Below are 244329 nucleotides of genomic sequence, written 5' to 3'. Positions count from 1 at the left end.
AATCAAGAATCATTATTTCTTGGCAGAAATGCTTTTAAACACTTGCTGTACATTCAGCTGACAAAAAAATCTTGTTTTCAAATATGTAGAATAATTGTGAATTTATCAGTAGCAGTAGTAGTTTTAATATTTTAGTTAATTTTTTGCAGGCACCTTTTTTGTCTGTCAAATGTATTTATAATAAACTAAAATTAAAGAGAGAATGTTATTTAACTGTTGAACCTTGCCATAATTTTATTTATTTATATATTTTTTTAAATTAAAAAAAAAATGTTTATGGTCTTGGTCTTGGTCTTGGTCTCGGCTTGTCTCGGTCTTGGTCTTGACTCGGTCTCGGCTCCCGAAAGTCTTGGTCTTGTCTTGGTCTCGGTGCATTCTGGTCTCGGGCAAGTCTTGGTCTCGGATAGTGTGGTCTTGAACACAACACTAACAAAAACACACAAAATGACACAAAAATATAGAAAACTACAAAAAGTACACAAAATGAAATGAAAAACACACAAGAATTCATTGTCAAACCCAGATATTCTCAAAGGCTTGTGTTTATATAGTTACAGCATGTGGCTCATTATAAACTACTGGTACCCAGAAAAACTGGTTTTTCCTTAGTACAGTATGTCAAACATCCAAGTTATAATTATCAGGACACGTGAAACTGGTTTTGCCTTGGCTTTTCTATTTGATTTAATAAGAGGAAACTACAGGCCAAGTGGGAGGGGACATAAAACAGGGAACAACCAGCAGTTTACGCCACATATAAAGCATGAAGTGGAAGTAGAAATAACCTGAGTTACTTTAACAAGTACTTTGATGATGAGCCTCATTGTAAAAGCTCAGCTTCATCGTCCCATCCTGAAACCTGAAGCTGTTTGACTTTAGGAAACGTGAGCCTCCAGTATAAACTCAACCAATTAGCACTGGGACACAAATGATAATGAGGTAGCTGACATTTAAGTGTGTATCACTAGTTGATCTCCTGCTGCTCAGAGGAGTGACTGCAGATCTGCTCCACGGGATCAACTGGAGCCTGGCAGAGGATGCACCAACACCATGGTATAGAGAAGTCACATCAACTAAAAGCTGTCACTCCTAGTTTTATTATTCATTTATTATGATGGCAGAAACTATGAATTTAGGAAGAGTTTGTTGTCTGAAGTAGAGATGGGCAACTTTTATCACATTATCACCCATGTTAGCAAATAAATGTAAGCATAAGTTAAAATAATACATGAAAAAAATAACAACAGCTAATGATTTGTTAGGGTTTTTGGAGTAATTTTGTACGTTTTTGTTTTGTGTGTTTTTCTCTTAATTTTGTTGCCTTTTTGTATCATTTTCTGTCATTTCATGTGTTTTTAGAATCATTTTGTGTATAGGCCTGTACTACAAAACCAGATTATCTCTTATCGCTCTCTCTAACTTCCGGGATTTAATCAGTGTGTGCCGGACTACGAAGCTCGCTAACGTCTTACGAAGCTAAATCACAATGGTAACTTAGGCTGAACGACTAGCCTGGTCGGGACCAGGTTTTGTTCTGGCATAGCGAGTGCTAAAGTCCCGCCTCCTGACCCATCAGTTCTGTACGAGCTGTCCAATAAAAAGAGGATCACTGTCGTTGTGTGTGGATCTGATGCGACGCTGACAAGAGAAAGAATATTTAGACAAATAAGTAAAATAAGTCAGCTGATAAAGCCTGCGTGCATCGGGCGCTTTCAGAGCGATAAATATATTAATTCATTCATGTATTCTGGGGTGATGCAAAGAGCCTCAGTCCTGTAAGATAATATAAAATATAAATATATTCTGTAATAATCTGTATGAACGTAGCAAAGTGAAACTGATCAGAGTGTCTGTTTGTTCTCTGTTTATAATCTTTTAAGCATTAACACTCATTAATTCCTGCATTAATTACTCACTGCTTTTACTGCAGCAACAGAGTTGTTTTTGGTCTGAATTATGGCTTTTAATTCTTCATATTTTTAAAAGAATTATTCCTCAATTGTGACGTAAGTTGCTCTAGAGTTTCTCTGTGATTGTGATTGGTCTGACGCTGTAATCTCCTCCTCTGTCACTAGAGTGCGCACATAGCCAGGCTAACATCACCTGGGTTAACTTAGCGAGTTGTTGGGTTTGTGAATCTAACTAACGGAGATAAATCCAGGATATAATTATCTAGTTTTGCAGTATAGGCCCTGTATTTCTGTCATTTTGTTTTTGTTGTTGTTTTTGGAGACATATTTGTGTGTTATTTTGTCATCACATGTGTTTTTGGAGTCATTTTGTGTATTCTTGTAGTTGTTTTGTGTATTTGGTGTCATTTTTGTTGCAGTTTTGTGTATTTTTGTTGTCACTTTCTATATTTTTCTCTCATTTTATATATTTTTTTTTGTCATGTGTGTTGTTTGAGATTTTGGTGTCATTTTTGCTGCTGTTTTGTGTATTTTTGTTTTCTCTTTGTATAATTTTCTGTCATTTCATGTGTATTTTGTTGCTGTGTTTTTGTTTTTGGAGTCATTCCTGTGGTTTCTTGTTTTTTTGTTTTTGTGTGTTTTTGTTGTCATTTTGTATATTTTTCTCTCATTTTATGTATTTTTCTTGCCATCATATGTGTTTATGTTTATTGGAGTCATTTTGTGGGTTTTTGTTGTCATTTTGTGTATTTTTGTTGTCGCTTTGTATATTTTTCACACATTTTATGTATTTTTCTTGTCGTGTGTATTTTTTAGTTCCTTTTGTGAATTTCTGTTCTTAATTTGTATAAACTTGTCTCATTTAATTAGTTAATTTTGTGTATTTCTATTGTTCTGTGTTTTTTGGGTCATTTAGTGTATTTTTTGTTATTTTTTTGTGTATATTAAGGATCATTTTGTGAATTTCTGTTGTTGTTTTGTGTTTATCGTGATATTTTTGTGAATTTCTGTTGTTATTTTGTGTCTTTCGCGATATTTTTGTGTCTTTGTTGTCACGTTGTAAATGTTTTTGATATTTTATGTACTTATGGACCAATTTTGTGTATTTACTTTGGTGCACACAAAAAATTACACCAATAAGGGCCACATGTGGCCCCCGGGGCTGCCAGTTGCTTAAAGTACTATTAGTAAATATGTAACAAATTACAGCAAATTTTAGCTGCGATTGCAACAAAACAATAATTATGTGAAACTAAATACATTTCACATTGCAATTTTAATTTGATCATATTATGAACATTTTGAGCAATGTTTAAATATCCAAGCATTAACACCCTAACAAATAAAAAAGGAAAAGGAAAACAAAATTTCCATCACTTTACAATGGAATTAATTGTAATTATGGTGATATTTTGGTAAATATGAAACAGTTCTTCATTAAATTATTTTATTAATAGCCATTATTTTGTGATATAAATGTATTTTCCCAGTGAAAGCTTTTGTGTTCAGCGTTAGCCTAAGCTGTTGTGTTCCTACAGGTGAGCATCGTAGGCTCTGGAGATGAAGGTCACACCACATGGTGCTTTTTTTGCTGCTGCGCTGCTGCTGCTTCTGGAGGCTGAACCAGTTGCTAATTATTATTTCTACAGGGGAACCCATAGAAAACCTGTCGCTGCTGCTCATCCAAGCCAATAATCTCACCTTAGCCGTGTGCTGGATGCTGGGAAAGTGCTAACCTGAGCTTTTTCCAGGAGAATTCCAGTCCAACTTGGTGGTGAGTATGTTGGGAATGCTTCATATTGAGATAAAGAACTGTGTAGCATCAGATTTTTTGCTTTATATTTACTTTTGTACATCTGTAACTTTAATCAGATTGAAATACTTATCACCTCTTATAATTATCAACATATGAAAAGATATAGATTTCTAAACATGTTTGAAAAAAGATTTATTTTGATGTTTATACTATACCTTACATGCTTGAAAAACAACCGAGATGGGTTTAAAATGCATCATTTGTGTATTTTAATGTGCACAGAAAAAAAACTTTGAATGAGATAAAAATAAGTAAATGAAAAATTTGGCCTCATTTTTCTGTTTTTATTGGAAATATTTTCCGGTTTTTCTAAGTTGATGAGATAAAAACAAGTACATTTTAAAAAATTGGCCCTGCTTCTCAGTTTTTCTTGGAAATATTTTTTTTTCTTTTTCTGAGTTAATTAAATAATTTTTATAGGCAATAATTTTAGTTTTTTTTTTTTAATTGATTAAATAATTTTTTTAAAGGAAATATTTGTAGTTTTTTTCTGAATTGATTAAATAATTTTTCATAGGAATTTTTTTCAGTTTTTCTGAGTTGATGAGTTAAGATTTTATAGGAAATCCAGAAAAACCAAAAAAAAAATATGTTTCCTATAAAAACAGAAAAACAGGGCAATATTTTTGTATTTACTTATTTTTATCTCATCAATTCAGAAAAAAACCTAAACTTGTTTTCTTCTTCAATGAATGCAATAAAAGCTTGTGTACACAAGTGTCTCAGCACATTGTGCCAGATCAACACGTTAATGTTAAGTGTATTTATGCTGTGGTCCCTGAGGAGGGCTGTCCCGCCCGTCTCTCCTCTGAGACCCTCCTCCTCTCACTCACAGCTGAGCCCCACAATTAAAAACAAAAGCAAATTAAAACAGTCACACGCTAAACGCACACTGCATGGATGCTGCACGTTTCATAACTCGATGTAATTAATCTGAGATTATAAATAAATCTAAGACGTTTCCCGTGTATTTGTGCTGTTGTTTTTAGAACATGTGTGTTTTTAAAGTCACATTTCAGTATTTTTCTGCTACATTTATGCATTTATTGTTTGTTTTTCCATATTTTTGTGTACATTAGTTGGCATTTTGTGCATTTTGTTACCGTGTATTTTTAAGGTCACTTTTGTGTATTTTTGTTGGTCTGTTTATTTGCTATTTCTTTGTATTTTTGTTGTCTTTTTGTATGTTGTTTGTTCTAATTTTTTTTTTGTGCATTTGTTGCTGCTGTCTGAGTCTGTGTATTTTTCTTGCAGTTTTGTGTGTTTTTGGGAGTCACTTTTGAGCATTTTTGTTGTAGTAATGTGTATTTGTTTATGTTTTTCTATATTTTTGTTATTTTTGTTGTCATTTTGTGCATTTTGTTGCAGCTTATTTTTGTTCTAGTAATGTAATGGGCGTGTTTCTGCAATTTCTGTGTATTTTTGTTGTTTTTTCAATTTTATTTTAATTTTTGTGCATTTGTTCTGATGTTTGTTGAACAATCTGTCAGTTTGTGTATTGATCTTGCTGTTTTGTGTGTTTTTGAAGTGACTTCTGAATATTTTTGTTGTTGTAATGAGTATTTTTCTGCCACTTTTGCATATTTTTGTTTATTTTTCTATATTTTTGTGTATATTAGTTACTGTGTATTTTTAGGGTCACTTTCTGCCATTTCTGTGTATTTTTTATATCTTTTTTGTGTATTTTTGTCCTTGTTTAGTGTGTCTCTGGAGTCATTTTGTGCATTTGTGCTGCTGTTTGTGGAACATTCTGCCAGTCTGTGTATTTTTCTTGTGGTTTTTGGTGCTTTTGGAGTAATTTTCTTTATATATGTTGCCTTTTGTGTGTTTTTTTCAGTCATTTTGAGCATTTTTCTTTTCGTTTTTGAGTGACTTTGAGGATTTCTGTTGTCTATTGTTTACTGCAGGCGTGTCAAACGAAAAGGCAGGATGTCAAACAACATGGCCAAGATCGCAGACGCTCGAAAAACAGTGGAGCAATTAAAGTTGGAGGTAAACATAGAGCGGATGATGGTGAGTCAGCAGAAATGGAAAAGCTTAGCGTGTCAACCATTAGTCATCTAAGACATGTTTTCATTTTAATGGCATAAAATGCAAACTTTTTTTATATTTCCTACAGGTTTCCAAGGCAGCGGCTGATCTGATGGCGTACTGTGAGACTCACGCCAAAGACGACCCTCTGGTGACCCCCGTACCCTCGTCTGAGAACCCGTTTAGAGAAAAGAAATTGTTCTGTGAGATTCTGTAAATTCAAAACAGAAACAAAAATAAAATATAAAAAAATTCCTCTGTCTGTTGTTTTAGTTTTTTTGTCTATTTTTTTCTCATTTTTTGTGTTTGTTGTAGATTGGTATAGTTTTGAAGTTGTTTTATGTGGTTTTGTTGTTGATTTGTATAATTTTGTGTTTAACATTAATGTTGTTTTTAAAATTCAATTTACTTAAAAAATATTAATTTTGTTACCAATTTCTGTATATATTTTTCTCTCATTGTGTGAGTTTTTGTTGTAGATTTGTATCATTTTGTGTGGGGTTGAAAAATGAACAGCTTTAACATTATTGTGCCTTAATTTTTAATATGAATTCAATTCTGTGTTTTTTTTTTTTTTTTTTTTCATTTGATATGTTTTTTGTGGTTGATTTGTATAGTTTTGTGTTTGGGAATAAAGAACAACTTTAGAATTATTGTGCCCTCATTTTTTAATATCTGTTCAATTCACTTTAAAAATAAATAAATAAATAAATAGTTAGAGTTTTTTTCCACAAGTTGCAGTTTAAAAATGACTGCATTCAACTGACATAAACAAAGGAAAAATGCAAGCATCTAAAATACACAATAATCCATGTTTACTTTCTTTTGTGGGCCGGATTTGGTCCCCAGGCCTTAGGTTTGAGACGTGACATAGATGATGTTAGCATTTTGTTTTAATGGATATGAATGGATGGCAATAAAGTTTTATTGAAAATGAGAGCAAAGCTTATGTCACTGTCATTGATTTTTCTTCACACATGGTTTATATATTAACCACCTTCTTATCAACTTCTGCACATTTGTGCTTTGGAACACCTTTAGAACACTTTTTAGATTCTTAAACTGCTGATACAACCCCTGATGATGTAAAATAAAATCATTCTAATGTTCCTGTGGATGTAGCTGACACTGTTTAGTCATTGTTTGTTCTACCTCTTCCACAGTGGGATGTGTCTTGGTCACTGAAACCAATGCAAATGAAAAGGTGTGGCTTTAGTGCAGCTGCTGATGCAGGTTAGAGTTGCAGCAAACAGGTGTGCTGTGGGTGCAGGTAGCAGGTGTGTGTGTGTGTTTGCACGCACAAAAGCTGCCCAAGAACACGTTGGAGGATTAGAGAAGGATATAAGGTATGTTATGTGCTTTTATTTATTGATCCTCTGTTGAAAAAAAAAAAAAAAAAGTCACCTTTATTCGTTTAATTATAAGCAGTGTTTGTACAGCCTTAACGTTTCCAGTGTAAATGTGAATAAAAGGAAGCACGTCGAACAGTTTCAAACAGTTACAGTCAAGAAAAACGAGTTTGACTATGGGGCGGCAATTGTGAAGTTGTGCAAGCTGAAATAGACAGCAACTATTTTTTTTCAAAAAACAAGACTTTTCATTAGATTTAAGGCAATATTAATGAAATTTGGGATATTTTTTGTCCATGTAAAAATTTGTCAATGTTAAACCTAAATCTAAATGTTAAATCTAAGTGTTAAATACTAAATATACATTTTAAATCTAAATGTTAAATATTAAATATAAATTGTAAATCTAAATGTTAAATATAAAATCTAAATGTTAAATGTTAAATCAAAATTTTAAATGTAAATGTTAAATATTAAATATAAATATTAATTGAAATCCATCCAAACATTTAAATCTAAATGTTAAATCTAAATGTTAAATGTTGATCTAAATGTAAATGTTAAATATTAAATATAAATATTAATTGAAATCCATCCAAACATTTAAATCTAAATGTTAAATCTAAATGTTAAATGTTGATCTAAATGTAAATGTTAATTATTTAGATTAGATTTAACATTGACATTGTTTTTACAAGAAAAAATATCTCAAATTTCACAAATATTGCTGTAAATCTGGTCAAAAGTAACAGAGGAAAAAAATCGCGTTTGAATTTTTTGTTTTTTTTTTAATGTGGTTTGTGCTAAATGTTGCTGTTTATTTTAGCATGCACCACTTTACACCTTCCTCCCCATAGCTGACCGTCTTTGTCACGTGTTGAACACATTTCGTCTCCCATCGGTGCCTGAGTGAGGAAACTACACATGTTTACAAACCACCATCGATCTTTGGAACAATGACAACTACAAAAGTCAACACTGCACAAACCAATGACTCAGCTCGTGTTTGTATAAAGGTCTCATGGGAACATTTGAATGGAATTTCAGCAAAACAAATATTTAGTCATAAAACTTCAGGTTCCACAAACCTTTAAACTCTTGACAAGTTCTTTCCAATGTTTGAGTTTCCAAGTGTTTCTGTTGAAATGAGACAATCAATGGTCAATTAGTGACTTTTGTATCTCCGTGAACAAACAACTTTTATTGCAGTCAGGGCCACAAAAATATGAACATGTGATCTGTGGATCACATGACCAACACTAACAAATAAAGACATTCAATGACCAAACAGAGCATGAGGTTTTTCTGTTTAGTAGTCTTTTTGTATATTTTCTTTCATTTTGTGTTTATGTTGATGATTTGTGTAGTTTGAAGTCATTTTCTGTATTTTTCTTGCTGTTTTGTGTGTTTTTAGCGTCACTTTTCAGTATTTTTGTTGTAGTATTGTATTTCTGTGTGTGTGTTTTTTGTTGTCATTTTGTAACTGTATTTTTTAGGTCACTTTTGTTGCATTAATGTGTTTTTTCTGCTAATCCTGTGTATTTTATTTAATTTTTCTGTGTATTTTTGTTGTTTTGTGTTTCTCTGGAGTCCTTTTGTGCATTTGTGCTATTGTTTGTAGAATAATCTGTCATTTTGTGTATTTTTCTTGCTCTTTTGTCTGTTTTTAGAGTCACTTCAGTATTTTTGTTGAAGTAATGTATATTTTTCTGTTATTTTGGGGGGTATTTTTTAATTTCATTTTGTGCATTTTGTTACTGTGTGTTTTTGTTGTGGTGATATGTGTTTTTCTGCTATTTTTTGGTGTATTTTTCTTGTGTGTGTGTGTCTGTAGTAAATGTGTGCATTTTTGCTGTTATTTGTTAAATAATCTGCCAGTTTGTGTATTTTTCTTGTTTCTATTATGAAACAGCTTTTTGCACATACCATTGTATATATCACCTCTACTTTCTGTATAGTTAATATATTTGTTTTTTGCACATTAATTGTACAGGTGCATTGTATTTAATGTACAGGTTTTGTTGAGTAACAGTGTTGCATGCCACTGTTAGTTATTACAGTTCTTATACCTCTTGATTTTATTCTTTTATTACGTAGGCATTCACTGGCGGTCGGCAAAGCAAAAATTTCATTGTACAGGGAAACGTGTTTCTAACTGCACATATGACAATAAACACTTTGAATATTTGAATATTTTGAATATTGCATTTGTGTGTTTTTAGAGTAACTTTTGAGTATTATTTATGTTTTAGTAATATGTATTTTTCGGCTATTTTTGTGTATTTTTGTTGTGGTCTTTTGTGTTTTTCTTCTATTTCTCTGTATTTTTGTTTTGTGTCTCTGAAGATATTTTGTGCATTTGTGCTGTTGTCGGTAGAATATTCTGTCTGTTGTTGCCTTTTGTGTTTTTTGTGCTTATTTAGAGCATTTTTCCTCAACATTTTGTGAATTTCTGTTTGTGTATTTTGTTGTTGTAGTAATGTATATTTTCTGCTGTTATGGCAATTTTTATATTCATCATCATATCGTCAAATGTATGTTCATGTGTACAATTTGTCATGTTTTAATACATGATGACTCCATTACTCTTTGCACTTTTGAACAGCTGAATCATGTTAGATTAAACAGTACAGATCGTATTGTACTCAGTGCAACACAGAGTCTCTGCTGAAGGCCAAAACTCAAACTCACATGCAGATATACACGAACGCACACACATACTATCAAGGATAGATAAGAGTGGCACCCAATCTTCCTCATAATATACACGTCTTTATCATCCTCAAATGTTTCCACTGTTGGGCATCTGACTCCCCCCTTCTCCTTACCTCAGGGTGGAACTTTTCTGTTATCTGTATAAAAGCTTAAGCTGTGAAACTGTTAGTTAGAGTGGGTCTTGCCTTTTTGCTCTGTCACGAGCCTTTTGCCTTTCATTCTTTCAGGATGGAAGCTTCTTTTTTACTCCTTTTTATTTTATTTTATAATAAATCTTTTTTATAAAATCATCAATGCCTCGCCTGGACTCCATCATTCAACCAGAGCAATAAATCATGTCTCCAAATGAGGTCAACCGCAAATTTGCCGTGACACTGCTATTTTTGTGAATTTTTATACAATTTTTCTGTGTTTGAGTAGTATAATGAACACAGTACAAGCCCTGGTCTGTGGCACTAATTGTGTGTGTTTCTCATGTTTTCAGGCGTCACAATGGCCAACTTTGGAGGACACGCTATCCCCGGATCGTTCTTTCTGCTCTACGGCTTCTGGCTCACAGTCAAACACATCCTCCATCACTACTGGAGGAGTCGTCAGCCCAAAGGCAGACACATCACACCTCCTCTCTTTACAAAGATGGACTACGTGGAAGGAGGCCTCCTCATGTTTGGATCGTTTGTGGGTGAGTTCTGAAACTTTTTAGCCCATGACCCCCAAAATAAAGGTCCCAGAGAGTGGGGACCCCCACTGTAGCTGAAGGTGGTTGAACACAAACATGAACATTGAAGAACAATCATGTGGAGACAGGACCATCTATAAGGGGGAATAAAGGGGAGAGATTTTTGGGATCCATCCATAAAGTCAGTAAAATGATGGTCTATTGATTATGAATCTGTGATAACCACATTTATTTATTTATCTGAATAATATCCACTGTTGTTTATTATTATTTGGACTATAGTATATAGTCATCTTAAAGATGTAAATACTTGTTTTAATAAAAAATAAAATGGGTTCAAAGTGACCAAAAATGGTGGTGAAACGGTAAAAAATGGATTAAAAGACAGGCAGAAAAAGTTGTACATAAAAGGTTCAAAGTGTCAAAATTGGAACAATCGGGCATGACGAATCATGATTGTAAGTAAATTGGCAAAAATAAGCATGAAATAAGGTGAAAATAATTTAAAAGTGACAATAATGAGCCAACGCATGCAACATAGGTGGTGATAGTGGTGAAAATGTCTTGAAAGTGGAAAAAATGTGCAGAGACGGCATTGAAATTTGATCTAGAAGTGGAAGTAATGAGTAAAAATGCATAAAAAGGAGCAAAAACTTAGGCTCAAATTGTAAATTAATCTTAATCTTAGTTTCTTGAAGGCATCTGGCAACCCCAAATGGGGTCTTGACCCCATAGTTGAGAACCCCTGCCATAGACGTATATGCATAGAAGTGTTTTTACTTCACGATTTCTTGTGTTTGCCCTCAAAAACTCTGCTCTCTGATTCTTAAAAACCATTGAAATTGGTTAAAAGTTGCAAACTAGAGTGGCCAAAAAGAGAGAAAAAAGGGTTCAAAGTGTCAATATTGGCTTAACAGTGGTAGAAATGGGAGTAATGTAGCAAAAATGCATTAAAAGGAGCAAAAATATGGCAAGAAAAAGTGACTAAAATAGGTTAAAATATGGCAAGTTTGGTGTAGTTGCAGAAAAAGGGTAAAAATATGCAAAAATTGGCTCAAATTGCTAAAAAAATATTTCTAGTTTCTTGAAGGCATCTGGCAACCCTCCCCCAGTGTCTCGTGACCCCAAATGGGGTCCTAACCCCAAAGTTGAGAATTCTGGTCTCATGTCCTTCTGCTCCCACACGTCCAGGTATCATGGTGGAGCAGTTTGTGGTTGACGGGCCTCACGCTCACCTCTACAACGACAACTCGTGGGTGAAGCTGATGAACTGGCAACACAGCACCATGTATCTGTTCTTTGGGATCTCTGGAGTAGCACTGGTTTGCAGCACTGGTTGGAAACTGGTTTCCACTGGGGTCGACCATCTGGCCATTTCTGTGGCTCTATTTGTTGAAGGTAAGGGTGTGATTTCCTCATTGAAATAGCTTTATTGCTTCAGCTGTGTTATGTTTTTGTACGTCGTCGTCGTCGTGCAGGGTTTCTGTTCTACTTCCACGTGCACAATCGTCCTCCTCTGGACGCCCACATCCACTCCCTGCTGCTGGTGGCTGTGTTTGCTGGCTCAGCGTGCAGCCTGCTGGAGGTCTTCATCAGGAACAACATTGTGTTGGAGCAGGCGAGGTCTGGTCTGTTCATCCTGCAGGGCTCATGGTTTTATCAGGTAAAAAATACACACATTAGGATGTTTTAAATTATGGGAAGTATTTATCACATTAGTACTAAAACTAGTACTAATGTGATAAGTACAGAAAGGACCACAGCAGCATTTTTAGGGGAGACAATAACTCATACCACATGTATACAGACACTTAAAATAACAGAAAATACAAAAAAAGTCAAATAACCACCACAGAAATGCACAAAATTACTCAAAAAATACACAAAACAATGATGAAAATGCTCAAAATGACAAACTAAAAATAAATATAAATGACAACACACAAAACTACTTAAAATACAAGGACAGCAAAATTACGCAAAACGACTCCAAAAACACAGAAGATGACTACAAACTGTGCACAAATTGACTCGGCAATGATATAATGCACAAAATGTCAGAAAGTTACACAAAATAACTCAAAACATGCACAAAATGACAACAAAAACATAATAAATGACAAGAATACACAAAATGATTCCTAAAATACAAAAATGACAGAAAAATGCACTAAATGACAACGAATAACAAAAATGAACAAAAGGACTCATTAAATAAATTACAAAAAAAAAACAATACAAAAATGCACTAACGGCAATAAAACACAAAATGACAACAAAATACACAATTGTACAAGAAAGTTACATAAAAAATACACTAAATCATTCTAAACATACAGAACAACAACAAAAACACACAAAGACTCCTAAAATACAAAAATGACACCAAAGATGCACAAAATGGCTAAAAAACACACAAAGCCACGACAAAAATACACAAAATGACATAAATATACCTAGACTGACTCTAACCACACAGAACAACAACATAAACAGACAAAATTATTATAAAAATACACAAAAACATTTGCCCTTTCCTGTATTAATGTTCTGATTGGTCATTATTCTAGTCTGTGGCCTGTATCAAACCATAACTGTATTTATGTGGGATAATTACAACACATTCTGCCTCCTTTTTCAGTCCAGGTCTGTCATGATTTTTACATTTTTGTTGCAGATTGGATTTGTACTTTACCCTCTAAGTGGACCCAAGTGGGATGAAGAAATGCACGCCAACCTTATGTTTGTCACCATGTGCTTCTGTTGGCATTTAGCTGCCGCTCTGCTGTCAGTCGTCTGCACGTCCAGCATGACCTGGTTGTAAGTATCATGTTCTTCTTTTTTATTTTTAGTGGATAAATGTGCAAACAATGAGGCTGTGTGAAGCTTATAGCAGAAGTAAAAACATATGACCTTCTCACCTAAAAACACAAAACAGAATGAGTTAGAATGTATCAATCACCTCGGTTTGGGAACAAACCCTGTCTTAAGCAAAAGGTTCTTTCACAACAGTTGGAACGCAGCTAGAACCGCAGGTTTGTCTCGTAGTAGTTTTCCCAGTTTTCAAGATGTGACGAATCAGGAGGAAAAAGTTAATCAGGTTTACAGAGGTTCTAGGAGGCACTGTTTGTAAAATAGTGCATGGAAGAAAATAATCATCAGCAACATTTAGCAACAAACCACATTTGAAAAAACATGTGTAACTTTTGACCAAATTTACAGCAATATTTGTGAGTTTTTCCCCTCGAATGTCAACGTTAAATCTAAATGTTAAATCTAAATACTAAATCTAAATATTAAATTGAAATGTTAAATATAAATAGGAAATGTTGCATGTTAAATTTAAATCAAAATGTTAAATCTAAATTCTAAATATTAAATCGAAATGCTAAATCGAAATATTAAATATAAATGGTAAATGTTACATGTTAAATTCAAATCTAAATGTTAAATGATTTATCTAAATATTAAATTGAAATGTTAACTCTAAATGGTAAATCTAAATCTATTTCAAATCTAAATTCTAAATATTAAATCTAAATGCTTAATCTAAATTTTTAATTGAAATGTTGAATATAAATAGTAAATATTACATGTTAAATTGAAACCAAAATGTTAAATCTAAATTCTAAATGTTAGATCTATTTGGTAAATCTAAATGTTAAATCTAAATTCTAAATGTTAAATCTAAATATTAAATTGAAATGTTAAATATAAATGGGAAATGTTACATGTTAAATTTAAATCTAAATGTTAAATCTAAATTACACAGGTGAAACTAAATATTTAGCTAATGTTGCAAAAAGTTAATGTTTATTTTAGCTCGGCACAAAGAAGCTTTTTCATCTGCTTTTAATTTTTTGGCTCCAAAGTGTGCGTTTTACTACCTGTAGGTGCACTCAGGAGGTTATATTTTCATTTGTTTTCAAACTTATCCACACAACTTTATGGGTTTTGTTTTCGGAAATTATTTGCGCTTTAATTTGAAAGCATTATGAGTGAATAATTGGACAAAAAGCAATAAACCGTTTGTGTTCAAAGGTAAAGTAAATAAATATCTTAAATAATCAGATCGAACCTGTTTTTCTACTGAATGTTTAGAGTCAACACTCGTGTGTTTACATAAACTACAGGAAGCTCCGTTCGTTCACCCAGAACATGTGAAGGGGAGGAGGGCTTAAAATATTAACCTTTCCAGTTCTGAGCTGCATTATTTATTTACATGTGGTTGATGTCATCTTCTTTATATATTAATGCATTAGTTCTTTTCACAGCTGTAGTCGACAGTGACGTGTGCAGTGGTGCAACCATCCACAGCAGACACAGGCAACTGGTGGCCGGGGGCCACATGTGACCCGTAGTCTAATTTTGTGTGCAGATCCCCAAAGTAAATGTATAAAATGACATAGAAGCGCATCAAAAAAAGGTTAACAAAATACAAAAAATGCACAAAAAAAGTGAAATACACAGGACATCAAAAAAAGGAACACAGAAATGCACAAAACTGACTCCAACAACATAAATGCCCAAAATGATGCCAAAAACACACAAAATGACTGTAAAATGCACAAAATGACTTTTAAAATACACACAAGAACATAGACTGACTCGAAAACCCCAAAACAACAGAAAAACACAAAATGACTCCAAAAACACACAAAATGACATAAAATACACAATGAATAGAATAACAAAAATACACTGACTCAAAAAACCCAAAAACAGAAATGCACAAAATGATGCCAAAAAACACACAGAATGTCAGAAAAATACACAATAGAAAAACAAAATACACCAAAGAGACTACAACAACCCAAAACCATAAAAGGACACAAAATGACTCCAAAAACCATGCAAAAATACAAAAAAACACAATAGGATAACAAAAATACAATGACTCCAAAAAACAAACAAAATGACAAAAATACACAAAAGGACAAGCGATAACTCTGTGCGGCTCAATGCAGACTAAACAGAAACACTGATTATTGCCCATGATGACACAATTCCAGGGATTAAACAGTGTTTGAGTGACTTGGGCCAGTCTGGGAATTATCTTTGACAAAGACCTGTCATTAGTGCAGCACTGTACGCAGCTGACCAGGAACTGCTTCTTCCAACTAAGAAAAATATCTAAACTCAGGAAAATGGTGTTTGAGAATGATTTGGAGCTTCTCATTCATGCTTTTGTGTCTTTACATTTAGATTATTGTAATGGTTTATTCTCATGTCTAAACAAGAAGGAACTGTCTCGTCTACAACTAGTGCAAAACTCTGCAGCGAGAATCCTGATTTACACAAATAGGAGGACTCACATATCCGCTGTTCTAAAAGAACTCCATTGGCTGTCCATAGGATCCATTTTAAAATTGTGGTTCTAGCTTTCAGAACCTTGCAGGCTCAGGTTCTTTCCTACATCAGTGATCTGATCCAGCCTTACACCCTTGCTCAGGCTCTGAGGTCTGTGGATCAGTATCTGTTGGTGGTTCCTCACACTCGTTTTTGGGACCAGAGGAGACCGACCCATCCAGGTTGTTGCTTCCAGGCTTTGGAACGATCGTCCGCTGGGTTTGCAGTGGCGGTTATTGCACATGCATTGGTCTACGATGCACTGGCACGTTTTGGGCTGTGGGATAAAACTCGTACTGGGCTTAACTTTAGACACGTTGATCCCAAATACCTGTTTAGGTATTACCACTCACTCCTTCCCTCTGTCCACAGCTACCAGCATTATAGCTAAGCTTCACACTGGTTACTGGCTTGATTACACAACACAATAACCCCCCCCCCCCAACACACACCATCACCTAGATGTAACACTGCCCTCTCTTTTTACTTCCTCCCTACAATAAAGTGTTTATTGCCCTTCCTTAGGGAGGGCTGGTGATGGTCACAATTATGCAATAAAATAAATTCATTTATTTAATTGCAATAACAAAACATGCATTGCTGTCTTTTAAATGATTGCACTTCGTAGTGTTGACTTTTGACAGCATGTGCAGACGAGGTAAAAAAAAGGAACAATCTTCCGCTCTCTCTGTGTTCTATTGACTCTGTTGACACCTTCAAAAGCCAACAAAAGACTTTTTATTTGCCCAAGCTTTTAATGAGCTATTCTTGGGCTGCTATGGTTTTATGTCGTCTTTGCCTTTTATACTGTGTGTACTTTTTGATTCTAAGCTGTGTTGTGAAGCACTTTGTGGCTTTTTGTCTGTGAAAGGTGCTATAGAAATAAATGTGACTTACGCACTTACAAAAATGCATGAAAATGACTCCAAAAACACCCAAATGCAAAAAGCATTTCTTCCCTCCTGTATAAATGTTCAGGAGTGAATTGAAGCATTCACGTCAGGTTATTTGAAATGCTGTCATGAATGTTGATAATGTGACCCTTGGACAGTCATATTTTTGTTGCCCCGCTGTGATAAAGGATGCCCTATCTGTGCACACACCACAGTTATCATTTAACTGCACGTACCGTATGTGGGATGGGAATTGATAAGAATTTAGCGATTCCGATTCTCATTGGGTGAGGGAATGAAATAATACAAATGGATTTGTTTGCTTTAACTCTTTATCTTATCTTTGTCTCTTTAATTTCCTGCAGGAATATCAGCTCTCTTTTAAAACACCAGGTATAGATTGTTTTCACTGGATAATAATACAGTATATACAAAAGCGCTACATAAAATTGATGAATTATTATTACAACATATGACACATTTTGGCAACAAACATTTGAGAATATTTACAGTGCTCCTTTTGAAATTTAACAACTTGTTCCAAAACTAATTCAGACATAAAACAAATAATTATTCTGTAAAAAAAAAAAGAACATATGAACCAAAAGTACAGCTGCACTTGTAATGTATTTAAACGGTAAAGCTTTAGTTTAGCCTTGGTTTACATTTCTATAAATGGACCTTCAGAGACGGCGTACCCGTTGTTACATGTGACGTCATTAGCTATGAGTGTGAAAGATCAAACTAAAGACAACGATCAGTACCAGTCCGTCTCCCGTGTCTGATTACTTGTTATGAAGACATAAACTGGAGACAAGGTGTGTGTTCTTGCTGAAGTTTGTTGTTTTCAGAAGAAAAGTCTGTGCAAGAAACAACTTTAGCGCAAATGTAGAGAACCCGGAAGTGACTAGTGTAGCAACAGATATGCTACAAACACAGCACAGCTGTGGGTGGAGGAGGTGGATTCTCCGCGGTGGACAGCAAACAACTAAATGGTGGGAGGAGCTTCACTTAGTGCTAGCATGAACACAATACACAGGACCTGGAGGAGTTTATTGTTACGTATTTATAAGAGGAACCGATACGAGGAATTGACAGGCAAGCAAACAAACGATTCTTAGGAATTGGATTACTGGGAACCGGTTGATGCTAATGTGTCCTTTGTGCGTTCCAACAGCACCGTGAAGAGATGCTCAGGACGAGAGCGAGATATTGAGATCGGAATGAGAGACACTTCCTCTAATTCAAGCTCACACAAAGCACTGCTGGAAGACTCTGAAGAAGATTAAGACCTTATGATTATGTATGTTCTCTGTCTATAACAAATATTACCTGTGTGTATGTGTGTGATTTCTCCCCACTTTAGATTTTTAATAAAATATTTCCATATATTTTAAAAATTAGTTTCTTTGACTTTTTCCAAATGGAAACGTGTGAGTATTCGAACAAATAAAAGCAAACACTTGTTCAAAGACAAATATATTATTCAAAGAATAACAAATATCAACATTACATTGAAACAAGTCTGTTCATGTCTGCAATATTTTACATTGTAGCAAGAAACAAAACATTAAACTTAACGACATTTGGAGGAAAAACTTAGTTTCACATTTAATCTGAAGAGTCAGAATATGTTTAATTCATTTGTTTGAATTCTTTCTCAGAAATGAAATGGAGGAGGAAATGCATGCCTGTCTGAAATGGTTGAACCTATTTCACTGTGGAGGGGCGGGAGGGGGCTCAGGTGCCGTTTTGTGTGACGATGCTGTTGTCACGACAACGGTAGAAACGGGTTTTGGGGAGCTTGTGGCGATGTGCTGCTGCAGCTGCTGAGCCTGAACTGTCTGGATTCGGACCTGAGGGAAGAGTTTGGAAGCACAATTTAAAGATTTATTAGCAGATCATTTCATTTTGCAGTTTTAAAAAACCCATAATTGTCTAAATGAGTGATGTAGGGAGAGTCCAGCACTCACCTGTGTGGCCTGGCCTTGTTGCTGAAGCTGCTGGAATTGTTGAGCTGTGACGAAACTGACGGGTTTGTTTCCTGCGATCAGTTTAGTTCCTGCAGGCATCGTGGTTAGAATGATGTTCCTGCCCAGGCTGCTGATGCTGCGCAGAAAAAAAAACAATACAATATGAAGTAAACAAAAATGTATCACTGTGACTGGCATCAGCTTTAACACTGCTGGAGACGACTTGTCTATGTTCATTCTCACAGGTCATTTTCTTGAGAAACAAATGTGTAAAAGGTTGAAAAAACTGCTCGAAAATTGGTTTTGATCTCCAATGTAAACAATTTCTTATTGACATTGATGGAAAAGTTTGGTGCATTGCATTGTGGGATGTGGAGTCCTGTAGACAGATGCATAGAAATGTTTGTACTTCATTCTCACTGTGATCTCATGTGTTTCTTCTCCAAACAAGTATGAAAGTGATTGTACTGATGTACAGTATGAGGCCTACACTAAGACTGTGCTGGAAATGTCATACCAACGTACTACTCATACTAAGTTTGACGTCAAAATGAGTATGTAGTGTAAGAAATACCCAATACCAAATACTTTCAAAGGTGGAGAATCAACAGAGATATTTAGCCTCTTTTAATCATTTTGAACAACAGGCTGTGTTGTAAATGTCACACTTACATACTATACCCTACAAACGCAATGAGTACATACTGTCTACTATATACTATAATTATGATTAAGATGAGTGTTCACATTCAAGTATACTTCCAAGTTTCCCAAAATGCATTTGGAACCTACAATAACAAAAACCTGAATCACACTGAGGCTAAATATCTCTGTTGATTCTCCACCTTTTCTTTGAAAGTTCTGAAAACATTTTAAGTGAGAAAGTGACCAAGTAGAATATCAACGTAGACATTTCATTCTGACATTTCACAGATTTTCAGAGATCCTCCATTGTGCTACTGAAAGAACTTCCTGTTCACTTCAAAACAAGAGCCCTATTTACAAAAGGGTTAAAAAAAAACTAATGGAAGACAAGTGATGCTTTTATTTTGAAAAGTGGATGTTTGATTTTTAGCTTGAAGACGGTCCCAGGACGATTTTACATTCCGCTCGCAATGCATCATGGGGCGGTTGAGTATGAGTAGAAATGTCCCCATATAGTATCCGTCCTGGTATTTCTCACGTACTCAATTTTTTCATACTATCTTAATGTGAAGGAACTACGTACTGATAAAACATTATCATCTCCAGCAGCTTTAAATTACAGTAATTCACATTCTACTTCCACAGTGCACTGACTTTGTGTTAATGCTTCCTTTTACGATGGGAGTCGTAACGACACTCTTGCTCTTCAGCGGTTGGTTGAGGACGGACAGGGGGACGGTGATCCTCGCAGGAAGTTTTCCCTACAGTGAGAAAAGATGATCAGAAACACCACTCAGTGCATTCTACTGATCTGGTCTGAATAGAAGTTTAGCAGCATCTTTTCTTACCGACTGTGTGGTGGTGACAACCGTAGCAGGAACCTGTCTCACCGATGCTGTGGCTGTCCCTAAAGTCAGAGGTGATGTTGGCGCCACCGTCAGACCCTTAGCCATGCTAACCACGTTAGCACAGGTGGATACAGTCAGTGGTTTAGTGCACGCCGTGCTGGACATAGTGAGGGTCTGCCCTTGTTTCTGTGGAATCACTCCCAGGCCCGGCATGATGCGGATTGTGGTTCCGGTTTTGTCTGGTGAAGCCATGGTGGTGAAGGTTCTAGGTTTCTGATCTGCTGACACCGCTAACGTGGGCATCAGACGAATGGCGGCGTCTCCTGCGGCCTTCAGCAGCGTGGAGGTAATGGGAGCTGCTTTGGTGGTCTGTGCGTCCCCTGCGCCAGAAGAAGGCGAGGAATGGGGCGGGGCCACGTGCAGTGTAGCCGATATACTCTTGTTGCCTGTGGTGGCCGTGGCTAAAAAGTCAGAGGTTAGCTTAACGGTTGCGACGGGAGACTTGGCGAGAGTCGCCATCATGTCTGGGGTGATCCTCAGCACGGTTTGACCTTTGGCGTCCGTAGTGATGGAGGACGGAGGGAGGCGAAGGACGTCCTTACCCTGTATGCGTAGGTTAGTGGCTGTGATGGGGATTCCTGCTCCTGATTGGGTTTTCACTCCCAGCTGACCTGTGATGGAGAGCTGTGAGGGAGGAGAACGAGGTTCAACGTTAATGTGTGGATTATGTTGTCATGGTGACACCTGGAAAACTAAAACAGCAGCATCTCAAACCAGTAAAAATGTTTTTAGGGTTAGAGTTTCCCCGAGTGCTTTTACGATAAAAATTTAAATTACACAGCATTTTAAAGCTTTAGGTCAGTGGTTCTCAAACTTTTTTGGCTCTCGTACCCCCTTTCTCATATTTCTGAATCCAAGTACCCCATTTTGTCCAACAACAACATTTTGCTTAGAAAACTATTTGAAAACAACTATAGCAGTTGTTTGAGATTGTTTTCATTTTTATTTTAAAGAATAACTTAAAAACTGTCTGTTGCCCCCTGCAAATATTAAGTTTCATTCACATAATGGTTTATGTTTTCTCTGTCATTTTTCCTTTTTCCTACGTCACATGTGTTCTAGGGTTTGGCTTCATTTGTACATCTGATTATCTATTCTTTTATCGGCTAAAAAATGTCGATACATTTTGCAACCCTGGAAGAAATTTAAAATGTTTTATTAATTATACTGTTTTTGCATGGATGCTAATATTTATGTTTAGATGATACAGTTAATCCCAATTTCCAGCTAATTTGATGAAATAATTCTGATAAAAAGTTAATATTTTTGAATATTCACAAAATTCCCAAGCCTAAATTCTCATGGAAATTTACTAGAAATTTGCCATCTTAAGCCGAATGCGTCACCTGTTTAATATTTGAGCTTGTGACGCCCTGCAGCAGAGCAGAAGAAGTGCAGGTGTTAGCTGGACTTCCAGGAGAACCAGTGTGAGGTTTGGCCATAGCCACAGACAGGGTGGTTGGAACCTGGACTGGATTCCCAGCAGACTGGGTCCTCAGAGGAACAGAAACCACAGCCTGTGGAGACACAACAGGAAGGATTATGAACATACAGGATGTAAGAAACAAAACCTGGTGTGCGTTACGTGTTGTAGTAGTTGTTGGTACCTGTGAAAGGCCTTTAGAAGCTACTGACACAGGCATCCTGATCTGCTGAGGACTGGGATGCACCAGCGTGGCAGAAGGTCCCAGACCGGCTTGAGTAGAAACCACTCGCACCTGAGGGAGCGAGCCCGTGGTCAGGTGACTCACGATCCGAGCTGCTGCGTGTTGGGATGTAACAGGCTGTGATACTGGTGGACAAGCCTGACTGGTGGGTAGGATGGTTCCCAGTTGGGGCAACGACGGAGGGGACACAAGGAGGACTCTGTTGGTGCAAAAGACGTGTCATCTTTAAAATTCACTAGAAATTTAATACAAACGTTTAAATGAGAATTTTTTAGCAAATAAAGTAGGTTTAGGCCTCACAGATCAATAAATCACAGATCACTTGCTGAAAAAAAGATGTAATAGTTGAAATTGCCTCTCGAAAGTTTGTTTTTTATCTCCACTGTAAAAACTCTCTCATTGACATTGTCGAAATAGTTTGCATTGCATTGTGGGATGTGGAGTCCTGTAGACGGATGCGTTTTGTGAGTTTGCTCATATTGTATATTTTTGTTGTCTTTGGTGTGTTTTTTTAAATCACCATTTTGTGTAGTTCCATTGTCTATTTGTGTGTTTTAGTTGTAAATGTATTATTTTTGTCATAACTGTGTGTTTTTAGAGTTGTTTTGTGTGTTTTCGTCTTGTTTTGTGCTTTTTTGTCTTTTTCTCAGAAGTGGTCATGTGACCAAGTAGTAACTGTAGAAAAAAGTGTTTCTTTGCGCTTCTGCGATACATTTCAATATCAATGTCTCTAAAACCTCCTCATGAAAGTGTAAAAACCTTTGTGTTTTTTTGATAATTCAAGTGTTTCCTTCAGCAGCTTTTATTGAACTATTTAGATTTTGCACATTTCCAAGGGTAATGGAAAAGCAGCTATAAATACTGACCCAGAGTTGTTCTTCATTGTATCTGTGACCATTGCCTTTGCAGACGTAACAATGGGTGTCGATGGTAAAGGTGACTTAGGAGTTCCTGGTGTATTTGCAGTAGGCGTTGTAGAAGTTGGCGACATCGGATTGGAGTTGGCATCTTGTCCAGCGTCCAAACATCCTGGAGTTTTGTTGCCTCCGTCTTTACTGCCAGACTTCTAAAACATAGACGTGGGTTAGAATTGTTCCAGGTCAAAGTGGTTTTATTCTGCTGAGGACTCACAGGCTTGGATGCTGGTTTAGGTTTTTGCTGTAGAGCTTTTCTTGCTTTTGCGGCTGCAGCTTGAGCCTGATGGATCCTCTCTGAGTGAGAGAAATACATTCAAACCTATGCGTTTTCACTGTAAAATATTCGAGAAAATTTGACATTTTACTGCAAAACAAAGTGCTATGTTTTTTTAAAAACACTCTCAGTGAGATATTTCCAATTCTGAGGAAGCCTACCTTTACATTGTTAGGAGATTGAATTAATAACATGAATTTGTATATTTTTTTATGGTTCCAAGCATAAAGATTTGTTGTTTTTTTTACCGAATTCTTCCTGACTTCGATTGCGGTGTAGGTAAATCCACAGTTTTCGGCCGATGTCGTACTTTACGCAGGGATCTTTCTCGTAGTGAAGTCTATCCAGAGCTCCACTCACCACTGTGTTCACCTAAAAAAAACAAATAAACCAAATGAAAAACAAGCAAAAGCACTAACGATATGTTAAGGTTTCATTTATTCAGACTTTTTTCAGGAAATTTACTTTGAAATGTACAGTGTATGGTGCTCTATTTAGGACATCCTCAGGTCTCAGAGTCAGGTACCAGGAAATCCTCTGTCATTTATCAGACCAAACGGAGTCATGACTCAGCAAAACCTCCAACAAATGAAACTGCTGTCAAACAAAAAGGCCTCAGGCTTCAAAATAAAAGCCGTCAAACTCAAGACTTAAAACACAACATGACGGATTTTGAAGGGACCGGAAATACACATGATGTCATGTGTCGCTTCGAATACGAGTGTAAGTTGAAAGCTAATATTTATTTTTAAAGGTTAAGACACATCAATGTTTCATTTAATGACTTATGTATTAATCAAACAATACATTGATACATCTTAACTTTTTAAAAATAAAAGGAAAGAATGGCTCTTCAACTGTATGTGTACTTCCGGTTCTTTCAAAATAAAATGCCACCTGAGGCCGTGTCATCTGACGGAGGTTGTGCTGAGTCATGAGTACGTTTGGTCTGATAAATGACAGTGGTTTTCCTGATACCTGACTCTGAGACCTAAGGATGTCCTAAACTTTACACTGTAGTAATGACATGTTTTGATTGCCAACTGTTGATCAGCAGACGCCTCTGAAGAAGACTGACAGTTGGCAGTCGAAACATGTCAGGAGATCAAAGTAAATTTCCTGAAAGAAAGTTGTCTGAATAAATGAAACCTCAATATATTATATAAAAAAAAAAAAGAATATAAAATTAACTTGCTGGAATTAAAAGCATTGATGGTAAATAAAAACAGTGATGTTTATACCTGAGCACTGGTGACATCTGAAGCAAGAAACTGAGAGTCTTTCAACAGCTCGCAGATCTCGGCCCTGGTTCCTTCCCCATTGGGTAACCTGGCTGCAGCGTCACGCACTGAAAAACAACACGACACATTATAGTCAGCAGTAGAACTTCACAAACACAGCGGAACACGAGTAATAATAAGTCCTGACCCAGTGAGAGGATGGTGACGTATGGAGGGCGATCGGAGCGGAGCAGTGTGTGTTCTCTGGCTTTGTTGAGAGACATTTCCTTGTCAAAGACGCCTTTAACTGGTCCCACCACAGACTCGAACCCGTGCATCCTGAAGGTGAACGCTTTGTGTGGTTGGTTGTAGCGCTGCTGCTCCTGATAAAACAACAAATAACAAAAGATCAAAATCAAACAAGTTCAAACGTGTTCATCATTTCTGTAGCGCTAACTGACCTGGACTTGAAACACTTGTCTTTCGTCGCCAGTGCTGGGCCGCACAACGTAATCAGTAGACCTTCAGAAAGAAGAGACATTACTGTGCATAAGTAACAAGAATCATCTTTTTTTTTTTTTTTTTACCTCCAAAATGTAAATTAGAAAACAAATATTAAAAATATAAAACAATAAAAACCACACAGCTGTGCAGAAATAATCGCAAGTTTTTTAAAGTCTGGCAAAAAACCAGCACACACTCATCTATAAGAGTAAACACAATGGACCTCCTGCAGCATTATTCTCCTAAATTCCTCTTATATTTTCTTGAAAAAACAAGATAAATCAACCCACGTGTGCAGTGTTTGATGAATCGCTGACACTTACAGTCTCTGTGTTGGTGACGTCATCTCTGTCATGTCTTCAGTTTCCATCTGAGGAGCACAAAAAAAGATGAAAAGATTTTCATAAAAAATTGACTTTGTAATAAACATGAAATGCAAGAGTTTGTTCAACCTTGACGACAAAGTCTTTAGAGTCCAACCACAGCTGACAGAGAGCACTGAGATCCTTCTCCATTTCCTCAGTGGAGCCTAAAATAAATAAAAATCATGATTTCTTTGAAAAATAAACATCAGTCAGGTAATAAAGGTGAAGGCGTGTCTTACCGATCCACCTCCACTGCTGGGAGTCCTCAACAAACTCCACAAATGGAGAGAAGCCACTGGGAAGTGCCATCATGCCATCTAACAAACACATTTATTATATATCACAAATACAGGACATAAATAAAAGTCAGTTCATCTTATTAGTGCCGCCACTTACCTTTGGTTTCTCCAGCAAGAAACTGCAAAGCCTGAAGCACCAACTCAGACCAACATGATGCAGAGGAAAACCAGGCATTGAGGGAACTGGCTGGAGAAGTCTGCCACACCTGAACTTTCTCCTCCAGCTAAAGCATCAAAATAGGATTATTTTACATTTTTTCAATGAAATAATAAAATAAATATAGACATTTTTACTAAGAAAATGATTAATCCATTCGATCGATGAATTGATTTATATTTCTACGATCCAACTACATTGATCTGTGCTCAACTTGCCGAGCCTTCCTGATGATTAATTGATCTAAAATAGTTTTAAAGTAATCAATACATTGGTATGCAGTTTAGTATGAATACTCTATGCATTAATATGATGAGACGCTCTGAGCCCCAGGACCCAACCCCCATTTCCGGTAATTTCCAAATTTATGGGAACATAATCGTGTGATATATCGTTACAAAGATAATTCAACGTAGATTACGATTATGCCTCGCACAATTCGATAAGGAGCCCAAGGGCCCACCCTCCTTTTTTCGTCAATTTCCATTAAGGTTGTTTTCTCATTTATTTGTGAGTCAAATATTGCGACAGTTGATGGTACCAAATCATTGACACATACCAATATATGAATGGGACCAATTACTCCGTATGTGCCACGGGGGGCGCCAGGGGGCCCCATTTTTCAAATGGCTACTCCTCCGTTAATGCTCGTTGAATGGGGCTGTAATTTGACATGGATATTCTATGAGCGGATGTCAAGAGCCTCTATGAGACCTTTTTTTACTCGGTAGAATCGAGTCATTTGACATTCTGCGGGCCCGGCAATAGTTCATCCGAACTTGTTAGGATAAAATCATGACATAGGTTCCTACCATTGAAGTGGTGCAGAGACATTCTGCCCTTAAGATGTTCTCCAACAAGCTGAAAAAACTGACGGCGATCTCGTCCACTAGAACTGGGCTGCTCTGATACTCCTCCACAATTCTATAATAACAAAGATTAACATGTGATTTAGTTCATAACAACCACTGATTTAATAAGTACTGTGATTATTCTGTGCTGCCGCTCACTCTTCTTTAATGTTGGTCAGAGGAGACGACGGCGTGTCGGGAAGAGAGTTGATGAGGTTCACGTTTGGAGCCGACGGAACGTCTGAAGTCACGAGGGCGTCGCATAGATCCTCCGCTTCTAATTTGATCGTTCTCAGCTTTTTCTTCTTTTTCTCATCTCGCATCTTCTTCTTGGGCACAGACAGCTCGAAGAGGGCTGGACATAAAAAAGCAAACAAATGTCAAGTTTAGGGAAAATAAACAAAAAAGTAAATAAAAAGGATCCGAAACTACATGTACTCACGCATTGACCCTTTGCGAACAACATTCGCTCTTGAAAGTATGTCCCCGAGTTGAATATCAGATGTCACCAAGTCTGGATGATCCTAAAATATTAAAAAAATAAATATGCTATTAGTTTTATTTTTCATTTCTATCAAAATTCCAATGGAAGTCGCTCTAACAACTTACTGGCTGTCGTTTTCTTTTCTCGCGATGATTCTGCAGCATGTCCCTCAAGTCTTCCTCTCCCAGTTCTACTTTTTCTGTTTGAAAAAAAAACCAAAACTTCAGAATATAATATTCGAAGAAATATCTATGATTTCTGCATATTTTACTGACCCATAGTCTTCGTGTCGTGCGTGAAGAGAGTTGGAAGAACTCTGAGTGAAACGCTGGGTGTCGGGGAAGAAGGCGACGGAGGAGCCAGATTCCATAATGCTACATCTATGAGATATTTAAAAAATAAGAGTAACAAGCCTAAGAAAATGTATACATTTGAGTATCATTTTTGATTTAAAAAAAAAAAAAAAAGGACTAACTGAACCTCAGTTTACTATCTGACCTATCCCAAATTCACTCTTTTATCTAATTAATTAACTATTATTTTTAGTTATAATTATTAATTCAAATATCTGTATGTTTAAGTTCTTTCTGTGTATTTTATTTATTTGCTTTTAATTTTTTTTTTTTGTAAATTTGGTTTACTTTAATTATACATGTATATGTACATATCTATGGGCACTTGTGTGTGTTGACATACATTTATATGCGTACATTAAAATTTTGTGTGACCCTTTTTTTCTTTTTTCACTCTTTTTAATTTCATGGTTATCTAATATCCATTGCTCTACATGAATATTTGTTTAACACTATTGTTGCTATTATTCCTACTATTACTATCATTGCCTTTGGTATTATTGACTTTTTTGGTTTATCCTTGATGTTTTTTTTAAATTTTTATTATTGCACATAATTACTGTACCAAATGTGGAAAACTTTGTTAATTTAGTGACTAACCGTCATCATCAGATGAAGCATTGCTGTCTTCACATTCAGTTTTAACCTCCTTCAGAATCCGGTTGAGTCGTTTTCGCACCCTCGGCTCCCGCATTTCAGCCTGAGTCTTGGTTGACGATCTTCTTTTGGGTGGGAAATCCAGACCGTTGTGCGCTGCAAAGTCCAGCAGCTCCTAAAAAAACAACAGGACTCAATCAGATTCAACTCAAGATGCAAGTGAAGTAGGATCTTAAAAAGGATTCCAATGAGAAACCTTTCTGGAGACGAGAATCTGCTTCAAAAGTCGGTGATAATACTGTTGGAGGGAGGACAGATGTCTTCTTCGCTGGGACTTGGCACACAGCTTTCTGTATTTTACCACCTCAGGGTTGAAGTAACCATCTGCAACAAGATAAATAAAGGCATGGAATTAAATCCAGGTGGAAAATAGAGCTGGGCAAATATATCGAGTGAAGATATATCGAAATTTCTCTTTTGGCAATATAGGAAATTTACAATATTGCCTAGGTTGATATATTTTTCACTTTATAGCTTATTTTGTATAAAAACACAGACATGAACATTCAAGAATGGTTATGTGGAGACAGGGCCACCGATAAGGCAGAATAAAGAGGAGAGATTTTTGGGGTCCATCCATGAAGTCAGTAAAATGATGGTCCATTGTTCTATCAATCTGTGATAACCAATAATATCCACTGTTATCCAGGACGTTTAGTATTATTTGTGCCATAGTATAGAGTCATCTTAAAGATGTAAGTCGTTGTTTTAATCAGATATAAAATGGGTTAAAACTAGCAAAAGAATGGTAGAAAAGGTGGTGAAATGGGATTTTAAAAAGCATAGAAATTGGGTAAAAGATGCAAATTGTGGGTAATGGAATTGAAAAATGTATGGAAAAATTGTTTAAACTGGCAAATAATGGGAATCACAAATTGTGAATGCAATTCAAATGGCAAAAATGAACATAAAAAATGGTGAAAAGGGGATTAAGTGACAATAACGAATAAACATGTGCGGCATACGTAAGAAAAGTGGTGTAAAGGGTTTCTAAGTGCCAAAAATGTCTTGAAGGTGGAAAAAATGTGCGGAAAATGCATTAGTATTTGAAATGGGAGTAATGTAGCCAAGAATACATTAAAAGGGGCAAAAATATGACAAGAAAAAGTGATAGTAGCTGCAAAAAAGGGTAAACAATAAGCAAAATAGGCTCCAATTGTTAAAAAAATATTCTTCGCCCAGTCCTAGTGAAAAATAATTCTTGTAGGTAAAGAGTTTGCACCTCTGAAGAGTTTTTGGGCAAGATGAAGAGGGTTCCCAAAGCTAAAGTTTCTGTTGTTGAACAGGTCACTGATGGTTCTGTCCTGCTCTGCAGCTTCATTTTCAGGAAACCGTGGCAGAAACTGTCGCAGGTGCTGTTTTTGGGAATCGGACAGAACTTCACTCCAGGTGCTTTCGCTCACCACAGAGAAGAAGATATCAGGCTGTAGAAAACACAACAAAGCCTTTATTGTAAACAGAGTTGCACACAAGCTCCGCCCCTTTGCAAAGGTAAACATAAACAGAGAAATAATGAGATGCAGGCATCAACTCACGTCCTCTAAAAGGTCCTCAGGAAGGCTGACTATGCAGTTTCCCAGCATGCACTCCTCTGTGATTTGGCTGCTTCTCGCCTCTTTTGGATCCAGAGGGTCTGACAGCATGTTAGCAAGGGCATCCATTCTTCTGTGAGAGAAAAAAGACCAACAATTTATCCTAATTTAGCACCTATGTGGGTTCACTTAAGCTATTTTTAAGTATGTACGGTACGCTGTGTTTAAGTCTGCAGTTGAGCTAAGCTGTTTGTCCTTTAGCTAATGTTCCCGTTTGGTTTCGACGATCACTTCATCAGCGTTTTGAGACAACAACAATTCTACTGTGCAGTATATAGATAAACTAACCCTTAGATAAGCTTTAGTTTTCAGTAGAACTCTGATAATAAGCGTTATTACCTGTGATTTTTTTTTTGCTGTTTTGATCACGAGACGGAAGTAGAAAAACTGTTTCTTCTTCTACAGCTGAAATCACAAGGATTTCCGGTCTCATTTTTGCCACTGCCTCCTACAGGTGTTTCTCGGTAAGTACAGCTTATATATTTTCTCATTTCTTGTTCACAAATCAAAAAATACATCTGGCAACGTTATACCCCGATATATCTTCAAAACTAAGTTCTTATAAATTATAGTCTATTTTACAAATATTTCATTGAAGAAAACGATGAATATATAAGTTCTGAAATAGTATTCCTAAACCTCAAAATCAATTCTACAAAAAACGATTTATCATTCATTGTCTTAAAAAAAAAAAAGCACAAATTTGATTGTTCATATTTGCTTATTTACTCTAAAGAATTAATGCCAATGTGTTGCCTGGACTTTTTTTTTTTTACACTTCTTGAACAATTTTTAATGTTTTATACAATCATCGTTATAATAATATTTTCAAACTAACCATATTATCCAACTTATTTTATATTAAATTCTCCCATAATGGTTTGGTAATATCTATATTTTATTGTCGTTGTTGTTGTTAAGGAAATTACCTAATAACTGTCTTTTTTAAGAAATAATTGGGGAAATATTCTGTGCTAACATTAGCTCCTAATTTATCATTCTGAAAACAGAAAACAATACACACAACAACAAAAAACATTTTCAATAAAAATCACTTCAATAAAAAAAAAGTGTTCAAATGCAAAAACATATTTCTTAGATTTTTTTTTATTATTATTGAATAATAAAGACACAAATGTACCACCCATAATATGGCCAAATACAAAAAAGACGACTTCAGGAAAAAAATATTAATATTAATATTAAAACTTCAGTCAAACAAAAAAGTGTTCAAATGCAATTTTTTTCTTCTTTTGAACACTTTTTTCTTTGATTGAAATGAAAAGATGAAGGTTTTTTTTTAATCGAATAATAAAGACACAAATAATGAGGTACAGGGATCAAGCCTATTTGTAATTTCCTCATTTTTTTATTGATGAACAATATCAAAAATACAAAATTTTAAAAACTTTCAAACTGGATTAAAAGTCTTTATGGTATTGAAAAATCATTCATGAGTGTCCAGATGACGTACAAAAATAGTGTATATAGTTATAGATAAACGTTTACCATTACATTACAATGTACTTCTTTCTATAGTTCAGTATTATGTGACTCAATCTGCTGCTGACCAGTAACTGGGTTACAAAACAAAGCAAAAAAAAGGCCCTGAGTGTAATACAGCCATTTGAAATACTGTCTCAGTTGTGTGACGATGCTGTAATGAACAGCTGTAATGAACAGTCAGTCCCCCTCAGCTCCATAACTGAACAAGGAGAGGCAGCAGACACATACGCCTGCACCGCCCTCCACAAACCTCTGACAACACAGCTGAGGAACCACAGGGTGCCATTCTCTACACAGGCTCCAACTTTAATGCATTTAGAGGATGGCAGAAGCAGCCGATGGAGAGGAAGAGATTCAGTTCCTGCGTACGGTCAGTGATGACGTTTACTATTCACATAGCTTTTAATGTATTTCATTCAAAAAGTGACACTAAACACACATTCTTTAGTGTGTGGAGGAGGCTTCACATTCCATTAACTCAGCTCTGACTGACAGGGACAGGTGGTTGCTTTTGTTGGCATTGTTACCTATTTATATCCCACTGGGTATTTGATATTCCACTGTTGTTGCACATAGGACAGCACGAATGGACAACATTCAGTATATGAGTATGGAAAGTTTTAAAAAAAAATAACATTTATTACAAGGTGGGGGTGAAAAAAAAGCATGTCGCTAAAGCACTGAGGCCTGAGCGGTAAAAATAACTCAAATACACTCTTTAAAAGCCAAATAAAATCAGTTAATTATCTATCTATCTATCTATCTATCTATCTATCTATCTATCTATCTATCTATCTATCTATCTATCTATTTACTTATTCATGTATTCATTGATGTATATTTGTATGTATTCATTCATTTATTTGTTGATGTGTGTGTGTGTGTGTGTGTGTGTGTGTGTGTGTGTGTGTGTGTGTGTGTGTGTGTGTGTGCGTGTGTGCGTGTGTGCGTGTGTGCGTGTGTGCGTGCGTGCGTGCGTGCGTGCGTGCGTGCGTTTGCTTATAAAAGCCTAATTTTCATTTGATGTAAAACTATAAAGTCATACAAATATTAAATCAGTAAAATAAAATATAGAGCAAAAAATAAAAATAAAATATGCAATTATCCCCCCCCAAAAAAAATAAAAATCTTTTTTTTTTTTCACCTTGTCTGCACACAAAAAAATAAAAATCTAATGAAATAAGGAGCTATCACAAAAAAATTAAATAAAATATAGAGCTGTCACAAAAATAAAATAACATATACAGCTATCACAAAATTCAAAATAAAATATACAGCTAGTACAAAAAAAATAAATATGGAGCTACCACAAAAATGTGAAATAAAATATACAGCTGTCATGCAATTTAAAATAGTATATTGCATTATCACAAAAAAAAAAAAAAAAAAAAAAAAAATTACAGCTATCACAAAAATATAAAATAAAATATAGAGCCGTCACAAAAAAATAAAACAAAATACACAGCTATCACAAAAATGTAGTTATCACAAATGTTTTAAATAAAATGTGGAGCTATCACAATTAAAATAAAATAAAATATAGAGCTATCACATAGCTCTATATTTTATTGTTATTTATAACAATAAAAAAAAACTGCATCTATCACAAACATAGAAATAAAATATACAACTATCACACAAATTCAAAATAAAATATACAGCTATTACAAAAAAAGTAAATATGGAGCTACCACAAAAAAGGAACAATTTAATATAGAGCTATCTCAAAATTTTAGAATAGAATATGGAGTTATCACAAAAATGTGAAATGAAATATGGAGAAATCACAAAATTATAAAATAAAATATACAGCTGTCACAGTTAAATCAACCACTTGAAACACATTTATGAAAATGCTGATAGTGCTTGCACAAACTCATGGTGCAACCAACCCTAAAAATATATGAATTAATTAGTGTGTGATTGACAAGAATCAGGTTCCGCTAGGATCAGCTGTGCCAATACTTTGGCATTAAAGGATATAATGCATGGATGTTTTGGACTATTATCACACAAGATGATCAGTTTCTAATGAATTTAAGTGGAACAAACGATTGAATAGTTTGGTCATTCTGCTTTATCATTCATCATAATGGTTTTTATTTGTAGCTAGAATATATAAACACTGGTATCAGATTTTTTCCTCAGATCTCTGAGCCAAAGGGCATTGTGGCCTTGTCTGCAGAGGCCTGACACGCTTTATTTTGATAGTCAGCGTTGAAACATTTATACGTGTTCATCTCGGTGCCACTTGAGTTCCCTCCAAAGCTTGGTAACTTTATCATCCGGTAAAAGATTATCTTTAGCTTCGTTGTAATTACAGTGTAACTGGAGCAAAAAACACAAAACATGCATGAATACATGAAAAAAAAGAAGACTTTAACTGTTTTCTAGTAAAGGAATCAATCATTTCTCTACGACTTTATCTCTGAGCGTGAAACCCGGCACTAAGTAAAATATGTAAACTATGTGTCATGAGGTTACCAACAGTCTGTCAGTGTTCACCCTGAATTGTGCTGCGTGCTAAATATACAGAGTGAGCATTAGCGAGTTCAAAGCTTGGCCCATTTCAGCACCTGCTGCTTTCATCAGTGCAGCATGTGGCAACGCTGGTACTGATGAGTGCACTTTAATCACTAATCACAACTTCTTACCTGTGACTGATAACTAGAGACGCTCTGTAGGCCTCCAACTGGAGATTAAAGTCTCACCAGGACTGACGTTGTAAATGTTGTTTCAGCACCAAACCATTGACCAGACGCACCAACTCAGGCATAGGCAACTGGCAGCCCGGGGGCCGCATGCGGCCCTCGTTCTAATTTTGTGCGGCCCCCAAAGTAAATGCACAAAAAAACTCCAAATACAAGCACAATTACAGAAAAAATACCCTACAAAATGTACTGCAAAAACCCGAAACTACAAAAATGCAGAAAAAATTACCGAAAAATATTCATAACAACGTCAAAAGTACACAGAATCAAATCAGAAAGCAAAAAAATCAACATAAATTGACTTAAATTGACTTAAACACACAAAATGAGAGAACAATATACAGCAAAATTATACAGAATGACAGAAGAATAAGAAAAACGACAAAACAAGAGAAAAATATCACTTAATTGATCATGTTTTATTTCTAAAGTGCTTTACAACAACCAAAGTTGACCAAAGCGCTATACACAATAAAAACACAATTGAAAAAAGGGCATAATATGTAATTAAAAACCGACCATTATCACATTTATGACAAGTGTCACAGAACTATGTATCAAACGCCTTTCTAAACAGGTGAGTCTTTAGTTTTGCTTTGATGGCACGTAACTCAAGCAGCAACGAGTTCCAGAGTTTTAGGACCTGCCACACCAAAGCGCAATCACCCCACTGTTTGTAATGTGACCTGGGCACCTCAAGCAGGTGGTGTTGGGCAGAACGTAGGGCTCTGCTGGGCTGGTGAGGGGTCAAAGTATCACATAAATACGCAGGTGCGAGGCCGTGGATGGAGCTGAAAACAAAAAGCAAAAGTTTGTACTGGATTCTCAGGGAGGAAAGGACAGGTGATATATGTTTGCAAGAGATGGTGAAGAGCCGACAGCAGCTTTTTCCACAAGCTGTAATCTGTGTATGGTAGGGATGTAACGATTAATCGTAAGGCAGTTAAAAATCGATTCATAAGTATAACAATTCACATCGATGCTGTGAAAATTGAATCGCAGTACTTTTTTTAACCAGCAGAGGGCGCTGCCCAGAAGTGTTGGCGGCGAAAGAAATCTGCTAATACTTTCTTTCTGGCCGCCTTCTACTCTTAAACATATTCATAAATGATTCATTACTCCTTTAGCACCGAAATAATATCTGTAATATTACGTGAATAACTGTAAAAGTCACGTTTTTCTATTAGCTCTGTCTGCTAGCATAGCATCTCTTCTTCACTGCAAAATATCTGCATGCCAACCGACAACTGGGTTACCAGCGCCCTCTGCTGGTTCAAACAAATATCTGACCTAAATACAGTAAAATGACTGTTTTTTTTTTTTTTTTAAATCCAATTGTTAAGGCACAAAATACATTTTTCAGTTGCACTTTTAAAAAGAAAATTAACTATTATGCAGTTTTGTATTGTTTACTATAGAACCAGAATTTAAATAATAAGCTTCTTCTTCATTTGTATTATTCCTTTATTTATTTAATTCATGATTTATTTTTAGTTAAATTGCATTGTTTTGAATAGTTTATCAAGGGATTATTTTGACAATGAAAAATAGTATAGTATTTTCCCAAAAAAAAATAAAGGAATATTTTTCAGTCATTTAAATACAGTCCCATTTTGTAAAATAAATCGTGAGAATCGTATCGTGAACCCAGTATCGTGAATCGAATCGTATCGGGAGTTGAGTGAATCGTTACATCCCTAGTGTATGGAGGTCTGATTGAGTCCAAAATACAGTGCATTGCAGTAATCTTCACAGGTTGATTTGGTCACATTTTTAAAAACACTGTCATTGGGATTTGGAACAGGTTGCAGTTAGTAGAGATGACGTTTGACAAATATTTACATTTTGCTTCTCTGACTGCATTTTGATAGTCTGAAAAGCTGTTTCTAAGAGATACATGCAGTGTAGACTTTTTCCACCTGCATTCTGCCAGCCTACAGTGGTGTCGTTTAACCAAAGGACTGGTTTGGGTTTGATGGACCTTTGCTTGAGAAAGGTAATGGTGTCTAAAATGTTAGAGCAGGTGGAATAGAATGAGGAGAGGAACTCTTCCAGACACAGAGGAGAAATATACAAAAATACACAAAATGACTCCAAAAATATTAAAAAAAAAATACACAAACAACAAAAACACAAAAATGACTCCAAAAACATAAAATCATAACAGAAATGCACAGATTTACACACAAGATGGTGAAAAATACATAAAACAACAAAACTACACAAAATGAGAGAAAAATGTACAAAATAACAACATCAAATACTAGTGTTGTAGTAGTCCAGACCGGTCTCGAGACCAAATTTTAAAGGTCTCGGTCTCGTCTCGGACTCGGGAAGCATTTTGACTCGGTCTCGTCTCGGACTCGGGATTTTCCCTCAAGACCGTTCGAGACCAGCACTAATTCCTGCTATTTTTAAACTTTTTTTATAATGTGATAATAACGCGGAGTGTAGGTGACCAGCCATTTTATTTCTTGGCAGAAATACTTTTAAACACTTGCTGTACATTCAGCTGACATAAAAATCTTGTTTTCAAATATGTAGAATAATTGTGAATTTATCAGTAGCAGTAGTAGCTTTAATATTTCAGCTAATTTTTTGCAGGCACCTTTTTTGTCCGTCAAATGTATTTGGTCTCGGTGCATTTTGGTCTCGGGAAAGTCTTGGTCTGGGATAGTGTGGTCTTGAACACAACACTATCAAATACACACACAGACTTGTAGGAAACACCCCAAATGACTACAAAAATATTCAAATGTATAAACAATGAAAACCAAAAAATTACTCCAAAAACACAAAATCACAACAGAAATACAGAAATTTACTCCAAAAACGCACAAATATCATTAAATAATACTAAACAAAAGAACGAAAACAAACAACGTTCTTTCCTGTGTTAAAGCTCAGGTTGGTCATTATTTTAAATGGTGAAATGAAAGTTGATGACATGGCTCTTGGATCTGATGATCAGATTTTTTGTGCTATAAGTTGCCCATCTTTACACAAAGTCATCCGTAGCCTTTGAATACGTCACAGAGAATTAAAGTTCCTTTGCTCTCAGCAGCTTTTCCAGTTGCTAACCAACATCAGGCTAAATTTAAATCATCTGATTGTTTAGGATGATCCATTACAAATCAAAGTCATAACTGCATGTTATTATGACATCCCACCTGTTTTGTTTTATCCATTGTGGCGTCTGCAGAATGAGACCCTGAGAAAACTGTGCGTAAATCTGAAGCATTAATTGTTCATAAAATCAGATTAGCATTGTTAGCTTTGAACCTCAGTAGTTAGTAAATTACCTTGAGAAATACAAAGATAGGTAACATTTGTTTCATGACAGATTTCTGGAATTGTTTTGATTTTGTAAGACCACCATTTTTCCAGACTCAAGGTATATAACAGAGCAATAAAGTGATAAAAGTTGAAGGTTTGCTGTTACAGTCAAATCTACGCAAGCGGACGCGGGCCACTATCACAATATTGTATTTTGAGTTCATTTTCGAAAGTTTGACTTTTTATCTCGTCTTTTCGACTGTAATCTCATTATCTTTCAACTTTAATCGTGTCTTTTCGACTTTAATGGCATTACATTTTAACTTTAATCTCGAAATTTCAACGTTAATCTCAACGTTTTGACTTTAACCCAAAATTATTTTCTCCATCAAAATTGATCAGTTTCCGTATGAGCCAGCAACGTTATAATTTTGTAAGGCCACCAATGAGACTCTTTGACACTCAAAGTATGACGGAGCATTAAAAAATAAAATGTTGCTGCAGAGTTTGAGACATTCTTCTGCTGTGCATGCGTCAAAAAATGTTCAAAAACACCCACAGGTATTAAACTTTCTAGATTTTCGATATATTGTACAAAAAAAAATAATATATATATATATATATATTGCTGCTGAATGTTTAGGATCAAAGGGGAAACTTAGGGCTAAATGTGTAACCAACTAGCTTTTTTCTTAGGCAGCATGCTAAAACTCGGCAATAAGCTGATGACAATTTCCACTTAAATAAATCCCAGTTGTTGCCCTAAGCAAATAAATCAGCAACACAATAAAACAACCATGTAAATCACGTGTTCACCAACAATCGTGAAACATTCATGAAAGCTGAGACTCTACATAGAACAGCTGTGTATAAATACTATGTCTTATCACTAGCAGTGAATTCAACAGACAAAGAAGAAAATAACAGGAAAACACAGATGAAGCCAAACCTTAACAAATCCTTAACATGTAAGTGTGGTTTCTGTAACATTAAATAACACTTTATTATCCACTTAACGTTTGGCTCTGCTAGTGTTTATTAGTTTACTATGGGTTTTAAAAGGGGGACAACTGTGTGTTCCTCTCACCAATAGATGTATGATTTGATACAAATATTCTAGGTGTTCTTGGTGTTGCAGAGAACTGTTTACGTCATGCATGTTGCATTAGAGCAGGGGCTGAATGGATGATGCTATATGCTTGAGTGAAAAGTGGGGTAAATATTTTTTTTTGTCCCCTGACCGTCAAATCCTAAATATCTGTTGGTCTCCAGAAAGGGACGTGTGAAGAGCAGGTGCAGCTGCCTTAAATATAGAGCTGGAGTCTGCGAGGCAGGGAGATTACAGACGGGGGATCTACAGTATAGTCACAGGACATGCAAGTGAAGGTTATGGAAGTCTCCAGAGAAACAGCTGCTTAATGCTTCAATGGTTTTTAAATATTGTTTGTCCAGAAAACGTGTTGTTCATGAACAAAGTTGTTTCTCTATTCCGCCTTTTTTTTTTTAATGACTATGATTTTATTTCATCTATTCATTTAATTATTTATTTCAAGCAATTTAATGCAAATAGAAAAGCTTTCGTAGTATGTGTACATACATTTTTCCATTTTTAGCTAATATACGTATGTATAAACATAGATACTTTAGATTGCATGTGTCAAACTCAAGGCTCGTGGGACAAATCCGGACCATCACAGCATCAGATTCAGCCCACAGGAGAAAAGTGAAAATGACAGAGAAAACATGAATCATTATGTAAATGACCAAATAATTCAGTTGTAAATTGTTGCTGTGAAACCTGTGTATCATTCGTTCATTTGTTTTTCATTATGTAACAAAAACATAATTATTTGATATTTGTTTCCAAATCCAAAATGAAAAAACGGAAAACGCCTTGTTTTTCAAATTCAAGCTCTTTTGCTTCGGTGCAGAAAACGAAAAACTGAAAACGAACACGTTTATTCGTTTTCTCTATCACCGACTGGCCAAAGTACGTGACCCTGAAGTGAAGCGTTACATATTCCGAGATATCTTTAGCTCTGCAACACTTAAGAGTCTCTCAATCCTCCGAAATATTCGTGAAGAGGTTCTGTGTCCAACACACAGTTGGAAGCAGCGATCTTATCATGCCGAACTAGCGTCGGATGAGAGTACACTTCCGGGTCACATACTTTGGCAAATCGGTAATGGAGAAAACGAATAAAGGCGTTCGTTTTCTGTTTTTCGTTTTCTGTACCAAAGCAAAAGAGCTTGAATTTGAAAAACAAGGGGTTTTTCAGTTTTTTCATTTTGGTTTTGGAAACAAATATCAAATAATAAGTGTTTTTTTCCTTTTTCATGTTTTTGTTACATAATGAAAAATGAATGAACGAATGATACATGGATTTTGAAAGAACTCTATTATTTATTTATTTTTTTTAAATCCTGTAATGTTTCTCAAATTATTCCACAAAATCCTCCCAAATTATGTAAAAATTGTGTGTACGACACGTAGTGCAAATAAATAAAGGTTGAAATACACAATTTAACCATAACCATGCTTCCAAAAATAAGATTTTTCCTCCAGCATTTGCCTAAAGTAGATATTTGCAGTTTAACAGCTCCTAACAGTGTGTATTTGTGTTCCCAGGATGACCAGGTGGTTCTTCAGTGCACTGCTTCTATTCTTAAGGAGCAGATCAAGCTCTGTCTGTCCTGTGAAGGCTTTGGAAACCGCCTGTGTTTCCTAGAGACCACCTCCAACGCTCAGGTAGTAAAGTACCACTTTTAAAAATGCTGTTTTTATCTTCACTGGCCCAAAGCTTAACAGGTTTACGTGTGAATTTGTGTTTCAGAATGTCCCTCCAGACCTTGCCATCTGTTGCTTTATTTTGGAGCAGTCGCTGTCTGTGCGAGCACTACAGGAGATGCTGTCCAACACCTCTGTGGACGAGGTACGACTTTGATTAACACTTGCAGTCTACTTTTAAATGGCTGTTTCTAATCAATATGAGTAAATAAGCAGTTGTTTTCATCTGAAAGTCGACACTTAATTTGTTTTTCTGTGATTTTCTCCTCCTGCCAAATGAAGGCAGTCGATCTGGACAAATGGGTATGTGTACTTTATTTTGTTTTTCACTGCATATTATCAAACATGTGTGTTGCAGCTGCAGTATGTGTATCACTGTGTAATCTCTGCTTTACTGCTGCATTCAATAACTTGTTTCATAAAGTGATAGAGAAACCGTTTTTGACTAAAAAAATCATAATGATAGTGAAAATGTTTTTATTACCACCTGGCATAGAGACTGCTGCCTTTATCTCTATAATCAGTCAGTACTATTAGGAAAACAACTTCCTCTTTTAGCCTTTCATAATAAGAGCATTGGAATAGGCCAGCCGCTGGGTAACAGGTGACCTCTATTTTTTTGTGGCCCCCAAAGTAAATGCACAAAAACACACACACACACACACACACACACACACACACACACACACACACACACACACACACACACACACACACACACAAAATGTCAACACAATAACACAAATTCACAGAAAAATACAGACAAAGGACAACAAAAACACTCTAAAAGGACACCAATTGAAAGATAACCCACAAAAGGATGACAAAAATGACCCCAGAAACATATAAAATGATGACAAAAACACACAAAATTGGATCAAATTAAACACACATACACTTCTTTCTTTCCTGTATTAATGCTGAGATTGGTCATTATTCCAAATACTGACATGAATGTGTATAACTCATGAAATTTGTTTGATGTTCAAGAATTAAAAGCAATATTTATTTGATAAAAACAAGTCATACCAACTAAGTCAATAATTTTAAATGAACTGCCAATAACTGCCTACTTTAATCACAATGAGGAGGTTATAATACCCATTACCCATAATCCTCAGTAGGGCCTCAAAGAATAGATTAATTGACAATTTATTTGTTTTGGTGTAATTTGTAAATTTAGATTACTGAAGTATATTTTGGCACCTTCATGAAATTAATTGATCTTCTTTGTTCAGTCGTCACAGGGCGGGGGTCATCGGACTCTGCTGTACGGACACGCCATCCTCCTCAAACACACACACTCCAGCATGGTTGGTACATTTAAAATGATTCCACTTCTGTTAGAATTTCTCCATCCACTGTAGTTTGATTCCTGTCTTTCTGCTGCAGTACCTGTGCTGTTTGACCACATCACGCTCACTCACTGACAAGTTGGCTTTTGACGTTGGCCTCCAAGAAGATTCTACAGGTGACCTGGAACTTCTTCTTCATGTGCTTCACACTATATTCAGTGGTTCCACAAAAAAACCTTGGGGTGGTACACCAAACCAAAAGCAATAAATTAATTTTAGGAATCCTATTGTGCTGTTGTAGTATATCGAATAGTCTAATGGGAATAAGAGAATCACTGGTTGATAAACCCTGGTTTCTTATTTCACAGTTAATGTTTCTGATTATCTGATGTATACATAAAATACTCCTGGTCTTGGTTCCTGTAATCCTGTAATTTTTATACACAAGTTTTAGTTAAAACAAGGCAAAATAAGTTATTATTTTAAATTCTCAATTTAAATATCTCATAATAACAATAACAAAAGTAACCATCCCAGTTTTGTCATTGCCAATTACATTTGTAATATTGGTCTATAGACTATTGATACAATTCTATTTCCATTAATGGTTCAAACTCAACCATTAATAATAATGAATCAGAAGAATTTATCATCATTTATTATTTAATGAGTGAATGGTTACATCCTTATTCTCAGGCCATCCTTTTCATTATTATTAGGTGCACTTCATCCTAACTAGGGATGCACTGAGCCACCAAAGTGAAAATTCTTGGCCGAAACCAAAAAAGGAAAAAGGTAAAAACCAAGGTCGAAAATCACTGTAAAAAAAAAAAAAGCACTGTAATTGTGCCCATTAATAATAAATATGAAAAGAATAAATCAATTAAAAATGACATTCCAACAATGCACAAAATAAAATATTAATATAATGTTAAACTTGAGCCCATGCACCTATAACCCATAAATTAAATCTGTTTTTTCATAAAAACACAAAGCGTATATACTGTAAGTTCTTGATGAAGGCCATAAATCTAATACAGTCTGTATTATTATTGTGCTGGATGCAGGAGAGGCCTGTTGGTGGACCATCCATCCAGCGTCCAAACAGAGGTCTGAAGGAGAGAAGGTCCGGGTGGGAGACGACCTCATTCTCGTCAGTGTTTCTTCTGAGCGATACCTGGTAAACACTGAATTTTCTTTCTTTGCACTTTAAGTAAACTTTGCACTTCTTTTTTTCTACTAACGTGAACCCATTCACGCATTTCAGCACCTGTCCTACGCCAGTGGGGATTTGATGGTTGATGCCTCTTTCATGCAAACGCTATGGACTATGACTCCTGTCATGTCGGGATGTGAATTAGCTGAAGGTATTTAAAGTATCCTTTTTTAAAGATAAATAAATAAACATCACAAACAGGGTTGTTTCCGAGCATAGGCGGTTGCCTAGGGTGCCATCTTCTGAGGAGCAGAACTACCTCCTGCAGGATGTGAGCAGCTGTGTGATAAATGTATCGATTAATAAGGAGAGATGATAAAACAATAAAGAATAAGTTAGATAGTATCTATTTATTTAAGAATGATTTGAACCCGTAAAGCCTGAAAACACACAGTATAGACAGAAAATCCTCATTTTTTTTAAACAAATGTTTCACTTTCTCCTGAAATCCAAAAAATAAATCATAATTTCCATGAGATTTTACATATATTTTTTGTTTTTAAAGAAAGAGATTGTTTTTTTGAATATAGATTATCAATCTTGCAGCAAATAATGAAATATAAATACATTGTATTATGTTTTCAGTGCTTGGTTCCGCTACCAATTAATAATAGTCAAAAATATCATTAAAATGCATAGTTTTAAGTAAAACCGTGAAGGTCCCTGTGGTCATTATTTGCCAGTATTTTTGTTTTGCAATTTTTAGAGCAATGTTACAATATTTGTAGGTCTGACCTACAAATATTTAACATATTTGTGGTCAATGTGCACTATACAATTTATACATAATTTGGTGTTTTTTGCTTTTTTTTTTTATCTATTTGGTGTTCCATTTTAATGATAAAAAAAAAAAAATGGTTACAAAGTTATTTGCAGGAGTTTATTGCTCAGATTCATATCAACTGCTCATCAGTGCAAAGGTAATTACACTGAAAATATGGCACGGGGGCTCCAAAATCAAATTTTACCAAGGGCACCAAAATGGCTAGAAATGACCCTGATTGCAAAGGTGTTTTGTCCATAAATAAATGATTAAATCAGTTTGTCTGTCACTTTGCAGGGTTTCTGACCGGAGGCTACGTGCTCAGGCTGTTCCATGGACACATGGACGAGTGTTTAGCAATTCCTGGAGCCGACCAGGGGGACGATCAGCGCAGGTGACCAACTACTCTTATAAACCTTTGTTAACAACCTCTTCAGCAATAAGTACCTTGAGGGGCTAAAGCAGACATGGCCAACTCTGTCTAATTTTTTGCATCCCCAAATTACTCCAAAAATAAACAAAAATAACAACAATAATATATAATAATAATATTAATAAAAAAATATACAAAGCAACAACAAAAATACAAAAAAATAAAACCAAGTTACGCAAAATGACAACAAGAAGACACACAAACCCTTTGTTTATTCCTGCATCAATGCTCAAATTTGTCATTATTCTAAATGCCGACATGACTGTTGATACTGTGTCTCTTGGATCAGATAATCACATTATTGTGGCTCTTGTGATTAAAGTTGCCCATCACTGGTTTTTTATTTTAAATTTACACATTACGGTACAGAGTACAGACCTTTAATTAAAGCAATATCCAATTAAATGTACAACCGGCTTAAAAAATGAACTTAATCTTCAGGAAACAAACAATTACATACATGCATAGGACAGGTTTAAAATATTTTAACTTCTTTGATTCAAATAGATTCAAATAATTGAAAAAATAGATAGCGTAAAATACAATAATAATGTGAATAACTAATTTGTAGTTTGACAAAAACTGCCAAATTTATATTTAAAACAGTTTTTTTTTGTTTTGTTTTGTTTTACATTGTGACATGTTACTTTCCCTGTGTTGGCCACTGGGGGCAGTGACGCATCAACACGGACAGAGTGACTCAATAGAAGAAAAACAAAAACGTTTTTGTTTTTTTCTCCCATGATAGATTAATAAATGTCAAACCATGGTAGGTTAATTTGACTAGTTGAGGCACACATTTATCTTACATACAAAAATTAACTCTAGATTTACTTTCTCTTGATGTATTTTCACTGACTTCCTATGTGAAAGAAACGGTTCAATCAAATCAGCTGACAGAGCTTGGTCACAGACACGTGACTATTTTGCTTTGTTTGATTGGTTACGCAAAGTCGGCAAAGGTACGTATGGAGGAAAGTTGCATTATTTTCAAGATATTTACATGAATTTAAGTAAATAATAGCTTTTTAAAAATGTCTTAAATGTATCAAAATGCTTGAGAAATGTATTTATTAATTATTTTTCTTCTCCATTCTTTTCTGCTTTAGCTAAAATAGTGTTTAATTTCATGTTTTTTCTTAGAGTTGCACACTATGAAGGAGGGGCTGTGTGTAGTCATGCTAGGTCCTTATGGAGACTAGAGCCGCTGAGGATTGGGTGAGTGTCAAATATTATTTCCTAAATTTTATTCACGTGTTGGTAAAAAAAAATATGTCACTATATGAATGAGATAAAACACTTAGCAAAAACATAGAAAAACATTGAAATGTGTCAAATTCAAACAATTTTATGACAATTTGAATGTGTAGATTTTTGATTACACCTCTCATTTTTATTTTTTTATTATTTTATTTTACTTTATTTTCTTTTTTTTATATATATATGTACTGGTTCTGCATATTCTGTAACTGTTCAGTCTGGAAAAATGATATTTATCTATTTAAATCTTAATTGTAATGCCAGATTTTAATTTCACTGAATAAATTGAGGGGAAAAAAATTATTTATCACTCATTGTCTTCTTCCTGATGGCAGTTGGAGTGGAGGTCACATTAAGTGGGGGCAGTCCTTCCGGATACGCCACATTACAACAGGCAGATACCTTTACCTGGATGAGGAGAAAGGACTTCTATTGGTGGACCCAGAAAAGGCCAATTCCAAGATGACAGCTTTCTGCTTCAGAATTTCAAAGGTTTTTAAAAGAGCCCCAGAGTCCGAATTATCCAAAACGCTCTGTGTTGATATGAGTTCATCGAATCCCTTTACAATTTACAGGAAAAAATTGAAGTGACCCAGAAGCGAGACGTGGAAGGGATGGGCATCCCTGAGATTAAGTACGGGGAGTCCATGTGCTTCGTACAGCATGTGTTAACAGGCCTATGGCTCACGTACGCTGCTGTCGATGCCAAATCAGCACGCTTAGGTCCTCTAAAGAGAAAGGTAATACAACAAGAAGCAATGACAGCACGTTCATGTCAAACTAAACTTCATGGATCAGTGTTTCTCAAACCTTTTCAGACCAAAGACCACTTAACCCAGTGGTTCAACCTGGGGGGTGCGCCCCCTACTTGGGGGCACAGTGGTCATCTAGCATGAAAAATAGTTTTTAAAACATTTTTGCACTCATAAAACTTTTTTTTTTTATTTTTTTTTTTACTGTTTTAGAATATATGATTGCACATTTTATGTTACTTTTATGAGTTTTGAAGAAGAATAACAACCAAACTCGACAAATATACAAAAACCAATAGATCTGTTTACTTCTCCAGCAATAATAACATATCTTTTTATATTATATAAGTAATATATTGATTCAAAATGTTGTTTAGCTGGTTTCATACTTTTACTCTGGGTATGACCTTTTAAACTCAAAAGGAATATAAAAAAATAAAAACAAACATTTTATTTTGTTGTTTCTAGTAGATTGTGTTTTATTCACCCTTGCGATATTAATAATAATAATAATAATAATAATAATAATGCATCAATTTTATATAGCGCTTTTTTGGACACTGAAAGTCGCTTTACAGAATTATGGGATTATTCTTTCACTCCACACTTAGTGGTGGTAAGCTACTGTTGTAGCCACAGCTGCCCTGGGGCAGACTGACTGAAGAGAGGCTGCCAAGGTGCGCCATTGGCCCCTCCGACCACCACTAACACTCACTCATACACTACATTCGTACTAGGTAATGTGGGTAAAGGGCCTTGCCCAAAGACACAGTGACAGATACCACTGGGGTGACTGCCTGGAATTCTCAGTGGTCTCCCATCCACCTACTAACCAGGCCCAGACCTGCTTAGCTTCTGAGATCTAACGGGATCAGGCAATGGTATTAGGCTGGTATTAATCGTACCTTTGACGATACATCTTGTGACGCCTTATTATCGCGTTCTATTGAACAGTTTGAGAAACACTTTCAATTTGAAAGTACGGTATTAGTTTTAAAGACACATTTGCCCTTTAAACTAACGGACCACTAGGGGTCGCTCTAGGACCAAAGACTGATGTAGACGCGTTGAACGCAAACGTCTGTTTCAACACAATCTGTATCTTATTTTTCAGGCCATTCTGCATAAAGAGGGTCACATGGATGACGCTCTCACTGTTGCTCGATCTCAGACTGAGGAATCCCAAGCAGCCAGGATGATTTTCAGCACAACAGGCCTCTTCAATCAGTTCATCAAGTAATCTCCTTTGCCTTAGTTAATGCAAAGTTCCAAATTCTTTGCTTTTCTTCTGACCATATTTAGACCTGCTTCCTAACCAAACTCCACCATTCCAATGTCAAAATGCTCCAGTGCTTAGTATGCTGCTATCTAATTTGTAAAATTTTAACACTTTTACTTTTAATGTAATATTAGGTTTTATGCTTTGACCGTAAACTGCTATATGTGTCAATATTTAACTCAGAGACAGCATTTTAGCACCATTTGTACTTTGTAGAGGTTGCACTCAAACAAAATAAATGTATTTTAATTTTTAACTGACTTACTTCATTCAAAGTTCAAAATGTTCTGCCACTTAGTGACAATGATTATATCTAATTTGTAAAAATGATAATTATCTTACTTTTATTGTAATTTAAGGTTTTATGCAAATTAGGCTGCTTTTGCAAACCCAGAATGCTTGATTAGGTCTGCTAGAGTGTGACAGCTGTTGCTCATGAACTTTGAGGAAAACTGCTGTTAAATCTTTAATCCGGCAGCTACAGCCGCAATTTACAACTTTAAATGTTGCTGTAATCTTTCTATTTCTTAAAATTATATTTTTAGTGGGAATGCTTAGCATTCATCCCTGGCTTTGCTTCCACAAGTAGGACTTTTACCCTCAGACTTCTATGATCAGCTTTAGCTCAGTGTGATCAGAGCCTGCTTTGAGCAATCATTAAGTGGAGCCTGGTTTGAATCTTGTCATGGCAATGCAAATTTTTCTGGTTACCCTCTTGTTTTACATTCCAGTTGATGATTTTTTTCCTGAGGCTTTCATGTGTTGTGTGTTTTAGAGGTCTCGATGCTCTCAGTGGGAAGAACAAATCTGCCAACCCACCGTCCCTGCCCATGGATACGGTGGTGCTCTCCCTGCAGGATCTCATTTTCTACTTCAGACCCCCCGAGGAGGAACTGGAGCACGAGGACAAGCAGTTTAAGCTTCGCTCTCTGAAGAACAGACAAAATCTCTTCCAGGAAGAGGTAAGTTTTACAACAGGGTTTCAGGGCCACATTAAAATAAAACACGAATCTGGGCACGACAAGATATAAGTCATAATATTTCTACAATAAGTTATAATTTTATGATAATACAGTTGTAATATTATTAGATTAAAGTCTTAATATTTTGAGATTAAAGTTGTAAGATTATTAGATTAAAGTCTTAATATTTTGAGATTAAAGTTGTAAGATTATTAGATTAAATTTGTTTTATTTAGAGAAATAATTTCTAATTTAATGAGAATTAAATTGTAATTCTATTAGATTAAAGTCGTAATTTTATTATATTAGTCCTTATATTTCCAGAACAAAGTTGTAATTTTGTGAGAATAAATTCCTATTTTTATTAGATCGAAGTCGTTATATTTCAAGAATAAAGTGTAATTTTATGAGAATAAAATTGGAATTTTATTAGGATAAAGTCGTAATTTTATAAGAATAAAATCATAATTTTAATAAGAATATAATCGTTATTTTTGAGTAAATGTTCCACATTCTCAATAACACACCCAATATCCTTTGTATTTAAATTTTATTCTCATAAAATGTACGACTTTATTCTCAAAATATTACCACATTGAATTTGAAACATTGTGACTTTATTATCATTAAATTACGATTTTTGTCTGAAAATATTATGATATGAATCTCATAAAATTACGATTTTATTAAGATATGGCTTTATTCTCATAAAATTACATCTTTATTCTGGAAATAATACCACTTTAATATCGTAGTGTCCAGATTTTAATTTGAATTTGAATGTGGCCCTAATGCCTCGTTATGAAGTTTGAATATTGGACAGTCAATGTTTCTCACATGTCTACCTTCATGTAATGTTTGTGCATTGATAGGGAATGATTACTATGGTGCTGGACTGTGTGGATCGACTCAACGTGTACAACACAGCCGCTCACTTCTCAGAGTACGCCGGGGAAGAAGCTGCTGAGTCATGGAAGGAGATTGTGAATCTGCTCTATGAGTTACTGGGTTTGTGCATGTTATTTATTTACGTGTGTGTGCATTACTTAGTCAGGTATTTTTTTTTTATTATTATTGTGTTTTTCTTTCCTAAAATTGTTGCCGCTTTTTGTCTTTTTTTGTAAAGCTTCTTTGATCAGAGGTAATCGAGCCAATTGTGCTCTTTTCTGTGATAACTTGGACTGGCTGGTCAGTAAACTGGACCGTTTGGAAGCCTCTTCAGGTATTTAAGAATACTACACGTGCATACATTGTAACGTATAACGCTCACATCAAATATAGACAATTTAAAATGTTTTCCTGGTTTTCGAAAGGAATCCTGGAGGTCCTGTATTGTGTTCTGATTGAAAGTCCAGAAGTGCTGAACATCATCCAGGAGAATCACATTAAATCAATCATCTCGCTGCTGGATAAGCACGGACGCAATCATAAGGTGAGAAAAACACATGTTATGTTTTGTGTGTTTTTGGAGGTTTTTTGGTATGTTTGATGTTGGTTTTTTTATGTTTTTGAAATCTGTCTTCTCCTTTGGTGTGTTTTTGTTCTTACCTTATGCATTTTTATGTTTTTGTGTGTTTATGTAGTAATTCTTTTTTGTATTTTGAAAGTCTTTTTGTTTGTTTTTTGTTGTTTTATGTAATATTGTTGTTGTTTTGTGTTTTTCAGGAGTAGATTTTTGCATTTTTGATGTCATTTTACATTCTTTTAATAATGTTTGTTCTTGTTCTGTGTTTTTGTATTTTTTAATATAATTTTGTGATGTTTTTTCACATTTTGTATATTTTGTCATTCATGTGTTTGTGTTATTATTTTGTGTATTATGAGTCATTTTGTGTAATTTCATTGTGGTTTTGTATATTTTCTTTTTTGTTGTCCTTTTGTGTATTTTTTGGTCATTTAAAAAAAAAAATTTTTTTTATTTTGAGTGTGTGTCAGACTAAAACACACAATCCAAAATAACAACAATGTTTGGGCCGACAGGTGTTGGATGTTCTCTGCTCTCTCTGTGTGTGTAACGGCGTCGCTGTGAGATCAAATCAAAACCTGATCACAGAGAATCTTCTCCCTGGTCGTGACCTCCTCCTTCAAACCAACATCATTAACTACGTGACCAGGTAAATCACAGCAGGATCATCACATTCTAAAGGACGTGATCTGGAATGTTCTTCTGGCTCATTGCGTTTGTTTTCAGCATGAGACCCAACATCTTCCTGGGAACGTGCGATGGATCCACTCAGTATAAGAAGTGGTATTTTGAGGTGATGGTGGACTACGTGGAGCCGTTCCTCATGGCTCAGCCTTATCACCTGCGTGTAGGCTGGGCCCTGACGGAGGGCTACAGCCCTTACCCTGGAGGAGGGGAGGGCTGGGGGGCCAATGGGGTCGGTGATGACCTCTACTCCTATGGGTTTGATGGGCTGCACCTGTGGTCAGGTAACGTTAATGTCATTTATTTTAAAAGTAATGTTTAAAAAGCTTTTTTCAAAATAAAGCTGCTGGGGGCAATAACTAACATTTCTTTTCTTTTTACTGATGTTCTTTATTTTTTCTGATTCAAATTTCTTTGTTTTAATCACTGTTTTTGCTATTGTTGTGTGTTTGAGTGTCTTATAAAGTGCTTTTAAATAAATTGTATTATTACTATTATTTATTTACTTATTCCACAATGAAAACATAGTGCAGGTTTCATAGATCAGGTAAATCAAAGCTATTGCCTCCAAATAAAACATACAAATTAGTTTTGGATATTGCATTGTGGGATTTGGAGTCCCTTAGAGCAGGGGTTGCTCCCATTTCTGTGACTTCTCTATCAAATTCCCACGCCTTTTCTGCACATTTTTTCTACTTTCAAGACATTTTTGGCACTAAAAACCCTTTCCACTCCTTTTCTGACTGTGATTTCTTGTGTTTCTTCGTCAAATAAAACCGTGATTCTCTTGACGCCTTTTTGTCTTGCTTTGTTTATCTTTTTCCCTCGTAATATGAGTTTTTCTGGTTTTAAAATTTGTGAAAACAGCAAAAATGTCATATTGGCAGTGTTTTTTGTCGACACACTGGCATTAGTGGATGAGAAAAACTTCTGGAAGAAATACTAGTACAATCTAAAAAAAACATTAAATACAGGTATTGCCCATAGCAGCTTGAACGCTTCTCCTTGTGTTGAAGTTGATCTTTTCATACATACGGACAATAATGCTCCTCGATTTGGCTCTTTTGGCTCCTTCAGGTCGTGTTCCACGACACGTCGCAGCACCTAATCAGCACACTTTAGCAGCAGAGGATGTGGTGAGCTGCTGTTTGGACCTGAGCGTTCCCAGCATTTCTTTTCGTATCAATGGACATCCCGTTCAGGGCATGTTTGAAAACTTCAACCTGGATGGACTGTTCTTCCCAGTCGTCAGCTTCTCTGCAGGCATCAAGTAGGACATTTAGAAATTAACAAGCAGCTGGAAACACCTAATATTTCCCCTTTTTTAAAATTAAAATGAAAAATGATGAATTCTTTGCCCCCAAATTTCAGATTGCGGTTTCTCCTTGGAGGCCGTCACGGGGATTTCAAGTTCCTCCCACCTCCAGGATATGCTCCGTGCTACGAAGCAGTGCTGCCCAGGGACCGTCTGCGCATTGAACCCATTAAGGAGTATAAGCATGACTTTGAAGGTGTTCGCAATCTGTTGGGTCCAACTCAGTCGCTCTCACACACATCCTTCACTCCTTGCCCTGTGGACACAATACAGGTAAAAATTAAAAAAAAAGTTTGCTCCATTTGTAGTTATGTTACCATTTACTTTGCAGTGAAAATGTTGTTTTCTGTTGCAGATTGTGCTTCCTCCTCATTTGGAGCGCATTCGAGAGAAGTTGGCAGAAAACAGCCATGAATTGTGGGCTGTTACTCGTATTGAGCAGGGCTGGACGTATGGACCAGTGAGTGCCACCTTTAACACCTGTAATATATCGTTTCAAGCTGATCTGAGTATTATTCATATAGACTAAGGGTGTAAGAAAAAATCGATTAGCCAATATATTGCGATATTTCACTGCGTATCGATCCAAAAAATGTCCAAATTGATTTTTTAATCATGTTTTTTAACATAAAAGCCTTTTAATTGCACCAACATATGCATAGCACGTAAATGCCCTGTCAGTGAAAAACATCAGACCTTGTTAAACTATCTCACTATTTATTGCATTATTGCTTGGAAGTTGATTGCACTTTATTTTCATAAAACATGCTTTTTTCGATGAATGTGGTTACTTTTTTTTTTTTTTAAAGAATTTAGGCACTTAACAGAAAAATGTATAAAAATGTATGAAAAAAAAGAATCTGTTGTAGAAGTTAAAGTTAACCATTTTTGAAAAATGTAATTTGACAGTTTGATAAACATATTCACTTGTTTTTGATATTAGCACTTGAATTACAGTTAGTTACCATTTACTTGTTCTCACAAGTAAAAAAAAAATGTATTTCATACCATCTTTTACTTGTAACGGTGAAATTTGTAATTATTGATAGCGTGATAGATCGCAATGTATATCATACAATGTAGTATCGAGATATATTGTATCGTGACATGTAAAATCGTATTGTATTGTCAGATTCATGGCATTACACACCCCTAATGTGGAGGTAGATTTTTGTCTCTATTATTTGGCATCAAAAATGAACTATTGGCAGTGAAATTTTTTTTTACTAATCTAGCAAAAGCACTTTGGCATCGAAATCAATGGATTGGCATAAAAAAAAGTTGACATTTTTTCACATTTTCTTCATGTCTCTATTTTTCTTTAAACACTGATATTAAAAAAAAATAATAACAATTTTTTTGTAATGTGGAGGGTATGGAGATTATTTGGCATCAAAAATGAAATGAAAAACTATACTGAAGAACTTTGGCATTAAGATTATCCTAAGTGTATCATTTATTCATTATCCCAATGTTTTTACATTTTTCATGACATTTTTTTAATCAGTTTTTTTTTTTTTGCTTTTGTCTTGTATTTCGGCTTCGTATTGCTGCTTCATTTACATCTCATTTACATACCGAGGACTCAGAGATGACACTTTGACTCTGTTGCTCCCGTGCAATAATATTTCCTCTTTTTTTAAATAGTTTCGGGACGACAACAAGAAGCTACACCCGTGTCTGGTCGACTTCTTGAGTCTTCCAGAACCAGAGAAGAACTACAACTTGGCGATGTCAGGAGAAACACTAAAGTATGTCAACACTTTTCTAGTGCCAATCAACCCACCATAGTCTCTTTGTGTTTGTAATATATAAAACACTGGATTTCTCAGGACTTTACTGGCACTTGGCTGTCATGTGGGAATGGGAGATGAAAAAGCAGAGGAGAATTTGAAAAAGACCAAACTCCCCAAAACGTGAGCTAAATGATATTTTAAGTTTACTTTTCATTTAAAATGTTATAGTTTTCTGAGCTAACAAAGTCTTATATTAACCAAATTCTGTTCATCAGTTACATGCAGAGTAATGGATACAAGCCCGCTCCTTTGGACCTCAACCACGTCAAACTCACTCCTAACCAGAACACTCTGGTTGAGAGGTTGGCAGAAAACGGACACAACGTGTGGGCACGAGATAGAGTTCGCCAAGGTTGGACCTACAGCATCGTGCAGGTAACGTCATTTATTTGTTCACAGTGGCAGAAGTCATCAGTGTGTTTGGATGCTAAAGGGTTTCTTTTCTTTTCATTTTAGGACATCATGAATAAGCGTAATCCCCGTTTGGTCCCTTATAATCTACTCGATGAAAAGACCAAAAAGACCAACAGAGAGACAGTTTTTGCTGCTGTTCGTACACTCATTGGATACGGTTATAACATTGAACCACCAGACCAGGAAAGCAGTAAGTTTACACATGCAGTCAAGTTCTTGAAGTCTTTCATCATCAAATAAAGATGCATATGTATATGCCAGACATTTGCAACTGGCAGCCCTGTCTAATTTCATTCATAAAGGCACAAATTGACTCCAAAAACACAACACAACAACAAATATACACAAAAAAACTCCAAAAAAGCTTAGAAAATAGTAACAAAATACACAAAATGATTTAAAAAAATAAACAAAATTACAAAAAATACACAAAATTACAAAAAAATACACAAAATCATAACACAAGTGTAAAGAATGATTCCCAAAACAAATTAATTCACAGAAAAATACACAAAGTTTACTAATAACCTGTGCTTATGTCATGTTAGGTGGCGATGGAGCGGGCAGCGCTCGGGGAGATAAGATCCGTGTGTTCAGAGCAGAGAAGTCCTACGTGGTCACGCAGGGGAAGTGGTACTTTGAGTTTGAGGCCGTCACAGTTGGAGAGATGAGGGTTGGCTGGGCCAGGCCGAGTGTTCGTGCAGACACTGAGCTTGGTGCAGACGAGCTGGCCTATGTCTTCAACGGCTTCAAGGTTAAAGTTGGATCAAATAATGGAAAAAGTTGACATTTTTGAAATGTGGAGTAATAATGACTTTTTGTCCTGCAGGCCCAACGTTGGCATGTGGGGAACGAGCCTTTTGGTCGTCAGTGGCTATCGGGCGATGTGGTTGGTTGTATGATCGACCTCACAGAAATGAACATCATGTTCACTCTCAATGGAGAAATGTTGATCAGCGACTCAGGCTCAGAAATGGCTTTTAAAGATGTCGAGATTGGAGAAGGTTCAGTAACTAACATAAGTGACAACTATGGTTCGTGTATGTTTTGGTCATTAGATTGGAGTGGTTAATTGATTTCCTTTTTAAATTCAAAAATGTAAATAAAAATTCTAGGCGTTTTTCTTTATCAGGGTCTAGAATGGATAAACAACACTTTTAAAATGCGGTTGATTTTCATTTTCTGTTTCTGAAAACAAAACACGGAATTGTTGGAAACAAAAACAAAAAAGGCTTTTTTTTTTCATATTGTGCCACCGAAAGTGGCCGATTTTTAAGTAAGAGCGCACATATTTTAGGTCTAGGCATTATATCGAGAGTCAAGATATATCGAGTTTTCTAGTTTGGCGATATAGAAAATTGCAATATCACCTATATCGATATATTATTTATTCATATCTTATTTTGTATTAAAATACTCGTTTCAGAAGTTGCTGCTTTTGTTACCTCTTAGAACAGCATGAAAATCTCAGTTAGGTGGATTTCTGAGTGCGTCCCAAACCAAACCTTCCCCTAAACAAGCCACACTACAGAATTCACACATACGTGCTATCCTTTAGAGGAGAACAAGAAAAAAGTGACACATATTGTGAAGCTGTTTGTTAATAAATGTGCCTGTGTAGCATTTTTGCATCGGCAAATTTAAACCCAGATTTGTCTTTCGGGTCAGACATTATTGAGCTACAAAAAAAATCAAGATTAATATCGTGTATCAACATTTTGAGGAAAAATATTAAGATATGATTTTTGGTCCATATCACCCAGTCCTAGCATATTTACATATATATTGTGGTTTTAGTGAATGTTGAACAAAACAACGGAATAGAGTAGGGATGTAACGATTAATCGTAAGGCAGTTAAAAATCAATTCATAGGTATCACGGTTCACATCGATACTCTGAAAATTGAATTGCAGTACTTTTTTTAAACAGCAGAGGGTGTTATATATTTATCTTTCTCTTGTCCAGAAGTGTAGGCAGCGGGCGGAATCTGCTACTAATTTCTTTCTGGCCACCTTCTACTCTTAAACATGTTCATAAATTATTCCTTACCTCTTTAGCACTGAAAGAATATCTGTAATATTACGTGAATATCCGTAAAAGTCAAATTTTTCTATTAGCTCTGTCTGCTAGTGCATAGGATCTCTTCTTCACTGCAATAATATCTGCATGCCAACCGACCACTGGGTTACCAGCGCCCTCTGCTTGTCCAAACAAACATCTGAAGTAAATACAGTGCAGACTGTTTTTTTTTTTTTAAAGTCCAATTGTTAAGGCACAAAAAACATTTTCAGTTGCACTTTTAAAAAGAAAAGGAACTATTATGCAGTTTTGCATTGTTTACTATAGAATCAGAATTTAAATTAATAGGCTTCTTCATTTGTATTATTCCTTTATTTATTTCATTCAAGATTTATTTTTAGTTAAATTGCATTGTTTTGAATAGTTTATCAATGGATTCTTTTGACAATGAAAAATAAAAGGAAAATAGTACAGTATTTTTCAGTCATTATTTGTCTACAGTCCCATTTTGTAAACTAAATCGTGACAGAATCATATCGTGAACCCAGTATCGTGAATCGAATCGTATCAGGAGTTGAGTGAATTGTTACATCCCTAGTATAGAGTGTTTGCAGGGCTGACCCTGCCATGAACTTCTGTTATACAACAGCATGGTCCTCAAACGCGCTCTTACTTTGAAAGCAGCAACTTCCAGTCTCACCACGTAATAATTCCAGCAAGTCCATTTTGTCTTCCTCAGAGGCATCTACTGATCGTTTTGACGCGTCCTTATGAGTTCTTTCTGGGCGTGGCCAATTTTCATGTTTATGTTTTTCAAAACATAAAATGAAAATTTACCAATTTTTAAAGTTTTGTTTACCCCTTCTTGATTATGATAAGAAAAATGCCTTGAATTTCAATTTAAGTTCTTCAGAAAATCAAATAACCTCTCGTTTTTTTATTTTTCATTTCCTTTTCTGAACGGAACATCAATGACCAAAGCATACACAGACCCAACTATGCTCTCCAGGTGATGAAATAAATACATTTTCCTGTGTTTGCATTCGACTTTCAAAGGTTTTATACCCGTGTGCAGCCTGGGTTTGTCTCAGGTCGGAAGGATCAACCTGGGTCAGAATGTCAGCAGTCTTAAGTATTTTACAATCTGTGGGCTTCAGGAGGGATTTGAACCTTTCGCTATCAACATGAAAAGAGACATAACAATGTGGTTCAGCAAGAGTCTACCCCAATTTAAACCTGTGCCAAGCGAACATCCCAACATTGAGGTATCGGCCATTATTTATCACACGTGTCAAACTCAAGGCAAGGGGGGCGAAATTTGGCCCTTCAGAGCATCCCTTTCGGCCCACAGGAGAAAATGAAAATGACACAGAAAACATTAATTAATTACCAAAAAATGTAGTAAATTGTCGTTGAAAGAACTATGAAATCCTGCAATTTTTCTCAAATTATTCCACAAAATCTCCAGAAGTTAAATAAAAATTGGGACATTTAATCTGTCACGTATTGCTTAGATATTGTTGATGCCTTCCATACTTTATGTCTAACTTATAACTGGAAGTGCAAACTTGAAATTGCTAGTTTTCCTTCCTAAAACCTGTGGCCCACTTGCGATCCAACTGCTCCGTATTTGGCCCTTGAACTAAAATGAGTTTGACACCTGATTTATCACAATGTTTGTATTCAATCTTCAAGGATCACGATTTAGACCCTCTTTTTTTACTGACTTTATAGATTTCTCGCGTTGATGGGACGGTGGACACGGCTCCTTGTCTCAAAGTGACCCATAGGACCTTTGGATCCCAGAACGCCAACACGGACCTGCTGTTCTTCAGACTCAGCATGCCTGTGGAGTTTCACCAGACCTTTAAAGTCCCAGCGGGCACCACTCTCCTCACTCGCGCTCTCACCATCCCTGAGGAAGAGGTGATAGAGGTCGACCCGGACTCTGAGTTTGAAATCCTTAAAAAGTCAGCGACTCGCAAAGAGCAAGAGGAGGAGAAGAAGGAGCCATCGGTGCCGAAAGAAACGCCCGCCATCAAGAACGGGGAAAACGAGAAGGATTCTTCAACGGAGAAAAGCAAGAAAAAAGGGTGAGGAGGAGTTGATCTGATTAAAGTATATCCTGATTATCGTGACTCATTGTTGCTGTTGTTTACAGTTTCCTCTTCAAGGCTAAAAAGGCTGCACTGATAAGTCCTCCGCCTGTTGTTCCCACCATGCCTCGATTAGTGGAAGACGTAGTGCCGGACGACAGAGACGATGTCGACATCATCCTCAATACAACAACAGTAAAATTAAGCCTTTGATACATATTTGGTCATATTGACTGAACATAATGTGATTAAAGCTGCTGGAGATGATCATTTTCCATCAGAGAACACGTGCCCCGCGTGAAAGCTTCCGCAGGATTAAAAAAACGTTTTCCACATATTCATGTCAAATTTCATAAAAATCCATCATTCACGAACCCAGATATGAATTTTTTTTTAATTTTACCAATGATTAGAGATTTTTTAAACTGATCTAGTATCAGTATATTGATCTGGATCCCCTCCAAAATGCAATGGAATCTTCCATGGTGTACAGTCTCTCTTTGGTTAAGATTTTGTCAAAATCTGTTTAGTAAGTTCGACGTAATCCTGCGAACAAACAAACAAATAAAAGCTGATGAAAAAATGTTTAAAGTTGAGATCAAAACAAAGTTTAGAGCAGCAATTTCAACATTTCACTTTTTTTTTTTTTTTCAAACAAATAATATTATCTCACTTCGTCTTTCTATGTAAACCCCAAAATAAACATCTGCCATTGTTTTGCCACAACCTCCAGTTAATGAAAACACTGAATTTTTGAGGGCAAACGCAAGGAATCCCATTAAGAATGAAGTAAAAACACGTCCATGCGTCCGTCTACGGGACACCACGTCCCACAATGCAATTCGGGAAGCTTTTCTGTCAATGTCAACAAACCGAGCAGTACTTTTTAACTTTTTACATCTTTTTTTTAATTTTTTTTTTTTTTAAGTAAGATCTTTGATTTATTGATCTATGAGGCCTACACTTTATCTTTATCTGATGAAAAAATAATAGTTAACTTGTCCATCAGCTTTAATGAACCAAACAATGTCTTTTGTTACCCAGTACTACTACTCAGTGCGAGTGTTTGCGGGACAAGAGCCAAGTGGCGTCTGGGTAGGCTGGATCACACCAGACTACCACCAGTACGACCCTCACTTTGACCTTGGCAAAGTGAGAAATGTAACCGTCACCGTGGGCGACGATAAGGGGAATATTCACGACAGGTATGATTCACAGCAAACAAACTACATTATTATTCAAGAAATAAAGTATTTATGTTTCATGGTTGTGTTTCCTTCTTCAGTATAAAGCGCAGTAACTGCTACATGGTGTGTGGGGGTGAGTTCAGCAGCTCCCAGCAAACGCGGGTCAGTCAGGAGGATTTTGTGATCGGGTGCCTCATTGATTTGGACACTGGACTCATGACTTTCACTGCCAATGGAAAAGAGATAAACACATTTTACCAGGTGAGATAAACTTCAGCTCAGCATCAAAAGCATAGAAGTTCTTCAGTGAGATGTTTATTCAGGTATGAGCCCAGCAGGTCTCTCAGATCTATAGACACAGGTCAGATAGTGGAGCCCAGAGCTCACAGTATACATGGTGACGCTGCTTTTAGTTGTTTAGTTGCTGCAAAGAAGTGGAACAAACTGCCAGCAAAGCTGAAGTCAGCATCTAATGTGAACATTTTTAAATCAAAGTTAAAAAAACTCTTTAAATAATTGTATTCAATAGGAACTAAATATTGTTTCATTCCATTTATTTACTAAATGTGATTCTTTAAAATATGTGTTATCACTCATTCATTCTATCATTATGCTTTATAGGGTTTTTTTTCCCAAAGTATTATTTTGTCAAATGTTGGAGTCGGACAAAGGGGGTACTTGGATTGAGAAATACTAACAAAAAGGGGGAACTTTAGCCAAAAAAAGTTTGAGAACCACTGATGTGAAGCGCATTGAATTGCTTTGTGTTTGAAATGCGTCATACAAATAATTTACCTTCTGCAAAATGATGCTTCTTTTTCAGGTGGAACCAAACACTAAACTTTTCCCTGCTGTGTTCGTTCTACCGTCGAGTCAGAACATGATTCAGTTTGAACTTGGCAAACTCAAGGTTGGTTACTGAAAATAACACTTAATTCACCTGTGTCAAACTTAAGGCCTGGGGGCCGAATTTGGCCCGCAGCAGAAAGTTAAAAAGACTGAAAAAATATAAATTCTACAACAGCTCAGATATCTAAGGTATCTAAATGCACAAATTCACTGAAACGCCACAATATTTGGAGAATCGCAATTTTCACATGCAGTCATTTTAAATCTCAAATTTTTCAAAGAACTCAATTTTCCTGGAATCATTTCGCATAATTTTCCCAAATTAAATAAAAAATAGTCACAAAATGCAATGAAATTTTGAATAAAAAATCTTGCTGGGACTGGTTTCTGTCACTTATTGCCTGGATATTGTTGGCATCTTACATACTGTATGTATCATTTATACTTTGTTTAAAGTACAAATTTTGGGACATTATTGTTGAAAATCTGTGGCCCTCTTAAGATCAAACTACTTGGTATTTGGCCCCTGAACTAAAATGAGTTTGACACCCCTGACTTATTTAGTGTGAAGAATTCAGGCACATGATCAAGCACATGTATCCTATCCATCCCTCTCCCTGCTAGAACATCATGCCCATCTCAGCTGCCATGTTCCGCAGTGAACGCAAAAATCCCGTGCCCCAGTGCCCCCCTCGTCTGGATATCCAGATCCTAACCCCGGTGATCTGGAGCCGGATGCCAAATCACTTCTTGGCTCCAGAAATGGGACGTGTCAGTGAGCGACTGGGATGGATGGTGCAATGCCAGGAACCGCTCACTATGATGGCTCTTCACATCCCAGAGGAGAACAGGTATGACGCCACATTACATCAATGCTAATTTTAGGTTAATTAGCGTGTTTCAGATTTGAACATATAACATTTGTTTTCCACTAACAACAGGAATCTTAGTGTGTTTGTTAACGGACCACCGATTGGATGAACGTGAAACAATTTGACCGATGAGAATGCTCGTAGCATATCACGTTTTATGCAAGACATTTAGATTAGCCTGGCCTGAGTGAAAAATCTACGTAAAGATAAAAAATTGGACAATGTACGACGAGATAACAAGATAAACACTGAGACAACTTCTGAAGAAATCGGACATGGCTGGGATAGGGGTGGGAGAAATAATCGATGCATCATAATGCCGACAGTAATCGATAATCGATTCATACATTTCCAATAATTGTTTATTTAAATGGTAAGTTACAAGAAATACTGTCGATGGACATTTTTGATTGATTAACTGATGTTTGAAAATCACTATAGTACTTGAGCTGCTTATTTTGTTTATATATAATACACTGTATTAGGGATGCAAAATGAAAATTCTTGGCGGAAACCGAAAATGAGAAAACCAAAACAGAGAAAGATATTATTATGCTAATTATTAGTCCCATTGCATTTAAGGCTCTGAATGTATAGTAACCTCACCAAAATTAAAACATTACAATTGTATAAATAAATATGAATGCTTCAAAGAATAAATCAATTAAAAATATGAAAATATTAATTTAGCTCTGACATTCCAAAAATGCACAAATGAAATAAAAAAATAAAATGTTCAGCTTATCCCCACTCATACATTAAATAATATTGTATAGACATATAATTGACTGAGCTGCTGAAATAGTCAAATTAAATATGTTCTCTCATCAAAACACAAAGTGCATTGAAGTCCTTGAAGATCAGCGTCTCTGCTTTATTTATTATCCGAGCATGTTCATGGAGACGCACACAGACCGCTTTTTCATATTTTTGTATTCCGTTCTTTGAGTATTTTTAGAGTTTAAGGTGGGATTGAAAAACCAGTTTGGCTCTGCAATGATTCAGATCTGTAAATATGTTTTTCATCTTGCTAGCGACCGGGGAGTTTCAGCTGAAAATAGATTTTTCAGCTGCCATCCTGGACATATTTTCTAACTAGAGACAACACATTTCTCTACCCTTGTGCTTTACTTTTAGGTGCATTGACATCTTGGAACTTTCCGAACGGATGGACCTCCTAAAATTCCACTATCACACTCTGAAACTCTACGGCTCAGTGTGCGCTCTGGGAAACAACCGTGTGGCACACGCTCTGTGCAGCCACGTGGACGAATCCCAGCTCTTCTACGCCATAGAAAACACCTATCTGCCTGGACCAATGAGGAGCGGCTTCTACGACCTGCTCATCAGCATGCACCTGGAGTCCGCCAAGAGGAACCGACTGGGAACCAACAAGGAGTTCATTGTCCCGATGACGGACGAGACCCGCAGCATCACTCTGTACTCAGACAAGTCCCACGCTCTACCAGGGGTCGGCCTCACCACGTGCCTGCGTCCCAAGCTTCATTTCTCCTCCGTCGGCTTTGTGGGAACAGATCCTGATATTTACACTCTGAGCCCCACCATTCCATTGCAGGTCAGTCAAAAAAAGACATCATATATTTCTGAAAAAACAAATGATTGTTGACCCTATAAAAGAAAATAAATTCTAAAAAGAAATCTCACAGGAAATGCATTATTTTGTAAACTTTTTGAGTTCTAATAACTTGTTTCCCGCCTCTGTATAATACCCAGGTTCCACTTATTATTAACGTATCTGGCCTTCACAGTGGCCTGCACATTGTGTCGTACAACATAACCAACATGTGATTTATGAACCATTCGTATCTGACCAATCCCAGCGTACAAATAATCAGGTGTTGATAAATGCGGCAACAGAATTAACATGCTACACAATGCATGTTACATGTTAAATATTCCTGGTTCAGAGGCCCCGCCCACTGATGCCAAGCAAACATTGGCAAAAAAATAAATCTTTCCGAGATTAAAATCATCATCCTCACAGCTGAGGTGAAGAAAAACAAAGATGTGCTTTTCGGTAGTGTGAAAACTGGAATCTAAGGAGCTCATTTTAAACGTTCTGTGGAAGAGAATAATGGAGACGCTGAACAGCGTTTCCGTATTGGAGCGGACTCAGGCTGAGGTTTGAATTAAAATGTTAATAAGTAATAAATAACTTAACCAATGACTAATGATGGTTTAAATTAAATTTTACTCATCCACAGCCCAAAGTGTAAATCCCTGCTATTTGATCAAGACAATTCTTTACATTTTGGTCAAGAAAAAGTTGATGATTTCAGCTAACGATACCATATGATTCACGATTTGCATGTCACGATACAATTTATTCCGATACTAAACAATATGATATACATTGCGATATCAATAGTTACAAAATGGTATGAAATATAATTTATTTCATTTTTTAAAAATTTGCGAGAACAAGTAAATGGTAACTAACTGTAATGCAAGCGCAAATGTCAAAAACAAGTGGTATGTTTATTAACATTTTCAGAAAAGTTAAACTTTTGCTTCTACAACAGATCCTGATTTTGTTACTGTAAGTTCTTAAATTGTTTTTTTTTGTTTTTTTTAAGTGCCCAGTATGTTTTATGAAAATAAAGTGCAATCAACTTCCAAACTAAAAGTGAGGTAGTTTAACAAGGTCTGATGTGGTTCACTGACACCTAGTGGCCAGGCGTTTACAGGCTATGCATAGTTAGCGCAATTACATGTTTTTTGTTAAAAACCATGGTTTTGGACACTTTGGAGAGATACGATAATTGTGTTGTGAAATATGGCGATATATTGCTGAATCAATTTTTTCTTACACCCTTATCATTAACCTTATTAAGCAATGAAATAAAAAGCAAAATAATGTCCTTTATTCTGATCGTTTTAAATTCATGTGACATAAACTACTGAAACAAGCCACCCTGCTGTGATTAATATGTTTACTATAATATTGGTGCTGTAGGTTCTAAAGACCAAGGCTCTAAACATGCTGACTGAAGCAGTGCAGGATGGAGGTCAAGCCATGAGGGATCCTGTGGGAGGCAGCGTGGAGTTCCACTTTGTTCCCATCTTGAAGCTCATCAGCACCCTTCTCATCATGGGCGTGTTTGACGACGAAGATGTCACGCACATTCTAAAGATGATCGAACCCACGGTCTTCACTGGCAAGAAACCAGAAGAGACGGTGGAGGAGGGTGAAAAGACGAAGGAGGAGGATTCAAAAACATCCCTAACAGTTGCATCGGTGGAAGGACAGGAGTCGGACTATGGAGAAGAAGAAGAAGAATATGAGGATGATGGCTTAGGTGAAGAAGAGGAAGAAGAAGAATTTGAGGAGGAAGTAGAGGAGATGGATCCCCCCGTGCCACATGTAGAAACCATTGAGGAGACGGACAAAATAAACGGTGAGAAAGGAGCTGAAGAGACAGAAAAAGAAATGACACATGCAGAGACAAGTGGAGAAACTAAAGAGGAACATTTGGAGCAAGGACTTTTCCAAATGAAGTTGCCAGAGTCGGTTAAATTACAGGTATGACTGTCCTCTGTTCCACAGGAAATGGTAACTAACATTGCTGTTAATCAGAGATACGCCTCTTTTATTGTCCCACCAACGTTGAAGCAAGTGGTACAATCTGTTATGCTGTCTCACCTTTAGCACTGTTGGTGACAACCACTAAATCTGATTTTAGTAGGCGTCAAGTTTTCCAAAACAAGGCTGCACGCTTTGCTCTGAGGTTTCCCTACAGGACCAGTATCACTGATACGCACTGCACCTTATCATCATGGCCCCTCATTGAAACTAAAATGCATTATAATTTACTAATATTTATGAAGAAGATTATTTTAACTGGCCAACCGAGATTCTTACATGTACTAGAATCTTGATGTTTTGAAGATTAGCAAACCACCACAGTGGAAGGTAATGGGGATCCAATGAATAAATAAATAAGCCCTTAGCCCTTAATAAACTGCCTCCCTTTGATGCTTCCCTGTAGATGTGCACCCTCCTGCAGTATTTCTGTGACTGTGAGCTCCGTCACAGAGTAGAAGGCATCACGGCTTTTTCAGACCAGTTCGTCTGTCACATCCAGTCCAACCAAAGGCATCGCTACAATGAACTGATGCTGGCTTTCACCATGAGCGCGGCCGAGACGGCCCGGAAGACCCGGGAGTTCCGCTCTCCACCACAGGAGCAGGTACGCACACAGAACTGTATAAGAGACAAAATCTAACCACAAACTTCTCTATATCTGTACAATTGTTCACACTAAACTCCACACTTGTCCTCGTGCAGGTCAACATGTTGATGAATTTTAAAAACTGCACCGATGAAGAAGATTGCCCCGTTCCTGACGAAGTCCGTGAATCACTCCTGATGTTTCACAATGCTCTGCTTGCACACTGCGGTCAGTTTTCAACCACAATATAAAGCTGATTATCATCATCATCGATAGGGCCTCCGATTTTCTGTGATCGCAGAAAATGGACGGAAAAAATAGAATTCTCGTTTTGTAAAATGACATGGGAAAACCCCACATGTATGTTTTGGGATGATATCACACATTTACACATTAAACTGACCAAAAATGGTAAAAAAGGTGGTAAAATGGGATTATAAAAACCACAGAAATTGGTTTAAAGTTACAAATTAGAGTGGCCAAAAAACATGGATAGAAAAAGTAGTAAAAAGGGTTCAAAGTGTCAATATTGGGTTAAAATTGGCAGGAATGGGGGTTAGGGTAATGTAATTTGAAAAGTAGGAATAATTAGTTTAAACTGGCAAATAATGGGCATGACAAATTGTGAATGCCCATTAAATTGGCAAAATAAGCATGAAATATAGTGAAAAGAGGTTAAAAGTGACAATGATAGGTCATCATGTGTGACATTAGGTAGAAAAGGTGGTGGAAATGTCCGGAAAGTGAAAAAGAAATTGCAGAAAAGCCATTGAAATTTGATGGAGAAGTGGCAGAAATGGGAGTAATGCAGTAAAAATGCATTAAAAGGAGCAAAAATATCCATAACCATTTGAATTCTGGGCGACCCAACATGGGGTCACGACCCCAAGGTTGAAAAACCCTAGTGTAAACCCTCACACGGAATTAGGGAAAATTTTAATTGGAAAATCGAAGGCCCTACATCAAAATTTCACATTTTCTCTGCAGATGGCACATGACTTCACCAAATCATGAATTTTAGCGTAACTGAGTTTGTTCTTAGGCGTTCATATCGAAGAGGAAGAACAAGAAGAAGAAGTGGATAATTCCCTTCGTGGACGTTTGGTAAGAATGCTGGAAAAGGTGAAAAAAATCAGGGAAAAGAAGGTGGAGGTGGAGCCTGAGCCGCAGGAGGATAAAAAACCAAGTGAGCCGAGCATTCACTGAAACGTTTACTGGTTTCTAAAGTGAAACAGTGCATTTTTTACACTCATACTTCCCTTTTTTTCCTCATGCACCAGGCACATTGCAGGAGCTTATCTCACACACGATGATCCACTGGGCACAAGAATCCTTCATCCAGAACCCAGAGCTGGTCCGTATGATGTTCAGCCTCCTCCACAGGCAGTATGATGGGCTGGGGGAGCTCATACGGGCTCTACCCAAGGCCTACACCATCAACGCAGTGTCCATCCAGGACACCATGGACCTGCTGGAATGTTTGGGCCAGATCCGCTCGCTGCTTATCGTCCAAATGGGACCGGAGGAGGAACGGCTAATTATTCAAAGCATCGGGTTAATACTCACTTCATTATTCACATTTTCCCCCTTTTTCAAATTGATACAATTTTCCATTACACTCATACTTGCAAAGCAGTTCAGTATCACATGTTTTATACAAAATAAGAAAACACATCTAGAAAGAAAAAGCATTAACAAAGAGATTCAAAATTTGTGAAGTTATCAGAAACATCCAAGTCCTCAACAAAGTCAATAAATAGCCCCCCAAATCTTTTGAATATATGTTTCTTTAACTTATGTACAGTATGTATCTTATGTTATCTTTTCCAAAGGTAAGCTGGACAACATTTGTTTTAATCACTGGGAGGCACTACTTGGTCTGTTCATATTTTTTTAATTTAAATCAATACATCCCTTTGCTTTCATTGAGCTGAAATCAATAAACCTACTTTCAGCTTTACAAAATGTATGTTTTACTGGATATAGAGCCATTATCAATAATTTGGAATCGAATGTAATATGTTTTAGAATGACCTTTTAAATTCTGTTTCTCACTGACTTATTCACATTTGGTCTGTTTATTGGGATATGTTGAATATTTAAAACTTTACTGATGAAATCTGTTTCTTTATTTAGGAACATCATGAGTAACAAAGTCTTTTATCAGCACCCAAACTTGATGCGAGCACTTGGGATGCATGAAACTGTCATGGAGGTCATGGTGAATGTGCTTGGTGGAGGAGACTCCAAGGTGCGTATACGTAAAGCTGCACGAGACTATACTTTCTTTTAATCAGATAAATACAATGCCTCTCGAAAGTTGGTTTTGATCTCTACTGTAAACCCTCTCTTATTGACATTGTCGGAATAGTTTGGTGCATTGCATTGTGGGATGTGGAGTCCTGTAGACGGATGCATTGAAATGTTTTTTTACTTCATTCTTACTGGAATTTCTTGTTTGCCCCAAAAACTCTGTGAAAGTGACAACACGTCAGCAAAACAATGGCTGTGTTGTAAATCATACTAACGTACGACTCATACTACGTAAGTCTGACGCAAAATTAGCATGTAGTGCGTTCACATTAGATAGTATGAAAAGGTTCAGTATGTGAGAACTACCTGGATGTATACTATACGGGGACATTTTTTAAGTGTGCACGGTGGGCGGACTATTTATACTCAACCGTCCCATAATGCTTTGCGAGCGGAATGTAAAATGGCCCAGGGACCGGCTTCAAGCTAAAAATCACCTTTTCAAAATAAAAGCATCTCTTCTTGTATTTCATTCATTTTGAACACTTTTGTAAAGAGGGCTCTTGTTTTGAAGTTGACAGGAAGTTTTGTCAGTCGCACAATGAAAATCTCTTTCCGCGAGCTTCATGTTGATATTCTAGGTCACGTCTAGCCTCAGTGTGCTTCAGGTTTTTATCGTCATAGGTTCCAAATGCATCTTGAGAAACTTGGAAGTATACTTCAGTGAGAACCCTCATTATCCTAACTATACATATAGTGGATAGTAAACTGTATAAACTCATTGAGTTTGTAGTGTATGGTACGTTAGTGTGCCATTTTGAATGAAGAAAAATCAATAAATCAAGAATGAAGTAAAAACACTATTATGCATATGTAATGTCAATAAGAGTGTTTAGAGTGGAGACAACTTTTTATATCTTTTTTGAAGCAATTTATCTTTGATTTATTGATCTATGAGGCCTACACTCTGGCTGTGTTGGAAATGTCACACTAACGTACTATACGCTACAAACTCAATGAGTTTATCCTAAGTATGATGAGGATGATGACCGGTCCCACTGAAGTGTACTTCCAAGTTTCCCAAGATGCATTTTCAACACGGATTATGTCTTTATCTGATAACATTTATTGTGATTGACACAGTAGAATTCATAACTTTATTTCTGAAACATATCTTTATCAACAGGAGATCAGATTCCCTCGAGTGGTGACAAACTGCTGCCGTTTCCTTTGCTATTTCTGTCGCATCAGTCGTCAAAACCAACGCTCCATGTTTGACCATCTCAGCTACCTTCTCCAGAACAGCGGCATCGGCCTCGGTGATTGCTTCATTGGCTTTCTGCAGCGTCCCACATGATTCGTTTATAATTTGTGGTTTGTATTAAGTTGTGTTTTGCTGCTCTCTCTCTACACAGGAATGCGTGGCTCTACTCCTTTGGACGTGGCGGCAGCTTCTTGCATCGACAACAACGAGTTGGCTTTGGCTCTCCAAGAACAAGACCTAGAGATGGTAAAAAGATTATTATTAGTCACAAACAGCAGGTGTGTCCGAATAGTCTCTCCTATCTCCTTTCCTATCCACTTTTCCTTAACCTCCGGAAGTGCTAAAGTGGTGGCCATTATAACGAGCGTTCTAATTCCCTAAATGCTAAGGAAAGGAGGCTTAATTGCTTCCTTTATATCTCCTTTAATCTAGGAAACACTGATGCATCCTTTACCAAAGGAGATCAGATAATACTGACCCATAATTTTTTTGCGGCGACAACATTTAAAGGGACCCGCTCATCTGATTGTTCACGGAAACTCACATTGACTGAAAACAGATCACTCTGTCATTCAAGAAAAAGCAATCAGAGACATTTAGCCACATTGTTTTATTCAACATATTTTGTGCTTTGTGCAGTTGTACATGTGTATGCCTACAATGTTTTATAGGCCTATATTTTGCATAAATGTAACAATTTCATAAAATCATATTTATGTTGATTTCCGAGTGGAAGGTGAGTGTGTGCAACCATTCTCAATGTGACCTTGTAGCCTGGTAGCCTGTTTTCCTTTGATTTACATTCAAACCTTGTGATATTTGAGATTATATCAGCAGTTAGAGGCACAGGGGAAAGTGTTATAAATGTGCTTTTAGTAGTCCATTTTCAGAAAGTTGTAGTTTTTTTCACCACGGCAGACGTCACTAACCTTCGCTGCCTTTTGATTATTACGTCACCTAGTGGAAGTGCGTCTGATTGTCAAAACAACATGATGGCCTTTCCCTAACTCCTTTAGGAAGTCTCCTAACACCTTTCATTAACCCTGTTATGTCATCCACTGGGTTAAGGAAAAGTGGATAGGAAAGGAGACAGGAGGGACTATTCGGACGTATGACACTCGTTCGTCCGTGTCGTTTTAGGTGGTGAAATATTTAGCTGGATGTGGCCTTCAAAGCTGTCCAATGCTGCTGTCAAAAGGCTACCCTGACATCGGCTGGAATCCTTGTGGAGGAGAAAAATACCTTGACTTCCTCCGTTTCGCTGTATTCGTCAATGGTCAGACATTTTTTTTTATCTCAACCTTTCACATTTTGGCTGTTATTGCCCCCCTCCCCCCAAAAAATCAAAATGTTATGTTTTTTTTCTTCATAGGAGAAAGCGTGGAGGAGAATGCCAACGTGGTGGTACGTCTCCTGATCCGTCGGCCCGAGTGCTTTGGCCCAGCCCTGAGAGGGGAGGGGGGTAATGGTCTGCTGGCCGCCATCGAAGAGGCTATCAAGATATCGGAGGATCCTGCACGAGATGGACCAAGTGTCAAAAAAGACAGACGCTTTCCCATGTGAGAGCAGTATTGATTTAGATTTAGGGTCGCCAACTTTCTAAAATAGAAATTGAATGGTATTAGCATTAGCCTAGCATAAACACTAGCTTAGTATTAGTCTGGCCAAGGGACCCGTTGTGAAAGAATGTAAAAGATATGATAAAAAAAGTTCAAAGTTGAATGTTTAAGATGTTAAAAATGGCTGAAGAGGATGGGAACATGAATGGGTACAATTTTTAACAAAAACTTGAATAATTCAAAAAGTTGAACGTAGCAGAGATTTCTTTAATTTTCAGAAAATGTTGATACATTACTTTGGTTGAAAATTATGGGAGTAGTTTGAGAACACAGAATAATAATAACCTAGTATAATAAAGTATACGGATACAGCCTGCTGCATCCTCACAATAAAATATATAGACGTTTTCAGCTGAGATAATAGAGAATATCACAGCAATTATGACAATAAAAAAAAAACAAGAAATTAAAGAAAAAGTGACATTTTAAAATTATTATTATTACTTTTTAATCAAATTCCAAACAATCAAAAAGTGCAAATCTAACTATTATTATCAGTTTGTAAAACGAATTTTGGGTCCCAACCCAGACTTCTGCTTTAATAAAAATGTTCTGCTAACATTTACCATAAAAAAGCATTTTCTTTACTCGGCTGTGTATTTCGGAGATGTAGTCGTTTAAAGTTTGTTTTTGTGACATGTTTGGTGGAAAAACTGTTGGCAACCCTATTCAGATATAGTGTAGCCTTTTTGTTTTTACTGTAAACATTTCTCTGTGATAGGTTTGGAGGAGAGGAGCAGCACGAGGAGAATCGTGTGCACTTGGGAAACGCCATCATGTCCTTTTACTCGGCTCTCATTGACCTGCTGGGCCGCTGTGCACCTGAGATGCATGTACGCTGTCTGACATCTCCTGCTCTGGGTTTGGTGGAACGTTAAAACAAAGCTGCTGTTGTCTTTACAGTTGATCCAGGCCGGTAAGGGTGAAGCTTTGAGGATCCGAGCCATCCTCAGGTCCCTGGTTCCACTAGAGGATCTGGTGGGAGTTATCAGTCTTTCAGTTCAAATTCCTTCTTTTGGAAAAGGTAGAGATTCAACTTTGATTGATGTTTCAAACAGATTTACGCTAACAATTATCCAAATGTTTTTTTTTTTTTTTTTTTTAGACAACAGCATCGTAGAACCTAAGATGTCGGCCAGTTTCGTGCCCGATCATAAGGCTCCGATGGTACTATTCTTAGACAGAGTTTATGGGATTGATAATCAGGATTTCCTCCTGCATGTGCTGGAAGTGGGCTTCCTGCCTGACATGAGAGCAGCTGCATCCCTGGACACTGTGAGCACAAACAGCACTCCTACATGAGCTTTAAAATGTACCTTTAATGAAAATATATATAACAAAAATGTATAAGTAATTAACAAAATATGTGCAACTTTAAAAAAAATAATAATAAAAAAAAAAAAACTTTAAAGGGACTTTTTAGAACGATTTTATACCTTGGGGCACAAACTATGGAGAGCCGCCATTTTGGTCAGGATATGATGCACTTTCGTTGATTCCTATTGATTAGCTGTTGCTAGGCAACAGTGCTCCATTGGTCTACAGTTTCTGAACAATGGCAGAGTGTGAACCTTTGCGTTCAAAATAAATATAATGACTCTAAGTCAGAGTTATCCAGACGTTGACTCCATATTATCGGTATGGGATACACGAAATTTGGTGTTATGCGAGGAGCACTACAAGCTGAGCTGCTTATAGAGGGGTCTGCGCGCTAAGCTAATAGGCTAAGCTAATTGGCACAAAGCCAAAGTTACGTCTGAAACCATACGCTGTGCTTACAGAATTCCTTCACAGAAAGTCTTTCAACGCAACTTGTAAACGTACTTTTTCAGAACACAACTACGTTTCTGCTTACAGGGGATACTATGGTCGGCTGTCATATGACTAATCGCATCCCCACCATATTGTTCCCTCTTATTTCCTTGTGGCTAAATGATGACTCTGTAAGGAGAACTTACCTGTTTGTTAGGACGCTGTCAGGTGCTGATTCTCGGAGGTAGTGGAGCATTCTCCCGTCAATGAGCAGACATCCTTTCACCCAGCTTTCATTGCAGTTGCTAGACATATTTTTGCACTTCCAACACCTAACTACTCAGCCGTGTCTCGTTTCTGCTGCTAGCAACAGCTCTGTCTGTCAGGTAGTTACTGAGAAAGGTGATATTTAATCCTCTTGTAACCTGGATGCTGCACTTTTGTCATTGAAGGAGAGCTTACACACGGCTGCCTTGCGCCAAGAGCTAACAGAAAAACTACACTTCCCAAAATGTAAACAGACTTGTTACACCTCTACCTCCCACAATGCACCATTGCCGATCAACGAAAGTGCTTCATATCCTGACCAAAATGGCGTTTCTCCATACTTTATGCTCCAAGGTGTAAAATTGTTCTAAAAAGTCCTTTTAATGTGTTTTTTTTTTTGTTTATTGGTAATACATTAAACAATTTTTTTGTTACATACATTTATACTATAGGTACCCTTAAATATGGGATGAAACGACAACGTTTGGGCTTTAACTCTTGAACTGTTCTCCCTTTAGGTTGCTTTTAGCACCACAGAAATGGCCCTAGCTTTGAACCGCTACCTTTGCTCTGCCGTACTGCCGCTCATCACCAAATGTGCGCCGCTATTTGCCGGCAGCGACCATCGAGCCATCATGATCGACTCCATGCTGCACACCATCTATCGGCTGTCCCGTGGCCGAGCATTTACAAAGGCACAGAGAGACATCATTGAGGAGTGTCTCATGGCTTTGTGCAAGTGAGTTTAGCACACCTGTCGTTGATACGTTGTGTTGGTTCCTGGTTGGATTGTGTAACTTTATTTTATCTACCAGACATCTTCGTCCATCAATGCTGCAGCATCTGTTGAGACGGCTGGTGTTCGACGTGCCCATTCTCAATGAGTATGCTAAAATGCCACTGAAGGTATATCAGGAACTTTTCTCATTTTTAAACAAAAAGTTTATTTTCACAACCACATTTATTTTTTCATTGATTGTCTTGAAACACACAGCTATTGACCAATCACTATGAGCGCTGTTGGAAGTATTACTGCCTTCCAAACGGTTGGGCAAACTTTGGAGTTGCGTCTGAGGAGGAACTGCATCTCACACGGAAACTCTTCTGGGGAATCTTTGAGTCACTCGCACACAAGGTGGATTGATTGTTTGGGAGGGTTGAGCTTCTTCTTTTTTTTCTTCTGCTTTTTTTTCTCTTCTTCTTCTTCTTCTTCTTCTTCTTCTTCTTCTTCTTCTTCTTCTTCTTCTTCTTCTTCTTCTTCTTCTTCTTCTTCTTCTTCTTCTTCTTCTTCTTCTTCTTCTTCTTCTTCTTCTTCTTCTTCTTCTTCTTCTTCTTTTTCATCAGTTTCTTCATCTACTTCATTTACTTTTTCTTCTTCTGCTTCTGTTTTTTCCACAGCTTTTTCTTCTACTACTTCTGCTTTTTCTTTTTCTTCTTCTTCTGCTGCTTTTTTTCCTTTGTGTTCTTGTTCTTTTTTTGTTATAATAATAATAATAATAATAATATATAATTTGTTTCAGAAATTTGATGCTGAAATTTTTAAAATTTCAATGCCGTGCATTTGTGCCATTGCTGGAGCGATTCCTCCTGACTACGTGGATGCCAGCTACTCCTCCAAAACTGAGAAAAAAGCCTCAGTCGATGCCGAGGGAAACTTTGATCCTAAACCAGTAGAAACCACAAAGTAAGGGGGAATCATTTTTATCCTTTACATCGATTACAATAAACATGTTGAAATGCTGAGGTTATTACCAAAAATAAATTAAAAAGCATGTAACATTTCCTCCACCTTCTATAGCACCATCATTCCTGAGCGGCTAGATCCGTTCATCAACAAATATGCTGAATATACACATGATAAATGGGCTTTTGAAAAGGTAAATGGTAGTTTTTTTTTTTGTAAATTTTCACCCAAAAGCCTGGAAAATTGTATCTTTTCATCTGTATTATGTTTATGTTTCAGATTCAGAATAACTGGTCATACGGTGAAGTGCTGGATGAAAACGCAAAGACTCACCCAATGCTCAGACCCTACAAAACCTTCTCAGAGAAGGTCTGTGAGTTTCATACACGCTACTTTATACACATGATCTGCTTCTGAGCACATTGGCTTTTTCTTTAAGGACAAAGAGATCTACCGTTGGCCAATCAAAGAGTCGATCAAAGCTATGATTGCTTGGGAATGGACAATAGAAAAAGCCAGAGAAGAAGAAGAGTCGGAGAAGAAGAAGGCAGCGTCGCGGAAAATCTCCCAAACAGCTCAGGTATCGATTAGAGAGGGTTAGGGGTTCCCTAGCATACAGTAAACATCTCATGTATAAACAAAAATATTCATAAAAATGACAAAATCTTGCACAATTTATATTTCACCAAGGCATCTGTATAAAATAAAAGGTTTGTCAAAATGTACAATTATTCTTTGAATTAAATTCAAACAAAAAAAAAAAATAGTCAGGCTCCAAGTATAGCTACATTAATGAACTCTAAAACAGTGCCATGCCAAATGTGCTATGTAGAAACCACAACCTGAACCATAGAAAGTGGCTTTGATGAGAAATGAAACCACCATTGTGCCATGAAACGGAAATAAAAAGAATAATCACAAAAAATAAGAATTTACTCAGCAACGGTTGGGTGTAGAAATGGAACAAATTACTTTCCTCCTTTTAAACATACTTAAGTACAAGTAAAATGACTGATTTAGAAATAAACTAAAAAAACTACAAGGACCCATAAAAGCAACTCAATTACAGTAACGTGAGTACTTGTAATCCATAACTTTCACTTCTAACTATGATTTTGTTTCAGGCAACATACGACCCAAGCCATGGCTACAGCCCTCAGCCCATCGACGTCACACATATGGCGCTTTCAAGAGATCTGCAGGTACCTCAACCATAAAAACGCTGAACGTCATGCAATACAATTTACATTCATATATTTTACCTTCACTTAGTCAATGGCAGAACAACTGGCAGAAAACTATCACAACACTTGGGGACGGAAGAAGAAGTTAGACCTGCAGGCCAAAGGTGAGAGGCTCATTTCAGAAGAAACTGTGATGAATCTCATGAGCCTTTCACGACAACATCTGCTGCGTTTGTAGGAGGTGGAACACACCCTCTGCTGGTACCGTACGATACGCTAACAGCTAAAGAGAAGGCACGAGACAGAGAAAAAGCACACGAGCTCCTCAAGTTCCTGCAGCTCAATGGATATGCTGTGACAAGGTAACGATTCGAGTGTTTCACAGGGTTTCTTAAAATTGATAAGGTAAAGCAGGCAAAATTGTATCCTTAAGTAAATAAACACCGCAAGAACACAAAATCACAAAAAACAACTCAAAATCACAACAAACTACACAAATTGGCAGAAAAAAAATTACAAAACCGAAATATTACACAGAAAAACAGAAAAATATGCAAAATGTCAACAAAATACACAAAATGTCAACAAAAATACACAAGAATGACTCCTATTACGCAAATTCACAAAAAAACTATGCAAACTGACTTCATAAATGCACTAGAGAAAAATGTAATGAACCAAAACAATAATACACAGAATTACTCAAAAATCACAAATTACAGAAAAAATGTACTCTAAAAACACAGAAAATGACAGAAAAATATACAAAATGCAACAAAAACACACAAAAATGACCCCTGAAACACAAAATCACAAAAACAACACAAATTGATTCCAAAAGCACAGAAAATTAGGAAAAATACACAGTGACAGAAAAATGTACAAAATGACTAAAAAAAATTTGAAAAATCACAGAACAATGCACACATAAATCCAAATGTTTGACGTGTTGCATAAAAGTAGGAAAACACAGAATAAAATAATATTGCATGAAATCTATTAAAGCTTGTTTTTCTTTTGTGCATAATGTCAAAATACATCTTAAAGTGACATGAGCTTTCTTTTTGTTTCATTGTGTTTTGTTTCAAACACTTTGAAACGGTTTGATTTCAGGGGGATGAAAGACATGGAGTCAGACATTTCATCCATTGAGAAGAGATTTGCATATGGATTTCTGCAGAAGCTGCTGAAATGGATGGAAATAGCCCAGGAATTCATTGCTCATCTTGGTAATATAAAGAATAAATGACTTGCCAGTGACATGTGACATGGATGATAGTTGTTTGATATTTGTGTGTTCATCACAGAGGCCGTGGTGAGCAGTGGACGAGTGGAAAAGTCTCCTCACGAGCAGGAAATCAAGTTCTTTGCCAAGGTGGGAGTGTTGTAATATCCACTGTAGGAAAGTGAAGAATCTGATTCCTTTACACTTTGAGTCGTCTTTGTTCTTTGTCCATCAGATTCTGATGCCACTGATCAACCAGTATTTTAAAAATCACTGCCTGTACTTCCTTTCGACGCCTGCCAAGGTTCTCGGCAGTGGAGGACATTCGTCCAATAAGGAGAAAGAGATGATTGCAAGGTTGATCCTTCTCTCATGATGAAACCTTCTCTTTCTCTGCTTTGTTCTCCTTCTTATTCTTATGAATGAGTCTTTGTTTTCCTGCTTTTTTTATTCTTCTTGCTACTTCTCACTATAGCATCTTCTGTAAAATGTCTGCTTTGGTGAGGCACAGAGTTTCCCTCTTTGGTAAGAAGTTATTTTCTCAACTGCAAACTTTCTGACTTTCTTAACTCCTTTTCTCTAAAAGTGTGTTTTAACAACTTCACCTTTTGCAGGACACATTCATTATTAGGATTTCTTTGTCAATAATAACAGCTGAGTCTGCCGATAGATCGTTAAAATACATGTATTTTGGAGAATGTCTGTTTTATTGTCTTTTGATTTCATAACAACAAATTTTTGTTTGCAGGAACGGATGCTTCAGCAATCGTTAACTGCCTTCACATCCTCGCGCGATCACTGGACGCAAGGTTTGACTTCTCTTTTTTTTTTAAATAATAACCAGAGTAAAAGATTATTTTCCTGTATTTATTTATTTTGGGTTTTTTAAATATTTTTTTTTGTAACTTGTTTTTTTAATTTTTCAATTAAATTTTTTTTTAGGAGAGCAAGAAACAAAAAATACTTGTTGTGAAACAGAATTGCGTCACACATTTAAATTTTCCGATCTGATTTATTCTGTAACTTAGATTTAAGTTAGGCCCTCGTTTCACAATACAGCAAAAATACACAATTCACTCCAGAAACACACAAAATAACTAGAAATATTCATTAAAAAAAACAAACAAACAAAACAAATGGAAACTATACGAAACAACAACAAAACCACAAAATAAAATTTTACAAAATGACTCTCAAAGTGACTCTCCAAACACACAAAATGTCAACAAAAACACATAAGACGACATCATAAATACAAAAAAATTCAAAATCACCCCAAAAACACTCACAAAAAAACACGCAATAATAGAAAATTGTACAAAAAGAGTGATACACAAAATTTCAACAAAGACACACAAGACAACAGCAAAAATACACAAATGAAATAAAAGAATACAAAACAACAACAAAAGTGCAAAATCTGAGAAAAAAACTACAAAATGATTCCAAAAATTCGCAAAATGATATTATTTTCCTGGATTAACGTTCAGATTGGTTAATATTCTAAATGCTGACCTAAATGTTGATCATGTGACCCTCGTGTGATAAAAGTTGCCCATCTCTGCTGTAATGTTTTTGTTTTTTTCAGGACGGTGATGAAGTCGGGGCCTGAGATCGTAAAGGCTGGTCTGCGCTCCTTCTTTGAGAGCGCTGCTGATGACATAGAGAAGATGGTGGAGAATCTCAAACTGGGGAAAGTTTCTAAAGGGAATCAGGTGCTGCTTTTCCCACATTTTGCACTCATTATAATTCTATCACTATTATTGTTTGACTTTATAAATCAATCCTTTTGTAGCAAGTGAAAGGTGTGTCTCAGAACATCAACTACACCACCATCGCTCTCCTCCCCGTGCTCACCTCCCTCTTTGACCACATCGCTCAACACCAGTTTGGAGATGACGTCATGCGTGAGCTTTGGTTTATTTCTCTTATCACAGCTATTGTCTGACTTACAGTAGTTGCAGTGTTTCTGACTGTTTTTCTTCAATGCAGTGGATGATCTACAGATGTCATGCTATCGTATCATGTGCAGCATTTACTCTTTGGGGACAGTGAAGAATCCACACGTTGAAAGGTAACTCCATAAAAAGATATTGGGCACGGATTGTAAAGTTGTAAAATAAACAGCAATTTTTTGCAACATTTAGCAACGAACCATGTTTGAAAAAACATGTGTAAAAAATGTTTTATGTTACCTTTGACAAGATTTACAGCAGTATTTGTGAAATTTGTGATAGTTTTTTTTTCTTGTAAAAATATGTCAATGTTAAATCTAAATCAAAATGTTAGATATTAAATCTAAATCTAAATGTTAAATGTAAACCCCTGAGTGGAGGGGGTACATAAGCCCTCACTGGTAAATTCATGTACTTTTATTTTGGTACCTCCGGTGAATTTGCATGTTCTCTAAATATTTAGTTTCACCCGTGACCTTTAGATTTAATATTTAGATTTAGATTAAATATTTAGATTTAGATTTAACATTTACATTTAGATTAAACATTTAACATTTAGATTTAGATTTAACATTTAGATTTAGATTTAGATTTAACATTTAAGATTTACATTAAACATTAATATTTAACATTTATATGTATATTTAACATTTAGCATTTAGCATTTAGATTTATTATTTATATTTAAATGTCCGATTTAGATTTAACATTTAGATTTGGATTTTAACATTTAGATTTGGATTTTAACATTTAGATTTAACATTTATATTTAGGTTCAACATTTAGATTTACCATTTACATAATATTTTTACAAGAAAAAAAAGAGTGCTGTAAAAGATTAAAAAAAAAGAAATGACAAATGTTTTTTAAATGTGGCTTGTTACTAAATGTTGAAAAAAGTTGCTGTTTATTTTAGCACGTACATCTTTACAATCAGCGCCCCATAAAGAGAAGCCTTACAACACAAATGTTATGAAACTCCACAATGTTTAAGTGGCCCACAGTTTTACAATTCGGGTCATTGTAACATATCAGGGTTTAACAAGGCGGTTATTTTCTCACCTGTGAGGGGTCCCTGGACCCAAAAGATTTGAGAACCCCTACATATACAGTATATATATATATATATATATATGAACTGATTTCTATCATTTTTTCCATTTGATATGATCGGTGCCTTTTATACTGTATATGTAATTTTTACATGAAGGTGCAATTTATGGCACAATAATGTTTAAATTGCTCACATGTATTTGGCCCCTGAACTAAAATGGGTGTGAAACTCCTTCCTTAGAAGCTAATGTTTAAAATACACACACTGGAAGCTGTGCGCTAATTATCCTTTTATTTATAGGCAGAGACCAGCTCTTGGAGAATGTTTGGCCCACCTGGCAGCAGCGATGCCCGTGGCATATTTAGAGCCTCACCTCAATGAATTCAACGCTTTCTCTGTTTACACCACAAAGACACCCAGAGAACGAGCAAGTGAGTTAAACTCCACCTCCTCTGTGTTTTTTTTTTTTTTCTTCTACATTTCCTGTAATTAATATGTCACCTCTCGTACTTCTAAAGTCCTGGGGCTTCCTAGTGAGGTCCAAGAGCTGTGCCCGGACATCCCCGAGTTGGACGTTCTGCTGAAGGAGATCGGAGACCTGGCCGAGTCCGGCGCTCGCTACACTGAGATGCCTCATGTCATTGAAATCACTTTGCCCATGCTGTGCAACTACCTGCCGCGATGGTGGGAGAGAGGGCTGGAGAACTTCCCCGAGATGGAGAACCAACTGTGCACTGACGTTACATCAGAACACCTCAATCAGCTTCTGGGGAGCATCATGAAAATTGTAGTGAACAACTTGGGTATCGACGAGGCCTCATGGATGAAGCGACTGGCAGGTGTAGTGTCACTCTGGTTCATCTCACACTGTGAACTCTAGGGCTGTGCATTGCCATGGATCTGACAATACGATCCGATTTATGATTTACATAATAATAATAATACGTTTTATTTATATAGCGCTTTTTCAGTGCTCAAAGACGCTTTACAGGGATAAAAAACGCAATGTGTAAACAATAGGTAAAAATACAGAGGCATACAAGTAAGTACAAACACAATGTAATAAACAATAGATAGACGTACAAACACAATGTAATAAACAATAGATAGACGTAAAAACACAATGTAATAAACAATAGATAGACGGCAAGATCAAATAGCTATAGTGGGTTAGGGTCACAATTTTATATAGCTCCATATTAAACAATACAATATACATCGCAATATATCGCAATAATTACAAATTTCACCTTTACAAGTAAAATCTATTTAATTCTTTTTAAACTTGCGAGAACAAGTAAATGGTAACTAACTGTAATTCAAGGACCAATATCAAAAACAAGTGGTATGTTTATCAAGCTTTCAAATTTTATTTTTCAAAAAAGTTAAACTTTTACTTCTACAACAGATTTTGATTCTTTTAAGTCCTTAAATAAAATAACCACATCCATCTACACATGCATTTTTTCGATGCTAATCCATTGATTTCGATGCCAAAGGCCTTTTGCTAGTTTTACTCATTTTTTCCACTGCCAATAGTTTTTTTTTTTTTATGCCAAATGCCAAAATCTAGCTCCACATCAGGGGTGTGCATTACCATTAATCTGATGATACGAATCATGATTTGCATGTCACGATACGATATATCCCCATACTAAACAATACAATATACATCACAATATCAATAATGACAAAATGGAATGAAATACAATTTATTAATTTTTTTTGCTTGTGAGAACAAGTGAATGGCAACTAACTGTAATTCAAGTACCAATATCAAAAGCAAGTGTCATGTTACATTTTTCAAAAAAGTTCAACTTTTGCTTCTACAACAGATTTTGATTCTGTTAAGTTCTTAAATTCTTTTTTTTAAATAACCACATCTGTAAAAGTGTCCAGTATGTTTTATAAAATAAAGTGCAATCAACTTCCAGTTAAAATGCATTGAGAGTGAGGTAGTTTAACAAGGTCTGATGTAATTCAATGACGCCTAACGTTTACGTGCTATGCAGATGTTAGCGCAATAAAATATTTTTTTCATTAAACATTTTTTTGGAGAGATACGATAATTAGGCATTGAAATATTGCGATTTATCTCCAAATCTATTTTGTCTTACACCCTTAGTGAACTCACACTGCTTGTGTTTGTCCCAGTGTTCTCACAGCCCATTGTAAGCAGGGCAAAGCCCGAAATGCTGAAGTCACACTTCATCCCAACAATGGACAAGCTGAAGAAACGCACCTCAAAGGTGGTGGCGGAGGAGGACCATCTACGGATGGAAGGGAAATCAGAAGGTGACGAGGAAGACGGAACCATCCGAGATGAGTTCGCCGTCCTCTGTAGAGACTTGTACGCCCTCTATCCTCTACTCATTCGCTACGTGGACAACAACAGGTAAACTACTAGATACTGATCTCAATGACTTACCTGGTTAAAGAAAATGACTTATCTGGTTAAATAATGGTCAAAAACTGTTTTCTTTCTTTCTTTCTTTCTTGGTTCTCAATGACTTACCTTGCTAAATAAAGTTTTCTTCCCTGTCTTTCTTTTTATGTTTATTTTTTCTTCTGAATAACTTACCTGGTAAAATAAGGGTAAAATAAAAATAAAAACAGCATTCTTCAAATTCACTTTAAAATGCCTCCTTTTATTGCTCAGAATTGGCTAATTTTGCCTAAAGTTGCCCGCCCCAAACCATTGCTGTGCAGCATCTTTAATTTAAGCCTAAATGTGTCTATCCTGATATTCTTCCTTTGTCACTCACAGAGCGCGTTGGCTCACTTGTCCTGACCCCGATGCAGAGGAACTTTTCCGAATGGTTGGAGAGGTCTTCATTTTCTGGTCCAAATCTCATGTGAGCTTTAAAAATTGCAATCAATCTATAAAGCACACACATCTTTTTCTTAATGGTTAACACGTTTTCTGGTTTTGTTAGAACTTTAAGCGAGAGGAGCAGAACTTTGTGGTGATCAATGAGATCAATAACATGTCGTTCCTCACTGCTGACAGCAAGAGCAAAATGACCAAGGTAAGTCAGTGGAGTCAGATCTCAGACTGTGTACAAACCTTTTTGCCCTGTTTAGTGTTAGTTAAAGGGATCCTGCTTTTACAAATGTGGCCTAAAACTTTTGAAATGTCCTTATTAGCAAAACACTTTATTTTGCACTATAGTCTTTTAATTGCATAAAACAAATATGGTGCAAAATAATGTGTTTTGTTAGGCATAGATCTTTTAACATTTGAAAGGTTTTACACCACATTTGTAAAAACAGTGGAAGATCTGTTTAAGAATCTAGATCATTAGCTTTGGAAAATATTCTAAGACACAGTTAATCAGCGTTTCCCCTCCATGATTTTTTTCTTCTTGATTTCTTTATATTTGTGTCTACTGGGCATGGTAAAAGGTTGTGAAAAGATTCTCTTTTCTCAGACATTTGAGGACAGCAGTTGTTTTAACATATATTCTCTCTTTGGTTGTCCATTGTCCTCTTCGTTTGGGTTGCGGCTGGGTTTCCAGGGCGGGGACACAGAGGTTAGAACTTTGTTTCTGCACGACCGCTGTGCTGACCGCATGGCACCTCACTTTTGGGGGAGCTTTTCATCAACCTCTCCAGCACACTGGCACATCTGATCCACACACACACACACACATTCTCAGCATAGACATTGACGTGTGGTAGGGACACAGTATGGATCGTTTGTGTGCATGCAGCTGTGACTGCTCAGTCTATTATGGGTTTAACACCTTAGCACAGGGGTTCTCAACCTTGGGGTCGTGAGACACTGGGAGAGGATCACCCTCAGCCTTTATGAAATTAAGAATATTTTTTGAACAGTTTGAGCGCATTTTTGCTTATTTTCACCCTTTTTCTGCAACTACACCAAACTTGCCATATTTTAACCTGTTTTCATCACTTTTTCTTCCCATATTTTTGCTCTTTTTATTGCATTTTTCCTACATCACTCCCATTCATGCCACTCAAATTTTAATGCCTTTTTTTGCACATTTTTTCCACTTTCAAGACATTTTTGGCGCTTATAAACCCTTTCCACCACTTTTCCACCTAATGTCACTAAAGTTGACCCATTATTGTCACTTTTAACATCTCTTCGCCATATTCCATGCTTATTTTGGCCAATTTAACCACATTCACGATTCGTCAAGCCCAATATTTGCCAGTTTAAACTAATTGTACCTATTCTTTTTCTGCATTTTAAGCCAATATTATCTCTTTTTTATCATCTCTAATTTGCAACTTTTAACCAATTTCTATGGTTTTTAAAATCACATTTCACTGCCTTTTCCACCCTTTTTGGTGACTTTCAACCAATTTTATTTCTGAGTAAAACAAGGATTTTCATCTGTAAGATGACTATACCTGTATACTATGGAGCAAATAATACTAAACTTCCTGGATAACAGTGGATATTATTTAGATCAATAAATAATAATGGTTATCACAGATTATGGATGGGCCCCCAAAAAGCTCTCCCCTTTATTCCCTCTTATAGATGGCCCTGTCTCCACATGACTGTTCTTCAATGTTCATGTCTGTGTTTGGAACAGTGGGGGTCCCCGGTCTCTGGAACCTTTATTTTAGGGGGTCATGGGTTGAAAAGGTTGAGAACCACTGCCTTAGCAGACATATTGTCTCCAGTATGTACGGATCTAAATTTACAGGGTTTATTTAAAGGAGCAACAGGTGGATTTTGGATCCACTTACACCAGCAGAAGTTCATAGGAGATATAATTTCATTGGAATTCACACAAATTATGAAATTTAAGATAAAAACAATCATCAATATGTCATTATTCCCACGGAGAATCACTGGACAAATGGGCGGACCTGTCTGCGGACCATCCCCAGTCCTGCCAGTGTGTGCGGAGAGGAGTCTGGAGGCGTTTGATGAAAGTACTCAGCTGTAGATTGAGGTCATGGCACTGGCTTTGCACGAAGCCCAATCTGGCAGTGAGAGCACAGCACAGTGCCATCAGCCTGTTACTGAGTTGCTCTTTTAATTTATTTTATTTATTTCTTACCATAGTGGAGTTGGAGTCTTCTAGTCTGCCTCTTGTTTCTCTTCATCCACGGATTGTTGACCCGTAGGTTGTGTAATTGTGCCATTCTAGGGGATGACGCTAGATTTCTTTTCTGTGCTCTTTCTTCTTTCCTCCTTTAAATACAATGACAAACCAGGTGTTATTTTCCCTCACACTTTCCCCAGTATCCACACTAACATGTGCTTGACGCGTAATGACACTGAAGCAGCCTTTCTCATACATTTGTTGGTTCTCTTAAGATGACCACAAAGATAACCAACAAATAATTTCACACTTATTTTTTTGTTAATTATAATTTCCCCAAAATGCTTTGCTAAACTACTTTTCCATAACACACACACAACTGGCACCGATAGTGTGTTTAATCAGATAAGAGACACTGTGGCTGGAATGTCAAAAAACCCTTCTTAATTGTGTCAAAATTTTGTATAAATAAAGTTTTATTATTTTAATCAAAATATGTATTAGTATTTATATTTTTTATAACTCTAAATTTTGAAATTGATTGATTACAATTTTCTTTATCTTAAAATGTAATTTTCAATTTCAATTTTATTTTCTAATTTAAATTCTATTTTTTTATTCTATTTTTGATTTTTAATTCTAATTTTTTATTTAAATAAAAAAAAATATCAAATTTTATTTTTACTTAATTAATTTTGAATTGAATTTTGAATTTACATCTTCAATTTTAATTTTGATTTTTAATTAAATTTATTTTTACCTTTAATTTTCACTTATTTTTATTTTTATAATTTGAATTCTATTTTTCAATTAATTTTGAATTCTATTTTTAAATTTCTAATTTAAATTTCAATTAATTTTATGAATGAAATTTTTCATTTTGATTTCTAAATTTTAATTTAATTTTACTTTTACTTTGAATTTTTTAACCAGATTGTCATTCAGATTAAGAATCGCTGCAATCGTTACAAATGACCTCTCCAGGCCAAACTGCAGTAACTCCACAGTCCACAAGGGGGCTTCAGCCAACACTTTGGCAAGCATGTCTTTAAAAGCAGAAGCTAAATGTCAATCATACCCTAAATATATATATTTTTATACATTCTGGAGGATTTCAGAAAGAGCAGATAACAAAAGAACTGAACTCCCACTAAATCAGAAAGAGTTCAGGAGGCGAGTAACAGGGACACATCCATGGTGGATTTAACAGCATGTTGCTAAAAAAACACCAAAAAACTTTAATTTCAGGAGTTTTGTTCTTTACCTTCAGCTATTATTCAACCCTGCACAGGGCTGCCTTTGACCTAATATTTATAAAAGAAAGAAAGAAAGCATGTTTCAGGTGGCTGCCCCTTCAATGAATGCTGAATCTGCACTTTCTCACTGCATGCAAAAAAAGCATTTCACTAATTGTCCAAATGCATGTTTTCCTCTCCGTGCATCATCACTATGCCCTCTTACTTACCTTATTATTAACTCAATAACAAGAATCTTGTGTCAAACGTAGGTTGATATTTGTATAGTTGTCCTGCTTGACTTTAGAAGACAAACTGAACTGTTTAATGACAAATTATTTGATTTGATCTCTGCTTTTTGGTCACACTTCATAGGTTTCAGACAGGAACCGGCTTTCAAATTAACGCACACAAGGACACTGAAGAAACACAAATTACATTAAAATACACAAAATTGACTCCAAAAACATTCAAGATGTCTACTAATATACAAAATATGACAGAAAAATGTACAAAATGATATTAAAAATGACATCAGAAACATTAAATTAGAGAAAAATATTACAAACATAACAAAAAAATACACAGAATGAGAGAGAAATATATGACTCCAAAACCCCATAACAGCAACAAAAACACAAATAACAATAAAACTATAACACACAAATTACTCCCAAAACACACAAGATGACAACATAAATACACAAAAAAAAACACAAAACAACAAATAAAATCAGAAGAGAAATATAAATATATAACAAATATAGAAATATAAAACAAACCACAACAAAAATTCACAAAAAAACGCAAAACAACAAATAAAATCAGAGAAGAATATACAAAATTAGAGACATATAAAACAAACCACAACAAAAATACACAAAAAATGACTCCAAAAACACCATGATGGCAACAAAACTGAAATAACAATACAAATAAACAAAAATACAAAAAATTAATATACACGATCACAACAAAAAATATTCAAAATGACAATAAAAACACCCAAATCCTTTGTTCTTTCCTGTATTAATGCTCTGATTTGTTGATAATGTGGCCGTTCACATTTTTGTGGCCCCCCCCGTGACAATAGTCTGATATCTAAAGCTCTGTCCAAAGTCCATTCTGAGACTCCAACAATCCCCAATTAAAGCCATTATCGATGGGTGCGGCATTGATGACTAATACACTGCAAACTTTGTCAATTTTAGTTTTAGAAAGTGTTCACAAATCAACAGTAAGAAAGAGGTTGCACAGAAATAGTGATTCAGACATTGTTACGATGATGAAATCAGACGTTTTTAAACTATTTTAGAAACAATTAGTGACCAACAGCTTGAGCTTAAAGGACAAAGTGGCAAAAACTAAATGAGGGATTTTGACCTTAACTTTCCTATTATCCTCAAATATTACTCACAGATTTTACCCTCGGGGTCAATCTAACCCCAGGGATATTTGCCTCCAGAAACTTATTTTATGAAAATTGTTTATTTGTTAAATACATAAATAACCCCTTGATAATGAAACCATGACCTGTTCTCTAGCGCCACCATCAGACCAAACTTTTAAAATAGAATTAATTTCTCTTGAATATTTTTCATCATAATCTTTTCTAATATTTATTTACTTATTTTTGCAACATATTTGGGTTTATTCACTATGCATTTTCAGACACATTCTCCTCTACGTCACTTTCACTGTGAAGAGCTGTTCCAAAACCTTGTTGTTAGTGAACCTTTTTTTTGAGGACATTTTGAATAGAAAGAGAGAGAGCGTGAAGATTGCAATACACAGACAGACAAGTTTCACACAGCTAAAACAGCTTAGGGTCAAAATGACCCCAGAGGAACACCAATGCGTCCATTAGTCTTCAGCACATAAAAAAATAAATAATAATAATAATCTGATTATTTTATGCTTAATCAATTGTACCATAAAATTAGGAAAATGTATTAAATATGAAGCAAAAATAATAATAGTCAACTATTATTTTTTGAATAATGATCAAAAACATGGAAGTGTGACAAAAAGGAAAATTTGTTGAATTATTTACAAAGGCAAAGGCCTTTTTACAGTAATATTTTATCAAATGATTTACAGTCAATGTTCATGTCCTTGTGAGTATTTTATTTTCTTCATGTGTGAAAGATATCTTACAGTGTTATCATCATTCCCGTTGTGATCCATTCAATACTGTGAATGCTTTTTGTTTGGCTGTTTTGTTTATTTTGCTGCAGGGTGGAGGCTCCGACACTGAACGCACCAAGAAAAAGAAACGAGGTGATCGTTACTCCGTCCAAACCTCACTTATTGTGGCCGCCTTAAAAAAGATGCTGCCGATCGGCCTCAACATGTGCTCTCCGGCTGATCAGGAGCTCATCAATCTGGCTAAGATCCGATACTCTTTGGTAACTTTATTTAAAGTCAATGTATTTGTTAACTATGAAGGTAGAATTGTGTTGTTGTTTTTCAAACAAAAAAACATTTCTTCAATTAACAAAACGACAAAAACTTAATTTCAATGTTTTTAAGAATTCATTGGAAGAAAAGTGTTTCAATGTAAACAATTATTTAACACCGAATAAGTTGCATTTGAACACTTTTTTTCTTTGATTAAAATGTTTTCTGGATTGAAAGTGAAGGATTTTTTGATTGAAATGTTAAAATTAAAGTAATCTTTTAGGGCCATAATATGAATAGGACATTTTTATCTTTTTTAAAAAATATCACTTCAATGAAATAAAAAAATATATATAGTGGTGTTCTATTGAAAAACCACTTTCATCAAATACATTTTCAATCAAAAATAAATAAATAAATAAATTTGGGTGTCAAATTCATTTTTTTTTTTTTATTGAAAATGTTTTTGTTTTTTATTGAAGTCATGTTTTTGTATTGTGGCCATATTATGGGTTGGACATTTGTGTTTTTATTATTTAATTCCCAAAAGTATCAGTTCAATCAAAAATTATATTAATACTCAAAATTAATTCACTTCCATTAAAAAAAAATCTGTTAAAGATTTTCAAGCAAAGAAAAAAGTGTTATATTAGTTTTTTTCAAAACCTTTTTTGTAATTAAAAAGCATTTTTAAGTGAAGAGACTTTAAATATATATACTGTATATATTATTTAATAATTTTGTAGTTAACTGTCTGTCCCTGGAGGAGGGTAAAGGTAATTAAAAAGATTTTTTATTTCCAGAGAGACACAGATGAAGAGGTGCGAGAATTTCTGCAGAATAACTTACACCTTCAAGGCAAGGTACGGGGTTTAATGAGCATTTGAATTGATTTTTAAAGCATCAAAACCAATTAAGGGAGGGTAATTGTGTTGTTGAAAGGTGGACAACCCATCCATGCGCTGGCAAATGGCTTTGTACAAGGAGATGGCAGGGAAGGCTGAAGACGCCGACGCTCCCATAAAGGTTGTCAAGCGAGTGCAGGAGGTTTCTGCTGTGCTTTACCACCTGGAAGTGGTGAGACATCCAGCCGTACGTTCACCCAACACTGTTTAGCCACTTTTGTGACGTGTGTGAACTCTGTGATACAGACGGAGCATCCGTTCAAATCCAAGAAGATGGGTGTGGCACAAATTGTTGTCCAAGCAGAGGCGCAGAGCGGTGGGTGGCGTGCTTCAGGATGACGCCGCTCTACAATATTCCCAGGTGAGACAACACTTCAATTAACCCTCTTTTTATCCTTGGGGTCAGTTTGACCCCACTTAATGTTTATCATTCAAAAAATAATAGTTGACCTCATATTTCATGACTTTTCCTAACTTTGGAAAAGCTCTTTCACAGTGAAAGTGCCGTAGAGGAGAATGTGTCTGAGACAGAGGACTTTATAGTGAATAACCCCAAATATGTTCCAAAAAAGGAGAAAAAAAAAGTAAATGCTTATGTTAATGAGAGGAAAAAGGGGGGGGTCACAACATTAATCAGTGCTCATTAATGTTGTCAGTAAATTTGAGAAGATTTGGATGAAAACTATTCCAGATAAATTTTAATTTAAAAGTTTGGCTTGATGGTCAAGGTTTGCATTATCAAGGGGTTCTTTGTGTATTTCAATTCAAATTTATGTATCTGACGCAAGAACTTGGTCAACAATTTTCTGAAAATCATTTTCTGGAGGCAAATATCAGATTGACCCCAAAGGTAAAATGTGTTGGTAATATTTGAGGATTATAGGAGGGCTAAGGTCAGCCATCAGGGAGAGTTGTAGCTTCTATGTGTGTGTTTCTGTGTGCAGACACAGAGCTTCCAACATGTTCTTTGAGGGATACAAGCGTAACTGGCTCTACAGTGAGGGATATTCCTTTTGAAGACCGGATGATAGACGACTTGTCCGTGAGTGCCGCAAGAAACACGTTCAACTCAACTGGCTCTCCCTCTGTCATGCTGACATCCACGCTTTTGTTTTAGAAAGCAATGGAGCAAGAGGGAAGGAGACGAGGAAGAGGAGAAGGAAACCAAACCAGATCCCCTCCACCAGCTTATTTTGCATTTCAGTCGTACGGCTCTGACAGAGAAGAGGTCCGACCGTTGGTCCCTGATGCAGCAACAGCATGGGACTCACCAAGGGAGTGACATTTACTCAGCTTTTCTCATTTCAGTAAACTCGACACAGATCATCTTTATATGGCATATGCAGATATTATGGCAAAGGTGAGTCATTGTAGAGCATGCACACATATCTGACGCAAGGTCCGGGGGTCAAATTCGGAGAAAGTACATCATCAATCATTGTTTAACATATCAAATATTTCAAATGTAGATATCTGAGTCCCTTTAAATACAAACATTTAATAAAACTCCACAATATTTGCAATGGCTTTTGGGTTATTACATTACATGTCATTTCAACAAATTTTCAGGACATTACACGCACTTCGGTCTAAAACATTTCTGAAAATCTTTTACCAATTGGTCTATGATTATTCAATAGGCACACTGCTATACATCCTATTTATGGAAAATTTGGTAGAAATTTTCTGTGTGGGCTATTTGTTGAAATGACATGGAATGACCTTTATAGTTTTCTCATGCTTATATCACATGATGGCCATCATCTGTAATCTAAAGTTGTAAAAAAAAAATACCTCAAATTATTCCACACCATTTTACTAAATTAAATAGGTCACAAATGCAATCTGTCACTTATTGCTTGGTTATTGTCTACATATCATTTATAAGTGGAAAGGACAATTAGGATAATTTCTCGTTTTCCCGCCAAACATCTGCAGCCCATTTCAGATCAAACTGCTCTGGATTTTGGCCCCTGGATTTCAGTTTTTGTATGAAAAACACTGCAACTTATTCTCCTTATCTTTCACGTAGAGTTGCCATATTGACGAGGAAGAAAGAAGGTGGAGAGGAAATGGGGGAGGAATGGTGAAGATGAGATGTCCTTTGAGGTGTGCGACAGTCAGAACTGGTAATGGGCGGCCAGGGAATGGGGACCAGGCACCACCGGAGTGTGTAGCTCTCGACTCATCGAGTGACCTCATCATTGGAACATTGTCTCACATCCCCATCACTCTCTCTCTCTCTCTCTCTCTCCCTCTCTCTCTCCCTACTTTTACCTCGTCTCACCATCACCTCTGTTTGTTCTTTTGCTGCTTTGTTGTGTCTGTTATGCTTTATTTATGTTGAATTTCCCCAAAGGGAAACTCAAAGCTCCAATCCAGATGTTGTATTCTGAAATAATGAATACATTCAAGGATTTGGGTTAAAATAATTTTGTCATGTGATCACATCTGGATTGGGTCTTCAAAATAAAATTAACATAAATCTAACCTCAAAAATAACAATTTTAATTAAAAAATATTAATATCCATGTCAATAATACTCTTTTAAAACGGTGTTAGCATTTAGCATTCTGAGTTTAGTATGCGTTGAAATGTATGGTAATAGGTTTAGTTTTTTTAAAAGTTTTTATGAGCCATAGCATGCATTAAAAAGGTCTAATGGAACTTTATTCATTTAAAAAATTCATTGATGAACCCCCTGAAAGGAAAAGTAGTAATTAGTGTGTTTGTAGCAAAATATTTAATAAATTATGCAAAACTACTTAAAATTCCAGCAAATTAATTTTGTCTTTGTTTTTTTGAATAGTATGTTAAGATTACATTCATATCAGACAACTTTTTTTCAAGGGAAGTTTACTTTGATCACTGTCAACTGTCAGTCTTCCTCTGGGGCGTCTGCTGATAGCTTTGATGTGTCCTTATGAGCTCTTCTGGGCGTCGCCAACCCTCAAGTTCTCTGAGGGTTCTGTCAAGTTGGCCTTATTGGAGACTCTGAAAGGACTTAGGACACTTGAGTCTTTACGAAAGACTCATAAGGACACATCAAAGCGATCAGGCAGATGCCTCTGAGGAAGGACTGACAGTTGGCATCGAAACATTCAGGAGATCAAAGTACAATAAAACCTTCAAATATTGTTCAAAAATACATATTTGAAAGTTATATTTGGTCCAGTTGGACTCATAGTGGAAATTCTTTTTCTACATTCCTTCTATGCTTAGGAATTTGCTGATAAACCTTGGTTATGTCTTCCAATAGTTGTTTAGTAAATGCTGCTTGTTTGGCTGTAAATAATGATTTGTGCATCTATCGCTGCTATAAACCACTAAAATTATTCCTAAGGCAAAATGGCTTCAAAGCACATGTTTGGACTTAGATCAAACTGGGGAGTTGGACATGTAGACAATTTATATTGGAATGGATTTAACGAATGTCTCAAATGTTATTGGCTATAGTACAGTATATGTCATTCCTCCCAGTTTATATCGCTGTCCCTTCCCTTTTCTTTTTTTTTTTTGTCTTTTTTCTCTTTCTTCATCTATTCATGTAATTTCTTGTCACAACTTTAACACCTGGCTTTGTTAACTGAGTTGTTATTGATCAGTGCCCCCCCCTTCCCCACTGACGTAGCGTACTGACAGACTACAGTGAAAGCCCAGTGTAGACAAACACACACACTCAAAGCTAAACAATCAGATAATAATTATGTATTATGCACATAGTGCTGCAGTATTATTATAGCCAGGTGTAGTTAGTTGCTGGTCAGGCCCAGCTGTGCGACACATAGTGGGTTAAAGCATGGATAGGCATATGTGGGTGGGCAGGAGGGTGGTTTGGGAGGGGAGGGTGGAAGGAAATGCTTACAAACATGTTGTTTTGTGTTGTGGATGAGCAGAACAATTCCATAACCTCTGAATTTATTGTGTATCTTTAGAGCCACGGATTTTTCATTTCAGGGTTTACCCATTCTTTGTCAGGTTACACTTTTCAGTTTTTTTTTCATTTCATCTTTCCCTGTTTAGATTGCTTTACTGGCTGTAAAACAGACCATGCTAATATAGGGCAATAGAGTTAGACATAACTATACAATAGAGATGTTACACTGAAATCGCTGAGATTGCATTCGCAAGAGCAAAGTTTAGCCAAACCGCTAAACCCTCAGCCATCCGTTTAACAGTATGTATTATGAAACCTTTAATAACCATCAACCGGCGAATCACCCTCATGTTTTACAACGAAAACCGCCGCACTCCGTGTGATGTAGACGCTTCTGCTGTGACGTGTCACCAGGTAGCGTGTCAATTCAATTCAACTTTATTTATATAGCGCAAATTACAACAATAGTCATCTCAAAGCGCTATCAAAATTTAAAATTCTTAAGAGAAGAAGAAAAAAAAAAAAACAAATTCACATGAACTAGCATTTAGCGACAGCGGGAAGAAACGACTCCCTTATAACAGGAAGGAATCTCCAGCAGAACCAGGTTCAGAGGTGGGAGCCATCTGCTGCGACTGGTTGGGTTTAGTGAATAGAAGGAAGAGAACAGGATAGAGAGATAGAACATCAGAGTGTGAGTTAAGCCGTGAACCATAGATGAGGAACTGTTAGCTCCAGCGTCAAGACACCTGAACATGTAGCGTTTGACACACTTTCTAGACTCTCAATCACATGTTTTCCAGTGAAGAATATCTTGATTTATATAAAGATTTTCTCCATTTCAGAACGTGAAATCAGTTTTCCGCAATCATGAAAATCGGAGGCCCTATATCTGTGCACCTTATTGCTATGGCCGCTATTTCTTGATTATGTGTGCGACTTCTGGCAGAATAAGTACAATAATTATAAATTAAAAAAAGTTTAACAAACTGGCCACACATTTACACCATGTTCTTGTAATCAAATGATTTATATTTGTTATTTTTAGAAAGATCTGGCAACTTGTCATTGGTTAGCCTCTTGCTAACCGCTAAGTTAGCTATTACACTGTAAGTTCCTCCTATATCGTAGCTGCCCCTGCTCCCGTATAGAATAATGATGACATATGATAACAATAATGATAATGGCAAGTAATTTCCAGCATTGTAAAAAAACACATGTAAGAGTAATTCTTAAGGAGCACAAATTGCTGTAGTGGATATAGCATAGCAGGCTAATCATAGCTAACTATGAACAGATCACAGGGTGAATGCAAGTACATAGTAGAGGATGAATTAAATAAAACCTAAGCAATGCTTGAGAACATTGAAAGCCATTATGGCGACTGCTCAAAGTGTTCTTCGCACTGGTACTGCATTAAGACACTTTGAAGTTTAGCCTAAATGGCTAAAATGCTAATAGCCAATGGGGCTGGTTACTGTAGTCTAACGCTTGCTCCAACTAGCAAACGTGAGGCAGTAGTGCAACAACTCCACGACTAATAACAGTTACTTGATAAAATGTGTGTATTGTAATTTTATTATGAAGTCATTTTCTTTAGATAATTGGAAAAGTTAGATTTTCACTAAGTTAACAAATATTTATCTTTTATTGTCACATATATATATGTATATAAAACTTATTTTTTTTAAGTAAAACTTATTGATTAACCACCAAAAATATAAAAATTAATAATAAACTGTTATATCTGTAATAAAGTAAAAAAATAAGAAAGTCCTGTTGAGAGGTGTGTGAATGTAATCTGAAATTGATAATTATCAATTGATAGAATAAAAATTTTCAATGATCAACTTTACTTAAATAAAATAAATAAAATTTAACAAAATACTCCTTAAACGTATATAGTCCAAACTAGGGTGACCATACATCTGGATTTACCCGGACATGTCCTCTTTTCACATCTTCTCCGGCCGGATTTTATAAATGGATGAAAATGTCCATGTCTCCCAGGGACCCTGAACACATCTCAGAGAATAAGTTAATTTAAAAGATTGTAGTCACGGTCTGAGTTTACCTCCGTACTGAGATTCTCTTACAATCTCAGTCTGTACCCGTGCTGGATTAGCCATGCACAGAGATTACTGTACTGATTTTGAAAAATGCTTAAAACATTAATCAACTACCAATAAAAAATCAACCAATGATTGTCATGATCAGATTTATATGAATACAACAGCTTATTATTGTAAAGTTACATTAAGTTAACTGTTATTTATTGCAATGTGTATTATAATCATGTCTTTTTGGAAAATAAATTATTCCTTTATGTATTGAGTTTTATTATAATCATGTTTTTTGGAGAATAAACTATTCCTATTCACATCTCTATTCACTATTACTGACTAAGATTCTCACACAGATTGCCATAATAAGGTTGCCATGGGAAATTAGTGAAAGGAAGAATAAATTCTTGAAAAGTATATTCCAGCATGTGCTTTATTTTTATCCAAACAGAATACATAAAAACTGCATAGAATAAATTATAAAACGAATTTTTTTTTTTTTCAAACACTGCTTTGAAATTGAAATTTCAATCTCAGCACAGTGGAAGTAGCAAAACTTACAGCGGAACTAGCAAAAATTAATTTTACGGTAGTGAGCAAACTCATAATCGATCTCAGTATGAGGTAAACGCAGACCGTGACACCGTTACTTATTTACTTAGTTTAGAGATTTTAAGAAGATTTATAGGAGATTTTCCAAGGACAGATTGTTGTAATCATAATAAAGGTGATTGACTGAAGTCACCTCTGATTGCATATTGTTTTTAAGTCTTTGTTATAAAGAGAGAAATTGATTTTTAAAACTTATGGACAATAACAACTTATTTATTTACTCTTGTTTTTTGCTGTTACAAGATTCAAGAAAACGTCAAATTCGTGTTCGTTTTCTTTTTTTTTTTTTTTTTTGGGAAATCAAAATATGGTCACCCTAGTCTAAACTATCAATATATTTTTTATTTTCTATTTTGAATGTTGAGTGCCAGAACAGCTCACAGTACTTTTTGTTCTTTCCAGGAAAAAGAAATGGAGAGGCAAAGGCTTCTGTACCAGCAGTCACGACTTCACAATCGTGGCGCTGCAGAGATGGTCCTGCAGATGATCAGCGCCTGCAAAGGTACCGCACATGACTCAGCACTGGTGTGATCAATAATGACTGGTTCATGTTTGTAATTATTCATACAGGTGAGACTGGCCCAATGGTGTTAACAACAACTCAAACTGGGTATTTCATATCCTAAACGGTGGATGGAAACTGCGAGGTCCAGCGTGTGAGTGTTTTGAACGTATTGTTTGATTAATAAAACACATAGTTAAATTAAACGTTGATTTATCTTAACCTTTAAAATAAATAGAAATAACAGCTTTTCAACTTGCAGCAGAAATTGATGACGTCATGTGTATTCCTCTTTCTTCAAATAAAAACGCCATGTTGTGTTTTACAGCCTGAAGCCTTTGAGTCTGACAACTTTTATTTTGAAGCCTGAGGCCATGCCTTATGACGGCATTTGGTTTGACAAGTGACGCCGTGTCATTTGACGGAGGTTTTGCTGAGTCATGAGTCCGTTTGATCTGATAAATGACAGAGGTTTTCCTGATAACTGATACATCAATCTGAGACCTGAGGATGTCCTATAATGTGCACCATTGTACGTGTCGTCATTGATTAAAAACGCACTTTATGGTGGTTGCCTTCCTCTTCTTTGTTAGAAAATGCTGGAATACCTGAGGGACAAAAAGGACGTTGGCTTCTTTTTGAGCGTCCAAGCACTGATGCAGACCTGCAGGTTCGTATTCTGCTACTTTCTTTTAAATATTTCTGTTCATATAGAAGTTTATTTGATTATGTGTCTCCTTACCTTTAGTGTCCTGGATCTAAATGCCTTTGAGAGGCAGAACAAGGCAGAGGGACTGGGAATGGTTTCAGAGGAAGGCACCGTGAGTCCACTCTCTAAGAAGTTAAGAGAAGAAGAAGAAGCAGAAGAGGGAGGAGAGGAGGGGAGGAGGAGGAGGAGGAGGTTTCTTCTCTTCGTCTTCTTTTCTTCTTATTCTTAGTATTAGTTGTCTTCTTCTTCGTTTCTTCTTCGTGATGTAGTCTTCGTATCTTCTTCTTCTTCTTCTTCTTCTTCTTCTTATTCTTTTCTTCTTCTTCTTCTTCTTCTTCTTCTTCTTCTTCTTCTTCTTCTTCTTCTTCTTCTTCTTCACCTTATCACAATAACTGTAGGAAGAAATTAAACTGCTGCATTAGTTTGATCCAATAATCATCAGCATCAACTGAATGCATGACAATGTTCTTTGATTTCTGATTTGACATCATTTTTTTTCACATGGTGGAGATAACAACACAAGCAAGCAGAATAACCTGAAAACCTGAAAATTGTAATTCAAGAAGTTGGAAGGAGTATGAAACCCCACATTAAAATGCACAAAATGTCAACAAAAGTACACAAATTAAAAACAATAGCACACAAAGGTTCCAAAAGACACATACAACACCACAATACAACATAATTTAGAAAATGACTCAAAAAATGCACAAACCAACAAATAAGAACACATAAAATATTAATGAAAACATACATAATGACAAAAAACACACAAAACAACAGCAAAATGTCAATAAAAGTACACAAATTAAGAACAACAAACACACAAAAAGATTCTAAAAATATAGAAAATGACTTAAAAAACTTTGCAAATCAACATAAAAAATAGAAAATAACAGAAAAAGCACAAATACAGATGAATAAAAAAAATTGCCAAGATGTCATAAAAATGCAGAAAATGACTCATAAAATGACCAATATGACTCTGAAGACACATGTATTGCCAACAGAATTACAAAAAATACAGAAAAAATACACAAAACAACAACAAAAGTTCCGAAAATGACAGCAAATTGGCATAATAATAATAATAATAACAAAACATGCGTGATAACAAAAAAACACAAAAATTACTCCAAAAACACACAAAATCACTAAAAACTCTCAAAGTCCACACAACGACAACAAACACATCCTCTTCTTTCCTATGTTAATGCTCATATTGGTCATTATTCTAATGCTGACATGAATATTGATAAAGTGGCCCTGAGATCAGATTCAATCACTGTTTTGTGATACAGTGTCCCTTTTTAAAGTGTTATTCATTGCTTGAACATATTTCTGTGTCGCCGTGTACGAAAGCGTTGTCTCACTTTGAATGGTTAGTTCTCTAACATGGAGTATCATTAACAGTTGTAAACCTAAGGACTTTTGTACAGTCTGACATGCACATTGGACTTCACTTCACCCTCTGTTTCCATCTAATTTCTCAGGTTAATGTGGATTTTATTTTTGTCCTGAATGAAACTGCCATGGAATGTTAATCTCCCCCTCATCTCTACTGTTGTCAACACACTGATCCTCTCTCCCTTCCCCACGATCACTGCCACCTCTCCCCTGTCCCACCCTCCTTTCATGGTCCTCAGACCTGAAGCGAGATCGGGGTAAATCATCTTTCTCTCCATCCGCTCTCTCTGCTTTCTCTCTCTCTCTTCTCATTGCTCTCTCTATTACTCTCCATATCTTCTGAGAGGATTGGATGTTCCTGTCCATCTTTCCTTGTCATTGTCATATTTCTTTTCTTTTTTTCTCACTGTGTGTCCTGTCCATTTCCAAAAAAAAAGAAAAGAAAAAATCAATGAATCCAATCTGATTTTATCTGTTGATGAAAAGTGAATTAAATGTTTTATAGTTATTATTTTACTAAAAACAATCATGGAGCGTGAAGACCTTCTCCCTTAACCCTCCTATGATCCTCAAATATTACTAACACCTTTTACCCTTGGGGTCAATCTGACCCCAGGGACATTTTCATCCAGAAATGATTATCAGACAATTATTAACCAAGTTTTTTGTGTCAGGCACTTGTTGACTAGATAGATATCCTCTCGTTAATGAAACCATGACCTTTTAACTTGAACTTTTACATTAAAATAATTTAGCTTGAATAGTTTTCTTCCAAATCTTCTCAGATTTACTGAGGACATGAATGACCACTTGAGTATGAACCCTATTGGTTGTGGTGATGATATGACTTTTACTGCATCAGGGATATAAGATCACACATGAATTACACAGACAGACACGTTTTACACAGCTAAAACAAAAAAAAAATCTCATAATATATCGTCATGAGCATAATTTTATGCATAATCAATTGTAACCAGCAAATTAGGAAAAGTCATGAAATATGAAGCAAAAGAAAAAAAGTCAACTGCTATTTTTAGGGGGAATTGAAACATTGACCCCAAGTACAGTAAGAGGGTTAAGTACGCTGAAATGTTGATGGACAATGCCCCCAACCTCTCTGATCTTCAACCCTTCTGCATGACCGCTAAGCTTCTTTAGCATGGCATGATTCTGTGTGTGTGATTAACGCTCAGGGATGGTTTGAAAAATAAAAATGGCAAAGTTTTTTATCTAATAAACTAAATGTAATTTGTACTTTGTGCATTAAAAATGTGCATGCTTTCTGACATTTTGTTATTGCTTTAGTTGACCTCTTTGAGTTCTGACTGTGTTTAAGTCTGACATCTCAATATGTTTTTTTTTTTTTGGTTTTTTTTTTACAGCTATTTGATTTTACATTGCGTGCAGGCATCTAAATTTTACCATACGCTGCAGGAGACAAAATGTCTTGTCAGATGAAGACTTAGCGTTGGACTCATAGAAAAATTGAGGTGAAAAGTTTGGTGCATTGCATTGTGGGATGTGGAGTCCTGTAGACGAATGCATAGAAGTGTTTTAACTTTGTTCTTACTGTGATTTCTTGTGTTTGCCCCAAAACTCTGGCAAATGACTTTCCAACACTTTTCTGGTGTTTCACTGAAAGTGAGGCAAAACAATGGTGAATGTTTATTTTTCGTGTTTATGCGAAAAGAATCCGAATCCGATCTGAATCCGGCCAGAAAAAATTTCTGATATCACTGGAATTACTGGGAACAAAACTAGAACAAAAATGGAGTCAAGCTAACTCACCGTCCTGCTTGTCTGGTGAAGAAACACAAGAAATCACAGTAAGAATGAAGAAAAAATGTGAATAAACAACATTTGAGTCGAAAAAGTCAACTTTTTACATGTTTTTTTTGCATTAAATGGTGTTCTATTTATTGATTAACGAGGCCTACAAATGTCTTGAGCAGATTAAACATTCCTTCTGGCACCTTTTTCTTAAAATCAGTAGAGAAACATGATGGCAAACCTCTTTAAATCATGTTATATTTAGGACCTTTCAAAATCAACTACAGCCACGGTTCTCGGAGTGCCGCCTCTCCCCGCTGTGAGTGCGTCCCATTTTATGACGTAGACCTAGAGCCCCGGCAGCATGGGCAAACAGACACGCCCACCAAACTTTGTAACCAGTTCCAGAGAATGTATTTCAAATAGAAAGACAAAGAAGTGAGTATGGCTAACATTTAGCTAGAGGTTTATTTTACTTACAGCTCTGGCCTCTCCATCTGTGGGTTTATTTGTGGGAATAGCTCCGGTTTGAACACGTAATTTACTGGACAATCCACTTAGAACTGGCCAAGGTTCACCAAGCAGTCTTCTGTAAAGTGACGGTCACAGACTAACAGATGCTGGATGGTTGTGTCACACGCTCCCAGAGATAAATTCCAACCACTTCTGGTGAGTAGACTCTTCTTTAGGAAGTTTGAACAAATTCCGAGGACTTTCACTGTCAACACGCTTTTCTGTTACCAGACATTATCGTTTGGCTACAAAAACAAAGACCGTTTCTTCCCTGTGCAAACTGGATAAGTAAAGATAATGACCATCCAAACAGGTGTTCTTTGGCCGCTCGCATACCTCTAGCACAGAGAAGAATGGCGTGTATGTTCACTGTGGAGGCGCGGCAAACAGCAGCAGGCACTTCTGGAGGGGACGGTTCAGAATTCTAGTGACGTCACTAGAATTTGAACCGCTCGTTTTTCAGAAGAAGGCAGAGAAGCAGCTCAGAGAGCAGGACTATTGAGGATTTCTCAGAGATGCAGGAAGGAATCCCACTTGGTGGTGTTTTTGATAAGGAATTAACAGTTGTAACAGTTGAAAGCTCAAAAAAGATGATTTGCATGATATAGGACCTTTAAAGTTCTCAGGAAGATCTCAAGTTAGATCGTCACAATATGATCCGACCCAGCTGTTCCCCAACTGTTCCATATGGGCACCCATTAGCAGGTGTTGGAGAACTATGTACTTCACCAATGTGATTTTGTACCAGCTCAGAGATGGTTAATATTGCAGTCTCTGAGATAAAGTTATTTTCGCCACATTTCTCACATTGTTTTATTCTGGCGATTGATTTAAGCAACCATGATTAAATCTGTCTCTTTTTTTTTTTTTTTCTAAAGTGTATTTCTCTTACAGTTTTACCGTTTTAATGCCAACTTGTTTCCTCTAGATGAAAAGGTGATGGCAGACGATGAGTTCACCTGTGACCTCTTCCGCTTCCTGCAGCTGCTTTGTGAAGGCCACAATAATGGTGAGAGGTTAATAATAAGGTTTTATCTTCACATATCTATGTAATCTGATACTAAAGAGAAAACTATGGTTTTGATGCAGATTCCAAAACTACTTGCGGACACAGACAGGAAGCACCACTACCATCAACATCATCATCTGTACGGTGGATTATCTGCTTCGACTCCAGGTGCAACGTGACACTCCTTCAACCCACAGATCATGTACTTAGTTAAATATATAAGAACATTTAAAATGGTCTAGATCTCATATAGGCAACTTTTATCACAGCAGAAGACGCAAAAATGTGTTTGTCTGATCCGAGGGCCACATTATCAACATTCATGTATTTAGAATAACAACCAATCAGAGCATTAAGACAGGAAAAAACAAATAATTTGTTTTTTTTTTTTTTTTTTGGTCATTTTGTATATTATCTATCATTTTGTGAACATTTGGTTTTCTGTGTATTTTTCTAGTCATTTTATACACATTTTTAAATCATATTGTGTGTATTTTTTTTTTTTTTAGTAAATCTTTATTTTTTCAATCATTTTGTCCTTTTTTGGTCCTCCTTTATTTGTTTTGAAACATTTTGTGTATTTCAGTTGTTGTTTTGAAAGTTTTTGGAATAATTTTGTGTATTTTTGTAGTCATTTTGAATATTTTTGCAATACATTTTTTGTAGTTATTTTGTATATTTTTAGAACAATTTGTTTATTGTTGTGATTTTGTACTTTTTCACTCATTTTGTGTATTCATGTAGTCATGTTGTATATTTTTTGTCATTTTGTGTGTTTGTGTTGTTGTTTTAAGTATTTTTGTAATCATTTTGAATATTTTGTAATCATTTAGTTTATTGTTGTAGTGATTTGGTTTATTTTTCACTCATTTTTTATATTTTTTCTGTATGTTTAGTATGTTTTTGGAATCATTCTGTCATCATTTTGTATAATTTTTTCTCCTTTTGTTTGTTTTTGGAGTCACCCTTGTGTATATGTTTGTCGTCGTAATGTGAATATTTCTGTTTTGTGGGTTTTTTTCTATTATTTGAGTGTGCTTTGGGAATAATTTTAGACCAAGGGTTGCATTTTTCCTCTGGGCCACCAGTTAGTTGTCCATGTCTGACAAAGATAATCCAAATAAAGGCCTATTGTGATTACTTTTAGGAAATGTATTGGTCATAGTTTAAGCCATGGTACTCCTAGAGATGCTTGTACAAGTCATTTCCTTCTCTCTCTTTTAACCAATAAAATACTTTACTTTCCTCTCACTGATCCAGGAGTCCATCAGTGACTTCTACTGGTATTACTCTGGCAAGGACGTCATCGATGAACCAGGCAAAAAGAACTTCTCAAAAGCCATGACGGTGGCAAAACAGATTTTCAACAGCCTCACTGAGTACATTCAGGTACAACTGTGAATCAATGAGTGTCTATTTTTGTGTAATATTATGTAAATTTTGGCTTTTTCTCCTGCTTTTTTGTGTTTTTTCAATGCACATAAACAATACGTTAGTCCATGACTGTATACAGCACGTGTCAAACTCATGGCCCGGGGGCCAAATCCAGCCCTTAGGAGCATCATATTTATACAGCGAAAACATGAATTATTGTGGAAATGAAACTCAACAATGGTGTTTATATTGCATGATTCATTTTTAATGTTAAACTGTTGAAAAAAACTCAAAATTCTTACAAAATACTAAACATTTCCTCAAATTATTACATGTGTCACTAAATTAAATAGAAATTGGTCACAAAATCTAGGAATTTTAAAATGAAGATCCTGATATCTATTACTTATTGCCAGTTTTTTACATAATTTGTATTTAATGTATACATAGAAGTGTAAACTAGGGCACAATAATGTGGAAATTACTTTTTCCCCTGCATAAAATCTGTGGCCCACTTCATGAGATCCAACTGGTCCGTATTTGGCCCCTGAACTAAAATGAGCTTGACACCCCTGCCCTGGTATACAGTATCAGTGTTACTGTGTTAACATGTTTGTTTTGCGTTCCCAGGGTCCCTGTACTGGAAACCAGCAGTCCCTGGCCCACAGCAGGCTGTGGGACGCCATCGTCGGGTTCCTTCATGTCTTTGCTCACATGATGATGAAACTGGCTCAGGTACGCAGCTAAATTTTCATTATTCACTCATATTGTTCCCTATTGGCGTGAACACAGAATTCACAGATTTTCTAGTCATTAATATTAGGATGACAAACTAATAAAACATTTTTATAGAAAAATTAAAGAAACAGCACTTTTGTAAAATCAGAGTTTGGTTAAAAAGAAGTTTAATTTTGCTCTGTTCATTTGCTATGTGTGCATGGAAATACTATAGCTTGAAACATACAGTAGCTGTGCTTATTAGAGAAAGAAAAACTGCTTCCAATACGCCTGAATGTTACTTTTAGAGAGTTGAGTCACTTTGGATTTCTCGCTTCTTAAAGTATTTTCACTATTTCATTGTAATTGGCTATAGTTTAATTCTTTGTTTGCACAATGCTACACTATAATCAATCTCATATAGTTGGATTAAATATATACTGTATATATATATATGTGTATATGGCTAAGTCTTTTTCTGATTTCTGTACTCATGATTATAGTAGTGCCGTTAATGACAACAATTAAATATCAACTCAAATAAATATTGAGACCTTTTTTATGTGCCACAAATGAAAAGTTTAAATACTTTCCCAGAAATCCCTTTGACTTCTCCGCTCTACATTGTGCAATCATCCTCTGTGGATGACTGAGGCTAATAATGCTACGTTCTTATTAGCACAAAGCCTGCATGCTTTGCAACTCATACGATCTATTCATTATTGTTCAGCTCAGCATACGCACTAAATTTACAATGTACCACCTCACTTTGGGTTTCAGTTTTCACCTGATTATTATACCTGAATATGTTTCAAAGTTTATTCAGGTGAAAATGACATCACATTGTGATTGTATTAAGGCCTATACTGCACCATGTATCAACTGCGTAGTATGGAAAGCTGTTTGAGCATTAATGTGATGTGATATCAAACACAGTTAAGTTTTACGACTCAAACCTGGTGTACTTGTACTCAATTTTGGTTTACTAGTGTGTGATTGCGCTTCAGTAGTAAAGAAAAAGTGTGGCTAGTATACTCGTAAGCCTTTTATGCTAATAAGGGGGCGGGGATGGAAAATTAGGCATTTTATTCACTTTTAAAAGTCAAGAACATTAGTAAATCTCTATTAGATTTGGAGCACATGTACTAAATGTAGGTTTACTAGTGAGCGAGCACACTTTACTAGTGAAGTAAAGAGTGTTACTAGTGCTACTACCAGTAATAGGGGAGAGTGGGGTAAGATGAGCCATTTTTCATATTTAGGATCACTACATCAAATCAATCATAGTTTTGTCGCTAACTAATATATCTGCATATATTTCAGGATGTTGTGCATCCCTTCAAACAAACACAATGAGTGTAAACATAAAATATAGCATGTCTAAAAAAAAAGTGGTCTTGTGGCACAACTTACCCTGTGTATGGGGTAAGCTGACCATAGGAGTGAGGTCAATTGAGCCGTATATGGCTCCTCTGCTTGTTTAGCGTAATATATATATATAAATACATTTTGTTATGTGTTAATTTTTTAAGATTTTAAATAAAAAGGAAAATAAAGAAAATAATGATAATATTCCCTCTACGTCATTTGCATTAGGTCTACTAGTACTACTTGTGAATCCTTTGGGCTGTACTAGTAGTACCAGTAGTTACTACTATACTAAAAAAAGAGTCTACTGGTACTACTAGTGAGATTTTGAGTGTACTAGTAGCACTAGTAAACAATATTAGTTTTATTAGTGAAGGTAAAAGTCTTTTAGTAGACATGTTTTTTGTTATTTGTAGTGCTTTTAAAATGTTGTTGTAGAACTCAAGCTTCGCCATTTGTAGTAAACACAAAATGGTTACTTGTTGTAGATGATTTTGCTTCTTGCGCACTAATGCATCAAAAATCTTTACCACTAGTACTACGAGTACACTCAAAATCTCACTAGTAGTATTAGTAGACTGTTTTTAATCAATCAGTAAAACTAGAAAAGCCAAAAGATGAACCAGTAGTACGAGAAAAGTAGGAGGGATTATAACCAAATCCAGCTCCCTGATTGGCTGTAATATGCTTATTCGCTAATAAGGCTTTCCTTATAAGGATATAAGGCTTATTAGTATGACTTGTGAACATTTTTCAGTCTAGTAGCAGTACTAGTACCATTAGTGCTGTATAAACAAAGTTGAATTGAATTGAATATCAAATTTATGCTTAAATAGCTTCCTAATGGATGAATGGACTTGATTTGTATAGCGCTTTATCACCACACTGAAGCAGTCTCAAGTCTTCCTATAGGGCGGGGCTTCCTAATGGGGGCGGGGCTTCATTTCTACCCTCGATCAAAACCTTCTCAAGCTTCTTAATAAACAATCTTAATTTTACCTTTACTCACCATGCGCTATAAAGCTATAATATTTAAAGAAGCTTTAGGACATTTAATAGATGACGGTATATAGTAAATGCATGTGTAATGTGTATAGTACTATACTGGATTTATAAATATATAATGTCATCATGTGTTAACTGCTCAACAACTCTGTAATACATCTATTATTTAAACTGTCTCCCACATGATCAATGCAGGGTAAAGTATGTATCTATTTCATTTATTTATTGATGTGATATTGTGTTTACTAGCTTCTGATTGGTTTCTCTTATTAGGATTTTTTATAGTCACCTGCTTTTCAAAGAGTAAACGTTAATTTAACAAATTTAACATAGTTCAGCCATGTGGAAGTTATCTTAACTAAACAGACTATTGTTGGGGTAGACAGGCAACAATAAATATACAGATATTACTGAACAACATAGAAATATACAGGTATTTGATATGTTTTAATAGACTTAATTATCTGTTTTATGTCATGTTTCAGTCTTAAAAGATGAATGATGATTACTCCTTGCTTATTTCTTTAGATCCCAATATCTTTGGTGTAATAAAATTCATTATCAATCTTCTATTTATTAAAAACAATAAAATTGAGTTTCAAACTAATGGGCAGAAGAGACATGTTCAAAAATAATTTATATACTGTATATAAGCAGGTGGTTATAAAACGTTCTCTTTGAGGGAGACTGACTTTTAACCTCCACTGATGGAGTACACACTTTAATATGTTACTTTTGATGTTGGAACACACATTTTAATCAGACATCTACTTTGTGTGGACAAGTTCATGAGGTGTGAGGCTTTGAATCCACTGTGTTGCTTGAAATAATATAACCTTACATAACATAAAGTGGAAACATTCAAAAGCAGTAGAGATACAATGGCCAAAGTCAATGAATGTGCTTTTGTTTGTAATGTCTCCAGTGGAATATACAGTATCTGTGTCTATACTGTATGTTTGTGTGCCTGCATGCGTGCATATGTTGGGCCTCCAATTTTGCGTTCCGATTCTGGGTGTTATCCATTTCCTCGTCAAGTTACACTTTCCAGTTTCATCATCTCTCCCTGTTTAGGACGACTTTACTCACTATTAAACTTTCTGAAATCGTACCAAACATGCTAAATAGGGTTAACAGAGTCAACTACTGTTTTTAGGCCGGGCTACCAGACTGAAAACGGCACTCACTTTGTTGTTGTTGTTCTTCTTCTTCTTCTTGTGTACACTAGTTAAAATTTCTACTCCTATTCGTGAACGGATCGGGCTAAAATTTGGTAGGTATAATCTATGGATGTGTACGCATCGACGTTCGAAGCCCAATTTACGATTTGGTGCCCCAAAAAAAATTTCACATCTTTCGATTTCTCATTTATTTGCGAGTCAAATATTACGACTATCGGTGGCACCGAATTATTGGTACATACCAATATATAAATGAGGCCCATTAAGCCGTACATGTCACGGGGGTGCCCCCCATTCTTCAAATGACTAATCCTCCTTTAGTTCTCATTAGATCGGTATGCAGTTTGGTATGAGCCCTTTTTTTAAATGGGCAATCGGGGGCCCACCTCCCATTTCCGGTGATTTCCATATTTATGGGAACGTAGTCATGTGATATCTTGTTTCAAAGGTAATTCTACGTAGATTACAATTATGTCTCGCATAATTCGATTAGGGGCTTGCCCTTCCCTCCCCTTTTTAGGCAATTTCCATTCAAATTGTTTTGTCATTTATTTGAGAGTCAAATATTGCGCAGGAGGTGGTACCAAATCATTGACACATACCAATATATGAATGGGGCCCATTAGGAATTCACGTCCTTCAACGCAGAACGCAATTTGACTCATTTTTTTCTCCCCTTATTCTTATCTCTTAATTAAAAATCCTACCAATCATTTAAAGAAGTACTTTTTCACGATTTTGAACATTTTAATTGGAATAAAATAACAGCTTGTTATCACTGTAAAGGTAGAACTCGTGTCGTTGTATAAGTCGCACCCTTAATTTTAAAATTTTAAAAGGTTGCGACTTAATACCAAAAATACAGTAATTGAAATTAATTTAAAGAAATGCTTTTTAGATTTTGAACATTTTAATTGATATTGAGTTTATCATTGTAATTTCGAAGGTATAAGTTACGTCGCACCTTTAAATTTAAAAGTTCTGTCAATTTTTCAAGATTACGGAAAATTGGAGGTCCTACATATGTGAAAACACATGCTTATAATTACACAGAGTTAAAGTGTTTTTCTAAAACCTGCATTCAGACGATCCCAGTTTCCTAAACCAGTAAAACAATATTTGGCATGAAAAGTTTATTCACCTTGTTTTCTGTCACCGTCTTTGTTGTGAGTGTTTGTGTTGAATATTCATCTTGTGTATAACAAATATTTGAGACCCTGTGAAATCTCAGCGTTAACTGTGCACTTTCCTGAGTAATATTGACCTCACAATAACATTTGAAGTTGTTTATTTTTTACTTTTAAAGCAAACGTTTTCCAGATTTATGTACATATAATCTGTTGTCATTACTGTAAGTTTTGTTGCATCTCTCATGGTCCCAGGACTCGAGTCAGATCGGCTTGCTGAAGGAGCTTCTTGACCTACAGAAAGATATGGTTGTTATGTTGCTCTCATTGTTGGAGGGTAAAAATCATCTCTCTTTTGTAAAAGTTTTTGTGTTTTTTTCATGTGTTCGGGAGTTGGTTTAAATTCATTCACAATTTCTCTCTCAGGAAATGTGGTCAATGGTACGATTGCTCGCCAGATGGTGGACATGTTGGTGGAGTCCTCTAGCAATGTGGAAATGATACTTAAATTCTTTGACATGTTCCTTAAACTGAAAGACATCGTGGCCTCCGATGCTTACCTCGATTATGTCACGGACCCAAGAGGTCTGATCTCCAAAAAGGACTTCCAGAAGGCCATGGACAGTCAGAAACAGTACTCCCCCTCCGAGATCCAGTTTCTTTTGTCTTGCTCAGAAGCCGATGAGAATGACATGATCAACTATGAGGAATTTTCCAATCGGTTCCAAGAACCGGCCAAAGACATTGGCTTCAACATTGCCGTGTTGCTCACCAATCTGTCTGAGCATGTCCCACACGACACCAGGCTGAAGAACTTCCTGGAACAAGCAGAAAGTGTGCTCAACTATTTCCGTCCCTTCCTAGGTCGCATCGAAATCATGGGAGCCAGTCGGAAAATCGAGCGTATCTACTTTGAGATCAGCGAAGTGAATCGGAAACAGTGGGAGATGCCCCAAGTCAGAGAGTCTAAGCGACAGTTCATCTTTGATGTTGTCAATGAAGGCGGGGAATCGGAAAAAATGGAGATGTTTGTGAACTTCTGTGAGGATACCATCTTTGAGATGAACATCGCTTCACAGATTTCGGAGCAGGAAGAGGAGGAAAAGGGGGAAGATGACGATGAAATGGAGGAAGGCGGAGGAGAGGCGGGTCAAGGTGCCGGAGCGGGTGGAGGAGGAGATGAGGAAGCCACGGGAGAGGAGTCTCCGCCTGAGTCAACATCTGCCTTCGCAGACTTCATAAATAGCTTGTTCAGCTTCTTCAGCATCTTCACCTTCCGAAACCTTCGCCGACAGTATCGTAGAGTGAGGAAAATGACCTTAAAGGAGATCGTGGTAGCTTTGTCCATCTTTTTCTGGACCATTCTGATGAGTATACTGCACTTCATTTACAACGTGTGCAAAGGCTTTTTCATGGTCATCTGGCAGACATTGTTTGGGGGTGGACTGGTAGAGGGGGCTAAAAATATTACCGTGACCGAAATCCTGGCCAGCATGCCAGATCCCACACAGGACGATGTGCACGGAGACGGACCGGGAGAACCCCGGGAAGGGGAAGAACAAGACACAATGGGGGTCACAGATGTGGGTGAGACTGGCAGTGGGGAGGAAGAAGAGGAAGACACTCAAGAAAAAGAGGGTGGGAGGGTACCTGGTGTTGATGCTCCCGGTGGACTTGGAGACATGGGCGTGGAGGCGCCTGTTGAACCTCCGACTCCTGAAGGAACCCCCATAACAAAGAGGAAAACGGTGAGCTTGATTTCCTCGCTATCTGATAAACAAGGCCACAGATGATTTATGTCTTCACGTCTTGTTTTGGTTCTGTTCCAGGCTCCTGAAGAGCTGGATGTTTCCCAAAAACCACCTGAACCTGTCCCTGTAGAGGAACCCCCACCGGAACCTGAGAAAGCCGAGTAAACGTTTAACTTGTTACTTATCAGCTTTTGATTTTGCTCATAAGCAGAGTTTGAGATTCTGCAGGGGATGCAAAACGAAAACTAGAATTAAATGATTAAATAGACCGTCTCAAGATTTGCGCCAACCACAATGTGTGTAACATACAGTACAGTATACAATATTACAAAAAATGATTAGTAACATAATTGATAATGTTGACTACAAATATTTGCGTTGACACGTCCTTTTAAAAACCCCTTAACAACTACTGTCCCGTATACGAGTCAAAATGCATGTTTTCACTCATTCACACTGTTAAGGGATTAAACGCTTCTCAAATACAGCAGCATATCACAATTATCATTTACCATTTGAAAGACTAAAATCTTCCATTTTTCACCATATAAACCTTTCTAAGACACAATAAAAAAATCCAATAAATCCCTGCATTTAGTCCAAAAAGCAGTAAAACTGCTGTGAAAAATAAATTGTAACTAACCTATTTACAAGGAGAAAGCAGCTGCACCGTGATTTCTTATTCATTTCTTTTGCTCTGTGAAGAACAATTGCGCAACAGAAGAAGAACCAAGTCACATGACTCGAGCGCCAAAAAATAACTTTTTTTAAGAACAACAAATGAATTCATATATATTTGGTACAGTCACTGTTTTATGGCACTTAAAATACTTATATTCAGTATGTTATGTAAATTAAATTAGGAATGGTATTTTTTCAAATGAATTTAGGAAAACTGTGTGATTTTGTGAAGATGTACAAAAATCCCTTCTTTCGGTTGGATAAACCATAACCATGCAGTGTTTGCTTTTCAGTGTTGAAACGGGAGAAAAAGCAGAGAAAGAACCCGAGAGCCAAGAGAAAGCTAAGCCGGAAGAACCGAAGAAAGCAGCTGCCAAAAAAGAGAAGAAGCAAAAGAAGAAAGGAGGCTTTCAAATCTGGACAGAACTGGAAACCCAAAGAAATAAATTCATGGTGACATTTCAGTTTTCTTTTTTGGTTTTGCTTTGAATTCATCACACAACCTGAAAATCTACCTTTCTTTATCGCAGAACTATCTTTCCCGAAACTTCTACAACCTGCGTTTCTTGGCTCTGTTCCTCGCCTTTGCCCTGAACTTCATATTGCTTTTCTACAAAGTAAAAACTCTAGTTAACGTGGGTCAGAATAAAGACATGGTTTGTGTTTTCTGGTTATTAACTGTTTGATGTTGTTGTTTAGGTTTCTGAAACACCACCTGATGGGGAGGAGTTTGAGGGATCCGGACTGTCAGAGGGAAGTGGGATGTTTGAAGGTTCCGGGCTGTTTGAGGGCTCGGCTGAAGACTTTGAGGGATCGGGACTTGGTGAACTTGGTGATGAGGACGATGAAGACGTCCCGTTGTATTTTTACTTAGAAGAAAGCACCGGATACATGCAGCCTACTTTGTCCTTCCTGGCCCTCCTCCACACTGTCATTTCATTCATCTGTATCATCGGCTACAACTGCCTCAAGGTAATGCTTCACAGAAATACGCAGATAATAAAGTTTCTAGTCTTAGTCATCCATCACATTGTAAACCAAGCTAAACATATTGTTGTGTTTTCTGTCAGATTCCACTCGTGATCTTTAAGAGGGAAAAAGAGCTTGCGAGAAAGCTTGAGTTTGATGGACTCTACATCACGGAGCAACCTGAAGATGATGACATTAAGGGCCAATGGGACCGACTCGTCCTGAACACACCGTACGCAATAAAATCATTAGCATAAGTGCTAGACTTACCGGGACTTAGTTGATCCGAAAAAAAATAAATAAAAAGCTTTAGCAAAGCAGAAATTCAATTCAATTCAACTTTATTTATTAAAGAAAGAACCCAACAAGATCCAATATAATTTGATTTCCAAAAAAAGAGGATGCTTGGGCAAAGTCAAGGTACTTGATTTTTTCTTGAATCTACCTTGTAACGACAAAATACAGTATAGTAGATAAATAAAAATCCTTTTCTCTCTTTATAACAAAGGCATTATTATGCATTATTACAATCTCATATAAACCTTCTTAAATTCTCTCAATTATTAAAAGATAATCTCCCAGAAATAAAATTCTAGGCTTACAGAATATTAAATATACACTTTAATAAATAACTGAAAGTTTGATCCCATGATCCCATGCTGACTCTGAGCTTTATTCTGTCTGTAGAGGTGATGAGGTCTAGACCAGATGATGAAAATGTAATTTAACTCTCTACATTCGAAGTTTCTCCAATTGACTTCTTTGTTTTTAAATCCCATGGAGGTTCTATCATCCAGGAGGATCTTCCTGCTGATAGTTTAATTAAATCCACCAGTATTTGGTCTCTTTCAATCCATCTTGGACTTTATTCTCTCTTCTCTTTTCCTCAGGTGACAGTTTTGTCAAAATGAAGCAGCATCTTTAATGATTCCGTCACATGTGATTGAAATTACCGTAAAGAGCGAGTCATTAGATTTCAGAAACTGGTGGAATTTTTCCAATTATTTTAGCAGAGTTACGGTGTGGCGTACTGGGATTGCATCGTACTGAGATTGTGTATGCGCATGCACACTACTGAAAACGAATTTTTGCTAAAAAAAACAAAAAAAAAAACATCAGTTTTGTTTATTTTTGTTTTCAAAGTAAACGGACATGTGTTTTATTTGTTTATTGGAGTTGGTTAGGGTTAGGGTTACAATCTCAGTACGTGACAACGGTCAATTAAATCAACGTGATCCCCAAGATGCATTCAGGGTCCCCTGGGAAACCAGAACTTTTTAATGAGTTTGTAAAATCCGTCCGTATGGAGAGGTGTCATGTACTGAGTTTGCATCGTAGTGAGATTGTATATGTGCACGCACATGCGCACTACTGGGAAATGTATTTTTGCTAAAAAAAAAATAATTCATTTTTGTTTATTTTTGTTTTCAAAGTGAATGGACACGCGTTTTATTTGTTTATTGGATTAAGTTATAGTTAGGGTTAGGGTTATAATCTCAGTACGGAGACAAGACGTGAAATAGATGACACGGGTCAATCCGGACGTATGGTCGCCCTACTAAATATAATAAACAAATTTGGATACAAACAAGAAATTGTAGTTGTTATGAAATCAACATTATTATTTTTTCACTACTAAACAAATGAGCGTACAACGTTATCTCTTTGCTTCTTTTCAGCTCCTTCCCAAACAACTACTGGGACAAATTTGTCAAACGAAAGGTGAGCATTCGACTTCATGGTTTTTAATCTCATCATTATTATTATTATTATATCATTATTGTTAATGGAATGTTTGTTTCCAGGTTCTGGACAAGTACGGAGATATTTATGGAAGAGAGAGAATTGCTGAACTTTTGGGGGTCGATTTAGCCTCACTAGACGTGAGTCAACAGCATGAGAAGAAGCAGGAGGAACCAGACAACTCCATGTTTGCATGGTAAAGTGACGACTTCACTCTGAAAAATTCTCATGATAAATGTAAAGTAATGAAGTATATTTGTGTTCTTTATTGTAGGGTGACTTCCATTGATATCAAGTACCAGATCTGGAAATTTGGTGTTGTGTTCACAGATGGTGTAAGCATTCCCACAGTTTTTACTCCAAGGGCCAAATGCGTGCAGCCCTCAAAGTAAACAAACTAAAACAAAGAAAAACATAAAATTACAGAAATATTAACAAAAGAACAACAAAACATCAGAAACACATATACATTGGTACCAGAAATACATGGAATGAATATAAATTTAGAAAAATTTAACAAAAAAGTATACAAAAATAACAGAAATTTACTAATAACAACATTAATATACAAAATGACTCAAAACATATACAAAAATAAAGGAAAATTTTGCAAAGTTGCACACGACAACTAAAAAAACTAAATACAAAAATACACAAAATGAGAAATGGTATAAAAAACAATATCAAAAATAGACAAAGAGACTTCAATAATACACTAAAGTGAACTATAATAAAAGTACTAAGAATAATATACAAAATGACAATACAATGCACAAAAGTAACCAAAAACAGCCAAAATAACTTAAAATATACAACAAATAACATAAATTTACTCAAAACATATACAAAAATAGAGAAAAACACACAAAAATAAATAAATTGACAGCATAAATACATAAAATTAACCAAAAGTTTCACAAGACAACTAAAAATACACAGAAACAACGGAAAAATATGTTAAACAACAAAATGAGAAATTATTTAGATGAGAGAATAATGAAAAAAAAATAGACAAAAAGACTCCTATAATACACAAAAGTCAACTAAAATAATCAAACACATTAACTACAAAAATTACTGAAAAATACACAAAATTACAATATTTTTTTGCAAAAACTTCAACAAACACATAAAATAAGAAAAACTACTCAAAACAACAACATGAATACATACTAGGACTCCATAAATACTCTTTATTCTAAATTCTGACATGAATGTTGATAATGTGGCCCTTGGATCAGATAATCACATTTTTGTGGCCCTGCTGTGTTATGGTTGCAGACCTTTCTTTACCTCTGCTGGTATCTGATTATGTCGCTCCTCGGACATTACAACAACTTCTTCTATGCCTGCCATTTGTTGGACATCGCCATGGGCGTCAAGACTCTACGCACCATCCTGTCCTCGGTCACTCACAACGGCAAACAGGTGAGAGACGAGGACGATACAGCAGCTGTACGGCGCACATTTAGGACATCCTCAGGTCTCAGAGTGAGGTATCAGGTATCAGGGAAACCTCTGTCAAATGACACGGCCTCAGGCTTCAAAATAAAAGTCAGACTCAACGGCATCAGGACGTAAAACACGACATGGCGTTTTATTTTGAAGAAACCGGAAATAATATGTACTGCTTCGGATACGAGAGTAAGCTGAAAGCTGTTATTTTCTATTTATTTTTAAATGTTAAGATACATCAACATTTCTTTAACTATGTAATTATTAATCAAACACTACGTATAAATATATTAACCTTTAAAAAGGTTAAAGCGATTCAAGATGACTATTGTTGTAATTTGCGCTATATAAATAAAGTTGAATTGAATTCACTTTTAAAAAATAAAAGGAAAGAACGGTTTTCCACTTACTTTTTCATGCATACTTTCAGTTTCGTCACAATAAAATGTCTTGTTGTGTTTTACGGACTGAGGTAGTTGAGTCTGACGACTTTTATTTTGAAGCCTGAAGCCGTGTCATTTGACTGCGTTTCATCATTCATTTTTTAAAAAGTTAATTCAATTTAACTTTTTTTATGGAGCACAAATTACCAGTACTACAATAGTCATCTCAAAGCACTTTAACCTTTTTAAAGGTTAATATATTTAAACGTATTCTTTGATTATTAAATACATAGTTAAATTAAGCGATGATTTTATATCTTAACCATTAAAAATAAATAGAAAATAACAGCTTTCAGCTTACTCTTGTATCCGAAGCAGCACATATTAATGACATCATGTGTCTTTCCTGTTCCTTCAAAATAAAACGCCATGACAGAGGTTTTCCTGATACCTCACTCTGACACCTGAGGATGTCCTAAATAAAATGTACACTCTACCACAGTTTTCCTTTAGGTTTTTAAAGTTATAATGACACTTCTTGCCCCTCCCACAGCTCATGATGACGGTGGGCTTACTGGCTGTGGTGGTCTACCTTTACACGGTTGTCGCCTTTAATTTCTTCCGCAAGTTCTACAACAAAAGCGAGGACGAAGCTGAGCCCGATATGAAGTGTGACGACATGATGACTGTAGGTCACGGCTGATTGGGCGAAAGTCACACTGGAATACGCCTCTGAGAGTTTGTTTGTTTTGTGTGCAGTGTTACCTCTTCCACATGTATGTGGGTGTGCGAGCTGGAGGAGGGATCGGAGATGAGATCGAAGATCCCGCCGGAGACGAATACGAGCTCTACCGCGTGGTGTTTGACATCACCTTCTTCTTCTTTGTTATTGTCATTCTGTTGGCCATTATTCAGGGTAAATCCAGACTCCGCCACCTTTCATTCCTGAACGTTGGTACAAACAAAACCTAACAATCATACGTTGTTATATGTTATAGCGGGAGTAATATAATGATTTATGATAATATGAGATTTTGGGGTATTTCTTCACATTTTACACAGTGCCCTTTAGGTGAGTAAACTTGTGGTTCCCAACCTTTTTCGGGTCGTGACCCCATTATGATATCATCAATTTCTGGCCACGCCCAGAGAAATTTTTGTTTTACTTTTTGGAATTAGTTTTTGGTCATGTTTGTGATAAATTGTTACGAGTAGCACTATAGTGACAAGATTTTTATTTTATTTTTTTTAAACTAGTTTTTTAATTGAGGAAGTGAAAATATAAAATACAGTTGTTTGAGATTGTGTGTGGTGATTTAATTTGAAAAATTAATTATTCTAAAAATTGAATTGATATTTGTATTATTAATTAACTATTCAAATATTTAATTATACTGTTTTTTTTACTAGATTTATATTTGAGTTAGTGAAAATATAGAATACAGTTGTTTGAGATTGTGTGTGGTGTTTTGATTTGTGAAAGAATATTAATTAAAAAAATTACAAAAACATCATTTTAATCAGTATTTTTTTTTTTAATCAATTACTAGATATTTCAGGCAACCCCATTTGAATCCTGGGCAACCCCATATGGGGTCACAACCCCAAGGTTGACATTTTCTGCATTAAACTCTTCTAATTCTCATTCTGTTCTTGTCTGAATGCTGCAGGTCTGATCATTGATGCTTTTGGTGAACTCAGAGACCAGCAGGAGCAAGTCAAGGAGGACATGGAGGTATTATATTATATATTATGTTACATTATATTATATAATAATTAGGGATGTAATGATTAATCGTAAGGCAGTTAAAAATTGATTTATAGGTATCACGGTTCATATCGATACCCTGAAAATTTAATCGCAGTATTTTTTTAAACAGCAGAGGGCGCTATCTATCCTTCTCTTGTCCAGAAGTGTAGGCGGAGTGCGGAATCTGCTACTACTTTCTTTCTGGCCGCCTTCTGCTCTTAAACATGTTCATAAATGATTCCTACCCCTTTAGCACCGAAAGAATATCTGTAATATTCGTGAATATCTGTAAAAGTCAGGTTTTTCTATTAGCTCTGTCTGCTAGCACATAGCATCTCTTCCTCACTGCTAGAATATTTGCATGCCAACCGACCACTGGGTTACCAGTGCCCTCTGCTGGTCCAAACAAACATCTGACGTAAATAAGTGAAATGACAAAATACATTTTCAGTTGCACTTTTGAAAAGAAAAAGAACTATTATGCAGTTTTGCATTATTTACTATAGAACCAGAATGTAAATGAATAGGCTTCTTCTTCATTCGTATTATTCCTTTATTTATTTCATTAAAGATTTATTTTTACTTAAATTGCATTGTTTTGAATAGTTTATCACGGGATTATTTTGACGAAAAATAAAAGGAAAAAAGTACAGTATTTTCTAGTTTTTTTCCTGAAAAAAATAAAGGAATATTTTTCAGTCATCATTTGTCTACAGTCCTATTTTGTAAAATAAATCGTGAGAGAATCGTATCGTGAATGGAATCGTATCGGGAGTTGAGTGAATCGTTACATCCCTAATGATAATAATATCTAACGAACATATCTGAAGCATTTTATGGATTCCATCCTGATCTCTGATGCAGACAAAATGCTTCATTTGTGGCATCGGAAGCGACTACTTTGATACAACGCCACACGGGTTTGAAACGCACACGTTTGATGAACACAACCTGGCCAACTACATGTGAGTGCAGCTTATTTGTGTTGTTGTGTGTGTGTGTGTGTGTGTGTGTGTGTGTGTGTGTGTGTGTGTGTGTGGTGTGTGTGGTGTGTGTGTGTGTGTGTGTGTGTGTGTGTGTGTGTGTGTGTGTGTGTGTGTGTGTGTGTGTGTGTGTGTGTGCGTGCGTGTGTGTGTGCGTGCCAATGACCTTTTTTTTTTTAATTTATTTGTATTTCTTGTTCAGGTTCTTCCTCATGTTACCTCATCAACAAGGATGAAACCGAGCACACTGGCCAGGTGAGTTGTTACTTATTTACTTCCTTCATACCTCGTGATGTAACTTTTTAAATGTGTTTCTTATCCGTATTTGACATGTTGCAGGAGTCCTACGTGTGGAAGATGTACCAGGAGCGCAGCTGGGACTTCTTTCCTGCTGGAGACTGTTTCAGGAAACAATATGAAGATCAGCTTTCTTAGCCAATGGGCTCGAAATAAACGCACATGGACAAATAACACAACTACGACCTGCGTTACTGACGTGAGAATGTAAACGGATGTTACTATGAAGCAGCTAAAGTGCCTGAGCTGTTATTAAACCAGCACAATCTTTTAAAGTGTTATCTTTTTAATTTGTTTCTGACTGGATCTTTTTCTGACGTTATATTGTCGACTGTTTCTGTAGTTTTAGTTTTATTCTCTCTGATGTAATTCCTCCAGACACTCAAGCCCACAGCACATGTTGAACTTATTTAATTATTTGCTTTTCAAAGCAAACCTGGTGAATAAAATGTAGTAAATTAATCTGTCTTAAGTGTAATGTCTTTACTCCTAAACTTAACGACTAATTGACTACAAAAATGCACAAAACGACTCCATAAAACTTTGTAAAATGACACAAGAAACAACTGAAACAATTGAAATTACTTCAAAAAAACACACAAAATGACCAAAAATAGAGCACAGAAATACACAAAATGAGAATAAATTGCAAAAAATGACACTAAAAACTCACAAAACGACAACAAACACACACAAAATTAGAAAAAGTGGTAAAAACGGTCTGAAAAGTGTCAATATTGACCTAAAAATGGCAAGGAAAAGTATGAACAATAAGTTTAAACTGCCAAATAATGGGCATGACAAATTGTGAATGTGGTCAAATTGGCAAAAATAAGCATGAAATAGGGTGAAAACAGTTTCAAAGTGACAATAATTGGTCAACATATGTGACATTAGGTGAGAAAAGGGAGGCAAGGGGTTTATAAGTGCCGGAAATGTCTGAAATTTGATGGAGAAGTGTCAGAAATGGGAGTAATGTAGCAAAAATGTATTAAAAAGTGCAAAAATATGGCAAGAAAAAGTGATGAAAATAGGTTAAAATATGCCATAGGTTTGGTATAGTTGCAAGAAAAAGGTAAAATTAAGCAAAAATTGACTCCAAATGATAATACAAACCCAAATGGCATCCCGACCCAAGGTTGAGAACCCACAGCCTCAACTAGATTAATAAAGCTGCTATCTGGAGTCTCTAAGAAACGTCTCGATGTCCCACCCTAAACAGCCTCACTTCCTCCCACTACCTCTGCCAATCTACCAGAAGCCACGCCTCTACTTTTCTGCACATGCATCACTGAACATAACAAGGTTGCATCAGGTCATATTAATATAGATCTATGGGTCAGGTAAGAGCCAAAATCATATTTACCTGTTTGCTGTTGTGACGTACAACCTTGTTTCCGTGCCACAGTTCCACATTCACTATGATTGACAGTCTCAAAAACAGGAAGTCAAAGCCTATTGGCTGGGTGCACTCGGCCATCGTTTCCATTTGTATAGGGGTCTAAAGGATGAAGGCGGGACTTACTGTATATACATTTATGTTTATGAATGACCACCAGCAGCAGACCATAGTAAAAGACTAGTTAGGTATTTTTTCGCATTTCAAAAGAATTATACATAAACATGGATTTTTCAGAAACTCCAGATATCAGCTTTAATGTGATATTATGACGCAGTCCTTGACTAATAATTTGATTTGCATGTGTAAAACATAGTCGATAATACATAGAAATGATTAAAAACCCAACAGTTTTTTTGCTTCACACATGCACTCAGCACTAAACATGGCCCTGTGTGACATCATCCCATCAGATTTTCATGACAAACCGCTGACCTGCGTCCCAGCTGACTGAGGATTAGAGCAGGGCATTAAAAACTCACATTGAGCCTCATGTGCTCTTCAGCCGTGCTCTTGTCCTCGGGCACTTTCTGTCAGAGCCACCACAGAGGAACACGTCTAAGGAGAACCATGAACATCTCAGGCATTCACAACGGCACCCTCAGGATGTATGGTAGGAACAAATCCATTATTATCTCTAGATATTTGCGATTTTCTCAATTTTCTGGTCTAGTTTTGCCTTTTTTTTTCACCCCCAAATTTGATGACTGTGAGCTTCTACAATTTTAATTTGCTGATGTTTACATTTCCTAACTATTTTTGAAATAAATTATAACTGCTGCTTAATAAATCTTGATGTTTTTCAAATGTTGTCAGACAGTACGATGAATATTTATCAAGAAAAACAAATGCTTTGTGTGCTTTCTTTGTCAAACTGTCCTGACTATTTATCCATCACTAAGGATTTTGATTTATTTTCAAAAGACCCTCAAGCTTGTACGTATGTTGGCTTTTAAATATAATATATTAGGGTTTAGGAACAAATGCATTTTTATCTGTGGATATTTGAACAATTTTCTCAATTTTTTGCTTTATTTTCCCACCTTTTTTCGCCCAAATTTGGTGACTGCACTTAATCTACCATGATTTTATTGTTTCCCAACTGTTGTATTTATTATTATTATAGCAGTTGCTTAATAAAGCTTGATATTTTTTAAATGTTCGGTGAATATTTATCAAGAAAAACAAATGCTTTTCGTGCTTTTCTTTGTCAAACTGTGTCAACTATTTTAACGCCCCAACCTTTTATCCATCACTTATGATTTTTATTTCTTTTTTAAAAGACCCTCAAGCTTGTTTTAAACACATAAATGTCAAGTATTTCTGCTTCACCCACATGATAAACACAAAACGGGAATATTCGGTTCCTGATAAGACAACAGACACAAATGTGTCGGCTTTTATGCATAAAATATCAGGATGTTTGGTTCCAGATGTTTGCGTGACTCTTTCTTAGTGTTGTTGCGGACTCGCATGTTGGTGGATTCTGATTGGTCGGTTCAAGCATCCGCAGCTATTTGATCCTCCTCCAACCATCTGACCGTCTCTAATCCGGTGGGATGATGGATCACCACCAGTGTTTATTCTTTAATCCACATGTATGCGGCTTTTACAATCATAGTGGCTGCATATGGGGCACCAAATGTCAAAACTCAGTCACTTTTTTAAAAAATATTTAGCTCATTTCTTTCATTTGAGACAGAAATGTATGTAAAATAGCATTTTCTGTATCATCTAAATGTAAATGAAAAATCTTAATGGTTAATCTACCTCTAAATGTTTAATTTTAGATTTAACATTTAGATTTGAGTTAAATCTAAATATGAAATAAAAATCTAAATATTAAATCTAAATCTTAAATCAAAATGTTAAATAATGTAACATTTAGCTTTAGATTTAAAGGTTAGATTTAGATTCACCATTTAGATTTAAGGTAAATCTAAATCTAAATGTTAAATCTAAATGTGAAATCATGCAACATTTAGATTTAGATTTCACTTTAAGATTTAGATTTAACATTTAGATATATGTTAAATCTAAAATTAAATGAATCAAAATCTAAATGTTAAATAATTTAACATTTAGATTTAGATTTAACATTTAGATATAAGTTAAATCTAAAATTAAATGTTGAATCAAAATCTAAATGTTGAGTAATTTAACAGTGAGATTTAGATTTAACATTTAGATTTAAGTTAAATCTAAATGTTAAATCTAATCAAATTTAAGTAAAATTTAAATGTTAAATCATTTAACATTTAACAATGTTCATAATATGTCGGCTATGAAACAGTGATAGAGTTTTTACATTCACCACCACATACTGTAGCTGCAACCGTACCCAACACTGTCAATATGTTTTCTGTTCCTTCCATGCAGGTGGTTTTCTGTTTAAACAGTGGAAGAGGAGGTTTCTGCTGCTGACTGCTGAGGGCAGTCTGCTGGTGTGCCATGACGCCTCTTCTCCACCTGACCAGCTGGTGCAGATGCAGAGCAGCTGCGAGGCCATAGTGGAGGGAAAGGAGATCCTGGATCTTCCCAGGTTACCATCAGGTGGAAGCAGGGAGTGCTGCTTCGCTCTCATCCTGCCTCAGTATAAATACCTGCTGCTGCTGGCTGAGACCCCTGCAGACTGCAGGTAGCCCATATTTACCTTAGTCGAGAACATTTTATTATTGGGCTATCAGTTATAAATGCATACCTTGCAGTTTATTCTTATCTCATATATGATTAAACAATATTTTTTTTTATCAGATAAAGACATAGTTTAGGTCTCATAGCATAGGCGGAGTTTGAGATTAAATATATAGACCATCTTGAGATTCACGCCAACCACAATGTGTGTAACATATACAATAATGCAAAAATTATTAGCAACATAATTGATGTTGACTACAAAAATTTGGGTCAACACGTCATTTAATGTCGTAAATTCATGATAAAATCAGGCCAGCGGCCGCTTTCCGCTTCATTTTTGCTGCAGTACCATACATGAACTGCTGGGGGCAGTGGTCGCGTCACTATTTACATTGTGAAGGAGAAGAGTTGCGCAACAGAAGAAGAACCAACCTAAAGTCTCAAAAGTTTGGGAAGTTTGGAAAACTTATAATTCGTAATACTAATACCTGAGGTAGAAAGAACTAACTTTGTACAGTCACTGTGTTTTATGGCACTTAAAATATTTCTATATTATGTACATTATAATAAAAAGGGGGATCTGTGGTTACCACATTTATTTATTCATCTGAATCATATCCACTGTTATCCAAGAAGTTTATTATTATGTGTACTATAGTATATAGTCAGTGAAATGAAGTTGTGAAATAGGATTTTAAAAACCACAGAAATTGGTTAAAAGTTGTAAATTAGAGTGGCCAGAAACAGACAGAAAAAGTAATTTAAAAAAAGGGATCAAAATGTCAATATTGGAACAATTAGTTTAAACTGGCAAATAATGGCCATGACAAATTGTGAATGTGGTTAAATTGGCTACAGTAAGCATGAAATATAGTGAAAAAAGGTTAAAAGTGACAATATTGGGTCAACACATGTGACTATAGGTGGGAAAAGAAGTGGAAAGTGTTTATAAGTGTCAAAAATGTCTTAAACATGAGGAAAAAAGGCATTGAAATTTAATGTTGAAGTGGCAGAAATGGGAATGATGTAGCAAAATGCATAAAAAGTAGCAAAAATATGGCAAGAAAAAGTGATGGAAATAGGTTCAAATATGGCAAGTTTGGTGTAGTTGCAGAAAAATAGTAAAAAAGAAAGAAAAAAAAATTATTAATATTGTTCAAAAAATATTTCTAGTTTCTTAAAGACCTTCTGGCGACCCCCTTCCCAGTGTCGGACCCCAAGGGTGAGAACCCCTGGTCCACAGGAATCCACATCCCACAATGCAATGCACAAAGCTTTTACAACAATATTAACACGAGTGTTTACAGTGGAGATTTAAAAAAAAAAAAAAAGCTTTTGAGCAGAAATTTCAACCTTTTTTATCAAGCAAATGATCTTTTCTTTATTGATCCATGAGGCCAATACTGTGTTTTTATCTGATCAAATATTATCGCCTCCAGCAGCTTTGGCATCTTGTGTAAGATATGTGAAGAATTACAAGAAATAGACACATTTGAACACCTCATAAAATGTCAGCAACTCAGCAGTTCTGTGTGTTTTTCATACTTTAAATATAATCTTTTCACAAAATGTTCCATGTTTTAGCCAAATCTGCCCTTTTTCAGGGTGATGAAGCTAATGTTTTACTGATGTCCGTCCATAATTTATTTATTTTCTGTGTCCACTCTCTGTGGTTTATTTAAATAATTGGTGAGTATTTCAAGATTTATTTGAATTACTGACCATTATTTCTCCCATTTTGCAGTCAGTGGGTGGCTACGCTGAAAAAAGTGAAGATGGTAGGTCATGTGACATTATTGTTTCCATTTTATTTCCAATGCTTGGATAAACAAAAATTGTTGCAATTATCTTGCTTTTAAACTGAGGTCTCCATGATTTAACTGGAACACAGACCAGTTCAACGTTCTCCTTTATTTGCTCATTCGTGACTCGAAGCAGCAAAGTAAACATGACCATGTGTACACATCAGTCCGTACTTCATTCTTATCAAACTTGAATGAAATAAATTATGATGCTCTATCTAAGGATTTATAGTGATTAATCTGATGTATTGACCTATGAACTAAAGTGTGGTGTGTATTGAATGAGATTTGGTCTACGACACAAACTATTAATTTTTAATGATTCTATTGGAACCCAAAGTAAATGAGGTACAGTTGATACAGCAATAACAATAGATTGTCTCGGCAAAGAATAGGCGAAATAGGTAAATGATTCAGCCTACACCTGTTGTTAATGTCATGTAAATCGTCTTTTTTATTTTATGTGTTTTTGTTTGCATATTTATACATTTAAACGTTTTATTTTCAACAGAAATAAACTAAACTAAATGAATCTTGCTCTGATTACATTTCCCACAGAGTCTCTCGTCGTCTCCCAGTCCTTGTAAGCGACATCAGCTTCCAAACATCACCCTGCGAGACTTGGTGCCCGAACAGATCCTGGACAAAGAACCCACGACTCCCCCCGCCAGCGATGCAGAGTTCTTCTTCACCCGGGGGCCAAGTCTTGTGCGTCTCCACGGGAGAAAGGTAGATGTGATTATGATCAGGGCAAACATTTTTGCTCAGCGGCCACTAGTGGTTCCCCAGATTTACTAGCCTAGCCACTCAATTCAATTCAAATTCAACTTTATTTATATAGCGTATATTACAACAAAGTCATCTCAAAGTGCTTTACAAAATATAGAGTCCATAGTAAGAAAGAAAGAACCAAACAAGATCCACATGAACAAGCATTTAGCGACAGTGGGAAGAAAAAAATCCCTATTTTTATAAGAACAAAATCTCCAGCAGAACCAGGTTCAGAGGTGCAGCCATCCACTTCGACTGGTTGGGGTTAGTGAACAGAAGGGCAAACAGGATAGAACAGAAGGATAGTCCATCCGAGTGTTCCAGACTAGTTGAGTCGCGAACCATTGATCTGGAACAGCCAGCTCCAGCATCAAGAAACCTCAGAAACGAGAGCCCTCGGAAGGCGAGGAGAAGGCACAGACTGCAGGAAAAACATGAGACACTCATTCCTAGAGGTTAGGTTAACATTCAACGTCTCGCTCGCGGCCTCCACCATGCTCTGAAATGCTACCACGACTGACAAGGTTTCATCTTGGACTGGTCGCACGTCATGACATGGGGTGAACATTGGTGTAAATGGTGTGAGGCAGTGTGAGCAGTATGATGACGAGAAGTCTCGCGGGATGATATTTCACAGGAATTAAGAAGCTTCAATGGAAAACCGTTCAAGGCACATTTTTATTTTGTTGAAACTTTAGAAATATCGCTTTTATTTTGTGAAAAACTATAATGGAAACACAGCTAGTGACGTTGGCAGAAGGCCTCATGACTCGACCAGTGAGCAAACACTGTGTGCAGGCAGTGCTCATGGGAGTTGTAGTGTCAGAGGCTGTGTTCAAAATGTCATACTAACGTACTACTCATACTAAGTCTCAAGTCCAAATTAGTATGTTGTGCTTTCTCATTCGATAGTATGTAAACTATATTGGGATATTTTAGTAAGTATGCACAGTGGGTACACAAGTCATATTCAACCGCCCCATGATGCATTGCGAGCAGAATGTAAAATCTTCCTGGGATCGAACAAATCAAACATCCCCTTTTCAAATAAAAGCATCTCTTCTTGTTCCTTTTTAAAGCATTTGTGAATACGGCTCTTGTTTTGAAGTTAACTGGAAGTTTGTCAATGGTGGATCTCTCCAAAATGTTGGTATGAAATGTGTTTCAAAGGTGGAGAATCAGAGTGATTCAGGTTTTTGCTATTGTAGGTTCCAAATGTATGATGGGAACTTGGAAGTATACTTCAGGTCATCACTAATCGTACTTCTATTGTATTGTAGACACTAGTATATACTCACTGAGTTTGTAGTGTCTAGAGTGGGCCATTTCAAACACAGCCATAGTCTCACATTGCCTTTGGTTAAAAACTACTATTAATTATATGTAAAATTCAACCTGCCATAGTGGCTGATGGGAGTGGCAACCTGCCACGACTAAATTCACTGGCATTTGACCAGTTGGCTGGTGTTAATGTCAAGCCCTGATTATGATGGTCTATTCCTATAACCCTAACCGTAACCCTTCATCCAAACAGGCAGAAGCCTCCCCCCCGTTCCAAGTATTACCGAGGAGCTGCACACTCACCCGGATGCCTGCGTCACGGCACCATCAGTACGCCCAGGCCATGAAGGCAGTTTATCTGCTGATGGGAGGGGCGGCCGCCTCCTCTGCTATGGGTTACCTCGGGGCATGTTCTCCCTCTAATCTGGAAGCCAAAGCTCCCGATTGCCAATCAACACAGATTTCTCTGGCATGGGTCCATCAGGAGTGTACCACACCGTCAGCCCCGCGCTCCACTCGCCACATTTTAACAGCTTGACTTCGAAGTTGCAGACTCTGATTTTGATGCTTTTGATTGTGGGGGATTACTTCTAATAATGTTGCTTTTGTAAGGAAAATGATGATGTCATTCAAAGGTGGGTTTTAAAGGGATCTTCCCTTCTTTTTTACAAGTTTGGCTTGACCAGTGGCGCACTGAGCATTTTGGGGGCCCAAGGCAAACTATTGTGAAGGGCCCCTTCCACTTGGGTATGATTATGAATATTTGGCATTTTAAAGGTCAAGCAACATTTAGTGTGCTCATTTGTTGGTTATATTTCTGTTTCCAACTGCAAAAACTTGATCCTCCCCCGTATATATATCATGGGAATTTGGCCCTAGTTCACTCTCCGGCCTATGTTCAGACGAAGAAAAAACTGACAGCTGTTTCTGATTTTTCCACTTTCCGATTACTCTCTAACTTCAGCTGCCAGAGCGTGTCAGCGTACTGTTTACGGGAAAGTGAAGGTCCTTAAAGGCAGGCATACACTGTGCAATTTTTGGCCTATTTTGAGCCAATGTTTCACTTGTGCAACTGTTTTTGGGATCTGGCCGAGTCTGGGCTAAATCATGAGTCGTATGGTATCATGAGAAACCATTAACACACCACGACTGGCTCCCGATCAGCACTCGTATGGTTGCAAGAAAATCAAACCTGTTTGAAATTCCAGTCGCCCCTTGTGAGGGTATCGCACTGTTGAAGCAGTGCCACAAAACGGTCCATCAAACGTCACCGCATTTTCTCTTTTGATGATTATCTGCAGAGAATGGCACAATTTGTCAAGACAGCGCGTTTCTTTTTGTTTAGCATCGCGAGTGTCTATCCGTGTTCTTCTTTTTCTTCTTCTGTTTTAATGGCGACGCTTCAGAATGTTTCTTCTTCTTCTTCTTACATTGTACATTTGTATACAAGACTCCGACGTGTAGTGTATGGACATACAGTGTGAGCAGTCAGGTCGCGTCAGAGTGGCGGTCCATATAGTGTGAGAACATGAACATTCGGACTTTTCACTTGAGTTGCACAATTTGAGTTAGAGCTGAGTACAACGATTGAAAAATAGTGCACAGTGGAGGCCCGCCTTGAAGAGAGCTCTTCTTCTCTGCCTCATTGTGTACTACAAAACCACAGAGTCACAACTTTCAGGTCACAACTGTTTTTATTCTCGTTCGGTAACTAAAGGGGGTTACATTGGAATCTTTACTTTTTCCTCCAAAAGCAGCACAAATTGGTAATTTGACAAAAAAAAAGCTGCTAAATTATCGAAAAATCAGGCTGAATTCTTTATTCATGTAGAAACCAAAGGGATGTTTACAGGCAGTGGGGCTGTTTGATATCACCAATCACCAAAGGGATTTCAAGATTGCGGAACACAGGCTCTAAAATAGTAAAGTAGTCCCATTTATAAGTAGCAATTAAATGAATATGGTGCTAGATAATGCGTTTTATTAGGCATAGATCTTCTAGTGAGTACATTTCAAAGATTTTAGGCCAAACTTGTTTAAAAAAAAAAACAAAACAGTGGAGAATCCTTTTAAAAGCAGATGATTGGTCGGGTCTGGGTTTTACACACAACCCTGAGAAGTATTTTTAAATGGAGTCAAAGAAACATTACAAACGGGTGATGAAATATTCACACATTGTCGTAACCCTACAGTTCTGGCAAATACAATACCAAACATGTTTAGTCACGTTTAGCTGTTAATCCTGTGTGAGAAAAAGAATCCTAATCCCAATTGTTTGTTTGCCAAGTGGTCCATTTCAAGGCGTCATTGAACCTTAGATTCCTAACAATAAGCGTGTGTGTCTGTTTTTCCTCCACACTGTTACGACACATTACATCCATGTCTGCCAAAGTCAACATTCCATTTCAAAATAAAAGTTGTTAGTGGAGCAGTTTGGACTTGTTTCCTTCCACAATCACATCTATTTAACGTTCACTTTCACACGTGGGAAACAAAAAAAAGCACAATAACACTAGTCCACAACCCAACCAACGTATCATTAAAGGTATATACTTGAACAGACAACTTCAGATTTGAATAACCTTTGTCATAATTTATGAGTAGAGTCAATAAATGGTACCTGAGAAACTCAAAAGACCAGTTGGACTAGAAAAGACTTGGAAACGCTTCAAGTACAGTGCCAAAAAAAATGAATACAAAAATTATCCACAACATACAAAACAGACACCAATATACACAGAATGACTCCCAAAACACGGAATGACGTTACAAATGTCCAGAATGACTCCAAAAACCACACAAAACGATTTATTACACGAAAAATCCACAGAATCATTTTTTCTTTTTTTCCTGTGTTAATACTTAGATATCTATGGAAGCCCATCCTGTAAAAAAAACAAAAAACAAACAAAAAATAAATAAATAAAAAACTGGGAAAAGTACAACAACAACAACAACAACAACAACAACAACAACAACAACAACAACAACAGCAACAGCAACAGCAACAGCAACAACAACAACAACAACAACAACAACAACAACAACAACAACAACAACAACAACAACAACAACAAGAAGAAGAAGAAGAAGAAGAAGAAGAAGAAGAAGAAGAAGAAGAAATGTAAGCCATAATTATGACTTAGCATCTCATAAAAATGAGATAGTGTCTCACAATTATGACTTTTTTTTTTTTTTTACTGGCGGGAATGGGCTTCCACAGATATGTGATTATTCGATAAGCCTGATATGAATTTTGTTAATGTAAGATGAGATAATCGCATTGATAACAGCGTGTTCCGTCTCTTCCTGTGGAGGTGTGGCAGCCTCGTGGGAGATCTTTTTTTGGGCACGGGCTCCGCGGCCACGCCTCCTCCTGCTTGAGTGCAGTAGTAGCGGTAGCAGCAGTGGTAGCAGGGCCGTTCCTCTGTCTCTGCACATAAATATTCACAGCCTGCGCTGCCAGGCATGGATGACGGCTGCAGTGAGCCATGGCAGTGCGACATTACACCCTTGACTTCAAGCTCTCTGCGGAAGGTAAGAGCTTCGGCCGAGCCCCTTGGCTCCATCATCTCCGTTGTGCTAAGCGCTAGCGGCTAAGCTAGGCTGCCATTACAGCAGCACACTTTGCTCTCACTGCCCTTCAAAACCTAAACAGCAGCGCTGGACGTGCTCGTAAACACTTTGCACTGTGTTCAGATGTGCTTGTATGTGAATTATTGTGCTTTCAAATGAGACGTTTGTGCACCAAGTGGCGGGTTTAGTTGGTTTCTGTTGTAAAGTGATGAAGAGTGACACATGATCACTGGTCAGACCATCGGTGCCACCGCAGTGAACAACGCAGCCGCTCCATAAGAAGCAATCAATAAAGTTATTTCAAACCAACACCGATTGAGGAAGTGGCGCTCAATCGGCCATTTTTGTAGTTTTATTAGTCACTGACGCTCAAGCACATGATTCCCAGCGCCATGTGCAGTTGGTTTGTTTCGTTCTATCAGATTTTAAGTCACATTGAAACTATTAATAATAATGTGAATAGGGAAATTCACTCTGTTTCTATTTAATGTAGTAAAAGCCAGGAGTAGCCTCTTTATAGACTAGAATACTCCAAAACAAGTTTTTTTTTTTCTTTTTTTTTTTTTTCCTACTTAGGGATGTAACGATTCACTCAACTCCCAATACGATTCGATTCACGATACTGGGTTCATGATATGATTTATTTTACAAAATGGGACTGTAGAAAAATGATGACTGAAAAATATTCCTTTACTTTTTGGGGGAAAAAAACTATAAAAAGCTATATTGTTTTCCCTTTATTTTTTATTGTCAAAAGAATCCTTTGATAAACTATTCAAAACAATGCATTTTAACTAAAAATAAATCTTGAATGAAATAAATAAAGAAATAATACAATGAAGAAAAGCCTATTAATTGAAATTCTAGCACCTGTTGACACAGCATTTTGTGGCAAGTAATGCTGCCCAATTTATTTAATCGTGATATGAGAACATGCAATGATATACCCACATGAAAAGCTGTGATTTAAATAGTTTTGACAATTTCTGACAGTACAATATTTGTTTTTTATAGAAATGCCATAAGTTTACAGTAACGTCGAGTTTTCTGTTTGCACTTTGCAGAAATGCCTTTATTTTCTTATTGCAGAGTATTGTACAATTTTTTTAGTTTGTTTTTTTTTACAGAAAAACATTATGTTTACAGTAATGCCACATTTCTTTTCTCTTTGCACTTAAAAAAAAATTATTGTTTTTTCAGGTGAAAATAAATTGAAGACAGAATTGTAAAAGCTTATATTTGTATTTAAATAGTTAAATGATCCATACTCTGCATGTTTGTTAACCAAGGCAAGAAGTGTCATTTCACTGTTTATCCAATCGCAAACTTGTTTACCATTATCGCAATCGCAGTTCCGCAAACACGGGGACAGAGATGAACCTGTAGCAACGATTATGAACTGGAAACTCAACTAAAGCTAACTATGCTGAGCTAACCCATCGACACACTGACTGAGCTAAGAGCTAATGCTAACCACTCCATATAAGGAACAAACCAAGTAAAAAAACACGTTTTACTGTCAGAGTCACTGACTTGTTTATGGTCAGATTTAATACTTGTATGGAAGGATAAAAACTAAACATGTCACACGTTGTGTGAAATAAATGTTAGCATAAATAATAATGTCACTATTAATTCGTCCCAGTTTGTGAAACGCAATATTTTTAATTATATTTTACGTGTTCACAGACAAAGCTGGTCCCATTAGACTAATGTAACTATTGAGATTATTACAACTTAATATACTGAATGATTAAATCATCAGCTTGATCTGGTTTAATTATAGGAAATCTGAGAAATATTTATAAATCATAACTTTATCTAACTCATTATCAGATAACTGAAACAAGATTTAGCAACAGTAAAAAACACTAATGGTAATTTTTGCTTTTCATGAGCTTTTTTTTTTTTTTTTTAGAAAATTTTATTTCAAATGAGGAAATAAATGAATTACATACAATAACACTAATAGAGTGATCCACATGCACAAATATATTCCATAAAATATCAGCTCACGAACTCTTTGAGTCAACAGCTATTGTAGCCTTTTTTTTTTAAATGTGTCTAATGTTGATGTATTAAGATTTATTTGTGTTTGCAAAGAACCTGTTTACACTAAGTTGTGAATTTTTTTATTTATCGTGATTTTTATCGTTATCGTGATAAATACCAGAAATTATCGGGATCATATTTTTTGGTCAATATCGCCCATCCCGAGTTGTGATTTATAAACATGACGAGCAGCTTCATGTGCTGCTACACACCACGTCTAATTGAAGCACTGCTTATATTCGATGGTGATCAGGGTTACCAAGCGAAGGATGCTGACAGGCATCATCGGAAGCAGCTAAGTTGTAGCAGAGGTCCTCAGGTAAAGCATCCAAGCAAATCGCCTGTATTAAATAGACGGTGCGTCTGATGTATGTTTTTTTGATTATTCATATTAAAAAGAGTTTAGATAACCCATGCATGCCTGGGAGTTCCTTTTGTGTCAAAGTGTGCAACAATTATTACGACGGTATCGATAAAAGGAAAAGACAATAGAAAATCACCATATGTTGCTGAAAATGAAGCGTAGGGGGCGCCATCGATCCGTAGGAGAGAAAATTACTGTCGAGCGCCCCTATGCTCATCAGCGCTGGCGAAAACCCTGGATTGTTCTTTGGAGTTTTTAACGTATTGACTTGTCTCAGATATAGACGTATAGACTCAGGGTTCAGTTACTCTTTAAGGCGGCTTTAGCAGCGTTACTACAGGAGGCTGCACTCATTATTAAAAAAATAGCACCACAAATGACTTGTTGAGTCGCCCCAGGCACAAAAACTGCCCTTTTTAACTGTCATGTTTGTCTTTGATAACAGTTTGTCTTATTTGTTTCAGTGACTCAGCATCGACAGTTCTGGTCTGCTGTCCATATTTCACGAACAGGAACTGACGGAGACCGTTCACGACACAGACGGACACGGATACCTCGCTACGTTTGTTGGAAAGAATGGCCGGTAAGTAAACACGACGACTTCTAGTTGGGCTTGTTGTGCTGCTTTTGGGGATTTCAGTTATAGTATGAGAACAAATGTATGTAATTTTTTTTTTTTTTTTTTTTTTTTTTTTTGTTTTTGCAATGAAATAAATTAATTTATTTTATTGCTTAATTGTGACCATCACCATCCCTCCCTAAGGAAGGCTAAGAAAAATGTTATTATAGGGAGGATATAAAAAAGGGAGAGCAGTGTTACACCTAGGGGGAGGGGGAAGGGAGCAGGGAGGAGAGACTCCAAGGCAATTAAAGAAAGAAAAAAATAAATAAATAAAAGGATGCTCGCTTTGATTACAACCAAAATAAAACATGCAACAGCTTTGGTGGTGTTTTACCAGGTACACAATTGCGTGGCGTTATTCTCTTTTCTCTCTTTTGTCTGATTTCGCAGACTGGTCATCCTGCGAGTGCACTCCCATGGCTTGGTAACGATAGACCTGCAGTGTTATGAGGAGGATGACATTGCACAATTAGACAATGTAAGCATTGGTTAATAATGTGTAATCCTTTTATTCGTAAAATAACTGATAATTGTTGAGTGTTTTTAAGGCTTTGTTGTTTCCTCACAGCTTTTAAATGCACTGGAAAGAAGCTGAAAGTTTCTCCTGAACGGTCATATTACGAGGATTAAAAAGTAAGTATTTATTATTGTGTTTGTGGTGAGATTGTTTACGCGTTAATGGTTTAAGAAAACATTTATTTGGTGATATTTCACAGCGCGATTATGGTACCGTTCTAAAAAAAATTGTCCAAATGGTTTTTTTAATTATCTTTAATTAGCTTTTTTTCGTTTTTTTTTTTTTTTTTTTTTTTTTAAAAGTCGTGTTGTGTGTTGATGTTGTGTAGTGGGTTGTGAGTCATTTGATAAATTTTTTGTTTTTCTTTTATCTGCTGTTTGTACTCATTATGTGTATTTTTGATGTGGTTTTGTGTATTTTTCAGTCATATTGTGTTTTTTTTAAGGCATTCTGTGTGTGGGATTTTTTTTTTTTTTTTTAAGTAATTTTGTGTGTCTTTGTTGTGTAGTGTGTTATGAGTCATTTGACAGAATTTTTGTTGTCTTTTTCTTTGTTTTGTGGAGTCATTGTGTATTTTTGATGAGGTTTTGTGTATTTTTCTGTCGACTTGTGTGTTTTTGTTGTTATATTAAGAGTCACTTTATATTTCTAGTTTTGCTTTTTGTATAATTTTGGAGTCTTTTAGTGCGTTTCTGTTGTTTAATGTGTTATTAGTGATTTTAATATCTTTGTTGTAGGGCTGGGCGATATATCGAATATACTCGATATATCGCAGCTTGTAGTCTGTGCGGTGTTGAAAATGACCATACCGTTAAACTCGCGGACTTTTTTTTTTTTTTTTTGAATTTTTTTTTTATTTTATTTTTTTAAATATCTTAGTGGCATTATGCACAAAAGGTGCACTTAAATTTAGTGTTGTTTTGAAATGTCATCTTAATGACAACATGCACAAAAGGGCACTATTTGTTTTTAAAATATTGTAGTGGCATTATGTACAAAAAGTGCACTTTAATTTTGTGTTTTGAAATGCCATGTGAGTTGCATCCTGCACTAATGTCTTGTTTTGAAATGTCTCTGTGACAATTTTGCACAGAACGTGTTGACAATTTTATGTTTGAGCCACTCACTGTTTAATAAATACAGTTATGTCAACTTTGACTTAGTTGTGATATCCCCTTTTTTTGCATGAAAGTTTAAAATTGGCATATATTAATGCAGTATGATCAAGAATGTTTTAATGTAGACATATAGAATCATCATACTGGTGTGATTTTGTGCATCAAAGTGTTAATTCAAGGGTAATGCAAAATATCGAGATATATATCGTGTATCGTGACATGGCCTAAAAATATCGCGGTATTTATAAAAGGCCATATCGCCCAGCCCTACTTTGTTGTACTTTAAAGGTTTTTTTTGTGTGTAATTTTGGAGCTTTTAAAACCAAGTGTCACTTATTGGATCAGTGTTTTTTTGCGTCTATAAAATGTGCTTAAAATTTAATTTAAAAAGTTTCTATTATAAACTGGATTATTTAGAATTTAAGTTGTGGATACACTGGTATGCCTTTGGCTTTGGGATTAACCTTAGATACTAAGGGTGTTTGGGGGAAAAAATGTATTTATGCGATATGTGATATTTCACTGCACGATTATCGTATGGATCTAAAAAAAAAAAAAAAAAAAGAAAATGTCCAAATTGATTTTTTTTTTTTTTTTTTTTAGAATATATTTTTTTTTATTGACTACAGAAACATTTAATTGAACATTTAATTCAACACCATTTTAGTTTGGAAGTTGATATTTTTATCAAACATTCTGTCACTTTGATAGATGTGTGTGGTTAACTATTCAAAAGAATTTAAGAACTTAATAGAATCAAAATCTGTTGTAGAAAAAACTTTTTAAAAAATGTACAGTTTGATTAACATTCCACCTTTTTTTTGATATTTGTACTTGAATTACAATTAGTTTACTATTTACTTGTCTCGAAGTTTGTGAAAAATGAAATATGGTATTTCATGCCATTTTGTACTTGTAAAGGCTAAATTAGTAATTATTGATATCGCATGTATATGTATTGGGATGTATTGCATTGTGACATGCAAATCATGAATCATATCGTCAATTATGGACCATGTACACCCCTATTACACAGTTGAGATCAGTAACATACAGAGCTATGCATTATATGGATTTCATTACCAAATTAATATTAACAACGTAATCCTTAGTATTAAAAACAAAAAAATCCCGAAAGAGATATTATTTATTAAGATAGTTTAGTGGAAAACACATATTATAATACTTCAGAGCCTTTGTGTTTATTATTGATTTTTTTTGAGTTGTAGTTTATTAGTGTAATGTGATTATTTTGTATAAACTGTATTGTCATTGTGTAATTTGTGAACCCCAGAAAGAATAGCTGATAGTTTAAGCTAATGGAGATCCTATCTGCCTATCTTTCTTTCTATCCATCCATCCCAGGCTCCCAGCCCTGGTGCGTGGAGCTAAAGTGGACCGGTACTGGCCCACGGCGGACGGCCGCATCGTAGAGTACGACATAGATCAGGTGGTGTACGAGGAGGATTCTGAATACCAAAACTAAAGATATTGCACTCGAAGCAGTACGGGAACATCCTCCGTGCTCGATGGAGACGTCAGTAAGTCACACGCTTTATGTTCACGTGTTGTTTCGGCTCCTTTAATGGAGGAAAAAGTAGCGTAAAGTGGATTTATTTATTCACAGACCTGGCAGAGAGCGACATCGCCTACACTAGAGCCATCACAGGCAGTGGGAAAGAGAAACTACGCTGGGAAGGAGGTGCTGATACTGGGAGGTGGAGACGGAGGAATCCTCGCTGAGTTGGTCAAACAAAAACCAAAGATGATCACGATGGTTGAGATATCCTTCACGTGTGTGTGTGTGTGTGTAGGGCTGGGCAATATGGACCAAAACTCATATCTCAATATTTTTTTTTCAAAATGGTGATATACGATATAAATCTTGATAATTTTAATTCAAATGAAGTCTGACTTGAAAGACATTTCTGGGTTATATTTACTGATGCAAAATCAAAGCAATATTTCTAAAGTTTCCACAAAGTATAATTGCGCTTTGAACATTTTTTTCATTGAAGGTTGTTTTGAAGCCTCGTAACTCTGGTGAAATCTCATCTCGTGAGACTTCTCTGCAGGAAGATGGACGCTCCTTATAACACTGCATTCCTTTGTTGTTGTCTATCGTTAAAGTAATCATTTTTAAGTAAAATGCTAACAAATGTTTCAGTTTTCTGTTCTGTCCACACGTACCTCACCATGTTTTCTCTGAGAGAAGTGGTCATGTGACCAGGTACGTAATGTAATTGCGGAAAAAGTGATTTCTCTGTGTTTTTGCGACACATTTCAATATGGAAACGTCTGAAAAACCTCCTCATGAAAGCTGAAAAACCTCAGTGATATTTGACTCCGAGTAGTAATTCCTTAAGTTTAGGGTTTTCCATTTCCAGTTTTTATTAAACTGTTTAGATTTTGCTCATTTCCAAGAGTAATGGAAACACAGCAAGACACATTTGCTAACAAACAGCTGATCAATTTGTTGCACTTTAGTCTTTTTCTCCTCTAAGGGACAGCACGTGTGAGTGAGTTCTGTAGTGTGGCTTGTTTAGATGAAGGTCTGGGTTAGGAATGCACTCAGTGATTAACTGAGCTTTACATGTTCTGAGAAGTAGAGAAAGAAACAATTATTTAGATACCAAATTAGCTATAATATATATATATAGGCAAAATTGTAATTTTCTATATCAGCAAAATGGAAAACTCCATATGCCCAGCTCTAGTGATTGAGACTCACTCCTGAAGAGTTGTGGATTTCTTATATTTTTGCTTTTTCTGCACAAACATCTGCTGTTAAATAATCATCCCTAACAAAGTGTGCACATCGACCAGAAGGTGATCGAAGGCTGTCGACGCTACATGAGGAAGACGTGCGGCGATATTCTCGACAACCTGCAGGGAGATTGTTACCAAGTGAGTCGCAAATATACATTAAAGCAGACGCAGGGAAATGTTTAGAATAATGACCAATCAGAGCATTAATATAAATACAGGAAACGGCAAAGACTTTGTGTGTGAATGTTGGCATATTGTTTATTTCCCCTGTTTTCTGTTAACGTTGTGTGTTTTTGGACCTGAGCTGCTGTTTGGACTCATAATGTGTATTTATGATGTGGTTTTGGTGTATTTTTCTGTTAATTTAAAAGTGTTATGAGTCCTTTATTCATTTTTTTTAATAGTGTTGTGTGTTTTCTATGTGGTTCTTTAAGTCTATTTTTTGTTGTGTAGTGTGTTTTGAATCATTTGATAGATTTTGTTATTTTTTCTGTTTTTTGGGGTGATAATGTGTATTTTTGATGTGGATTTGTGTATTTTTCTGTCCTTTTGTGTGTTATTAGTGATTTTTATATATCATTGTTGTCCTTTTTTTTGAGTCATTTTGTATATTTATTTTGCATGTGTTTGGAATTGTGTATTTTTTGTGTAATTTTCTGTTATTTGATGTTTTTTTGAAGTGTTCTGACTGGGTCGTTTAATCAATTGTTGTTCTTTTATCTGGGTTTTTAATGTGGTTTTGTGTTTTTTTTTTTTTTTTTTTTAAAGTCATTTTGTGTGTTTTTTTTTGTGTAGTGGATGAGTCATTTGATCAATCTGTTTTGTGGAGTAATTATGTGTTTTTGTGTATTTTTGTTATATATATATATATATAAGTAATTCTGTGTGTTTTTTTAAGTAATTTTGTTGTGTAGTGTGTTATGAGTCATTTGATACATTTTTGTCATTTTATCTGTTTTTTTGGAGTGATTGTGTGTATTTGTTTGTATGCTAAGAGTCACTTTATTTTTTGGCTTTTTGTGTCATTTTGGAGTCATCATGTGTGTTTATGTTGTTAAGTGCATTATTTGTGATTTTTATATTTCTGTGTTGTAATTTTAGGGTTTTTTTTCTGTCTTTCTGTATTATTTTGGAGTAATTGTTTGTTTTGGGGACCGTCCAAAGTTAAACCATGGACCAGTTGCTCATGTCTGCATTAACGCACTGACTCAGTCCCTTTTCTCATGAATAACTCAAATCCACTGCAACATGTCTGTGCGTGTATAATAAGACTGGTGTGTATTTCAGATATTAATTGAAGACTGCGTTCCTCTGCTGAAGAAGTACGTCCAGGAGGGGAGGACGTTTGATTACGTGATCAATGATCTCACCGCCATCCCAATATCCACATCACCAGAAGAAGGTGATTGACCTCTTTGCGTGAGTGCATCACGGCGCTGCTCGAGTGTCCGACAGTGAAGTCCATGGTCAGCTTGTGTCTGCTGTTTGTGCAGATTCCACATGGGAGTTCCTGCGTCTCATCTTAGATCTGTCCATACAAGTCCTCCATCCCAGGGGAAAATATTTCACCCAGGTGAGCGCAAATTGTGAAGCAGAATATATAGAATAGATGCCTTTTTTAAGCTTAAATTCACTCACTAGCCTCCAGTGATTTAAATTAAAGTACGTCTCACGTGATATTTTATTCATTGCCAGGGTAACGGAGCGACTCTGACGGAGGCGCTGAGTTTATACGAGCAGCAGCTGGAAAAGCTCTCGTGTCCCGTGGAGTTCCGTAAAGAAGTGGTGTGTGTGCCCTCCTATCTGGAGCAGTATCCTTTCATTCAGCTGTGAATAATCTGACAAAGGTTAAAAACTCGCCTCCAGTCTGTTAACTTCTGGGAAATGTTTAAATATTTTATAATTGCATACTTGACCTTTTATTTTATTTGAATTTTTTCGCCACATTTGTCGTCAATTTTCACAGCAACGCCTTTATAATTCATGTGTTTCGGGAGTTAGTTTGTGTATTTTTGGTGTTATTTTGTATATTTGCCTCTCATTTGTGTGTTTTCGTCATTCTGTTGTGTGTATGGAGTCAATTTGTCTGTTTTTGCTGTTTGTATATTTTTCCTTTCAGGTTGTATAGTTTTTATGTTTTTGGAGTCGTTTTGTGTATTTTTGTTGTTTTTTTTTTTACATTTTTCTATCATTTGTGTGTATTTTTGTCATTATATTGTGTTTCCCCGTTATTTTTTTGTTGTTTGCATATTTTTCCCCTCATTTTGTGTCTGTTTGTTTTTGTGTACTTTGTTTCTGTTATTTTTGTGTATTTTTAGAATTTTTTGTGTATTATCATCATCTTGTGATTCCAGAGTCAATTTGTCTATTTTTATAGACAAAACACATTGTTTTTGTGTAGTTTTTCTCTTATTTTTGTGTGTTTCTGGAGTCAGTTTGTGTATTTTTATTGGTGTTTTTTGTCATGTGTTTTTTTTGTCATGTGTGTTTTTTTTGTCGTGTGTTTTCCCAGCAAGTTCTTTGTGAATAATATGTTATGGTTTCACTTATTCAGACAACTGTTTTCCCGAAAATTTGCTTTGATCTCCTGACACGTTTCGACTGTCAACTGCCAGTCTTCTTCAGAGGCTTCTGCTGATCGCTTTGATGTTTCCTTGACTTCTGAGTAGTAATTCCTGCAAGTTTCCTGAAAAAAAAAAAAAGTAATTTGAATAAACAAAACCTTAAAAGGAAACATCAAGCAGACGCCTCTGAAGAAGACTGGCAGCTGACAGTTGAAACATGGAAAAAAACAGTTTTCTGAATAAACAAATTTGCTTAAAGATAATATTTTTGGATATTCCGTCCCCTTGCAACCCCTTATCCTCCTTGATTGATCCTAATTTATTATTATTATTATTATTATTATTATTATTATGATGTGTTCACTGTTCAGTCCTTAACTGTTTAATTTCAGATGGGTTTTTTACACCGCGTGGAAGAAATAAGGAAAACTCATGGCGTCTGTGTTTATTTCCCTAAAGTTGGAATGTGAATACTCTCATTTATCCCCAGATATGTGTTCAGAAAGAATGTCTAATGAGAAATAACGTGGACACGGTTTTGGATTTATACCAATGCTGAAGTTACATATGGAAAAAAGGCGTGGCAGCAGTTTTAAATATTTCCTCTTTCCTTGTTTTATTTCTCTGCTAAGGTACGACTTAAAGCTGTATGTTACCTGGTTTGGTTTGACTGTCCATGTGTATTTACTCCTAAGAAACTGTTTGATGTTTATACACTGATCTGATACACTGACGTGGTATGTTTTATTTTATTTTTTCAAATTGATTGACGGCTTGGTTAAAAAAATTCAGCTTCCTGTAAGTGAACGGAGCTGCTTTTAACCCTCACCTTTTCATTTTTTATTTTTTATTTTTAATTGGTTACCACCACTCAAATGTGATCCAATTAGAATTAGTGGTGTTGAAGTTCCATGTCCAGTGTCTATTAATAATGCACAAACTGTGTTTAAAGTCCAAATGTCTTTTTAAAAGGGAAACGATTCCTCTGACTGAGTTGATTTCACATCTGTGCTCGTGTTGTTTTCATGTTTTAAAAGCACCTTTTTGTTTTCCTGATGGATTTTAGGTTGGTTTCTTTCTTTCTTTTTTTAAGACTATTGCGTGCATGTTGAGGACAGTGAATGTAGCTTGCATATTACAGCACATTTGATCTGTGGGACATTTATTTATTCTATAAGATTTCAATAAATGCTGTTCTGACCTGCTTGAGATAATTTTGTGACCATCTACTAATAAAATGCTTTTTTTGGGGGAGAAGATCTGTGACTGTTCGATTCATTCAATTTAGATGGTTTTAAATCTTCTTTAAAAATTACATTACAATTAAGAGGAAAAAAATATTAGTGTTTGTTACTTATTATTATTTTGCAATATACCGCGATATTTCACAGCGTGATTGTCGTTTCCATCCAAAAAATTTAAAATTTTAATTTATTTTTTAATTACACTAGCTTCTTGGTTATTAGTGTGTTGCAACCAACTTGAATAGGTGCATATCGCCACCTACTGTACATGTTTTACTTCATTCCTTTTATTAAACATACTCAATTTAACCTAATGTCACTGTCAATTGTCTATAAAAATTTACTTGAATTTAATTTAAAAGAAAAATTTTATAATAAACTGGAATATTTGGAGTTTAAGTCGTGGATACGCTGGCGTTGGGCTTAACATTTGATACTAAGGGTGTAAGAAAATACAGTGGTATTTCATCTTGCGAAAGCACCAATTAATTGCGCTAACATGCATAGCACGTAAACGCCCAGTCACAACCTCCAAGCATTTTAACTTGGAAGTTTATTGCACTTTATTTTCATAAAACGCACTTTAATAGTTGTATGTATGTAGTTTTCCCCCTTTCCCCAGGTGTAACACTGCCCTCTCTTTTAATGTTTTTCCCTTTAATGAAACGTTTCTTAGCCTTCCTTAGGGAGGGCTGGTGATGGTCATAATTATGCAATAAAATAAATGTGTTTAATTCATTGCAATAATAAAATATGCATAGCTGTCGTAAAAAGATTGCACTTCAAGTAGTGTTGACCTTCGACCGCATGTGCAGACAAGGTGGAGAAAGACATTTAAGTTAAAATTGTAAAAAGTTTAAAATCATATTTTTATTAACCTCAATGAGTAATGCAAAAATGTTGCTCCTAATCTGATTCTTCAACCAAATAATATTTATTTTCCCCCACAAATTACTTTAACCAGCATTTGTGTTTTCTACTGTATTGAGTATTAAGAATTTACGATGTTATAGAAATAAGTGTTTTTTAATCTTTTTTTTTTTTAAAGTGATTTTTTTTTGCTCTTTGGATATTAAACTAAGGCCAATTTGTTTTTAATTTATTCATTTTATTATTGAGAATTTGTGTCCCAGTACATGTACAGTCTGTATGATACAAAATATTAGCCTGATCAATGGTTTTGAGGAATGTGGTCTGCTGATTGTGTATCTATAACCTTTTATTTATACAGGTATAGTCCGAGATCTTATATAAAGTGTATTATTACAACTGCTTATGTGTTAATGGTGAATAAAACATTTAATTTATCACTTTAGAATTATACAATGAAGGTTTAAAGTTGTAGAAAGTGAAGTAGATGTGCACCATTTACTTATACCTTTATATGTTTTCAAGTATATAACCTACATTGGACTCCTATAAAAAAAAAAAGAAAAAAGTGTACCTTTCTTTATTTTTCTTAGAATGCAGGAAGAAAATACCCAAAAAGCTAAAAACACAAAACAGTAATGACAACTTGTAAAAATCAAGCTTTATTATAATTTAGGCTTTTATAAAGCCGATTACAGGTTCATCTGGTAATACTGCATGTCGTGCAGGTGTATAAATAACTGAATATACAATATATATACAAGTATTTCATCAGAGATGGTACACTAAACATTACTACGAGGATATAGAGGTTTGTCGGTTTCTGTGTCGTGTGCTGTTGAGTTCGTTGTAAAGTACGTCTGCGTTTGGAACTTCGTCTGCTGTCATTGCTGCGTCGCCTATTGGGTTGCCTGGAAAAGAAAATGGCACAGAAAAGGATAATATAACGTATGACTACATACAAAGATCGAGCAGAGATCTATGTTCTGTACTTGCCATTGTTAACTTGCTCCGAAGCGTTACTGAGGTGGAAAGATGAGTTGGGCGAGTTGTTTGCATTTGAGGAAGGAAGAAATGTCTGATTGGTCTGTGACGACCTCCGCACGGTTTTTTGGGTTGCGGTACGACTCCAATCTGCAGTAAGAAATAGAGAAGAAAAGCACACCTTAGAAAAGTTTGAACAGAGGTGTAAAGAGCACTGATATATCCTACTCAAGTAGAAGTACTGTCATTAAAATTGTACACAAGTACAAGTAAAAAGTAGCTAAATTAAATAGTCCTCAAGTTAAAAGTTACCAGTTACTTTCACCTCCCATGTTTATTTTTGGTAATAAATCTTGCCACGGTTCCCTTGCATACAGTAAACATCTGATGGATAAAATTAAAAAGGAAGAAACCAACCAAAGAAACCAATCAGATAAGTTGTGACGTTTCTGCCTTGCAACGCCAGTCGCCATATTTGTTTGGGGATAAAACAACGTTAACACCGTATTGACTCATGTTGTAACAGAAAAGGTTTCATCGTGCCGAAGAGCTGTTGGCTGTTCGTCCAGTGTGAAAAGAAATACAGATATATATTTTTTATCATTCCAAAAGAAGAAGAAAACAAAGTAAACACTGGCCTTCCTTTATCGGACAATTGAAAATGCTGGAGTCTGATAGGGCGGAAATGGGTAAAAACTGGTCTCCAAAAACACCCCATTCCTATGTGTGCTTTCTGAAATGAGGATTTTAGGGGCATCTTGTTGGCTTTAGTTTTCATTCATCTAGTTGGCAATATGTTGTATTTATATCCGTTGTAGCTCCGTTATAAAGTACACTTCGATTAATGGCGTGTGAGGATTTTTACCATGCGGGTTACTCACGGGGTTCATTTATTAGGTAATTGTAAAGTTCTGTGTAGATGAAATTTGGACAATGTTTTGGATTGTTCATCCAAAGTGTTGGCTGGGACTTTGTATGGACACTCAGATATCTCTAGCACTGATAACTTAGACTATTATCGTCCCCTGGCCTTTTCTGGTAGTGTTTCTTGATAGTTGTGCGGTGCATTACGTTTAATCTGATTGCTCGGCTATGATGTGATGCATTTGATTTGTTGTCTGGTCATTTCATTTTGTAGTTTCACAATGTTCCGTTGATCATTTTAAAACAAAAAATAATAATTCACGCAGTTATGGTTGGGTGTAAAAAAGTATCAAATTATTTCACTTATTTTAAAACGTACTTAGTTCCACGTAAAATTACTGATTTAGAAGTACCCATATAAGCAACTCAATTATGAGTTCTTGTAATTCATTACTTTTACCTATGCTGATATGAGATGTATTAATGTTTAGTGAATACACACAGACAGTTTTGAAGAAGACCAAAGAAGTCGTCTTGCGTCCGCAAACACAATTACGGTAGCTTACTTCCTTTGTTTTTTCTTTTGCAAATCAGCTTACATCCTATTGGATCACCGACTGGCTTTTCCCGCCTTCCATGCAACAAAAGTAGTTTTGACTGGATACCTTCCAAAAAAACAGTCTTTGGGTGCGTTCACACCGATGTGGTGCTGTGCTCAAGACCACATTATCCATGACCAAGACTTTCCCTAGGCCAGAATGCACCGAGACCAAGACAAGAACAAGACTTTTGGGAGTCGGGTGCAGAAATTTAAAAAATCACTTCTTTTAAAACGCACTTAGGTACAAGTACAATTCCTGATTGAGAAATATACTCAAAAAAGTACAAGTACCCATTTAAGCAACTCAGTTACAGTCACGTGAGTATTTGTAATCCGTTACTTTCACCTCTGCGGTTGAAGCATTTATTCTGAAAGGGAGGAAGTGGGGAAGTTGTGTTTAGGCCAACGAAAAAGCCTTGAAATGAAATTGTACCTGAATTCTCAGCCAGCTTCAGTTTGCCACAGCAGAGGTACGTCCGCCACTGTCTCCTCACGTTTTCCTTCACCGCACAGTGGAACACGAAAATAAAGAAACCTACGGAAGCAGAAGTTTGATTAACAAAAAAACCTCTACAATAAGTTCAAGTGACCCACAAAAGGCTGTACAACCTTGCAATGTGTTGAAGATGGCAAACAGGTACATGAAGGCCAAGTTCACGGGTCCCCAGGCAAAAAAAGCGAAGCCCCACGTGAGGCCCAGCAGGACCGTGATCCCCGCCATGCTGCTAATGTCCCGTATTGTGGAGCGATGCTGATTGTTGTGCGGGTTCTGCTTTCGGATCCGATACAGCTGGACCATGACGACGATGAACATGATAAAGTTGAAAACGAAGATGACGCAAAAATAAGCCACCACCGCTACGTAGAAGGCGATGTCGTTCCTTAGCCAGCAGCTGTGGGGTAGAATTAATGAGGGTTAGTGCGTGTACATCATGGCTGATCTGCTTTATTCTTTAGATATTACATATGATTGTTCAGTGAACGTACAAGTCATCAGTGGTGCCATCAGAGAACCGTCCATAAGATACCAGACCATAGTTATCCTTGTCGACCGCGATTACGATAATGACCACGATCATGGGAACGCCCCATCCGACAGCCGAGAACCTCAGCATGTAGTGCGATATGTGCGTGGTGAAGACTTTCACCAGTGCCAAGTACATGTGGACGGCCTCCAGCCCCATCCAGGTGAAGACCACCAGCAAGAAGTAGTGAAGAAACCAGGCGGTGGAGATGCAAAGTCCGACGGCGTTTGGATAGAGGGCCAGCCACGCGTCCACCAGGAAGATTAAGTTTAGGAACAGCAGAGCTGTGCACAGGTGGATCAGAATCTTGGCAGGAATGTCCTTCCGTAGTTTCCTGAAAAGTTGACACAAAGGTTAAACAAACTATTAGAAAAAGTCACCCAAGCTAATGTAGAATGTTTGAACTTAGAAATGAGAAAATAACAGTAAAAGCTCAACGCAATTACTGATAAACCATGACGCAAATGTAGTGTTGTAGCACTGCAGACCACATTTTGAAGAACTTGGTCTTGTCTCGGTCTACGACTGGCCGGATTCTGGATTTTCCGTCAAGACCAGTGGAGACCTAGTCTGGAATCCATCCTTATCTCATTGTATTATTCAATGTTTAATACAGGCGATTAGTCTGGAAGCACTCTCAAGGCATTTTAATTCTGGGGGGCTGAGGGGGCGGGACAAACACACGCAGAGTGACCAATCAAACAAAGAGCGAACGTGACGACAGTAACGCGACAAGCGTAGATCGTTTTTTTCCAAAACGGAGAGACAGCTGTTTCGAAGCCCGGCACAAACATCCTTCCTCAATATAAATGGTTTTAAAGCCTCGTCTTGTTGTGGTTTCAGCGATACATCCAGGTATTTTAAAACAGAGCAGCAGCTTTGAACGTCTTCTCCGTGGTGGGCTCCATGTTTGTTTTGACACTGCTTGACATATGACGTTCTTTCTGTACGGCTCTGATTGGCTCGGTTTCAACTAAACGAGGAAGTGAGCAGAGACGGCGGTATTACCATACCCACTTTCTTACAGAAAGTAAGAACCCACTTCCCACTTGTAATGTATTCACATGAGAAATACCCATGTACCTTTTCTAAGTATGCACGGTGGGTACTCTAGTCATACTCAACCATCCCATGATGCATTGCGAGCGGAATGTAAAATGGTCCCGGGACCGACCGGCTTCAAGCTGAAAGTCAAACATCCCCTTTTCAAAACAATAGCATCTCTTCTTGTCTTCCAATAGTTTTTTAAAGCTTTTGTAAATAGGACTCTTGTTTTGAAGTTCACAGGAAGTTTCATCAGTAGCACAATAGACGGTCTCCGAAAATCTTCGAAATGTTGGAATCAAACGTGTATGTGTGAGTTTTATGGAACAAATGAGCACATGTTGATATTCTACTTGGTCACTTTCTCACTTAAATTGCTGTCAGAACTTTTTCCAAATGCATGTTGGAAAACCTGGAAGTCTCCTTCTGTGGGAACGCTCATCATCCTAATCGTCCTAACTCTACGTATAGTACATAATAGACAGTATATACTCATTGAGTTTGTAGTGTATAGTACGGAGTATGCCATTTTGAAAACAGCCTTGGTCTCGGATAGTGTGGTGATAGTGTAGTATATTTCAAAAAAGTCAGTGTGCAAGGTTTCTAATACGGACCCAAAGGCCAAGTAGGTGAGCAGGGTGACAGACAGGAAGATGGCAGATATTCCACAGCCAATATAAGTGATGAAGGTCAGGATGGTGGCCTGTAGGCGACTGGTTATCGGCTGTCTGGACAGGTTCTATAAAAAAGGAAGATTCATTGAATAATGACAAAAGAAAAAGAAAAAGACAGTTATTTATTACCAGCAAGATTCCAAAGCTGGTTAAATGGTTGCAGCCACAAATGGTTTCATTGTCGGTGCTGTTTTGAACCACACAGCCTGTTCCACTCCAACCACCAGATGCGTCTGCAAATGGAAAACAATGATCAACTCCTCCTGTTTTTAATCTTCAATGCCATTGATTAATGTGCTGCTGAAAAACTTACCATTCAAAGTGAAATCCCAGAAAACACATGATGCCTCAAAATCGTCCTGCAATTAAAACAAAGATGCAAAAAAAAAAAAAAAGTTTTTTTTCCATTTCTCTTGACCTGGCATCTATTAGACGATGTTTACAAGTTGTTTTTGTGAAGTAAATAGTGGGAATGCTGATTGTAAAATCTGATACAGGACTTACTGGAATAGGCTGAGTGTGTCTCAGCTGGAATGTAACGTTTTCTTCTAGTGCAGAAATGGAAAGGTTGGACGCACTGGCCCCAAGGACACCACTGATAAGTCTGCTTTGTCCCAAAGACGAATCCTGTCGGCCATTCCCAGAAAACAGTTGATGAATACAGTGTCACATGTAGCCTACACAGATGTGGACTGGGACAAACATTCAGCCAGTAATGCTTAACATGGGGTTCTTCCTGTCTTCATTTTAATTATCATTCCTCCAGAAAAACCCTTTTGGCCTATTTTCTTTGGCCATTTTGCCCCTCTCCACTTTATTCAGACTTTAGCTTCCTTTTGTCAATAAATGTCCCTCTTTTCCTATTTTAGTCCATTATTTCAAGTTCTTTTTGACACTTTTATCATTTTTTGTCCTTTTTTTAACTGCTTTGTTTTGGCACTCTTTTCCAAATAAGCTACATTTTGCCTAATAAATACACTTGTTTCCTTTTTTACCTACATTTTGCCTCTTTTTGTTGCACATTTTTGCCCCCTTTCACTGTTATTTGCCACACTTGGCTCATTTAAGCTACCTTTTTCCATTACATACCAACTGTTTCCTCTTTTTTTACACATTTGTTTTGCACTCGACTGCTTTTTGCCCATTTTGGTTACTTTTCACTCTTTTCTTGCCATGCTTTTGACACCTGTCATTAATTTTTTGGAACTTTACTTACAATGTCCGCCACGATCGTCAAAAAAAAATCCATAACTAACGGGTTGGTCAAGTCCGCTGTTTTATTTTTTTGACAAGCGAGTGGAGGCAGACATGGTGGCCAAAAATGGGCCAAAATCAGTCAAGAATGGCTAAAAATAGGCAAATAAAAAGGAAATAGGTGGTATTTAATGGGCAAAACTTATTTGGATGAAAAGTAATCAAAAAAAAATTAAAGAAAGGGCAAAAAATTGATGAAAAAATGTCTAAAAGAACTTGCAAAAATTCTCAAACAATAGGAAAAAAGGGATATTTATTGGCTAAAGGTAGCTAAAGTCTTTAAAAAGTGTCAGAATTTTTTGAAAAGATGCAAAAAATGGACAAAGGAAGTTGCAAAATGGCCAAAAGAAATAGGTACAAAGGGGTTAATTATTTCCCCCTTTTAAGGTTTTCTGAGGGAATAAGTCAAAGAGCCACATGTTGAGCATCACTGACTTAGCAACAGCTTCTACATGGTGTCAATAATAATGTTGTGGGCTGGTCTGGATAGAAAATACTAGGGCTGATTTTTTTTGTCCCAGTCCACCCATGGCCTACACTGCTCGTGATCAATGCTTTGGATTATTGAAAGGTGAATGTATAGACCTGGAAAAGAGTGCTTTTCTGGTAGAAGTTGAACTGGACTCTAGAAAGCTGCTGCTGTTGCTCCGGTGTCAGGCTCTGTGTGAGAGTGTCAGGCAGCGTAATGGAGCCCATTGGGATGGAGTCGGATCTCACACTCCTCCTCAGCCTCGCCTCTCCCCGGACCTGCAGCACACATTTACAACCCACAGGCAGACTTTATCCTCACATGGCATTACTGAGATGTTTTGATTTGTTTTCATCCAGAATCTCACAATTTGCAGTAGTAGCATCTATACAAAAGATGGGCAACTTTTATCACAGGAGGAGGCCACACAAATTGAATCGTCTGATCTGAGGTCCACATTACCAGCATTAACATCAGAATTTACAACAATTATGACAACATTTACAATGATGAGCAATCAGAGCATTAATACAGGGAACAAACAACAAATAAGGGTTTTGTATTTGTATTTTTGGTCATTTTGTATATTTTTCTCTTATTTTGTCTCAGGGATCTTTCCTTTTGCTGCGTTTTATGACAGGATTTTACAGTCATTCTTGTAGTTTTTTTTCCTCCAAAAGTCATTTTTTCATGTTTTTTTTTTTTTTTTCAAAAGTCAGTTTTTCATGTTTTTTTTTTTTTTTTTTTCAAAAGTCATTTTTTCATGTTTTTTTTTTTTTGTCCTGTGTTCCTGTCGTTTTGTGTGTTTTTTTGAGTATTTTTGTTGTATGTTTTACATTGTCTTATTTTGTACATTTTTTGTTGTTTTGTGTTTTTGAAGTCATTATGTGTATTTTAAGGTCAATTTGTGTGTTTTTGTTGCCTTTCTGATGATTAGGTTCAATACCTTTTACCAGCCAAGTTTATGGGAAAAACCCTAAATATTATGAATATTGTCATCTCATAACATTTGTCATTGTAGAACACACACAATTACACACCAAAGGCAAAACAACACTTGTTTCCTTTCATACCTGTACATTATTGGCATCAGTGATGGAAAAAGATCCTTCCTGAAAGTTAGCGCCATCTGCAGGCTTTACACTGAGGGTCAGGGCCGAGGAGGACAAAGTCACAGGATTGCTGCCAATTTCCAGCTTCAACCCAATAGTCTCAGTAATATTTATGATTCTGTGGAAGAAATGACATTTTCCTGTTACAAGCCAAGCAAATCACATTGAATGTAAGCGTCATTAAACATTAGCAGCAAGTATTGTGTCTCCAAATCCAGGGGCCTGATATAGAAACAACAGTTGTGATGATAAATATGGTGAATATTACTATCTGTAGGGAATTCAATTTGTTTATAGCGTAATCAATAAAGACCTTTGTCACAAAATTTTAAAATGTGGGAATTTCTAATACTGTTATGCCTTTTTGGGTTTTTTTTTTTAATGTCTTTGTTATAGGTTAAAACTACACAGTGCAAACTATCCATGTTTTTTACAGCAAAAAAGAAATTGATTGTCACCCCCCCCACAAAGCAGGGTGTGCTAAACTTACTTTAAAGATAAGAGTGAACAGAGGGAGTGTATGTGTGAGTACAAGTGTGACAGAGCGATTTGTTGGAAGCAGACATTTCCAAGTTACGTCACAAGATGTAATTGTACTGCAAGGTTCTCAACAGGAATTTTTTACAGCGTAGGTTTTGTTGGGAGTCCCCCCCACACACTGTGCTCCCCTCCTTGCCCTTATCTGCCCTGCAGCTGCTGCTTTTTTTTTTTTTTTTCTTTTGCTGTTTTGTTTTTCTATGTTCTCGAGTTTGTAGTGACTGCGTCCTGTTTTGTTTATGGTGTACGCTGAGGAGGTTTTTCATAGTTCTACACTGTGCTCCCCAAAGGGAACTCAGTCTCGGACCTGCCTTTTTCCCCCCTCTGCACTGTTTGTATTGGACAGTGATTACGGTTACCAAGTGGAGGATACACACAGGCAGCTTCGGACAGAGCTAAGTGGCTGCAGGGGTCGTCAGGGGCGTCAGGTAGAGACGGGAGCATCCAAGCAAATCACCTGTATTAAATAGATGGTTCGGCTGATGTATTTCTTTCTCGGTTATGCAGATTAAAGAGACTTTAAACAACACGGGAATGCCTGGAAATCTAAGTGTGCAAGAATTATTACGACAACAGAAAAGCCCCTTCTTAAACTGGTCAAAACGCACCGTGGGGAGTGACATTACACCATAGGGGAGCTAATTTACAACGTCGGGGGCCCCTATGCTCAACAACGTAGGCTGGCGAGAACCCTGTAACGCAATCGTGCAGTATTGAGATTTATTTGCGTTCCCACTCTTCTAAACTTATGAACTTGTCTAGATTGGCACCAAATGCAAATGTTAACCTTGTGGAAGTGTCTGCCAGCTGCTCCTGAGAACCATCCTGCAGATTGTTGATGATGTGTATGCTGATGTTTCCCATTTCCAGGCTGACTGTTGGTCCTGACAGAAGTTCTTCTAGTTGGGAGACAATCTGATCCACCTGGCTGGCAGTAAGGTTGGACATGTTTCTGGTTAACTCCAGCAGAGCTGCAGCTTGATCTAAAGCTGGAAGACATAAAAAGATGATAGAATAAAAAAAAAAAGTAGTGCAGGGATTGAAGAATTCTGCTTTGAAGCTAAAATATCAAACCTGACAATGCAGTTGTGGAAGTCATCGTATTGGTTGCGTTAACAGGTTGAGATGTTGGGTTGTGTGTTGTAGCGTTGACAGTTGTTGCGTTTTGGGGTGCTAAGGTTGTGGCGTTGACAGTTGTTGCGTTTTGTGGTGCTAAGGTTGTGGCGTTGACAGTTGTTGCGTTTTGGGGTGCTAAGGTTGTGGCGTTGACCGTTGCTGTTGTGTTTTGTGGTGCTAAGGTTGTGGCATTGACCGTTGCTGTTGTGTTTTGTTCTAAGGTTGTCATGTTCAGTGGTGATGAAGTCGTGTTTAAAAACACAGTGGGTTCGATGGTCGTCACATTTGGACCAATAGCATCACACTGCTGGTTCAGGAGCACGACCAAGGTTTTCCCACTTTGGCTGAAAGGAAAAAAAAAGACATATAGTATTACAATAGCTAAATAAATAGTTATATTCATGCTTTGTTTTGGAATTTGATACAAACCAAGTGATGTTGTTAAACTTTTGAACGTTTTCGCAAAAGTTTGAAGGCGTTAAGTCAAGGTTCGTCCATGTGACATTATTGCTTTCAATGTCATCATTTCCACAAATTGCTGCAAAAAACCCACAAAACAGACAAAATCCAGATAAAAGTCAGCAGTTGTTTATAAACTCTAATGTTAATTTGAACTGAAACTTGATTTAATAACACACAGACCTGCACGAGTCACAACTCCATCAAAACCGATAAAATCGTTGTTCTGGATAACATCCAGAACAGCCTCGGCCACAGAACAGACGGAAACTTCTTCGCGAAACGCCACGATAACATTACAGCTCTGGATGCTGAACAATAAAACAATGACAAAAACATACGTGAAGGGTAGTTACAGTATGTATTATGCAACAAGTATTATTATGATTGAACAACATTACAAACCAAACCTCTAAGTAAAATGTTCACACTTACATTGGAGAATCTTCACAGATCAGACTGATTTTCTGAAGAAACATTAACATTTATGTTAACATTTTATAGAAGAAATTGTCAAAACTTGAATGTGAAGTGTAAAGTTATCGTTCCAAAGTTGTTTTCAAGTTGTTAAATTGATTTATTAGTGAATTATTAGTGAACTGAGTATGTTTAGGTAGTTTTCAGTTATTAATACATCTTTACCTTGACTGGGACCGTAGGGTTGGGCGGCGGACATGAAGCACTAAAACAAACACCAGGATTGTCAGGTCTTTATGAGAATTGAAAAGTATTTCGTATTGCAAGAATCGTTTTAAAACTTACTCTGGAGTTGGAGAACAGGATCTTACGTTCTTTATTTCGAAGATCTGCCAGGATTGAAAAAAAGTTGTTACTGGATAGAGTTTGAACGGATGACTCTTCTGTGTATGATGAAATTACCATAGCTGAAACAGAGGATATGCTCATTGTGGGATCTTCTATTGAAATGGTAAAAGTGTAGAATGCATCTGAAAACAGAGAAAAATAATACTTCAGGATGGCATTTTATATGATAATAGAGCAGCTTTGACGATAAAATCTCACCAGGTTTGTTGCAGTAAGAGCTGCAGGTGCACTCTAAAACAAAGACACAATAAAAAGTACAGTATGTGAGTCTGTGCATTCAAGTCCACAACACATACTGGTAAATGCAGTATTATTATTATTATTTCCAGTTCGATCACAAGTGGGCCGCAGCTGTTAGGCGAGAAAAAAAAACAACCATTTCAACATTAATGTGCCCAAGTTTGTACTTCCAGTTATAAAGTATGGAAGGTATCAACAATATTTTAGCAATAAATGGTAAATGGTAAATGGACTTGATTTTATATAGCGCTTCATCACCACACTGAAGCAGTCTCAAAGCGCTTTACATATCGGCTCATTCACCCAATAAGTGACAGATACTTAAATGTCTTTTTTTTTTCGAACAATTTTTATTTAATTTGGGGAAATTTTGTGGAATAATTTCAGAAAAAATACAGGATTTTGGAAAACTGAATTATTTGGTAATTCACACAATGATTCATGTCCTTGAGTTTGACAACTGTGCAGTAAGTTAATGCAATTATTACAAAGATACCACATCAGGCCGTAAAAACAATAACAAATCTTTTACGAATTGCAATATCGCATTTGTTGTTTCAGACGTGAATGACCTTGTGGCTGATTTTACATCGGTAGAACTAAAAGAAAACTCAAAACAAGACTTGCAGAACAAAAATTGGCAATAAAAACTGGCAACCCTCGATACCCGTTGGCTCAACACTATAAAGATGCCAATCATGACAGCTGTAACACCTTAAAGATCTACTACGGGGTGGAGATAGATTAAAAAAACTAGTCATTTTGGATTTATACTTTAAAAGCTACTCAATACCCTAGTTTGAATGGTGAAATAGATGTATTTCCTTTCCTTTAAATATATCCAGTATATGTATACAGTACATAACTTTTTTGTTGCTTATGTTCTTAATCCATTTCTCACAAACTGTTTGTTAATTGTAAGTGATCAGGTGATGTTTTTGATCACATGACTTTCTAATTAAATAAGCTGGAACTGTGAAGAGCCAGTATACCTGCCCTGACAAAGGCTATGTTGGCTGAAACGCATATTGCCCAAATTTTAATAAAGGCTTTTTATGTTTTGCCTCCGGGTGCCTCAGAAATCTTTGGAATTCAACATACTGGTAAACTTGTGACATCAGGTCAAATGAACGAGAAAAATCCAGTTAAAAATTTGAAGTAAAATGATGAATCTATTTCTGTTATGATCTACTGATCACTCTGGACTCTTCTGGTAACGCTGCTTGCCTGTCGATGTTGAACAGAACATAACGTCATAAAGAAATATTTGCGAGGTGTGGCTTGGCACTCCAATAGCACCTTTGTTCCTGTCTTCATGTACCTTTGAGACCATACTTTCTGTCTCATTCAGAGTGACAGCTTTAAACACCCCTTGTCTCGAGCCTTTTGTCTCTGTTCATTTCACGTGGCTCCAAAGTTTGTCTGTCAAACCAGCTTTTGGTTGAGCTCTGGGTATCAGAACAAAAGATGGAAACTGGGGAAAATCTGACATCTTTTTTTTTACTTTGAATACTGATAATGAGTACAATATTCAGGTTGGTGGAATTTGGGCACCAGGTTACCTCTTTAGACTGGTTTCTGCATCCTACGAATGATTTCTATACCTTTGTTTTCTTGCAGAACATATTCAGAAAAACAACTTTCACTGGGAACCATTGTCTCGGTTGAAGACTTTACCAACTGCTAAGTTTCTTTTTGTCTTCTTTTTGAATAATATGTTAAGGTTTCATTTGTTCAAACCTTTGCATATGATTAAAAAAACAAATAAGACAAAAAGAATCTTTTTTTAGTAATATTTACAACTATCAGTATAGAACTAAAATAACTTACCCGCACTGCAGTTTTTGGACTTTACCACCTCGTAGGCATCCTCGGACACGTCACTTTTAAAAGATAACAAAATTCAGAATCGCTCATTTGTCATAGCAAATGCTTGAGCAGAAATATTGAACATAATGAGGGAAAAAACTTGATTACAACAACCAATAATCTTACCACGAGCGATTGGTCTGACCAGTGTAAAGACAGCTTGTTCCCTCATTAGGATTACTGCTGCACTCATTTTGAAGCGGACCTGTTCAGTGGAGTAATAGGTATTCAGATTTAAAGACTGTATTTATGTGGCAAACAATCCTTAGACGCAGTGTGCAACAACCCACCCGATTGATCGACTCTTCTTCCCACCACGAAGAAGTCAGAGGAAGTTCTACTGACTGCACAGAGAGTCCGAAGAATGGCACATGGTCCAACTGTCTGATTCAGCCGCAATGTCAACAAACAGTTGGTTTTCCTAAAACAAGGATAAAGGAGGATAATAGAAATAAAAGGCAGAAAACCTTTTTGTAGGGAGGTAATTAATCGAAAAGTACAGTGAATTAACACAAGTTGGAATAGTTGTACTTACTTCGTGCCATTTGTTGTTGTTATGGTGTGGCATTCAACATCTAAATCCTGTTCAAAAAGAGAAATAAATCTTAAACCACAACATTAATCTAATTTTGTACGGAAACAAACCATAATATATTCAAAACTTACTTGAAATAGGCTGTTGATACTGTTGGTACTGTTGGTACTGTTGACACTGTTGGTACTGTTGGTACTGTTGACACTGTTGGTACTGTTGACACTGTTGGTACTGTTGGTACTGAAATGAAATAATCAGTATCTGGTTTGTTATTGGCAATTTAAAATTTAAATGTGGAATGTTGCACTTATAAGTGGAATTAAATGTGCTGTCCGCAATCCTGCTCAGACTGTTTTTTTTTTTGTTATTCTGGTTCAGTGTTCCTCCTACCCTGAGAGTAGTCAATCAATACATTTTGCATTCAGAAAAAGGAACAAGAAGAATCAGACCTCTGTAGCAGCTGTTATTCTGTAAAAACTCAAAAATCCCTGCCATTCTGTCTGAATGAAAGAACCAATCAGATGCCTTGCAAGATGCAAGATGTCTCATCTTGCCCTCACCCCCTCTGTCCCTCACTTATTTTGTCTGCGCACTCATCACGTGACACTGTTCCTGGACACTTCACATCTTGTTTATTTTTAAAACAAAATACTCCGTGTTCAAGACGGATCATATTTCCATCCATTTTCCAACCCGCTTGCTCCTTTTCAGGGTTGCAGTGGCCTGCCGGTGCCTATCTCCAGCTTTTTTGGCGCAATTTGGGGGTACACCCTTGACAGAGTGGTAGGGGTTTGTATTTCACATATAAATATTGCACTTTTCTATGGGTGTATCACAATAATCTCCACAAAAGCGGAAGATCTACAGGGCAGGACCGAGTCAATTTCTTTCTGTTCCTCTCAAAGGAGTGGTTCCCTTTAAACTTAACTTTGATGTTTAGTGAGATTTCCTGTCCGGTTGAGCAGCAACAGTAAGCATTACAGATGGAGCCGGTAGGTGGGGACAGAGGAGCACGGAGATGTTACGCAGCGTAGATTTTACGCAGCGGAAACGTTACAGAGCTGTTAGGCATCCAGTAGAAATCCTGTGTTGGAGGAGATCTTCCTTGCTCAAATCATACCACTTTTCTAGCATTGCGGACTGCACCTTTAATATGTTTAGGTACTACACAGGATAAGCCTTCATAAAAGATTATACCAAATATAATTTCAGTCCTACCTTCTGGTTGTCCCAATGCCACTGACTTCCCGACGTCTCCTTTTAAGTCCCACTAATTCCAGGTCTATATTTGCCATATGGTTACTGCTGCCTGATGATGTTGGGGTTTTGGTAGCCGTGTGTGTTTTGTTAATTAGAAGTGTTGCAGCTTGTGTTTCTGTAGTTATACCAATGCTTTGTAATGTATTTGTAGTTGTAGATTGGGTCATACTGGTGTGTTGGAAGGTTGTAGTTGGTGGGGTTATAGATACAATGGGGGTTTCTGTTGCAGCATTAATTGCTGGAGTAGTACTGTGACTTTGTAAAATAGAATGTGTTCCTTGTGATTTGATATGTGGTTTTGTGGTTGGGTTCTTGATCAGTGCATTATTTTGGTTTGTAGTTGTTTCGGTGTGTGGAGCAGGTGTTGTGTTGTCTTCTAATGTATCAGTTGAGGTTGTTATTACATTAATTAGATCTATAAGTATGGTTGACAAGGTGTCAGTTACATTAGCAAGTAGATTATTGTAGTTTGTATCCAGGCTTTCCTCTGTAACAGTCCAAACTGTAATTGGATTTTGGGTTTGTTTTGATGCTGTAGTTGTCTCATAGGTTTGTGTTGTTGCGGTTGGGGTTGTACTTGTGACAGTTTGTTGAGCAGTCAGGATATTTGATTCTGTAGTTGTTGTATAGCTTTGCGTTTTTGCAGTTTGGGTTGTACTCATTACAGTTTGTTGAGCGTTCGGGATTGATTCTGTAGTTGTGGTGTGGGTTTGTGGTATTTTGGGTAACATCGTGTTTTGGTCAGTAGTTTGCGCTACTGTTGTACTTGAGCTTTCATTGATGACAGTGCTTGCTTTGTGAGAAGAAAAAGTGTTTTGTATTTTTGTTACATTTGAGCCGGTGGTTGTTTTTTTACTTTGTAGAGTTGTGTTTGTATTTGTAGTTTCAATGTGGCTTTGGAGGGATGTGTTTGTCTGTGCTATGGTTATGTTGTTAACTTGTACTGCCGTTGTGTTTTGGATATGTTGTGTTGTGGTTATGTTGTAGCTTTGTGCTTGAGTCACATTTAAAGATAAATCACTCTCATTGCTTTGTGCTGCTGTGCTCGTAACTAATGTGTTATTTGAGGCTATACCTACTATTGGACTCAATATTTCTGTTGTATTTGAGGATGTAGTTGTGTTTGGAATTTGGATTGTGTTTTTTAGGGTTGTAAATGCTATATGACCTTCAGCTTCTGTTGTCATGGCTGTGTTCTGGGGTTGTGTTGTTTGATCGTTTGAGGTTGTTGTGTTTTTCAGAATTCTGGTTGCATTTTGGACTTGCTCTGTTGTGGTTTTTGGAATTGTGGTTGTGCTTTGGTTTTTCACTGCTGGGGTATTCGGCTCAATAATTGTACTTTGGCCTGTCTCTACAGTGACTTTTGTGGTTGTGCTTGTGTTTTGTCTTTGCTGTGTTTGGGTCTTTGAGGCTGTAGTTGTTTTTCCATTTTGAAATGTATCATTTGTATTTGGGGTTGTTGTACTTGAGGTGGCATTTTGTTTTTGCTCTGTTGTCACATCAAGAACTGTAATTGTGTTCTGGTTTTGTTTTGTTGTCATACTTGGGGTTGTCATGATTTGTCGTTGGTTTGTTGTCAAATCAAGAACTGTAGTTGTGTTCTCGTTTTGCACTGTTGTCACATCAAGAGCTGTAGTTGTGTCCTCGTTTTGCACTGTTGTCACATCAATAACTGTGGTTGTGTTCTGGTTTTGGTCTGTTGTCAAACTTGGGGTTGTTGTGATTTGTCCTTGCGCTGTTGTCATATCAAGAACTGTATTTGCGTTTTGGTTTTGCTTTGTTGTCATTTCAGGAGTTGCGGTTGTGTTCTGGTTTTGCTCTGTAGAAACAGCAAGAACTGTATTTGTGTTCTGGTTTTGCTTTGTTATCACATCAAGAACTGTAGTTGTGTTCTGGTTTTGTTCTGTTGTCAATATAGGGGCTGTGGTTGTGATCTGGTTTTGCTCTGTTGTCAATATAGGGGCTGTGGTTGTGTTCTGGTTTTGCTCTGTTGTCAATATTGTGGCTGTGGTTGTGTTCTGGTTTTGTTCTGTTGTCACATCAAGAGCTGTGGTTGTGATCTGGTTTTGTTCTGTTGTCACATCAAGAGCTGTAGTTGTGTTCTGGTTTTGTTCTGTTGTCACATCAAGAACTGTAGTTGTGTTCTGGTTTTGTTCTGTTGTCACATCAAGAACTGTAGTTGTGTTCTGGTTTTGTTCTGTTGTCACATCAAGAGCTGTAGTTGTGTTCTGGTTTTGTTCTGTTGTCAATATTGTGGTTGTGGTTATGTTCTGGTTTTGCTCTGTTGTCAATATTGTGGCTGTGGTTGTGATCTGGTTTTGTTCTGTTGTCACATCAAGAACTGTAGTTGTGTTCTGGTTTTGTTCTGTTGTCACATCAAGAACTGTAGTTGTGATCTGGTTTTGTTCTGTTGTCACATCAAGAACTGTAGTTGTGTTCTGGTTTTGCTCTGTTGTAAATATTGTGGCTGTGGTTGTGTTCTGGTTTTGCTCTGTTGTCACATCAAGAGTTGTGGTTGTGTTCTGGTTTTGCTCTGTTGTCACATCAAGAGCTGTGGTTGTGATCTGGTTTTGCTCTGTTGTCAATATTGTGGCTGTGGTTGTGTTCTGGTTTTGCTCTGTTGTCACATCAAGAGTTGTGGTTGTGTTCTGGTTTTGCTCTGTTGTCAATATTGTGGCTGTGGTTGTGTTCTGGGTTTGTTCTGTTGTCACATCAAGAACTGTAGTTGTTGTCTGGGTTTGTTCTGTTGTCACATCAAGAGCTGTGGTTGTGTTCTGGTTTTGCTCTGTTGTCAATATTGTGGCTGTGGTTGTGTTCTGGGTTTGTTCTGTTGTCACATCAAGAGCTGTGGTTGTGTTCTGGGTTTGTTCTGTTGTCACATCAAGAACTGTAGTTGTGGTCTGGTTTTGCTCTGTTGTCACATCAAGAACTGTAGTTGTGTTCTGGTTTTGCTCTGTTGTCAATATTGTGGCTGTGGTTGTGTTCTGGTTTTGTTCTGTTGTCACATCAATTGCTGTGGTTGTGTTCTGGTTTTGTTCTGTTGTCACATCAATTGCTGTGGTTGTGTTCTGGTTTTGTTCTGTTGTCACATCAATTGCTGTGGTTGTGTTCTGGTTTTGTTCTGTTGTCACATCAATTGCTGTGGTTGTGTTCTGGTTTTGTTCTGTTGTCACATCAAGAACTGTAGTTGTGTTCTGGTTTTGCTCTGTTGTCACATCAAGAACTGTAGTTGTGTTCTGGTTTTGCTCTGTTGTCAATATTGTGGCTGTGGTTGTGTTCTGGTTTTGTTCTGTTGTCACATCAATTGCTGTGGTTGTGTTCTGGTTTTGTTCTGTTGTCACATCAAGAACTGTAGTTGTGATCTGGTTTTGCTCTGTTGTCAATATTGTGGCTGTGGTTGTGTTCTGGTTTTGTTCTGTTGTCACATCAAGAGCTGTGGTTGTGGTCTGGTTTTGCTCTGTTGTCACATCAAGAACTGTAGTTGTTGTCTGGGTTTGTTCTGTTGTCACATCAAGAGCTGTGGTTGTGTTCTGGGTTTGTTCTGTTGTCACATCAAGAGCTGTGGTTGTGTTCTGGGTTTGTTCTGTTGTCACATCAAGAGCTGTGGTTGTGTTCTGGTTTTGTTCTGTTGTCACATCAAGAGCTGTAGTTGTGGTCTGGTTTTGTTCCATTGTCATAACAAGAGCTGTGGTTGTGTTCTGGTTTTGTTCTGTTGTCACATCAATTGCTGTGGTTGTGTTCTGGTTTTGTTCTGTTGTCACATCAAGAACTGTAGTTGTGTTCTGGTTTTGCTCTGTTGTCACATCAAGAACTGTAGTTGTGTTCTGGTTTTGCTCTGTTGTCAATATTGTGGCTGTGGTTGTGTTCTGGTTTTGTTCTGTTGTCACATCAATTGCTGTGGTTGTGTTCTGGTTTTGTTCTGTTGTCACATCAAGAACTGTAGTTGTGGTCTGGGTTTGTTCTGTTGTCAATATTGTGGCTGTGGTTGTGTTCTGGTTTTGTTCTGTTGTCACATCAATTGCTGTGGTTGTGTTCTGGTTTTGTTCTGTTGTCACATCAAGAACTGTAGTTGTGTTCTGGTTTTGCTCTGTTGTCAATATTGTGGCTGTGGTTGTGTTCTGGTTTTGTTCTGTTGTCACATCAATTGCTGTGGTTGTGTTCTGGTTTTGTTCTGTTGTCACATCAAGAACTGTAGTTGTTGTCTGGGTTTGTTCTGTTGTCACATCAAGAGCTGTGGTTGTGTTCTGGGTTTGTTCTGTTGTCACATCAAGAGCTGTGGTTGTGTTCTGGGTTTGTTCTGTTGTCACATCAAGAGCTGTGGTTGTGTTCTGGTTTTGTTCTGTTGTCACATCAAGAGCTGTAGTTGTGGTCTGGTTTTGTTCCATTGTCATAACAAGAGCTGTGGTTGTGTTCTGGTTTTGTTCTGTTGTCACATCAAGAACTGTGGTTGTGTTCTGGGTTTGTTCTGTTGTCACATCAAGAGCTGTAGTTGTGGTCTGGTTTTGTTCCGTTGTCATAACAAGAGCTGTGGTTGTGTTCTGGTTTTGCTCTGTTATACTTGGGGTTGTCGTGATTTGTGTTTGTTCTGTTGTCATATCAAGAACTGTAGTTGTGGTCTGGTTTTGTTCCATTGTCATAACAAGAGCTGTGGTTGTGTTCTGGTTTTGCTCTGTCATCATACTTGTGGTTGTCGTGATTTGGTGTTGTTCTGTTGTCGTTACTGGGGCTGTGGTTGTGATTTCACTTTGTTCTATTGTCGTATTTAAAGCATTAATTGTGTTTTGGTTTTGGTTTGTTGTATTCACAGCTGTAGTTGTGTTACGGTTTTGTTCTTTTGTATCTATCGCTGTAGTTTGGTTTGTTGTCACGTTTGGGGCTGTAGTCATGATTTGGTTTTGTGCTATTGTGGCTGTTGTGTTACCACCTTGCTCTGTTGTCATATTTGGGGCTGCAGTTGTGTTTTGATTTTGTTCTAAAGTATCTACAACTGTAGTTGTGTTACGGCTTGGGTTCGTTGTATTACCAGCTGTTTGGTTACGGTTTTGCTCTATTGTATTTACAGGTGTAGTTGTGATTTGGCTTTGTTTTGTTGTCATATTAGGGGCTATAGTTGTGTTGTGGTTTTGCTCTATTGTATCTATTGCTGTAGTTGTGCTTTGGGTTTGGTTTGTTGGCTTATTTGAGGCTGTTGCTGTGTTACTGCTTTGCTCTGTTGTCGTATTTAAGGCTGTAGTTGTGTTTTGATTTGTCCCTGTTGTATTTACAGCTGTAGTTGTGTCTTGACTTTGATGTGTTGTTCTATTCAGGACTGTGGCTGTGTTTTGGCTTTGCGCTGTGTTTACAGTAGAGGGTGTCGTGTTGTCGTTTTCTATAGTTGTATTTGAAGCCTCGGTTGTGTTTGAATGAGGTAATATTATAATACTCGAGGCTGTGGTAGTAATACTGCTTTGTAAGGTATCTACTGGGACAGTTTGTGTGGTATGTAGTGTTATGTTGGCAGCAGTAGTTGCGTGTACGATGGGTGATGTAGGTTCTTCACGATTTGAAAACACAAAGGTCTCCAAATTGTTTTGAAATGCCTGGTTGAGCTGGGAAAACAAAAAGGATACACATGAGCTGTACTGACACTTACACTTACTTTTGTACATCTCCCTTTAAAAGCCAACATCAAACCATTAAACCAGGAGTGTCAAACTAATTTTAGTTCAAGGGCCAAATACAAAGTAGTTTGATCTTCTGTGGGCTACAGATTTTAGTCTTTTAAATTTGTATGATTATGTACTTATGTGAAATAATTTGAAGAAAATGTAGTTCTTTGAACTATTTGAGATTTAAAATGACTGCATGAATTAGAAAATTGCCATGCTCCAAATATTGTGACGTTTTTATTGAAATGGTGTATTTAGAAGAGCTGAGAGATCAACAAATGAATTATTTGGTAACTTACACGATAATTCACATTTTTCTTTTTTTTTTTTTTGTCTTTTTCCACTTTCTCTTGTGAGCCAACAAAGATGGTCTAAAGTTTGACACATATGCATTCAAAAATCTCTATTCTACATTCTCTTACATACCCAGTCAGTAATGTCAGACACATTGCTTCTGTCTCCAGTGATGTCGACTGTTACGTTCAAAAAGTAATAAACTGCAGAAAGAAAAAGAAAGTGATTTTAGAGAAATAAACGGCAGACATCATACTTGAGTTCATACTAATAAACCTGTGGAAGCATGAAAACTGTGCTAAGGTTTATGTGTTTTTTATTACCTGAATCTGCATTCTGATTACAGGATACCTGACCTTAATGGGGGAAAAAATAGATAAATAAATAATGGTAACAATCTTTAGCAATCTCTTGATTTGTTGAAGAACAATGGTGTCAGAGTCATTTTAGCCAAATATGGAGCAGTTTAACTTCAAGTGGGCCACAGGTTAGACGAATAAAATGAGCAATTTCAAAAGGATTGAAGCGTACTTTCTACTTCCCCGTGTAAAAAATATCTAAAGTATGTATAATACCAACAATATCAAAGCAATGAGTGACCGATATCCTCGATTTTGTAATCAATTTCAATTTCATCTAGGTATAGTTTAAGGAAATTTGTCAGGTTTTGGAAAAATGTAGTTATTTCAACTGTTTGAGATTTAAAATGGCTGCCATCATGTGATATAAGCATTGGAAAAGTGTGAACCCTGCAAATATTGTTGACATTCATTGAATTTGTGTATTTGAGGGGACTGAGATTTAACATTTACATTTAGATTTAGATTTTACATTTAGATTTAGATTTTACATTTAGATTTTGATTTTACATTTAGGTTTTGATTTAACATTTACAATTACATTTAGATTTTACATTTACATTTTGATTTATTTTTATGCTTACAGATTTTTAACGATGATATATGCTATTTTACATGAATTTCTGTTTCAAATGAAAGAAAAATTTGGTAAATGTGAGGAAAGGGAACTCAATTTTTGAATATGTTGGCTATGAAAACTGGCAAACTGGTTTTTATTATTTGGCACCCCACATGCAGCCACTATGCTCGTAAAAGCTGCATATGCTGTATATGGATTAAAGAATAAACACTGGTGGTGATTCATCCACGATTTAACATTTAGATTTGGATTTTACATTTACATTAAGCATCAAGATTTCATAATAATAATAATTCATTTTATTTAAAAGCACCTTTCAGGCCACCCAAGGACACTTTACAATAAAAACAGAGTAATAAATCAGAATTACACAGAGCTCTGGACTAGTTGGAGTTTATAGAGGGATTTGTGACCAACACAGAAAAGGAGCGAGTTACAAAAATCAATTCGGAAAGTGACGAGGCTGTGAACCAGGATGGCAGCGGAGTGAGAGAGGGGCGGAGACTTTTGCGTAGGTAGAAGTATGCAGACTGGGTTATGTTATTGATGTGCGAGTGATATGATATGGAGGTGTCGAGGATGACACCCAGACTCTTGACCTGAGGGGAGGGGACACGTGGCACTGTCGATGGTGAGGGAAGAAGTGTTAGCTTTGGAAAGGATGGATTTGGTGCCAATGAGCAGGAGTTCAGTTTTATTGGAATTACGTTTGAGGAAGTTAGAGGTGAACTTGTTTTTAATTTCTGAAGGGCAGTGAGTAAGGGAGGAGGGGGGTTGAGTGGAGTCAGGTTTACTAGACAGATAGAGCTGGGTGTCATCTGCAAAACAGTGAAAAACGAATGTCAAATTGAGTCAGCTGATTTAACATTTACATATAGATGTAATGTTTGCCTACACACATTTTTAACAATTATGTTTTACATGAATTTCTGTTTCAAATGAAAGAAAAATTAGGAAATATGTCGGCTATGTATCCCAAATGAAGTAATGCATTGTTTGATATGGCAACACAAGTTAACAACGTCAAACCTATGCAATGATGAGGTACGCTATTGTGTTTGGAGTCCGTGGTTGTGTCACATTTTCCATTATTGTATTTTAAAAAGCTCTTGCCTTTGTGTCACACAACGTTAGCAGATAATCAGACCCGGCCAACGAGTTACAGGGCGCTCCATTTACATGCCAGACATTGCAGTTTATAAATAGAGCTCCACAGCAGTCAGTCAAGAGAAAGCAGTTGACAAACGACATTGTCAACAAAAGTTGTCATAGCTAAAGTTTGAACTCACGCGCTAACAGGACAACCAGCAGGCAGAGCTGTAACCATGTTGGGACTCTGATGTCAAAAGTTGGTTTCTTTTTTCTGGAATACAATAAAAAAAAAAGAGAGACTGTTTACAATCTTCCAGGATTGCAATAAAAGTGAAGTACAAATGAGTCAGCTGCAAATTCTTCACATTCTAATCAGGAAAATGTTCTCACACCCTTGGATAATTATAGTTAAGACGTGCATCTATTCTTCTAAGTCCTAAATCAGTCTTGCATATTTTATCTTTAGTTAATCATCAGTTAAAGCTGCCATTGTGAATACACACCAGCAATTGATGAAAAGATGAATAAAAGCTTTCGGAGCTGATTTCAAAACCAGGATCAATTAATGTCATTTTACTAAAACAAAATCCCATGATTCAGTGCAATTAGAAACTATGAATATAAATAAATATAGTGTACAACAGTACATCTAGAATAATGTCCAATCTGCGTGTCAATACTGGAAAGAACAAGGAATTTTTATAGTAATTTTGCGTGCTTTTTGTGCCTTTCAGTTGTCCATTTGTGTACTTTTTTCTGTAAAATATATGTTTTTTTGGAGACATATTGTGTATTTGTGTTGTCATTTTGTATTTTTTGGATTCATTTTTATATATCTGTGATTTTGTATATTCATTTTTTGTGTTTGTGTGTACTTATGTTGTCATTTTATGAATTTTCTTGTTGTTTTGTGTTATTTGGCATATTTTGCTTTATTACTGTTGTTGTTTTGTTATATTTTGTAGTAGTCTAGTGTGTTTTCGGAGTATTTTCTATGCTTTTCTTGTCTTTTACTGTATTTTCCTGCAATGTTGTAACTCTGTATTTTTTTAAAAATGTATTCTTGCTTTTGTTTTGTGTATTTTTCTGTCAGTTTGTACGTTTACTTTGGGGGCCTCATAAAATTTGACCGAGGCCCATGTCTGCTGTACAATATAAAAACAAGACTTTTGTAGAACCTTGAGATGTACCTACAACATAGATAACAGATAATAGCTATGAAATGGAATTAAAATATATTTACAGTGGCAGCAGCGATAGCTGAGATAACTTGTCAGTACATATGATATATGCATTAATAATAAGGCAGTGGCTATCCGTACATTTGCTGTATCAATATACAGTGCCAACCTTCTATCCGTACGCAGCGCCCCTCATTGGCCAGTTTAGGTCACCTGACTAACCCTAAACCTAACCGTAAAAACTGTTGCGATACAGGGTTATAACCCAACCCTAAATCTAACCCTAACTCTAACCCTAATCCTAACCCTAAGACGCTACGTACGTGTATTTTGGTAAACGTACCTATAGCACCTGGGGGTGGTCCGTTCAGCAACTGTACGAATAGACACTTTCTAATAATAATAATAATAATAATAATAATATATTTATTTGAGAAAGTGGTTTTACAGGTGCTCAAAGACATTTTTCAAAGGTGAGACAAAATAAGAGACATGAATAGAAGAAATAGACATTATTAAGAGAAGAACATACAGTAATATCGTTTAAAAACAACATAGGTATAATCAGACATTAAAAGCTAGTTTAAACACTAACAAATGTTTTTTGTTTTTCTCTCTCTGCTGTGAAGCTATGAGCTCCCAGCATCCAGTCGAGTGGACCAAAAAAGTGTTGGTGACATCAAGACCATTGCATCACCAATTCACAAAAAGCTAAATTGTAATAACTGTACTGTCTATGTGCATATATACAGTAAGTAACCAAAAACTATTGATTGTTTTGAAACGCCTTTAGCTGAATATTTTATTTCAAATTTCCTGACAAGAAAAAGAAAAGATGGGGGGCAAAACTAAACAGTCCGAATACGTTTAAAGAAAATATTGGTAATGATTGAACAAGATTCAAAAGTTTATTGTGCCCAAACCACAGCTGTAACATTATTATTATTATTATTATTATTATTGTTATTATTATTATTATTATTATTGTTATTATTATTATAAAAACACCCCACCATCACCATTAAAACATCACTTTACCTATTGGCGCCAGCAAACGCGAGGAAGCGATCTTTCATGGCGGTGTCTTCATTTTCATGGTACATAACTTCCCACGGTCCAAATCCAAACAAATCAACAGCACAAACATCACAAATGCATTTCGTTGGCTCACAAAGAGCAGTTCTTTCCTCCATGCACAGTAAAGTGCCTTTGCCTTTTCACAGGACAATCATTAGAACACGCACACATGGCACTCCCCTTCAACAGGTGGACGTCACGTACATTCTCTAAAATATAATCATATTTCCTGTGCAGGCAACTGCCTGACACACGAGAGAGTAATTGTTTCAGTGTAACCTGAGATTTGAAAAGGAGACGAGAAAAAAAAAGCCATCTCGTGTTTGTTTGTCTTTCATTTACCCTCATGAATTAATGCAATGTTTCTCATTCTGAAAAAGATATCAAAGAAAGGAAGCATGTGTTTGTTTTTTCTTCTTCTTCCTTTTGTTTGTCAGTAAAGGTGCGCCTCAGGGTGTGTCCTCGCATGTGCGTGTTCTCTAAAAACAAGTGTTTCCAAGCCAAGGCCACAAATCTCCAGCTGCCATTCTCAACGTATTTACAACACCAACACATTTACTGCCTTCAAAATTGTTACTGATCTTAAATCTGTATTTTAACAGGTGATAAACATGAAAAGTGTAGTTAGAGATTCTCTTCACCTTTAGCAGGTCAAGGGTAAATATTTTGAATGTACTTTATTATTTGAGTGAAAGTAAACATACTCTTTGTCAAGAAATTTCTCCAATGCAAGTAAAAGTAGCTTTGTCAAATTACTACTTTAGTGAAAGTATCTGCATACAATATACTTAAGTTAGTAAAATACCCTTTGATAAAGTTTTTTCCACTCACAATTATACAATATAATGAATGTGTTTGTTTAATTGCAATAATAAAACATGCAGAGCAGCATGTGCAGACAAGGTAAAAAATGAAAAAATGTAAAAAAAAAAAAAAAAAAAGTTTGTAAAATAAGTGTTAAAAGTGATTAAATAGTGATCAAATAAAAAACCCTAATGTGTTACATGTTTTTTGTAGTACTGTTGTCGTACAACTGAAAAACACCGTGGTGTTTCATGAACTACCATAACATTTAGGTTTGTGTTTAATAAAACCAACCAAATCACTGTTATCACCAAATAATTACCAAAGAGCTGTTCAACAGGCTCATCGTTACACAAACAAAGGTAAGATGTCTGAGTTTAATTACATCAGAACAACTGTTTTATTTGCAAAAACAAATCTACATATTTCTATTGCTTGTGTTTTAACATTTCAGCATCATAAGGTTTATTTTAATATACAGTGAATCACTAGTAAAATGCAGTGTTCAGTGTGTCTTTTCCACAACTGACCATAACTATTGTCAGCATTTAATCGCTGTGGTCTCGGTTTGGTCTCATTTGTTAATATGATGAATAGAAATGAAATACAAGAGACCATACTCTTTTATTGAAGATATTTCTTTTGGAATCTAGAATGCAACGCTCATTTATTCTAATGTTTGAACCATTGTTCTGCATGAGGCCTCCCCCTCATGCAGTACCCCTTTATTTCCACTAGATGTCTTTACTTTTTCAGATCAACATCATTCCTTTCAGTTAAACCTGTGCACCCAGTCCTTGTATTTGTCTTTAACCAGTGGTTTAGTTCGATTAATACCAAATTCATTCATAATCATCCCAAAGTTTTCTCACATCTGAAAAGGTTTTGATGCAACAGTTTCTTTGGGGTAGTAATTTATCCCACAATCACTAACATTATGCAACTAAATATTACCTCTTATCAACAAATGATTTGTTGAGCATCATTTGGATACATACATTTCAATTCATGCAATTGATTTGCGACAAATAATGTTATCTTTTATCTCGATTAATCAAAAATAACTTCAATAACAAACAAATGCAAGTGGAGAAAATGTAAATGTAACCTTTGTGTGGTCCTTGTGTCAACATGACCAGGTTCTGTGTTCAACAGAAGAAAGCGTACTTGTAATTCTAGTTTGTTACATGGCCCTTTGAGCAAGGCTTTCAACCCCTAACTGCTCACCAGCGCTGGAGCCTTAAAGGGCCACAAGCCAGTGTCCTCCTAGTGCCGGTCCCAAGCCTGGACAGATGCAGAGCGTTGTGTGAGGAAGGGCATCCGACATTAGAGCCTGGACAAAACTGATTATGAGAATCACTTGAGGAAAGAAGAAGTATTCAGTTTATTCCTAGCCTTTAATAAGATAATTGTAAGCAAATTATGCAAATTTATTTTTGCAAAAATTCAACATATGCAACATAAGTAAAAATAAGTTATCCCCTTGATAACTGCTAATTCCATTTAGTGCTGAAAGTTTTATTCTTCTTCTTCCTTCTATCCAGCTTCTCTGAGCATCTACAAATAAAGGTGCAACGATTCATCCATGTTTAGATCGATGAATCGATTTATATTCCTATAAATCGAGCACTACATCAATCTGTGCTCAGCAAGTTGGCCTTCCTGATGACATGAATCGATTTAAAATGGTCATAAATGGTAATCAATCGATTATATACAGGGAAATAATCCATATTTATGTGGATGTGTTTAAAAAAGCGCTTTCAATATTAAAAAGTTTACGGCCGACTCTGTTGACTGTCTGTGATGTCACGCGCCAGCAGACAACAAACAAAACGGAGAAGCCAGCGAACGTTCCAATGTGTAGAAACACTATATTCTAAAGGCGTCGCTCACTGTAGCGTTAGCATGTTAGCATTAGCTCTGCAGAAAGCTTCAGGCTCACCATCCAGTTAAAAGTAAAAGTATCAGGTTCAACCACTGCTCATTGAACCTGAACAGATCTTGGTTACACTTCATTTTTTATATTAACATTGTATTGATTTAATTTGGAAAAAAACAAAGCAGAAGAGTCAGATAAACCTAATATGTATTTTTTTATTGAAAACGTATTGAATGTTGAAAACGAGAGTAGGAAAGGTCAACATCATGTTAATTTAAAATGAAGCGTTGGTTGGACTTTTGTTCAAATAAAATCTGAACACATTTGCCATTAAAAGTTCATTCCTTGTTTGTTTATGTCCATAATTAATTTAGCGATGATTCCCTGACAGGAATCTTTGAAACCTAACCTGTACTGTCCCGTATACAGGGATTTATTCACTCACACTGGTTGAATTATTATTTTGGCCAAAAAGTTACTGAATCAATCGATTTCAAGTCGCTGAATCGAATCTGATCGAATCGTTTTAAAGTAATTAATATCGTCCTTGAATCAAATCGGCAACAACAAAACATCAAATTGCTACACTCTACAAATATGAAGTTTTTATTGAAATATACCAGCAAGCCTAAAACACAAAATGAAATATTTGCAAAGCATACAGTCAGTCGGTGCAACAGTAAAGTTCTCCACTGTTCAAACTACATACATGAGGTCATAGGCAGAGTTTAAAGAAAAAATAGAATTAAATATATAAACCATCTCGAGATTTGGGCCAACCACAATGTGTGTTACATATACAATATTGCAAAAATGATTAGTAACATAATTGATAATGTTGACTACAAAGATTTGTGTCGACACGTCGTTTAAAATCTCTTATGCTGCGTTCACACCAGATGTGTCACAAAATGTCCGTACGTCCAGATTACATACAAAGTCAATGGATTGATGCGTCCCAGATGCTAAATTTTTCCTGTGCGGCGATGCAGTCCGATCTGCACGTCAAGAGCGTTGGCCATGCGAGCACGTTTCCGATTTTACGCATATCCGCACATTCGCAAGAGTTGAAAATATTGAACTCCTGCGACTGTTTCGCATGACTAAAGCCAATCAGAGTCTTTGTTGACGATGATGTCAGGCCGTCAACACGGACACGGGTCTGTTCATCCATTCAACCACTGAGTAGAAGCTGTGTGTGAGCACCTTGAGCTACTGTATATGACATGGCCTTTATAACCGGTACCGGACTAGGAAGGATTAGGCGTGGAGGCAAATCAGCGAGGAGGTGGTAGTAGCAGGTAAAGGGGGTTAGGGTTAGGGTTAGGGTTAGCACTGAGCTAGGATAGCATTAGCCGCTAATCACACCGGCTTTTTTCACTGGTGGTTTATGTTGAAGAGAGGAGAAAAAGGAGCGCAACTCCTCGCTTCAGCAGGCAGTGAAACTCACCGAGTTGGATGTGTCGCTGGTAGGCGATGCTTTGCTTTAAACGCGCAAAGCATCGCCTACCAGGTCCACATATGACCCTCCGACATATGTGGACCGTTTTGTGTGGCAGATGCCTCCAGTGCCGCAGAAGACGCATTCGGTGTGAACGCAGCATTAATGTCCACCATCTTGAATACGGGTCAAAATGCATGTTCTCACTCATTCACGCTCTTAAAGGGATCCTCCACTGTTTTTACAAATGTGGCATAAAACCATTGAAATGTCCTTATTAGAAAATCTATGCCAAATAAAACTCATTATTTTGTACCATATTCGTTTTATTAACTTTTTAAAATGGGACTACTTTACCTTTTTCAAGTTTGTGCGCCGCCAAGTTGAAATGACGCCAATCGCCCCTTTTAGTCCATTGAGTTCTATAGAAGTGAAGGCATTCAGGATCATTTAGCAGCTTTTTCAGTCAAAATTACAACATGTGCTGCTTTAGGTTGCTCTAAAAATCAATACAAGTTAAAAAAGTTGATGTAAACCTCTTTAAATCTGCGAGCCAAAAAAATCTGTAGGAGGCGACAGTTTCAACTCAATGACTCAATTATCAATGACGTCATTTCAACATGGTGGAGCACAGGCTATGGCAGTCCCAGTTTTAAAAGTTAATCAAACAAATATGGAGCAAAATAATGTGTTTTGTTAGATCTTCTAATAAGGACATTTCAATGGTTTTAGGCCACATTTGTAATAACAGTGGAGGATCCCTTTAAGGGATTAAATTACAGCAGCATATCACAAGTATCATATGCCGTTTCAAAGCTTAGAATCTTCCGTTTTTAACCATATAAAGCATTCTAAGACGCAACCATCACAGCAAACAGTCAATTATTTTGTCAAACTTTGAAAAAAAATGGTGACATAAACAAGCCAGCACTTCTCCTCACCTTTAAAGCAATGCCACGTCTTACTGAATCCTTATATTTAATCAAAAGTCATCTCAAAATGTTTCTTAGACATTCAAAAATCCAATGAATCCCAGCATTTAGTCCAAAACACAATAAAACTGTTGTAAAAAAATAAAATGTAACGTTCTATTTACAAGAAGAAAGCAGCTCCGCCCCCTGATTACTTCTCACTTTTTTTTTTTTTTTTCGCTCTGTGAGGCTGACCGTGTCATTAAAAATCCTCATTTTTAGATTAATGTTGTAAATTCATGAAAATATCAGGCCGGCGGCTGCGTTCTGCTTCATTTTTGCTGCAGTACCGTACATGAACTGCTGGGAGCAGTGTCGCTTCACCATTTACATTGTGAGGAAGAATTGCGCGACAGAAGAAGAACCAAGTCACATGACTCGAGCGCCAAACAATAACTAATAATATATGAATCCATATATATTTTGTACAGTTATGGTGTTTCATGGCACTTAAAATATGTGTATATTATGTGTATTGTATTTTTTTCAAATGAATTTTGGAAAACTGTAATGAAAATTTTTTACCACTTGGGGGGGCAATGCTCCCCCTGCCCCCCCTCGCAAATTCCGCTTATGCATGAGGTCAAATACCAACAGATATTTGAACATCTATTGTCACTGAAAGATTTCCGCAGCGTAGAAAAGTCAAATTATTCCCACTGCTTCTCAGGCGGCACACTACGCATATAAACTCCAGTAGATGATGTTGAAAAGCAGGTAGGCCAGAGGAAATAAAACTCTGGAGTAGGAGTCGATCATGTAGCTGTTGCTCATGATGAAGCTGAGGTTTTGTTTTAAGGGGTGCTTGCGATGCAGCCTGGTGCCCTCCGTGGGGCCGGAGACTGTGGAGTTTCGAGACTGTGTCGTCCTCTCCGTGTTCGGTGTGCTGGCGGCCTCTTGGAAAGACGTGAGATCAATGTCGTTGTCGTGGAAACATCCATCAATTGCCATAGCCTGGGTCGTGGCATTGTAAGAACCGGGGAGCTGCAGAAACAAAGGAGGGTATAAGTAGATATCAGACTCCTGTGATATTAACCCTCGGGGCACCTTTAAAAAACGTTACACTCTTTGAGTTTAGGTACCAAAACAGTAGCCTTCATAAAACTGTCGTAATAATGTTGTATATAATTTTTTCCCTCCAATTTTTTCCACATCAGATCCTTTAAACAACTCCAGACCTAATCATAGATATAAAGTTATAATTATGTTTCAATATTTTTTTTTTAATGTTTTTATGCCCTTTCTATCATAAAATCACTATTTATTTTCAATGACAAAAACACAAAATATGCTACACTCTTTGACCGTAGGTACCTCAACGGTACCCTTCATAAAAGTGTAATAGAAATCTTATATATGAATATTTTTTCCCACTTTTTACACATCAGAAATTCAGACCTAACCATAAATCTAAAGTTTTTCATTACATTTTTTATATAGTTCATATTTTTATTCCCTTTTTGTCATAAACCCCTGATGAACCAGTTCATTTTGCCTTTTGTTATTTGACTTTTACGCACTCATTAACACACATACACACACAAAATATATTCACGACCACATTAACACCACTCTTTCATGTGTATCCCAACACATCAAGACCATTTGTATAGTTTTCAACTTTTTTATTGCCATGCATTTTGCAGGGTAAGAATAACTGACCTCCATTGAAACTCAATGTAATAAAGGTAGAGGCTTTGATTTATTATGTATTTGTGGGAAAACCACTGTATATCCAAAATATGTGGTTATAATGGGAGTCAAAATCGACCCCGAACTCAAAGAGTGTCGGTACATTTTTTAAAAGATGTTCTATACATCTTGCAATAAAAGTGATCATGAAATTATGAACAGTAAAATAAAACTCCTGTCCAAAGTTCCTAAAATTAGGCTTTAAACTGAATGAGAAATTGAGAGTTTAAAACATTGAATAAGCAGAAAGTACTGTACATAGTTGGTCCCCAAAGGTGCCTTGAGGGTTAATTAATGTCACAGTAAAGATGAAAAATAAAAAAAAATGACCTTTGCCCTGCTGAGTTTCTTCATCTCCTCCACTGTTGTGAAATAGTTGACGGCCGCGTACTCGATGACTGTCAGAAAGACAAACAGGAAGCTAGCCCATAGGTAGATGTCTACGGCCTTAACATAAGACACCTGTGGCATAGAGGTGGAGACGCCGGTGATGATGGTGGACATGGTCAGAACCGTGGTGATGCCTGGATACAAAGAGCAACAATGAGAGACAGCTTGAAATCTTATCCGCTAACCGCAAGAATGAGATGAAGAGTTCATAAAACCACAATGCAAGAATGACGTCCGTCCAGTTTGCAACATTGGGAATACGTCCAAGTTTTATTGAAAAATCCAATATCACAATAACAACCTGTAAAGTTGCAGAGGACTGATACTCAGACAGAAAAACATTCAGCTTTGTTGGTCAGTGGCTGGGTTGGGCTCTATTACATGTTTTCATTATAATTACTTCTTCAATTATCCAGGTTTAATTACAACTCAATTACGATCACAGTGACTGGCCTTTTTTTTCAAATACAATTACAATTATCATTCTCTCCCTGTAAATCAATTACAATTCCTGAAGTTCAAGTACAATTACTTACAATTACTGAGCTTTTAATAAATAAGCCCATAAAACGTAACATTCCTCCTGTGTTAGCTTTTTGTTAGCATCTCTTATAATTAAATCAGCTGTAAAATACACAAAAAATATCAGATTTTCAATAATCAATGAAAACATTGGTATTAATATTTTTGGTGTGGGAGTCTGAGCCATTTTTGTGTCAGTTTATCTCTCGATTTCAATACTTTTTTAATGGTAGTGGGAAAACTTGATATGAAACATAATTTTGGAATTATTAACTACATATGTGTAAGCCATAGAACTGTAAATTATTCCCCAGTTTTTTTTGTGTAATTTAATTGTAATTAACAGTTTTTAATTTCCAAGTTTCCATGCCATTTATCTGAACTCAATTACAATTTCATTAAAATTTAAGCAGCAAACTGTTTTTTCAATTACAATTACAATTATAATTGACCCCAGCCCTGGTCAGTGGATGTTTTGGCCATTGGACTTTTTGTTCAGAAAAGGAAGATTAAAGATTGAAATTCAAGGCCTCTAAGAACCAATCATTTTTCATTTTCTATTTTTAAAAAGCAAAAAATTAAATAAATGTTGGACGACAGAAACAAAAATTTTTAAAAAATGTGGTTTTTCATATGGTGTGACTGGTGTCACGTACTGAGTTTACCTCCGCACTGAGATTATAACCCTTAACCTAATCCAATAAACAAATAAAACACGTGTCCGTTCACTTTGAAAACAAAAATGAATTATTTTTTAGCAAAAATTCATTTTTGCTATGTGTGCATGTGCATGTGCGTGCATTTGCATATATGCATATATACAATCTCAGTACGATGCGTACATGACACCGGAAGTTGCCGTTTTCAAAATAAGAGCACGTAGCAGGACGGTGCTGTGTTTTTGGCCAGAACGCCAACATATAACTTATAATGACCAAACGACCAAAACATGCACTGACCTTAATTCAGATTATGTATTAGCAAAATTGGACACGTGTGGCAGGATATAGGCTGAAATAAATGCGTATTTGGTGAGTAAATACCCAGAGAGACACGGGCAGGTACGGCCCTCCTGTCTATCCAGAACGACACCCAGGACAGCATCACCATCAGCATGGTGGGAAAATACGTCTGAAGCATGAAGAAGAATATATGTCTCCTCAGAATGAAGTTAATGTAGAGCCGGTTATACCAACCTGGAACAGAAAAAAAGGTAGAGTTTAGGGCCGCTAGAGTTACAAAATGTTAGAGTTAATATGGGAAACAATCAAAGCAACACCAGTATGCCATTGCGTAATCTGAGTATCTAAGAAAGCACAAGATCAATCTGTGTTCTGCTGTTGATCTTAGATGAGAGAAGAAAAAAAATCCTCTGCTACGGCTCTATCTAGAGCTGAAGTTATGTAACATCCTTTTAAACCAAATATATCCCAAGATTATTTCACACACAGATGAAAATCCTTTGGCTGCTTCTCTAGTTTTCCCTTTTTCTCTACTGGAAACGTGAGCGTCAAAGCAGGCACGCTTTTCAGAATATCTGATTTAACTCTGAAATAATGTAACATTTTTAGTCATATTAAATTTGATTGAAACGAATTAATTTTTATCAGATAAAGACAGTGTAAGTTTCAAGAATTATTTGCAGAAGAAATTGACGTCCGCCTCACAGCAAGAAGGTCCTGGATTCAAGCCCTGGGGTGGATTCTTGGGTCCTTTCTGTGTGGAGTTTGCATGTTCTCAAACTAGAATAAAAATGTTGTGAAACCAATCGCTGAAGAAACTCCAGAAATCAGAGAGTGCAAACCTCTGCCAACCGCCAAATTTCCTCTTTTTCCAGATATTGTCAGTTATTTCGATCAATGATCCTGATCATGGTATCGTCATCATTCACATTTTAAAGGCTTGGAAGAATGTGTATCCCCAACAAAAATCGCAATGAAATACACAATCGTGATCCAATCCAGATGAAACTCATCGACGTAATTGAAAAACCAACCCAACATAACTTGGTCAAGTTTCATAAAGATCGGTCAATAAATAACGGAGATATGAAGCATTGAAATTTGGCCAAAGACCAGGAATTTTTGAAATGTTATAGTGATCTACAATCAGTTTATTGTTTCGGATCCCCTCCATAATGTAATGGAATCCTCCATGGCTTAAGGTCAATCTTTGGTTAAAAACTTTGTCAAAACCAGTTACAGTAAGTACTTTTAACGTAATCCTGCTAACAGGCAAACAAACAAATAAATAAACAACAATGAAAATATCATCATGAAAAGAATAAAGTAAAACCACTTCTATGCATTTGTCTACAGGACTCCACATCCCACAATGCAATGCACAAAACTGGTCCGACAGTTCAATAAGAGAGTGTTTACAGTGGAGATTGATGTATTGATCTGATGTGTCTTTATCTGATTTTAAAAAAAAGTTGTCTCCAGTATATTTAACATTATTTACCTTGTTATGAATGAAATAACTTTCTTTCTTTTTTAATTGTGTCCTTGCAGTATCATTAGGAATTTTACATTTGTAGCATTTGCTTTTTTTTTTTTTAAATCTATCTATTTTTTAACAAAAACCCTGTTTAGGATAGAGACTAAAAGTTCATACTGCATTGCAGAAAAGCATGCATTCTTATCCTTCTACTTTATTAACATTTCTATTATTATTTGTGTGAGTGAGATCTGATGTGTCACAATCTCGTCTGCATGAAGAATGCAAAAATAAATAACATATTTTTTAATAGTTGTTGTCCTACTTTATTACTTTCACAGTAACAGCTTATTTTTATTGTGCTGACAAATGCACTCTTTTACTCCGATAAATATGACATTTATTGAACACACGCATGCGCATGCACACATGCACTCTCATTGTTCTCTCTCTTTTTTTTTTTTTAACAAACACAATAGGAGTCTGGAGCTCTCCGGCTGTTTCCAAGGTGGACACAGCCCCGAGGGCCCCGAGGCTCCGGCCACACATACCAGTGCTGCTGTAGAAGGCAAGCCCAAAGGAAGGCTGGAAGTCTTCAATAAAAAACTGCGAGAGCACAATCTCGTCAGTCCTTAATGAATCGTTCCCGTTCTTCCAGTAGAGCATTAGGTCGTTCTCATTGTACGCATCTTTAAGAGAGGAAGAGAAGGAAGGGGTTGGGGGGTGAGTGGACTCCTTCACATGTTGCCTCTTTGTGGACTCATGGATGGTATTTTCAGGAGAGAGAAGGAAGAGCTCAGAAATGGCGTTCCTGGCTTTCTTCTGAGATTAGCACCCATGAAAATAGCCAAAAAACAGCAAAAGCCATCGACAATCTAAAAGTAATCCTAACCATAAAAGGATTACTTCTAAATGCTGCAGTAAAACAAACACAGTAATGGGCAGAGATTGACTTGATTGAGGATTATAGTCCAAGAAGAAGATTGATTAGCGTTGAGCATTAATTATTTCTCGGCGTAAAAAAGGGAGAAAAAGTGACCAACACCCAAAAACTGAGATAAGGCTGTAGTAGGGGGTAAAATGGGATGAAAAAGTGACAAACACCCAAAAACTGAGATAAGGCTAAGGTGTAAAAAAAGGCTGATAAAGTGACAAATGCAAAAACTGAGGTAAGGCTAAAAAAAGGGCAAAAAAAGGGCAAAAAAGTGACACACACCCAAAAACGGAGGTAAGGCTAATGTATTCAATAACAACCAAAAACAAAGGAAAAACTTAAAAATGGGCGAAAAACTGAAAAACATGCAAAAACTGAGGTAAGGCTTCCGCGCCTTCCAAAAGCAATCAAAGCTTTTGTAACAAAGCCAAATGACATATGACATGGTTTTATTTCAAGCAGTGATAAACACACGGTGAGACATTTAAAAGCAGCACCGTTCCATACTCACAGCTCTCCAACTCCAGAGAGCAATTCTGTGTGTCCAGAGGGAAACTACTGAAGTCCATAGAGCAAAGAGCCGTCACCGTGATCCTAAAAAGACAATTTACAGTTAAAGAAAGACAGAGTTCACTCAGTATCAACATCTAAGGGGTTTTTCCCTGATTTGCAAACAGGAATTAAACATCAAACACATTTTACAAAGCAGTTTGATTGTGAGTCAGTCTCAGATTTTAGGCGGGAAAAAACAAAACATTTGCATTATTATTCTGCCCAAGTTTTTAAATATGAGTCCCTGTAGGATCTTCAGTTTAAAAATCCTGGTTTTTGTGACCAATTTTCACGTAATTTAGTTGGATTTTGTGGGATTGTTTGTGAGAAATTACAGAAGTTCTTTGCGCAATTTGCAATATAGGTCCTGGAAAACTGCAAAACCCCTGCAAATATTGTGGAATTTAATTAAATTTGTAAAAATAAGATATCTACAACTCAAATATTTGGTAAATTTCACAATGATTTTTACTTTTTCCCAACGGGCCAAACTTGATACTTTAAAGGGCCAAATTTGGCCCCTGTGCCTTAAATGTAACACGTGTGACTGAAACAGTTGCAAAGTAATTCCATACATTTGACTTTATATTGAGACTTTAATTATTACACATTATGTTCCAGAATCTTGCAGTATTTTTTAATCAAAACTTGTTGCAAAAACCTAGTTTTTCTAAAACAACTACAAGTTGTTGCATTAAATCGTCTTCATCATTGTGTCATTGCATGAATTCTACTTTCTTCTACTCTCTCTACACTACAGAGTATAGTATAGAATATTCTTTATTCATTCCACAGTTGGGACATTTTATTACATTTTTACCATTCAAACTTAAATTACGATTTAGGCAATTACGCTATGTGGCTAACCAAATAATTCAACGAAAATTTCTGAAAATTACATTGATTTTTGTTCTTGACTTTTGGGAAAATTTGGTGCATAATAACAAAAAAAAGAATTCTGAATTTAAGATTCTGTAGGTACTGATATCTGTAACTTATTGCTTGGATATTATAAGTGCCTTCAATACATTGTTCATACATGGTGCAGAAATTAGAAAATTGCCTTTTTTTTCTTTAAAATATCTTGATTTTGCTGATCCGGCCCACTTTATATCAAAATGAGTTTGTCACCTCTGCTCTGTGGTGAATTTACTATTTAATCATGTGATAAGAAGACGTTTTCTGTCTTTAGTTAAGCCTCACACACACTTGTGGTGTTGGGTTGGTCTATAAACTTTCATTACCTGACACTGTAGAGGATGTTTCCGTCTGGAGAAACCCTGAGCATGATGTTCTCCGTGGTTGTGTCGTGGATAAACGAACGCTTGGAGTGCACAAAGAACACATCCGGAACCCAAATCTTCTTGACGAGGCGCGAGTCAAAGGTTCGACTCTTGTTGTTTGTGGAGGCGAAGGCGAGACGATCGTCCTGCCAGTAGTGCCTCAGGTACAGAGTCATGGTGAAGTCCTGGGGAATGAAAATAAAAGTCACTCACGTCATTTTACGTGTTTATAATGAAGGTTTTACTCTCAGTGTGATGAGTCCTACCATGTTTACTTCAGATATGCTGTCAATGCTCTCCACCTGGACGTCAATGCCGACGGGAATGGCTGAACCTACATTTGATTAAATATTGGAATTAATCAGTTTTATCATCATATCAAACACATCTTATGTCAGTTTGTGTTGGTCTAATCCCAGTACTGAGCTGTTAACTATGGAGGACCAAACTGCCAAAACTAAAAAACAAATGAATAACTCAATACATAAATATAAGTGGGAAAACATACAAAACCTAAATTAATGCAAAAATATAAATGTATAATGTAATATAGATTGATAAATAAGTGGACATAAAAAAGAAAATACAAATACAATTTTTTTTTTCAATTTTTTAATTTATTATTCATTGATGTATTTGTATTTGGATCTATATTTTAACTTTTGTATTTTTTTTTATCCCCATAAATATTTTTATTATGAGCTTTTTCAAAGTGATACATTTTTCAAATATAGTCATACTTACAGAACATTTCAGTATCACTTGTTTTATACAAATATAGAACACAAATATTAAAAAAAAAAGCAATAACAAAAAATAAATAAAAAATACTTGAAAAAAAAATTATCTATATATATATTTATATGTGTTTTCTGTGGCTCTGATTTGTGCAGAAATAATAAGGCAAAAAATATATATCTATATATTGTAGTCACGAGATTACATCGCACACATGCACATCTGCATAATCAACATTTAAAAATACAAATTCTGCTCAGTAAAAACGGTGTTTGGTAATATTATGTAAATACCAGTACGGTATATAATAAGGGAAGTGGCTGTTATGTCATGGTGGTTAACGCAGATGTGTAGCATAATCTCTGTGCCATTACCTAATGAAGGTAAGCACTTAAAACAATCAAAACACAATTTATACAATGGAGTAAAGAGGACGTGATTGTGACATCCTGCCTGTTCCCTAGATGTTTTTTTTTTTTTAATGGGAGGATAGAACTATTCAATTATCACAAAAAAACAAAAAAAAAAAAACAATTATTATACATTTTCTTTAAGCTGTTGATTTCCCGTTTGTGAATTAAGTGAAAGTTGAAATAGTTTAACCCTCCTATTATCCTCAATTGAAAATTGTTGACTACGTTTGTGCGTGTCAGGCACTTGGTTTAATTGCTGAAAACATAGTTTTAGAGCTACAAAACATTTGAATGAAAGATTTTCAAGATACACTAATTTGGGGTGCGGATTCACTAAAGGTTCAGGGGTATTAAAACGTGTGCAAACGTCACTCTAATAAGGAGTACACACTCCAGGGAATCAGGACTGCGTGTATTTAGTCTTTAGCGTGTTTTCTTCTGATGAATATGTAAAGTAGGCTGATCTTATAAGGGGCGCAAAAAAATGGGAGGAGGACATGCAAATAAATTAATGCAGTGGGAGCAATGCAATTCATCAAATCTGGAACTGTATGCTGGGACTGTTTTTGTACTGGAAAATAGTACGACTGACAAGCAGGTGCAAACACACACACAGAGATCCGCTGCAGTAAATGTTTAGGCAAAACAGAGCGGAGAAGGAAAGAAAGGCTCCAGTTAACATTTCAAGTATAAGAAAATAATTAAAATCAAACAATGGTCAATATTAACAGCCACTGAATGAGAAAATAAAGTTTGAGTAAAGTGTGTGTGAGGGATAAAAAAAGCTGCACACCCGCCGCAGTGCGTGTGTGGAGTCTGTTGACGCTGCGGTGGAGAGAGGATGCTGTGCGCGCTATGGACGCACCGCTTCAATGATGTTTTGACCGTCAAACTCTGGTGTCGTGTTGAAGGACAGGAACATCAGGCCAGAATCAGCTGATCAGATGCGTAATTTACGTAATCACAGGAGGTCAGACCTGCTCGATGATGATCAGTAGATCATCTTCAAATGGTGCTGGTCGACTGATTGACAGACTGTGTTGCTGCATTAACTCAGATCAATGGTGTCAACAGATCAATAGGACGGTTTCTGACAAACCTGCCTATTTTTCAGGGAGAGCAAAGTTACAGGACCTGACGCAGCAGCCACATTAAATCAGGGGGAAAAATACCATCAGGTTTTAAAGTTGTTTAAAAATAAATAAATAAATAAATAAATAAATATTTTTTTTTGTTTTTTTGTTTAGTTTTCTACAATATTAAAAATTTGTGCTGCAGACAGAGAAGTCCATCTGTCTCCAATTTAACTTCCTCAAAAACGTCATTGTGTGCTTCTGTGCACCCACGTCTCCACACTGAACGAGCAAAACGCTCATTAAAACAGGGCGGTCTGCATCACTTCTGCACGTGCACTAATCATTGCTGCAATCTTAGTGAATTCCTTGCAGCAGGTGAGGAAACTTTGTCACCAAAGGATTGAGGGACGCTTTTCCAATATTTTATTTAAGGACCAACTTTTTTCTGCTGAATATATGTGTATTTGGGTTTTAAGTAGTGCTGTTGATTAATCCTAGTCCCACTCTTCACATTTTAGTAAAAGTATTTTAATTTTGCGTATTCAGCTGTAAAATGTCTGGTATACTGGCCACTAAGGGTTGAACCCCGGCTATTACAACTGAATTTTGCTATTGGTTGAACGGTAAGCTCCTGAAACCCCTTAACTGTTGGCCCCGCCTCTCCTATAAATATGTGTGCAGGGACGGAGGGGACGGGGCGGATACTGAAAGTAGCTGGGCGTGTCTTACTGCTACAGCAGTAACGCCCATAATCAAAGCTTAATTTCCCTCCTAGTGGCAGCTCAGCAGAAGAAAGGGATGTACTTACCCTTTAGGTGTGTCACATTTCATTACTCATTCTTGGAGATCACCTTAATTTTGTTGTATATGTTTTACAAGGACAATAAAAAGTTTCTATCTAGTGTATCTACATTCATGACTCACAGAATAAACCGTACTGGTTTATGTTGGTGACTTCCGCTTTTCTTTCATAAACTCTTTTTTGTAACATATTTGGGGTTATTCATCATAAAGTTTCAGACACATTCTCCTATAAAGTGACATAGAGGAGAATGTGTCTGAAACTTAATCAATTCCTTAATCAAGGAATTGTGATCTGATAAAGTTTCTAATCTACATCACTTTCATTGTGAAAGAGCTGGCAGACATGTTTTACACAGCTAAAACCATTTGGCGTCAATTTGACCCCAGTGCATGTAATATGTGTTCAGTACATTGAAAAAAATAAATAAATCTTAATGCTATTTATTTATTTATGCTAAATCAATTGCACAGTTATTATTCTTTAAATAACAAACATTAAATGGGGTCAATCTAGGATAATAGGAGGGTTAACACTGACTGAAATCACATAATTATGACCAATTTAACCTAAGAATACAGAGTTATACACACCAACCATTTAGGTTTTTGTTGCTTTCATAACCTGGTGCGAGCTGTAATATGTTCAACGTCATCTGAGACCAAAAATACACGGATGTGTTCAGTCTTCATTTCTAAATGAGGCTTTTAAAATTGTCACAAGAATCCAGAATCGACTGCTGGCTCATGAAGTGAATTTTTTGGTATTTATTGTCATTTAAGCACATTTAAAGTACATTTCTAAACCAGTATTTTTACTGGTATTTAAGTAAGTTTTAAAATAAGTAATTAATTACATTTTTTACACTCAAACATTACTGAGAAAATGAGTAAACTAAAATGATCAACGGACAACAATCAAATGCATCACATTATAGGAGATTATTTCCTCCGGTTTGGATTTTATAAATGTTGTTTTACTTAGAGCTTTTTATTTTGAATTGAATTAATTGGTGTTATTTTTTTATTTTTATTTTTTCTACTTTTTGACAAACCTTTTATTTTATTTGTGGAAAACAAATTATGCTCCAGTTGAGCAAGATTTGGACTCTTCCTTTTTAAGTTTCTACATCGGATGTTTACTGTATGCAAGGGAACAACGTGTTTTCCGGAAATGTACTTTGATCTCTAAAGGATCAAAGTAAACTACTATATTACTTTGATCTACAGGAGATCAAAGTACATTTCAAAGTAAATATCCTGAAAAATAAAGTTGTCTGAATAAATGACACCTTAACATATTAAATCAAATCTGTTACAGATTTAGTCAACTAAAATCCTAATGTCATTTAATTTGTTTATATATATATATACAAAATTTGCTGCACTTTTTTTTTTGTATAAATATATATGTATATAAAACACATATATTAATATAATAAATCAAGTTTAAATTGTGCAAAATTGTTTCTTCCTTTTTAATTTTATGCATGAGATGTTTGCTGTACACAAGGGAACCTTGGGAAGATTTATTACAAAAATAAACATGTGGGGGTGAAAGTAACTTTGAATACTATTTAATTGAGCTACTTTTTACTTGTACTTGTTCTTGACCAGGATATATCAGAACTCTTTACACCTCTGCGTCAAGGAAAACTTGTCCACCACATGCTTTGTGTTTGAGTATTGTGCAATCCAGGAAGTGTGCTGCTTTACACATTCTGGTACAAACCTTGTCTTTTGTTCTCGTACAAAAGTAATTATGAGATAATGACTGGGTCCATGTTGTTTGTGCAGCCATTCGTTCTATAGCTGATTGACAAGTTGGAGTCCTGACCTTTCATTACATCTTATCTGGAACATCTGCTGAGTCGCTGTCGTATGAATCATCATGTTTTGAGGTAACTTTGAAAAGCAGAAAGCACTGTAAAGAACTGAAAATATGCACTCAAGCTTCATCATTTCTTACCAAAAAGGAGATTTGACTGTTTAAAGGCAAACTTGATTGCAGAGGTGAAAGTAATGGATTACAAGTACTCATGTTACTGTAATTGAGTGGTTTTCATGGGTACTTGTACTTTTTTGAGTATGTTTCTAAATCAGTAATTTCACATAATACAAAAGAACAACAGAAACACACAAATGACACCAGACACACACAAAATGAGAGAAAAGTACACCAAATGACACCAAATACAAACAACAAAGGAAAATACACAAAATGTGAGAAAAATACATTTAAAACACACAAGCAATAACAAAATGACCACAAAAATACGTAAAATGACTAAAAGATAATACAAAAAAAAGAGCAAAACATATAAATGACACCAAAAATACACAAACTGACTGAAAGATAATGCAAAAAAGAACAAAAAAACACACAAATGACACCAAAAATACACAAAATGAGAGAAAAGTATTCTAAATAAGATATATATATATAAAAAAATTACTTCCATAATATGATGTGAGCATGTGGAAAACTGTGAAACTGTGAAATATTGTGGAGTTTCATTGAACGTGTGTATTTGAAGGGGCTGAGATATCTACAACTGTAATCGCTGGTATTTTAAACAATGATTTATTAGTCTATCATTTTTACTTCCTCCTGTCGGCCTAAATGGATGCTTTAAAGGGCCAGATTTGGAACCTGGGCCTTGAGTTTGACACTTGTGAAGTAATAAAAGAAATGATTAATTCATGGATTACAAGTACTCACATTACTGTAATTGAGTTGCTTTTAGGGTACTTGTACTTTTTCAATTATCTATAATATATTATATTTCCTAGATTTTGTGACCAAATTCCAAATAATTAAGGGAAATATGTAATAATTTAACAAAAATTCAAGGATTTTGTAGGAATTTTGACTTTTTTCAACAGTTTAACATTAAAAATGACTGCAATCATGCGATGCAAGCACCGGGAAAACTGTGAGCCCCTAAAAATATTGTTGAGTTTCATTCACACAAGGATTAATGGTTTCTCTGTCATTTTTACTTTCTCCTGTGGGCTGAATTGGAAGCTACTGCGGGCTGGATTTGGCCCCCGGGCCGCGAGTTTGACACACGTGGTTTAGAGGTTTGATCCACTTATTCCAGCAGTTTTTTTTTTTAGTTCCCTGCTTTTTAAGGGAAACAATGTTTCTCATAAATTGATGTAACTACATCCAAAACTCGACTTGGAAACACACCAAACAAAGAGCCTGAATCACAAACACAGGTCAGGCTTTTTTTTTTCCCATTATTACATCGCAGTTTGCGTCACCGTCTCACCCAGCAGACAATCTAGGTCACCGAGGATTTTTTTTTATATTTTTAGCGAGTTAAGGCCTAATACAAAATAAAGCCCAGTCACCCACATTAACCCCTCTCGCTGCTGTCAAGCAGGCACATGGTTATGAAACCAAGCAGGAAAGGGTATCAGAGATGAAGTGGATCACACGCCAGGTCAATTTACCTCCAAATCCAGGACGCATGGCGAAGTCATGGTCCTCGATACGAAGCAGCTGCTCTGATTTAATTAGTAGAGACTTGGTGCTGTCCAGCTTTTTCATCTTGAGATCCACGCGTCTAGAGTAGAGAGAAAACGAACAGATTGTGTCAAATCCCGGCCTCCGTCCTCACATCTGGTGGATGGAGTTAGTGACAGCTATCAGACGCTGATTAAAACTAAAAGCTTTGGCCTGAAGAAAATGAGCATTTGTGCTTTGAGTGAAGTGACAGTGATCTAACGCACAGAATCGGCCTTAATCAGTGCTGGAAATCACCAATTCTCTACTACAAACTCAATGAACTGTCTATTATATATGATAAGGATGATGAGCATTCCCACTGAAGTATACTTCCAAGTTTCCCAAGATGCATTTGGAACCTACAACGACAAAAACCTGAATCACACTGAGGCTAAATATCTCTGTTGATTCTCCACCTTTGAAAGTTCTGAAAAGTACAATATAAACATGTGCTCATTTGATCCATAAAACTCACATAAACCCATTTCGATCCCACATTTTGGAGATTTTCCAAGACCCTCCAGTGTGCTACTGACAAAACTTGCGATTAACATCAAAACAACAGCCCTATTTACAAAAGAGTTAAGAATAGGGATGTAACGATTAATCGTAAGGCAGTTAAAAATCGATTCATAGGTACCACGGTTCACATCGATGCTCTGAAAATTGAATCGCAGTACTTTTTTTAAACAGCAGAAGGCGCTATATATTAATCCTTCCAGAAGCGGACATGACGGGCGGAATCTGCTACTATTTTCTTTCTGGCCGCCATTTACTGTTAAACATGCTCATAAATGATTCATTACCCCTGTAGCACCGAAAGAATATCTAATATTACGTGAATATCTGTAAAAGTCAGGTTTTTCTATTAGCTCTGTCTGCTAGCATAGCTTGTCTTCTTCACTGGTGGAATAACTGCATTCCAACCGACCACTGGGTTACCAGCGCCCTCTGCTGGTCTAAACAAATATCTGACGTAAATACAGTAAAATTACAGTTTTTTTTTTGTTTTTTTTAAAGTCCAATTGTTAAGGCACAAAATACATTTTCAGTTGCACTTTTAAAAATAAAAATAACTATTATGCAGTTTTGAATTGTTTACTATAGAACCAGAATTTAAATTAATAGGTTTCTTCTTCATTTGTATTATTCCTTTATTTATTTCATTCAAGATTTATTTTTATTTAAATTACATTGTTTTGAATAGTTTATCAAGGGATTCTTTTGACAATGAAAAATAAAAGGAAAATAGTATAGTATTTCCCCCCAAAAAATAAAGGAATATTTTTCAGTCATTTGTCAACATTCCCATTTTGTAAAATAAATCGTGAGAAAATCATATCGTGAACCCAGTATCGTGAATCGAATCGTATCGGGAGTTGAGTGAATCGTTACATCCCTAGTTAAAAATAAATAAAATATATAAAGATATGCTTTTATTTTGAAAAGAGGATGTTTGTTTTTAAGCTTGAAGCCTGTCCCAGAACCATTTTACATTCCACTTGCAATGCATCATGGGACGGCTGAGTTTAACTAGTGTGCCCACCTTGCATACTTAAAAAATGTCCCCATATAGTATCCATCCAGGTATTCCTCGCCTACTCAATCTTTGCATACTATCTCATGTGAACTCACTACATAGTCATTCGTAGTACGTTAGTATGACATATTTACAACACAACCTTAGTTTCGTTGACTAAATAGTTTCGTCATTGTTTTCGTCAACTCCAATTTTCTTAAGTGTCAATAACAAGACTAAAAAAAAAAAATACATGTCAACAAAAACTATATCAAACTATATTGACATTTTTGTTAACTAATACACATGGGACGAAATCCAATCAGAACTCATGTGATCTTGTGGTCATTACACATTAATCAAATGTGTGTGTGTGTTTAAATACATTAATACATCCCATATAAGGTTGATTAATGGTAATAGAATCTTTAAAAACAATGCATTAATTATTTTTGCTTCATATTTTAGTCAACCAAATCTGTTATGTATAGTTGACTGAAAAGAGTTTGTGTATTTATTTATTTTTAATCTAGAATCCTAATGTCATTTAGTTGACTTAAACTAAACTATAATGACATAGTCCTGTATTTTAGTCAACAACAAAAAAAAAACTATGACTATTAATGATGATAATTTATTAATTTAAAAAAAGAAAATGTTTTTAAGTTGACTAAAATATAAGAGTTAATGCATTTTTTTTTTTCTAAAATCCTAATGTCATTCATTTGACTAAATCTAGACTATAAGGAAAATAGTCCTGATGAGAAAATTCTGACTTTTTTTGTCAAAAAACACCCCCCCAAAATTACTATGACTAAAACATTAATACATCCTATATCAGGTTGATCAATAGAATCTTTAATCTCAAAGATAAATTAAAAATAAATAACGAAAATAGAATCTTGAAAACAAGCATTAACTGTTATGCTTTATATTTTAGTCGACTAAATATTTTCAATATATAATCAACTGAGATATAAAGCATAAGCATTTTTATCTAAAACCCTAATGTCATTTAGTTGACTAAAACTAGACTTTAATAGAAATAGTTCTCATGACTACATTTGGACTTAAACTAAGTTGCATTTTAGTCAAAAAAAAAAAAACTGACTACAACTAAAACTAAATTTGCTGCACAGAATTATTTTCAATTTGTATATATTTGTATCCTTATGTTAGCATGAGATTTATTAAAAGTATATATATATATATGTATAGTATGATAGCTCACCCTCCATGTTTCTGTTTGGGGCTCTCTCCCACGTACAGCTCCTTGTGCCTCCTCCTGTTGTTGGGGAAGTGGCTGCTGTTGAGCTGCGTGACGGGCCACATCCAGGCCAAGCACACCAGTCTGAAGGCCAGGGGGGCCACTTTCATGGTTGGGCTGGAGCTATAGAAGGCTCTTTGGAGGAACCCTCCTCCTAAGTCGTGCTCAGTGTGCTGCTCTGGGGCTTCCACAGCTGTCCCTGCACTCTTCTTCTTCTTCTTCTACGAGCACATCCATGGCGTCCCCGTGTTATCCTGTGTGCTGCTCATCTGCTCTAACATCAGTTCAGAGATGCACGGCTTAGACAGGGGCATGGCAGGCTTCCCCCCCTGGATGAGTCGGCTTGTCACTCTGCCATCATGAATTTGCTTACGTCTCCTGACACATGTTGCCCCGTCCCCTCCCCACCCCTCCGATTTAAAACCAAATATCAATTTATTCCTGTAATGACAAAGGAATACCATTAATTCCCCACTAATCTTCTTTTCCGCCATCGGTGAAATCTTTTGCTAACCTACAAACTGAAGCAGCGGTGGGTGGGGACGGGGTGGGAGGGTGGGATAATGCAACCAGCAGTTTCATCATCATTCTGTACTAGCCTAGTTTCATGTGTTGAAGGATTTTCCCTTGGGTTGGTGGGTAGGGCATAAAATATATGATCATGTGGAGAGGGAACAGATGTGTTGGGACAACATTTACAAACATTGCACTTTGACCAGCATGTCAGACATGTGATGTTATACAGATTTAGATTCAGATTCCATTTATTTGCCATTTGCAGTAAAAAAAAAAAAAAACACATTGGAAAAGAAGGTGCAAGTAGCTCAAAATGCATTGTCAAACATTCATTCATAAAACATAAAAGATGGTCTTAAAAACAAACAAGACACAGTAAAATACGTTAAAAAGGTTACAATAGAGTTTAAAAATGACATTTGTTAAAACGCAATTAAACTGGCCCCCCTTTTCAGGGTGTACCCCCGCCCAGTGCCCAATGAGAGCCGGAAATTGGCACCGGCAGACCCCCGCGCCCCTGTCAAACATGAATAAGTGGATCAGAAGATGGAAGGATGGATGGAAAACGCAGATAAAAGGTAAAAAATAATAACGCCTGATCAGAGTGCACTGTTCAGACATCACAGCTTGTGGAAAAAAGCTTTTGCTGTGGCGACTTTTACCACATTTGATGTTCAAACAAGTCCCTGGAAGGATGCAGCGGGTCCTCAATGATGTCTACTGCCCGACACAGAAGTCTTTGTTTGTAAATGTTCTCAAGGACAAAAAGTTCCACACCGATGGTCCTACTGGCAGAGCGGACAACGTGATTTAAAGCTTTCTTTTCTTTCTTGCAGAAGTAAGAAGACTTTCTATACCACGGCGGTAAAAATACTAAAGAATTTACGCAGAAAGAAAAGCCGCTGGCAGGACTTTTTTCATGACAGCGCTTATATTTCAACTCCAGCTTAGATTGTTTGACAATGTCACACCAAGAAATTTACTATTTTCAACAATTTCGACTTCAGCACCGTTTATAAAAACAGGTACAGGTTTACTTTTACTCAAATCAAAGACCAACTCAAAGGTTTTGAGGTGTTCAGAGTCAAATTGTTCTGCTCACTCCAGGACATTACAGTTTGCACGTCGGTTCTGTAAAAAGAGAATAATTTGAGGAAACCTTGTTATGTTCTGCGATGTGCTTGCAGAAAAGTAGAGGCGTGGCTTCTGGTAGTTTGGCAGAGGCAGTGGGAGGAAGTAAAGCAGTTTAGGGCGGGACATTGAGACAATTTTCAGAAACTCCAGATGGCAGCTTTACCTTTTTAAATTCTTTAAAAAAGTAAAAAGTACTCAGTATGTTTGAAAATAAAATGCAATCAACAACATGATTTAAAAAAATAAATCAATTTGGACATTTTTTGGATTGATGCGAGAATCGTGCGATGGAATATCACGATATATTGCGAAATCGATTTTTTTTTTACACCCTTAACAATCACTGAAAAATGCTTCAATTCAGATGAAACAACTTTGTACTGTGCAATGTAAACAAGTCATCAACCAAACAGTAAAGATGGCACGTTTTGGAAGGACTGGGATCAATGATATAATCAAAACAGCATGACTAGCTGCAGCAGCACCCTTTAATCTGGGATTACAGTTGAATCAGGGCAGACATAAGCAAGGTCCTCTTAAAGAATCACACACACACACACACGAACCCTGCTTCACTTACACACGTCACCCCAAACACACTGACATCCCGTAATCTGTTCACATACTGTAGAACAACTGTCATCATTCAACACAGCTAAATACATCACTGTCTTTAATCCCAGTTGGAGACAAGAAACCAATAAGAAAGGAAGTGATGTCATAAATGCACAATCAGTAGAAAATGGATGACAGACATTAACACTGAACTAAATAATGGATGTATTTTAGATGTATTTTCTATTAGCAACATTATCAACATTCATGTCAGCATTTAGAGAAATGACCAATCTGAGCATTAATACAGGAAATAACAAAGGGTTTGTGTGTTTTTGGAGTCATTTTGTATATTTTTCTTTCACTGTCAATTTTTAATGTAATTTTTGTATGTTTTTCTTGTCATCATGCATTTTTTTTAGCCATTTTCTGTGTTTCTGTTGTCATTTTGTACATTTTTCTTTTATTTTGTCTATTTTTGAAGTCATTTGTGTGTTTCTATTCTGTTGTCATTTTGTATATTTATTTTATTTTGTTGGTTTTGAATGTAATTTTGTGTGTTTTTGTTTCATTTTGTATATTTTCTCTCATTTTGTGTATTTGTGAAGTCATTTGTGTGTTTCTCTTCTCATTTTGTACATTTTTCTTTTTTGTATTGTTGGTTTTAAATAGGACTTTGTACATTTTTGTTCTCATTTTGGATATTTTTTTAGTATTTTTAAGCCATGTTTTATGTTTCTGGTGTCATTTTGTTGGTTTTTAATGTCATTTTGTACGTTTTGTTGTCATTTTTGTTTATTTTTTTTATTTTGCATATTTATTTATGTCATTGTGTGTTTTTGGAATCGTTTTTATGTGTTTTTGTCGTCATTTTGTTATTGTTTTGTGTGTTATTGGAGTCCTTTTTGTGCATTTACTTTAGGGGCAGCTCAAAATTAGGCTAAGGGCCTCATGTGGCCCCTGGGCCGTCAGTTGTCCATATCTGATTTAAAGGATATAATGTTGCTTTTCTACAAATTAAAAGAACAATTTAGCATCACTGTCAATAAGGCCATGAATCTGACACATAAACTCATTTACGTTGCACAGCTACAGGTCTACATGTTTTCTCCTTTTAGAGTCATTTGTGTGTTTTTGTTGTCATTTTGTATGATTTTCTCTCATTTTCTGTTGTTTTGCATCCATTCTGTGTTTTTCTGTTGTCATTTTATATATTGTGTTGGTTTTTATTGTAATTTTGTGTGTTTTTGTTGACATTTTGTATATTTTTCCTCGTTATCGTTTTGTGTGTTAATAGAGTAATTTTATGCATTTGTTTTCTGGGCATCAAGCAGGTTAGATAATGAATGGATAGATGGATACTTTAGGGGTTGCCCAAAATTAGGTCAAGAGCCTCATGTGGCCCCTGGGCTACCAGTTGTCCATATCTGAGTCAAAGGATGTACTGTTGCTTTTGTAGAAATGCATAAGAACAAATTAGCATTAGTGTCAGTAAGGCAATGGCACATAAACAGCACCATGTCCACATGTTTTCTCCTTTTAGACTAATTCAGAAGCTAGCAGGAATAGGAATGAGTCACTTATGTGTTTTTTTTTTTTTTTTTGTATCGGAGCATTCAAGGGGAGCGTGGTCAAACTTTAACCTGGCTAGTTAATTAGTCCGTGTTTCATTAGTGTTTGGGAGTATGTAAAATGAAAGTGCACAGAAACAGCTCAGTGCACACAGACATTAGCATGCCAAATGCTAATGTGTTGCAGGTTCAACACCTCCACAACACTTGTTTGACATGGCGGAGACACATGGACTCATGATTGCACTGCTTGTTTTTCTGGAGAAAATCATACTGACCGAATCCAAAGGTACTGTAACATTTTACATTTTATTCCTAATTAAAATCCAATCAGTTAAGGTCTGTTAACTACTGTATTATTGGCAGCATAGAAATCATTTATTGGGAAGATGCAGTTTAAGAATCACATTTATTTGTTAAGAAAGAGTGTTTTGTTGACATCGATTATGACTATATAGCTTTACAGCAGTGGTTCCCAAACAGGGGTACCCCTAGGGGTACATAAGCACATTGCAGGGGGTACTCGTAAAACCGGGTAGATCATTTATTTATTTAACTCTGATATTAATGATGGTGATTTATTGCATATTTTTTGTATAAATATTTGTATTTATATATATATATTAGCCATGCTGTGTGTTTCTTTTGTCATTTTGGATATTTTTTGTTTTATTTTGTTGGTTTTTAATGTTATTTTTGAATATTTTCTCTCATTTTGTGTATTTTTGCAGTCATTTGTGTGTTTCTGTTGTCATTTTGTACATTTTTATTTACTTTATTGTAATTTAATTTATGTTTGTTGGTTTTTAATGTAATTTTGTGTGTTTTGTTGTCATTCTATTTATTTTGTGTGTAATGAGGTTATCATAAGATATTATGACGAAACTCTATTTGTGGAGTTGTCTCACTTGTCTAACCACAAGCAACAAACACAACCTTATTCTTTCTCTAAGTGTGACGCGTGCACCATTCTGTAGTTTTATTACCAGATGCAAACGTCATCTGCATCATCCACGAGGACTGCGTCCTGCCCTGCAGCTTTAGGCCCACGGGCACCGTGGTGATCCACTGGTACAAGCAGCAGATCCCTGTTCACAGCTACTACTACAACAAAGACCAGTTTGGACTCCAGAATAAACACTTCAGCAGGAGGACGTGCTTGTTCAACCCACACATCCCCAACGGCAATGCCTCGCTGCTCCTCAGGAGGGTCAAAGTTCAGGACAAGGGCAGGTACAGATGCTACACCAGCACACGGAAAGGCAACCAGGAGATGTTCGTCAACCTGGAGGTGAAAGGTCAGTTCGGTTTTAAAATAAAAAGGTTTACATTACGCTTTTTTAAGTGATCCAGCAGAACTAAACGTCTCTCAAAGTCGTGACAACAAAGTGGAACTTTTCCTCCACTATTTTTTCCACTTCGGGCAGACAGGATTTTCCTATTCCTATTCCATGTGGAAAACTTGGTTAATGTTTATCTAAGCTAATTAGAAATGTGGAATCAGCATCTTTTGCATTTATTTTTGTAAAATACATCAGAATTGTATTGACTTCCTAACACATTTCTGGTGTTTTTAATGAATGTTTTGGCAAAAAACAATTATTTTTATTTTGGGTAACACGTAAAGTTCTGAATCTGGCCGACATTGAATGTCTCGTGGAGGGAAGTAATATCATGGGGAATACTAGCCAATAGCCAATCACTGTCCTCCTTGTCTGGCGAAGAAATGACACTTCTATGCATCCGTCTACGGGACTTCACATCCCACAATGCAATGCAATGAGACAGTTTACAGCAAAGATGAAAACACACTTTCAAGTTGCAATTTCAACCTTTTACATCAATATTTCATACAAATGATCTTTGAGTTATTGAATTATGAGGCCTACACAATCTTTTTATCCAATATAAAATTAGCAGCTGCAGCTTTAAAGTACACATTTTCCAATAAATGTTCCCTTTTGTTGCTTTTCCTCCAGCTCTCATCCAATCAGTGATCATGGAGATGAGTGATGAGATGGTCACCTGCTCCTCTCACAACATCTACCCCGCCCCTCAGGTCACCTGGGCAACAGAGCCTCCTACCGCACCGGGGCTGCTACAGGAATCCACCATCAAAACCACAGACCAGAAGGGTCTTTATAATGTGGAAAGCTTGCTGAGGATTCTGGGAGATTTCTCCAACCAAACCTACTTCTGTTCCTTCATATCAGCAGATAAAACCCAAGTATGGACGTCCTCCTGGAAGAACCACGGTATGTTTAAAAGGTACCTGTAGTGAAAATGTGTATATCAAATAAAGTGTTTAATTCACTACCAATAAAGAAAAGATGTGCAACTTTTTATTTAAAAAAAACAAAAAACAATGGAGAGCTGCCATTTTGGTCAAGATATGGCGGACATTTGTTGATTGGCCTGGCCTGTCGCTTTAAAGAAATGGTGCATTGTGGGGAGTAGAGGCGTAACAGGTCTGTTTACATTGTGGAAAGTGTAGTTTTTCTGTTGGCTCTCTGTGCTAAGCACCCGTGGGAAACCTCTCCAGTCATAAAAGTGCAGCATTCAGGTTGTAGGTTAGGACAGGATTAAATATCAACTTTCTCAGCAACTACCTGCTTCGACAGGTACTCTTTAAGTCGATAGAAACACTGTTTGTTTAAAATTTTAAACAAATAAAAGGCGACAAACATGCATTTTAAATATATTTCAGAGGTTATAATTCAGGAGGAGGGCCGTGCATTGGCCATCCCGTGCATTCCTCCACACAGCGTCCAGAACTTCTCCCTGACCTGGACCTTCACCCTGTCCAGTGACATTACGGTTATCGTAAAATACGACAACCGCACCAAACACACCTTTAACTTGTGGGAAGGCCAAGCAGAACTGGACCAGGACCTGCTCCTGCAAGGAGACGGATCCCTCCTACTTCCCAAGCCCGACCTGGAGCAACACTCTGGGACTTACACGTGCACCTTCGTGGCTCTGCAGAGCAGACACACGATACAAACCAAAGTAAACATCACTGTTGCATCGACGAGTGAGTCGGATTTTGCCGATCAGTGAAAATGTATTTTTGTTGCATGCAGAAAGTGTTAAATAGTGGACTGTGGGGTTGCAGGTGTGCGTGAGCAGAGAGGGCGGAGGTCCTGGTGGAGCACGGCAGCTTCTGCAGGATTTGTGTTTTTCACCATCATTATTGCACTACCTCGATGTGTGAGACAAAAAGGTATGTGACATATTCTCTATCACTTTAACCCTCCTATTATCCTTAATAATTACAAACGTTAAACACCTCTTACCCTTGGGGTCAATCTGACCTCAGGGATATTCACCTCAGGAAAATTATTTCCAGAAAATTATTGACCAAGTTTTATGTGTCAGGCACTTAATTAATTTGTTGAATACAATAATAACTGATAATGAAACCTTGACTTGTTCTCTAGCGCCACCATCAGGCCAAAATTTTAAGTTAGAATTAATTCATTTTGAATAATTTTCATCCCAATCTTCTGAAATTTACAGAAAACATTAATGACCACAATAATTATTATTAATTTGCAAACATTTTCCAACCTATTATAATTAGCATACAGTGCAATGACAAGAAGGGGATATCAAAATAAGGGTCACGACCAAAAAAATGGTGTTATGAACCCTTTTACAGGCTAAAAACTTTATTTTCATTATAGTGTATTATGTTATTTTAAAAAAACTAAAAATGATTGAACCAATATGAATGATCTTCAATCCCACTGCAGGCCAAATAAGAAAACCTTGAAACACACACACATTTGTACACAAAAACATAATTCTACAGTATTCCCGTTTGTCCCATAAATAAGTCATTTTATCATTATAAATATTTGGTTCAAAGTGCATTTTATTGTTCAGCCTGAATCACACTTAGATCAATGATAATTTTTAATAATAGATCTATCTCAGTAGTATTAGAAGCACTTTTAGGGCATGAATGTATCACTGTACATGGATGACCACTGGGTGGGAGTGTTAGCAATAAACCTCCTAAACATTCCTACACTTTAATGCTACAGAAATCTTTCACTAAATCTTTTTTTGTTCTGACTTTATTTCCCTGTCTTGCAGAAACTGATCTGAGACCAGCGTCACACGCCTACAATGGGACAGGTCTGGTTGTGTGTGGCCTTCATAAAGAACTTGGCTCTGCTGATTTATATGTCACAAGACAACACGACACAGGATCTGTTCATCAGTGTGAAACAGAGGAGAAACTGTCTGACAGCACATCACCAGAAACGGATGAAGACTGCAGTGAGATTCTGCTGAGTGACGCTGAAGGAGAAAAACCGGTCGAGGCAGAAAAAGATGAAAAAGAAGTCTTGCCTTCCTGCAGTGAACAGAAAGAAATACTAGAAAACAATGAGCCAGAGTTTTTAATTACACAGGAATAGTAGGATTGGTTCTTTCAAGAGTTCAGATGGACTTTATTTAGATTCTATGCTGTGGTTAAATGTGTTGCATTACATTAAGCATGCCTGTAAAAACTCATCCTTTCTCATAGTCTTTATACCTTTTCAAATAGACATTGTCCATGTGTGGTCACTGGGTACTGTTTACTTCTACACACTCATGATGACATAATATTAATAAACGTAACACTGCGCCCCGGACAGCTGAGGTTAAAATGCAAAACTATGAGTGCCGTACAAGCATCTTAAAAAGGTTTGTCAGAAAACTCCAACAATGATCATTATCATCATCCCAGTTTTGGGAATGATTGTGTTCCGTTACAGTTCACGGGCTTGTTTTTACGTAGAATATGCATGTTCTCCCTGAACATTCATGGGCCTAAAATCTTTGAAATGTACTTATTAAAAGATCTATGTCAAACAAAACACAATATCATGCACCATATTCATTTTATATAGGACTACCTTTCCTGTGTTCCGCCATCTTAATATCACGTGATTGATGATGTCACACGGCCCCACTGCCTGTACACATCCCATTGTTTTCTATTTTTAGATAATTTATCAGCTTTTTAGGTCAAAATGACAACTTGTGCTGCTTTTGGTTGCTCTAAAAAACCAGGAACATTTAAAGGTACCGAAGGTAAACCTATTTTGTTTACCGATAGAGATATAAATAAAAACTGTGATCACAGGGCGTGACAGTTCCAACTCTGCGGTAGACAATGAAGCAGAGAAGAAGAGCTCTCCTAAAAGACTTTTACTGCCCCTTAAACAGTGCGCGGCTGAAGATAGAAGACTCTCACCCAAAAGGAGTCCTATTATCCTCAGGGTTTGTGCGTCATTGTGGATCCCTTTAAGGAAGGAAGGATGGATGCATAGATGGATGGATGGATGGATTACTACAGTTTGGGACCAATTAGATAGTTTGATTAAAAAACAACATTGATTTTGTGGAAATACTTCAAGCTTAGTGAGTACGACTGTAAAAGTGACATAAAACAACAATTCAATTCAACTTGATTTAAATAGCACCAAATACGTCATCAAAGTCATCTCATAGCGCTCATCATAGATAAATACAGTATAGAGTTATGTTTAATGAGGAATACTCAACATTTCCACATGAGCAGTATCAGCTACAATGGAGACCATATGAGCAAAGTTACATGTATTAAACAAACAAGAATACCTCCACGTACAATCGTTCTGGAAAGAAGTGTAATCGGTTTAAAGTTTAAATAAAATAAACATGTAATTAACAACAAAGACTTTCTGCCAAATTGTGTTTCTTGATTTGATTAAAAGATATCAGACTCTGTATGTAATGACTCAGACTTCCCAACAATTAGATACTCATATACACCCACTCGCTGAATCCAACGCCATTTGTCTTCAGTCCAACATTTTACACTCCATATCCCTCCACACATGGTTTGAGGCCCAAGCTTTAAACAGTCGTACACATGTCTGAGTGCTCATGGCTCTGCTGTTTTGGGGGGAGGTGGGGACATTCCATTTAGGTATTAAAAGTGTCCTTAAATGTGAATGAGATGCTGCTGCATGAAAAACATGGGTCGCTCGTCATCATTTCAATAATGATCGCCTGAGAAAAGCAGACAGACGAGTAGAGAGTTCTGCTTATGTGCTCTTAAGACAAAGACCCCGCCACTGTATCTGGAAGTAATCATCTGGTCCTGACTGGGCTCCACCGCCCCCCCTCCCTATGAGGTAATGGGGGCCTTCTGGCAGGGTTGTTCAGGTTTCACTGTGTTTTAGGGGATTTCTTCACCCACACTTTTCTTTTTCTTCCTACTTTTTAAAACCTGCAGCTCTCATGTTTGTAAATTGCATGCATTGCATTTCCCCTTGTCGTGTTTTTCTTTTATTGAGTCTGCACAAGACAAATAGAACAAATGACCTTTTAGGAATCCGTTTCATCGCCTCCCACCACCACACACTGCTGAAATAACAATCTGAGGGTCTACTTCTTTTTCTTTTTACAACTTCATCTCTCTTGCATAAACACACGCTGTGGGAAACTGTGGCAGAGGAATAATTTTTGTGTTTGAACAAGAATCCAGAGAGACAAAATCTGTACTTTAAGTCTAACTGGGAGGTATGGAAAGGTGTCAACCATGGTAAAGCTCTACAAGTACACACATTTAGAGTACATGGGCTGTGTTCGAAATGTCATACTAACATACTATTCATACTAAGTCTGACGTGAAAATAAATGACTATGTAGTGCGTTCACATTATGAAAAGATTGAGTATGTGAGAAATACCCCGGATGTGTACTACATGGGGACATTTTTGAAGTATGCATGGTGGGTACACTAGTCATACTCAACCGTCCCATGATGCATTGTGAGCGGAATGCAAAATCGTCCTGGGATCGGTGTCACGTACTGAGTTTACCTCCGTACTGAAATTATAACCCGAACCCTAATTTAACTCTAACCCTAACCCTAACACAATCCAAGAAATAAATAAAATGTGTCCATTCACTTTGAAAGCAAAAATAAACAAAAATAACTATTTATTTTTTTTAGCAAAAATTCATTTTTTTCGGTAGTGCGCATGTGTGCGCATGCGCATATATGCACATATACAATTTCAGTACGATGTGAACTCAGTACATGACACCGGCTTCAAGTTAAATATCAAACATCCTCCTTTGCATCTCTTCTTGTCTTACATTAGTTTTTTTTTTTTTTTTTTTCAACCTTTTGTAAATAGGGCTCTTGTTTTGAAATTAACCGGAAGTTTTGTCAGTAGCAGAGTTTTATGGATCAAATGAGCACATGATATTCTACTTGGTCACTTTCTCACTTAAAATGTTTTCAGAAAGTGGAGAATCAACAGACATATTTAGCCTCAGTGTGCTTCAGGTTTTTGTTGTTGTAGGTTCCAAATGCATCTTTGGAAAGTTGAAAGTATACTTTAGTGGGAATGCTCATCATCCTTACCATATTTATAGTATATAGTAGACAGTATATACTGTATTTGAGTTTGTAGTGCATTGCACGGAGTGGGCCGCTTCAAACACAGCCATGGACTCAATATTGATTTACTCGTACTACAGTTCTAGCATACACAGAATTTATGAGGGGGCGGGGGGAGCATTGCCCCCCTAGTCGTCAAAAGTTTCATTACAGTTTTCCCAAATTCATTGGAAAAACTTTTTTTTTTCATAAAATAGTTTTCTGCTGCTTTGATTCTAACATATCACTGTTAGTTTCATGTCACAGATGCTAGTTCTACCTTGTTTTCAGTGAATTGGTCCCAAACTTTTGAAACTTTAGGTTGGTTCTTTTTCTGTTGCACAATTCTTCTTCACAATGTAAATGGTGAAGCGACACTGCGCCCAGCAGTTCATGTATGGTACCACAGCAAAAATGAAACAGAAAGTGACCACTGACTTGATTTTATTATTTATTTACAACACTAAATGATGAGTCGGCGCAAATTATCAATTGTTACTAATCATTTTTGAATTATTGTATATGTTACACACGTTGTTGTTGGCGTGAATCTGGACATGGTCTATATGTTTAATTCTATTTTTTTATTTTGCCCCCCATCCCGAAGAAGAATCTCAAACTCCGCCTCTGACTGGTAGTGAACTGCTGTTGTGACAGTCGGTGACCCCTCCTCTTTAGCAGGTTCTAATCTACTGGCTGCTGCAGCTTTCACCTGGCCTCGTTAGGTGGCCTGCAGTATATAAGGGCGTGAGCAGCACACTCGGAGGAGAAGTCTGGAGAGAGCTGTTGAACCTGTGCTGCTGCAACTTGGTGACCTTTGTGATTGTGTGAGTGGAAACTTCTCCTTGTTTTGATCTAGGTGTGGTGGAAAAGTGTAGGGCCAGGTAAGATGAGGTACCTCCTACATTTTGCACACCAAGGAAGTTGTATGTCAAGAAAGATTATTTTAATGGTTAGTTCCACCCTTAAGTAAGTTTTGGCCTCTTTAATGAGTCAGTCAGGACTTTTGTTTGTTGTTTTTCATATTGCTTAGTGCTAGAGTTGGACAGGCCCTGGTTTGTTTTGTTTCATTTATTTAGCACGACCTCCCAGCCCTCACCTTCCCCACTCTGGAAGTGTTTGTCTTTGTTTGTGATGAATAAATAATTTAAAATGAAATTGACTTGTCTTCTTGGCTTCATTTGACTGTTTGTTTCTATCCAGGTGTCTTTCAGCACTTGGTGAATAACACTAGTACTATGAGTAATCAGTGAATTAGATTTGGTTCTTTTCCCTCCTACTTTATTTACATTAGGTCTACTACTAGTGAGATATTGAGTGTACTGGCAAACATTTTAGTGCACAAGCAGAATAATCAAGTAGTCGTCAGTTTTGTGATCATTGGTTGTAATATTTTCAAAAGCAACTGGCAACCATGTGTTTGCTCCACTCGTCAACTAAAATTAAGTTTGTACTCCAAATGTGAGTATGGTTGATATCACTGATAATAAAGTTGTTTAATTAGGGAGGTTTAAACTTTCAAGGTGTCACATGATGACAATGAAATCAAATTAGTTTCTCAGGCCACCAACGTGGATTCTGATGTGACTGGTTTAGCTGTGGTTCCTACTTTGCTGTTTGTTGAGTTCTATCACGTTAGTGAATGTTTTAACTGTGCTTTAACTTGCTATTCTGTGAGCCACAAGGAGAATGTTGTGGTTAATTTGTGCCCATGTCTGTGCAAAGTCTGTTGGATGGATGGATGAACAGTTGGAGACCAATGCACACCATCTCTTTGGAGCTCTTTCTCCATAGGGTTTGTTTACATTACCAGTTAAAAGCTTTGGGAACACTGTGTACTCCCAATTATTTTATTTTCGCTAAGTTGATGTTTAGAGTGTCAAACTTGAGATCTGTTGGTGAAAAGTGATAAAACATGAGGATTTGTTTGAAATGTGGTAAACAGGATGACTTTAATCCCAGTGCTGGAGGTTTAATTGTTCGTGGGCTTTTATCTAATGAAGGGTTTGGAAACCACGGCTCAGTAATTGTTTACGGCTCTTTAGTGCCACTTTCTGCTCTGGGGCGCCGATTGTAAAGTTGCACGAGCTAAAATAAACAGCAACATTTAGCAACAAATCACATTTAAAAAAAAAAAAAAAAAAAAAAAAAATTGTGAATTTTGATGTGACTTTTGACCTGATTTACAGCAATTTTTTTAATTTAATAATTTGTGATTTTTTTTTTTTTTTTTTTCCCCTGTCATAAAAAATGTCAATGTTAAATTAAAACATTAAATATTCAATCTAAATGCTACATTTAAATATAAATGTTGAGTCTAAATTATAAATGTTTAATCTAAATGTTAAATCTAAATGTCATGAGTAAAATTTAGCATATATATGTATATGTTTAGTGCAGGGAATGTATTGTTAATGATATCATATGCTTATCTTAACTGTCTAATAAGGGGTTAGAACCCATACAGTAGTATTCCTGTCCGCAATATTTAGGTTTTTCCCTCTCAACTTGGCTGCCTGTGTGGATTTAGTTTTTTTCTTAATGTATGTTTTATCATATTAATTCGTTTATTTTTAATTTAAATACTCATGTCCACCTTTGAAGAGGAAAAAAAAAATATTGCAAAGTTGCTTTTTAAATTGATTTATGTGTTGCTGTTTTTATTATGTTTAGTTATTATACTTCATGAGGAAAAATATTGTATCTACCAATCATATTCTTTGTAATTCAATGTTTCATATTTCCTCCTACATTGTTCTTTTTTTTCTTTTTGTTATATTCTGTTTTATATTGTATTGCACTGTTTTTTATTATTCTGTTTTTATTGTCAAGTGTGCTTGGTTTGGCTGAAAGGCACTTTTAAATAAAATGTATTATTAGGAATGTCTAAAAATTAATTTGGATTTTATTGATCATGTGAAATCAATAGCTGTGTATGCAAAGTAAATAAACTTTTGTTTATGTTCAGTATAAAGTGTTTTGGCAGGAGAAGCTGATTTGAATGTGTTGGCTAACCAGAGAGGGGCAGCAACCCTTCACAACTCCCTCTTCCCTCCCCTGATGAGGGGAGTCTGAGCAGAGGGGCTGGGCCTGGGAAGGGAGAGGGTCTCCAATGCATGCAGTAGGCTGATCCTTTGTCATGAGAGGACTTTCATACAGAGGGAGGAGGACATACATCTGCAGCAGAAACCAGCCTCAGCCAAGAAGAAACTTCATGCAAAGTAACGAGGACGAAGAGCAAAAGGTCAGAATGGTTATCAGATCGTTGAAAAGCAGCTTTGATTTGAAAGAAGTACAAGTTTTCTAGAAAAGTAGGCTATACACTGTGTGTGTGTGTGTGTGTGTGTGTGTTATACCACTGCAGTCATATTAAAGGCAGGACTAAGATATTTAAGAAATAGATGAAAAAAACCTAAAAGTACTTCATTCTGTATGAAACGATGCAATAATTATGTAGAAATCTGCTAAAATCAACATAAACTTACTCATATGTTTAAGCAGAGGTGAAAGTAACGGATTACAAGTACTCACGTTACTGTAATTGAGTTGTTTTTATGATTACTTGTACTTTTTTGAGTATATTTCTGAATTTTAAAGATGTAATTTGTTACATTTTTACACTGAATCATTATTATTTTTATTTTGAAATGATCAACGGTCCCCACAAGATTAAATTCAATTCAACTTTATTTATATAGCGCAAATAACAACAAAGTCCTCTCAATGCGCTTATGAAAAAACCCAACAACATCATAATCGACCGGTCAGATTAAACATAATGCATACAGTGCCAAAACAGCATTGAATGCTGGTGTTTTTCTAAGTTTTAGACTTAATAAATGTAGCTATACTTAGTTATACTAAGGTTTCTTTTTTCTTTTTTTTTTTAAATTGAATATATTGGTATTTTATTTTAATGATAATGGTACATTTTGACAAACCTTTATTTCCTTTGTGGAAAATAAATTAAGTTCCAATTGTGCAAGATTTTTTCTCTTCCTTTTAACATTTATACTAATGTTGTGTTAAAACAAATAAAGGTGAATTTGTATGAAAGGAAAAATGAGATTTACTGGCAAGATTTGTTACAAAAAATAAACTTGGGGGTGAAAGTAACTAGTAATTTTTACTTTGAGTACTATTTAATTAAGCAACGTTTTACTTGTACTTGAGTATTTTGTGTCTGACTTACTGTACTTAATTTCCATCAAGTAACAGTACTTCTACTTGAGTAGGATATATCTGTACTCTTTAGGTATCTGCTTTTAGGTCCAATAATGATCTTAAAACCAAAATATTCACATTTAGCAGCTTTTTCCACATCTAAAAATCAAAGTTTTTACTCAATCACAAAAAGATTCTAATGCTTTGATATGTTTCAGGTTTGTTGAATTCTAACAAAAAAAAATTTTTTAACTAGAGTAAGAGTTGATGTATATACTGAGGCTGTCTGTCTTCCTCTGATATTTCCCATCTGTTCCCCAGTCTAAACTCAATAATTGCACCTCCGAGGCATGAAGTGCAACACACACACACACATACAGTGCGTGAGTGACACTATGAGACGTGTGAAATGTGAGATTGTTTATCTTCTCAGTGTTTGCCACACATTAGATGAAGGACCGTCTTATCAGAGGTCAAAAGGTCATTCCTCAAGCTGTTTATACATCTCCTGGAGTGATGATGGTGATTTCTGCTCTGGTTTTTTTTTATATTGTTTTGTATATCTTTTCTGTTTTATGTATTTTTGTATTCATTTTTGTGTTGTTGGACTCATTTTGTGAGTTTTTGGAGTAATTTTGGTTGCCATACATGTATTTTTCTGTTATTTTGTGTCAGCGTTGGGAATCACGACCACTCTGAGCATTAACACAGGAAAGAATAAAGTGTGTGTTTCTGGGGTCATTTTGTGTATTTTTGATGTTTTGTAAATCTTTTGTGTATTTTTGTATTCATTTGGTGTGTTTTTTTGGACTAATTTTCTGTGTTTTCGGAATAATTTTGGTTGCTAGATATGTATTTTTCTGTCATATTGTGTTTTTTTTTTTTTTTTTTTTTTTTTTCTCATTTTGTGCGTTTGCTTTTGGGGCAAAATTAGACTGATATTATCAACATTCATGTTGGTGTTGGGAGTCATGACCAATCTGAGCATTAACACAGACAAGACTGTTTTTGTGTTTTTGGGGTCATTTTGTGCATTTTTGTTGTCGTTTCATATTTTCTTTTGTCTATTATCATTTTGTATATTTTTCTGGTAAATGTGTATTTTTGTCGTATTTTGCGTATTTTTTAAGTACATTTGGTTGATCTTTTGTGTATATTTGCTCTATGTGTATTTTTTTGTCAATTTGTGTTTTTTTTTACTCATTTTGTGCAATTACTTTAGGGGCCGCACAAAATAAGACCAATATTATCAGCATTCATATCAGCGTTGGGAATCATGACCAATCTGATCATTTACATGGGAAAGAACAAAGTTTTTTTGTGTGTTTTAGGGGTCATATTGTGTATTTTTTGTTGTCGTTCTGTATATTATTTTGTTTATTCTTAATGTTGTTTTTTTTCTGTTATTTCTGTGTATTTTTTGTTGTCATATTGTGTACTCTTGGAATAATTTTGGTTGCTATACATGCATGTTTCTGGTATTTAGTTTTTTTTTTTTTTTTTTTTCTCATTTTGTGCGTTTACCTCAGTGGCCACACAATATTAGGCAGAGATTATCAACATCCATGTCTGCTTTTAGATTATTGACCAATCTGAGCACTAACACAGGAAAAATGAAAGGGTTTTTGACTGATTAGAGTCACCCTGTTGTCCTGCGGCCTCACTCATGTGTTGAAAAAGCTGGTTTGGAGTTGAACTCCTGCTGATTGATTCTGTGAGTGTGTAAGCGGATACCCTGTTTCCTGTAGGCCTTCTCTCCAGACAGCAGGGTTAGCAAACCTTGGTCTGTGTGCTGTGTGTGTGTGTGGTTTTGTGATGTTTGTAGAATGTGGATTGAGGGAACAATATGGTCCGCCTCCCACATCCCTGGAACCAATAACAATCACATAATGTGATCCTGTCCTTGTGCTGATGCTAAATCTTTCCGTTTGAGTTTTTCTATACGTGATGTGGGTAAATGTCAGATTGAGAGTTCTTCTGCTAAAGCAGAGATGGGCACGTTTTATCACAGAAGGGGCCACATTGTCCAATTCAATCGTCACATGATCAACGTTCATGTCATCATTCGGAATATTGACCAATCTAAACATTAATACAGGAAACAACAACGGGTTTCTGTCTACTTTTGGGGTCGTTTTGTTTATATTTGTTCTCACTTTGTATATGATTTTGTTTTTTGTGTTTTTTGGCAGTCATATTGTGCGTTTTTGGATGCTATACATGTATTTCTCTCATTTTGTGTTTTCGGACTAATTGTTGTGCGTTTACTTTAGGGGCTGCATGAAATTAGACCGATATTATCAATATTCAAGTCCGCATTTAGAATATTGATCATCTGAGCTTTTACACAGGAAAGAACAAAGTGATTCTGTGTGTTTTTGGGGTCCTTTTGTATATTTTTATTCTTTAGTATGTTATTTAGTATACATTTTTTGTTTTGTTTATTATTTTGTATATTTTTCTGTTTTGTATTTTTGGACTCATTTTGTGCGTTTACTTTAAGGGCCGCACAGAATTAGACCAATAATATCAACATTCATGTCGGCGTTTAGAATAATGACCAATATGAGCTTTAAAATAGGAAAAAAGCAAAAGGTTTGGTCTTTTTAATCATTTTGTGTGTTTTTGGAGACAATTTGAGTAATTTTAGGATTTTTTATTGTTGATTTGTGTGGCTTTTTAAAGTCATTTTCTGAATTTTAATTGTTTTGTGATTTTTTTTTTCTTTTTTTTAATATTTTGTGTGTCTTTAGTCATTTTGCATTAGTGTTGTGTTTTTGTGGTTGTTTTGTGTCATTTTATGTTAAATCAAATTTTGTGTCATTTAGTGTTGTACTTTTGTTGTCCTCTTGTGCATTTTGTGGATTATTTTGTTTCATTTTCCTTCCAACTTCTTCAGTTACAATATTTGGGGGATTTGTTTTGGGGACCGCACAAAATTAAACCGAGGGCCGCATGTGGCCCCCGCACCGTCGGATGCCTATGCTGCACGAGAAGCTGCTGAATTATTGACTCTAACTTCTGACTCTTTGGGTCCTGAATACTCATTAGGTTTTCATAGGCTCAGACACAGAGTTCTGCTTCTTTCCAGACTTTTATTGATATCACTGGGCAACTCATTAAAACTCTCCTCTGGATCTGTTTTAATACTTTGGAAAGTTTTCTTTCTGCCCTTAAATAATCACACATTTTTTTGCATGATAAGTTTGGCTTGTGATTAATATTGAATCAGATCATAAACAACATTCCGAGCATTTATTTTTTAACCATGTCAATCCTGAACAATGCCTTTGTTGATACTAATATGAGACGTTATGTAATACAACATAGAAACAGCATTGTAGCATCGCAGACAGTTTGAGTTACAAAGAGCCCTAATTCAATAAATGGGAGATTGTCTTTCACTTAATGTTCCAGGCAGTAAAATTGTCCCTCTTTTTTTTTTTTTTTTTTTTTTTTTTTTTTTAAAAAGCAACATTTTTCATTTTCATCCTAATTTATTTAGCAAAAATATTTTTGCTTTTAGACTAGATTCAATAAACTAAATTCCCAATAACTTTAAATTCCCAGTAACTTAAAACTAGTTTTTAGGAACATTTTTGTCAATTCCTTTAGTAATTGACAAACACTATTGCCGCTGCTTTCTAATGTACTTTATATTTACGCTGCTAATACATATTTACATTAAATGCTGCACGCTATTCATGCTTTATGCTGCTTTTTTTGTATATATATATTATTAATTGCTTTCATTTCACTGTCCATAAGTTTGTGTTGACTTGTTTTTTTTTGCTGATTGGGGGTTTAAGGATGGAAGTAATATGTTATGGTTTCATTTATTCAGACAACTGTTTTTGGAATTTAGTTTGATCTCCTGGCATGTTTCAACTGTCATTTGCCAGTCTTCTTCAGAGGCGTCTGCTCATCGCTTTGATGTTTCCTTGATTTTTACGTAATTATTCCAGCGAGTTATTTTTGTCTTTGCCATTAACATGCAGCATAAAATATAAAGTAATTTAAAAATAATTTGCTGGAATTATCACGCAGGGATGCATCAAAACAATCAGCAGACGCATCTGAAGAAGACTGGCAGTTGACAGTGGAAACATGTCAGGTGATCAAAGTAAATTTCCTGAAAAACTGTCGTCTGGATAAATGAAACCTTAACATATTGTTGAAAATTAAAACCAAAAGAATCTTGCAGGAATTATTGCACAGAATTCAAGAACACATCAAAGCGATCAGCAGACGCTTCTGCAGAAGACTGGTAGTTGACAGTGGAAACCTGTCAAGAGATCAAAGTAAATTCCCTGGAAAACTGTTGCCTGAATGAATTAAACTGTATCATATTATTCAAAAAGAAGACAAAACAAACTTTCTGGAATTATTATGCGGAAGTCAAGGACACATCAAAGCGATCAGCAGATGCATCTGAAGAAGACTGGCAGTTGGCAGTGGAAACATCAGGAGATCTAAGTAAATTTTCTGAAAACTTTTGTCTGAATGAATAAAACCTTAACATATTACTAAAAAAGAAGACAAAAATAACTTGCTGGAATTATATAGGTTGAAATCAGCTGCAACGCTAAATCTGGAGTATTTGCGTACTGTTATGTTTCATATACTATGCATTGTCCCAATTCCAAATAAGCAAAATAGAATTGTGTTGATTTACTCAGCTCACCACTTTCTTACTTTTCCTCACATGCTGGTATTTAAATGCTGTGATCACTTTCTTGTCTCTCGCAGTAAACATCGTGCAGCTCGATCCTGAATCTTTTGATGAAATCAGAGGAAGGACGTTGGCGTGATGAAGAGCATGCTACCTCAGAGCAGGAGTGCTGTGGCCACACTGGGATACAGCTCAGGTAAGAAAATCGCCAGCATCTTTTCATTTTCTGACTCAACAGAGCTGTACCTGTGGGATGTGACGATGACATCATCACTTTGTTTTATTCTCCTGCTGTTATTAGCATAACTGTGCTTACAGTTTAGACGACAAATGGTTTCCTGCCTAGTTTAGGAAACATAAGCAATTAAGACAAACTCCAATCATGTTGGATGGATTTTTGTGGCTTTTGTGGTGATGCTTTTCCACCATCATCTGTGATCAAGTTCTTCTGACTCCTACTCACACTTTGGAGTGTTTTTTTTTAAATATATATATTTCAATGTTTACACTCCATCAACATAGATCCAAAATGCTAATAATTCCAAAAATAAGGAGTGAAACTGCTCAAGATGCAAATTTTGGTTAGATAAAAACATAATGTAGGCCTCAAAAATCAATAAATCGAAAATACTTGAACAAAGATGTGAAAGGTTGAAATTGCTGCTCTAATTTTTTATTTTTTTAAAATTTATTTTCTGTGTTAAATTTTTTATTACTTAATTTTAATTTATTTTCTGTTAAATTTTTTATTACTTAATTTTAATTTATTTTATATATTTTTGTATTTATATTTATTTTATTATTTATTTTTTCATTCTTATATTTAATTTTATTTTAATTTTTTTACTTTCATTTTATTATTTTTTTATTCATTTATTTTTTACATTCATTATATAAATATATATATATATATATATATATATATATATATATATATATATATATATATATTGTTTTTTTTTTTTTTTTTTCTTTTGTAGCTTGAAAGTTTATCGCATTGCATTTGGGGAAGTAGAGTCCCGTTATTTTTTTTTCTATCTGTGATTTTAAACCTTTTCCATCTTTTATCAAGCTAATAATCTTTGATTCAATGATCTTTGAGGCCTAAACTGTCTTTACCTTCTGTTTCAACAAGGTTTTAAAAGGAACAACCCTGTTCACTAAAACTGCAGTTTTACAGTTTGATTAAACCAAACAAACGCTCTGATAGTTTACATTCTCAGGCATCCGAGTCCAAATCTTTATTCCTACACAGCTGACTTTGATCGCGATGCTGGATTTTTCTCTCAGTCTAGTCTGTGATATGCTCTGATTCGTCTCGGTCCAACATCATTTTTCCATTTTTAGAAGAAACCCGAGCACAGGATGAGCCAGTGTTTGTGTTGGGTTTAAAACGTGTGAGTGAACACACTGGTTTTTCCTTCTTCTGCTCATCACAGAGCTGAGATTCTATTAAGGATTATTACATACATGTTTTAGATGTCACTTTTATTAAAGTTTTATACATAAAGGCTGACATTACGCTGTCATTATTAGAACATGGCACCTGTCATTAGCATGAATAAGGTGTTATGAAGGCTGTCATTAAGGGTCGTTCATTCCTCTAACCCCCAACCCTAACCTTACTAACCCAAGGGGTACCAACATAGCTCCAAAGGTGTCATAATTTAGCAAACAACACCTAATGACAGCTTATTTATGCTAATGCAGAGGCGAAAGTAACAAAAATACTGACGCTACTGTAATTGATTTACTTTCATGGGTAGTGTACTTGTATTTTGAGTATATTTCTAAATCAGTAATTTTAATTGTACTTATTTGTTACTTGTCTACACCCAACTTTTACTGAGTAAATTATTATTTTAAACAATCAAATGCGTCACATCATAACCGACCAACTAGATTAAATGTAGTGCACACAGCATTGAATGCTGGTTATTTTCTCAGTTTTAGTTAATAAATTTAGCTACACTTAAAGCCTGGGAGTTTTTTTTTTGTTTTTTTGTTTTTTTTTTATAAAAAAAAAGTATTACATTTTCACAAAACTTTTATTTAATACATATGCCTTTGTGGAAAATAAATTAAGTTCTAATTGTGCAAGATTGTGTCTTCCTTTTTAAGTTTATGCATGAGATGTTTACTGTATGCAACGGAACTGTGGCAAGATGTATAAACGTGGAGGGGTGAAAGTAACTAGTAACTTTTGCTTATTTTACTCTTTACTATTTAATTAAACTTCTTTTTACTTGTATATAAGTATTTTATACATGACTGATTTGTACTTCAGTACAATTTAAATCAAGTAACAGTAATTCTACTTGAGTAGGATATATCAATACTCTTTACACCTCTGGCATCATGTCAGCCTTATCTATAAAACTTCAAGTAAAGTGTTACCATTTTTTCTTCATGTTTTCTTGCAGACTGTGTGAAGCTGGAACCTCATGCCGGCAGCAGCTCAGTGGGTGGGACGTTACTGAGAGGCTCTCGGTCCAAAGCGGAGCTGCAGGAGCTGATGGAGACCCTGCAGCGCAGGAAGAGCGCCCTGGAGGCCAGTCTGAGGGCGGCTGAGTGCAGCCGCAAATACCTCAACCTGCCTCCGTCCGTGGGAGCCGCGTGTGCTCGACCGCTTTCCATCCTCAGCACCGCAGACCTCCCTCCTCCGCCCGCCTCTAGAAACTTCTCCTACACCTCCAGCAGCAGTAGCAGCAGCGTGCCTCCGTCTCCTCGCCAGGGTGACCGGCAGCTCAACTCCAACGGCTTTCACCGTCACTCTCAGTCTCGCCACCAGTCGCAAGACAGTCTGCTCATCTCTAGCCCAGGAGAGCTGCCGCCCTGCTCTCCCAGGGTGAAGAGCGGTGCAGCCAGTGTGCCCACCAGCCCCCACATGGGTCGCAGGATCTACTGCCAGAGCAAAGCTGGAGGAGAAACCCGCCAGAGGAAGTATTCCACCGGTTCCCTCACCAGCCTGGGCCTGCACAGTCGCTCCCTTCCCCGGCTTCACAACGCAGCAGAGCCCCCTGTGCTGTCGCTGCCCTCACGTCACCCTGTGAATTCCCACAGAGGGGCAGTGGCCGCGGGGCACCGCCGCAGTCTCTCCTCCCTGGAACAGCCTCCAGACGTGACAGTACCAGCCAGTATAACTAGCACACCAAGGCGGGCCAGCCTGGCCTCCCTCAGCTCTCTGGGTGTTGACATCGACTCCATCGGCTTGGACCTGGGGGTCAGAGAGGGGAGGTTGTCCTTTGGGAAAAGTGGGCTGAGTCCTGGTCAGCGAGTGGGCAGCATCAGCTCTTTGAATGGGAAAGAAGAGCTCAGAGATTACCACCAGCATCAGAGAGACGAACGACTCAGGGAGCAGAAAGTCCAAAGACTGGTGGGCTTTTAAATTTATTAAGAGTGGGTTTCCAATGGCTGCATCGGCTCTACTCGGCTTGGTTCTACTTTCTTTTTGTCCGTTTCCACATTGAAAAAGTCCCTCCTCTCTGGTACCTGGTGCTGCTTTTTTTAGTACCTCTGTGGTTGAGTTTCCAAAAAAGCAGACCTGGTTTGAAAATGTGACATAGGCACAAAGCAGACACTGATTGGTTCAGAGAAACATCCCAGCGTAGTCATTAACTCACGCACAGAGAGGAAGTATTTGGCCACCGTTGATTTTTGTTGGCAATCTTGTGAGGATGGCAGCAAAAAAGTCCAGTTCGTGGAGTCTGGCAGTTTCGCGTCTGGTTGGTGCTCAACGGAAATCGGATTACTATTGCAACAACACATCATCAGTAGGGTAATACCAGCCTGTCTCAAGACGGATAACCAGGTTAACGGAAAAACAGTATCGAGTCCCGAAATCGAGGAGTGTAGAGCCAATACTGCCAATGGAAATGCGCCATAAGGTTGCTTTCACAATGGTTTAGTCCTGGAATTGGTCAGAATGGGCTGAAGCCAGCTTGAGAAAGACAGAGAACAAATAAATACATTTAAAATATTGGGTTTTATAATATATAATCTAAATAATACAAACAACGCACAAAAACGACAACAAAAACACACATAAGACAAAAATATACTGAATAATAAAAAGAACAGACAAACAACAACTAAATACACGAAACGATGATAGAAATCAACTTGATTAGAACATCTCAGTCTTGGTCCCTTGCCCTATTGTTGTTGTTTCATAGAATTCTGAGCAAAATGTTGAAGTCGGACAAAAGGGGGTGCTTGGTTTCAAAAGTAAGTGAAAGGGGTACTTGAGCCAAAAAAGTTTGAGAACCACTGCTCTAGAATTCTTCTGTTTGATCCGCTCTAGACTTAGTTTGCGTGTTCACACTGCCTAAACGATGCAGATTATCCAAGCAAACAAATCCTAGAGCATTTTAATCACTCTTGGATCCGTCGGTGTGAATGCACCCTAATTTGTCAACTATAAAGATAAGAAGGTACTAGTCAGAATGTCAACTTCACTTATCCTCTGGTCTGCAGGAATGCCAGCGTCTGGAGACCATCTTAAGCCTGTGCACAGAGCTGGGCCAGGTGGTGAGGGAACCTCCAGGCTCTGCTGCTTCTGACCTGCAGAAGATCAACAAAGAGTTGGACAAGCTGCAGGTGTCGGACGACGAGTCCGTGTTCTCAGACTCACCCGGCAGCGCCACGGCCCCGGAGAGCTGCTTCGGCGCCAAAGCTCGAGACTTCCAGGTTCCCGAGGAGCAGCAGAGCAACCGTCAGCAGAGCAGCTACAGAGAGGCCAGATCGCTGTCACCTGCTGTCAGCCTGAACAGCAGCGCCCCATCACCCTCCACCCAGCACAGAGCCAAAGTAAGGCCCCCACTGACGTCATTGGGAAGCATTAAAGCTGCTCTGGACGATCATTTTCAGTCAGATAAAGATAGGTTTCACAGATCAACAAATCATAGGTTGGAACTGCCTCTCAAACGTTTGTTTTGATCCTATTTCTGTCTCGTTTTCTTGCCAAATTTTTGCTGCTTTTAATGCATTTTTGCTACATTATTCCAATTTCTGAACTTCTGCATCAAAATGTAATGCCTTTTCTGCACATTGTCCTCTTTCAAGACATTTTCAGCACTTGTAAACCCTTTCCACCACTTTTCCCACTAAACGTTGTATATGTTGACCAATTATTGTCACTTTTAACCTCTTTTCACCATATTTCATGCTTCTTATTGCCAATTTACCCACATTGACGATTTGTCATGCCCATTATTTGACAGTTTAAACTAATCGTTCTTATTAATTGTTCCAATATTGACACATTGAACCTTTTTTTTTTTTTTTTTACCACCAGTTTGCAACTATTAACCAATTTCTAACAGTCGGAGTCCAAAATCTCTGGCACCTTACTTTGCGGGCTGAAAAGGTTGAGAACCACTGGTCTACAGGACTTCTGGAATGCTGGAAACTTTACCAAAAATTGTCATTAGGAGAGTGTTTACAGTGGAGATAAAAAACAAACTTTCAAGCGACAATTTTAACTTTTTACATCTGTTTTTCATCGTAACCTTGTGTGTCAATAATGCACACAACAATATTAGATTTAGCCGTTAATAACTGTTTATAAATTTGTGATATACTAAAAAATATATTTCTTTTGTTAATACATTTATTTCTGTTTCAAAGTTTTTATTTAATTAAAAAATATAGTTTAACGTTAAAAAACACCTGGTTGTAGAGTAGCAGTATCGTGAGCTGCAGCCTCTTGTGGGCCCTTAAGGTACTGCAGATGTGTCATGATAGTAACATGCAAGAAATTTTATATAACAAATGTAATATTTAGTTTTGATTAACTCCAAGCATATGAGAAGTCCTAATTCTATTGAAAGTGTTTAGTTTTGCATTTGTAACGTGTGTGCAGACAGCAGCAGGCTGTAGTGTGGACTAATGGGAAACATCCTGGCAGAGGAATGTGGTTAATCTAACAGCTGATGCTGCTTATCTCTGTTCACATGATGCTATCCAAGCCCCTTTTTCCTTATTATCCTATTATTTTCATTTCCTATTTTATTCCTATACATTTATATTGAGTTTTTATTAAAATGACAACTGCATTGGAATGAACAGACATTTAATTGCATTTTTTTTGTTGTTGTTGGATTTAATGAAAGGCTGCACAAACTAAATTTGAGTTGAATAATCTAAAAATTCAATGAAGTATCTGATCATAGACAACACAGACACTACATCTACTACTGAGAAATGACAATCCACCGTGTTTGGGTTGAATGAAGAAGTCCAGGTTGTGTTTTAGTGCTCAATCAACCTTTAAGGGAGGAGGAGGGGGACAGGAAATGACTTTATCCCACAGAGAATTAGTGCACACGTGTGTGAGTGTGTTGAAGCGTGCATGTGTCACTGCGTGATTGCAATGTCTGTACTTATAGATGTGTTTTTCCAGATGTTGTAGTGATTGTGGAATAATGAACTCGTTGAAAAAGAAGAAAATCAAACCATTAAGCATTTCTTTCCAATGCCTAAGAAACTCAACTGTTAAGCCAACCTACCATTAATATACGCAGACATGGTGATTCAAACCACAACCACAGCCGGGGCCACACAAAATATATTCCGATTATTAATATTCATGTCAGCATTTAGAATAATGACGAATCGAAGCATTATTACAGGTGAGAACAAAAGGATTGTGTGTGTTTTTGTTGTCTTTTTGTTTGTTTCCATTCATTTTGTGCATTTTCGTTGTCGATTTGTGTGTTTGTCTTTTTTTTTGTTAATCTATGTTGTCATTTTGTGTTTCTCCCTTCTTTAAATGCATTTGTATCATTTTGAGGTTTTTGTGTTTTTTGTTGTCTTGTGTATTTTTAATCTCAATTTTTGTTTTCTATTGTAATTTTGTGTTTTGAGCCTTTTTGCGTATTTTCCCAACTTTGATGTGCGCTTTGTTTTATGTGTTGTTGGAGTCGTTTTGTGTATTTTTGTTGTCATTTTCTATATTGGTTTTTGTGCATCTTTGTAGTTTTGAGATTTTTGTGGTCGTTTTGTGCTTTTCTGTCAATTCAAGTCATTTTGTTATTTTGTTCATTTTTATTGTCCATTTGTTTTTTATTGACGTTTTGTGTATTTTTTTTAATTTTCTGTGTTTTCTTTTGTTTTGTGTGTTGTTGGAATCCTGTGTATTTTTGCTGTGGTTTTCTATATTTTCCTGGAGTTTTTGTGCATTTTTTGTAGTTGTTTTGTGGGTTTTTATTGTCGTTTTGTGTATTTCTATTATTTCAACTAGGTTTTTTTGTTTTGTTTGGAGTCATTTTGCGTGTTTTTGTTGTCGCGTTGTTTATTTTATGGTCCATTTGTGTCTTTTATTGTAATTTTGTGTATTTTTCTGAAGTTTGATGTGTTATCCTTTGTTTTGTGTATTTTTAGTGTCGTTTTGTATATTTTCCTGTGGTTTTTGTGCATATTTGTAATATTAGATGTTATTGAGGTCTTCTTGTGAATTTAGTTTGGGGGCCACCTGAAATGAAACTGAGGGCCACATATGGGCCCCGAACTGCCAGTTGCCCATGTGTGATTTTTGAGCATGGGGTCTGCTTTGTGTCAGCGGCGAATGAGGTTCACTGACTATAAACAGCCTCTCGGTCGTCTTGTGCATTCCTCAGAGTGATGAGTGCACGACGCAGCCCGTCTCACAAACTACAAACCCAAAGCTGCTGCTGCACATGTGAACTTTAAACTAAAAACATGAAAGATTTGCTCTTTCAAAGAACAAAGCCTGTGTTTTTTTTTCTGCATAACTTAAATGCACCCACATGTGTATGTGAATGAGAAGTTTGTCTGATGTTGTATAGACTTGGTGGACACGGGGAAATGCTTTGCCGTGACTGGCACGGATAGATTTCCATTACACTCTGTGGAAAAGAATTCCATCCAATAATGGGTGAACTGGAGCTGCAGCAGCTGTTGTAATGAAAACTGAATAAATTCCCTTTATTTAATTTACCATTCAACATAAAAAAAAGCTTTGGGGGATTTCTGATTGTAATAAAGCGTTCATTTATTCATTTTCTGTCTTCGCAGGCTTTGGAAAACACGCAGCTGAAGCTGGAAGTCACTCATATCGAGGAAGAACGAATTCAAGTCCTGAACAACATCGAAGAGCTAGAGCAAAAGATTAAAGATCTGGATAACCAGATGGAGGAATCCCTACGAGAGGTACACATTAACAGCTACACACAACACACATTAGTACATCATCCCACAGTAGTAGCTTACAGTAGTGTGACATCACTTGATGGTTTCATGCAGGGCTGGCTTTAGGTCATTATGATGCCATATAGGCAAGAGTGGACTTTGTTGTGTTAATGTTATTTCAAACTTTACACGTCTGGACCTCCTAGTAGCAAACACATCTATGGTTTCATCAAATTATTTTTAGATTTTTAATATTAATATTTAATTAAAAGAAAACATGCGCAAAGTGATTGTATAGGGTGTTTCACGCTTTTTAATATTTTCTTTTTTTTTTTTGGGGGTGGGGTTGCAGCTGCCTGGGTTGCCTGGCGGGAAGGCCGTCCCTGGTTTAATATCTTTAACTCTCCTATTATGTGACATGTTAGTCAGGTATGAACCCAGCAGATCTCTCAGATCTATGGACACAGGTCAGATAGTAGAGCCCAGAGCTTATAGTAAACATGGTGATGCTGCTTTTAGTTGTTATGCTGCAAAGAAGTGGAACAAACTGCCAGCAGAGCTGAAGTCAGCATCCAATGTGAACATTTTTAAATCAAAGTTAAAGGCACTTTTTTTCTCGACTGCATATGATTGAGAGAGAGATTTTTGGTCATGTTGTTGATGTAATGATGATTTTACTGATGATTTTAATTGATTTTACTGGTGATTTTGATTGATTTTAATTGATTTTACTGATGATTTTAATTGATGTTACTGGTGATTTTAATTGTTCGTATTGATTTTAAACAGTTGAATGTTTTATCATGTAAAGCACATTGAGTTGCCTTGTGTATGAAATGCGCTATACAAATAAATTTGCCTTGCCTTGCCTATTATCCTCAAATATTGGGGTCAATCTGACCCCAGAGATATTTGCCTCCAGAAAATGATTTTCAGAAAGTAAAACTGAATACATAAACAATAATGAAACCTTGACCTGTTCTCTAGTGCCACCACCAGGCCAAACTTTTAAATCAAAAATTATTTATCTTGAATAGTTTTCATTGAAATCTCAAATTTACTGACACCATTAATGACCACTAGAGTATGAACCCCATTGGTTGTGGTGATGATGTGACCTTTCCTGCAGCGCCACCATCAGGTCAAACTTTCCGTTTTAGAGTTGGTGTATTGTGAAAATCTTTCATCCAAATCTTTAATTTGGACAGACAGACAAGTTTTACACAGCAAAAAACAGCTTGAGGTCAAATTGACCCCAGACATCACCAACACCAATGCGTAAATAATGTGTTCAGCACACTTAAAAAAATATATAAATAATTTCATGATGATTTTACGCTCATCAAATTAGGAAAAGTTATAAAATATGAAGCAAAAACTATCATTTTTTGAATGATGGGTTAAATATACCCCAAGGATGTCAGGAGGGTTAAAGGCGCAGTTCGCAACTCTCAGATCCCTCTCTTCCCCTCCCTCCACGCTGCTCTCTTGCCCTCTCTTGTCCAAAGTCCCTCCCACAGAGGAGCTAACAAGGTAACATCATTCCGACATCAACATCACAGTAATATAACATGCACTGTTAAAAGCATATTACTGCAGCGCTTTGCTCTCTCTATGTGCACACACCTCAGCAGCAACAGCAACAACACAGTGCCACTTACAGCAGCCCACACGGAGGCTGCTGCGCGCACATGAACAACACACGCACCACAGAGTTCTAGTGTAACAATTACAAATCAAACATAATGTAAATCAAGTAGCAGTAATTACCTTTCAAGCAGAAAAGTCACTAATTCCATCTTCTACTCCTCTAGACCATACACTGTAAAAAAGACTGTGCTCCAGGTCCGAGAAGGGGGTGGGGACTATGAGCCTATCAAACACAATACTGGCTCTGATTGGTTCTTTTTGCTCAGTCGCGGTGCATTCTGGCAATCTGCCAAAGGCTGCAGGAGCAGCAGGGGGCGGGGCTCAATGAGCCTGTTTTTTTCACACAAACTACTAGTTTGATGTAAAGCTGTCCATACATAGTGACAGCTTTAGCAAAAATGACAAAGTCACTTTTATAAGAGTTGCAGACTGCGCCTTTAAGCACTGTTGTGTTGTGATAGATGGAGGTGGAGTGCGCTCTGCTGGATGGAGAACAGGAATCAGAGATGGTGCAGCTGCAGAGAGATAAGGACGTTCTGGAGGAGCTCAAAGGGAAAGTCCAGAGTGTCGAGAAAACGAGCCACATCGAAAAGTCACAGGTAACGTGGTCACAAACATGAAAGATGGTCAAATCTAAATGTCAAGTTCTCCAAAACAAAACTTATAGCTCAAATAGAAAATTAGAAAAATTTAAAATATTTTTTAACTATACCTGCTATATTTCATCCAAAAGTTGTTCTCATGCACTACTGATGTGAGTGTGACCCCAAAAACTCTGCCAGTGTCATCGATGCTGTTTTTATGGATTGGAATTTGTTGACAAAACAATGTTGATTTTGTGGCTTCCACGGAAACACCCGAATAGCACAGAAATGATGTCATACAATGTAAACAAGCAGAACTCCTCCTCGTCTGGTGACGAAACCCAAGAAACCATGTTAAAAATGAAGTAAAACACTTCTTAGATAAACTTTCACTCTTCATTGCCATCATTTAATTCTTCTATGATACTCCAAATCCCACAATGCAATGCACAAAACATTCCTAAAGTTCAAGTCACATGATCATGTCAACAACCCCATTGTTTGAGTGACAATTCCAACCTTTGTGAGTAAATTCTCCCATTTTTCAGGAGAAGTACCTTTGATTTATTGATCTACAGTATGAGGCAAACGCTGTGTCTTTATTGTTATTTATGGAGGTAGATTTGTCTTTATTATTCAATAAAAAAAAATGTTTCAATAAAAACAACAACAATTTAAATCAAAGAAAAAAGTGTTCAAATGCAAGAAAAACATTTCAGACACAAATATTTTGAATTATTTTTTCTTTGATTGAAAAGTAGTTTTTTTTTCTCCATAGTTATTAGTGTTATAAGTGATTTTTACAAGTTTACTGTAATACCTCAGGGGAACATTGATTCCTAGATGCCTCGATTACAAAAAAAAAAGTTGATGAATCTTCCCGACATCTTTTTGTATTTATCTATTGTGTATTTATTTATTTTTATTATAATTATTAGTTTTTATTTTTATTTTTTCTTGAAAAGGAAACAAATTGATTATGTTGAATATTTCAAATTCAGCTGTTTTTTAAGCAAAGGATTACTTGAATAATCGATAGAATTTGGAACTTAAATATAATAATACTAATAATAATTGCACCACTGAGTTTTAATGGGAGAAGCAGCTGGAAGTGATTATCAGAAGGTGAACAAAGCTATCAGAATGTTTGTGGCTACAGATGTACGCAGGATGAATCACAGCCTAAACCAACAACATGGGATCAGCTCATTTTAACCACAACTTCCTAAAAGCAGATTCAGTTTCCTTTGATTTCAAATCCTATGAACTGGTGGACGTTGTCAAAACAAAGGTCATCCTAAAAACCCAAACAATGTGTTTTTTTTTTTTCTTTCTTTTTTAAAGCATCTGTTTATCTGAAAGCAAAGCGGCTAAAACGACACTAATCGACCTTCGATTTTCTGAAAGAAGCTGAAGATTACAACCAAAATAATCATTTTTCACTGTCAATTCTTGCGATTTTTACCTCCCAAATCTATTCCCGTCTTTGCTTTTATGCTCTTTACGTGTTCTCTCTAATCCAGAGACACTTTTCTCACTTCCTGTCTCACATGTAAAGCCTTTATTGAAGCCCCTGGTAACCCTCAGACCCACAATTTTGGAGGAAGTGCTGAATAATTACCATGTGGAACATAAACAGTAATAGCTAACAAATGGGAATCTTCTTTGTGGGGGAAAAATGGAAATCTGAAATCATCTTGATACTGTTTTACTTAAAACTGTGCATGATATGATAATTATATTTTTTGACTATCATTAATTGGTAGGAGATGTACTGAAAATACAATGAAATTAATTTAGATGAAATTATTTGCTTTATGTTCCAAAATAATTTATTTCTTTAAAAAAAAAAAAAAAAAAAAAAAAAAAAAAAAAAAAATACATATGGTAAATTTTATGGAAATATTGAGTTTTTCTGGCTATATATTGTGTTTTCAGGCTGTAGGGGTTAAAATAAATTTAAAATAATTACACACCAACAGCTTTTTTAAATTTTTCTCCCTAATAATTGATTAATTTAGAGTTCTGCAGGCTGTGAGAAGGTGGACTAAACCATTTTATGTTAAAAACAACAAAAAAAAAAGGTAGGGAGTAGAGAAATGTTTCCAAAACAAATAAATTAGTGTTACCAAATACATTGTAAATAAAATATGTGATTGTGATTAGGGCTGGACAATATATCTAGATTCAAGATATGTCGAGTTTTTTTTTTTTTTTTTTTTTTTGGCGAAATATATGGATAAATATTTTTTACATCTTTTTTTGTATTAAAATACTCGATTTCGGAGTCGTTGCTTTTGCTACTTTTAAGAACAGCTTGAAAAGCTCAGTTAGATGGATTACTGAGTGTGTACTAACCCAGACTTTCCCATAAACAAGTTACGCTATAGAACTCACTCACACGTGCTGTCCCTTAGAGGAAAAAAAAAAAGCCAAAAGTATAATATAATGTACAACTTGTTTGTCAATAAAATATTCCAGAATTTTCTTTCTCGTCAGATTTTATTTGAATTAAAAAAATATTGAGATTTGTATGGTGTATTGCCTTTTTGAGAAAAAAATATTGAGATATGAGTTTTCATATCGTCCGGCCCTAGGGGGACACCCCCCCCCCCCCCCCAAAAACCAAAACTGATGCCTATGAGTGAAATAAATAATTTTTCTGATTTGTTATACCTTTTTTTTATTTAAAAGAATTGTGAAGTTAATTGGTTTTTGTCGTCATTTCACAGGAAAATGGAGAGAAGACAAAAAGTCTGGAGGATTTGGAGTTCCAGAAGCTGGAGAGAGAAATCAAGCAGGACGAGGAGAGAGCCAATCAGAGCCAAGAGCTGCAGCGAGAGATGGACGAGTGTCAGCGAATCACCATCACACGAAAAGTACAGTAGTGTGTGTGTGTGTGTGTGACATGATGAACGAGTGTGTGCATGAAGCACGGCATCACTAACTTCTCTCTCTTTCTATCTCCAGCATTTTATCAGCTGTGGAGGAATAGAAATAGAAGTTTGATTTAAGATGGAATGTTTGTGCTTTAATTGGAAACAGCTCATTTTAAATGATCTAATCCAGACATTATATCTGATCTGAGGGTCACAGGGTCAACATTCATGTCAGCGTTTAGAAAAATTACCAATGTGATTATTAACACAGGAAACTACAATAGGTTTCTGCATTCTTTGTTGTTGTTGTTTTATGTATTTTTGAAGTCATTGTGTATTTTTTTTTTTTGGGGGGGGGGGTTTACACACTATTTCTCATTTTGTGCATGTTTGGCATTGTTTTGTGTGTTTTTAGTATCATTTTGTGTATTTTTTATCTGATTTTGTGCTTTTTTTCATTTTATTCTATTGTATTTGTAGTCATCTTGAATCTTTGGTGTAATTTTGATTATTCTAGTTGTTTTTGTGTATTATGTTGTCAATTTGTTTTTTTTGGGGTTTTTTTTTTTTTTTTGCCATTATCTCAATTATATTGTCTTTTGTGTATTTTTTGTTTTTTCATAGAATCAAATTGTGTGTATTTTAAAATAATTTTGTTTATTTTAATTGTATTTTGTGTATTTTTGTTGTTGTTTTGTGTAATTCTGTTCTGATCTTGTGCATTTTTGTTGTTATTTTGAATATTTTTCAATATTTGGTGTAGTTTTCATCATTTTAGTTGTCTTTTGTGTATTTTTGTCATTTTGTGTATTTTTCATTGATTCTGTATGTTGTCAGTCATTTTGCGTATTTTTGTGGTCATCTTGTGTGCTAATTGGAATAATTTAGATTATTTCAGTTGTATTTTGTGTATTTCTGTTGTCGTTTTGCGTATTTCTGTTGTTGTTTTGCAGTCTTTTTCTGTAATTTTGTGTTTTCTTAGTGTTGTTTTGTGTGCTTTTGGAGTCATTTTGTGCATTTACCTTTAGGTGGCCTATGCATGTTGTCCATGTCTGCTCTATTCAAAGAAACAACATCAACACTCAACAGTGACATCACAGTGTTGGCGTTAAATTGATTATCAATGTGTTTTTTATACCTTAATTGTGGTTCATTGATATTGATCTTACTGCAGGTTGTGCATGAAACTGCAAAATGTGAGATTTGCAGCTCAAAGCATGAACTAATTACAAGAAGCAACAATGGTAAGCATGTGAATCAGTAGATCCATTTAGTTCAGATGGGATGTAATAATGTAACTATTGCAGCACTGTGTGTAGACTATAGATGTATGAAAACAGAACAGCTACTTTCCTACTCTCCATGTCCCATCAGCCTCTGCTGTAATTCACTGCCATGTTGTCACGTTAAATGTACACTCAGTATTTTTTCCCAAAATGGTAATATACAATATAAATCCCCATATTTTTATTTCAAATACAGATAATTATGGGTTAATTTGCTAATGTAAAATGCCACACCAGCACATTTATTAATAAACAGCTCCATTTGGGGTCGCAAGACACTGGGAGGGGGTTTCTATATTCTTTCAAGAAATCAAAAAATTTTTTACTTTTTTTTTTTTTTTTTTTTTTTTTTTTACATTTTGAGCCCATTCTTGCTGATTTTTACCCTTTTCCTGCAACTACACCAAACTTTCCATATTTTAACCTATTTCCATTACTATTACTTGCCATATTTTTGCTGCTTTTAATGCATTTTTGCTACATTACTCCCATTTCTACCTTTTCTGCTCATTTTTTTTTTCACTTTCACGATACTTTTAAACCCTTTCCACAACTTTTCCCACCTGATGTCGCATATGTTGACCCATTATTGTGACTTTTTACTTCTTTTCATCATATTTCATGCTTATTTTTACCAATTTAACCACATTCATGATTTGCCGTGACCATTATTTGCCAGTTTAAACTGATTGTTCACTAATTGGTCAAATTTTGATACATTGAACCTTTTTTTTACCATTTTTTTGTCTGTTTTTGGATTCTCTAATTGGCAACGTTTGGTTGTTAAAATCTCATTCCTCAACCTTTTCCACCAATTTTGGTCACTTTTTAACTCATTTTATTTCTGATTAAAACAAGGATTTACATCTTTAAGATGACTATATATTATGGCCCAAATAATGATAAACTTCCTGGATAACAGTGGATATTATTTAGATGAATAAATAAATGTGGTTATCACAGATTCACAAAACAATGGACCATCATTTTGCTGAAATTACGGATTATTCAAAATACTGATATAGGCGATAATGCAATTTTCTATGTCGCCAAAATAGAAAACTTGATTTATCTTGAATCTCGATACATCTCCCAGCCCTAATGTACAGATATCCTTCACTGATATTGAGCACTTTTATTTTATTCCTGCAGGAAAGACTCGCGACGCTGAAGAAACAATCGTCACAGATTTCTTTACAAGCTCAGCAAGAACGAGAGAATTTCCAAAGAGAGAAAAGCAACTTGCTCGTCATGCTCCAGAAGGTACGAGAACTGTACTGTGCTCTGCCTGTGTGTAATACATTATTTGTCTGGACCAACATGGTGTCTGCTTTCTGCAGGAGAGAGAAAAACTGGTGTCACTGGAAGGAAAGTATGCAGAGCTGTCAGAGGGGCAGACGTTCACTAACAACCCTGACGCCATCAAAGAGGTAAAAGCAGCCCTACTTTATACAGTATTTCCCCTCCCTCGCAGAGCACTTTTACATCTTTAACTCTTTCACACCAGCAGAGGAACACATCTCAACAATAACGTTTTAAAATACTCGTCCTTTAACAAATGGACTCAGAGCAGAGATGGTCAACTTTCATTGTTTGATCTGAGATATCAACGTTTAGAATGACTAATCTGAACTTTAATACATGACAAAGGGTTTTGTCTATATTAACTCTGTGCGGTTCTGTTGTTCTTTTGGAAGTCATTTTGTGTTTTTTGGTAGTGGTTTTATGTATTTTGTGTGTCTTTCAACTCAGCCTTTAAGTGTGTTTTTGTAATTTTTTTGTCTTTTTCTTGTCATTTTGTGTTTTCCTGAATTTTTTTTTGTCAATATAGGCAAATTTTTTATCGTTTTTTTGATTTTGTTGCCATTTTGTGAGTGTTTGGAGTCATTTTTGTGTGTTATTGTTTTTTATGTTTTTGTTGTCATTTTGTGTGTTTCTAAAGCCTCTGTGTGTTTCTCTTATTATTTTGTGTCCTCTTGTTGTCATTTTGTGTATTTTATTTAAATTATTTTTTTCATCCTTACATTTTACTCCTTGCTCCTTTTTCACAGTCATTGGAATTTATTTTTGTCAATAATGTAATGACAATTTTGGTATAATTTTCTGTATTTTTATCGTTTATTGAAATTTTGTTTAATTTTGTTGGCATTTTGTGTGTTTGGAGGATGTGTTTTTTTTTTTTTTTTAACTCTCTTTTAAGCCTCTATGTGTGTTTCTGTTGTTTTGTGTGTTCTTGTCATTTTGTCATTTTCATAATTTTTTCAATTTGTGCGTTTTGGGTCATTTAAAAAAAAAAAAAAAAAAAAAAAAAATGTGTGTATCTGGAATTATGTGTTTTTGTTTTGTGTGTCTTTGTGGTAATTTTTGGTGTTTTTGAGGCATTTTGTGTATTTTTATAATCTTTTTGTATGTTTTTGTTTGATATTTTGTGCATTTCACTGTCATTTTGTGTGTTTCAGAATTACATTGTATGTTGGACTCAACAATGTGAAGTCATTTCTTTGCCAGAAGCTCAATCATGTTCAATCATCTTTTAATTTTACACCAAATAAATATTTGATGAATTAAAGCATTAAATTTAAGCATTGAATAATATTTGTTTTTCTCTGTTTATAGCATTTACAGTCTTTGAAGGAACGAAGGAGAAGCAGCAAAGAAAACTCTGCTGTCCTCAATGAAGGTCTCCCTCCTAGAAGAAGTCAGCAGCTCCTCATCCCGTACGGCAGATCATTGGGACGAACGCTTCCTCCCAAGGTCCTCATGCAAGAATTAAGTCTTTGTTAAAAAGTTTGCAGACAAATCATGCATTTGTGATCTATTACAAAAGAGATGAGCAACTTTTATTACAGTGGAGACCACGAAAATGCAATAGTGTTCGATATGAGGGCCACAAACTGAAATAATGACCAATCAGAATATTAATAAAACAAAGAACAATGGTTTATATAATATATTTCAATAATAATAATAATAATAATAATAATTAAAAACAATGTTTGTCTATTTTTGTTGATATTTTGTATGGTTTTGTTACTTTGTATCTGAAGTCATTTAGTATATTTTCTGTCAATTTTTCGTATTTTTGTGATTTGTGTCATTTTGTGTATTTTTGTCTTTTTCTGTTGTCATTTTGCATTATTTTTAATGTCATTTTGATGTTGTTTGTATATTTTTGTTATCTTTTTGTTGTCATTTTGTATACATTTTTTTGAGTGATTTTGTATATTTTTTTGAGTCTTATATATTTTTGCTGTCATTTAATGTACGTTTTTGGAGTTGTTTAGTGTATTTTAGGAGTCATTTTGTGTGTTTTTGCAGCCATTTTGTATCTGGACTCATTTAGTAGAATTTCTGTCATTTTTTTGTATTTTTGTGATTTGTGGCATTTTGTGTATTTTTGTCTTTTTCTGTTATCATTTTGCATTGTTTTTTAATGTCATTTTGCATTATTTTTTAATGTCATTTTGATGTTTGTATATTTTTGTTATCTTTTTGTTGTCATTTTGCATAAATATTTTTTGAGTGATTTTGTACACTTTTTTTAGTCTTTCATATATATTTTTGTTGTCATTTATTGTACTTTGTTGTTTTGTGTATTTTTGGAGCCATTTTGTGTAATTTTCTGTATCTTTTTCTTGTTAATTAGTCAAAAGACATTTAAAAAAACCAAAGGAGAAAAAGCAATGTGTGTAATTATAAGATGTTTCCTCATTTTTTAAACAATATTTTGAATGCTCTTCACACCATCAGTGCTAATAAAATGTCAAAGCTAATTTGGGTTTAAATAATAAATTCAAAAGTTCTCCCTTTCCGTCATCGCCAAACCTTCTAATCTAATATTTGCTGTGAGAAGCTGTAAAAAATGGTGTCCATCTCATATTGAGCCGTATGTTGTGTGTTCTGTCGTCTCTCTCAGCCTCACCTCCCTTTGTCTCAAAGCTCCAGCTGTGGCAGCGTCATCCCTCAAAGCTTCAGCTTCTCCCCTCGAGAAACCAACACCCGCCGTCTGCCGAGAAGTGAGTCACTGACTGCCTCATCTAGTCTACATCACCTCCACCAGTCAGAGACTGGTTCATGGTGTCAGGGCAGGAAATGCCAAGGACGCTGCTTATGTGACTGAAACTAGAAAATAATTCACAATCCAGATTAGTGATCCATCAATATAGAACTGAAATATATATATTTTTTCATTTTGCCAATGATGAGAGGTTGGGTTTTTTCATATTTTTCAAACTGATCCAGAATCAGCATATTGATCCTGATCCGATCCAAACTTTAATGGAATCTTCCATGGTGTAATGTCTATTTTTGGTTAAAATGTGGTCATGTTCCTTTAAGTACTTTTTGACGTTATCTCGCTCACAATATTTTTTTTTTTTCACTATCATAAATGTAAAGTTTATCCACAGACGGTCATAAGACGCATTGCATTGTGTTATCTGAGCTGGTGCATCATGTGACTTTGTGCATTCACAATAATCAGAATCAACTTTATTGACCAAGAGTGTATGAATACACTCGAGGAATTTGTCTTGGTGACCTGTGCTCTCTCAGATAGTGTAACATTAAATAATGACAATCAACTAGAATAAAGAAAAATAAACTAAAAAAAAGAAGTATAAACATAAATATAAGAGTAGTTAGACTAATATGTGCAAACTAAATAAAATAACAAGATAATAATAATAATAATAATAATAATAATAATAATAATAATAATAATAAAAATACAATAATAATAAGATAGTAGTGCATTGATGAGTAGTGCAGGTGAACATTTAAATGAAAATATTATGTCATGAACATTTCGCAGTGACCGGTTGATCCAGGGTTGTTATGTTTAGTTCCAGGTTATTTCACAGTAACAGAAACTGTTTTAATGGCGGGTAGTTTTGGCGTACAGTGATCTGTAGCGTCTGCCGGTGGGGAGGAGTTTAAACAGATTGTGTGCAGGGTGTGAGGGGTCTGCAGTGATGCTACCTGCCCGTTTCCTGACCCTGGACAGGTGCATTTGTTACACATTATAACACAGGGATTCTCAAACTTGGGGTCAGGAACCCATTGTGGGTCACGAGATACTAGAGGGGGGTCACCAGGTGCCTTCAAGGAAATAAGAATACTTTTTTAACAACTTTTAACTATAACTTTTTCTTGCCATATTTTTGCTCCTATTAATGCATTTTTGCTACATTACTCCCATTTCTCCCACTTCTCCATCAAAGTTTAATGCCTTTTCTTCACATTTTATCCACTTTCAAGACTTTTTCGGCACTTATAAACACTTTTCCCACCTAATGCCACTTATATTGACCCATTTTTGTCACTTTTCACCTCTTTTCACCATATTATTATTGCCAATGTAACCACATTCATTATTTGCCAGTTTAAACAAATTGTTTCTACTGTTTGTTCCAATGTTGACTACTTTTTCTGTCCGTTTTTGGCTACTCTAATTTGCAACTTTTAACCAATATGTTTTATTTTTATATTTAATCCCATTTCACCACCTTTTCCACCATTTTTGGTCACGTTTAATCCATTTTATTTCTGACTGAAACAAGGATTTGCATCCTTAAGATGACTATATTCTATGACTCAAATATTGATACATTTCCTGTATAACAATGGATGTTATTCTGATTAATAACTAAATGTGAATATCACAGATTCATAGAACAATGGACCATCATTTTGCTGACTGTATGGAGGCATTGTCCTTCCATACACACATTCAGGGTCGAGTGTACCATTTTACCAATGAAGCTCTTTAAATGTATTGTATATGTTATTTTATTCTCACTCTTCAGCAGCTAACAATCACACACACGTGAGCGAGGACAGACAGAGACGCAGTGAGTTCTGCAGCAGGATGGTCTCTGATCCCGTCGTCTTCTTGGACATGTTTTCCTACCCTGACAACAGCCAGACCTCAGACACTATCAGCGTGGACAGCTCTGACAGTTTGGAGACCAGCTTCTCCGCCTGCTCCCCCGACAACATCTCCAGGTTAGCAGAGAAACGATTCTGTACCACACACGCTCTTCTCCATATGCTCTAATCACTGCCCAAAAACGGAATCATTCATTTTGTGTGGATTTTAATACATAATCCCAAATTATTTGGATTTATAGTAAAATCTTTATTATATAATATTTGGGGCAACTAATTTGGCCCTCAGGAGAAAGTAAAAATGACAGCGAAAACATGAATCATTGCATAAATGAAACTTATTTGCTGGTGCTCACAGTTTTCCCAGTGCTTATATCACGTGATTGCAGTCATTGTTAATGTCAAACCGTTGGGAAAAAAACTCAAAATTCTTACATAATCCTTAAATTTTCCTCAAATTATTGCATAATATTTCCGTTAATCAAATACAAATTGGTCAGAAAGTCTAGGAAATGTAAAGTAAAGATTGTACGGCAAGGCAAAGGCAACTCAATGTGTTTTACATGATCAAAAAGTGCAATAGAAAACATTCAACAGCTTAAAATGAATAAGAACATATAAAATCATCAGTAAAATGAAATCATCAACAAATACACTACATCAACAACATGAGCAAAAATCTCTCTGGGACTGGTATCTGTCACTTATTGGATCTTGTTGGTTTCTTACACATTAAGTATTTTATGTACGTACAAGTGCAAATAGGGCCTAATAATGTTAAAATTGTTTTCCTGCATAAAATCTGTGGCCCACTTGAGATCAAACAGCTCTATATTTGGCCCCTGAACTAAAATGAGATTGACACCCCTGATCTAGTCAAGCGTTTAACAAGCAAGGCACTGATTTCCATCTGAAACCTCTGCACTTACCTCATTATCTGATGGATTTAGATCCCGGACGAGCCCCCAATTGTTGTGGCCGTTTTGGATGAAAGAGACAGAGTCAAGCTTTAGGGTTGCTGGTCATGCATACACAGGGTTTATTATGTTAAGGGTTTTGGGGCGAACATGGATGCAGAGGTACACAGACTGTCATAGCGGAGCCTCTTCAGGCAGAGACTGTCTATATTTTGATTTTGTTTCTTTCTCTTGTGTTAAGTTTGAACTGTGTTCCCGTTGTTGCTGTGTGGCAATTCTGAGAGTTTTAGTCCAGGCTTGGTGCTTTGTTTTATCAGGAATTGTGTTGTTATTTCTCATAACTGTATTTTAATACCTTTTACATTTTAGGTTGCCTTTTAAAATCTGGCCAGGGACACCAGATGAAAACTAGCCTCTTTTGGCTAACGCTGGCTCATTAACAGCATGTCTGTCTATTATAGTGCATTGTCCCTTTTAAATAATCAATACATTGAATGAAATCTGGCCTGCTTAGGTCAGTCTGACCAGAACTGACCAGGAGAGAGTTCTGTAATTACATATCAGACATCATTTCCACTGAGGAATCAAAGAAAAGCTGCTGAATTTTAAATTGAGGAAAGAGTTTTTCATCTGCTTTCTAAATACTTTTTTTAATTTGTTTTCATTTTTTGTTATCCATCATTTGTGTCATATTTCATGCCTTCGTCCTCCTTTTTTTTCTTTAGTGCCAGTACGACGAATATGGCAAAGATTGAAGAAATGGAGCGTCTACTCCGAGAGGCCCAGGCAGAGAAGCTCCGCCTCCTGGAGCATCGGGTAACCATCAGGTTTCCAGATGAAAGCTGTGTGTTTTGCCAAAGGGATGTGACTGATTCACATGTGTCTCTGCAGGAACGTGAGATGGAAATACGAAGGCAAGCTCTGGAAGAGGAGAGGAGGAGAAGGGAGGAGCTGGAGAAACGTCTGCAGGAGGAGACGAGCAGGAGACAGAAGCTGGTGGAGAGAGAAGTGAAGCTCAGGGAGAAACAGAGATCACAGGTGATTAAATATACGCACACAAAAACCCACTGTGTTTATATAAAAGCTTCTCCAAGCAAAGCAAAAATAATCTTATTTTACTACCTGTTTAAAGTCTCGGTTGTTGACCCGCTACCTCCCAGTGAGGAAGGATGACTTTGATCTCCATGGTCACATTGAAGCAGCTGGACACAACCCAGACGCCTGCTTTCATCTGGCCATCACCGATAAAACCTGCAGAGGGTTCCTCGTTAAAATGGGAGGAAAGATCAAGACGTGGAAGAAGCGCTGGTTCGTCTTCGACCAAAACCGCAGGACGCTCACCTATTATGCAGGTAAACAGTAAAGGGTGTAAGAAAAAAACTAAATCAATTTTTGGCGATATATCGTGATATCTCATTGCACAATTATCATATCAATCCCAAAAAATGTCCAAATCAATGTTTTTTTTTTTAAACTAATCACTAAATTTCACCTTTTAAAACCAAGTGTCACTTTTTGGATCAGTGTTGTTTGATGCATCTATAAAATGTGCTTAAAATTAAATTTAAAAGTTTCTATTGACCCTTTGATTGTTTGAAAACATTGTGACATATTTTGTTGGGCGGGGCTTAGCCTGGAGGCAAACCACCATAGATGACTTGTCCGCGCTGTTCGACAATGGGGAGCAACGTGGCGACCATCTTACCTCAGACAGCTGGCCCCGCTCATTACATCGATGTCAATGGTGCATGTACTATTTAAATAACTCTAACTTGCTCAATTTTCAACCAATTTTCAAACAGCAAGCGGCAATTTCAACGTGTACAAGCATCATATGTCATATCTTTGTATAATAAGGTTTGTAATAGGGCAAACAGTTTGTAAATCCGTCAATATTTTTTCGAGTTATGGGTGTTTTTGTTCAAGCTGATCACTCACCTTCCAACAGCTACCGTAGAGCACATCAGAACGTCAGTTGTCTGCGGCAAGATGGCCGCCGTTGAGCTACGCTGGCGAATCCCGCTTGCATATAGTGTTTATGTATATCTATGCTTTAACCAGTGGCGTTTCCTGTCACTCGTGACGTGGGCCATTAAAGGCAAAGGCAGACGCAAAGGCAAATTTATTTCATACACAAGGCAACTCAATGTGCTTTACATGATCAAAAAGCTCAACAGAAAACATTCAACAGCTTAAAATCAATAAGAACATTTAAAATCATCAGTAAAATCATTTAAAATCATCAAACACATACATCAACAACATGACCAAAAATCTCCCTTTCAATCATACGCAGTATAGAGAAAAAGAGTGTCTTTAATTTTGATGACTTGAATTACAGTTAGTTACCATGTACTTGCTCTTGCAAGTTTAAAAAATGTAAATAAGATGTATTTCATACCATTTTGTACTTTTAAAATTGGTATTTATTGATATTGTGATTTATCGCAATGTATATCGTATTGTTTAGTATCAGGATATATCGTACCGTGACATGCCGAATCGTGAATCGTATGCACAGCCCTAATAAAACAGTAAAGCATCCGGAACAGGCTGAGAATGAGCTTTGATCACTGTCGCGTTTATGTTCTTTCAGACAAACACGAGACCAAGATGAAAGGAGTCATCTACTTCCAAGCCATAGAGGAGGTGTACTATGACCATTTAAAAAACGCCCACAAAGTATGTCTGCTCCTGTTTTTATTTCTCGACAGCACAAAGACGTCTTTTTTGTGAGCTACTTGTAATATATTTGACCTGCTTTTGTCTCCCCCCTCCCTTCCTTAAAAGAGCCCCAACCCTTCACTGACCTTCAGCGTGAAGACCCACGATCGTGTGTACTACATGGTGGCTCCTTCTCCGGAGGCCATGCGTATCTGGATGGACGTGGTTGTGACGGGAGCAGAGGGACACATGCATTTCATGGTGTGACACGATGAGTTCAAAAACAGGGGAAAACAAGCTGTATATTGTGTTTTTAGCCCCCAGACAGGTGTTTCTATGAGTGTACAAATGTATCATTAAAGCTGCTGATAAAGACATAGTATAGGCTTCATAGATCAATAAACTCAAGATCATTTTTCTTTTCGTTTTCTTATATATAATGGATTTTTTTTCTTAAAAATACATTTTAAAAAAAAGATGTGAAAGGTTGGAAATGTTGCTCGAAAGTTTTTTTTTTTTTTTTTTTTTTTTTTTTTATCTCCACTGTAAACACTTTATTGAAATTCTCACAAAAGTTTCATGCGTTGCGTTGTGGGATAAGGAGTCCAGTAGACAGGGGTTTTCAACCTTGAAGTGAGGACCCCATTTGGGTCACGAGACACTGAGAGGTTGTCGCCAGATGCCTTCAAGAAATTAAGAAATGTAAGTCTAAAAATAAGCCTATTTTTGCTTATTTTGACATTTTTTCTGCAACTACACCAAACGAACCATATTTCAGCCAAGATTTTTTATCATTTTATTGCATTTTTGCTATAAACTCATTTCTGCCACTTTTTTGGCACAAAAAAACCCTTTCACCACTTTTCCCACCTAATGTTGCCCCATTATTGTCACTTTGAACCTGTTTTCACCATATTTCATGCTTATTTTTGCCAATTTAAACCACATTCACATTTTGCCACTCAAAAGGAGAGTATTTACAGTGGAGATGAAAACAAACTAAACCTTTTCCATCTTTTTCCAAGCAAATAATGTTCTGTTTATTGCTCTATAAGACCTAAGACATATGTCTTTATCTGATTAGAAAAATATAATCTCCTGCAGCTTTAAAATTAATGAACAAATCTACAGTTATTGTCTTTTATTTCATTTTTTTATAACCGAGCTACAGTATATTCTCTGCTTTGAGAAATATCCTTAGATTTATACCTTGTGTTTACATTTTTATATTTCTTTAATTTGATGAAGTCCTGAATCCAAATCCAAAGATCAAAAATCCAAAGTGACTTTTGTACTTTTTCACCAAAACGAGAGTGAAGCACGTGAACTTTAATGAAATCTAATTGCTGTTTGTGTTAATTTATGCATAGGTTTTTGCAAACAAAACTTACACTTAGCTTATATCACAATTCTGTGTCAAAATAAAATAATTCCTCATTTACTTATTTCATCTTTTGATGAAAAGTTTATTTCATGGTGCTATTGTTGAACAAGAAGCTTCAGCTGCAAATGTCCTTTAATTTATCCTAAAGAATTCTTCCACATTGAGCTCATACTTGTACAATAATACAAAATGAGATCATATTTTTGTATGTCTAAAGGCAAAAATAATGCACATATTCTTTATTATTGTTGAATGTATTAGCCGAGCCTAGTTTTACTGCAATCTGAAAGTCATCATTAGTTATCCAGAAATTGTATCATTTTTTTTTTTTTTTCATAACTTCAATCCCAAAGAGATTGATGAAGGAAAAAACACAGGCACTTTTGAATGAAAAAAAACAAAGTATACTGAACTCATATGGAAGCGTATTGCATTGACTTGGAAAAGAACAGGAAAAAAAACTACCCCAAAAAAACTGAAAAAAATTACTCTGAAAAACTGAAAAAAAAAATTGCCCAAATAACAAACCAAAAAAATCAATTATTCAGAAAAACAGGAAAGAAATACTCAGATAAACGGAAAAAAAAATTCCCCAAAAAACAGAAAAAAACTGCTCTGAAAACAGAAAAAATAGCCCAAAAACAAACCAAAAAAAATGATTATTCAGAAAAGCTGGGAAAAATTACTACAAAAAATAGAAAAAAGTTACCGAAGGAAAAAAAAACAGAAAAAAAATGTACTACGTAGAACAGGAAAAGTACCCCACAAAACTGAAAAATTTACTGAAAAATGTGTCAGAAAAACTGAAAAAATTAGCCCAAATAACAAACCAAAAGCATTAATCATTCAGAAAAACATGAAAAAATTACTCCAAAAGGAGCAGAAAAAACTTTGTCAGAAAAAAGGTTAAAAAAAGTCACAGAAAAACAGAAAAGAATTACTCCAAAAAACAGGAAAAACTTTGGTCTGGAAAAAAAAAAAAAAAATACTCTACAGAAGAAGAAGAAAAATTGTCCGAAAAAACAGAAAAAAATCGCCCAAATAACAAACCAAAAAAATAAATTATTTAAAAAAAAACAGGAAAAAATTACCGCGAAAAACAGAAAACATTGCTCTGAAAAGCAGAAAACGATTTGTCCGAAAAACAGAAAAAATTAGCCCAAAAACAAACCAAAAAAATGATTAATAAAAACTGGATTTATTTTTTCTTTTTAGTGAATGCAATACGCTCCTTTAAACTCAAGTCAAAATGTTACTTTGTTTAATGAGAGCCACGGTGCTGGTGTTTCTTTCTTTCTGTGTGTCATGGAGACTGAAGGAAGAAGCCATGTTATGCAGCAGTGATGCTGGAGGATTGTGCGTCATTCTTTGCTCCAGCAGAGGGCCTCAGTGCAGAGTCATCGCTTTGGAGTGACGTAATGCTTTGGCTGACTCACTTTTCTGCTGCTGTGATAAAAGCAGCTCCTGTAATCTCCATATTTCATGAGTTTGGTTTCAGTTGAAAGCTTTTTTTTTTTTTTTTGCCACGAATTGGTGGAATATAACGATATTGTATCGCGTTGAGTTTCTCTTGCACAATTTGTGTTTTATTGTTTGATGCCTTCATTGAAGATATGTAAGAATCTTCTTTTAAATGATTGTTAACCATTGTGTGAACAGTTGTTTGAAAAGTGTGTTTAGGAGGTAAACAACACAAACTATCGCTGCAAAAATTATAATTACAGCATTTATACATATTTTTTATTACATTTTATATTTTGTACTTGAGAAAATTGTAATTTTGGCTGACAGTATTTTACACCTTTCATACTCGCATTGTGTCAATAAAGGTTTGAAATTATCAATCGCAAAATATTTGTAGTGATAGTGTTTTACCCAGTATGTGATCACATATACTGTTACAGGTCACTTTAATCAATGCACATGTCCAGTAGCTCATTAATATTATTGATTGAGCCAATCAAAATCAGTGTTCTTCATTGATTATGCAGTGATTTCCAACAGTCAGAATTTCAAACAGGAGTAAAAGTTTTTAAAAAAAGAAAAAAATATTTGACGAACAATGAACTTGGCAAAGTTGTAAAAGCCACAACACACAAAATGACTGCATTGTGCCACTGAAACATAAATAATTCCATAAACATTCAATATGACTCTTAAAAAACAAATAAAACAACAAAACCATAAAATGACTGAACCCCCCCAAAAAAACATAATACTGTAACAAAAACATTCAAATTGACAGAAAAATAAGCAAAATACCAACAACACACAAAATGCCACAAAATCCTTCCAAAAACACTCAAAATGACTCAAAAAACAAAACAAAAACACACACAATGACTCCAAAAACATTTTTTAAAAATGCAAAATAACAAAATCACCAACAAAGACTCCAAAAACAGACAAGACAACAGCAAATATACACAAAGAATACATTACTATATACTAAAATGATGGGAAAATATACAAAACAGCACAAAACCCTTTGTTCTTTCCTTATTAAAGTTCACATTGGTTAATATTCTAAATGCAGATATTGTAAAAATGTGATCCTCGGATCAGACAATCACATTTTTGTTGCCTCGGCTGTAATAAAAGATATCCTTCCTTTCTCTGATGCACACATTGGCATCATGTGACCATCGCTGCTGTTACCTTTTATCTTTTAAGCTCAATACAATCAATAGTTTTATGAATCTTCCTAAAATGTATTTAGTTTTCAGAACCTGATCAGCTACGTGTTCAAAGCATCTTGTGTAATAAACTCCTCCCCTTTCCCAGCATCCCATTGGTCGACCTAGCAGGGTCGGCATGGAAACACAGAATGAAGCGTGCTAATTTAGGCTCCAAAGGCAGAATAGCACACAAACAGGCCATAGAAAGCGTTGGGTGGCCACGGTGCATTGTGGGTAATGTAAGTGATGTCAGAGATTTTGGGTGGTGGGGGGGGTGGGGGGTGGCAGGACAGGACAGGAGTGTGAACAACACATAGCAGGGAGTGTTGATTAGTGATAGTGTATCTAAAGCAGTCCCAGCATGCACTGTGGTTGAACTGGGAAGTCAGTCAGTTTCACCTGAAGCATGAAAGCATGTGAACACAAGCTGACAAAAGGCTGTATTCATTACGTCCCACAAGCATTGCAGTGTTTTCCCTCATCACCCCCACTGCCTGTTATCATTACTCCCTCATTATTAACCATTCACTCTTTACTGCGTGATTATATTTTTTAAAAACCATGTTCAAGCAGGTTTTTTGGTGATTCTAAGAGACAAACATGTTTAAGCCTAAGGAAGAAACTGTTCCTGATGTCATGAAATGTTCGTGTTTTCTTCCTTCGCGTTAAGCCTCTGGCTTTTAAAAGCCAACAAAAGCTTCTTTTTATGACACTTTGGATATGTTTTTAAACTAAAAGCAAAACAGGCGCACTCAGTGATCGTTTGTTATTCTGAGCAGCAGACTTCAGTTAGCATAACCACATGACTCAGATCAATTTCCAAAAACATCAGGTTTTTGTCCTGAAATCCATGTTGACAACAGACTTTTGCATTTTCTAAATATTCAGTGATCTACTTATTCTGATTCTGCTCAACCAGAAGGTAAATTTCAACACTAAGAATAGCCGTGACATACATTCTCCGTGGCCTTTATTCCTGATAACAAGACACGCATGTTAAGCATTTTTTTTATTCTCACGGCCGATTGGCTGTGTCTGCATTCGTGTACTTTTCAGGTCAGTGAACTTAGAGGGCAGAGGATGTAGGGCAATCTGAGCCTTGGTTGGTTATAGTAAGATGGAGATTTGATAGTGGAGTGACAGTGGATTTATACATTTCCATAGATTTTAAATTGTAAATTTGTCTGACTGTATTTTACAAATTTTATACACATAAAGGTTTCAAATTATTGAATGCAACAATTTTTTAGTGACAGTTTTTTTCTTGTGTTAGAGTGTGATCACATTTCCATTGCAGGTCATTTTAATCTAAAAACTGCTTTTTCATCACTATATTTACACTAAATTCATCCCTGGATTTTATGGCTAATAGACCAATAAAGTGGCTCTTTTCAAGGATAAAAAGTCACTTTTCTGCCCAAAAGTGGTCCTCTCGCAACTTCATTCTAAAATACATTTTTAATAGATGACTCTCTAATACAGACACTAATGAAACAAAATTATTACAAATGCCACATGCAGCTCTAGGTCTAATTTTAGGTGGTTCCCAAAGATACTGCTCTGAAAACCAACAAAATGACAGGAAATAAATGAAATTACAAAAACAAAAAAAAATGTAATAAAAAACAAACAAAACCACAACAAAAAATCGTACAAAAAAACCCCAACATAACAGCAACATATAAAAACACACACAATTACACAGAAAAGCCGCCACAAAAACAGATAAAAGTAATTCTAATAACATCCAAAATGACTCCAAAAATTTACAAAATGACAGGAAAACAACAAAATAACAAAAAAACACATAATACGGCAACAAAAATACATAATACGTTAACAAAAACACACAAACGACTCCAAAAACATCCAAAATTACTTCAAAAAGACAAACAAAAACATATAAAATGATCTTAGATCTGAGATTTTATCCTTAAAAAAACAAGGTCGATCATGCACACATTAGGTCTACAGAAAAGACAACGTATTTCACAACTGAAACAGATCCCACTTTTTAAGGGACCAGTATTTTTATTGATTAAATAGGAGACAACATCAACAGATCTCTACACAGAGATATTAATATTATAGTACAATGGGATTAGAATACGGATTTGCAAGTGTATGAGCTGGAGATCTCATTAATAATGGCTACTGTTCATCATTTCATTGAAAAGAATATTTTCTTTTTCTGCCCTCAAAACCACAACCCCTCCCACAATTCACAGTGAGATCTGTTATTGTTACACACGAGCAGGCAGACAAACAGGAGCTGTACAGTTCAACCTTTGATGCAAAAAATCAAAATCTAAATGTTGGCACGATTTCTGCTACATACATTTAAAAAGAGGTGTGGAAAGTAAATTTGGTTTAATTTGATTGACCTCACACCGTGTATCAGGAGGAAAAAAGACAAGGAACAGGGGAAAAAGGCCCAACACGTGCTACAAAAAAAGGTGGTAACAAAAGTTTACAGAAGTGTAGAAAAAGATTCAATATGCTCAGTAGGAAAAGCACCCTTTGAAAGGCACTCTTCCATGTGACATTTAATCTTGCTTGGCTTGTCCTCAGTTACTGAAGCTTCTGTGTTCAGTTGCGATCCTGAATCTTTCCCTAAAGCATGTCCAGTCCTGCAGGAGATGTTTTGTGCTTTAGTGCTGACAGTTTCTTTGACTTTGCCAGAGTTACTCTGGAAGTAGTCCATACAATGGAAAAACCCCAAAAAATTAAATTAACATCATTTTGTTCACTTTGCGTTGTGGATGCTGCTTGGCTTGTTTACCGCCCTGCGGACAGGAACCTTAGATACGGGTATCTTGGTGCGAGGGGGCTCTTTAGTTTGGGACGGCGTGTGAGACTGTACACTGTGCTTGACGGGGATCTTTGTGTCTCGCGCTGAACTGCTGGAGACTTTCGGTTGTGGCCGGAACTCCTCAAAACTTTGCTTCGAGGTGGGCGACTTTGCTCCAGTGACACTGGTTTTATTTTTGCTCCCATCATTAGTCAAACTGAAATGAGGGACGTCTTCGAACACAGGTGTCGGTGGGTCCCTGATGGAATCATCGTCCCGGACAGGATGCCTCCCTGCTTTACCTCCTCCAACTACAGGGATCTTACTAAGTCCTGGAGACTTCCCCTGTGGGGTCTTCTTTTCTCTGGGCGTCGCCTGAACACTTGTTTGTGGTTCGTTGTTCGGTTCTGTTTTTAAGACTTTTGGAGTGACAACTGTAGGCGCAGGGGATAAAGGAAGGGATGCAGGTGGGGCGGTGGGGGCTTTTGATTGAGAAACTGGGATCTGAACAGGAGCAGGAATGTTTTTGGGCGCTGATGTTGGCAAACAACGAGAAGCAGGAATATTGGAAGTAACTGAAACAGGGGTCTCAGCATTGTGATTAGGCCGCTCGGATGTTGAATCTTTTACTCCAGCAGGCGGATCATTGACTGACGTGTGAGAAGGTGCAGTGGGGGTTTTATATTGAGAAACCGAGACTTGACTTAAAGACGTGGGTGTGGGAAATACAGTCTGAGTGGTAGAGCCTGCAGAAACAGCTGCTGAAGTGGGTTTAGCCATGGATGGAGTTTCTGTATAACCTGATGAAGCTTGAGTTTGGACAGACAGAGGAATGGGTTGGGCTTTAGTTGTGGCTGCTAAGGTTGAGCCAGTAACGTGTGAGGGAGGGGGCTTATTCAGATCCACCAGTGGGGAGGTTGATGTAGTCTTGGTAATAGCCTCGGACACTGTCGATGTGCTGAGTGCAGGTGATGGTGTTGCCTTGGCGATGCCTTGCACAGGTGAAGATGCTTTGGTTGCTACTGTACTGGATAGTGAAACTGTAGCTTTCTGTTCTCCTGAAGCTGAACTCAGAGGGCCATTATGGGCCGTCGTGGTTTGCACTTTACTGGCTGGCTCCAAATTAGCAGGTGGAGGTTGAGTTAAACCAAAGGATACAGGAGGACTTTGGGTTACTGATGTCTTAGATAAAGAAGCTGCAGGGCTAGGTTTAGTTACAGGACTGGTCACAACAGGAGGTGTAGCAATCTCTGAAGGCAGTTTGTTTGTGGTAGAGAAAGAAATTGGGGTTGTGGAAGAAACCTTGACTGGGGCTGCAGGTTTAGAAAGAGTTGTGGTAGTTGTAGTCGTGGTAGAAGTGTAGCTTGGAGGAGATTTGTATGTAAAAAGGGAAGAAGCTGCAGGAGGAGAAATGTTTGGTGAAGTCAGAGGACATGATGAGGGCTTTGTAGTAGAAGGTCCATATGAAGAATTAATTTTGCTGTTTTGGGAAACTTCATAAGCTGAAGAAGAGACCATACTTGGTTTGACCGAGTCAGTGGTCAAAGTGGAAGACTTGGTGAAAGTTGCAGTGATGGTACTTGGCTTTGATTTTGGAGAAGTGGTTGTGTTTGTCAGAGATGTGAAGGATTGCGGTGGAGCTGTTGTGGGGAGGACATAAGGGGAAGGTTTGGTGATAGTAGCAGCACTCACAGCCGGAGAAGTGTGTGTGGAAGAAACCACAGGCTTGGATGAGAGAGATGTGAATGATGGAGTTACTGCGGTCGCCTCCACACTGAGGGCACTGCTTGCTTTTCCCCATTCGGCCTCCACGTCAGCCATGATGTCTCCCCCAGAGATGGACTCAAAGGTCAGCAGAGAGGAGATGTCTTCTAGTAATGAGCTCAGGCTGTTGTCGCCGGGTACTAGTGGAGGTTCAGGGGTGGACAGAGGTGCCACATGCTCATCACTCTGTGAAGGGGGCATAGCTGCACTTTCCCCGCTCTTCACCTCAAGACTGTTCAGAGAGCGAGGCTGGGATTTGGGTGTGAGGGGGAGGTCGTCTTTAATGATTTCCACACTGTTGCTACGAGAAGACATGAGAAGTGGACTCGGTGGAGGTTCTTCCTTTTCCTCTTTGTCTTTTGATCGTAACAGCACGTTGCCAAAGAGACCCTTCAGCCCGAGCCGTTGCCGGCCCACAGGCTGGGAAAGAGTGTGGACTCTGCGGTTGCCCGTGCCTTTCCTGCCACCTCTCAGCAGCGACAGGAAACTGAGGGACTTGACCGAGCTGGTGGAGGAAATGGAGGGACGAGCAGGACCAGCAGCCGACACGCCATACTCACATATTGGCTCCTCCTCTGCCTGCTCCCCGTCCCCTTGACTCACCTCTTGTCCGTTCTCGTTGTTTGCTTCCTGCGCTGAATCTGCGCCAGGCGTCTCAGACAATCCATCTTGTGTTTTGCTCCTGATGACGGGCGACTTGTTGTTTCCATCGCCTTTGTGTCGCATAGAAAAGATGTTGCCGGGCTTGCGTTTGCCAAACAGCTTGAATCCTTTACGGATCTTCCCGCTTGGCTGAGATTCACAAGATGGGGGGTCCACGTTCTCCATTTGTACATCCATCTTCACTGCGATCCTGCTCTTTGTTTCTTGATGCGGTAATTCCTTGAGACAAAGCAGTAAAATCCAGACCTTTGTTGTTTTTGTTTTTTTATCTCCGTCTGCAGCTCCGCTCGACCTCTGCTTCCTCCGAGTGCATTTATTTATCAGTCGTGTATCCCTCCCTCTATCTTTGCCATCCAGCTCATTTCTCCTCTGTTTCTCCCTCCAGTGCCCCTCCCCTTTGCCTCGCTTTTTTCTCTGTCTGGCTGCTCTCACCGGTTGCCATAGCAACAGAGGCAGAGGCTAAGCAGCTTTCGTCAGCAGTGCAGAGCCAGAGGCTGTTGTCAACCCACCTCGATCACAGCTCGCACTCGCGCTCGTGCTCTCTCTCTCTCTCTCTCCCTCTCTCTCTCCCTCTCTCTCTCTCTCTCTCTCTCTCTCTCTCTCCCTCTTCATCTGATGACACTGTTTACATAAACAACACAGACAAACACTTCATTAATAGAGAAAAGGTGTTTTAAGTTGTTATTTAATAGCTCATCCTGATTGAAGCAGTGACTCCTGGTCACTGTGCTAATGTTATAAGTTTGTATTTACTGTAAAGAAAGTGATTATATTATAGGTTATTAAAGGAACTCATATTGTTTACATTTTTATTTAAGACATAATTCATTAAAAAAAGAAATCAATTATCTGTAACTAAATTGGAAAACTTAAGTCATGTGTATATATAAATGATGCCCATAAAATTAAACAGTTTTGCACTTTTGTCAGGTGACGTAATGTAGGGCGTGTGATTCTTTCAAGTCAAACATTGTAGTAGAAGTGGGCCCTCGTGTGGTTGTTAAATGCAAGTGTTGCAGTTATAGGAAGGGATTCGGAACCAGGCAGGACTGGGGACAGCCCTATTTCATGACTTACCTCAGTTTTTGGTGACAAACATCCAAAAACCGATGTAAGGCTATAGTAAGGCCTCTCAGCCTGCCCTTCCTCTCCTCTCCTAACACACCTGGCTCACATCAGTAATCAGGTAGGAGAGGGAGGAGGAGCTTATAAAGGGCTGAGAGGACCAGAAAGCGGGAGGCACAACAACTGACCAGCAGCAGACATGTGGGGAGAGTTCTTCAGCTCCCCACTGGAGATGTTTGTAAGTTTGTTATTTTAGTTTGGACTGGAGATTTCTGGTAGTCCTGTTTTCGTGTTCCTGTAGTTTTAGTCTTTCGTATGTTTTTGTAGTTTAGAGGGTGGACGCTGGGACGACGGCCCTGTATAGGGTTGGCCCAGTGTCCTCCCTACTGTAGTTTAGTTTGGCCAGGATCTCCAGTCCCTTTTAGTTTGTTCTGTTGGTACTTTTATAATTTTGTTAATAAATACTTTTGATAATCGTTGACGTTCTGTGTGGCGTCTTGTTTGTGTTGCGGCCCCTCAAGCCTTGAATAACATCCTAGAGGGGGTCGTAACAATAATGCTATCATAAGATCCTGAAAACATGCAAATAAGATGAAGTTATTAAACTGCAGTGAAAATGCAGTAAGGAATGAAAGATGTGATTTAAATGAAAAATGTAAAAAGAGGAAAGGCTTCATGTGGCCATATCTGGAGGGGGCTGTCACATAGTGAGTATATAGTAAGGCATAAAAGTAGGGAAAATGCTCAAAACACCCAAAATCAGAAGAACTTCCATTTTGAGGCGTTTTAAATTTTTGCCCGTTTTAATGCCTTACTATAGCCGTACTTCCTGTCTGAGGCGTTTGAAATTTTTTCCGCCAGTTTTTATGCTTTACTACACTCCGATTTTTTTCATTTTAGTCATTTTTTGTGCCTTACTAACTTCTTAGCCCATTTTAAGTATGTGCATCATATTTGAAATAGTTTTTAGGGTCTAATGATGGTGTTAACTATTTTTTTTTTTAAATTTTAGAAAAATATACCTTACTAAAGCCTAACCTATGTTTTTTGGTGATTTTTTCATTTTTGACATTTTTTGTGCTTTACTGCATTCTTAGCATGTTCTAAGTATGTGCATTATATTACATTATTGCAGTAGTTTTGAGGGTTTAATGATGGTCCTAACTCACTTTTTTTTTTCT

General features: G+C 36.4%; 9 protein-coding genes across 14 annotated transcripts; 5 read left to right on the top strand and 4 right to left on the bottom strand.

Annotated features, from left to right (window-relative positions):
- Positions 1–984: 984 nt before the first annotated feature.
- gng8 (guanine nucleotide binding protein (G protein), gamma 8) lies at positions 985–5974 on the top strand. The gene is made up of 4 exons (XM_028466859.1): positions 985–1053; positions 3560–3684; positions 5634–5739; positions 5846–5974. Exons 3-4 carry the CDS (start codon positions 5656–5658, stop codon positions 5972–5974), a joined length of 213 nt encoding a protein of 70 aa, XP_028322660.1. The 5' UTR covers positions 985–1053; positions 3560–3684; positions 5634–5655.
- Positions 5975–6940: 966 nt separating this feature from the next.
- Positions 6941–18142, top strand: tmem45b (transmembrane protein 45B). The gene is made up of 6 exons (XM_028466786.1): positions 6941–7103; positions 10306–10503; positions 11692–11898; positions 11979–12163; positions 13178–13320; positions 17920–18142. Exons 2-6 carry the CDS (start codon positions 10314–10316, stop codon positions 18029–18031), a joined length of 837 nt encoding a protein of 278 aa, XP_028322587.1. The 5' UTR covers positions 6941–7103; positions 10306–10313; the 3' UTR covers positions 18032–18142.
- Positions 18143–18208: 66 nt separating this feature from the next.
- nfrkb (nuclear factor related to kappaB binding protein) lies at positions 18209–30013 on the bottom strand. Of its 2 annotated transcripts, none has more exons than XM_028466785.1 (26): positions 29948–30013; positions 29552–29681; positions 29239–29440; positions 28213–28340; positions 27960–28131; positions 27282–27386; positions 27132–27205; positions 26965–27046; positions 26682–26877; positions 26484–26595; positions 25612–25738; positions 25455–25532; positions 25303–25379; positions 25174–25220; positions 24808–24868; positions 24555–24729; positions 24368–24474; positions 23375–23498; positions 23067–23146; positions 22802–23001; positions 21876–22134; positions 21615–21785; positions 20209–20892; positions 20015–20121; positions 18716–18851; positions 18209–18598 (listed from the first exon to the last, which is right to left on the bottom strand). In XM_028466785.1, the coding sequence occupies exons 2-26, from the start codon at positions 29675–29677 to the stop codon at positions 18458–18460; spliced, it is 3771 nt and encodes a 1256-aa protein (XP_028322586.1). In that variant the 5' UTR covers positions 29678–29681; positions 29948–30013; the 3' UTR covers positions 18209–18457. The 2 variants fall into 2 exon arrangements, with proteins under 2 accessions (XP_028322586.1, XP_028322584.1); XM_028466783.1 differs by having other exon boundaries at positions 18458–18598; positions 29552–29687; positions 29957–30012.
- A 1310-nt stretch (positions 30014–31323) lies between these two features.
- LOC114475659 (ryanodine receptor 1-like) lies at positions 31324–118280 on the top strand. The gene is given in 114 exon segments (XM_028466656.1): positions 31324–31484; positions 39731–39850; positions 39936–40034; positions 40172–40192; positions 41128–41202; positions 41282–41360; positions 42252–42364; positions 42452–42551; positions 43461–43557; positions 44740–44814; positions 45192–45348; positions 45432–45596; positions 46723–46844; positions 47663–47849; positions 48722–48857; positions 48976–49071; positions 49163–49281; positions 49830–49963; positions 50041–50282; positions 51076–51268; positions 51370–51586; positions 51669–51773; positions 52961–53064; positions 53146–53229; positions 53325–53484; positions 53566–53713; positions 54072–54277; positions 54353–54527; positions 56600–56808; positions 57278–57636; positions 57705–57834; positions 58684–58844; positions 58925–59087; positions 59650–59736; positions 60300–60526; positions 61685–62123; positions 63525–64091; positions 64558–64758; positions 64857–64968; positions 65783–65926; positions 66021–66294; positions 66877–66991; positions 68180–68312; positions 68409–68503; positions 69398–69533; positions 69630–69816; positions 70598–70709; positions 70780–70900; positions 70982–71151; positions 72414–72634; positions 72711–72801; positions 72890–73030; positions 73416–73579; positions 73694–73772; positions 73859–73948; positions 74019–74159; positions 74704–74781; positions 74852–74927; positions 75002–75125; positions 75877–75992; positions 76071–76138; positions 76224–76345; positions 76464–76513; positions 76737–76797; positions 77577–77703; positions 77784–77895; positions 77981–78062; positions 79298–79428; positions 79516–79836; positions 81152–81392; positions 81765–81852; positions 81934–82026; positions 82516–82530; positions 87497–87667; positions 88463–88522; positions 88602–88736; positions 88811–88840; positions 88842–88883; positions 88885–88925; positions 89509–89575; positions 89577–89606; positions 89682–89699; positions 89701–89792; positions 89873–89924; positions 90597–90620; positions 90622–90645; positions 90647–90673; positions 95519–95618; positions 95687–95772; positions 96212–96288; positions 96367–96443; positions 100949–101036; positions 101110–101197; positions 102290–102418; positions 103034–103138; positions 105689–105694; positions 108057–108138; positions 108228–109549; positions 109631–109713; positions 110527–110686; positions 110764–110850; positions 110933–111205; positions 111304–111434; positions 112882–112924; positions 113008–113141; positions 113220–113280; positions 114227–114373; positions 115337–115471; positions 115543–115699; positions 116454–116518; positions 117398–117498; positions 117719–117731; positions 117733–117771; positions 117856–118280. Coding segments are annotated over 114 exon segments (15249 nt in total). The 5' UTR covers positions 31324–31436; the 3' UTR covers positions 117952–118280.
- Positions 118281–131512: 13232 nt separating this feature from the next.
- Positions 131513–140544, top strand: sms (spermine synthase). The gene is given in 14 exon segments (XM_028467233.1): positions 131513–131650; positions 132163–132278; positions 132708–132795; positions 132886–132950; positions 135318–135427; positions 135430–135473; positions 135475–135493; positions 135580–135635; positions 135637–135735; positions 136770–136859; positions 138009–138123; positions 138215–138294; positions 138417–138532; positions 139678–140544. Coding segments are annotated over 14 exon segments (1167 nt in total). The 3' UTR covers positions 139709–140544.
- Positions 140545–142045: 1501 nt separating this feature from the next.
- Positions 142046–166652, bottom strand: LOC114475397 (mucin-5AC-like). Of its 4 annotated transcripts, XM_028466162.1 has the most exons (31): positions 166460–166648; positions 164438–164511; positions 162533–162565; positions 162342–162412; positions 159743–161855; positions 156226–159616; positions 155139–155247; positions 155008–155054; positions 154763–154893; positions 154599–154677; positions 154434–154486; positions 152562–152594; positions 152418–152485; positions 152301–152344; positions 152181–152220; positions 151974–152005; positions 151722–151849; positions 151509–151617; positions 151038–151423; positions 150751–150952; positions 149388–149544; positions 148431–148592; positions 147096–147218; positions 146905–146950; positions 146721–146824; positions 146532–146656; positions 144836–145207; positions 144458–144741; positions 144282–144383; positions 142396–142533; positions 142046–142310 (listed from the first exon to the last, which is right to left on the bottom strand). In XM_028466162.1, the coding sequence occupies exons 1-31, from the start codon at positions 166612–166614 to the stop codon at positions 142195–142197; spliced, it is 9027 nt and encodes a 3008-aa protein (XP_028321963.1). In that variant the 5' UTR covers positions 166615–166648; the 3' UTR covers positions 142046–142194. The 4 variants fall into 4 exon arrangements, 3 of the variants coding, with proteins under 3 accessions (XP_028321963.1, XP_028321962.1, XP_028321965.1); XM_028466161.1 differs by having other exon boundaries at positions 156226–161855; XM_028466164.1 differs by having other exon boundaries at positions 156226–161855; positions 162533–162560.
- A 5622-nt stretch (positions 166653–172274) lies between these two features.
- Positions 172275–188866, bottom strand: gabrr3a (gamma-aminobutyric acid type A receptor subunit rho3a). Its single transcript, XM_028466648.1, has 9 exons — positions 188704–188866; positions 185899–186011; positions 179675–179742; positions 179370–179593; positions 178085–178167; positions 177191–177328; positions 175244–175396; positions 173619–173812; positions 172275–172580 (listed from the first exon to the last, which is right to left on the bottom strand). The coding sequence occupies exons 1-9, from the start codon at positions 188847–188849 to the stop codon at positions 172275–172277; spliced, it is 1425 nt and encodes a 474-aa protein (XP_028322449.1). The 5' UTR covers positions 188850–188866.
- A 14173-nt stretch (positions 188867–203039) lies between these two features.
- Positions 203040–233161, top strand: phldb2a (pleckstrin homology-like domain, family B, member 2a). Of its 2 annotated transcripts, none has more exons than XM_028466562.1 (17): positions 203040–203191; positions 208861–208979; positions 211207–212159; positions 213260–213592; positions 216821–216955; positions 219046–219183; positions 221901–222047; positions 224486–224596; positions 224674–224763; positions 225950–226087; positions 227250–227349; positions 229144–229339; positions 230865–230955; positions 231031–231177; positions 231272–231491; positions 232736–232821; positions 232930–233161. In XM_028466562.1, exons 2-17 carry the CDS (start codon positions 208922–208924, stop codon positions 233068–233070), a joined length of 3084 nt encoding a protein of 1027 aa, XP_028322363.1. In that variant the 5' UTR covers positions 203040–203191; positions 208861–208921; the 3' UTR covers positions 233071–233161. The 2 variants fall into 2 exon arrangements, with proteins under 2 accessions (XP_028322363.1, XP_028322362.1); XM_028466561.1 differs by having other exon boundaries at positions 229141–229339.
- A 5691-nt stretch (positions 233162–238852) lies between these two features.
- On the bottom strand, positions 238853–242592 carry LOC114475601 (mucin-2-like). Its single transcript, XM_028466563.1, has one exon. It carries the CDS (start codon positions 242258–242260, stop codon positions 239612–239614), a length of 2649 nt encoding a protein of 882 aa, XP_028322364.1. The 5' UTR covers positions 242261–242592; the 3' UTR covers positions 238853–239611.
- Positions 242593–244329: the final 1737 nt, after the last annotated feature.

The sequence above is a fragment of the Gouania willdenowi genome, chromosome 14, assembly GCF_900634775.1.
Source record: "Gouania willdenowi chromosome 14, fGouWil2.1, whole genome shotgun sequence".
Taxonomy (NCBI): Eukaryota; Metazoa; Chordata; class Actinopteri; order Blenniiformes; family Gobiesocidae; genus Gouania; species Gouania willdenowi.
Note: the sequence above shows the minus strand (reverse complement) of the source record. Positions and strands in the feature narration are given on the sequence as shown.

What these genes read in the sequence shown, in the direction of transcription:
- gng8 (XM_028466859.1), top strand. Translation starts at nt 5,656, where the DNA reads ATGTCAAACAACATGGCCAAGATCGCAGACGCTCGAAAAACAGTGGAG. An exon ending in TAAACATAGAGCGGATGATG is followed by an intron (nt 5,740 to 5,845) that starts GTGAGTCAGCAG and finishes TATTTCCTACAG; the next exon opens with GTTTCCAAGGCAGCGGCTGA.
- tmem45b (XM_028466786.1), top strand. Translation starts at nt 10,314, where the DNA reads ATGGCCAACTTTGGAGGACACGCTATCCCCGGATCGTTCTTTCTGCTC. An exon ending in TGTGGCTCTATTTGTTGAAG is followed by an intron (nt 11,899 to 11,978) that starts GTAAGGGTGTGA and finishes GTCGTCGTGCAG; the next exon opens with GGTTTCTGTTCTACTTCCAC. An exon ending in ACGTCCAGCATGACCTGGTT is followed by an intron (nt 13,321 to 17,919) that starts GTAAGTATCATG and finishes GCGTTCCAACAG; the next exon opens with CACCGTGAAGAGATGCTCAG.
- nfrkb (XM_028466785.1), bottom strand. Translation starts at nt 29,677, where the DNA reads ATGGATGCCCTTGCTAACATGCTGTCAGACCCTCTGGATCCAAAAGAG. An exon ending in AGAAAAGAAAACGACAGCCA is followed by an intron (nt 27,047 to 27,131) that starts GTAAGTTGTTAG and finishes TTAATATTTTAG; the next exon opens with GATCATCCAGACTTGGTGAC. An exon ending in CAAGCTCAAATATTAAACAG is followed by an intron (nt 20,893 to 21,614) that starts GTGACGCATTCG and finishes CCTCCCTCACAG; the next exon opens with CTCTCCATCACAGGTCAGCT.
- LOC114475397 (XM_028466161.1), bottom strand. Translation starts at nt 166,614, where the DNA reads ATGGAGGAAAGAACTGCTCTTTGTGAGCCAACGAAATGCATTTGTGAT. An exon ending in GCGTTTGCTGGCGCCAATAG is followed by an intron (nt 164,512 to 166,459) that starts GTAAAGTGATGT and finishes ATTGTATTCCAG; the next exon opens with AAAAAAGAAACCAACTTTTG. An exon ending in GCTGGTTGTCCTGTTAGCGC is followed by an intron (nt 162,566 to 164,437) that starts GTGAGTTCAAAC and finishes TCCCCCATTAAG; the next exon opens with GTCAGGTATCCTGTAATCAG.
- gabrr3a (XM_028466648.1), bottom strand. Translation starts at nt 188,849, where the DNA reads ATGAAAGTGGCCCCCCTGGCCTTCAGACTGGTGTGCTTGGCCTGGATG. An exon ending in CCCAAACAGAAACATGGAGG is followed by an intron (nt 186,012 to 188,703) that starts GTGAGCTATCAT and finishes TCTCTACTCTAG; the next exon opens with ACGCGTGGATCTCAAGATGA. An exon ending in CTCTCTGGAGTTGGAGAGCT is followed by an intron (nt 177,329 to 178,084) that starts GTGAGTATGGAA and finishes CCTCTCTTAAAG; the next exon opens with ATGCGTACAATGAGAACGAC.
- phldb2a (XM_028466561.1), top strand. Translation starts at nt 208,922, where the DNA reads ATGAAGAGCATGCTACCTCAGAGCAGGAGTGCTGTGGCCACACTGGGA. An exon ending in CCACCCAGCACAGAGCCAAA is followed by an intron (nt 213,593 to 216,820) that starts GTAAGGCCCCCA and finishes CTGTCTTCGCAG; the next exon opens with GCTTTGGAAAACACGCAGCT. An exon ending in TGCTCGTCATGCTCCAGAAG is followed by an intron (nt 224,597 to 224,673) that starts GTACGAGAACTG and finishes TGCTTTCTGCAG; the next exon opens with GAGAGAGAAAAACTGGTGTC.
- LOC114475601 (XM_028466563.1), bottom strand. Translation starts at nt 242,260, where the DNA reads ATGGATGTACAAATGGAGAACGTGGACCCCCCATCTTGTGAATCTCAG.